The following is a 206,597-nucleotide window of genomic DNA, read 5'->3' as shown; positions in this document are numbered from 1 at the left end:
TTTTTCAACTGGGACTTACTTCATTTTTTTTCAGTTCAGATGTACTTATCATGTTCGGGGTGCGATGATATGGTAGTTATGTGTTAACCTGCTAGAACCCTTACCTCTAACAACTTTTCGCTTTTCAGGAATTGCGAGAAACCCTTAATAATCAGGGGCAGGCTGCTCAAAGGTTTAAGAGTTTAACCTTTAAGCAACAGTTAAAAGAGTTTAACCTTCAAGCAACCGGCCGCTGGCCTATGAAATAGGTAATCTGGTTTTTTAAAAAATCTCTTGTTTCACTTTTAAGAAGGTTTGAAAAGCCAGATTAAACTGATCCAGTTTATTAAACAGTTTTACTCGTACAGTCAACCTCGGTGTTAATCTGTATCATTCGGGACCGAGCTTCTTAGTACGGATTAGTGAAAACAGATCTGTAATTGTACATATTGGATAGGCCTATAATCGGTATAAACAATGATTTAAGCGCATTATCCTGTAGGCCTATAATATCCAGTTTGCAGGTGAATGAATTGCCTACAATCAGACACTTGTAAGTAATATTCTGAAACTAAGAAAAAACCATCAAGTGAAGGAGGTCCTTTGGTACCTGTTATTTTGTTTAGCTAACAGGCACAATGTGGCCCGTCTATACACAGTTACCCAGTATATTTCGAGGAAAACAAATGCACGTTCCTTCCTCACTGATAGTGATGGGTCAATAGGACCACAAATTTGAAGTGTAATGGAAACACAGAAATCTCATGGGGGTAACTTAGTTTAAAACTAGACCAATCTACGTTATGCCATATGGATTCATTATCCGATAACGGATTAACCGAGGTTGAACGTACTTTAGAATCTTAATCTACCTTGTGTTTCATTCAATAAAGACCCAAGTTTTCGGTTTCAGTTGTTACATGTGTTTTATGAACTCCTATCAATGTGTGTGTGTGTGGACATGTGACTATAAATGATAGGTAAATCAAACCAACCTGAAAACGTTTTCTTGCTACAAAGGCTTTTGTCATTTTGCAGTAAAATAGCTTGGCTATTTAGAAACCATTTTTCAGGTATTTTTTAGGTACATTTTGCACAGTATTTAGTGTCAATTCTGCACATTTTCCAGTTTTGGTTATTTCATCACAACATGTTAACCCCATTCCATTTTTCATCATAGTATAACGGATAGCCGTTGTCTCATTCACAATGCTGACATATTATTTTAACCATTGGACTATGGCACTATAGACTTGATCAATCAAATTGAACTGTTACATAAGCGTATATATATATATACATTATTATGACTAACATCCTTTTTCCGGTTTCTAAGAGGTTCGAATTATTTAGGTTTTTAGTGACAACCCCTGGAAGCTGAAGTTCTCTTTTACTTTTAATCAGTTTGTCACGTTGAGTAGGCAAGGCAAGTTAAGTATTTTCACGCAATAATAAAGCTGCCAACCCATACAATACAGTTTTATCGTATTTTCATGCGGCCATGGCCTTTGGTGTACGGTGTAATGGCCACTCTCTCTCTTAGTATGGTCTTGGAATAGAATTCTGAGCGGTGAAGAAATAATTGACTCAATAATTGACTCGAGTGACTTGAGTGAGTCAATGGTAGGCCTACAATTAGCAGTGGAATTTTCAAAAGTTTTTTTTCTTCGTAAGAATTTTCAAACATTTGCCGATAAATTCCGATGAATCGACCCTTTTACTGCGAGATAATGCGCGAATCAACTGGTTCCGCGGACGCTAAATGACTTTATCTTTTTGTAAATTGTGCCCGCATATTTAGAATGTTGATGGTTTGAACGCGTTGTTTTTGCATTTATAATATTTCAACCATAAAAAGAGATAGTGCAATACATGGCTTTAAATATAATCGAGTCTCTCGATCGCGCAGCCTGTTACAATTCAGTCGAATTCGACGTCGAATTAATAGCATATTAATGAATTTACCTGTAGTATTGTGTGCACGTTCTCTACACGGTCGCTGTACGCCGGTGTGTTTACATAAATCTCCGATCGCTATTCGGTGGTGTGATTTTCGTGCAAATGCTGGACTCTTCCGTGTCGTGTTCTCTTCTTCATGTTATTCAAATTCGTTCGCCGATACAGACACGATTATCCGAAGATTTGTAAATGCGACAAAGGTATGGACGGATCCGCCAGCGTAAAGGGTGTTTAATGATGTTTTTGTTATTTTGCAGCAGGCGCGTCGTCAAATATGATTTCAGTTGGTCCCGAAGATTTGGGATCTGGTTCCATTTCAGATCTCTTTCTAGCGACTTTACGACTAGGTCTTAACCATACATGAATAAGTTAGTTACCTTATCGTTTTGGTAAGCGTTCGGATGGGTTTATACCGAGGGCTGAAACACCGTTGAAAAAAGTAACGCTTCAAAAACATACTTTCTATCAGACTTCAGTTGGCAATTAATGGCTTGATTCACCAACAAGCGCGATTTTATGAATGCTTTCAGCGATTAAGCAACATTCCTGACTGGTTTGTGAAAAAATATCAGATCATGAAACTAAACCACAGACAGGTTACTGACTGGAGTAACCTTTCAACGACTGGGCCCCAAAAGGTTTTCAAACATTTTCTTTCGAACGCTATGACATATTTTTAAAGATATTCCTTTTTTATGTCAATAATCATGCCAGGTGCATTATTGACTTTGTAGCGATGCTGCTCGCGTCGATGGTAGTGAGAAACTGTGCAATATAGATATTCTATGTTGCGCTCGTTGTCGCTACGAGAGGGGGCAGCTGTGACTAACGTGACACAAGCCAGATTAATATTATTATCATTTCAAACGACGGTGACCAACTGTCATCCCAGCAGTGTTCGTTGTGTCACACCGTCCTGGATTTTTGTCTGAATCGTAGCGTTCTTTTGAGTATATTTCGGATATTACATTTCCCCGTTTCATTCACGGATTGTCCGCATCGTTTACGAGCGCGTTCTCCGTTTTGTATTTCTGTTATCGTTTTCGCGGAATTTAGTCAACATGCATCAGCACGGACATCCAAAAAGTGAGTTACGTAGAGATCGTGACATGGTCTTTAGATTCTATCTTTCATACATGTACCTAGCAAGCCCAGCTCTATTTTGAAACAAAAGGCTTTGCATTAAACTGACAATTGTGTCAACAGCTGTTTTCGTACGTATTTTATCAAGTTTTTCCTCGACTGGGTCTGGATGTTATCCACGGAAATCTGTCAATTTGCTGTGCATAGTATGTACTTTGAGTCATACGGGCCCACGCCCTATAGATCATAAAATGCATATAATTGCTTTTTCATTATTTGTTTCCTTGTAATGCCTCTTGTCCGGTAGATAGTTACTTTACAACCTCAGTAGGTAAGGTCGAATTGATATTAGGATTTTTGTTTCCAACAGATTCAACATATTTTTGCCTTTTCTTACAGACAATTGTATTATCATTTTTGATTTGCTGTGTTTGTTTCCTTCAAGAGAAAAAACAGAATACGACGAAAAAAAATATCCCGATTCCGAAAGGCCTCATGTACGGGCCGGTGAATGGTATAGTGTATTGCCCGGTTCACGGCGCGCAGTACCAACCGGATAAAGTGCCGTTGCTGATACCGTCGCAACACGAGCCTCACCGGCATCACTCGCCGCCCCCGCCGGCGGTCATACGCCAGAGTCCCGGAGTCAGGAGTCGTAGTCCACCGTCGCCGCACCACTTTCCCGGTAGTTACGCGTTCAGTATTGAGGATTTGACCGGCGGTTATCTCGACGATGAAGGTATGTTTAATATGTACGTCGGTCAGCGCGTGGGTCCTTTAACAATCTGTCGCTCGGAAAGTCGACATGAAAATCAGGAAATAATTCGATTATCAGGGGTTCTAGTCATTTAAATATGTCTGACAAAGTGAGGTCAGGAAAATATCTGTGAAGATATGAAATTGCCGTACGTAATATAGCGTAGTAGCATGTAAGAAACATTTAGTTTCCGAACAAAAAAAATTCAGATATTCTGTATTCATAAAAATTACAGTTTAATTATGGTTCAAAGCAATTTTCAGTAAACTCCGCCCTAGACTCGGTGAAGTTGCTACCGATGGTAGAAATCTTCCTGAAATCTATTTTCAAATTTGTGAAGTAGTTTTGTTGATTTTGCCGGTTATTGATAAGATTCGTACAAGGCGGAGTTTACCGTCATTACGATACGCGCGCTAAGGGTATTCGTAGCATCGAGTAAATCCGTCGCGGAAAAAAAACTTATCGCGACGAAATCTATAGTCTAGGCGTTATAATAGATTGATATGGCTGATGACTATATACAATGGTATACTCCCTATAAACGCGCGCGGAGTTCCGTGTAAAACGCATATTTGAATGATAATAGAATCGATCGAAGTCCCGGTAACAGCTGTTTCACGTTCGAAAATTGTACAGCTGCGAATAGCGAATAGCGTACTGATGTATATGTACACGCCTCTCTCTTGATAGAGGGATCGATTGCCTTATTTAGATGTTGTTAATTTCATACATGACTGACCGTCTTAATTCCGCGCAGGAATCACTCGACGTTGATACGCGAAGTAGATTTTTGATCGTCCACAATTTAAAAGATTTTCGAATCGGTTTGCGAAATATTCATATCGCGTGTACATTAAAAATCGCGTCCCCTATGTACCACCGTGCGTACAAATAATCGTTATTCCCAGGCCACTTGTCCGATATTGTAATTTATAGCTTTTTCCCCATATGCGATATACAGAAAAATATAGCAGATTTGATTTTAGCAGTAGTACATTTTCTATTCAAACATGCCAGAAATTGTGAAATACAATTCTTTTTTGTATTTTTCTTTTTGATATTACGCATGAAATTATTGTTTTTTATATAGCTCCACCAGAGCCACCCCCGTTTATAGTCGATACGAGGCCTCCTTATAACCATAAACTTCGTATATTACGGACTCCTTCGAAACCGAGAGGTACATTTTACCGATTGCAATTTATTTTTTGGTTTTTTTTTGTTATCGATTCACATATCTCTGCTTTCTTGTTTGATGGTGTACGGCACAAATGTTTTCAAAAGTGTAAATGGTGTTTGGCACGGACTATACCTCGGGTGATAAGTATTTTGTTTTCCCATATCATTTCTTCAATTCTTGGTGCGTCACATTTTCAATTCATATCTTTCCATATGCTTTTATTGGTATCGGTATTACTCGCTTTAAATAGTGAAGTCTTTTTCGTACTGCGACGATCCCAGTTTTGACATTGGGAGGAACAGCGGCCCAACAAGCATGTGTAAGCTAAAGCAAGGCACCTTTTTCTTGTGATATCTATCATGAAGACCTTAGAATGTTGTCATTGTGTTACGTATGCACTTTCCCTCTCCAAACTAGATGAGGACTCCTCAAAGGGTTTAAATTAGCATTTCGGTACGGTGTTGATTTTGGATCTTAAGAAGAAGATAATGTACACAGAATACTTAAAGCACCTTGCAAAAGATGCCGCTGTATAGGACCTGTACAGTCCATTGTCAATCAGAATGCTTACCCTCTGCCAGTCTTCAAGAGATTTATTCAAAAGTGGAATTAAGATATGTTTATATCATCCAACATTTCTTTAAGTGCTCAAGGATTTTTTTTACCGGTATTAGTCTAATGCAATGACACCCTACGTAGCCGTATACCGTACAGAGGTTGGGTCAAAATCTCGTATTTATTTTGTTTTTCCTTGACTATATCCAGGACTCAATTCTGATCTCCCGGGTTATCATCATTGGCTCCTTCAGTCTTTCGACCATAACCCGGGTTATAATGCTGAGGTATTGATACGGTAATTAATCAGCGTAACATCGAGTCAGACCTTTCAATATTCAATATACAGCTGTCAAATTGATTTTTACATCCAGGGAAAGGCCCCAAACATAGTACGGCGTACAAAAATAGCACTTCTGAGTCTCAATCTTGATAGTACATAGGGTTTGTCAATTACAGTAGGCAGAAAATTTTTCAGCGAACAAATTTTTTTTATCGGCTAAAATGAAAGTTAAGCCCAATTAATCAAATTGATTAATATAAATTATTAAAATTGAAAGCAAGTGAACCGATTTGCATTGTTCCATCTTTGGCCATACGCCGATGCGGTATCTAATTTTTCCGGGGAGGGGGCTTGTTACATGACTGATAATTTATGGGAGGTCCGAGCTCGAACTAGCACATGCAGCACGACACGACGCATGTGTCACATTCGGTTATTTACGTATCAACAGCGGTTTGAGGTATGAAATACAGTAACGATTAGTCAATAACATGAGCTGAGCAGCTCCCGATGCGATATCACTGTATAGTATTGTCACATGCATGTATCGACAGTTAATCTGATTCAGCTGAGAAGTAGGCGCGTCCATTGCCGGCTATAGAACTTATACACTCGCTGTAGATAGAAGTAGTACTTAATCCATCATTCGCTCTTCGCTGGCCTGCCTTTTTTCTAGGTATGTTACTTTTGCGTATATGTAAGTCTTGATGGTAGAAGCACGAATTAATCCTTTAAGGACCTTGCCATATGATAAATTAAACTCTTTTAAGTCTTTGTGGTAAACAACTTGTAAGATTATGCCGTAACAATGAACTGTTGAATGCGAGTGAAACACTGATTTTGTCATAACATTTAACTATTAAAGTCATTGTTAGAAAAGTTCATGAGAATATATTTTGTGGTTTCATTCTTTATGCAAATATTAGACTGCCATTTGGTCGGATTAATAGTGCAAAGGCTGACCAGAAAATACATTTATGACTATTTTATGCTGAATTTAATTTTGGCCTCTAGACCCGCCAGTACTGAGTAGATGGCAAAATGCAACTTATAAATTTCAGTATCTACAAGTGCTGTTGAATCTGCATGAGTTTTATGGTCATCATCGAACTCTTCGTACTTGAATATTGATTTTTCGAATGGGCGACATCTTGTTAACTTCTATCAGCGCCCAGATGTAGTAATTGATCGCTGCTGATTTGTTCCCAATCTCAAATCCTCACCACGTAGACCCTTCCACGATCACTGCCTAGTCCCGAATCTGTGCATGACCGTGTTCACACTATATCCTTAAGAACCGTGTGAAATTAGTTCGTTTCAATTAAGAACAAGAGGAGCACTCACACTGGGCTATAAGTCCATACATTCAGGTCTCCATTTAAAAGGAAAGGACCGAAACAAGTCTGTTCTTACGAATGTTTGATGTGAGAATACCAAAAGCATATTTAAAAGAGTATGTTCATTTTTATCCCTGGTGAAATTGATGATGTCATATTAGGGATTTAGGTGGCAGGCTTCTTTATAAGGGTCTCTATAGTTGGAACATGGCGTAATTATTTGACTTCTCGGTTATACTTAACTACGTAGTCTGGTGTTGGTATGCTCGTTTATTACGGTGCTGGGGCTGCAGTTGTTAATTCGAACAGTAAATGAACCATTTCTAAAACGGCGTTGTACATTGAAATTTAACATCGATTCGATACGTATGAAATTAATAGTCATATTACATTGAAATAACAGCTGCTGAGAGTGTGTGTTAAAATCATTATTATCGTGACTAAGTTACAAAGCATTCTATTGCCGGCCGAGTGAAGTTATTGCAGTGAAGTTCCCCCTTCGAGTATGACGGATACATTCTCGAAATATGCGAAAATTAATCACATAAAACTGCCCACTTTAATGTCTCGTCAATAATGAAGTATTATAAATCGGTAATGAGATCCACTTCGAGTCTTATAACGTACCTAGGCCTATGTAACGATGTTGACTGATTTATTCCCGTGTGTCGGTGGCCTCTTTCATCGAGTACCGAGTGCAGCACTCGAACCAAAAATCTCCGATAAATTGCTTTATACCGACAAATCTCGAAGAGTTATAATATCGTTTTACACGCGTGGAGTTGATTACCGTGCGGTGTGAGCGCATATCGAATTTTTATTTCAAACATCTCTCTCTTTCTTTTTCGCGTTCGTTTTTTAAATTTCGAATAAACGCGATAGTGATTAGAGATCCGATTACGATGGAAGGTGCGTTCGAGCCCGATGCTGATATGATGAGATGCAGCACGTCGCAATGTCGTCGTTCTGTCACCCCGGTGCAAGGTAATGTTCAGTTTTATTTCGGAAGTCGGTTGGTGCGCGGGCGTATGACTACTATCATCGAGATATTAAACATTCCTACGAAGAAAGTTTCTCAGCTTATCTATGCAAAGTTTGAAATCTAAAGTTAATGCTCCCAGTTCGAATCTTAACTAGTCTTGAGTTGCATAGGTGATGTACCAATAGAGCGGGGCATCCAGTTTCTCTGCCTTAGTACAAAACTTGGCCCAGTGGATCAAATATTCAGTTATTTGTACGCGCTGGTAGCTAAGTACTCGGTCTACTATACGAGCAATTAAGATAAGCCTAACTCTTGGGCCCCCGGGGAACCTGGTAGACCCCTGAGGCCAACCGGTCCTTTGGCTCCTTATGTTGGGGGGGCCAAATGATTCAGCCTCTCCTTTCCCATCTCCTGAGTAATTGCTCGTAGTAATTGCATGGAGAGTACCGTTAGGAGGCTGGGTATCAACTTTGCCAAATGGTTTTCAAACAGTAACTCAAGTATGGTTATCCTTTGAGATCGAATATTGTATAGACAGCTTTCAGATATATTGCTATAAATACATTTTGAAATGAATTAGAGACGTAAACCATTTGAATATTGTCGCGATTTGATGAAAATGTAATAATTTGAATGCTATTTATAGAAAGAAATCCCCTTGCCGGTTTGGGCGACCTCGGTTCAGAGTATGACCCGTTACAAAGGTCGCCGAGGGTTTCAAAAATACCGAAATCGAGAAAAGGTAGAAATTAGTGTGGTGTTCAATGAAATTTAAAAAAAAACAACAACCGTTTTGCATCCTCCCAGCACGTTATCTCAATCTCGGCAATACACAGTTCATTTCTCTTCGAGGAAAAGTAACTTTTTCGTTTCCAAATTCACGAGTGTTTTCTCCTCTCTTTATACCACGGGCATTAAGAACTTTCGAACTTCGGGGTTAGCAATTCTTCGAAACAACGGTCGATGGTCTAACGTTGACTTTCTCGTCGCACTTATGTTTATTCTTATTTCGGTAGTTTTTTACGACGATCTTTGACACTGAAATTTTCAGAGGTGTGTTCACATCAATGCAACCAATGCAATCTGGTTAAAAATGTGGCTGTTAAGAAATTCGTATTGAGGCTACAACTGTTGTGTTCCTATGTACACAGAGGCCTCTATGATAAAAGAATTGAACGAATGATGATAGATTTTATTAGGGGTTGGTCCAGTCTGCAAATTGATACCGGCACACCATTGAAATACTGGTACAGTAGACAGTGCCTATTGTGGTACTAACCGGTCTATTTGGGTTAAAAGCGATAGGATAGTGAAACGATTTTCTTGTTTGTCAATGTAGACAAATCCAAAAATCTATTTGTTTGCCAATAACATTTTGTTGATGCTACCACTATAGGTGAAGTCTACAGTATAATCACTGGTGTCTTGTTTTGGGTCCCTTGTATCGATGTGAACACAACTCTCTCCTCGAACTCTTGAATCCGCGTTGATGTCTCTCATATTCTGCAATCGATGTGTTTTTAGATGTGAATCGCAATCCAGTCACCGGTACCGGTGATCTCGGTGGCGAGATGCACCCTACTAAACCGTTCCGGTGTATATCTCCTCAAACACCGTTCAAATCGAAAATACCACGAGGTACAAAACATACAAAACATAATATGCATATAATAATAGTGTACACGATATGTTACAGTGTTTTCACATGATTCAGTATTTAGATTAAGCAGCTTTGGTGAGTTCAGGGTTCATAGCGCGCTAGTGAAGGTCTGCTTTCAGATTGTAGTTGAAATTCAGTGATATTTACACGATTTTCAATTTTTTTGGCACAACTTTCCATAAAGTCCAAAATAATATTGTGTTCTGGTAGTCTTTGGAAGATGTCATCTTCATGTTTGCGTGGTCACTGGGGCTATGAACCTTGTGATTTGGTTTTAGAAAATTCAGCATTTGCTTCATGGATTTATTTTTTCAAATGAAATATTACTGAGACAACCCAGTAATATTTCCATCCAATATCACCTTTTGTTACTTATGGTTTTGTATCAAGTGTGTTGTTATAAGTGTTAAATTCTGTCTTAGTTTTTTTGGCTTGTTGGTATATTGTTTCACGGGTTCTAGTGTGCAGTTATTTTCATGGTGGAAGAATGAGTATGAAAAAATTTTAAATCAAAAAAAGAATTATCCGTCTAATATTCAGAAAATATGTAAAAAGATAATTTAAAGTTAAGTCTTTTATTAAGTTTCAAATCATCGGGCCAGGTTTTATAAACTAGTATTACCTTTAACCCAAAGGCTAATTCAATTCATTATCAATTGAGTTTGCCCCCGGGTTAAACGTAATAGCAGTCTATAAAACCGGCCGTCCGTTTTTTAACATCGCATGAATTTCATTTCCTGGTCGCTATGACTTTTCTCAGTTGTGCGCGATCCGATTCTTGGAGCCGGGGAACTCGGGACTTCGTACGACGCGGCGCGGCAAGGACCCGAACGACCGAAAACACCGCGGTCGAAATCAGGTATCTACTACTCTTAAACTATATTGAAACTCCTTCCGTTACTTGTGTATCTCACAGCTTCGAAAGTGTTAAAACATAGTGGAAAACTGTTGCTAATTTTGTGATAGAATTGTATTGTTTGTGTCTATCTGTACACCTTAGTACATCACACCGTCGTTCTTTGTCAAATCTCGGAAATCTGACTTCTTAACGCTTCTCTGAATCCTGCTTTCTCTGGGATGTATATTAGGTGTGTTTGATTGGGCTGACTGGAGCTGACTAGTCGCCTCGTATCCCCGTCATGTTCACTGGCATACCGGCAGAACTACACTGACTGAGAAAGTGAATCTTATATCCATCCAATGATGTTTGATAATTTTCGTATTCGGAAGCCTGTAAATTTAGTTCTGATTTCATTCAAAATGAACTGTTTTTCACAACGAATAACCCGGCGTTTTGTTGCGCCATCTGCTGGTGCCGGTATCCCATTGGTCTAGACTGGAATAACCAGCTCCGAAGGCTGGTACAGTCAGTTGGACCGAACTAGCCATCCAATCAAACGCGCTTATTCTATCTTCTGTCATCAGAACCTTGCCTTCTCCCGCTTTACGAGGACCATCTTTATACTAAACTCCCCATTCACCTGTTCAACATGTACTACACGGTAGCTTGTAACCTATCCTTACAGTCCAGCGTAATCCATTAATGGGTGTCGGTGATCTCGGTCGAGAGCGCGACCCTCTACGCGAGTCCGGACGTCGGTGTCGTCGCTCTTTCATCGGTGAAAAAGGTAGAATTTGTCTCCAGCGAACAGAAGAAGGTTTCGGGCTGTTATTATCTTTTATCGTTATCACGCTTCGGTTTATGATACAGTTAACTATGAACTATAGTTCGCCCGGATTCGTTAAGTTCCAACATAGGCCGTGGGGTTAGATTTCCAGTTAAATCCGAATTCGATTGTATCCGTCAAATCGCTGGAAAATAAACTGATTTCGATTCTAACTTATACCCATGATGAAACTTAAGGTCCTGGGGCCAGTTGCCGAAGAGTTTGTTTCAGACAACCGGTGGATAGATACTGTAGTAACTGTAGTAACGATGAACTTTCAATTGTCACTATGTCAACTATCCGCTGGTTAACTGTAACTGTTTGAGTAACTGACTCCTGGATTTAATCCAAGCTATAACAATTTATGCTGAGGATTTTCTGTCCCATATCTATCATACAAGAAATCTTAAGTTTACTGTATATATTGCTCTCATTTACTCGACTTGATTGGAAAAAATCTCAAATTCTTTACATATTTAACCCGTGATTAGTACATGTACATGATTTTCTATCATCGTGGGAAGGCAGGACGTTGTAATTTCTTTTTTTTTGACTGATATATTATGATGAATTTCAGTCACACGCGACCCTATTAAAGGCAAGGGCCATTTTCCGGCGGAAAAACGTTGTAGCAAGCGTTTTTGTCATAAAGAAGGTACATCTTTTTTAGCTGAAAAACTCAATCTCGAGCAGGCATGGAAATAAACACTTTTATATATAGTCGCATTTAGGTTCTGGATTTTAAGAAGATGAAACGCGTTGCATACGCAAATGCTGTTATATTAGGTTATCGCTTTGGTTGTTGAACTGCGCACTTTTACAATTAAGAAGATCTAATTTGGATTTTTCGTCGCGTGATGCCGGTCGAAATTGAATTAAGTCGACTATCGACTTTTTGATTACCGAGTTTAGGGTTCTCCAGTAATTTCGCTTGTTCAATCATCCGTGGTGTTTACGGTTATCCTTATATATTCTTGGTTGCGGAATTTTCTTCGGCAATTTGTTATTTTCATCGGTGACCTTCCTGATATCTCCAACCTTCACCTAAAAAGTTTCCATCTCCATCTCTTGTACACCCGATTTCTGAACCCTGATTCGTAATCTACTAGTTCTTCGTCTTCTGTCTAAAATCTGTATCCGCCAATTACAAAGAGTTTTTAAATTTTTTGAAACGAATTTAAATTGTGTATGTATGTATATAAATCTAGCTCAACGAGACCCGGTTGTCGGTAAAGGAGATTTCAGTACTGAGAACGAACAGAAAGTGCACAAGCGACGCCCTGCTTTGAAGAATGTCGAAGGTTTGTTCAATTGCAATTCTCTACAGGTTTCGGCTTTTTTTTATCGCACTACTGGTAAAACGTAAGGTCTCTGTCAGGTTTTGGGGTTGGTATTTTTTTTTTTATTCGAATAATGCACTTCACCCGACAGATGGATTGGTAATGACATATGATATTATCCAAAAAGCAATATCATCATAAAACAGAAATCTTTATCACTTGGCTACAGCAGACGCCGTTTGCCCCGGAGTTATCCATAGTCGAACCAAAGAAAAATATTCTGGAACTCGCCCATAAACGTATAAATATTTCAAGATTATTTGTTCGTAATGCTCAAGAGTTGACATTTGCGTCGGCCCCGTAAATGTAATACCCAGTATTAGTACCTGGTACATCATATTTTCTTTTTTCGATAGTTCTGATGTCAACCTATTCGAAATTGCTCCTAAACTTACCAAGAATGTTCGAATCCACGACGAGAGAAGAACAATTCGATGATTTACAAAATTTTCTTTTTAATCCAAATCCCCGGAAGGTTGCCTCAGATTATCCCTGCATGCCCCGGACAATATATCACAAATTATCATGCTCCCATTCCCTGCTCCAACTGCCCCAATTGGTCCCACTAGATCTGAGGCAAGCGGAGTCTACTATATCCAACATTTTTTCGAAACGATACTTCCTGCATGATTCATCTGTTTTTCCGATTGAAATTTCATCTAAAACGTGGACAGACATCTTTTTGATCGAAGATTTCTCTCCGATTTTAAAATCTCTTCTTTCCGTTGATAATAGACAACGTGCCGCGAAACCCGATCGCCGGCGTCGGCACCGAAGAGTTCGACCTGTTGTACCCGCATCGTAGAGACCCGTCGAAAACTCGACTGGGCAGCAGACGCCCGTCGAATCAGGAGAATCGCAATCCGATCACCGGCCGCGGCGATCTCGGTCAGGAGTACACGCGTCTGAAACGGAATCCCGTGTGTCGTGACTTGCAGCGCCAAGGTAGAGACAGGAGTAGAAATTGTACATAATATACGTATATATCCCACCTGTATTCACGAGCCAGTTAGATATCGTCCTCGAACCTGATGGAACGCCACGGTATGAGATTCCGCCACACTAGCCCGAGTGCGCAGCTAGATGTGCAGCTTGGATGTTGTCATCACCAGCTGATCAGAAATCCTGTTTTATTTTAGCCCGGGTTTTTCCATGTATGATTTATTCGTGAAATTTGCCTCGGCGATTATACAACAGGCAATCTGATTGTTGCCGCAAGTTATCTTGCAGCAAACCCTCGTACTGGGTCTAGTGTAGCAGGGTTTCGTGCCATGGCTGAGCCTAGCGTTGCCATAAGGTTCGAATTCCGAGGGAGGATGGTTTAATATATGTTTTCATCCATGAGCGTAGCCAGTGTTGCTTGGTTTCCTTTCTGGTGACGTTCGATTCCACGCTGCATTCCAAGGTTTAAATTCATATCGGCCTACTGGTATCGGGTGCATCAGCGGTTTAGTTACGGTTAACATGATATATGATACGGGTACTGTGAGAAGTTAGCAAGGCGATCATAGTAGTAACCTTTTCAGCATTTTTCGACAATCCCACATAATGACCTTTCCAAAATTTCTGTGAGAGTCTGTGGCTACTAGACTTGATGTGGTTCCTTTCATTTGTTTTTATGTCATTCAATCATATGGTTTGGGCGTAAGGTTTTGCTGGAAAAGGCTATTGCATTCAGTTGCGGTATACGGAAGATAGGATATTCACCTCCTTTCTAGGAGTAGTTATCATCGCTTATTCGAAGCTTTGATGTGAGCATCTTAAGGGCTTTTTATCCATTATCCATTCACATCAGCCTGTTCATTTTCAAATCGTAGGCTTCGGATTTCTTCACTTATCTTTGTTGCGTGTACACATTATTTATCACTTACCTTCATCTATGTTATAATAAAGATTCCCCGGGCAAACAGATAGAAAATCTACCAATAAATCGCCCTTCACTTTATTAGTCATGTTTGTTTTGTCATGATTGTATTTTTCCTTTCGTCAAAAAAAAATATTGTCTTTGTAAATAATATTAATCTTGTTTATTTTAAAAATGTCTTCATATAGCGTACCAATCCATCCTAAATCATCAATTCAAACCTTTCTCTCTCTCTCTTTTTTTTAATTATCTGTATGGTAAATATTTTCTTAAATGTATTTTGATATTCAAGCAAAAAGAGGTTCTTTTTTGTGATCTCAAATATTTTCCAAAAATGAATTCCCGAGCAAACAACAAAGGCGAGCGAAGGAGAGCACTTTGTCGCTGTATTTGACGTATTGTCGTTCATCTGTTCTTCAACCAATAATTCTGATAATTGAGGGCCATTTCAGACTTAATTTTGGCCAGTAGAATTTAAGACCGGCCCAAATTTTAGTCTTCACTGTGCCAAGAAGGGATGAAGGTCGGCGCCCAGTTGCGGTCGTGAAGTGGAGACATGATTTCTTTGATTGAGTGCGGGCAAAATTTTAGTCGATTTACAAAAAATATCGTAATTTTGGAGTTTCCTAAAATTTATATTGAAGCAAATGGAATTGCGAAACTCTGGTACTGTTGGATTAAGATTTTAGGCGAAAGTCTAAAACCATGATTTTGGAGTTGCGACACGTAAGGTAAAACTGTGACTGTTACAGATGAAAGGCAAAACGTCGAATACGTTTTCTAATTATATGCATCACGCACTGAGGTTTGTGTCGGTGATTGATTATTTCAGGCGGCTCGAATCCGATTACGGGTGGAACGAGTAGTAGCATCAGTGAGAATACACCGCCTCGACAAAGTAGACGACGTCTGCTTGGCGTGAAACGAGGTAGATTAATAATCATCTTGACGTTGCTGTTGTTTTTCCTCTCACTGAACGAGTAAACTCTTCGAAGGCTGTTCGTCATTTTTGTCATTTCTTGAAACAGTTGAGAAACAATAAAAAAAGCCCAGAGGCCGGTTGCTCAAAAGTTGGTTATAGATAACCAGCGGATAAATACCATAGTAACAATGAACTTTTAATTGTCACTATGTCAACTACCCACTGGTTAACTCCAACCAACTTTTGAGCAACTGGCCCCAGTTGCGCAGTCGTGCCTTAAGTCCAAAAGGGGTCTTAGATTAGCTGCGATTGGCTATAGAACCAAGGTGGTCTTAGACCGGTCTTAAATCTTAGCCATGACTGTTCATCTAGGTCCAGTAGACTCGGCCTTACACTGAGTTGCAGTCCTATCTTAGCCTGAGTACAAAATAGTAGTACCCGGTACTTATAGATGAGGTGGTATACGAAGGTTTGAGAGCATTTTGGAATCGGATTAATTCAAATTTCAAATTTGTCTTAGAAATGGTATCGTCACCTAATAGCGGGTGTGTATGTCTAAGACATCGTAGGTTCCCCTAGATCGGTACCACGGGGAATGGGCCTCTTGAGTTTACTGACCGTGTTATGAAAAAGAACTCACCGCTTTCGAAGAGTTGTCGAGACTTAATTTTTCCGCGGTGGTTTGTTTGAGTTTCGTTGCGGTTCTATAGTGTATTATAATGATGCGGTTTCGTTAATTGAAATATTTGCTTACCATTTGCAATCGTTGCTACTTTGCTGCTTATTGTTATCAAGTTTTTCCCTCTGAAAATTTTGTAAATTCACTACTTGCCTTTCGTGAGCATAATAATATATAGATAGACTATGTGCTTTATTCGCCCTGAATGCAAATACCTCTAGAATTAAATATTCTAAAAGCTCTGTCAATATTTTAAGTGTTTTCGTCAACATACATTAAAAGTGAATTCAGTTTCTTCATTTCGTTGTCATCAACTCAATGTTTAAGTAATTCGTTAATTGGATTTTTCTCGGATTATTTTCCGCCATTATTATCATTCATCATGCATGTGATTTCTTGATTTAGCGAATTCTAACCCGATCACCGGGAATGGCTGCGATTGTTGGGACATCCATCGTGAACCGTCTAGTAAAGCTAGACAGCCAACTCCGAAGGCTAACTCAGGTAGACATCATTATTCATCAAATTCGTTATGATTCTCATTTACATGAGTGATTTTTTGTTACATTTTTTTTGTTATTAATTTTTATTCATCAGCGGTTATTTTGTTCGTCATATTATTGTTCAATCGAAATTCATCAGGGGCTCAAAATTTTTCTAAATGAAAAGAAAAACTCAATTTCCCTATTCCGTTGTTCCGTTGTTGATGATACCCCAAAAAAGCCGGACCTATTAATGTAATCTTGAGAATGCATACAAATATGACTTTGTTTTATTCTGAAAGAAATTGTTAGTTGGGTTCGTTTACCCGTAGTCGTAAATGTTTTGTTTTAGAGAAAAGTCCAGAATTTTTTTATCTCGAAAAACAATTTTCCAATAGAAGAATAACAATGACATGTATTTTGATAACACTGAATTGAGACGTTGCCGAGCTCAATTTATACAGAGCTGCCAACTTTCCCTGATTTCTCAGTATTTTGTCACGAGAAATACTGATTTGATATGTTTCATATGTTCATAAATGTGAAAGGTGTTACTGATGGCATTACCATTGATTGCCAATTGATTTGAACATTTCTTGATGTGTCTTGTTGATGCACTTATTAGAGGTTGGCAGCCCTGTTTATATTCTTCTATTGTCGGCTTTCTACATTAGAGTACTCCAGAGAATATGTCTCTCGGTCGATGAAAATATTGTTTTATCACGCAGTTTGTAATCCGTTAACGGGCCATAATTGCCAGGCCTACACGCTGAAACCTGAATTCAAGTCCAAGTCTAAAGTAGCCGTCCAGCAGTCCAAAGGTACAAACTTATGTGTCTACTGTCGTACTTGGTAGTAACCGCTGTATCTGTCGTGATAGTTTAGATGTCCTTTAGTCGATCTGAAATCTGTAATTGAAATTCGGGCAATGAAAAATTTATTTCAATATTTTCCTTTGTATTCGAAAATGTAATAAAATTCGCGTGTTCAAAATTCATATGAAAAGTTTTCCAACATTTTCTTATAAAATGTTCGTTTTTTTCCTAATATTATTCGAGCTATTAATCGCGGAAAATTGTTGATCTTTATAGTGAGCTCTAGCAACCCCATTACGGGGGATAATTGCCAATCCTTTGATATCAGTTATGACAACCGGTCACGGACTCCCAGACGTCAAAAAGGTATTCTACAAATATATTCATAGATTTTTCCGTTTCATGCGCGTTGCTTGTTTTCACTATCAGGTGGTACTAGTTTCCAGTCTTATTCACCTACGTACTCTATAGCTGAGAATTGTGTTGTTTCTACTACAGTACAGTAACTTGACGGTGGTTTAATATCACTGCACTTTGATGTGTAGTGAAAAATTTTGTGTTCTCATAGTTTCTGTATTTTGTGAGAAATAGCGTTTTAGACATTTGCTTGTATCGTCTTCACTCTACTTTATCTGAATAACCTATTGCTGGTATACTTTCCTTCTACCCACAGGGAGTATCACAATCCTCAGTTTTCTGGCAACCAAATTTGCTCCAAATCATGGACTTGTAGAATTCTCCCGATATATGCTTTCTACCCACGATTCCTATGTACTTGGACTGGCATTTGTGGAGAATTTTAACTTAAAATTTTTCGAAATTAATCGCTAGCAAAAAATAATTAATTAGCTTACACTTTTGTGAAACTTCAACCTAGGCCTGGTTTCATGAAAGATATTTTTACGTATCGATTATGATTGTTTGAATTGCAAAATTGAAGTACATTATAAGAGTTGCGATTTCTCATCAACCCTCCGGTATTGGAATCCTATGGTTTCTATTCCTTCATCTTCAAAATCCTTTCGTCTTTCCTGCTCGCTGTTGATGTCAAATGGTAAATGACATTCGAGTCTTTGTGATGCTGTGGTTCCTATTGGTAGATGAAATTGAATGAATATGTCAATAATCTAAATCTTCACACAAATCATTATGAAATTGATGAACGGGGAACTATACTGTCAGCGCAAGTTATCCAACCACCTGGCGCCACTGAATATAAAAAGTTAGTTAACTGTAATCAGATTATGTGATCTGATTGTCTGAATACCTTAGTTTATTTCTCATTTGTGATTTATTCATTATGAGTTTGTATGTATAAACTTGATAATAAATGTGGAGTTAAGCCTGACTTCACGTTAGCGCCATCTGGTGAACTCTTCTAGTGAGCAACTGTGCCTTTAGCGGCGATCGCATGAGCATTTTTGGCCCCAGCCGAATGTTAGCAAATAATTGCGGGTGAATTGGAACTGGTTCTGGAAGTGACTCACTTCGCTTTGTTTAAGCATTGTTTAGTATTGAGTGAGTGGTTTACGCGTGAACGCGCTCTCTAATTAGGCACGGGCCAAATTTAGCCCAGCCTGATCCGTGGCAACTTGGCGCGGGCCAAATCGTCTCCGTGCGATCGCGGCGTTAGTTCCCCGTTCCCGATATATGACGTGCGTTAATTATCGAATTATTTACCAGTATCGAATTAATCGTATTTTAAATGCGTTATTTTAGCTCGATCATCGTCGAACCCGTTAACCGGCACGGATTGTCAGTCATATGACATACATACTTCGCAATCCCCGCGTCCATCATCCGCTCTAAATAGACATAGTGTAAGAGGTATTATTTGAGATTGTCTGTGGTGTTCGTTGCTGTATTTCTCTATTCATTTTTTTGTGCCTATCACTGTTACAATATTCACCACCACACGCAACGATCCTCTATACACACCCCTGACTTCCTCGACTTTGTAACTGTGGATTGCACGTAGTTTTCGATTTCGTACTAAACTTGCCGGAGAATTTGCGCCAGTGTTTGAATGAAATTTGCCATTGAAAAATTTTTAGGGGGAAATGTCTTATTCTGGAGAAGTTTTCTTGAATTTAAGTCAAACGATGGTAAATAACCTTTTTAAATCTCTCTAAATGTGGAGGTTGTCACGTCAAGAAAAAAAACTTCTCGTAAAATCTACGATACCTTAGTTCTTGAACTCGGATGAGTCGGAGCGATATTGTTGAAGTTTGGCTTTGACGATAGCGGCGAGAATTTCGGTATCGGTGACAATATTGTTTGCTTATCACTTTTTCTTATCGAGAATACACGATTTGTTGCTGTAGGTTTTTCGACAATGCCAGTGGTACCGCGATATCGCTGAGACTTAGAGGAGGCTTTTCCTCGCCAGCAAGGTAGGCGCGAATTCACGAAACAACTAGCGCGGGCACCAGCGGGGCTTATATTCTAAATCGCCATATATACACACCGATCGGTTAGCGGAGCTTTGGGAAATGTAATCACTATTATTATGAAATTGTATGCTATGTTGTTTTATGTTGAAGTCCTATATATATATTCATCTTAAAAAATGTAATAAAAGTAATTACCTATGTATAACTACTTATATGGTTTATGGAAAGGTATAATGCTGACAATTTCTACTGCTTCATTTCAATGAATAAATGATTGCCATGTCGTTAAAAAGTTGGAAGGCATAGAATTTGTTAGCTCTCTATTTTGTGTTTTTATGGAAACGGCTTTTCATTTTCTGTGGTGGTATTTTCTTTCGAAAACCTGAAGATGTTTGTATATTATTACGAGTATTAGTGTATGTAGATTTTATTGATATGTATGATAATAACACAGTTGAATTAGGGAATACAGTCACATCTCCACACACACACATGGTAGGCCTTTAAGGGTTATAGTGTTAGATACTATGAGTTAATCGAATTTTTTTCTTTTTTAGGCTTTATGTCCACGGTTGCTGGTGTACAAAACATTATCTCGTATATATTGGAATAATTTAGAAAGTTTTATTTCAGCTGCCTCTGACTGAGTGGTTCAACTCACTGAGTCTATGAAAGTCGCTCTAAACAGTGGATCCCATTCTATCAGTTAGAATTAGACTATGAACTCAATTTGTCTATGGGTCGTTTTCACAAGTCCAGTATTGCGTGTTAGAGCAACTGGTGTGTTCGAAGGAGTTAGAAGAACTTTCAAAGAAATACTTATAACGCAGAAACTAAATGATTTTCCCTTAACTTTTCCTCCATACAGAACGCGATCCTATTGTAGGTGTAGGCGCTTTAGATAACGAACGAGGTTTTAATCGTAAAGCGAAAGGTAGCGGTATTCATTGCTCACTTATATTCACATCACCGTTGAACTGCGAATTCATTTTCTGCATCACTTTACGGATAGATTTATCTATAACTTCAGAGTTCTCGAGTGTAACTATATCTATATCGAGTGAAAATAAAGAACCTCGTCAATTTACCGTGTTCTCACTCTTGATTTGTCGATCTCAGAGCAGCAGTTTTGCAGAGTCCCTACGACTTGTTGATTCCTTAAAAACCCTTCAAAATGGAAAATGCTCTTTGGGATACGAACGTGATACAAACACTTCCTCGAAATGTGAAATTTTCTCCTTTAAAACTCCTTGAAAACTGCACCCTGTTCTGGTTAATTAACCAAGGCTCCTCAGATCTAGACCAATCAGAGATGATAACACGTATTAGATTCTGGTTCTACATCCTGTCCAAATTAGAATTTCATGAATCAAATTGAATTATTACTTGAATCATCTTGTTACTAACAAAATATGAGGAAACACTAATAAGACTAAATTATTGATGGGCTTCTTGTCGATTTATTCAAGACTTCCACACAATGATATCAATCAACGCTTATCTACTACTTGAAAAAATTTCTTTTCATGTCTTAATCGAGGCTGAATAAAAAATGAAACATATTTAGATTATTTAGTGTTGTACACTTCTTCATTTTCAGTTTACTTATGAAACTCTTTTGTTCATTTATTACTAATCAATCACAATCACAATCATCACACAAGGATCGAAGTTGCACTTGCAACTTGCCCTTGAACATTTAAGAATGGTACAGTATTTTATCACTTGTCTGTGATTGATTGAGTAGTTTCTCTATCCTATTTATATTGTCTCGTAGGTCTGAATTCTGAAATACTTCTTCTCATTCATTAAAAATTAAATGTGTTTACAATGAAGTTATGTTTTACACAGTTTTTGCCTTAATTCCAAGATATGATGTTTTCCCATTCATTTCTATTGTTAGTCCCATATATGACTGCCTTGGATCTTCATTACAGCGAACCTCAGAATACTGGAAAATTTGTCCATTTAGTCTAAATAAGAGTCTTGAAGCTGGTTACGTTTTATGACTGGGTCAAAGATTTCGTGTCCAGTTTTGTTATGATGAGGCTCCATGTTCATAATGATACATTTTCTGTAGATCATGTGCATATCAATGATTTCTTTATATTGCCTTATTTTCAGAATCCTATAATCCCTTGACTCATACAACTACTGTTCATGAGGTGAGTACAGATCTCGATAATAATAATGTTTTGCCTGTTTCATTTAAAAGATGTTCCCCCACGCCTTATGGTTACTGAAAACTGCATCTACAGTCCACACGCTTCACAGAGAAAAGCAGATGTTTCAGACTGTGTTTAAATGCGTTCAGACCTTCGATTTTCCGAATCTCCTGAATCAAAAAATAATCAGTACATGTTTTTGCATCGCATTCAAGTATCTGGCGAGTTACTGGGTAATCCTTTGTACTGATGCCATTTTTAGTTGGTACGAACCCCTGCAAAAGGGGGCCAGAATCTTTTGAGTTATTTTCAAACTTATCCTCCACCGGCGAGGATTCAAACCTTTTCCATTTACAGTTTATCTGTGAAATTTGCCTCAGCTATAATACAACGGGCAATCTGATTGGTGCCACATCCGGTCGTCTAGTGTGGCAGGGTTTTGTACCGTAGCTGAGTCTAGCGATACCATCACGTTTATATCTCTGCCTGGGGAAGGACGTTTCAATCGATGATAAAAGTGAAATGAATTGATTCTTTTCTGTATTTCAGTCCGGAAAACCATCTACTAAGGTAATGGCTCCTCCCGGCGGACAATCCCAGATATCGTTTGGTTAGAATGTGTGAGCGCGAGTTCGGCTGCCATTGACCGCAACATCGTCACGAGAGCATCGGGAACAACATCTAAAACTGATCGCTGCAGCCACAAAAATTCTTGACAACAAAACATAGATAATACTTAGTTCTTATCAATTGAATATGCAAGGTGTCATCGACCATAATCCGGGTGGTATTTCTTTAATATTAAGCCGTAGACTTTTTTCCAACCTCGACTTTTGCTCTAAACAAGAAATAAAAACGATAATGCTTTAGTTGATTTATTTATGTGTATTGTGTTGTATTAGTTAACTCGCGGTAAAAAGAGAATTGTAAATTTCATTTCAATGTACAGATACGGGTGATGAAGGGATATAATGATATAATACGGTGAAAAATTAAAAAAAGATGGTCGCGTATATCGCGTCGTCTTTTTTTAATCGCTGTATTTCTTTGTGTACAGAGGTGCTCAGTTCGCCGAGGTATTTCGTACATTCAAATAACTCGCTTGTCTTTTTTAGTAGCTAGTTCGGTCTTTTCGCAAGCTCGACGCTGACAATTTTCCAATTTCTAGACTATGCTAGCTACTGAGGTGCCAAGCTTTTGATTATTGTTATTATGTAGTACGCGTGTATATAAAACAGATAAGTGTTGTTCATAGAATCACGATGTTCCTTTCCAATTTAACGCGCTCTTTTAAAGTAATACCATCCGGACAAATTGGTAAAGCGCGTACAGTCCATCCTTTTGCAAATACAACTCTATCACCATTTAGAAAATTATCTTGAATTTTTCTACAAAAGATTATTTTTTATGTTACGAAAAAACAGGTAACGTCTAATATGAAGTTATCGTTAATTTGGTTATTTCTGTATTAAGAATTAGGATGGACTGAATGCGCATTTTTCGTAGGGGCTTTTCTGTCAGTACTTATAGTTTGGATTTGGTTCTTTTGTAAACTACTAAGAAGTGCCCCTTGTATCGCTTAATATGCATACATTAAATGTACACTAAGAGTTCAATACACAAGAGTTGTCAGACAATCACCTCGCAGATTCACAAACAGTGTTCGCATACATATAATGTAATAGTTCTCATATCCCCCACAAACACTGTCTAATGTTGTATGGCTTTATTCTTGAAGAAAAAAAATATATTAAATTTGGCTGTATTTTCAGCAAAAATTCTAGTTAAGGAGTCGACTTTTTATTACATACCGAAAGAGTTAGTCATATTCTAGAAGAATGATAATCCCGAGTTTATGGACAGGAGGGTAACAAATAATGGAAGTTGTGCGTATCGGTAGTAAATGGCCGACTCCTTAGAATCTTCTAAAAAGCTTATGTTTTCACAGTTGTATCGAGATGAATTGTAGATTCTTGTACTGATATATACAAAAAGTTGTGACGAAGTGTGTCGCTTGTATTTATACTGGTTTAATGATGAATTGACAGTTGGAAGCTGAAAATATATTTATTATAGGAATGAAGGAAATATTATGTGAATGAAGATCTTCCCCAGATGACAGTATATGTATATATATATATAAACTAGAGTCGAGAACGATTGAATTAAACTTGAGTTGAACGCAGTATAATAAGGTATTCAACATGCGTATATCTAAGAATATTAATATGAAACAAATAGACGTTCGTTATCGTAAATCGATAATCAAGACACTGCTGTGGATTAACCGTCCACTGGAAGAGATTGTGGAAGCCTAAATGAAATGTATCGTATAATGAATGAACACTTTATTTGATGAATAACGATAGGATGATTGTATATATGTATACTATTGCTCAGTCTGTCAACGAGCTATACCTACCTGGTAACTGTATCGTATGAAATCAGGTGATTCCAGGCGCGGTTGAAAATCGTCTTTCTCTCTATGATATGATTGTGAAAATGGAATGCTTGAAATTTCTCTCTAGGTTTCCGCGCTTCTTTAGGATATCCTCTCCGACGCGCTCATTCTCAGTGGGAACTATACTCTATATATCGTACTTCTCCGTGGCAAAGCTTGATCCGTGTGTGCCTTGCGCGAAATGACGGAAAAAAAAACGGGGGACTTTTTTGCATAGACTTACAAGGAATCTCATAACATGAGAACTAATATCATTATCATTATATATAGGAATATATGACACGCATTTTTTTTTGTTGTGCGAGAATTTTTGTGAATGAATCAAACGATTAAAGGAGTCATTGAAAAATTACTTAATAAATGAAATTAATTATTAATCAGTGAAAAAGTAAGTAATATCAGTTGATTATTGAACATTTCAATGTTTCTTGCATTCCATGTTTACACGGTAAATTTTTGTATCATAAATCATCTCAATTGCCGATGATGCGGCCCCATAAGAGTAGAAATTGCCTTTGTTTCTTATCGCTAATCGACCATATTGACATTGACTATAATTTGGTTTCGGGTGTCTATAAACGTATTTATTGTTTCGAGTATTTCTCATTGCAAAAAAATAGCCACTTTATATAAACAACATTGTCATTCGTCAAAATATCCATACGCCGCCTACTCGTAATAACGGGGAAAAATCTAAATTTTGAAAATTAGATGATGAACACGTACTTTGTTAAATTCTCTAATGTGCTAATGATCTTTCCGTCTTGATTTATGATGTGTAAACCACTGTACTACTATGAAGTTATATTCTGTGATCTGATTATCATAAAATCGTTATAATTGAATTCAATTTGAGAGGAGAAGAACGTGTCTGTATGTTTCGGAAATTTTGTGACCTCAGTTTATAATGTTAAAATGCTCTGTCTTGTTCTGATAAATTATATAGATCTATGGACATGGTTCTTTAAAATGCAATAAATTAATTTAAAGTGCTTCAAATTTATTTTTTGTGTTGTTTTTTAAAGCCTGATTCTAGAGGAGTATTCTGGTCTGTGACCGCCATCGACAACACCGCCGCAGATTCCCATCATCCATGCAGATTTTCACATCTATAGACTATATTATTAGGAGAGTGCTTTCATAGGAAAGTGATCTTGAGTAAGATAGGGATTGACCCTGTTATTTGTTTGGATTATGTGCAATTATGCTATATAGCCTACATGTGGGAATATTTATTTTTTCTATTTTGTTTAAATTCAAAGCCATTACAGGTTTTAGATGGATAAAATTTACAAAATTTACAGATTTAATAACACAATAGAAACAGACCGTACAGTGCTGCCCTCTTACGCCTCCCGGCTGCAAATCAGGAAACATGTATGCTGCTCTTTCCAAAGTCAACACCAACAAATTACGCTTTATTTCTGTATTGCAGAGGCAATACACGAGTTTAAAAACGCTCAAACAATCATCAAGATGTAAGAAATGTACCAGATTCACCGAATTTTTATAACCTTCTTAGATAAACCAGAAATGATTGATTGAAAAGCTGCCCATGTCACCTTTTACTTAGTCTGTGTAACTTACTTCCGTCGTTCTCTCAGCCAAAGACACCAAAATCTTATCCTTGACCTGCCATTTATCGTAAGACAGACAATCCGAGGAAAATTTAGTCTTCATAACTAACATCCCTTTTTTAAAACAGCTCTGAACTCTTGACCTTGTTTACCATCATGGCTTGACCGCCGAACCAGAGTGACCGTGTCCTGGAAATTCTTTTTAATTTCAGGTACTGCAATAGATTCACTAAAACTGGAGGCAGTCAGATGCATGAGTGGGGGACACACTCCTTCACACTGGAAGTCGGAAAAAGAACTTGACATGATCAACAAAGTTCACATGGACTTCTACCCAGTGCCTGAAGGCTCATGGCAAGAAAACTACAACAAAAGGAATCAGAAAATGAATATGTGGTTGCTGGGAGGGTCTTTATTTCTAAGCGGAACGCTCTTTTTGGTACGTATCGGGTAGCTGAACAATTATTGGTCAAATATTGCACACGGTGGATTTTAAAAATCTTCTTTTAATTCATTTAGATGTGGAAGAATGATGCGTTCAATTTCCAAGAGATCACGGACGTTACCCAAATCAAATTGAGCGGACCTGGATTGAAATATATGGATGCCAAAGAAATACCTGCATCGGAAACAACTCAAGGTTCTCATAGATATTTTGGATATTTTGCCGGACTTCAAACCAATGCCCAATTTAACTAAACTCCTTTTCGATATCTATTTCAGAAAATGTGTCACATACCCCAAATCCCAATGTTAACGATGACTCTTCTATTGCTGCTGGTGCAGCTGCAACTGGTGCTGCCGCGTCTGCTGCTTCCGACGTTGTGAAGGATCCGATTCCGAAACATGCGCAGTATTTATTGATCGGAGGTGGTACTGCTTCGTTTGCAGCATTCAGAGCTATTAAAGGACGTGATCCTAAAGCCCGAGTAAGTCCAAATTGAAGAAAAGAAATGGAAAATTGAATTTGGATATTCGATTTTATTATCTAATTTGCAATTCTAGGGTTCAGAAATTTTTTTGAGGAAAAAAATCTGTGCATGTAATGCAATGACTCTATATGCATTGCATAAATACAATACTTTTCAGTATATAGAGCTTGAACAATTTCAATTTGCTGATGATTCTATAGCTATCTCTGCTTTGGGGAGAATCTTTCTCCGGAGTTGAGAAACAACTGATCGAATCAGTGCGTTATTAAATATTCTAGGTTCTCGTAATAACTAATGAAAACTATCCGCCGTACATGAGACCACCGCTATCGAAAGAACTTTGGTTCAGTGACCAAGAATCGATTGCAAATCTTAAGTTCAAACAGTGGAATGGCAAAGAGCGCAGGTATTTTAGTAGAACTAAATCGTATAATTCAGGAAAACTTTGAAACTGCATCTGAATCTAATGATTTTAATGAAACTTTGATTATGATTTCAGCATTCAGTTTGAGCCGACAAGTTTCTATGTTGATCCCAGTGAATTGAATGATAAAGAGAATGGAGGTGTTTCAATTGTCACTGGTAGAGAGGTATGATCTTCCCGGGTTCAAAAGCTAGCCTTTGGTTCTATGTTAAAACTGAAAAAAAATGATACCTTGTTTCTTGTCTCTGTAATTTCAGGTAGTTAAACTAGATGTTACGAATAAGAAAGTTGTGTTAGACAATGGCTGGGAAGTGGCTTATGATAAGTGCCTTATTGCCACCGGTGGCGAACCCCGTAATTTGCCGAGTATTTTGAAAGCGGGTCCCGATGTCAAAGAAAAGACAACACTGTTCAGACGGGTAAGATTGATAAATTTCAGAAAGTGTGTGGTTTTCAATATTTCCCTGGATCTAAAAGTTGTTAAACGTAATGTTCTATTCTGCTCACACAGATCGATGATTTTAAGAAGTTGGATAGTATTACTAGATCAATCAATTCTATAGCAATTGTTGGCGGAGGTTTCCTTGGTAGCGAACTCGCGTGTGCTTTAGGGAAAAGAGGTAACCGTCCTGACGTATAGTGTTACCACTGTTCAAATTGATAAATAGGCATGTAACACAACATTGTAATCGTTAATCACAATGTGAGGATCATCATGATGCAAACAATGACATGATTTGAATACTCGATGTTTGTTTCAGAGGTCAATGTTAGATTAAGATACGGGTATTTCACCTGATTATTTTTGTAATCTTGCTTTTAGGAAGAGAAAGTAATTTGAAGGTTATTCAAGTATTCCCAGAATCAGGTATGTACCTCGATTCAGAATATCTGTAGTTGAGTGTGAGCTCAGACACAGCCCAGGTACTTACTAAACCTTACTGTATGTTTGTATTGATTATAGGAAATATGGGAAAAGTTCTGCCTGAATATCTAAGTCAGTGGACTACTGAAAAAGTGATGAATGAAGGAGTTGAAGTGAAGTCGAACTCAACGGTCAAATCAGCTGAATGCGAAAATGGAAAAATTGTCCTTAATCTAAACAACAATGAACAGGTAAGAATGGACATATTCCAATTATTTTTAAAAAAATATAGGTTGTACTAAAAATCTGACGTACAAATTTCAGGTGAAGGTCGACCACGTCGTAGTTGCTGTCGGCCTTGAACCGAACACGAGTTTAGCGAAAGCATCTGGTTTAGAAACGGATGACGCGCATGGTGGTTACAGGGTCAATGCCGAATTAGAGGCTAGATCTAATGTCTGGGTGGTAAGTTTGTCTGGTTATATTCAATTCATGTCCAATATTTTACTGAGATAGTGGCTGCGTGGGATCTAAAGTTAGTGGGTACATTTCATAGTGGCAGCACAGTTTTTCAGTGATTCATGTAGATTCATCCTAAATACAAACTGCAATTCAATTCAAAGGTATTAAATTGATTGATTGTTTGTGTTATTTTGACAATAGGCTGGTGATGCCGCTTGTTTCTATGATGTAAAACTCGGGCGACGACGTGTGGAACACCACGACCATGCCGTAGTTAGCGGTCGTCTCGCCGGAGAAAATATGACTGGTGCCGGTAAACCGTACTGGCATCAATCCATGTTCTGGTGAGTATGGTTCGTATGAATTCTAAATGAAATATGAGTAAGAATTGATCTTATGTTTGCATAAATGACAGGTGTTCTGTCTGAGTCACATTTTCACCAAAATTGATGTTGGAGAACCATCTCAGTTCTAAATTACCAGTACCGGGGTACCTTTCGATTAACTAGAAAAATGGTTTGCTAAATTGATGGCAATGATGCTGATGTAGTTCACACAGGACTCGCTGCTAATCTGTTCAATAACTTTCAGTACATAGATCAGTGTTAATGTTATAATTTAGGTCAGATTTAGGTCCGAATGTTGGTTACGAAGCTATCGGCGTCGTAGACAGTTCATTACCGACAATGGGCGTATTCGCTAAAGCCACTGATAAAGATACACCTAAAGCAGTTGTAGAAGCTACCGGGGAGAGTCTACGCTCAGAAACTGAAAAGGTACGAAATATATCACCAGCAGAACTGCTGAAGTCATCAAATGGTCTAATGTCTTCAACTTTGCTTGAGAGGACATCGGGTGGTCTAGCTCTACTAGTTTTGGTAGTACAAACCTGTAATAGGTCTTAATAGGACGAGCTAAGATGGACAGTTGAACTAAAACATCAATTTTTAATCCATTTGTATTGAAGGATCACCAGAAAGTCTCCATTCCACCCGATTTCCTCTCAAGCAAAGTTGAAATAGACATTAGGTTTCAAGCAGATTTAATTTTAATTTAAATGAATTATGTTTCCAGGTGTCCGTCGATTCAAGCGCCGCTGCGAGTGGTATGAAATTAAACGTGCCTCAACAAGGACCCGAAGATTACGGTAAAGGTGTGATATTTTATCTACGTGGTAAAGTCGTAGTCGGAATTGTATTATGGAACGTATTCAACAAAATGACAATTGCCCGAAAGGTAAGCTTTTACTTTTTCAAGTGATTAATACCTTATGCGGATTTAGGAGGTGGACTCCCTTCAAAATTCGAATTTTCTAGCTAAGGATATTTTAAAATGACTAAAATAAATCCAAATGGGCCCTGATGAGGACCTGTTTGTTCTTAATTTTCTGTGGGAGGGCCACCAGAACCATCCACCAATGTTTTGCTTGCAGCCCTTGAGTAACCAAATCTGCTTTTTACAAATTAAGTGCCCGTTCCAATTTTCGGGTCCTCCCCCTCAGAGAATCCTAGATCAACCCTTCCAATGCTGATTAAACCGACTGCCGTGTTATAAATTGTTCGTCGTTTGTTTCAGGTTATCAAAGACGGTATCGAACACGATGATCTGAACGAAGTCGCGAAATTATTCGAGATTCACGGGGAATAAAATCGAGTTGAACGGATTAAATAGGATTTTTAACGTGTTTGAATGTGATGAGTAACAAAAACCTCTGTCAGGGATGAACGACGGCACGGCTGATACAGAGAAAATCTATGGATTGCGATTACTTCGTTTCATAAACCGTCCTGTAACATATTCGAACGAAAGGATAGTTCTAATACTGCTATAGCTATAAATATAGCTCTCCAATAGGACATTTGATTTCAAAAAGTAGTGTTAAACATGTTGAATTAGACTCTTAACTCTAATTATTTTTGGACCAGTAATTTTTGTTTGAGTAAAGCGATAATTCAACTTAGATGAAGGTATTAAATTCACATTATGTTGCAATGGTTCTATAATTGTTTGTACGAGTTTAAGAGATAATTCGGAAGTTTTTGTGTTAAGATGTGTTCACTACTTTCTGAAATCTTTCAGTATTAGAATTTATTTCCTTTATTACGTAATATGCAAATTTGTATGGATTTCTCTCCCCATCTCACTGCAAATTAGGAATGCGGATGATGCACCTGTTACATGAGCATAATGTCCAATCATGTCCTACATTGTAGGACACGATTGGATATACACTTCCCTAGGGTAAGGTTTTAATGGCACAAACCACTAGTAGTGCTTAGATCTCCTTTCTGATACATGTAGTTCATTTTTAATTTGGCAGAAACAATCAGAAACAATTTTGCATTTTGTCAATAATGGCTTATTACATTTGAGTTCACGACGTGTCCCAAAGTTTCTGCTGTATTCTTGCCATTTTTTGTTAATGTTTTGGTTTGATAACATTGTGTGCCATAAATCATGTTTCAGTATAAATCATTCCCTGTCAGTATTCCGGTTTTAACTAGATTTTCTTCAGCTGAAAGTGTTAATAAATTATGAGAAAGTTTTCAAATAATTTGTGGTTGTTGCTTTATCCAGTAGTTAGTTGACGGGACTGTATTTCGATAACTGGTACTTCAGATGGACAGATAAGGGACCTTGACTTGCCTACCATATTCATTACTTCCTTGCCATCATGCAGAGTGGAACTTCACGAAACAGAATTTTCAAGTGGATATCAGTGAAATGATTCTCAATATTCATTCTCTGTTAAGCTGTCACTATTCATTGAGTCACAATTCAATTTATTTAGTGTAAGTCATCATTTGGACAAGTCATCCACATAATGATCATCCCAGCTATGACGATAAGTGAGATTGAAGTAACAGGTAAGCTTTCTACTTCCCAAGGTTAGGTTCCCCAATGCGCATGCACAAACCCGCTGGACTTATCTGGAAATTTGCCCGGTATTGCGAAAATTGGGATTTGAACACGCTAGTACTAGTGTACCAATTTACCGACTGAACTAACAAGCCAACTGCTGGAACGTCTTTTTCGATACTTATTCCTAAAGTAACCCTACCCTTACCCTTTGGACCGTAATCCCTGGGATTCAGAAAGCCCCATTTTGTTCTTTTCTGGTAATACTTCCAGGGGTAACTGGCTGGTAGAAAAATTCATCCACTGTAGTAACATGCATTCAGGATAAAATGTCTGGACTAATCTTTAAAGCATTCCCTTTGATAGAATTTCAGCTTGAACAGATAAACGATTCAATAAACAAGACCATCATGTAAAGAGTAAGAATTGAGCTATTCATTACGAAATAAATGCAAATATCTATTTGTACCAAATAAAACACACAATCAGATGTAGTGTACAAAATGTCTCATTTCTTTAAAGCGGTCGCCCAGCCGGCGCTCGACGGTTCAGCCGGTAGAACCCACGACATCGGAACCGTACTGCTACCGGGCGTATTCTGAGGCACCAAAAAGAAATCCCATTCTTTCCGAATTTGAACCAACGCGGCCGGATTGAACTCGGCTTGTAAGTAATACTGTTTGAACATATACAACGGATCGGACATATCCATCGGCGAATCGGACCGACCGAAAATCTTCCTGCGAACGACTTTCTCCTTTTTAACGCGCGAACGCTCCTCCGCGGCTTCCTCTTTTTTCAAATTTTCGAGCTGTTCGTTTACGAGCATCGCCTCCAGGGTGCGCTGCTCGCCGGTGTAGTCTTTTTTTTGCAGCTCGAGCATTGACATTAGAACGGCGCTGCGCGATTCGAATTTCTCGTCGCAGTCGGTCGGCGTGTATAACCCCTTACGCACGGCCGCCTCTTTGCGAAGTTTACGCAATTTCACCAACGTTTTTATGAAATCGATATTACGATTGACGTCGTTCAATTTCTGTCGAACCTCGGCGAGCACTTTATCCGCCTGTTCGTTCAGTTCTTTCTTGCGTTTCGCGTCGGAAATCTTGTGACTGATCGACGCTTGCCATTGGTCGATTTTCTGATGAAGTTCCGCCCGCTGTCTGAGCTGTTCCTGGCGGTCGAGATAATCTCTTTCACGTCGACGTTTCGCTAATTCCCTTTTCTTGCGACGCTTTTTTAGTTTAGTTTCGGTAACGACCAAAAAACGTTCGTCAAATCCGGATAAAACTTCAGTCAATTTCGTTTTATTTTCAATCGCTGCTTGATACACTTGAGTCCATTTCTCCGGCTCATCGACGCATTCCTGTTGTTGTAATGTTATTTTTTGTTTTTCTAATTCATTCAGTAATTTGTAGCCTTCGCGAAGTTGTTCCATCATCATCGTTTCGTTTTGCTCATCGCTGACTTCAAAGTACCTGAAAGAGTAGAAATTTCAGTTCCGAAACTTGATTTTTACCCCGGGGAAAGGAATGTGTTAACAATAAAGATTAAATCCAGTGACAGTTGAAAGCCTCCCAGACAGTCACAGTGGGTGCATGTTATACCAGAGGCGGAGCCAGAGGGGCCCTAAAATTTTCTGAATGTTTTTTCATGGCCCCAATTCTTTTTAAAATAAATTATAGTTTCAAAGCCATAACGTAGATTATGATATCAGTTGCTATGAAATGTCACTAAACAAAATAAGTCTAGATTTTCGAAATTTTGCCTTTTTTTGGCTTTGAACAGCTTTTTGAACTGAAGCTAGCCTTGGCTTTGTTTCTTCTCTTTTTGATGACACAACCCGTGTAGAATCCCTTTGCTGGACGGAGGAGCCCTTTTGGAGTTGGCGGAAGGCTGGGTGTAGAAATACTGTAGATTAAGACAAAATAACCAGAAACCTGCTGGCATTATCAGTTTCGTTTATGTTCAGCTACGCATAAGTAGGAATGAACAGTGTATACTTAATTTTAACATACGGGGTACGAGTATAGGCCTGTTCAGTAGGTGCCTAAGTCAACGAACCTGGTTTCGCTTACTTACATCAAATAATGAACCATCCATGGGTTAGTGTTGTAGTCGACCACTGGTGGCAGCACATTCCGGCACCCCGATTTGTATCATGTGACCTTTCAAAATGGCGACGTGTATTGTAAATCGTGAAGATGATGATTTACTGGAAGAAAATGCTGTTTCTTCATTGGGCCAAGGAAATACAGACAGCGAAACACTGTTAGGTTCACCGAAAAAGTCGGTAAGTATTCGTCATAGTTGTCATTTAGGCATGTCTTACCATGAAACGTATGAAATCATGACCTCTCAGTCAGTCTCACTCTCAGACCTCGCCTGCTCGCCTGGCCTGATTCATTGACTGGCCCTGCTCAGGTGCTGGTGCCCCTTTATTCTATAAACACTATTTTGCCATTATATGATCTGAAAATTTGTTTTGATAGGCATGCGAGTAAGGTTTTAGGCTTAGGATAAGAGTAAAGGGGAATCCGAAAAATAATCAATTTCGAGGAATTCGAAAAAACCTAGACCAGACTCGAACCCGGGTCTTTCGTTTGCCGGACAACTGCCCTACCAATTGAGCTACCTGGGCAAATCGACGACTGGCAATTCTCAATTACCTCTATTCTCCTCACTTTCCTGGCAAGAACCTCAGTGGAACCTCCCATTGAAAGACGCTGCGCTAGCAATTTGCTGGCCCGGGTTCGAATAGTGCTCCGTCCGCTGCATTTTCCCATTTTTTCTAACTCTGTTCTACACACTCTTCTTGAATTTCCAAGTTGTGCACCTCTGTGTGCATGCGTGGTTTAAATTAGCAAATTAGCCAATCAAAACGATCCATCGGTAAAATAGCGTTAACAAGTATAATGCCGCATTGGCAAAATATCACCTGCCTTCGTTTCACAATCTGATATTTTCACGTACCAAATAGTTGGAATAAGCCTATCTGATTATAAAAGCTTACCACAAATAATTGAGTAATTAACCAGGTTAGGGTTAGGTTGATGGCTACTCTAGTACAACAGGAGATGGGTTCAAATCCTGATTTTTAACCAATTTCTCTTTGATGCCGTCTTGATCTTAAATCATCAGTCTAGTAGGCCTACCTTCTGTATGTGAAAGATAAGTAACCAATCAGAATGAGCTATGGGCAAAAAAGCATTTACACCAAAAGTGCTGAATTGGCAAAACATTTAAAGCTTTAATCGGATGGGCACTACATGTATGTGGTTTAGTTTCACGGGCGGATATTATAACCATAAGTTGGTATCAGACTGTCCGATTATAAAAGCTCACCACGAAACCGCGAAATTGGGCACCTAATTTTCCATAGTCATGGCTTAGACTTAAGACCAGTCTAAGACCAACTCAGTTCTAAAGCCAATCTTAAGATTTAAGACCAATTTTGGACTTAAGTCACGACTGTGCAACTGGCCCCAGGGTTTTAGGGTTTTACCCCTATCTGAATACTTGATTATTTTATGGTTATTCTAGTATCACGGATACCGGACACCAAAATACCGGATATTCGAGTTTGCGGAGAATAGGCATTGTGGTGTAAAAAGACAAGCTGTCTGGACTGTTTGTTGGTTATGTTGTACATGATAGAAAAGAAAAAGAAAATACCAGTCGATCTAAGGCATTGCCTGTTCGTACAGACCTACCAGATGACCTTAAAATTTTTCGAGTACGACAGCAGGATACTTGACTAGTAACTCATTCATTAAACAAAAGTTGCCTACCACCCTATAGTCAGCCCAGGTAACTGGACTATGATTTAGTTTCATGCGCACATATTTCGCATACCACTTTAGTTCTATTTTCAGCGAATAAAACGCGTGCAATAAATTCATCTTTTGTTGCCAAAACATCGTTTCAATGTCGGAGTATCTCGTTTCATCATGTGAGAGTGTCTCATTTTATCATGTAGGATCACATGAATCCATCACACTGAATACATGATGTGCTAACATGATACTCTACTGTTTTAATTCATTAGTTAATCTCAAGTTATCAAATCACATCTAGGCATCTTATGCATATATTCATCTCGAGGTCTTTTAGTTTAATCACATGGAATGAAGTAGGTTGAAAAACTAAGTGATACGTTTCTGCAAGAACTGCCTTAGCATGCGCGAACCCAGAGCAACCACCTTCTTTCATGTTAGATCCACCCCTGCTCTAGCCTACAAATGCTTAACCATGAATCCTGTGATCTAGCTCTTACAATGCCCCTAGATTTTTCCAAAGAAATAGGCCCTATATCAGTATGGCTTTAGATCCCGGGCAATCTTCTGTTGTGAACGTTATTATCGTAAAACTGAACGTTAGTCAAGGTGATAGTCATTGTTGGTGTAGTGAATAGAATTTTTATATATGCGAGGAGGGCATCTCCAGTCCAAATATTTGGGTGGTTCGTTTAAAAGAAATTGGACCTTTAACTGAGTTTGAAAACACTAATGAAAATGGAATATATCGAAAACAAGTCTTTGAATCGATAAAACCACTGCGTGTTACTCTCGTTATTCCGTCTATTCTGGTCGAAAACATAGAAAAAAAAACAGTGGAAAAACTATTTTCCGTGTAAGAATTCTGAGTTAATTGCCCATTTGACAAATATCCGAATATTTTCTTTTATTCAAACTTGTATTCAAATGTCTGCGCACAATATCCATTTCATGAAATGCTAGACAAATGGCTTACAAAAATATGCTGCTTGCTTTTTGTGATGGTATTTGGGAAACCCTCAGGTGACCTTTGTTCAATTGAAATGAGGATACCTATTTATGTGCCCTTTCGTTATACATAGTTGGTCGCATTACATTGCTAATGACATTTACAACTGAATATTTTACGCTAAGCGCTAGCGTTTGTTGGGGTATTATATTAGCTAATGCCAATTTTCACCTGTCAACTGAGGGTCAAATATAAACACTATAGCGAGCATTATTGGCTCGTTCGCCATGAGAGAGAGCATAGATGCATATTGATATTTAAGACGAGCTTGTAGAGCAGCAACCTGTGACTATACAGAGCGATGGTATAGGTGTTAGCTTCAGTTGTGTTGTGATGGGAGCGGTATACAGAGAGTCGGAACTACGAAAAACGATTCAGTTTGTTAATTTTTGTGCCTGTCGTGGGATTCATTGATTTCAGTAGCAGATGTTCAGATAACTGTGTAAATCTATCGATCGGTCGGAATTATAGAATAGAATATAATATACATATATATATTGTGCGAAGACTGCGGGGATTATAGCAGAAAATGGGTGAAGAAGAGAATGAGTCCGTCGAATTAAAACCATGCATCGAGAATGAATCGAACAATGAACATATGCCGGATATATCGGAAGTTAGAGAAATAGCTGAACATCTAAACGAGGATCCCAGGGGAAAGGTATAGAATAAAGCATGTGATACATATTCGAATGCAACATACCATGTGGCACGCATGTGATCACTGACTGAGTAGTTCCATAAACTTAATATGATTTTTAATGAATATTCTCTTAGTATATGCACTATATATGAATGAATATGTCTCTCCGGGTGCAATAAACACTTTTTTGGTTGTTGGTTTTGTGATTCATGGAACCCAACATGCACATGGCGAAATCTACAAATGTACCAATATTTGATGGCAGTTCTGAGAATATGTGGTCCTTTTGACAGGCATGCCCTTTTCCCACCCTTTGTTAAGTTCCACCCCTTTCAAAGAGTTCTTCTGTTGTTGATAAAATTGTGTCATTTGACATACGCATTAGAGAGTAAAATGAGTGAGATTCTGAGCTTAGATGTGAACACTTAGTGCCATAGTGTTAGTTATCCACATGCGAACGCCGCTTTGTTATCTAAAGTGTCTCTGTATAAAAGGAGCAGTAGACATTTTTAGGGTTTTCGGGAAGTCTCAGAAGACCCCCTGGATCTGTCACTGTATCACCTTACGGTTGATAACTAACATGTTCATTTCAGTCTGCTGTGTATGCTTTTCTCTAAAAAAAAAAAATGGAAATTGGGTTATGTAAAACTCAGTAGTACTGTTGAGTATACAATGATGACAGTTGAGAATTACCACTCTGAAATGTAGTGAAAATAAAAAAGTATATGTAAAAAGTTTATTTATTGAGTTGAAATGACATTCTTCAAACTATAGACCTTATATCATAGAGGATATTGTATTTTCATTTCAAATAGGGTTTTTTTAGGTTAATTAGTTAGTTAGGAGGTAATTAGTTTTGATGATGATATCATAGTAAAATGCATGTAAAACTAGGTCGACGGATATGATTTTATTCTCATCTTTTACGTTAATACCCATATACATTCGTATAACGTATAGAACCCTTTATCAGGTGTCCCTATAAGGTGCTAAAATGTCCTACTACGCCACCAGACTAGAGAATGGTATGGTATTTTTGTAAAAGCCTTGAATGTGGGTATCTTTTAATTATATACAGAGAGCAAGAGAAGTGCTCGCTGTTTGAGGTATCCAGGTATATACAACTACTCTTTTACTGCCAATAGCCCCCACCCAGACAGTGGTTGATTTATTTTACGTTTATCTTTTATCTTCTATTTTTAGTTGCTAACTGGGAAGCTTTTGTTTTCTATATCGGCATGCGTTATCGGAACTTCGTTTAACTTCGGTTATAATACGGGGGTCGTCAATGCACCCCAATTGGTAAGTAAACTACGCTTAGACCCATAATTAAAGCTGCCATGGTTTTCCATAGCTTTCGTATGAAAAGACTGTTTGAAGAAAGATTCCTTGGTCAGTTAGATCCCAGTGAACCATGCTATTTTGTCATTCCAAATTGATAATCAAAAGTTGCTCATTATAACTTAGATGCAAAATTGATTACTACCTACCAAAATTTCCACATGCCTTTCAAAGTTTTCTTGTTTATGCATCATGTTAGGGGGCAGTTTTACTGACCGATTTTAACCTTAACTCTTTCTTTGGCACAAACTCAAATGCCTGAACACAAATGCCTGATGACTGATATTTGATAATTTTCTCTGGCGGGCCTAAAGAATTTGCGGATTTATCAAACAAAGTGCTAAACATTTATATCTTTTAGGTGCTGGAAGAGTTTCTAAATGAGACTCATGCTAAAAAGACTGGTGGTGACCCGTTCTCTGCCTCGGAAATCACATTGATGTGGTCAATCATTGTAGCCATTTTTTGTCTCGGTGGAATGATAGGAGGAATTTCAGCCGGAGTTGTAGCTGATTTCTTTGGAAGGTTAGTTATTTGTTTTGAAGGGTTGCCTTCTATACAACTGGTCAACTATCCCTGTCTTTGTCAGGAACGGTCTTTTAAAATGGCTAGCTGCCAGCGATTAAATCCTTAGTTCATGAACATTTCATGTGTGACAAAAGAATTCCTTATTGCAGATGTCAATTAGTGCAATTTTGTATATATACAAGATATATCTTGTTCATATTTTCAGGAAGAAGGCAATATTGCTAAATTCAATTTTATCATTCATCGGCGCTGGTTTAATGCTTGGTAGCAAATATGCACCATCTTATGAAATGCTTATCATTGGAAGATTATTAATGGGAATTAATGCAGGTATGGATACTTCTAAGTTGTGATGTTTACACATTATGTTTAGTCTACAGTCTTTAGCCAAAGCATTGCTCGAATAATACATAAACCATTTACTCATGAACTTCAACATCTTTGGCTGAATTATTGCGGGATTTGTCTCATAGATACTTTTATATTCTATCGTGAAAAACCAGACTTGAAATCAGAAATCAAAGCAATCGTCGATATGTAATGATTATTTTGAAGAAAAATGAAGTAATATACATGTATTTTCAAATCTATATCTAGGGTTGAATACTGGATTAGCTCCAATGTACCTGTCAGAGATTGCGCCTGTTAAACTACGAGGGGCTTCTGGTTCTGTAAATCAACTGACTATTACAATCGCTGTGCTCGTATCTCAAGTACTCGGCTTAGAAGTTTGTCTCGGAACACACGATCGTTGGCCTTTTCTTTTAGGTATTTCGCATTCTGTTTCTAATAACTGTTTATTTAAGAAAAATTTGTGAATGTTTCTGTTCTTCAGACCTCACATATCGTCAGTTCCTTTTTGTCGAGGGTAACTGACAACATCAGTATTAAACTGATAACCCCTGGATTTGGCACTAATCTGAATACATTCACCAAGTTGAAAGTACTCTCATACAGAATTTTAATAAATGATTTTCATGATTGTTTCAGGTTTAAGTGGACTGATGTCCCTGATTCAAGTAGTGATTTTCCCATTTTGTCCAGAATCTCCGCGTTATTTGATGTTGATGAAACATGATGAATACATGGCCAGAAAAGGTCGGTTTTAAACACAATTTCTTAAGTGATATGTTAGATTAACGAGTAGTACGAATGTATATTATATAACTTGGGATCAGCAAAATATCTACTATCAGAAATATATAGAAAATGATGACCTTAACTAAAGTTATTTCATCCATTCTGCAGCTCTAACTGAGTTGAGGGGTACTCCGGATGTAGATATGGAGATTATTGAAATGAAAGCCGAACAAGAATTAGCACGGTTGGAACCAAAGGTAAATTCTTTTTGCAATCACTTTCAGACACATGGGTCCATTGATCAGATCATAATTCTAATTAAATCTATGGCAAATGCTGTGCTAGCAAAATTCTAACTGCAGATAGCCTGTGTGATTGATTTCAGTTCGCAATGTGTGATCTATTCCGTGTGAGCCATCTACGTACACCAGCTATTTTGAGTATTGTTATGCAGATTGCGCAACAATTGTCCGGAATAAATGCAGTAAGTACTACGCGCAGCAACAAAATGTCCACCATCTCCAGATTTTCCTGGGTGGTACCTTAGGTACGACCCGCTGTTTCCATTTACCCAGTCATCAATAAAACCTACGAGATACTGTACAGAGGCCAGGTAACCCTTGGTCTGCATTCGGCAATATGCACACATTGAAAGTTAAAGATATGCTTTATGACTAATTACAATTCTTCTGCCATAATAGTATAAAACCACAGAAGTTTTCACTGCTCTCAGCAACATATGGTGGACTCATCAAAATGTTAAAATTACAAAAAATAAGTGTATTTCATTTCGTGCTATTTGTAGGTTATCTACTATTCTACGAGTATTTTCCGTGATTCAGGGCTGACACCGGATCACGCGTCTTACGCGACGTTAGGTGTAGGAGGTGTTATCGTTTTCGTGACGGTGATATCGGTTCTTCTAATCGATCTAGCCGGTCGACGTTTATTGATACTCGCGTCACTCGGTGGAATGTGGATCTTCATAACAATTCTCACGATAACATTCTCATTCAAGGTAAAGTCTTAGTCATTCATGAATTGCTACTGAAAAGTGGTGTTTTCAATAGCTAACGGCGTACTGAAAAATTGAGTTGAAATTCTGAATTTTTGCGAAAACTGGGCGGCATCCAGTTTTAAAAAGATTGGCAGTCCTTCATAATATTGCTCATAAGTAACATTACATTCGAAGCAGACAAAGTCTTTAAACTTTTTCTTATGAAAATTTCTACTCTTTGATTCCCAGGATAGTTACAGTTGGCTTTCATACATCAGTATAGTATCGGTGATGGCATTTGTTGGTTTCTTTTCTATCGGATTAGGTAAGCGTACATTTCAATACCACAGAAATCGTTCATCTATTTCATTAATTTGAGTACATTGCGTAATATCATTTGTTTGAATGATTATTTATTAGGGTCAATTCCATGGTTTATCGTAGCTGAGCTTTTCACTCAAGGCCCACGCGGCGCTGCAATGAGTATAGCTGTACTCATTAATTGGCTTTGTCAAATTATAATAGCATTAGGCTTTCCTCAAATGCAGGTAAGGGATGAGTTCATCGACAAAACCCACAGTTGATGATTTGACAATTTTCTGACAGTTTCTGAAAGTTAAGTCAAAACTTCTGAACTGTCAGAAAATAAATTGTCAAATCATCAACTGCGGGTTTTGTTTATTAACTATGAAATACTGAAATCAATATCAGTTATGGAAGGGATGAGTGTATCCGTGATGTACTGCTAGTTGCCATGGTAACTTATAACTGACTGCCACCTTTCTGTTAAGAATCAGTTCATGAAATAAATGAGCTGTTAAACTGTCTTTTTAGAAAAAGTTCAAAATTTTTTTTTAAATGTCTTCCTCTCTCCGCAAACCCCTTATGACATCAAATGAATTTTTGGAACTATCAATTTGTTTTGAAAAATTAATCTAACATGAATTAGAAAGTTTCCAGAGAATTTTATACATGAAATGATGAATGAATTTTGTGTTCGTTTTTCAGTTCAATATGGGGAAATACACGTTCATACCGTTCGTTGTACTGAACGCTATGTTTTGGTTGTACATGTTCTTTCAACTTCCTGAGACGAAAAACAAAACGATCGAACAGATATCGATGTCGTTTAGAAAAAGGCATTCGCGTAGCAAACGAGGTGACGACGCATCACGCGGTATGGTCGGTGATACATGATACTCATTACGAAAGACTTAAAACGGGTTTAATGAAAATTTCAGGTACCCAGTACGTAAATCTCTGTACGTAGCAGCATTCTCATGTTATTTGAATCGAAATTCCTTTTGTAACTCGAAAAAGCGATGTCACTGAAAATCAATATTTTAGAAAAATTTTCAAAAAATGTAGTATGTGATAAAGATTTCTACTAAAGTGTGCCATTGATCTGTAGGTTAGTAATTGGAACTAAAATGTGATCTTTCTATGTCAGTAATGTCATCCTCTTTGGCAGGTAGGATTCAACCCTGATGGGTTTATGGGACTCCTATGGAGATTTCTTCGTGACATAGAGGCCAGAGAAGACCCTTTAACCAAGAAACTGGGCCACCCAAAGGATCCAGTCCTTGAATTCATCCACTTAGGCTCTCTTTCATATCAAATCTCCATAGCTCTTTGAGTGCAAGAATTTCTGATTTGACCCGAATTCCTGAGAGGGAGGATGGCATCGTGTAAGATTGTAGGACAGTATAAGTTTTTCAAGAGCTTGTGCATGTGCGCAAAAGGCTATGAACATTGTTTTGCAGCTGGTTACAAAAAACGATTTTATTTTCTATATTTGATTCTGCATGACTTAAATGACAATGTTTAACTTGGTCTTTTTATAATACCGAAGAGATTTCATGGATCTTTCATCAAATGATTTTCCTATAATAAATTGATTATTTCAACTGCTGGGAATTTTCTACATCCCTGATTTCACTCAGTTAGTAGAAGTGGTTGATTATGATATCTTGATACATTAAACCTCGCCTAACTCAGACAGTAAATAATGCTTATCTTTATCAGTATCAGATTATCGGGGAAAGCTCTGAGTTGAGTTACAGGGGAGAATAAAAATTCCTCGAAATTCTGTCCGAGTTAAGACAAAAGTGCAAGTTGAAAGAATCCGATCTGAATTGGGCATAAAACTATAGGAATTCAGAAAATAAATTGCTCTTTGTCCAAGTTAAACGAAAGTCCCAGTTGGCCATGTCCGAGTTAGGCGAGGTTTACTTAAGTACGTATTAGAGTATGTACATTGTTATATGTACAGGTACATGAATTGCCTTTTATTGTACTTTATTTGAAATAAGATACTACAGAATATTATACATGATACATGTATGTATGTAGATAGACTTAGACAAATCTAGTCATATGATTGAAGCCCTTTTTGTATAAAGTGTGTGTTGGTTATTTTGTACTTTACGATGAAAAATGAATAAATGGATAATGTATAAAACTAATTGATAAAATCAAATAGTGGTTTTAATGTTGTTTCATTGATAGTTCCTTTTTCGCTGGAGGTCGAAGTAATGAAAGGATATTTTTCATTTGTTTTAACAGTATGATCCCTAGCCCATCAATGGTTCCCACCGAATTTCCCTATACTAATCGTTGGACACCTACTGCATACCGGCTTGGTATGCAGTAAGTATAACACAATAATGTATTATACAGTATGATCTTTATTATTCGGCACATAAACCATATTGCAATTGACAAATATACAATACATGGATAGTTAGTTCATCTACTGCTTCAGAAGCAGTGATAAACTAGAGTCCGTTTCTAATTGTGCTTGTCTTAGATAATCGTTCATTTCATTTGTCGAATTCAATTCCAACACGCCACGATTTTCATTCACCATACTTCGCCGTTTCTCGAATTCTACTCGAGTTTTCGAAACGATATCGCCAGCTACTTCCTCATCGACCTCCATCGATTCGTGACGCCGGTTTTGATCGGATAGATTTTTTTCCAACAGTTTCTTGAATAATGAGGCTTCCCGACTGATTGCTTCAACTGTGTTTTTCAGTAGGTCAGGAGATTGTTTCTGCGAAATCGTAACACTATCCGGTAGAAATTTATACAGCGAATGCACCATGACTGTCAACTGTTGTAAATTCCTGTAATGGAAGAAATGTAAATGTCAATGATGTATTGTGTTTCGATTTCTGTTAATTGTACAGTCAAGCCTGCTTTAGTTGGATTTTTAAAGCCAAATTTCTGCATAGTATTTTGGACTATTTTCAATACCAGTATTTGCAATTAGATTTGTTCCTCAAGTCGCATTTTCACTTTAGGGCAGACAAAAATCCATGCTCCATAAAGGTCGGGCTGAAACAGGCTTTACTGTCTATATAACTGAGCATATTTGAACTAACCAGACATAAATACATAATTCTAGTGCTTGCTTCGAATATGAGATGATTTTAACGCGTGAAAGTTCTAATCCCGGTTTACTCTCATAAACGTAGCATTGTTCCTGATATTTGTAAACCATATTCATGTCCTGAGTTGATATTTTCGAGATGCCCTGAATGGGGGTGAATGTCGATGAGACTTCGACCGTTACGCACATCTGCACAGCATCTAACGCTTCTATGTTCCTTCGTCCTAATGTGTGAAGAAAGAATGATATGTACACACGTACGTCAAAAATCCTATTGGCATCAGTCAATGATGGGTGAATATCGCAATTTTGCTGTAACTTGAATTTACCACAGATTTTGTCATGACTGTATTTCAAATCCTTTTATGAAATATATATCAAATTGACCTTTGTAGATGAATGAGCCTTACTGATATTTTATGAAAGTATTTTAAGGTATTCATTTGGTTCTGGACGAAGCAAGTTTGTTACCTATCAATTTTTGTGAAACATCAACAAACATTTTCTCGTCCGCGATATCCGAAACACTGATACAAACATTCCCAGCTATCGAGCTATGAGCTATATTTGTGCAGTCATTTGTCCACGCAAGTAGTAAATCACAATTTACTGAATCGGAACCGATAAAACTAGGCAAATCAGATACACAAACAACGGTAGTCATTTCACCAACTTTCACAGTGTCTGAAGATCGTTTTGTAGTTTCGGTCATAGTTTTAAGTTTCTTTGAAGGTTGATAGTTTGGATCTGTAGCATCTGGTACTGAATATGAAGTGGTCATAGCTGTCTGTTCGGTGTTTGTGCAATAAGATTCTATCTCCGATCTTTGATTTGGTACAAGCGAAACGCTCAGACTCCTGACAGTTCTGTAAAACATCGGAAAAGAGGGCATGAATTTTGTTTCAAAAACACTCCGCAAACTAAAAATCCCAATCTAAATACCATTTCAATACCAGTTGATTTCTTTTGAATTGGAAAACATCAAAAAGCGAGTAGTACGTAATTCATGCGTAATGAAAATAGGTTTTCCAATTACAATTCTATCAAACTGACAGAAATACATATGTAAACATCAATCAATATGCCTGCCCTATGCGTTTAGATTTAAACTCGCGTTTTAAAACGACAGATGTCCGATAGAGATCAAATAAAACAACACATGGTACAGACCCCGCTACATAATACAGACTTTAAGTACTACTATAGCACTCTAACAGTGGCTGAATCATCACTTATGGTTGTAAAATAGACAAAAATTCATCAAATTGACTTCAGACAGCAATAAGGGCTTCAGAGCTAGAATTGGTAGAAAAGTATGTATATACCAGTATTCAATTTTTTTCATTGTCACATTGCAATTTGACTTCCTCGTTGAAAAGCAGTTTGTCATTATCTGTACTGAAGTAAGCACATGCGTATACAGTTATACCACTTCAGTTTGTAGTTCAAGGATGTGCAAAAATCGAAGGTCTGTGGAATATTTTTGTTTTTACAGATAACGATAGCTAGTTTATCATTTCAGATAAGAGTTTTGGGCTATTTTATGCACAAAAGAAGTAAAAAGAAAAATTGATTTTCGTTTTAGCAGGACCTACGGCATACGTGTACACAAGTATAGGAACTATGGACACTGAGGACGATAATAAGGTGAGTACTTTACGATCAAGTAACTAATACAGTCAAACTTGTCATCACAATTGGGACCGTCATTATGTTGATGCCCTATCCAAATGACAACTTACAATTAGTAAAATTGAATTGGAACACAAATTGAAACTAAAAAATAGTGATAGCTTAAAGGATGTGACCACTTATTTGATGAGGATGAGTTAACCAAGTTTCACTGAGATGATATGCGTATCAAGTAATCTTTACCCGCTTGACTGATTTTGTATATCAAGAATTATTATCCACTTATCCTTAATTATCTTCTGACAAGAGTCCAAAATAACCAATGTAGCACCCTGGAAATCACAAGAACAAAACAAACATTTTTGCTTCGCTAAATCGACGAGGATGACTTTGAACAACATTATTGATGAACACAGGTCTGACCTTTTCCATGAATTCTTCCCCAAGGACCATTTTGTGCATGTTTTTGCAAGTTTTGTAGATAACTGAAAGTTTTTCCTGACACAATTTCTCCGTCTCATTCAAAGATCTCAACCCAACCTATTAACAGAGTTAACATAATAACAGTTTTCTGACCAGGATCAGATTATTGACTTGGTTGCTGGCCAAATCTTTGTAAGGAAATACTGAGAGATCAAAAGTCATGTAATATGGTACCTGCTGACGAGCTTGTAATGCAGAAACAGCTTTATGCGTTCCCTCATCTACTGAATCCTGTTCTGCAGCAGTGTCGGCCTTCAAATCCAACACATGTACATTGAAAATACATTTTATGATGAAATTGTTAGTCGGCTGTGGTGGAAGTTATTCCACATGAATATGAATTTACCTGGGAACTTATATGAAAGCGTCCAAGATCGGTTAAAATGAATTTGTTGAATACAATACTCCCATCATCTGATTCTTCATCAGTTGAACATAGCAGTAGTTGATCACTTCCCAGTCGAAGGAAATCACCGATTATCATGTGTTCATAAGAATCAGGTTGCCATCCTACGATGCTCTAGAAATGGATGCAAATATCCAATGTAAACTAATGATTCAATCCGAAGTTTGAATGGTTATAACAATTTACAGATTTACTTGCCCCCAGTTCCACAGTTGTGACTTTAAGCTCAAATCAACTACCGGGTAATTCAAGACAAATCTCACAACTGCGGAAATGGGTCCCAAAGTTGGTATTTCTAGGAACCACTTAATTGTGTACAAATACATTACGAAGAGGTGACTGATTTTATAAATGTTAAATCTTAAGCTATACCTTCTGCAGGCTACTGACATCAAATAGACCCACATTCTGTTTAGAATCATGTATGACAAAATAGCTTTCATCATAGGTCTCTAGATGATTGATATGACATTTTCCAGTGAAAATATCAACATTTTTGAAAGTAACAAGTTTTCCGTTATCAAAATTTAACAGTTGTCCTTTGTTCGTCAGTACAGTTGCCGAAAAGCGATCGCTACTTTGAGCCATTGATACATGTAGACAAGAAACAATACCAGCATATATGTGTTGTAGCACCCTATTGCCATCAGTCGTAACACAGGTGAATTCTCCGGCCTTTTCACCGCAAGTTAGAGTCACTAATAACGATTTATGCGACGACGGATCGGTGACAAGTTGACCGCTGCAAAGCAGTCGAATTTTTTCGTGCGTCTCGGACGCGCACCAAAGATAATCGATGTTCTTCAGTTTGCCGACGTCGGATGAAATCTTTCGAAAGTTCGCCACAAATTTCCCCGTTTTTTTCGCATCGCTTTGAGCCAAATAAACCGTATGCCCCGAAGCGAACAGCACTTTAGGCCCATCCAGTATATAATACTTCATATCCAGCGGGTTTATGTTGCTATTGTTCTTGGCGAAAAACTCGCCGAATTCGATAAAATTTCTCCGCGAAGTGACGGAAATAACTTGAAAGTTTATAGCCGATCCAAAACTGAATTCTAAATTCTTCGGTTGTTCCGTAAGCAATATAGTCGGCAATCGTAATCCAGTCGATGATTCCAGTATAGTGTTCGTCGTGAGAATATAGTACTGAGTATCTTGTTTAGCTCGGGATGGCAAACCGACAACGCGATCGCAAACTCGTTTCCATTCGTGTTTCTCTACGTCGTATTTCAGCCAGGTCCCTTTCAGTTTTCGTTCGACGGGACAAACATCGATGGCTACGACTTCACCGCGATGAACAAGCAGAGTTCTACTGGCGGCGGTAGTCATTCCGATTATAGACTGACAAACACCTGAAAATAAATCAGTCAACAGTCTCTTTCTCACTCTCCTTCTTGTATTTTCGAACAAATAGGCCCTAATGTCTATTTTTATTTTTAAAGTAAAAGGAGACTTTTAACAATTCTTTGATTAGGGGTAAATAGCTAGGCACGGGTCTAAAATCAGAGTGTTTTAAATTTTAGGCTATTTTTTACAAGAAAAGGAAAGCGGACAGTAAGCCTAGGATTAAAATAAATCTGCATCAGACCCCTGTGCCAATCTCCTGTGATCAGATTTGTAAACGGAGACGGGAGCTTTTGACTCGTTGCTGGCTGGTTTAAAAGGAAATCCCGAAGAAATGACTAGCAAAAAAATCCAAACTTACCGCTCATGGGCGCGGACATCTTGGATTAATGAGCCAATGAAACAGTCGAATAGTAATATTGCGGCTTTTAAGCCAATCACAAGCCAGGTAACATAACCAACTGGCCAGGAAGTGTCAAAAACCAAAAACCTACTGCTAGCTGCCGCGTCGTTGTCTGGCTATTTCTCTCAACATGGCAAGTTTTTTCAAATATGAATTACATTTAACATTTATACTGAAAATTAGGGTCTTTTCTACCACGACGGCATGAACTATTTGTAAATATTGTGGTTTTTTAGTCGCTTTTTATTAGCCTTAAAAGCCTTAGGCCCTATTTAACCAAAATTTACATTTACTAAATGTAACAAACATGTAAAGGCACCAGTGGCTAATGTCTATTAATTAATTGATGAGACCTGTTTTTCTGGGATATTTTGCTTACTTTTTGGGGTACATACCTCATTTATGTCTTAACAGAATGCCAAAAATCGCGGACAACAACTGAATATCCGATATATTTCCAGTTCTGTACCAATTAGATGGATTGGCAAAAAGACTCCTTAAGTCCAGTTGAATGAGAGACAAAATCCTCCATTTTGTCAAATTTCTTGGATTTGAACATTGTTACCATGCCTACGCCACCCTGATTTAGTTGTTGAGACCCCACAAGAAAAATAACTTCATTTCGTAGGCATGGTGACAATGTAAAAATTAGAAATTTGACAAAATGGAGGATTTTCTCTCTCATTCAATTGGACTTAAGGAGTCTTTTTGCCAATCCATCTAATTGGTACAGAACTGGAAATATATCGGATATTCTGTTGTTGTCCGCGATTTTTGGCATTCTGTTAAGACATAAATGAGGTATGTGCCCCAAAAAGTAAGCAAAATATCCCAGAAAAACAGGTCTCATCAATTAATAAATAGACATTAGAAATTTTGGTTACTATGATTAAAAAAATGTAGTATGACAGTACAGCTTGTTAAAGTTATAGTAATTTTTTGAATCTCATAACATAGTCCTTAGGCTTATACTATACTAGTCGCCTCAGAATTCATTCAGAAGCTAAAAAGTATTACCCTTTACCTGCTGTTTAGTGCCTCCGCCTAACAACCTTTGTCTAGCCCTATCATCATCATTAATATCATACACGAAATGAAGCTCAATAGAGGCGACCCGTCCCGCCAGCTAATATAGCATTTGGTTTATCGATTGGTGGTATTCAGACACCATGCAGTACACTCTCGACCTATTCATTAATTCTAAAGCGCTAAAATGTAATGTCTTTCTATAGGATTACACAGACACTATTCCCGAAGTGAGAACTGCCTTTAAAGAAACATATGGAGGCAAGTAAAACAAGAAACAGATTGTTAATTTAGTGTTTACCGATGAGAAATCTTCATCCCCCTGCGATCCAAGGTTACATGTAGGATGTCAGCGTGACATAATTTCGTTGCTGTGCTAATCGTTTACAGGTAACACCGAAGACTACGATGAAAGAGATATAGAGAAGTTGAACACGAATGATGAATTTACGCACGCGTTTCTCAAGTTTCTGAAAGGAGATGTGAAGAAAACGATAGATATGCTAGATGTGTCATTCAAGTGGAGAAAAAGTATCGGATTAAATGGTCAGTGAGTGAAAAGAAATTTCATTCTTTTCATGCATTGTAAGTGTTCCAGCAAGGAAAGTGTTTGAAATTAGATGGACTCAGTGAAAATCAGTTGAATTTTTTTTAATTTGTCCAAAAAAGATGATATAAGGATTTCTTGTGTGCATTCTTAACGACAGTGTTGTATGCAATGTTGTAAAGGTCTTCAATTGAAATATACCGTACCGGTATTCAAAGTCATTCTATTCAATTTTCTATGAACCCTGAAATCCGTCGCATAAAATGCTGTCAATTACTCTTATATGCGTGAATTTATTCTATAGATCTGAAAGAAGATTGCTTTGAAAAAGAAATTCTAGAAAAAGGCAATATTTACTTTCACGGTAAAGACAAGAATGACGTTGATCTGTGTAAGTGTTTGGTGTTCGAAACAACAACAAAAATTTCCAGTTTTCCCAGAGATTCTAGGATAGCGTACCGGTAGTTGTTGATCACTAATGCACTCCATTTCAGTTTTTTTCAAGTTTAGAGAAATCAAAAGCTCCGAAACGATTAAAAAGTACATCGCTTACATGTTTGAGAAACATTTCAAAAATAATCTCGACAAAAAGATGGTACTCATTTTCGACATGTCCGGTGTTGGTTTGATGGGCCTGGTACGTTAACATTTTTTCATTCATCAAATTTAACTTATTTCTTTTCAAGACATGTACGTATGAATATATAGGCTATACCAGAAGAGAAATATTTGGCTTCTTGCTCAATGTACTTTATGAAACTCCCAAATCATATTGCAAATGAATCTTTTATTTCAGGATATGGACTTTTTCAAGTATCTATTGGCCTGTGCCACTGATTATTTTCCTAATACAGGTATATTACTTTCATATAATATATGAAAGAAATTTGCATATGATTTGGATATAAATTATTTCATTATATTTGTTCAAAACTTACATTTTTCACATATACTATTCTGGTATAAATTTTTCAGCTTACTTGCTCATTTTTGAAATGGCCTGGATTCTCAACGGTAAATATGACGCTTGATTTCGTTATCTAAGAAGAATTCATGGATTCTCAAGAGTATAACTCTATACGACTCATTTTTTACGCACAGCCGCCTGGAATGTTCTAAAAAATCTGATGAGCGCGGAGGTGAGGAAATATGTTCACATGGTCGGAAAAAGTAAAGTCACCGAGTTTGTGGATGCAGCCCAACTACCAGAAAATATGGGTGGCAAGGTAAGTTGGAATTCTGCCACAAGCTTTGTTTGCAATTTAGCTGGGGTCTAAGCAACGTAGTGATCTTGAAAAGATTCGTAGAGGTGTTAACTTGATGTAGAATGAATACAACAAGACGGATAGAATTTTAAAGGTTAACTAATTAACAAGTTCACTGATAAAGTACTATCCGTCTCGGATTTAGTCTTGTGATCTTGGTTAATGCAGTCACTCCCGGTTAGGCTTAAAACGATAGTAGCATATTTTCTGTCGGCATTATTTGATGTGATGCTTATGGTATAATGTCAACAGTTTTATCTGATGTATGCAGTTCTGGACACATGGGTGTAGCATTTTGGTTATTTGGAAATTTCACTGCCCTCTAAGAGAGAATGTTCTCGCCAGAGATTATGTCGAAGCATGAGTTTAACTAAATCATTCATCGAAGCATACTGTATGTACTAATGTATCTTTTTAATTCTAGGATACCTACACTTATGAACACGTTCCGGAGAGAAGTAGTTGATCAAATACAAAACATATCTACCTAAACGGAACTCGCTGTCTCAGCCAGTGCGTGTATTTAACCCATACAGCTGTTTTAATCATTCCTGTAGAATATTCGCTTCACTACGATACTTAACTCAATATGCAATCGACAGACTCAATACCAGATCATTCGGAGATTTTACAGCCATTCCGATTATTATTATCATTACCATTATTATTAACTTGCTCAGGTTTAAAAATGATATGATGTACGATAAACCTCACCTACCGGTAACTCGGATTGGTCAGTGAAGGCCGAGTTGACGATCGGAAAAAATACGTGAGGAAATCAGAAAATAATTTTGTAGTTGTCCGAGTTAGGCGAGGTTAAGTTAAATACCCGGTATATTATTAACGAGGTTGTTATGAAATTATTGGATTATTTTTGTGCCGTAGTCATTTTTATAGTCATTGCGTGTCCACGCTTACGAGATCATGACAAACCATTTCACTTCTGTATTAACATACTGGTACTTACAACGTTAGGCTTTACGTATTATGAAATATATCTGCATTGTAAACTCTGGGGCATTTGAATTTTGAATGTTTTTGACTCATTTTGAGAAAACGTGTACAAACATAACACGTTAAACTTGAAGATCGCTTTCGATCATGCAATACATTATTTACAAAGTTTTTAAAAACTTTGTTTTCAAAAATATGGCGAAATCGTAGTTTCGTTGGTAATGTGTCAAGATGCAGATCAATGTTTTTGAATATGTAGGAAGGACTCATTTCTTAAATTATTTTAAAATAGAGCCATTGTAACCATGAGGATCTACGTAATATATGAACAACAATAATAAGTTGCTGATAAAAAGATTCTTCTTGCTTATTTACATTCTGTTAATAGTGGGCTGTATTGATTGGTTTTCTAAAAGGGGTCATTTATAGGAGGTGTAAGGCGGGGTATATAAAGAAGGAATGGGCTGACAAGTCTATCAATGCTTTAAAACGTGTATAAGGGTTGCAGGACGGCGTGACCATTCGTTCCTTATCTACTGTTGATTACTGGTTACAGTGAGGACCTTAGAATCTGATAGCTTGTTTTATATCCAGAGGTTCCACTGTATTATTTTAGCTGTAGTGATGAGCATCCACTTCCATGTCAAATGAGTGAGAATCCCAAGGTGGGGCCAGAATAGACCTTGAGTCTTAGAAACCCACTGCATGGGAATAAAAGCACTAACGTTTGAATAAGTATTTCAAACTGAAATACATATATCTTATGTTTATTGCAATCTAAAATCAATGAAAATAAAAATTTAATAGTATACGTATTCATAGACTAGAATATTTATAAAAAAATATTTGAAGACCACTGCTTCAATCACAATGATGAGAAAGCCATAATCATCAGATTTTATCGCAATAATTTGGAATTTAATTTCATAACGTGACACAGGCACTAATTGATCGTCATTTCTTGTCTTAAGGCACTTCTAAAAAGCTCATGAAAGCCGTCTCCACCGCAACACAGGAAGAATCAATAATTGAATTGAGTTGCTAATCTCCGCTAGTGGCCTTTATCTTATCGCTCTGTGCTTGGCTGGAATGATATATTCATACTAGAACACAACTATTATTTCACTGCATTGACTCGCATAAGTGTTTATACTGGTATATATAAAGCCTTATCTATACTAGAGCACGGTTGGGTGGTCTTATCATTTGTAATCATGGTTTTTTGCATACAATACACGGCCGAGGAACCTCTCGGTCACAAACTTCAATATAACCTTTAAAACCTAGAATTTCGCCCCACACAGGAAAATTTCAATAATTTCATTACGGATGGATCGGTTGTCAGTAACATATTTTCTGGCCCCTTGAAGTTCATTGAAACGAGGTTTCACTGTATATACTTGCATCCACAGTAGAACTCGCTTAATTCGGATTTTCGGATACTAATAGATATTCCAAAACTTTTCATAACGCTAATTCATAGTTCAAGTGAAACTGAGCTTTTCATCTAGTATAGACAGGGCTTTCCTATCTAAAAATATCAACTATCTCCAAGCAACAACAGCGGCTTAACATTCATTTTTAACTATAATACTGGTGCTTAATAATACTATTGTAAACTATGACACTACAATTCTTGTGATATGAAGCCTAATCAGAGTATTGACTCGTATCTCATTTTTTCTGCGTACATCAAAGCATCTCGTAACATACAAATAAATCATGGATTAGACTTTATCTAGGTGATGATTGTATAAGACTTTGAAGTGAAGACGAGTAGGACAGTAGGGCAAAGAAGAAAATAAGAAATAGGCAGAAAAGATGAAAGGTTAAAGGACAGCTTGAGATATACGGTGGAACCTATTTGAACTGTGGCAAAGACAACGGTAATGAGCCAAATTTTCTACATTAGGCTAAAAAAAATTGATACCTTGTTTCTCCACTCTGCTGAGCTTAAAAGTTGACCCGGCCGGCCGCCTATCTACCCTATACATTACTTTTTTTAAAATCGTGATCAATTTTACCATAACAGACCCGGCCGCTATAGAAATGAACTGTTTACAAAATTTATCATATTTTATAAAAATGACCCGGCCGCTGCGGAGAAACAGGTATCATTTTTGTTTAGCCTTATATGACTGGAAGATTGTTATACCTTATATGATGATGACTTAATCGAGGTTAACTGTTTTGTCTTACCAAGGTTCCACAGTACAATACATCGGGATAGAACAAAAATGATGGGATCGGAAGGAAGACACATTAAATATATATAATTTCCCAGTGATGCTAATCATACTTCGAATCATCGGCCATATTGTTAAAAATGTACGCGACCATCTCGAAAATATTTCCCCATTTTTCAGTGAACAACAAACATGATGCGTATCTATTTACAACATCACAGTTGATTAATTTACAGAAGACAAAAAATATTTTCCCTGAACTGAATTTTTTTATCCAGATGACAGCCGCATTACCATCTATTCGCCTCTATAAACAGCTATATTCTTATCTGTTTCGTGTAATTTGATTTCGTGCAGATAGCCCCGCGGTAAATGATCAGCCAGGTTCTTCCAGATGAACACCGCTATATTTTCGACTGAACTGTAAAATAAGATTCACAAATACTTCATTAGACTCCACTTTGTTTAAGCCTTAAATCCAACACAAATCTTAGAACCATTACAACAGAATGCGCTCTAAATTCTATTGTCTAATTTAAAAATCACTAATTGTTTTTAAGTTAACCTACTCTATTTCAAATAGAGCATAAGGGCCTAAAAACTTGATATTTCCAAACCTTGAGGCTATTTCTAGGTAGATGATTTTGAAAAGTAAGCCTTGGTATAAAAATATCAACTAAGACTTTCTGTGGAACTGGCCTTCATATGCCAGGATAGTGAACGCACCTGACTTTTTCAGCGAAATAAGGAACATCCTTATCCACATTTTTATGATCGAGAATGTCCATAATTTTCTTCTGAAAAACATAAAAACGGCATTCGATATCATATTGATATGGTGTAATAACGTAAGAACTGAGCATTTGCGTATTAGTTTTAATAGTTATTACCTGAATAACAGCCTTCAAATCAGTCAAATTCATTACCATTCCAGTGACAGGGTCAACCTGAAGAATAAATTCAAAATCAATGCTTATTTAGTTATCTATTTCAGAAATAAATTGCAACAATTTGTACAATGTGACAATCAATACATATATTGTAATATAAAACTGGGTTTTCAGAAAAATTAAGAGAACTAAAACCCTTAAAAGGAATCTGTGATATAAAGTAGCAGTTGGTTAATGGAGAACAACTGTGCAAAATTTGACTACGATAAATAGGAGATTTGGAAATACACCGGTATGAACACCAGAAAATATAGCAGCTTAAAATGAATCAACAGAAGACGATAATCGATTGATAAGTGGAGATAAAATGGCGTTTCATCTTATCCATCTGAATCAACAAAGTTAAGAGTCTATCAAATGTTAATCAAATGAGCAGACATCTTTTTCTTCTTACCTCTCCCTTGACGGTCACTTCGACTGCAAAACATAAACCGATTAAACCTGAATTGTCAGTTCTACAAAATCGATTGTATTTTCACATTTTGTACATAAAAAAATGGACAAAACGTGTTTAGAATTGAAGGGATAAATCGATTATCATTTACCTTTGTAATTATGCCCATGGCCATTCGGATTATTACATTTACCATACAACCGTTCGTTCTCTTCATTACTAAGATGAACACTGCGTTAAAAGAATAAATAAAACAATTCATTCAAGGCTGATTTCGCAAATGAATAGTTGCTTAACTTTTTGTCCGTTAATTAATAGCGATGATTTTTAAATGTTAGAAATTACATCTTAAACTAGAATATCGTCAACAGGGCCCAGTTTCACTGTGTTCACCCTACTCGTACAACGAATTACACAACATACTGAATTACCGAAGGGATTTAATCGATTTAAGAGTTTATCCTTTCTGTAGGACCCTCCCCTGTCACACGATTTATTACACATATCAGTTTGTCCCGATAATTAGTACGACCATCAATGCTGAAGCACCTCCAAAAACCTATAAAAACAATTTTCTATCCTTATTTCGTTTGGATAGGATTTAGATCGTTACCTGTGCAATCTATGACTAGCACTAAAACATTCGATGCGGGTCAAATAAACGAATGGTCGACGAGGATCGTATGACATTCGATCGTCTTCCTGGTTCAGCCTGGAGGCAGCCATTTTATTTACCTTCACTTGCCACAGTTAGAAATCTCGCCTGCCAGAGGCAGAAATTTGTACGGAAGCCCCTTGGTGACATACGAGATAATTCACAAATTTGGCATTATTATGTCAAAATTCGACATAATTAGTCGGAATTGTGAAACAAAATCTCGTAAATTTGCTAGGCCTGTATGACAATGAATTATGATCACGATATTTATTTTCTCCAGAAATGGCAACGGCAAGCGGAGGACTGGAGCGATGCCCAACCACCGAAGCCTTCATATATGTATTCGTGACGTAATGTGTATCATTTTCAGGAGCGGGCTAAGAATGTTCAATATGAATGGTCTGTTCCGACTCCCCGGGTCCGACTCTCAATAAGCCATCTTCACACCGTAGGGACTCCGAAGGCCGGCACTAACTGGTAGAAGCGAGTCGGGGAGCGATACCGGACCCCTGGCAAGCGAGGATGTCAATAAGCCGTCTTCGCCAAAGATCCCCAAAATATATTTGGACCCTTTATCTTACAGTAGGCCGAAATGACCGGAAAATATACGGATATTCAAGTGCCGAAGAAGGTGGCAACACCCACAGCGGAAATCAGTCATATCACGCGCAAAATTCCATTTTCATATATGTCATACAATTTTGAAAATTTTGACTTTTTTGTAATTAATCGAAATGACTCTTATGTAATGAATTTTCATCCAATTTTAATCAAAAATTAGGAATATTGTGTGGTTGATGTGCACCACGTCAATCCGACCTGGTCAATGAATCAATTTAAGCCCTATAAAAAATTCAATACATTCAAATACAGATTAATTTCATTGATATTTATTAGTATATCATTCATGTTGTTTAACAATGTTAAACAAAAAGGCGTTAATAAACCTCTTAATAAAGTTATTTTTTTGTATTTGTGATACCGTATGGTGTACACGCTAGTTCGTTTGACAAAATGAAGAATTTAAAATTGCCCGCAGCTCAACTCGAAATCGTTCCGACGCTAGACAGTAAACGTAGAAATTGATCGCTGAGTTGACCGCCATCAAAGCTCGAGAAATCCAGTAAACAACGTTCAGAATCATTCGATCAGCTCCCGTTACGTATTTCAAAATACGATACAAGAAAAACGGGAAATGTAACACGAGAAACAATATAGAAACTGACAGTAACATCAAAGTCACTGACACGGAATTATCAGCTGACTCCTTCCCATCCGAACAAGAATTAGTCATTTCTTTGCGTCGCTTCGATTGAAGTACGAGTTGGGTAACGATCGATATATTGCACCCTAGAATAAGACCAAATGGAATCCAAAACTGGATGACGTTTTGAGTGAATGAAATAATGAATCTCGGACGACCTCTTAGAGGATAGTCGCAGTCGTTTTCGGGGCCGTTTGTGTAGACTCTAAGTGGTACGGCTCGGTAGATACTGAATCCTAGCTGAGCTAATACCATCGCAAGTAGTACTACGCGGGCTTTACGAGGGGTACAGATAGATTTCGCTTTGAACGGAAAGCAGACAACAATTAGGCGATCGATACTCATGAACGCTAATGTTAAATTCGAAAATGAAGCTGTAGCCACCAGTAAGAATATGTAAATTTTACAAAATAGGTCAGTTATCAAATGTTGGAAGACAACACGAGTAAATAATACGGGTACGCATAGCGAAACTACGGTCGTATCGAATACTTCCAGAGCTATCATGTAAACGCCCGTGGACGTGCGCGTGTAATGGCGATTCGAAAGAACTCTTAAAGCAAACAAGTTACCGACGGTGCCGACGACAAACGAAAACGGAAGGAATCCGTACATGGCCACCAAAGCCACATGAAAAATCCATTTACTGTCGAAAACGATACCGAAAGCGAAGTATCCGGTGGCGTGGTCGTTGTATGGATTCTGATGACCGAGTGTTACTAAAGTTAGATTGTAATCGGAGAGAGTGACAAGCGCAGACATGGCTGCGGAAACTTAACACGCGTTGATTCAACGAGAAGGACACGCACCGATATACGAAAATGATGGAAGAAACATCGTATTTGTTGTTGATTACAATATAATGGCTTTATTTTAGAGGATAACGTGCGAAAATCCCGTGTTTATGCGATGACTGCGTTAAAGATCTGAATCGGTTTTATAAATGTCGACCGTATCAGGAAACAATATAGTTGCGTGGAATATACCCGATATGTCACGATATTGAAAGATATCGTTTTACATTTTTGTCAATGACTTAATGTCGTGAGATTCTGTGTGTACAACTTTTTCAAAGCGTTTTTTGCTTCGAGCCTCATCATCCAGGGCCCGGTTACACGAACAAGAATTAACTTTTGATTCGAATTAGGTGATGATTTGAAATTTTCAGGGCTTTTAAAATTTTTCTTCAGATCAGACCTCTTTTGAAATGTGCTGCAAATTAAAATAGCAGCACCCTTCTCAAAATACTGTGAAATTATATACTTGGATCTTTTGCTCCCTGTATTACATATTGCTTACCATGCACTTTTGTTAGACCGGAGTAATATCAGTTGGTTCATATCTATAGTTACATAAATCAGGGAAGTGTGATGTCATCACACTTCCCTGCATAAATAGAACACATCTAATTTAAGTTGGTGCGACCTGTAAAATATCTTTGATAAAGTTTTCACTAAAGCTTATTGAATTTTAAGCACAGTTACCTGGCAACCAATGGAGTCTTTAAGTCTCATTTAATCAACTTTCCTCAAAGCCGCGGAGCAACTTCGGATTGAATATACGTACTCGGTAAATCATGGGATAATTACCGAAACAGATTACTGAGCAGTCGAAACATGGGAACATCTCCGAGTCCACGGTCTAACCTTGGAGTAATCATTGAATGATTACTCCAAGCAATGATTACTCCAAGGTCTAACGTAGTTCTTGCAGCTTATGACAATGTTTGATAACGGAACCACTCTGACATATCAATTCGAGTTATGTCAGAACATGTTGAATGGTCGTGTTAGACGGAGTTACAAATTTAGCATCTATATATACTTGTGGTGGTATCTACCCGCATCCATACTGGGCATAATATTCAACGCGTTCACGTTGTTAGTTCTTAAACGATTCAAATCTGATGTTTATTTTCTTGTAAAAGTTTTGGCTGTACAAGATCTTCTGTTTATGATCGCTACCTTCATTCTCTATCCGCTGAGAACTGTCTACATCTATGCCGCATTTGGCAAAGCTTTGTTTCGCGAAAATGAATGGAATTTCGGATGGATTTTAATATCAATTTCACTGCCATTTTTTTACATATTTCAAATGACTCGTAACTGGTGTACGGTACTGCTCAGTCTTGACCGATTAATCGTTGTATTATTTCCAATGAAACCTCGAAAATTTCCAAAAAAGTCGGCCTCAATATATGCGATGATACTTATCTCACTAATCGGTTTTTGTGGACATTTTAGCCAATTTCTACCGAAATTCGCACTCGATTTTGTGAAATGTCCAGGATTTTGGCCCTACATTACATGGCGTGATGAGCGGTACCGGTACTCATATCCAGGTATTCAATTAGGATTCTGGGATTCCTTAATATCGGGCCAGTACTTTTTCCTTTATCTTACTGTAATGTTTCCTGTTTGTGCTTTGGTAGTTCTCAATTCAATTCTTATTTCAGCGAAATTTTTCCGTCGGGCTATTCGACGCACGGAGCTTGGTGTGACGAAAGAATCGTCTAGGAGGGAGATGAGGGTTTTGAAGATGGTTTTGTCAGTAGTTACATTGTTTATAGTTTGTGAAGGTTTAGGTGTTGTGGATCGTTTGAAAAATCTCCGTTATTTCAAAATAAAAATGAGTGTTGGTTTTATACAAATAACCTTGGGATTTGCCATCATCGATTCGTCAATAAATTTCCTCATATATTGCTTGACAAATGGAAAATTCAGAAAGTCAGCTGTTAGTATTCTAAGCAACACATCCAATCGCTGTCTTTGTTAAACCAAAATAATTGTAAGAGGGAGGCGTGGTCCGCGTTATAGAAGATATTATTTAACTTTGTCTTGCATATGGGCAAGAAATTGATATAAAAAATCTTCAGTCTGATGTATTAGGCTGCATTTGCAAAGACTCTTTAACTCCATATTAGTTTTATTCAGGCAATTCAGCCGGGAAAGCTCGTCGGAAAACATCAACTCGTTTCCGGAAATGGCGAGTACAAGCTTATAGTAATCAATTTAATTTCTTTTTCCCTCTAAAATTTCAGGGGATAACAGGGTAATTTTAGAGAGGGGAGGTGCGCAGCTTTGTACCCTCGCTTGGATGGGCCCTTGACACAGTTTTACCTATATGGATAATGATATTGCTATCGAATTCATACAGCACACCTGTTTTATTTAGAAAATATTTAGAAAACACCGATACTTTATGGGTAGCGTAACTGCATATACAGCCTACACGTTTTACAGAGAAGCAGGCGTTCAGACAATGTTCAAATGTGTTCAGACCAATTCAATTGGATTCAAAACTTTATTGCTCCTTGTGATTTACAAATAAAACATCGGATTGCACACAATCAAGATAAGGATGAGGGAAACCTTCCACATAAGATTTTAACTGCAAAAAACCACTATAAAGAAAAATACATTAACACACAAGACAAATCATGTTAAGTCAACCCTTTTAAAGTTTCCATGTTCATTGATAGGTAGGGGAGGCCACTAATTCCGAATCTCTTATAACGCGTTTTAATTTTTTTTTTAACGGCGGAGATGTGGGTACAGAAGATGGGAAGTGTTTGTAAATACTTTTTATTTGTATTGAAAAAAAAGAACTTTAGAGAATTCGATACTCATTTCAAAAGAATTCTCTTTTACGGGATTCTATTTCAACTAAACGCCCATTTCAACGAACCCATTGCTAAGCGAAATGGCTATTCTAAAAAAATGTTTTGAAAATTGGACACAGAATAACATGTATGCCCCCTATCAAAGCACTTTCGATGCGTAAACCGATATTGAAATACGAAACAAACACGTAAAAGCAAATTGTATGTACTCCGTATGGCGAAAAATAGCGCTTTTCAGTTACAGTAAAATTGCATATTCGTGTTTGGTTTACGGTCATTAGTTAATGATTACTTTGCAATATCCGATAGATTGCTGGGTAATGTATCAAGCCGTTATTAACAATATCAATAATCGAAGCACCAAATTCCCTTCACGGCGTCGAAGCGATAACGCGTCATTATTCGATCAATCATGGCTTTACGAGGCTGCGGTTAAAATGCTGCTTTATTAGAAAATGCTCGATCGCCGTGGACTTCAATGTCGGAGAACAAATTTTTACGCATTAGTGACTACGCGGTTGCTGGAGTACGGAAATATGCCCTTTTCATTTTCATCCGCGCAGTGTAGCTGGGGCTGATGTTGGAAGGACAACGTACTGAGTGGTGTAACAATAATGAAGCGAATCGAAATTGATGGAATAATCGGATGATTTTTCTATCTAGGGAAAACATTTACGAAAGATTTATTCTCGCCCAGAAATGTCGACATTACGGTGGTCTGATAACGAGCTACAGGCTTTCACGTTGAACAAAATGGAACAGCGATATTTGGAGAAAACCGTGCGTTTGCTTTTGAAGCAGAAAATCTACGCGGAAAAATTCAACGAACTGAAGAAGAGACCGATGATTATACGACACGAAATACTACAACGGAAGTTGCTTCGTTCGTCTGCCATACAGGAGGAGATAGACTCACCGAACAGAAAGAGTAACGTTAAGGTAATCCTCTGCGCTACTAAAAGAAACAGCTACAGCTGTCTTGTTTACACAGAAATCAATTTCATTTTATTTGCACTAGCGATCAGCGTGTGAAATAACGATTGAATTTGTAGGCGACAAGCAATTTGCGTGTATCGGTATCATTTAATTTTCAGAGCGATGCAAATGCAACAACCGAATCGAAAGTCGTATTGAATTCGAAATTGAACGGCATTGGTCAATTACCACCCGAATATAAACGGGTAGAGAGGGTTAGAGCGCAGACAGCACCGCTTAACCGTTCTCGCATTGGTAATAGCTTGAATCGACGTGCAACTTGTGATGGAACGACGATCCACGTCACTGAAAGCCGCCAAGAAAAAATAGATGCCAGTAGTTTTCAGACCAAAAACCATAAGCGTACAGACGACAAATACTTCTGTCGATTCTCGTCTGGTTACGTCAATTCAACGAAAAGACTTGAGGAGAGAATCGATAAGTTTGCGAAATCCGTATCATCAGTTCACAGAATGAACAGCGCAGCTGACGATAACGCGATCTATTCACTACGGAATACGTGCGTAAAAGCGACTAGTGAAACCAGGGACAAACAGGTCGACGATAAAAGACGACAAAATTGTTCCATCTGGCAAATTAAATTCATCGATTACTGGACTGAGTTGGATAAATCCAGACCTACCTACGGGAATGCAGGCACAATATCAGATAGTAGCATATACGATACTGTTAAAACTAAAAGTCTTTCTGTCAAATGAAACTTGACGCACGACCAATCATTTGTCGATGTTTTAACATTTAATCTAAAAGCTTGGGTTCTGTTTTCAGAGATATTTGCGTCGGACTCATGATAGTTGATTTGGGTTAATTAGATATAAAGAGCATGTCATAATCTATAGACAATACTGTTCCGTCTGACGAGTGGTGGTCAGGACACTTGACCTGATATAAGTCCTGTGGACTGGTCATGGTCAATAGTGCCTATTGTTTTAGATTTTTCGATGGCGTGGTCTTCTGGTCATAAAACCTCTCATTCCCTCTCTTACTTAGACTTTCGCAGCCATCGGTTCATATGTTAAGATCCCATGAAATCGCCCGTTTTGTTCAATTCAACTATTTTTGGAGAACTTGCATCTACAGAGGCGATCGATCAGTCAGATATATTTCTTTGTGAATGCTCGACTTTGCACTGTCAAAGTCAGAAGTCTTCGGCTCTGTAAATAAAGGTTTGTTCCAGAAGTGTGTACATGTATTTGCTTTTTCTACCTGCCTTGATTTCTCAAGTCTGGGCGAAATTGTCTCTTTCCACATACATATAACGGCATTAATTAATTAATCATCGAATCCCTTGGAAATCAATTACAAAAATAGATTCATCATTAAATTCTTTATTTAGTAAACTTAACGTTATGATATAATGTATTCGGATATTTCTATTTACATCATTCAACGGTTATCGGTACGTTCATAATGTCTTCTGTGTGTTAAGGTTTACATTGCATAATCTTCTAAAAAATCGAAATAATACACGACAATACACGATAGGTTGATTCATATTTTCATATTACCACGTACTTTGGGATTGGAGCACATTTTCGTTACCATAATCGGAATGCATGAATATAAAGGTCGTAGCTCGGAGAAGTTAGCTTTAAAATACAAAATTGCGTGATAATGAAGTTATTGGACGGAATAAAGACCGAAGCGTTTATCATTAGCGCTGGATATCCGGCATAAATTCGATTGTGGTTAAAGATCTACGTCACTTCCGGTACACTGGAAGTCGCGTCTGGTTAGTGACAGAGTGACACTACGGGTGAATTGATGTAGCGAACGTTTTACGTTTTTCTGCTTAGCTTCATAAAAAACAAGATTGAAACTGATATCTAAAAGTGCTAACAATTTAAAAACGAATTCACAGGAACCATTCGCTACACAAATGATAAAAATCGAATGAAGACCATAAACGTTTCAACAGAATGAATTAGTGTCGATGTACGATTTCAACAAATCCTTCAATTTCACCTAATGATGGATGCTAGTTTGAATCCGAAACGTTGTGTTTTGAATCCAAGATACAAACTATCATAATTCTAGGACTTATTCCATTATTTGAAATGTTTACAGGATATATATACATAAGTTAGATATAGAAGTCGCGTGGGTATAACTACAAGAAAATATATATAAAAATAGAATAACAACTGCTTATGATAAATATGATATTATAGCACCGGTAAAAGGAACATCTATGTTGCTTCATTAAGTATCGTATGTTTTCATTCTTACACGTGCAATGAAACGACTGTTACATACAACCTTTCGCTTGTTCACCGGTAAAAAAGAATAGGATATAAAGCCTGGACCGTGACCTCACCAGGAATGTATCCCTGTCCTAAGCTACAAAAGCTCTGGCACCTTTACTCTTTTTCAACAGAACCACTGTCATCGAAAGACCTGCTTGACCCTTTCTAGTATATACTACTTGTCAAATTCAACTCAGACAAGGCATCGTAACAACAAATAGAACTATTGAAGAAACTCATGACTACGTGTACGATTGCTACTTCGGAGTCAACTGAATAAATAATGTTTCTAAACTGATAAAATCATTCAAAGACAGCTAAGAAAAATGACTGTACTTAAAAACTAAAGGAAGACGATGGAAGTTACGCGTTAATCTATCCATTTGAGGTAGTACAAAGAACAAAATGATTTTTAAGAGACTAGATCTATAGAGGTTTACATAATTTTCATACAATGATTCAACATCATTAGACCCGTGCTACGTCGGTAGTTCGTATTACCCCTATTCCTTTTGGAATACCTGGCGATCCGACCTCACTTCTCGGACGACCGATGATACCAAACTTACGAAGAAAACCCTTTTCGGCGGTCTCGCTCGCGACTGTTTTCGGCGTTGCTAATCGACTGCTTCTGAGTCTGGGCGACGCTACACTACTGCTGGAAGTTATCGGTTGTTTCGCGATGGTTGCACGAGGTCGAGCGCTGGCTGTTTTGCCGGACAGCGATCTAGAAGTAGCTACCGCGTCGGCTTTAAAGGTCGAACGGGACGAAGCATTTCGCGCAAAGCCCGACGATGAGGATGGTTTGGCAGCAGTCGGTTGATTTGCGGCAGACGAAGTGGTTGTCGCGCGGAAACGTGGTGACGACAACGATGTTTGTCTCAAAGAGTTCGATCGACTCAAAGGTGATGGTTCCAATCGGCCGCTAACACGAGGGGATTGGGCTGCACTGTCGGGTTTGGGAGAAATTTGAGTTTTTGTTACATTAACGGCACTTTTTTCAGAAGTCTTCATAAGAGTTCGCCTGGGTGTGGTAGTCGGTTTCGGTGTACCGACATCCGTTTTGCTTATGCTAGGTCGAGGTGAATTCAAGCGCTTCGATCCTGAGTCATTGTTTGAACTGATGCTCCCTCTGGGCGAATCAAGACGCGATTTTGACGCAAAAGTCGGACGCGGTGAGTTGATCCCCGACGCGCACGAAGAACTCCCGCGGGACGAATCGGCTTTACCGCGAGGTGCGATAAGCGTTTTTGACGGGCTCGTTTTCGAGTTCGACGAAATGCTTCCGCTGCGCACCGACTTTGAGACCGGTATAGAGTCGGAAGAGTCTGTACTGGCACGCGAGGAACGGGAACTAGTCGCTCGACTATCGGATGAGGCAATTGAACCCGATCTCGCGGTTTTTGTTGTCGATGTTGAGCGACGAATGTTACTCACTGGGACGGAATCTGTTTTCGACCGACCAGACGACGACTCCGTAGCGTTCGTCAGTCTCGATCGGGTTGAATTAGAGATCGGTTTCGTCGCCGTTGATCTGCGTACGCTATTAGTCGATTTCTTGGTCGGAATAGACGAATCTGTGCTACCAGAACGGGAAGAACTAGCACTAGACGTTAATTTTGTTTTTGAGACAGATTTCATTGTAGATAGTCCAGCTGTGCTGGTCGGACGTGAAACGGGTTCCGATATTTTCGGTTTAGGTTCTACGAGTACAGAATCACTAATCTTTCTTCTAGTTTCAGTATCGTCACGAATAGGGACGTTATCATAGTCGCCATTACCCAACGCTTTAGCGCTATCTTCAACCATTCTATTCACCAGTTCTTGACTCGTCGTCAACTGATTAGACACCTCCGCCAACTCCTCTGCCGTTTCTTTTTGGGGTGTCATTATCTTTCGTCGTTGCGTATTCGGAGTCATCGGTAGATCGGAATCGAGCGTACTGCTCATCGACGTTCTCTGCGAGATTGTGTCCGATTGCGAAGCCGTTTCGAAGCCCGTATCGCATTCCGATTCATCCAGATTATCGTTACCTTCTATCAGTTTATCCGTGACGAGACCGGAATCTCGTGACTCGCTGTTGCATTTTTCTTCCGAGTCGGATTTATTTCGCGAACGTCGCAATACGACGGCATTGTTGATACCGGGTGCTCGAACTACTGTTGGTCTCTCCTCAAATGCCTGGATCGCCTCGATAGCATCCTTACCTTCGATATTACTTTTGCACCGTCTGTCATTATTCTTAACAACATCGTTCGAGCTGTTACTATCAAAAAGCAACGGGCGCCTCTGAACCACTGGTGAATTAGGTGTTGATTTGTTTTCCGGTAAAACGTTCAGGTCACCGTCGCCTAAGTAACAGCCCCATCGTCGGGTACTGGATTTATGATCGCTGGGACTGCTAGACTTCCGAGTTATAACTCCATCTGTTGGATTAGTCGGAGTTGTCGGCGTTAGCGGCTCTGGTGTTCTTCGTCTGAACAACGGAGACGTTTCCCTCGGTGCATGTCGCTCGGGGGACGAATTTCGACTTCGATCCGAATCGTCGCGCCACGACTGCGACGTATGCTCCAGCAATGCTTTCTCGGTAAGACTCTCTTTCCCGTCGATGATTGGTCGTTTCGCTTTTTCTGGTGACGTCGGGGAAGATACTGGCGATGACGGAGACGATGGCGCGACGGACAGTAAGTTGAGTTTCAATCCTGGCCCGAGGAGATTTGTCGGTCGTTTCGCAGCTGGTGTCTGTGAAACAACGCTCTCTTGACTGGCGATTGACGCTAGGGACGTGGTAGAATTGTCCAACTCCTCCACTGATGGCACAGCATTAACTTTTATTTCTGGCCGTTCTGGTAATTTTGCATCGTCTGCATTTTTCACCGGTTCTTCCGGTAACGCGTCCTGCTTCGGAGACTGCGTTTTGATGCGGTCGCCAGCACTATATGTGTGCCGCCATCTGCTATTACGATCAAATGTACTCGGCGGTGATATGTCATTTTCCGAATTGTCATCTTCGTTTAAGTAGTGTTTAGCTAGCTGTTGACGCCAGTTACGATTGCGTCGCATTCGTGCGCTGACCGACTGGTCCTCCCTCGACGGCTGTTCATTGGCGTTGGAGTCGTCACCTTTCGCGCCGACAAACGTTTTCCATCGACGCTGGAATCTTGACTGTATCGAATTCTCCGAACCTAGCGGGCTTGGTGAAGCCGTAGCTATACCAGAGTCGGTCGCCGATTCACTTGTTACCGGCGTGGTGGATGAAGACTCCGGAGTCTCCGGCGTCATGCACGCGATCAGTTTATCTGTTTTATCCCTCCACTCGAAATTAGACGGTCGTATGTTACTAGCTTTTTTCCTTCTCGATTCTATAAGTGGATATACGACTTTTTCTTCTTTGGTGCTTTCAGCAGCTGATGAAGGCTCATTTTCAATCGACTTGTCATTCACGCTCGGTGGTTTTACAGCGGATTTATTATTATTCTCCTCCGTACGTGTTTCCTTTTGTTCGGTGTAGTTATCCTCGATGTGTTTAACGATGTTAGCTATTTCAGTAGGTTCCATACTGGTACGCCGTTGAATACCAAATTTATGGCTGTAGCTGCGCTTACGTTGTTGAGTAGGAGACTGTGTAGTTGTTAAACTTTCTGACGAAACTAAAGGACAATGCATGATTGGTGGCTTCTGAATCTGATCTACGCTACCGTCTTCAGTATCTACTTTGATTTTAGACGGCTCCAGTTCAACAAAGGATAAGTTTTCTTTTTCAGTTGGTACCACAGATTGCAGGTTCTTGCTCTCTGTAGGAATATTTACGTTCTTAGTTTCTGTATTTTCAGTTGCATCAATCGTAGGAGCAACTTTTTCAAGTGCTTTCGCTGCATTGACGACATCTCCTAACGATTTCTGGTCCATGCTATGTCTACTTCTTCGCTGTCGTCGGCGTTTCCTCTCATTTTCCAGTTCTACTTTCGGATCTTCTTCGGGGACTTGGGTAATTTCGGCGCTCAGTCGTTTCGTCGGTGTATTTTCACCACTTCCCTTTCTAGGAGTCATATCCGCGCTGCTCCTATTTGAACCACTGTCCTTATTCAAATCGTCGCTGTAACGGAATCTCCTCTGCGTCGAGACATCCCCTCGCGGCGATGACAGAGCACTCGATGTTTCCGATGGATAAGTAAGCGAACGACTCTTTTCAAGATCTAGAGCAAATTCGACGTCGCTGGAATCAACTGAGCTGCGACTATTCCTACGAAGATCGAGTGTTGGCGTACGTGGAGTCGGCGGCCTCTCGCGGTCCATGTCAAACACGCTATCGACGGGTTTGCGATCTTTTCTACGCCGTCTGCTCATGCTGCCGGCTTTGTCAATAACAACATCCTCCCATTTAGTGACCAACATGGCCGCTGGATTCTGCAACTCGTCCCCCTGGCAGAGTACATCGAACAGATCACCGTCGTTGGCGGAAGCGCCTCGCATACGTCGCTCTTGAAGACTATCTTTCTTTCTGCCCATCTCTTCGATATTCGCGCTATGCGGGCGTTTCATATCACCCAGTTCATTTTCGGTAATCGATCGCAAGCGAACGTGACCGGAATTCTTCTTGCCGCCACTGTTACGAGCTAAGCCGAATCTGACGAATTCGTCTGATGGCGTAGGTGGTGTAACCGTCATTTGCGGCGATTTCGGTCGTTCGCCTCCTGTGAATCCGGACTTGATATCTCCCAGTAACCGATCTATGATGTTATTATTAACGGCGGGTAGTTGTTCTTCCGCCGATCCCTGACGCACTGTAAAAGATAAGGGAAAACCTGTTCTCATATTTTCATATATTTCGTCATCTATGCCGATTCGAAAACTCCCATCTACTTCCTTCAACCACACACATGATTCCCAAACCTACCATGTTTATTTTTCATATCAATTTCCTTTTGTTTTTTCCTTTGTTCGGCCTTTTCTTCTTGCTCTTTGCGTTGTTTATTTTCCTGGGAATTCATGAGAAATTCACTTGTACATAATAGATAAACATACATTTCAAAATTTCTTTAAAAACGGTCTAGCAAAAATCGGTCACCATACCTCAATCGATTTCTTGAATCTGTCGACGAATGTTTGAAATATCTTCAGACATTCCTCCAACTTAAATGAAGCAACTTCCTCGCAAAGGTATTGCGCAAGTTCTTTTCTCAGTTCGTCGATTTCTTCTAAATCTAATTCAATTTCTGTTATCTCTTCTTTCGAGCACTGCAAAAATCATGCGTCAAGACATCATTAGAAAAAAGCATTACACGTATATCGTTAAGATGAGGAAAAACTAGGATGCACTTTTTAGATCAGCGTTCTTAGTCTTTGGGGTGATAACTAGAATACAGAAACGAGAAATACAAATAACATACCTGTAAGAAAGAGATCATTTTGCCGTGGAGTTCATGGGAAGAGTTGCTGAGTTGGTTTGAAATGCTTTCTAATTTTGTTTTGAGAGCTTTGACGTCCGCTTCCACCGACTCAAGCGATGCACTGAAAACAGATTATCAATCAAAAAATAAGGCTTCGTTTCTTTCATTTCGATGTCGGTATCCTGAATTTCGAAAAAGACTTACTTCGACGCTTCTTTCAAGAATCTCATTTTCTCCGGAAATTTCAACAAGTCAGGATTCTTTACCGAAGCCTCCGAAACGACGTAGTGAAGTAATGTCAATCTCGGTTTGTTCGCTCTCATTTCCGTTAGTTTCAATAAAGAAGACATCTTGAATCCCGCTGCATCACCCGCATAGCCACCCTTTGAAACAATTCAAATCCATCGATACAGAATCTTAGTCTGTTGAGAATGTTACCATTACGAAAAATCAATGTACTTCATGATGCTTTGTTATCTTAAATTCTTAAAAAAATTCGTTGGTTTGAAGCGATAACCGAAAGAACAAATATGAAAACACCACGTGTTTTGTGGGTTTCCCCTGATACTTACAGCATTCAGGAAGTTTCCAGCGATTAATATAAGGTAAAATAACTCTTTCAATTCTTTGCTTTCTTTCAAGTCTAGAAACATAAATTCGTATCATGATTATATTCACAACACCATACGTAAACATGTTTACTGGGAGCTGCATTTCGTCCATTACCTCTTGCGGCTAAGATGATCGTATCAATCGTCGGCTTGATATAATCCATATTTTGCGTAAACTCTTCCTTGATAAGCATTGTTTCAATCTTCAATTTGTAACTGAAAATTACATCCCATACTTTCGCTAGCATTTTTATCGATTAGCAGTTTGTCAGATGACTGCACCAACAGCTAAGATTAGTAAACTGAGACCAAGCTTAGCTGAATGAAATCATCAGTCTGATGCAACTAGACCGAAATTCTCGATATTTAATTACGTGATTTTAATCTTACTTTGGTAATTCGATAAGCTGTAAAAGGAATTTCTCGGCATTTCCGAGTTTGCCTTTATTACCGTCGAAAGACTTAAGCATTTCAATCTGAAAATATAAAAAGGCAACATGCATGTTAATACGACATATTCAGGGATGAAGATGACTATTCTGGAGATGACTATTAGGTTATTGTCGAAACGTTGAATCAATGAATCATTAGCTTAAAGGAAACTATTCGGACTCCATCTTTCTCGTTTTGTTAGTGAGGGATTCTCTATATAACATGTATGTTAGTAAAATGAAGTCGTAGCAGGTTTCGGTTATTTTCGGCTGAGTCATATCTTAGGTTTCAGTATATCCAGCTCCCCATATCAGGCCAAAACTGATAACTGAACAACCTCATTAAGTTTGTGGTGGGTTTGATTATGGCCTTAAAACGGGATATGGTATTTCGATACTCACTAAGCAGGTAGATATGCTGACTCACAGAAAAGAGATACAAAAAAAATCCAACAGATTAAACAAATTCAACGATTATAAATTGGTCTTTACAATCGAACAATATCTAGTTTGTCGATCGAATGGTAAACCTATTCAATCCGTACGGAATTTATTTTTGTCTTTCGGGAACCCATCGATTTTGACGGAATGAACGAAAAACATTCTTACGACTGTACGATTGTTATCAAACAATGAGTAAAGAAAAATAGCTTGGCCTAGATTCACGAATCGGGTCAAGGAAATTATCGATATGTTTTTGATCAAACTATAAACTCATAAAGATATCGAGAAGCCATTAATTATCGAGGCAATACACTGCAGGTTTTACCGTAGGGAACCATTGAATTTTAATGGGCTATTTATGTCATCGTGCTGTAGATCCTAGATTAGAAAAATGCATATACGATCTATTCCATGAGAAAATCTAGGATTAGGTCAACCATGACCTAAAGAGTGATATATATCGTTGAAAATATTATAAGAATAACTAGTAGAAACCTTCGCATGTTGACCTCATATTTGATCGGTTCTTCAGCTCTGAAATACACATGAAAACCCCTCTATGATATGCTGAAGAACTAACCACTTTTGTTGCTCGATTATTGAATTCTTTGCTCTTTTCTAGCTCTTATCCGGGTCTCTTTACTAATATCACATGTCTCCTTCGTCGTTGAACATGTATCGGAGGAACAAGCCACTTGAAAACCTCTTTTAGGTATGAAATATCTACACACACGTACCTCATCTGAAGTAGGTAGTAATTTCGTCAATCCTTTGAGTTTTTCGACTCCGAAATCCTGACTGTCCCCTTCCTCAATGAGTTCAACTAGATCTTCGTGCGACAGGCGAAACTGTTTCAGGAATATGTTGATGTTCAAATTTCGCTTGCCGTCTAATAGATTAACCTAAACGAACGAAAATATCATACTGTATTAAAATCTACCCGACATTACAAATGTACACGTGTACTACAATTATTTCATTCCTGTTACCGTTTCTGATTTCTTCTTTTCAACTTGATTCGGTCCCTCTACTGAATCTTTTTTCTGAGTTTGCTTTTCTTGTGGTTCTGATTTACAGAATAATTGTTCAATTTGCTCGAAATTAACGTTATATCCACTGAACATATTTCCAACTGTCGTCCACATGTTGTCTTTACCGACGACTTTTGTGGCCGGAATTTTGTTCCATTGGAAAAGTTTCATTTTACGTTTTGGTTTAGGAATATCCTGTTGAGGTAGTTTTGCGACGGGTTTGGCAAATCCGGGTGGTGGAGGTGGGCCTCCACCTGGTAGAGGTGGAGGGGGAGGTGGCGGCACTGGAGCACCACCCATTAGCGGCGGCGGGGGTGGTGGTGGCGGGGGTGGGGGCGGTGCTGGTGGCGGAGCACTTTGTGAACCACGTTTAGGCGGAAGTGGTGGAGGGACCTCCCCGTCAATATCGTCAATCCCAGTCGGAGATAATAACGACGGATTCGACACGGCCGATAATCCTAACCGATTCGGTCTAACTATCGATGAAGCGCGATGTAAACGTTCTTGACTGGCTAAATTATGACATGTACAAATACACTGTCCGCTAACTGCTTTTTTCAAGCGTCTTGTACCCGTTTGTATGAGTTTTTCAGGTTTTTCGCCCTTTTCCATTAGTGTTGCTCTATAAACTAGTTTTTCCACAGTCTCCCAGACGATATCCGCCATGGGATCTGATTGGTCGATTTGTAGCAGGTGCTGAAGAATGGCGATGAACGGAATCTCGAAAGTTGTGTCGACAACCTGAAAGAATGAGAAATTCGGATGTTTTGAAAAATGAAATATTTCGTTCGGGTCGTTTGCGGCGATTTTTTCCGGGAGTTTTCGCATAAGACTATTCTATGTCCCTGAGGCAAGGCTAATCGATGATTAATTATCTATAACCAAGGTAAGTAAAGCGGTAATTGCCTATTTGATGGCTTCAATCATGCGCGTCAACCATCAGTAGAAGTCTACAAGATCCCGGGAAGCGTGGGCATGTATGAGGAACAATTATTATCCACGTCTACTTAAGCAAATGATGGATGAAAAGGCACTGAGAGCTTTGAAATATAATCATGAACCTGAACTGTCATGAATAACGTGGTTTTTCCGTGGACTGTCATTATGAAAAAAAAAACAGGAATAAAGTAGATGCGATTTAACCACCTTTCCGAAGAGACCACCAATTTTCACAATCCTGAGTTTAATTCGTGAAAATTGAAAAATTATCTTGGAAAAAAATAACAAACAAAATACCAAAAATCTTCAACCCGTTGCAGCTAATCAATAGAGACCTTAAGTTGGTCGTTTCCATTTGATTTCGAGATTTTTTCCAAAATTGATATTTCTAGCCCGATGTTCGTATAGTAGATGCAGTAGATATCATATCTAAGGCAAATATCGTAAATTTTACCTGTTTGAATATTGCGTGGAATACATCAACGCAATTACTGATGTCTACCCCTTCGAGTGATGGCGAATGTTCATCGTCAGACGTTTTCTTATCGTCGAATACTTCCAACTGAACGGCTACGTCAGAATTCTGTTCGATATCATTCACCTTTTTTAGTTGGTTAATTGCGTCTAGAAGCTTTAAAGCTGCAATTGAAGATCATGCTTATTTTCATCGCAAACTGTTCGTAATCTCTCTTTTCACTTCTATTTTTCAATTCAATTTAGTTCATGGGCTTTTTGTTTCCAGGTATTGGGCTTGATATAGTTTATCTTTTGTTTTCGTGTTTGGTTACGTGGCAACTTTAAAGAAAGGGCACTGATGCAAATCGTAAATAATAACGATATATCTTTGATGGGCAATTTCGAAAAGAAAATCCCGAGGACGTAATATCGGTTATTGTTCATTTCTTTTCAAAACTGTTCCAAAGTCACTTTGAAGTTCAATTTTTAAAATTCCGACAAACGCACGTGCGAGAAAGTTACTCGTTTATCGAAAAAAGCTAATTTAACTTTCTTTGTTTCGCTATATTCGCTGGTCTTTTGGTGGTTATCACGTTTTGTCGTTTTATAACGTATAACCAACATTTGAAAGCGAATTTTATTGCGCCACTTGAGGCGTCTAGGTATAGACCGTCACATAAACATTAAAACACCAGTTCTCCTACGATACTAACCTCGATTTTAAAAATTCATATTGAATGAAACTTTTTCGCTTTTACTCCAGCAAGATCATAAAGTGCAGAGCTTTTAAATCGGTCGTTAATCAAGTCTTATGCGAATTAAGTGTTCCCTTCGATTATATGCCGTATATGGGTCAAACAGTCTTAATTAATTCGATATTTTTTCGGTGCATTTTTCTTTTAACGCGACAACACTAGCGTGTCTTTTTTAATAGGATCTTGATTCGTGGTTTAAGCACGTTTCTGATGACAGTTGGTTTTTAGAATGAAAATAAGCTCTTAAATTAACTGAAAGGAAAAACAATTCCTTTTGAATATTCAGTGAAGAATACTACGCCGTACAGACGCAACTGATTGCGCAATCTTTCAGCAAAAATATCTACAAGTTCACAAAATTACGTTGATATCCTAGAAAACTATGTGTGTAAAAAGTTATGATCAATATATTGCATTCGATATTTCGTAGAGAACAATTAGCTACGCGCAAAAACCAAACCCTAAAAAGTTAAATAAATGACTGCTTTTATCTATTCTATTCTGTGTAAAATGTTGATGAAATGGGGCCATTTTGGTCGGTGGGCGGGAAAAACCCTGGGTCCGACATTGCATGGGCGTCCCTCGTGTTCCCAATGGACTCAGCTTTTTAGGAAGATCAGTTTCACGACTGACACTGGGACCTAGCATATTTGAATTTCATTTTGTAAGAAAAAAAAAGAATTCTAAAAAGTTGTGTGCTTGATTCAAGGAAGTATTTGTTATTCTTGAGCGTCGTTCCCAGAATTCGATGTGACGCCATTTTGGTTAACGAATTGTTGACAGTTCTACAAACGATGAACGCGTTGGTGCATTTAACTATGAAATCATCTAAATAAAGCGCCGAATGAAATCTTTCGAAGCTATATTCTTTATTTGTATACATATACATGATTTGCATTGAAGTATCTATTATGCATTTTGCATACGACAGCCCTATGTCAGGGGCTACCTAAATATACGCGTCTACACTTCAAAAACCTGATCTTCGGGTTAACGCGAACAAGACGAATTGACGTCATCTGTGAATAGAGTATCTCTCTCTTTAAAAACCCTGTCGGCGAAAGTGGAAAAAAATACTGAAATTTATTTTCGGCAATTCATATTCGACGAGCGTTACAATATTAATCCGTATTTCAATAATAATACCAATACGCCGCTGCATATCTTGAATTCCGCAAATACAAAAGTTTAGTTGGAAGCAGTTTCAAGGCTGTTTGTCGGTGAATTATACTTGTAAAGACGTGGTCAAAACAACTTTTTATTTGGGCTTTGTATCCAGGGGTTTTCCGACGTTAATGCATATTCATATTTCATATATAGAATGCCTGCATTCCGGGGTCGAGACACATATTTATAATCGGGGTTTAAAATTCTTGACGCGTGTGAAAGAAATCATACAGTTATTTTTTAGATAAAGTTGTTGCAGGTTAATACGTATAGAAGAAATTCTGCAAAAAGTTTTTTTATCGCTGTGCGCAGTTGGAATTATTTCAGTTTTATGAATTATGTCTTTTCGTAAACCTACACCCGACATATATCCGTATATCCTTTATTTGCGTACAATTAGATCTATTTCGTTTTAATTAGTAACGCACCTATTGTTATAATTGGTGAAATGTAAACCTATGATTTTCCTGGCTATTATCGCGGATCCCAAGCGGAGTGCGTAAACACAAGGCGAAGTCTCGGCTCCGTGGACACGCCTTGTACCGATGTCAACTTTTTATAAGAACTCATTTGATTAACGGTTGGTCATTGAGGCTATATTTTCGACATCAAAGTAAACGCGATAAAACCCGTTGCGTCGCACATAAAAGCCAAAATAACAACTGATTAACGAAGCTTAAATAAATCAAATTGGCTGAATTACAGGGTTGTCCCGAACGGGTCGGGCTGCACGTTTTCTGCATATATTTTCAAGACCGAAAAACAAATATTCCTTTCATTTTTTACTTGTCTCAGACGTAAATGTTATCTTCAACCCAATCTATTTGGTATACATATGTCGGTTGCTAATTGAAATCGTCTGCTTCGGCTCGGGTAAATTGCTTTTAAAACCTCAACGTAAACGTAAAATTCTAATTGGCAAGCACGGCTACATACGAAACCTTTTCTACCAATAGAAACTTTTCAACTTTTCCTCTGTTAAATTATACGTAGTTTGGTCTCCTTTGATAGATACCTCGTCAAGTTGTTCGGTGGAAAAAAGCAATTCATTGATTAAAAGAAGTTCGCTAGAGAAAGTGCGAGTAAAACTCATCGAAATTATAGGCTATAACTCACATATATACTTAAGGGGTCTCTGCGTTTATACAACGTTCTCTTTACTAAGTTTGGCACGTTCAATCTGTTACATTGATGATGGAAATTTATTAATAAAGTGGGAAATGTCGATATCATAAAAGCAATATCATTTTGTCTCCATTGATTATCTGGTCTTTTTGCACTAACAGTCTACAACCAAGGCGATAGCTCCACAAAGAACAGTCAGTACGAAACCGGCCACGGGGTTTAGTGTAGAGTGTCTTTAACAAGCTCACCCTTGCTTCACAAAAAATCTCAATCCTCCTAGTCGATGAAATCGGCCCTTGCGAATGAACTCATATGGTTAAATTCGGAGACTAACGTCCGTATGAAACCGGGAATATACTTACCTAGAAATTCGTTTCGAACGCGGACTCGTTCATCTAATGACTCGGTCTGGTTGATGATACAGTTGATGAAAGCTAGAATGATTCCCTTGTAAGGCAGCGTGGATTCTGCCAATCTCAGTTCGTCGACTAAAATACTAAAGCGATGACGAGTCTTTTTCTCACTCTGCCAAAAAAATAAAGAATGACATTAAATATATGGGAATGAAGCAATAAGTAAGATATAGGTCTTAAATATTTCGTATTCCCGATATAAGCGGGGTATTCTAAATGTTTGAATGAAAAAGGAAGGAGCAGGGACTCTGAAGATTGATTCCAGTTTGGAACTAATTATTCTACTTAAAATGTAGTGTTCAATTCAGCGGCTTTTAGATAGCTTATACTGGAACATTCAGTATGTACTTCAACGAGTATCTATATATTATTAGCAAAGGTGTGAGCTTTCCAGGCAGTGACCTCAGATATAATTATCATTTCCAATTAGACCGTGAGCGTTTTGAGGACGTCTTTACGGGGGACATTATAAACCTAACTATTTAAACATAAATGAGTAGCTTATAAAACTAAATCTTTTCAAACTTAAGTTTCTAATGGCTAATTCTACTGAGCTAACAAACAATATTTGCCCGCTGTGTGTACGTGCGTTTGAATTAATTTCGTGTAATTTCACTTCAAGAAAATTAGCAGGGAACAAATAAATGATGTGTCTGTCTTAACAAGAAAGAGTCGTGTCCACAGGTGCAAGGAAATGTCTTAAGATTTATCAGGAAATGACACAAATCTATACAGGAAAATATTTAGATAATCTCAATAATTCGTAGAAATTTCTACTCACTAAATTCTAAATTCTACATTGGTACTATAAAGATATTTGATCTCACTATTTACATATTTACAAGAGTAGATACGTAACATATTTTTGTGCTGGTTGGAAATTGAGGCCAATTTCAAAAATCCTCAAATTGTATATATTTGAATGAAATACGAATTCGGATCAAGGGTCGCACAGCAAACGACAGGCGTTACATTGAGTTGCGATGGTATCATCATTGAGTTTCTCAGACAAGAGATTCGATAGAATTAGTGTTTGATAATGGTTTGATCTTAAAAAAAGGATTATCCCTATTCTTGATTTGGTTGATAGATTTTGTCTGATTCGTTTTGATTTGCTGTCCCTTAAAAACCCACCACACCATGCCGGGAGTGAGGCAGGGTGTATGAGTTTGCGTATGTATTCTATCTTAACCCTAGATAATTTTCGAAATATCAAAGATGCGCCTGAGTGAGTCTTGCAACAAATGGTGGCTAAACCGAAACTGGAAAAGAAAATTTACTAACCAAATCTTAAGTACCTAGAATGGTTTTCGGGATAATCGAATTGCTAAATATTTCCACAGTATAACTATAACTTAATAAATCTATAAAGATATCAAACTTGGTACCTACCGGCATTTGAATTCTCATAATGCAGTTTCGGAATTGATACCTCCCTGAATGAAGGGCAGACCTCAAATGGGCCAAAAGTTAGACAGAATATCCGGGTATAATAAAGCAAATATCCCTGCAATCCACTCGAATCGTGGCTATTAGAAAATTTTTGCGGTTAGATTTTACTGAAATTTCAAAGAAGACTCTCCCTGTCAAGTCGTTAGGGAGTGGGCACGTTGAAAGATGTGACACGCGCCTCCATTGATAGAATGTCAACAGAAAAACCAGGGCAGTGAGCCGTTGAAAATAACAGAGTTCCGGTTGAAGGAAATAAAACCACAAAATATTAAGCGCGCGCTGGCAATATTAACTTGTCATAAAACGCTAATAATGAATAGCGGTGGTTTTTGTGGGCGAAATAAGGTTTTCTCTGGACATGGCGCATTGAGAGGTATATACATTATTATGAATGATAATGCCTGTGAAGGTTAGATTGACGCTCTAAACGCATGTGTACTGAATGTGCGAATATTGCAATGGTCACTAAGCCGAACAAGAAGAAATTAGACACAGACCCCGTCGTCACCGAACACTATCTTTTGGAGCCTATTTCCCCAGTTTAGAAAGGTCCCCAAGCTTCTTATGCATATCGTAGCAAACTGTCCAATCGGGAATGATTATTTTTAGTTCAGGTTTAACAGATATGGGTTGATTATTTTATTAGACCCTTTAACAGCAATGACAAAACAGCGATTTTCCCCTACCCTAAATATTCATGATTACCTGCCCTTTATCATCAGCTCCCAAATCATATTGCAAATATTGGCCTGCAATCAAAAACTCCCCCGCATGACAGTCGAATTATTTTTTATGACCAGGAACATGTCTTTATTGTCGTATAGAAACTCTCTATTTGTCGAAGTTTATAGATTTATATGTTTACTCTTCTGGAAATGTCTAATAGCCTAAGCTGAAACATATCCTTGTAGGTACATGCAACGTTCTTAAAATAAACATCGGTCCACTTTATAACACCGAAAGGGGATATTCGATTGCGACCCGTGTTGCTATTATTGCGAACCTCTCTACAATCTTTAATCGGCGAAAAACGCATTCTAGTATTTGATGTTTTGGTGTAGATTTGTCGCACAAGTGTTTACCCGAGGCAATTTGGTGTTTGTTTAAAAAATGTGCGGTAAAATGTGTGAATTGCAGTCACAGAGGTTCTCATAGAGAGTTCGATTCCTGGTTATGTCTTTGAATGTCGATTACTCCGCCCGAATTCATTTCCTGTGTATGTATAAGCAAACTCTGTCAGAGGAAACATTGAAATAGGACACGGTGTACATGTTGGTCGTTTACTCCAGTATTTTTCACGTAGAATGGTTTAGTTTTTGGACGAGAATGGCCTACGTACCTTGTAAGTTTCGAGTGCATCAATAGCTCTATTGTACCCGTCGGTAGAATAGTAGCAGAGCGACGACAGCAATTCAAACATTTGTTTCTTGACGGCCCCATTACTGGTATCTAACGCTGAAAAAAACAACGAGATTTAGAAATATATACTGAATCGTCATGGCAGTATTCAAATTAAAAAAAGACCCGTGCATTATTTCAATTAATTTTCGAAGTACTGATTTTTATTACAAATAACCGGGCCTTTGGATTATGCTACAGAGATTACGGAATTCCAATGTTCTGAACTGCAAACAGCCCGTGGGAAATCGTTGCGCAATTTTAATTTCCTTCCACGTTTTTCGTGCAAAAATGATAGGAATGTGCACCGAACGTTCCTACATCCCCAGGGGCGAAGACCGTTGTCGAGAGTTGCGCGTGGACAACGCCAAAAAACATTTACTTTTCATTTTTCAAGAATGCGTGTAAGTATTTCATATCCCACCGAGCAGAAAAATGTTCTCGTGGTCCCATCGAGTCCATGCAACTACACATTCAGAATTTCAATTATTCTACGCTGAACCGACAAACAAAATTATGAGAATTCGCGTATTTTAGGAAAAATTCCTACCAACAAATACATTCCTTGGCGACGGTCATTATCTAAATTCTAACGATTGCAATTCAGTTTTTTTCTATTAACGAACAGTTAAAATATGATACCGGTATAAATCTCAGGCGACCCCATTTGTCACTTTGTCAAATATTTGTTCAGAGACAATTCATAATCATCTACTTTAATCTTCTAATTTAAAATAAGTGACTCATTAATCTTATATGGAATCTACATGCCAAATCCCTTTAAAGATTTTAGGAAAATACGAATACAGATTCGGGTGAAAATTGTTTTACCGGTAAAGATCTATTATTCGCGAAAAATAACAGTGGGAACAGTTATTGGAAATGAACTTATTAATATCGGCGTAAAATATTTCATTTCTCTGCTACGGATCGATGAGTCGACGGTGGTATTCTCTGATCACGTTTTTGTCGTTGTTGTTTGCCGAGGATTGTCAGCAAGAACCGTGAAGCGCTCTCGTAAATTGACCCGGGGCAAACACGTCAAGTACATCAAGTACCTATTGGCCCAATTCTGCGCCGAGTGCGATCTAATTATTGAAATCTACGAAAGTCAAAAATAAATGTAGTTTATTCGAACGTTTACATTCCGTTTCGTTTGGTTACATCGATTTCTCCGTACAGCGACTGAGGATGGAAGATTGTTTTTCAGAACTTACTCGCTCACTTAGTTCCTTCGTTTGATTCTTGTCAAGGGTGGACCGAGGGTCTGATTCAGGGAGGGGTGCACCTCCCAAATAATTTAAAAAGGCAATCTGACAGAAAGCTCATCGGAAAATATTAACTCAAATTTGGAAATACAAAGAACAACGTGATAAAACTACGCAATAAATCGCGAGAGACGAATGAAATATGAGTCCCACAATCACAAGTTCGAAAGAGATTTTAAAACATCAAAACTATAATAAAGAATTTATTAAAAACTCGAATTTTCAGTTTTATCCTAAAAACCATTCTCAAGAGTGTTCCTCTTGAGAATGGTTTTTAGGATAAAACCGAAAATTCGAGTTTTTAATAAATTCTTTATAGTTTTGGTGTTTTAAAATCTCTTTCGAACCTACAAAGAACAAACTTAATTTAACATTTTTTAGGTAGCAGCTTAATATTTTTCATTTTTACATGATATTTCAGTGCAACTTGACCTTTTTAAGGGGGTGCGATCCCCCGTATTCCTCCCTTATGGATCCTTCCCCGATTTATATGTGACTTTATCTGTTATCAGTATGCCTGATGATGGCTCTTTGATAATAGCTGAAACGTTGCAGGATATTCATTTTCTACTAAACATTTCGTCTTTTTGGATTTGTGGGATTTTCTACACTTATATTGAAATAATCGTAGATACTAAGCCCCAGCACATGTGATGATTACTCGGAAGACTGGGACAATTAAGTTCGACAGCTTTTATTGAGTCTTGTTTATAAAATGCTCATCGGGATCTTAATTCATCATCGAGTTATCTTAGTTGTTTTGCGGTATAAGCAACTAAGAATAGGTGTTTTCAATGGTGAGAAAATTTCTATGAATTCAATTTCGCCTAAAATCACCGAGAATACGGGATATCTTCACCGCGACAAGGACTAATCCGCGAACGTATAACACATTTCCGACCGCAGGAGACAACGGTGGCCAACTTTTAAGACACACCGCCGAGCATTTCCGATTAAAATCGCGATCCAATTATTTCAGAATAGAAGTGTGAAGAGCGGATTTTCTAACTGCAGGTGTCTGCCTTGTCAAACGGTCGTGTAGAAATTGTATACTGTTTGGGGGGTTGAAGTAACTATGCATTCTTGCCTCCGGCACGCATGTCAAACATTTCCAAGCACTATATATACATATTCATTAAACCGCTCTTCAATCTTTCCTTGTTTCGGGCGATATAGAATTCAATCCTACTCAACCCTATTTTGGCACGTATGTATATGAAAGAAAGGTTCATTAGCCAATTATGTCAATGGCTTTAAAAATCACAATCACAACTTCGTTATGTAACGTATACACACAAATTGATATCAATTCTATAGACACCTAATGAACCAACGATATTTTCGGTTTTCAGAAAATGCAATGTTGCAATGAGAAAAAATTTGGCCCGAAAGTCAATGCATTATTATACAAAGGTTATTTTTGGTAGATCTCTTAGAAATATAATGCGGACTTTAATGAAGTACACGCGTGTTCGCAATCACGTAGCCAATGGCGGGTTTATTTTCGAACTGACGCAAGTTCAACTGGTTTCCATCGAGTAGACATGATCTACACACTATGCTTATCAATATCTTTACTTAAGTTCAACGAGCCAGTTATATAACTACTTAAGAAATTGATGATATAAATGGTTAAGTCATTACGAACCCTGTTTACATACTGTTGAGTCAAGTTAATTCATTTTTATGAGTTCTTGAGAACGACTTGACAGACATTTAAAATATGTTTTCGAGTAGTCTATTTTTCTACAGATGCTTGTAAATGTTCACCTCAGAGATTTATTCGTTAATTCGATCACCAGTGTTGCAATGTTCTGTTACTCTGTACATGCATATTTGTTTCCATCCGATACGTGATTTCCTTTATTATGATATCTATCCCGTGGATAGGATACGTGCGTAGGATTATTCTAACTTATGGAGTGCGTGCCCCAAAATAGATTTATCTTTTTTTAATCATAACGACAGTGAATGAGGTGAATAACTTGTATGTCCGGAAGATTAGCATGACATGCTTTATTCGTGTTCTTCCGATAACACATTCTACTTTACAATGTTTTATGCGTTTGTAATCGTAACTAGAAGAATATTTGAAAAATGCGTATTATTACAGAAACGATAAGATATCGTGTCGAAACAGATTTATCCTTAACTTGAGAGCCGAGATATATATACCAGTGTTATAAATGATTGGAATGAACAAAATGACAAGATATGTCGTAAATTGGTAAACCTTATACGTGGTCAAGAATCTCCCTCATCGCATGCCGGGTGAGATGTAAACTGAATCCTGAATCGTGTAGCTATCAAATAGGGCTTAAAACTTTGCAAGTTACCGCCAGGGTCGTCCTCGTTCAGTCATACGTTCGTTCGCATCCAAAAACAAGGAGGTTACATAATACTGTGGTTCTATTTTTTGCAGGAATCAAATAATCGGGTTAATCGATAGTTTGTGTTGTATTTGATAAATCGGGGTAAATGTATATGTACCATTCTCATTTTATCCACTCCATTTTTTTTCGTCCAGACAAGAGTCATTATAAAACCGGCTGATATATAGTGTATTGCCTCGCTGCTCTTATTCAATGTAAAATGAGATTTGATGATGTTTCAAAGTTATTGAATAATTCATTTGAAAAAACTGACTACCCTGAAAGCCGAACGTATGTTCAGCAGAAGGGCTTTCGGATAAGTCTAACCACGGTCTCCTACCAATAATGCATTTCCTCCCATCCGACCAAAATTTTCCGGTAAACATAGAATATGGACACAAGCGTAGACGAGCGTATGAGGTAAACGTGCCTCTGGGAACTCTAAAACTGAGCCGTGACGAAAATTCTTTTCATGGTTACAAGACCCAACCGAGAAAGGAGGTCGACTGAAGACCGTCAAAAGAACTTTGGGTAAATCATAATAAACACTTCAGTACCGAAGTCGTTCAGTCCAAAAAAACATCTATTATACATTTTGTGTCGGTATTTTTAATTGCCAGGTGAAGTGTAAGATTGCATGAATATATCAGTTGTTTCCAACAAAAAGCCGATCAGCCATTACACAAGATCGACAAAAGCCGAATCGAAGAATGTTTCTTTTATCGTGAAATGCACCCCACTACGGGATCATCTAATCTGGCCGTGAGATTTATAAATACATATATCAACAAGTAGCAAAATCCATATATAAAAACTACTGGTAAAAAGTATATGGAACATGGCTTTTTCCTCTATGCATGTAATTAAACCACAGAAAAATCTCCGACAAAACAGTATTTAGGACTTGAATACGCACTAGGCGCTCCTTGGTGTGTTTGCAGAACCATGACAAAACAACATTTTATTCTCGAAAAGCCACATAAACAACAAACTAATTCATATATTCTCTTTTCAAGTATACATGTCGTTTGCTGTGCAATCCCGGGTCAATATGCCGAATTATTTCGGGAGTTGCGTAGACAAAAAAACGGGGGACTCCAAAAAGTCGTCTGCAAATAACGCGCGCGCCATCGAAAACCGTCTCAATGTGACAGGGCGAATTTAACAAATCAGACTTCTGGAAATTTCAGCCAATACGTTTAACCCAGAATGAAATAAAGGTACGATTCAAGCTTTAACCGCGGCGGTTTCGTATAAAACCATTGTTGTTGAGAGTGAAACTTGAATAAATTGAAGGCAAATCAAATATTTTCGTCTTTGTTTACTCGATAATACGTCTTTGAAGAACTTCGAAAAACAGCACATATATTTGCGCTCAAGAAATTACAAACGCAATTCGTTGACAGACAGCTCTTTACGTGTATACAATCGGTCACTAAATTCAAGCGGGGAAAAATCAACAAAATCCCGACTGCTCCTTAGGCGATTTTTCAACTCGGCGTTAGAGTGGCGAACGTGTTTAGATTACGAATATTTTTCTTCGTTTGATTTAAAAACCGAACTTTCCATTGAAATGACTCTTGACTTTTTACAAACAGAGTGTCAAGACTATATCGTTGACAAGTTATAGAGGCTTCGCGCAAAAAATTAGAACATTGTGTAATGTTGCGTTATTCGAAATAATACGTACACGATCGTTGAACTGATTTTGATATTCAAATTGGATTGAAAAAAACACGATCTTGAAAACACATAGCGAAATATACACCGTTGTAAGGAGTATCAAATGACATAATAACAATATCGCTTGCTGGAAATTATTTGCAGCACCTTACTACAGTTTGCACTGTAATAAACAACCTGACATGTTGTTCCCATGGGCGAAGTAAAATCCTCGCAAAAGGTGATAGCTGCGCAGAAGTTCCGCAATGAAAATGAAAGTATTCTTTTGAAGAAAATTTGAATAATTCCATTATCCATTGCGTCGTAAACGAAGCTGATATAAATGGAATGCCGTTAAGACGATGGCAGAAATTAACGAGTATAAAGGAGTTCACTTTTCATTTCAGTTTCAAAGCGCTTTCGCCGACTCCAGAAAAAGCAAATGGATGAGGAACGAATCCGGAACGAAAGTAGGAGATCACAATTGCGAATTTTCATTGTTGTTTAGATATTTAATTTTAAATTTGATTCTCATCGCCAGTGTACCAACTTGCTGATTTATAGACGGAACATAGATTGTAATTCTGATTAGTCTAGTACCTAGCCGTCGTTCTCCAAACAACGGTTGTGAGGAACCGTAACAACGACTGGTATTCAGACTAAATTCTGATATACATACATGGGTGTATCGTCTGTCCAGTTTAATCATGGTCGCTGTATTAGCGCGTCCATTACCGACAGATCGTAATGTCGAAACGGCGGGACTTGGAATCCGCAGACGATAAAAAATACCGTCGGTGTATGTACATTGCGTAGCAGCCGTCTAGACAAAGGATGGTGACCAGAATTAGTCATTTGCAAATCTCCTACGCTGTGCATTAGAATATATAAATATATTTGGATATTTGGAAAAATAATGGTTTCCATTAATGTTTGCCTCCTCTATTTGTACGCGCAAATATCACAAGTGTTTATACATACAAGGCGAATATTATGTAATTGCGAAATTGAATAACCAAGTTTCTCACCGAATTACTTCCAGTTTGTTGGAAGAAAAAATGCGAGATATGGGTATGTTGCCCTAGGGCTAAGAATTCAAAATGCTCGTTGATATTCTTCGTAAGGAGACGCTAAAAAGCTGACCCAAGTATGCGTTGTGTGTGTAGCGGTCCGTGGGAATGCACCAGCTGGAAATATGCCAAATCGAGGGGCTGTATGCATGTTCATTTTCATTAAAATGCGCGTGAAAAAGACAAGTTTGTTGATAATAACGATAATGATAATATAATATTTAAGTATCAGCTAATTAGCGAAATACAGTAGCGTAAAACTTTATCCAATATTATGGAAGGCTCCTGGTGATTTTAGTGAATCGCGCGCGTGCGTCTGATATTAAATATAAATGAAGAGCTTATTACTACGACAATGGGATTTTATTTAACTGTTCACGATTTGGAACTATATACGAGAATTACGTAAGGCGACAATCATACGCGTTACCGATGCGTGTAAAAGACAATCGCGCAAAACCATCAGCCCCGTGTACGACAACAACAGCCGATCACATGTGGCACCCGTCACACGAACCTAATCAACTCGGGAAAGTTGCCGACAATGATGTTGCCTTTATCACCTATACCACAAATCGGGTTGTTATTACTAGCTTGAAAAAATAATTCCTATATTTCAATCTTGTCCATCCGCAAAAATCGGGGAAATTGAACGGTTTTAACGAAAAATACGCAGATAATACGCCACGGAATAAAGAAAATAGCTTCGTTCGAATGTCCGAAAGGTCAGCACATGATATAATTCACTTTTTAACCGATTTCTGCCAGAATCGTTGAAATAAATGCATGTATACAAATGAAACTGCAATAGATTAGTGTGGAATAATTGGAAGTAGAACATGCCAAATTACATATACGAATTTATACAAGTGACACATGGATGGTCGACCATCCGGACATTATAGATCTGCTAATAGGTTAAAAGGAAACATTTAATTATCGAGATTTTTGCTTTAATACACTACACCGAAACACTTGAACGATACCTCGCTTCTACATAATCAAATCATCGGTCATAAACGAGTTTTTATACATGTCCTTTTCATGAGGTTGGTGGCCCGCAGTGAGTTACTATTTTCAACAGGCGAAATTATCGAGATGCGTGAAGCCTAAGAGGACCGACACAGATTTGTATAATGAATTCGATTTTGGTGCAAGGGGAGGTGCCCACAACAAAAAGTTTCGATTATAAGCTATCTACTCAGAACAAGAACCCCTCAACTAAGAGTGGTCTTTTATTTTTCTAATTTTCGCCTTATATGTATCTTTTGTGTCTAATTTGACCTAAAGACTTGCTGCCGTATCAAATGACGACATCGTATTTGCCAAGGTCTTTGACCGAGGCAACGCGACGCTCTTCATAATTCTTTGCCACACATGGTGGAAATGGGCTCTATTTCCGCAGGCTTTGTAACAAACAAGTTAGTTACCTTTCGAAGGTATGTACTCGGCCTATAATTGAATCAACCGAATGTTTCTATTTCATAATCTAACATCAATCTGTCGATACGTTATATACGCTATTGATTTCTAGTCCGCATTCTCTAAACGCCAGGAAGACGCATCTATTTGCGATCAAAAACATTCCATATACCTAGATTTCTTCAATCACCGCGATAAAAGCATACTCTAATATGAAGAAAAACGGTTGGTGATCAATCAGATATGACATAGTTGACGTTATAAAAAAAAAAGTATTAACCGCATTTTAGTTCATTAGTGGTCGTTGGTTCTATAAGTCTCAGACGACAATGTTACCCAAAAGATCCGACGGGCCGGTTTGATGTGTATTGCGCACATGTTTCTTATACTTCTGGTACAAAGAACGACAATAGAATTCATAAATTGGCGCATAAATACTCAATGAGTCATCGGACAGATTAGCCACAATATTCAAAGTGAGTTAATTTTTTGATGTCGTATAAAATGCAACGCTTTCTGAAGAATTATGAAATCTGCAAATATATACTATCATATTTTTCATTTATGACGCAATGAAAGTAAAATAAAATGAACTTGATACCAAGTTTTTTTGCAATTTAATCCTGATACCTATTCCTTACCTTGGGCCAATTTTCTCGTAAATTCCTTGTTTTCAATGATGTAGTCGAGTCCAACTTGCGAATTCATGACCGATTTCAAACATGCCACGCACTCCAATAAAAGCAAAGTATCCGAAATATGATATCCCTTTTTATGATGGCATAGTCGTGCAAGACTTTCGATCAGTTCGGTTACTCCATTCCTTTCGATGAACTCACGAACCCATTCGGACTTATTCGTTTGTGAACGCAACCTTCTCTTGAAATGGGCGAACGTGCTAATCGTGGGCTGTCGTAGTCTACTAATGAATAGCTTAATAAAACTAACCGCTGAACCTTCTTGCGTTGTACGGTTGGAAGCGACATCTGGCAACGACGACGACAACGATGAGTCGTTTCGGCCCAGGATTATTTTTCGCACAAGGGAAGACCACTTTTGAGCGCCTGATAGATTTTCGGTCGGTGACAAAGCGTCGCTATCTTGTGAAGAGGTTCGACATTCCAATTGTCTTTCCATTTCTACTTGTTCGTGCTACCTGAAGTTTCATTGACTGACTTTCTCTTAACAACAACTGAAGAATAAAACCACAGGTTCCCCAAGTTTGAATTGCATCGAAATATGTTTCTGAATAATATGAGAAAATAGATCATGGTCGGGCGGCAAGTTTTGCAAAGCAAAAAATCTTCTTGTTGTAAAATGTGGCTACAAACATTTAGTTTTATTACGAACTGTTCGGACTTGAGAGAATGCACCTAATTCGTTTCTAAAATGGGTTTCAAATAATTGCAGAGCTAAGCGACGAGATGTACAAATATCAAATATTTGGCCGACTAAATGTGATTCGTAAAAAAAGAAAAGATAATCTTTCTGCAAACACATAAATTGATTTCAAATGGCTCCGAATAACGACTCTAAAGGCAATGGATATAGACAATGTTTTTAAAAGCAAATACTAGCTCAACTTACCACAAGTATAGCATTCCAAATCCACAAATATTTTACAAATGGTATCTTTTTACATGTCCCAACCACCTATTCAATTATAAAAGTCAAGTGCGCGAACGAATTCTATCGAATAACTATAATACAATCTGTATATAGGTATGAACGTTGACTATTATGAAATAAGTACTGCGCAATGTCATTTGCTGGCTCCCGTATGGTCGGGCCACTTAACTATATGCATATGTATAGGATTTTGTGCTTTCATAATAAAGAAATAAATATTTATTGAGTTTTTCCGTTTGTATTGCTTTAAAACAAAATCGACAAAGGATCTCGGTGTATTTAATCGATTCAAGCCGATCGAATGTCGCCGAAGAGAAATATATGTATATTCGAAGTCGTACCGACTAACCGCATATGTGTTGTGGCCTGAATACGTCAACTTCTTTCTCGTACAAAACGTCTCCGATTTCCTTCATTCAATACGGCATCAAAGATTTTCATTATACCTTTTCAGCGCGCTGTTAATTAGAGAATTATGGATATAAAACCGGGCTGTATTTACCAGAGGTAATGCAAAATGACATGTGCAATAATCCGTTCGAACGAACGACGAATGATTGAAAAAAAAGAACTTAAAAAAATCGATGACAGGTGAATTTGATGATCCGTCATGAACGGATAACTGAATTAGGAAATAAAACTAAATTAACGAACGTGAAATATTTGCTGGACAGGTATACGTATATTCTATGGTGGCTGATTCGGGGCCTAAGGTAAAATTTCTGATATGCAAATGAGGACACCAGAACACCAAAACGAAAAGGAAAACGTCGAAAGTTTTCTAAAAATCATTTTTAGCGCCCCACCAAACCAGAATTTTTTTTTTGGTGACTTCGCCAGAAAAAAAATGAAAAACGTCGAATTTTCGCCAAAACGAAAGATTTTTGAAGAAGATACGACGTTTTTTCGTTTCTGGCGTTCTAGCACCCTCATTTGCATATGAGGAACTTTACGTTATGACCTGAATCTGCCACCATAATATTCTCACCTGCTAGTAAAATCATATAATCAAAGTGATTGAAAAAAAACAACAACAGTATCTCGCGAATTTTTCCGTATACATATATATATATATATATATATATATATATATATATATATATATATATATATATATATATATATATATATATATATATATATATATATATATATATATATATATATATATATATATATATATATATATATATATATATATTTCGACCACCGCGGCTGCTTACGACGTTTCACCGATCAGCGTAATTTAGTGACACACATGCATTTGTCTGACATTCGTTTCCGACGCATTCGCGCTAATTAGCTCCACAACGTTAAGAAAGTCCGGCATACGGTAGCTTATCGGCTAAACAGTAACCGCCTCGTGAGAATTCTACTTCAGCAGATGATAGCAAAAGATTTAACGCTAAAAATTTGATATTTGTCGCTCAATCCACTGCGCGAATTACGACACATCGATATGGCGCATGTGACTGATTATATACGTATAATCAAATCAGAATGAAAGTTGGCAGGTTGAAACGGTATTACTTTATTCGTAACAATGTTCATCCAACTAGACTTAATTTCAAATTAAGTTTACTTGGATGAACAGTATAACGACTCACTATACCGGTTAACGCCTAGGCGCGATTAGCGTTCATGCACGTCCTTATAAACAATTCGTGGGGATACCCACGATGCGATGCCCTTTCTGCTATTTTTATATAAATAATGCTAACATAGCCTAAAACATACTAAATTGTAATTTCTAATGCATGTTTAGGAAGGTTGGGGCGTAAGAGAGGCCATATTACGATCCATTTGAAATTTTGAACTCGGCCTTTATCAAAGAAATATACTTTACTGAACTTAATCCGTTTATGATGGCAATTATCCGCGCACGTTTAAAGACGATGGCAATAATAAAATGAAACATTTGATTGTTGAGTCGCGTGTCCTAATCAACGAAGCATGCCGAATAGCTCATCGAAACTCCAAAACTAAGGTGATTAAAAGAAATCATTTTTATGGACGCACGTTCAGAACGCACGAAATCTAAAGCTGAATCTGTGTATGTAATTCAGTAATAGCGAAAATTCATAAACTTTATGAATTTTTTGTGATAGTAGTAACGAGAGAAATCTTACAGTAGATTCAGCCAAAAAAGGTCAAGTTCTATGGTAAAATGATTTATATTTCGAGCAACGTTTCGGCTAGTTATCAGCCATCATCATGTTTTTGTTGTTAAATTATTTTAATCTTAATCCTTGAATCTTTAATCCTTTTTTTCTGATTCTCTGAATATTCTGTTATTTCATTCTGTTCTCAGTTCGCCTGATGATGACTGTTCATTTTTTGGCTGAATCTATCGCGGGATTTCTCTCGTTAGTCATCTTACATGGATATTGTGTATCTTCTCAACTCATGTATACTGATAGTATAAGCCCCCAGGCACTGCTTAACTTAAAAAAATAAAACAAATTACATTAAATCTTGCCTCGAGTAAAAAAAAATTGTTCATTTCTAGTTGAATCTAGTCTCATCTATATACTATTGATTTTCGTGTTTCCGACTATTTTGCCTCGAGTTGTTCGGTTTATTTCAAATCGGATTATCCAACAAAACGATGTTAGTATGGCGTATTTGGGTATTTATTAGTTAAACAAACGGATTAGATATTTCAAAGGAGAACCTACCGTATGAATTTTTTGCGATCAGATTTTCAACGCTTAAACCTTCTCCAAGTACCAGTGATTAAGAATAAAACCTGTCTTCGGCCGCGTCAACATTTTCTTTACAAAATGCTAAATATTTTTAGTTGCGTGTCCGCTGGCTATTTGCGCACAGTTTAGCCGCGCGCGAAAAGAAAGAACCAATAATAACATACATGAAATGTATCTAAATACGTGATTCGAGTGATCGGTGTTGCGCGCGTTTGGTCTTTTCAGAAAGTGTACTAAACTTTGCAATGTGTATGACAACTGGCCGAGAACTAATTACGTTTTAATTACATCGGGTTAGATCCGAATTCTTATATTCCTCAGACCCGACCGCGTTAAGGACAATAATTTGTCCCGTCCAAATTCAAATCGAAAATTTAATATTTCACAGTATATTTCTCACTTCACGGAAATTCGGGAGAATTTCGTTCCATGGGGAAGCCTATTAAATCCGTCTATCAAAAGGCTCCGTTCAAAGAAGACAACAAATCCATTTTATTAGGAAGAGATATTAGATTTTATTTGCAAATATTGAAGTTATTGAAATACCTCAAAAAACAAATCATAGAATAAATATCTATATAATATGTATCAATCAATACATATAATTTGCATATTACAGTTGTTACTTTTAACTTCAGAACATCGTTTTGAAGAATCCACGATTTTACAATATTAAAACAAACATAAGTCTTACAGTCAAATATCGTTAACTATTAACATATGGTCTGTTCATTGACCCAGCGATAGTTCAAATTTCCAAAATTTAGGTGAAAATATTTGGTACGTCGAAATTTTCGGATTTGAGGAAAAATCGTTTTCAGAGTTATATATGTATGTTTAATCTTAATAATGAGGCTATAACACTGCGATACCATTGAATACAATTCTGATTGAAATATTACAAGCATATTGCGTATTTCATAAATAAGAATACTCCAGGACCCAGTTCCACAGTTTTGTGTTAAGATTTGACTTAAGAGTAAAGACATTGAAAATGAACTTTGCACTACTTACTCAAAGTTAACTCACAACTGTGGGACTGGGTCCACATGATTACACCTTGGTTCTTTAGGGTAAGACCGTTCGATCATGATTTTATCACGCAAGCTAATAAACAGTTTACTAAGAATCAATTATCCCACAATTTTCGCACCCATTAAAAAAAAAATAAAATACCATAATCTTATCTGTTGCATTAGTTCATCTTAAATGACTTCAGTATAGTTTTGGAATCTACAGGTTTTGAGATATATAGTAAAAAGTAAAAAAATTTTCTGATCGAAAATAATTTCCACATCCATATGAGACTTTAGAAGCAAGAGATACATGACAAAGAACATGAACATAAACACCTTTTGTTGAAAGAAATATAGAAAATAAACATCGTTGTAAAAAGGTTTTAAGTGAGAAATGCAATAAACTACGGATATTTGTTATTGCCTGAGAAAAATGCGCAGCTTTACTTTACCACTGGGGCAATCAATTTTTCAAAATTCTCGAAATATTTTCAACTTCTTTTCTTCTGCAGTTATCTCTTAAACATTGTACATGTACACAAATAATGAAGGAGATAATTTACTTATTTACACTTACATACATACTTATATAAGTATGTATGACGTGCCTGTGTGAAATAAGCTTAGTAGTCAAGACATAATCTAGAATCTATTAATCAGTAGTTATCTTGCAGGTATGATATATCCGTAGTTTACTGTTGCACTGGATGGATGGAGACGTGAAATTGGCCATTTTTATAGCTCTTTTTTAGTTTTCGCTGCTGCTTTCTTAGACCTTTTAGCCTCCACTCGTATGTGTGCTAATTGTGATTTGAATTCATCGGCATTCATGACTAAAATACAAAAGCACACATCTTTTCTGAAGTTTGTTTAGATGACCACAGTTTAGGATGAGAAAATGTGGATTAGAAATATGATGTGATATTCTACCTAACATTTACTAATTTTTGGTATTATTAGTTTGCAATAGGCTCTTACTTACTATGATTTTCTTTTTTATCTAAACTGTATTCCCCTGGTTGTAAGGGTGCATTCGAATTACCCTGCAATATGAGGTATACGAAAAAATGTATCTATGCCACCTGAAGAAGGGTTTGAAATTTCTAAATGCTTAAAATACACACACGCACAAGGATAGGGTCATGGAAAATTTGCAAAATCTTTCATATTGAAAGTAGCCAAATATAATGCTGAAAAGGGATTTTACAGATTAATACTGAAGTCCATACTTACGAATGCTTGAACATTTTTTAGTTTTGCACCCTCCATCGACAGCTTGAAATTCATGAAAAATAAATAAGACGTTTTCGTCGGCCTTTCTACCGCACATGAAAAGTATTTCTTATCGTTGCTGTGAGTCATTGTCATTGTCCATTCCTGCAATATCAAAATCAGTGGACATTCAATGAATGAATATTAAGGTTTCAAGATAAATGTTCTATTCATAAGTAAAACTCTATAATTGCAAATTAGGTTTTAAACTATGCTGGACATATATCTAATATTTCTAGCACACTTAAGATGCATGAGGATTATTTGTAAACCAGATTTTCTTAAACTGTCAATTTGAGGGCTCCATCCCAAATGATCTGGATTAGTCACATCTACTGGAGCTTTAACACAGATTAAGGATAAGAAAGAATCTAACAGGTTAAGGATAAGAAAGAATCTTACTTCTCCAGTTCCTCCTTGGGCTGTATAGGTGAAAAAACATTTTACTCCTTCCTACAAAAAATAAACATCAGAATTACTGATGTATTTAGCATGAACATATTAGAACACAGCTACTACCAAACTACTACCGTTCACACTTAAAAATAATAAAACATATAAGACTTTCTACACTTAGAACAAACAATAATCGAGAGGTATATGGTGAATCATTGATGCCGGCTATGATTTCGACGGTTTTCTTCGTTACATAGTACCAAAGAAATTCTCACCACTTCTTTCTGCTCGGTGTGCGTCACTCCACCGGGTTTGACGATAATCGTCGCTGAATTTTCTACATCGGCAACCTTGGAAAAATCATCTTTTTGAAACGTTTCGATAAATAAACCCGCGAGGCAAGCGAAAAACAGATAAACATTCATCATTAACTTGTTTTCGAAAACCCGGAAATGAAAAAACACCAGCTCCACATCATCCCAAGGCCGCTGCCACGCTCGCCGATTCTTCACTTGCCAGGGTTTTATTTACATGCAATTCAAACTTTCTTGTGTCGATATGTTAAAAAACATCATCGGAAGACGAAATCACAGAGGCGGATCTAGGGTGATGTCGGGTGTTCGGACCGCCCCCTCAAATTTGAAGTGCCCCCAAAAATGTCACCCCAAATAGATCGATAACCACAATCAAACGTGGTGAACGGATAATAAAATCGTCACCTGACGATGATCTCTAGGGTGAAATCGAAACGTCGTGTCTTTTATATATTTTTGATTGAATAAATAAATTCTTGTTTTTAAATTCTTTTAATCGGTAAGGCTAAACAAAAATGATACCTTGTTTCTCCGCAGCGGCCGGGTCATTTTTGTGAAATATGATAAAATTTATAAACAGTTCCCATAGCGGCCGGGTCTGTTATGGTTAAATTGATCACGATTTTAAAAAAAAGTAATGTATAGGGTAGATAGGCGGCCGGCCGGGTCAACATTTAAGCTCAGCAGAGCGGAGAAACAAGGTATCAATTTTTTTTAGCCTAAAAAGTGGGATTTTATCTTGTCACCCCAAAATTTTTGGGCTTATATAACAAATTTTTCAACGCACGAAATGACCGAATGCCTTGTGAGAGTGAAAGAAACTTGTCAACAATTGAGTAAATGTACGGCAGCCTTTTTTAAATTGATTGGTTCATTCTAAAACTACCAATATTTCAATAATTTGTTATCCTCATTCACCTCTTGACCCGTGTGAAAACATTTTAGGGGATCTGTTATCCGGAGTACGCGGTGCCCTTTCTTTGGACACCCCCCCCTTGGAAAATCCTAGATCCGCCCCTGAAGTCAAAGTAAGCGCTACACACACAGGTGAGCAAGCACTGTCAAGCAAAGGTGCTTGAAGTTCGAATCATTTTTGATCGGGATTCGTACCGAGGGACGGGATAAGAGGCGAATACGTCAAATCATCATATGATTATCAAAATTGATTTGGTCTAACTTTTGAATTTAACACAGTAAGCTTATCAAATTCAAATCGATTGGTCAAATCAAATAGAGGTGATTTGATACGATTTGAAGATGGTGGACACATGTTTTTTCGAAAAACTGATATAATTGATCAAAACTTAAAGAGAAACGAACCGAAACTAATTCATAGGAAATAATATCTCAAAAAGTTGGGCAGTATTTTCTTGTCAGCATTTCATTAGATCGCATGTGACTAGCAAACTATAATGACCTTTCCCATGTCCTCCCCATGATTTGACCCTAGCACACCAGGATTAGAATTACCGTGCTAAATGAATCCCACGCCGCGTGAATAGATGTTATACAATACATGTATTATCAGATAAAACTGTTTCCCATCAAACCAGTTTGTACAACTGTGATTTTTTCATTCACTCAGTTTTGTTCATTTTCTGTACGGCTAGAGCAATGATAAAAAATGTTCACATTGGCCCGTTTTAAGCTTGGCAGGCTGGATAGACAAACTTTTTTTTACATTGGCCCAATTTTTGTTCTCTCGCGCGGGAAAACCAAACTTTTTGAATTCTCGCGCGAGAAAAACCAAAAACAGGTCAATGCGAACATTTTTTTGCTCTAGCCGTACAGAGAATTTTTCTAGTATGGCCGAATCAGCCACCATGAAACCGTACCCATAGGATTTGGTTCATGATGCGAAGGTTTCAATCAGTTTTAGATGCTGCAGTTTCGCACACTAAATAGCGAGTACGGTATTTAATCCAGTTCGCCCAGTATATTGCAGTTGCTTCAGACATTTTTCAAAATAAAACGTGTTTGAATGCAATTGGTTGTGAAACTGGACCCTCAGCTCAGTTTCTAAGAAAAACGTCACTCAATTTGGGTTTTCGCCTCAATAAATGAATATTTTTTGAGAAAATTATCTCAAAGAAACTGAAACCGTGGGATTCACGTGTGACGCGCTGAGTGTGTGAAACCACTGGCGTCTGTAATCACAACTAGAACAACACAGAAAATTCATCTTTATTTCAAATAAAACAATAACGTCTGCAGTTCGCACGAAATATTATGGTCCCATAATAAAGAAAACCAGTCGATATTTCAACTTTTTGGTTTCATTGATTGTGGGAGTTAAAAGTCAAAATATGTACATTTACAATATCACGTCACAAGTTTAAACATTTACAAATTCAGGTCTTTTGTTTCATTTTTGAATGACCAATCAAACTCCCTGGATCCATCACAGAAAGCCCATCATTAGGGTTTTCTCTAATTACCTCATTAGGGTTTTCTCTTATACCCTAAATTGTGACAACAGCTTGGTGAGTCAGAAAACCCTGCTTTGCTGTTATATCTTATCTTAATTAAATTAATTTAATTTATTCAATCTCATTTACTTTCAATTCTTAGTAAAAATTAAAACCCACTAATATAAAAATTTAAAAGGATAAGAATACACAACATTTTGGAGTCTCTCTAGAGAACATCGTCAGGTGTGAAGAAATAACTAAAACAGGGAAGAATATTGAGAAGAAAACGAGTTAATCGAGAAAGTAAATCAAGAGGATGTTAAGTGCTTAGGTTGAGAGGTTTTGTTATTTTGTGCATAGGTTGTCCCAGTTATTTCTTCATCTGCGTTTATTATTTTGATTCTGATTCTTGATAAAATGAATTACGCATCTTATCTCATGCATATTGCAGGATTAAAATCATATATTCTATGCCCATTCGTCAGGCTATTTATTAGCAGAAATGACACCACAGCTTTGTGAGGCGAATCAGGGGATGACTCTATTGTTTTCAAGGATATGTGCTAAGCAGTCTAAACCATCACAAACAGAACAACAGTAGCCTGCCCGTGCTAGCTGGCACAATATAACAATGATTGTTCATTTGGCTTTAAAACTCAAAAATTGTAGCTCTGTGAAATAAGTGGTATCAATCTCCAGGTAGATGGCTGGTTGCTGTCCCTGTTAAATGGCAAATTGGTCCCCACTTCGTCCTAGAATACAGAGAAAACTTGCGTCTGCAAACATTACTTTGAAAATATATGATTGAATCAACAGCTTTGTTTTCATGAAAAATTTGAACATATGAATAAAACTAGAGTTTATAATTTACCTTATACATGTAGTTCTAGATAATTCAACGTCCATTATTCAATCTTTGATCAAATTTCAAACTGTTCTATCGGACAAATTTCATGCTCCAAAAAAACATCAAACTATGAAAAGAATCAGCAACGTATTTAAAAAAGTACATCGAATTAGAGCAAAACCCACCATTTCCAAACTCATATAGTCAAGAGAACTGATGATTTCCTGAAAAAAAAAAAATAGATTTACAAATAATTGAACCATTCAGTTGTATAACAAGCGAGAACTAGGTTAAATGGTATAGAGTTATATTACTTAGTTTGTCTTGGAAAAAAAAAAAAACAGCTTCAGCAATAACTAGAGCTTCTTCACTCTTTGAAGTTGAATATTTTTAATTTCTCCAGCACCATTGAGTGTTTAATACCTCGGTTTCTGAAAGAGAAAATTATGCCAGACAATTATAGTTAATGATACAAATAGGAGTTCTGCAGCTTGTTTGTTTTTGATTGACAGAAAACCCACCAGATTGTTTAGCAGTTTATCACAATGTGTTGAGTGTAAACAGATTTCTGAGGTGTCTGACGGTAGCTTTAGACTGCGTCCTCTAGTAAAGCGTTGATGCCTGTCAACGTTGATTGATCACATCATTTTCATGACTTGATTTGAAGATCACCACAAATTACTGCAATAAATCGATATAATACTCACCACTTTTGACTTGTGTTTGACTTTTAGATCGCAACGTTTACTGCAAGTTCAGCTTCATTTTGGAGCCTAGAATAAAATTTCCAATTTTATAAATTTGCTTAAGAGACTGGAATCTGTAGAGATATTTACCGGTACTTGTTTTAAGGATATAAAGCAATGTCCATCATTTGCAAATGTTAAGTGAATTTCCAATGTTAACTGTTCACAGATTCTTTCATGGGTTCCACTTATTTCAGCTCCTAAAATGAAATATATTAATGTTAGAAATTGTCAGTCAAGTTGTTATGATATAAGTGCAGTTTCAAACCAAATCAAAAACTCACCATTTTCGTCAATGTTTTTAAGCCAACAGTATTTGAGGTTGACTGTTGGGTGCCAAAACCTCCATAGATCTGCTCACTGAAAATATGTATGCAAAACATAAAGACCTTGATAATTCTAACTTTGATCAGGAAATAAATGAGTTTTAACGATTGAAAACTCACTTCAAACTAAGCAGTGATCTTTGAGTGATTGAATACTGGAAACATAAACAGATAGAATAATCTATATAGAATAGTTCTCTAAGAATAATGAATTTCAAGGTTTTCTGCTGCTACCGTATGGTAGTGCTGCTGGTGAGTTAAGTAGCTGCGGCTGCTGTGTTTATCTCATCCTGTAAATGAGAGTAAAACAGTAGCTTTATTAGTTCAAAAGTAATTCAAAATATTAACAGAGACTGTGGAGAATTGTGTAGAGAAATTCATTACTAATTTTGTACTTAACTTTTAAATGAGCCCGTTTAAATAGTGAATTCTATTGCGTTTATTTCATTCTGAAAAGAAAAAGAAACAATAATCAATGACAATGGAGCAGAATGTAACATCTCTCAAAATTCTCCCATCAACTAGAAACAGTACAGCATTTTCTGTAGATTAAACTGCTGTACTTATTTCATACTGATTGAACAGTTACAGATACATGTAACATTGTGTACAGATACAGAGTACAGATCACTGCATTTACTTCATCCTGTTATTGAACAGTGATTTAAAGTTGTCTCATCTTCACTAGATTCCCATCCGTCTAACTAAAACATCAGAAGATTTCAACTCACCTCCCTCCCTCCCTCCCTCCCTCCCTCCCTCCCTCCCTCCCTCCCTCCCTCCCTCCCTCCCACCTAGCCTCCCTCCCTCCCTCCCACCTAGCCTCCCTACCTCCCTCCCACCTAGCCTCCCTCCCTCCCTCCCACCTAGCCTCCCTCCCACCTAGCCTCCCTCCCACCTAGCCTCCCTCCCACCTAGCCTCCCTCAATGCCCTCCCACCTAGCCTCCCTCAATGCCTTCCAATCGTGCCTCCTGTCTCCTCTGACACCACTCATCTGTACAAAAACTACAAAACGATTTGCCATTTTTCAAGATCATATCAATTTCATATATAAATCGAAACCCTTAATCAATTGCATCATTGACGGGACTCACGGATACTTTCTCAACAATTTTGGAGGCATTCAGATGATCTCCAATGATCATATGCCTAGTTCAGTCTTGAAAATAATATGGCTTCATTTTACAGATTATTTCTTTTCAATTTCATCGAATTCATTCCCATTATTTCGACTCCCCACAATGAGTACTCACAATAAATCTTTTCACGGCAAGTTGCAACAGTTGTCTATCAACAGATCTTTATCAAATTGCAGTGAGTTTGAGTTGTGAGGTTACATCTCCAAAACATCATGCCAAACCTTAGGAACTTAACTAATATTGTTGTTAGGGAGGGGTGGTATATGGAGGGTTCACCCGAACCAAGGAAATAAGCCCGAACCAAACCTCTGCACTCACAAAATGTTGTGAGAAGGGAAAACACAAACCAAGGACATGAATGATGTGGCTGAGATCAAAACAATTAACGCTTTTCATGTCGCTTCACGAATTCAACATGCGATCACTCTTATAATGAAACCATTGTGGACTAGATGGTTGTTAGATTATTTTTATATTCTCTAGTAAAGGTTTTAAGCAAGTTGTTTTATCGAATCCTATTCATAAGATTTATCAATCATTGATTACGAAGTGCTGGTGTTTACAAAATATATACGTCATAAATAATCCGTTGTCTTAACAAATTTACGCTTGAACCCAGCGGAACAAATCACACTCCAGCCATTTTTCATTTTTACTCTCTCTTCTCTGACTTTCAGTGCTTGAGTCGAGGTAGGAATAGACCCCTGCCCGCCCTCTAAGCGTGCAGGACACTAAACCTTCGAATTGCTCTCGGACCCCACTCTTTATATTTTTTCTTTTTTGGAGTCGAGGTAGGTATAGACCCCTGCCCGCCCTCTAAGCGTGCAGGACACTAAAAACCTTCGAATTGCTCTCAGACCCCGCTCTTTATATCAGCATTTCATGCTGTTTTATTTTGTGTTTAGAAGCTCACACGTTCGCTTTATATTTTTTCTTTTCATATGGCTTTTCCTTACTTGTTGTCTCACTAGAACTCTCATCAGTTCCGACTGGGTTCAAGTTTAATCTTTTAGAGACAGCGGCAAAAATTTGTGTTAGTTGCAGCAAGAACAGCAGCAGCAACCGCACCAGCAGCAGCAACAATGATACGGCTGAATCTTTAATTAACTCTGCATTAGTTCCAAATAAATCATTTCATTCTCAAATATAAGTAACGAAGGCAACAAAAATAACTTGTACAACTTTTCGTTCATGGCCCTGGTTTGGTGCCTAGAGTCAAAGTTTGGTTCATGGCCCTGGTTTGGTGACCAAAGAGACAGTTTGGTCTATGGTTCTGATTCGGTGACCATGGAGGGTAAATAAAGCTCATGGCTCTGGTTTGATAACATGATAATTTGGCTCATGGCCCTCGTTAAAGGCAAGTCAGTTTTGATTAAGCAAAGTTTGATAGTAACTAGAATGTATATACAAAGGCTAGAGATCAATTTTCATATACGTGGAGCAGTTTTTAACCATCAAATTGTCACTGCTGAACAAGAAAACGTACATAAAATAATTGAGTGTTGCATATGTTGAATAGAGGAATATATTGTACTAATCACCCATCACTTGTATAAGGTCATGAATTTTATGTACACACTGAATGGGCTCAAAATCTTGTACTAATTGAGTCAGAAAGTCAGAAATTATTCAATAATTTGAGTCTACATGTCAAATGATGCAAGTCTAAAAGCTATAAACTGACAAATTGATCAAGCACTAGTAAAATTTAAAATAATTAAACCGTGAAGGATGGAATAACTTTCAGACTGATATGATCGTGAAAAATGTCAAAATACATGTCGAGATATACACCCAGTGTTGTGAGAATAATCTGTATTCAACGTTAAAATGGTTTTAATGAAATTAAGCGAACGCGTTTCCTACAAGTGAATCACTATAAATCGATTTTAAATAATGCTTACCAGGTAAGGTTTCTCAAAAACCTCAAACACTGACTTTAAATAATCTCAGATCTGTAACTACTACAATGCATTTAGGTTGCGGTAGCCCAACTGTGAAAACTACATCTGGTTGAATATCATCTGTTATAAAGTTTTTTACGACTTTAAATTCACTAAAACATATTCCGATATAAGTATAATCAGTTCGCAGCCCCTTAAATTATGTCTAGAAAAGAATTCTAAGTCACAGGTCAGGGCCGTCGGAATAGGGGCGGCCAAAGCCGCCCCACTAATTTGCTTAACAAAATTTTTTCAAAATCACGCTGCACCGCGTAGCAACTCGTCGTTCTCTGTACTAGGTGGTTGGCTCACGACTTCTCATGCTTCTGTGAATGAGACCGTGAAATGGCCCCAAAACGCATCTCCGGCGATTGAATTTTCAAAATTTTTCTAAGGGACGGCCTCCAGACCACCCTTCAGAAATAAGCCTCGCCACTGAAAAATTCCTTCCGACGGCTCTGCAGGTAGAAATATACCGGTTGTCATCAATAGATAGAATATCCTATTCCAAAATGAATATAATAATAGAACAATAGTCTCTCTGTGTCTATCTTTGTACCCACCTATAAATTGTACAGTTTATTTCAGAAAATGTGTCCCATCTTTATGAAAATGCTAGGAGGATAACTAATTATTAAGGATAACTAACTATAAAGGATATCTATCTCTATAAATAGTGATAAACTGTGCCAAGTACTGCTGAAGGCAAATGACGTGTGTCTGAAAATCCATAGAAGTGATTACAAAACATATCACTAATTCTAAATGAGTTCTATATACTCTTCTTCAAAAAATGAAGAGTACCTCTCTGTCTAGGAATCTACAGTAGAAAAGGTTGCAGCAATGAATGTGACTGCTTCTCGACAATTTTCAACAATTTTGTAAGTCGTCAGGCTACAGTTCTTTAACTAGAGCCAGTATTTACAGTAAGAAAATAAAATACATCTTCCAGCTGGACATGTATTCAAAAAGAAGCAGTAACTGCCAGATATCAACAGTAGGCCTAATAGAATTGTTCATTAAACCGTATTTTGATCGGAGCTAAGGAGCAGTTTGTGATCATTCAAAAAATAACACTCATTCGTGACCACCTTAAAACAAATATTGGCCGTAAAAATTGAAACAACGCAATTAAAAATCTGGGGGCAATATTGTCTCTTGACGATTGAGAGAAGTGACGTGCAATTACGTGCGCACTCGCATAAAAATAACAATCAGTTAAAATAGAAATGGTCCAATTGGCCAGTGGATATACAGCTTGTTGTAGGCCTATAACAACTGTATCTTGACATGTTCCAGCCCGTAGCTGCATGACGTGTTTCATAATGAAGAATCCTTTCTTATAATAAATAAAAAGATGGGAAACATTTTCTGATATATCCTGAACTTCAAGACTAAAAATAACTACGACTAAACCTGTACCTGACCCTAAACCACCCCTACCTACACCCTCACCCCATACCCCTCCCTCCAAAGTCCTACCACCACCCCTACATCCCACCCTCACTCCCTGACGCCGACCCACCAACCCTCCCGGACCCATCCCTCCCACCCTCCCTGACCCCATCCCTCCCGCCCTCCCTCTACCCTTCCCTCCCGCTCTCCCTGACCCCATCCCTCCCCCCAACCCTCTACCCCATCCCTCCCCCCAACCCTACCCACCCTCCCCGAACCCCGCGGTTAGATGAGTTGAAATGTTCTGATGTTTAGTTAGACGGACGGGAATCTAGTGAAGATGAGAGAACATTAAATCACTGCTCAATCACAGGATGAAATTAAATGCACTGATCTGTACTCTGTATCTGTACATAATGTTACATGTATCTGTAACTATTCAATCAGTATGAAATCCATACGGCAGTTTGATCTACAGGAATTTTAACTCCTTAAGATGTACATCTGATTGTCACGAAGGATTATGATTGATAATAGTTGTATTATTGACATCAGGGACCAGTTTCATATTGATTAGAAATAACATTTCAGTTGATCACAACTTAGAAAACCTGTAAACCCGCTTAAACTGAAATAACAATCCCAACCATGAACTAATCCGTAGCCAAATATTAACCAATATAGAGAAATACAAAATAATTGAATAAATGCAACAGGTTTCTGTGATTTCATTTCAAAACATGGTTTTTAACAAACGCTATAAAACTGGTCCCTTAAAATCAATTCAACAACCGTTAAATAAAAAAAGATAAATGTAAATGTAACTTATCTTGAATTTCCACAAGTGATTATTTTTGTCCTGTGCTGAATCCAAGAGTTATTCCTGATGTCCGGTGCGAAACCAAAAAAGTCTGATTGTGAACCACTGATTCCTTTTTGTCCTGTGCTGAATCCAAGTGTGATTCCTGATGTCCGGTGCGAAAACAAAAAAGTCTGATTGTGAAACACTGATGCCTAGTTGTCCTGTGCTGAATCCAAGAGTGATTCCTGATGTCCGGTGTGAAACCAAAAAAGTCTGATTGTGAACCACTGATTCCTTTTTGTCCTGTGCTGAATCCAAGTGTGATTCCTGATGTCCGGTGCGAAAACAAAAAAGTCTGATTGTGAAACACTGATGCCTAGTTGTCCTGTGCTGAATCCAAGAGTGATTCCTGATGTCCGGTGTGAAACCAAAAAAGTCTGATTGTGAAACACTGATTCCTTGTTGTCCTTTGAAAATTCAAACTTACAAATTAAATTGTTTCGCTCCAATCTGTAGATCCTTAATTCACTGGGTTTTTCTAACGGCAGTCTAGGTTTTACATCCAGAGTCAAACATGAAATATAAACAAGAAAGTAATGAAAAAACATGAACAGTTTACATATTATCTGATTCTGAAACTGAAGAAAACAAACTTAAATGATGAAATAAAACATACACTGTTTTCACTGTTTGATGTAATCAGTTCTCCCAGTCGGGATGACAACGTCAATTGTTTATAAAATAGTTTTACACATCCTCGAACGAAAACAGAAAGTATCAAAATGATACAGAATAAAGAATAGTAGGAATTCAAACACAAACCAAAACTAATTCACATTTTGAATAATCGATTCAAAAACTACAACCCAGCGAGTTGGGAACCTGGCGCCTAGCCCTAGTGGTCTACAAATATCAGGGTGGAATGACGATATGTCGGCTCTCTGGCCACCGGCCTATTCTAAATTCCTCACTGGCCCATCCTATGCTTCTTTTTCTTCGGTTTCTACTCTAGTACGACTTGTCATGCTTGGCTGACTCGACGACTGACTGCCACCATGTGCGCCGTAGCCCGTACGTAGAGTAGGCCTAGTATAGTATTAGTATTGAAAGTAATTGTACGATTTGCGATGCCTCTATTCTTGTTACCTGAGATGGAATATTTAATCTATCGCCATTCAAACCAACACTTACCGAATATTTAAATACTGATTTCAGGGGTCAAAAGGAAGGCTGGCTATGTTGGTAATTAGGTGAGGTTATGTTTTTTTCGTGTCGTTGTGTGTATAAGCACGCCATTTTGATACTGCGTGTTAGTGTACCTCGAATTTAGTGGGATTGCCGCGCTGCCGCGAATGTCGAAGTGTACAATGTCGGTGGTGTAGAATTTCAATCGAGGTCGAATCCTGGTATAGGGAGATTATCAAATATAATGTTCAGCACAAAATAAAGCAAAGCAAAGTAATTGGTTTCGGGAATAAATTTTATGCATTTTAGTATTCCAGAATTGATCTCTGTGGGGCAAATTTAATTAATTGACTCGACTCATCGACAACTGGGTCTTTCCTGTGTAAGTTTTAAAATATTGATCGAGTGGAAAAACGCTACGTTTTGGGTTTGATAAGCAATTTTTCCATCCGATAAGTAGTGGACCGTACTTTCGCGACGAGCCCCATCTTCTCCGTCAACGTCACTGATCAAGGGATTCGAACCCACTAAGCTTAAGCATCAGGGAGCGATACCGGACCCTCTGGTATGGCAAGCGAGGATGGACGAGCCCGTGTCCCTCTAACCGGAATGCAATGCGAGACCGCTCAAGGTCGTTGTGCTAAAAAGGGCCATTGCAAAAAATCCACACTTTCTTTTTAAATAAAGGCTAATATTTTGACCTACCTATGACTATGTTGCGTATCATGGTATAGTCATTATAAAACTGCAGAATTATGGCTTTACCACCAGAAAAGCGACAGGGATACTTGGGAAACCTTGAAGAAAAATCGATAATTGAATTGGAAGAGTTGTTGAAAAGACAAGAAAATCTATTGAATAACAGGTGAAGTTTTTAGGCATCTTGACTCATCTTAATTTAATCCAAAGATTGCCATTTTTGAACTGGGAAATACACATAAAGCTGAAGACCAATGGCAATGCTGTGACGTAAATGTAAACCACTATTTATTGGCATTGCAGTTGATATCTTGCCCAGCCAGGCAGCATATTCTTGTTACGTTATAATTTTGCTGATGACTCATTTGCATACGCAATGAGCATGACTTCAAGGAAATTGTGGAGAAAATAAGAGTGGCAATGTTCTCCCCAACAGTTTTGAGAGGGTCGGCTACCCCTTTCATAGGCTTATGTACCCCTCTGAAAATAAACGAAGTGGCTACTTTACGGACCCGTACGAATAATTCCGTAGGCTATTCGTACGCACCCGTCGGATAACTCTGGAATTATGTGTACGGGAAGGGTTAGGGTTAGGGTAAGGTGAGGCTATATGTAGTTAAAACATTCGACCGACTGTCAGCGAGCTCGGTGGTCTAGTGTTATGATGCTGCGCTAGTAATTTACTGGCCCGGGTTCGATTCTCGCTCTATCCGCTATTTTTCTCTAACTCTATTCTCCACACTTTCCTTGAATTTTCTAAGTCGTGCACCTCTACGCATGCGCGCCGTTAATCGGCCAATCAGCGACAGTTATTAGCGTACAGATCCTAGTTCCGTACGAATAGCCTCCAGAGTAATCCGTACGGGTCCGTACGAGTAGCCACAGCGGAAAATAAAATTCCCCTTTTGATTGAAATACCTCCTACCCCTTCCAGAGTCAATGTTAATATGCTAATAATTGCTTAAGAATGTATTGAGCTAATGTGAAATTACACCAAAATTTAGCTTAATTTTCTGTATTTTGGGGGGAATCAAAAACCTTGCTACTTAAGCAACCAGCATGTCATATACACAATAACAATGACCGAATGCAGTCCCTTAAAGATTCCAGCCTGTGGAGAATGCTGAGTGAAATAGAACAGTATTGGAACTGGGGCTAGTTCAGCGTCTTACCACTAGACCACCGAGGCTCGTTGAATCTCACAGAATGTTTTAACCACATATAGCACTTAACCTAGCCCTACTCTAAACCTTAACCTTTTGACCCTAACCCAATGGAAACCCTAGGCGCTTTTACGAAATTGAATCTGATTCGGTTTAGCTAAATCCAATTCGATGTCGGAAACCGAAAGGATTAGTAAATCGAATTGTTTTTCGTAAATGAATCGAATCAATTTATCAATTTAAAGGTCGCGATTCAAAAGAAAATGGGCGTCAATGGTGACCGAATTATTGATAGATGATGGTCTGCAATAGATGTCTTTAGCCCGCGGTCGAAGAGGACGCCATGTTGGATTTAGCTGACTAAATCGCCACTTACTTGCTCGCCGAGCAAGTTAGTCGATTCAATAAATTAATTTACTAAACCGTTTCCACAAAAGCGTTGATTTACCAAATCGGATTCATTAAACCGCGTGCCGTAAACGTGAAACTTAAATCGATTCACAAAGATTCAGTTTCGTAAAAGCGCCTCCTAACACTATACCTAATACAATGATTTTAATAATGCTAAATTAGCTAAATATCTATCCCTCCACTTCGTTTTCTGTTACAGAAACTTCTTGAATTCGCTGAAGGATAAAGGCCGAAAGGTGGAGGATTTTGCCGCACGATTGCGGTCGTTAATTCGTAAGAAAATCGAAGTCGACGATGCTAGTTTACAATTCGATCGCATGACCCTTTCCGATGACGACCAGATTCACAAATTAGGCGAGAAGATTTCGACGCGATCGACTCGTATAGTGAAAAATGCCGAAAACTTGGATCACGTTAATAAAATGGAGGCGTTCGAAGAAAAGTCGACACCGAAAGATTTGTATCATCCAAATAGGTCAGCTTTTTATACATTTTTTACTTTGGTGGTTTTCATAACATCGGTTCCTGATTCGTTACGATGATCAGGTCCAATCTTATACGACCTAAGTTAAGCTTAAGCTGAAGGTCTCATATTTTGGGGTTTTATATCATTATTGAGTTGAGCTCGGTGCTGGAAGATTTCTAGATTTTGAGAATTGAGGTGTTCAATGTTTGGCTATTTATTATTTCTTGTTTCAGAACATTACGCGTTGAAACTGTGGTGGCAGATATGAAAACCGAATTTAAAAAAGGTGTCACAGATGGATCTTATGTAGAGGAGTATCAACCAAAGAAAGAAAACCTCGAAGGTAAATGTCTTAAATACTGTGATATTTAGTTTAATTCCAGAGTAGTTCCAAACCTCCTGTCTTAAGGCTGTTTTTTTATTGGTTTTTACCAATTTTGGAATACTCTTCTGCAATATTCGTTTCCGTAGTATCCGTAAACCTGATGGAAGGCTACTAGAGAGTTTGTAACAAGGATAGATATTCTTAAAACAAAAATACATTCAATTGAAATTTTCCCGAGTATTCTTCAAACTTAATTGTGTGAGGTTAAAGATCCAAACCCTATAGAGTAGCATCTTTGAACTTCATGCCTGCTTTGTAGGAGTTTGATATGTAAGTGAAGCACTCATTGAAACATTTAAGATGCCAAAAATCCACCTCCCTGAATCTGGCCACATTTAATCGCCCTTACTTAGGAATCTGAGGATCAGATATTAAATTGTGGTTTGTCTCATTACAGATATTTCAATTCCTCAGTTGAGTGAAGAAACCATCGCGCAACTAGAGCAACATATACCGTTCAATGTCGCGCCGTTTGAGCCACAAGGCGTCGATCTCAGTGAAAAATCCAACAAGCGCTTCGTAGTGTACGAGGTTCAATCAAACGGAGTCGGTGCAAACAATACCGAACTCTGTCAATTAGTAGCGACCGGGCCCGATCAGCGAGGGTTCAACCGCTACTGCATTCCTCCGTACCTGTCGAAGCAAATCGCTAAATTCACCGGTTTGCGAATCGAATACGAACGAGGTCAACGCGTGCTGACGAAACACGCGGAAAGCGTTGTTACCGTAGACAAGCACACGGCGGTGAAAGATTTTAAAAGGTTCGTTGACGAAATTCAGACGATTTGTTCATCGGAGAACGACGGCGATGCGGCCGTGGTTCTGTGCACGAGTTCGCTCGCGTCGCAAAATACATTGTTATACAATTTCAAAACTTGTGGTCTGTACCCGCCGTCCGATGTTTATTTCGCGTATTCGACGCCGTTGCTGACGAGTCTCAAAGCGTCCGGAAAAACGACGGATTCAACTTTGTCGGGTGCGTTTTCGTGTTTGTTCTATCGGAAAATGAATATTTGGGACGCGAAGTCGCGTTGCGACTCGCTGCGTCGGATTCTATTCGACTCGTCGTTGGAGTTATCGTCGGATGAAGTCGTTCGCGGGTGCGCGACCGTCGATTGCTCCTCGGCGACCGAGTATTTAGATCGGCTGCTCGAGAAACGTAAACGCGTCAATTCGATGCGCGGAAAATTGTTTGATTTTTCGCTCGAAAGTAAGAACGTGATCACCGAGGGCCTAGCCGAGGCTATCGCTAATGCCGGTTTGAACTACGAAAGTTTGGAACGTTACTATCGGACCGGGAAACAAGCATTTGTCGGGATATTGGCGCTGCCGGGATCAAATTCTCGAGGTCGTCCGCGGGTTACTGACGACCTCGATGTTTTGAAAGCTCTTCTGAATCATTTCCAAAGGAAATCTACGTAAGGATAGATACGCCAACAAAATATATTGATTTAGTTTATCGCAGGCTGATCAATACGTCTGTTGATAGATCGGGGAATCATATGAGTCATTTCATTCATCTTTTCAGCCCAAAGAAATATGACGGTGCCTTAGTAAACATTCAAACTACGCGAGCTGTACATTTACCTTTGAGCGATTCTCTTGAATTGCAGATAACGCAAAAAGCTAAATTAGATGTAAGTAACTGTATCGATCAATGAATGGTGAATGCTTTGTTCCTGTCGGAATTACTTTGTTGCTGTCTTTCATTGATAGGAAATTGCTGTAAAGCATGCAGCTGAGAGGTTAGCTAATCCTATACCTGGAGTTGGTAGAATGGTCAGATTTAATCCCGATAGGAAGAATCCAGCTGAATTGACGTATCCTTTTCCGGTTGCTTGGTTGTGATTTTAGATCAGCCATGAAATCATAAGTAGAGTGGTCTTAAGTAGTGTGGTCTTAAATCTAAGTCTTGTCTGCGTTCTCAGCAGTTAAGTTCTCATTAATTACTGTGTCAAATTTCCTTGACTTGTGTTTTCTTAGATATCGAGAAGTAAAAGATATTTCCGACTCCGATGATGATCTGGAAGCCATGGACTAAAAAATTGTCTGAACTTTTCATATGTCATTGTTCTGGAATATTAAATTGCTTAAACATGTATTACAAAAATGTGAATTTGTCTGATTCCTGTTATCCAAGCGACCTGTAACACAGAAATAGCTGTAGTGACATGCGTGGGTTAAGTGTAGATAGTTCATTGCATAATCCGAAGAAAATGTCAAGGCTTTTTGACCATCCTCCTGTGAGCTAACTTTGGAAGAGCTCCATCGGACATGTTCAAAGTGGATTAACAATTATTTATGCTTGGCATTTATCGTATAATACAGCATCAGTTTGCTTTGGATTATTTGATTTCACTTGTAAACCTGAAATGACCAGTCACGGTGAAAATCCGGATTCACCTGGTTTCATAAACTCCCGGTCATTAGATAGGTTATGGTATTACTTATCCCATCTCTATCTTTAAGGACGAATATTGATGGTCCCAATTTTTCTCTTTTGAAGAAATTCATACCTGTAGCTGTATTTTATAAGTCAGAAACAAACTCTCTCGTAGTCCTTTTTTCTTGGTCCCAACAAAGAATTAGTCAAAATCATTCACCAAAAGTCAGTTGTGGTTACTATAAGAATAGAAAATTACACCTAAAATATTTCAGTGTTTTTAAATCATTCGTTATAAATCATTTGTTGTATGTTGATTTAATTTTTCCGTTCACAGAAATTAATTCTCAAGTCGTAGTCTGATTTTTCTTGGTACCAAAAGCTCTGACTTACACAAGGTTTACTGTATTGATTATCCGCGCACTACAGTCGGTCTACAACCAGTCCTCATTGCGGAAGATGAAGTGAAATGACGAAAGCATTTTTGATAAAATGATTTTTATTATTAGTCAGTCATATCCAGGTACACTCTTAAACTCTCACACATACACCGGTTACCACCATTAGAAACCTGGCAGAAACTGCTTGTACGTAAACACCCCCTAAAAACTGGAATGAATAACTTTCAGAAGGTTGGTGGTCGGAGTTTTTTTTTGTTGCTTTTTATCCACATCGCTGAGAAAACTTGAATAGAATGAAAAACCCTACATAGCATTTTGTATTTCTGACTCCTTACGCGCACCAGGTATAACAATATTCTATTTAGAGGGCACTTGACCTTTAATCTAATAATGGTGTCAAATCAATTATTGTTATAAACATCACAGTACATACTTTACAAAAGGAGGGTTGAAAGTAGCATAATTTACACAAAAAAAAACAAACAAAAATGTAACTAATACTAAATACTAATAATCATCATTTTTCATACATAAATCATACATATAATATCTTACTCAAATATAGATAATATATTCATTTTGATAATATATAATATTCAGCACAAATTAAAGCAAATCAAAGACTTTTTCATAAGGACTATTTCGCGCAGTGAGTGTATACATGCACAATTTGTCTGAAAATAATTAATTCATGAATTATTTCACAATCCAGATTTGCCCCACAATCATTGAAAAAATTAATGATCGTACTTGAATCTGGAAAATTACAACTAAACTTAACTAGATAATCATTTTATTCATTGGTTAGTGAATAGTATTGATTAATGCCCAGGGTTACGTAATATACCAGTACCGGTACCAACAAAAAACTAACTCTATCTCTGTAAGGCCAAGACCAACTTTGTACACCAGTTTCAAAAGCCATTTCAAATTTCCCAGTTAAGATTTCACTGTATGATTTAAAATTTCATTGCCCGCCGAGTCAAATCCCAGAACTGTGAACTGGATCTAGTGGTTTACAAAATCATTGAGTAGTACAGTCTAAAGTTGTTTAAGTCATCATCAGAAGTCATCGCATTTACTTCAGTTATATCACTTTTCTTTAGTCCAAACTTGTGTATTTTCACATCAACTTACTAAGCGCAAGCTGTCTACATAATCACGTCCAAGCTACGACGACCCAAAGGAGTTTGACTGTACATATCTATTTTGCTTAATTACGAGATACAGAAGACCCGCTCGAATCAGATCTGATCAACTCACATAACCATTCAACATTATTTGTGACACTATTCATGAAATACATAGCCAACAAGGATATCACTCAAGTCGTCGGACTCGTATTTACGCCCCAAAATGCCCGAGTTGAGCGGAGTCTATAGTAGAATGAAAATATCTGAATTAACGATGACAGACAAGTCGATCAGCTGTAAACAACAGAACAGAAATATATTATGCTAATAACGATGTATTTTGACGTCTATTCATTCTGATGATGAAATCACAGATAAATCTTCACTTAATTCATTATCATTATATCCATATACCATAAATACTTTATATCAATGATATGCAATACATTTTATGATAAAGCCAGCAATATAATAATGGCCTTGGTGTTTCTTATCATTTTATATATATATAAATTTTGACTGTTAGTAGTAGTAGAATACATTTAAGAACACGCCCTTAACATTAGCCTAATGATCAATGCTGATTCATTCAATGTTTGCGACAATTCACCACGTCTGGTCTAAAAATACCAAAGCATATGACAACTATGAAATTCTAAACCAGACACGTTCAAATTATTACAGCTCTTCACGATCATCAAAATTTAAAAGCCTTCGATACGAGCCATGAAGTTTATCAAGAAAAAACCCCAATGGCAGATTAAAACTTCTTAATCAAAACAACGTCTTAAATTCATGTTTAATAAAGCCTAAATCAATTAACGACAGAGAGAGATAAGATGCTATGAATGAAAGGTTTTCTAATATTCCTTGGCAGAAAAATTCATCAGTGTTGATGTTAAAAACGCAAATGGGACTCAAGTGTAGCTTAAAGAAAGCAAGCCGAGCGCTAATGCAAGACCAAGAGCATTTTAAAATATCAAGATAAAAATTCATCGACGTATACTCAACATTCACACACATTACACCTTAGTTTCATTTCAATAATAATGACAATATAGTAAGAATAATCTTGCCTGAGTCAAGATTGTCACATAAGCGTAAAACAATATCTACCATTGTTACGAGAGAATCGCACCGTTCTCAAACCAAATGGACACTACCACTACTTACTCCATCTACGACTAGCTAGGGTTTGCGATGAGAATTTTTTCGCTCTTTTGAGAAAATAACCTTCGGTTTAGTTTGGAGGAGTAAAGTAAGGACGAACACAAATAATGCCAAAAGAACGGTGTGAAGAATGTTCTTAAATTCTAAACAGTTGCGTTTTTCCGGTTGCTGGTTTTGGTTGGTCCTCCTAGCGCAGTGATTAGAATCCGTTATCGACTCAAGAATTTCTACCGATTTTGTAATTCATATAAGACGGTTTATTATGAATTTTTGGAACATACAATAAATCAATCATACATCATTATTAATCATTTTATTCATTAATTACAACTTTCGACTTTTGAAAACAGAACATGTTAAATACGAAATAAAACAACTGAACAAACTCTATCGATATAAACTTTCAAAATTGCTTCCGCTCAAAAGACCCGAATGTATTACCTTAATAATGCAATAAACGACTGTTCGTTAAGTACTTATGCAATTTTGTCCTCCCAATATACGTACGTATATCAAACATTATGAATATACAAGAAAATGGCTATAGGGCCTACTACCTGTTCAAAGGGCGCTGCCATTTGTAGACTTAAAGGTCACTTAAAAATTCTCGACAATATTTCCCAATATGACAAATACGCCGGTCAGGTTCCACCCGTGCCCCCGAACTCACCGTCGTTGCGTACGTACTTTCTGAACAGCGTTCTTTAAAATATTAACATAAAACTATCGTGGATATTATTTAAATCTATAGAATCTCCTTGTAAACGACGTTATTCATTAATTACACTATCATTAGAGCACGAGGTCTGCGCGATGTACACAATGGAAAAAAAACACTAATTCACTTGACAACCACACAGTTAGTTTAGTATTTATCAATCGACTATACAGTAGTAGTGTACAGGGGATAAAGCGTCATTTATCATCAGGCCAATTATTTGTCTTTTTTTAATATCTCAACACCCACTGAAACGTTCACATACCTGCACGTCACTAGTACTCGATATTATATCAATGTGTGAAAAAATTTGTACAGCAGAGGCAAAGTCATGATTATCGATCAATTGTCGGCCTCTTCAATGAACTAAGAGGCAAGTACGTACAGTGTATTAGGACAGCACAAAACTTTATACACAATTAATCAATTCATCATCATCATCATCATCATCATCATCATCATATGAAAAGAAAACGTTTTTCATTTATGTGATATTCGTTTCATTTCAGTGTTGCAATCAATGTTACAAGAGTGCGCGTAATGTTTTTCGATGATCTATTCGGGTATGAAAAAATTTTGAGAAAGATTTGTTCACGCCTTGAAAAGAAATATATTTGAAGTACATATCACAAGGCAAGAAGCCCTAAAAGCCTATTTCATTTAGGTTTCCACCAATGTCACGTGAATTACAAGCTACGGTTCTCATCTCCCATAAATCCTAATAATTTAGACCATTGACAGGGACTTATAGCCAAAAATGATTTACAGTATTATGTCAGAAATCTTTTTTGAGTAACAACGATTTTAGATGAGGTTTTGTTTTATACTCAAGTTTTTTTTCCGCTCGTGACAGGGAGAGGCTTACAGCTAAGACAGTATAATGCTCTCAGGAGTGAATGCGATGATGAATATATGACATCACAATAGGCAACACTGAAATGTAATCGTAGATGCGTGTTCTCGTCTAGATGAACAGGGAGGCGCACGAGAGCCTCCCCGATATAAGTGAGCTGATTTTCGTTGGACTCGGGTATATGGGGTGGGGTGTGTTTGGATAAAATGTCTTAATTAATAAATCAGTTAATCTTTTATACATTATTTATATCTCGTATACACGGATCGAACGCGTATCGTATATAATCATCGACGTTCGATCGAATTATCACGAGAAACCAGTCCGCCTTCTGGTTACGTTCGACATCAATAAATAAACCGTTCGTCGCGTTTTTATTCCGTCGACGTTAACGCGTGACTTACGCGGCATCATCATCGCGCAACGCGCGTCCGCCGCCGAATTGCCGTCGTCGGTATTACTCCAAAAACACACACACTGATAACACTACGGAGCGCCTTCAATGGCGTTTCACCGCGCGTCAATTCAATTCTACACGTATATATTTACACCAGACGATCCTTTCTTTCTCCTGTCGTGACCCGGATTGAAAAATGTTTGATCCGGCCAGCAGCACCATTTAACAATATTACTTCATATATATGTATATATATATATATATATCAACTACATTACATTTCTTCGATAGTCTGAGCTATTTCCTCTTAATGCGTCGTGTTACTTGATCTATATCCGTCCGACATTGACATGGTGTATCTACCGGAGAGAACTCGATATTAATAATAATATAATAATAATAATAATTATAACAATAGTGTACGCAAATAACGTAGTGTATTATGATTATTCATAGGGAACGACGCATTGTTCGCAATGGTAGGCTTCGGCTTGTTTTCAACGGTTGTTTTTCCGCGGTAAAAACTATGAATAAAAATATTTCGCGAGTTTAAACGACATAAAATCCAGCCGATCGAAAGAGCCATGCGACGAGTTACGAGTTAAAAACGCGCCGCGCTAAAAAGAATTGCACATTTTCATCCTCACTGACTGCGCCATGTCTATTCACTCGCGGATCCGGTCCATGTGGAACGCGCAGATATCGGGCGTAGCGTTCGAAATCGCGAGTATCCATCCAACGCGGGGTAGAAGATGAACCAATGATAATCATCTTTCAAAATGGTCGCAACTGGTCGGGGAGATGAAGCCGAATCCAGATATACAAATACATAATACGATATAGGAGAGTGTGGTGGGCCACGAGTAACAGTGTGTGTTGTGTGTGTCATGAAATATCATCGTCTTTGATTCGTTTATTATTACAGTGTTGCATACTATCACAGGATGGTACAACAATTGCTACACGCGCTTTCTCCGTTTTTGTCCTTTTTCAACTGGCCTGAAACGAAAACGATTTGAAAACGTGTAAAAATTACTTACAATAAGTGCTCGACAACAACACGCGCTCGACGCTGTATTAGACCCTAAACTACCAAAGACCCAGTGCCACATATATTGCGAGTAGAAGAGTAAACTCCGAGTTGAAATAAGCTCATTTACAACGAGTTAATTCCCCGAGCTGTTATATCCCGATCTGAATTCAGAACTGTGGAACTGGGACCAAGAAGCCGGTTGTCAAAATTTTACATTTACAACGAGTTAACTCTTTATATCCCGATCTGAATTCAAAACCGTGGAACTGGGTCCTGGAAGCCAGTTGTCAAAATTTAACCTAAAATTGAATTTTAGTAAGTTAACCATGCTTTTTGTGATTGCCCCATTAGTTAAGACACGACCTTGAGATAAGCTATTCTCATTTCAATCTGATTGACATCAGTGGAGGCCAGCTGCCATCAACACTTAGATTTAAGATCAGTCTTAGAAGATCATATCAGGACTTGCGACAACCAGGTAACTTGGCAGACTGTAAACATTGCCTTATCTAACATTTTTGCTATTAGGAGTATCGATCCGATTATATAAATCAGTCAGCGGCTAGTATGATACATGTAACTCTATTTGACAGCTCTTCTGTTTTGACTAGTCATCGCCTAATAAACCATACACACAGACAGCCAATGGTAATTGTATACGTGATAATCAAAACGAAGGAGTGTCGTGTTCTAAGTATACGTTTGACCCGATCATTCAGTCGATGAGAAAATGCGAAATTATCCCTCATCTCGGCAACTAAGCCGTCTCTATATTTCAATCATAAAATTATACGGCTAATTCCACCTTATTCGGACCCGGTTTACACTGGAAATCTGTCACGTGTCGGTGAATTTTACGGAGACCTTTTTAATGAGACTTTCCCTCAATGTCATGATTAAGAAATCATTGGTAAAATTCACGGCGACAGTGATATCGAATGAGACGGAGTCTGCCGTTTAGATTCTAGCCAACGTCAAAATGGTTTCATTCCGTGAACAAGTTATGAGTCTTCAAGTTGAAATTCGTGATAGGCGGCAGTTGAAAAACAGGCGTTGCCTTTTGAACGTTTTATTGTTCTATAACTGAACTGAAGAATAAGAATCCAGTTCTATGTAGCAAAACAACACACATGCGCGTAGGCACGCACGCAGGCACACGTGAATAAAAACAGGTGCCAGACATTGAAATAATTATAATTCTCAACAACGACGGGTGTTTATTTACGCGAAACGCACCTTGGTTATTTGGTTCCGGTAAATGTTCCCTGGCAACCAAATGCATAACTGTAGTCTTACCCAATGGAAGCTGTAACGCTGTAATACGAAGAACAAAAGAATTACGTTTCATACAAACGACTAACAATACATCATTGAACATTGAGTTTCTGAAGATGTTTTTCTTAAACTATTTTGGTTTATTTTTTCGAATAGAGCATTTATGAAAATCAAGCATTCACGAACTGTAATCTTCTCGAACTACGACTGCAGCGGACTCCCTTCGAAATATCACTGGTCCATACTCACCTCCTAATGTGACATTGCCGTGTAAAAACCGACCTTGATATATAAGCCGTAATATATTATGAGGAGGTAACTGTTCATCAGCCCATTCTGAAAAACAACCAAAATGAAATTGATTACTCAGGGCTGAAACTCAAATTTTGAGAGGCTTTGTACCCTCAAAATTGCATTTTCGAATTATTTCTCTTTTAAGGATTTGAGGGGCCTTGTCATATGAGGGAAACTGCGCAACTAGACAGTATATATCACTGTGTTACACAATTTCAGTGTAAACATCAATAGGAACATCAATAAAAATCCCAAGCTAGACTATCAAATATTCAGGCATAGGATCGACTTTTTCATTTTCATTATTGAATAACGGTATAGTAGCCGTGTTTCCTTCTACAACCGTAACAATTTGTTTTGAAAGATTTTAAGCGTGTGATCTACTGGGTAAAAAGTCAAAAACACCGCTTAAGTTTTCGGTGTTTAGATGGCCCACTAATAGAGGCTGTAGAAATGCCACCAGGGGTGAAGTAGCGCCATGTATGTATGCGGCTGCATTAAATTCCGCAACAGATCGAAAAGCTTGTTAAAAGCTGATAATTTAATTCACGGCAGCGCAGAATTTTCCGATTTCGCGATGACAGTTTGTCATACGAAGGCTAAAAGTAGAACCGCAATTTTGTTTCGCAATGATATTGAACGAACTTAACTAATTATACTACACCCTTCATTTCTATCTTTCCATTTAGATATACACAAGGATGGGATGGGATGATCCGTGAAAACCATTACAGTAACATGTTTATATGTCACGGGTTCTGCGTGAGTCAATGTGCACTATACGTCATCAATATTAGCATTTCAAAATGGCAATTTGTCAATTTTGGCGTTTATATTGTAACTAAATACATTTCATAACTCTCATTTTTATTTTTGATAGATTTTATCGACTATTTTTTCAAGGATGTGTGCACTACGTCATCAATATATCAGGGCTAGACTGGTAGCCGGTCAATTCAATTATCGATATGCTCAAATCCAAAATAACTTTATTGATCCTTCATTTATATTAGGCCCTATACTATTTATCGTAGATAGCATCAAGCAATATACACGTTATGTGTTATTTTTCGAGGCGTCAATAAATTTTCAAGTTAGTTTTCTTGTTCCTCAACCTAGTGAGCACCGCTATAAATCAATTTCTTTTCCCTTTAACGCGTTCGTTGCCTGCTTGATAATACGGTGCTGCCCCCAATTGCCAATACGGATCTAAATACTCGCAGTTAGGCACCGGAGCCGTTTCGTAGTTGGAGCCTTTGATCGAAATTGACCGATGAGCATCGGGGAATGACACAGAGTTCATTCACATTTTGCCAGTCAATGATGAACTGTGTCGTTCCCAAGTGCCAGATTGCAAATATCTAACTGTAAATAGGAAGAATCAGCTATGAACACGATTGATTCGTAGCCAGCGCTGGTGACGGAACAGGAAGTAAGTACGAATGTAGTAGCCGGCAATGGTTAATGGCGAAGTGAACTAAGGAAAGATTTTGAACCAATGAACTGTGGATTCGTGAGACCCGGTACATGAAAGACTGATCATTAGAACAATTCAGTTGACTGTTAGCTAGAGTCACGGTTATTTTTAGATAGAGTTTATTGAATGCTTATATTATGATAGCGATATATACATATACCGGGGCTGATCGCGGGAAATACTAACAAATACAACAATTTCTATGTTGGGTTTATCTGGACCCCTCAACCAGAATTTTTCTGAAAAAAGACCTCTTAGATGAATTTTGTAATAAAGCCTCTTAGATGAGGCTTTATCGAGTTAACTTTTAATAATTGTTATGGTCAAAATATCTAAATAAACAAACACAATTCATTTCCGATGTCCTTGGAAATAAAAATCCGTATTTATACAGAAAACATTCAGGTCTAATATAACATATATATATTAATGATTACGTATTCTCAAATTACCAAGACAGTTATTCAAAGACAATAGATACTCATGAACTGTGTATGTGTACATGTATTTGCTCGGTGAATGACCGGCTATTAATGCTATAGCACGAAATAACTGTTTAACAAGAAATTCCACGTCTTATGATTAATTAGCCACCGATAACAGAGGTGAAACACACTCTCTCTCTATCGCTGGCAGATATCATTATCGACGATATCGCGAGATATACACGTTCATTTTCGGACAATCGCTGAATTTAAAGGCCTACTGTTTATCTGTAATTATATTCGAATACTCGCTTTTATGGAAGAGGTCATTTCGAAAAAGAACGAGTAACTGTTATGAAGGCTTCGCAATTTTTCTTTTTTTCTCAGAAATTGAAGTGAAATACACTCATTGTCTTCGCATGGAGGAAAATTCTAGCAACAAAACTGATATCAGAGCCAGTAGCGGCCGAGTGGTCATCCATGTAATGATTTCACAAAATGAGCATTCATGAGCTCCAATTCTGGTGGTTAAAAAGTTTCTTGGTCAACATCTGATCAACAAATCTCATACTACCTACATGTCATAATGTGCCGCAATCACACGAGCATTATTGGCACGTGCCAAATTAGACCAGTGACTCACTTGGCTTAGAAAGCAATGTTTAGCATCGAGTGAGAGGGCTAAATTTGACTCGCGTCTGATCCGGGCCAAAATCGTCTCCGTATGATTGCGGGCTGGTGATACCGTGACCGGTGCACAGCGAATTTGAACGCATATATTTAGAAACTCTCGCAATTTATCGATTAGAATAATGATTCAAAAACTGCGCCCGCCTCGTGAGAAAATCGACACCAACATTTTTTACGCCGCGGTTGGCTACGATTTTTCCGCACAACGGCAGAGGCGGGTATTGGGCGAAATTGCGAGGTTTCGAAATCGAGCGCGCTGTACGTACCTTCGGGCCAATTATCGTAGACGTGCTGCGATATATCGGCAGCCGAGTCGTTTGGAGAGAAGAGAAACTCCTTCGTTTTACCGCTGACCAATATCAAACGTAAATTGATCTGAAACAAACAAGAAACACGGATGATTATAACGAGATAGTGTAGTACGGTGTAGAGTTCGACCGTTTGTTTGTCTTAAACCTTCAGTTTCAATACTGAAACTGACGATCGCCACTTAAGCAGCGGTCAACTTCTATTCCGGCATAGTTTAAACTTCCCATCTCATACCGGATCAATAATCCCACTGCCCTTCTCATTGCAAGTCCAGAGCTGCCAACCTCTGAAAAGTGCTATCAGTGACAAATTGAATTTTTTTCAAGTAAAGTTTTATTGAAATATATGAGAGAAGAATTAATCAGTAATCAACAGGTAGACCCTCTATAAAATCTTTCACATTTCTCTGTATTCTGCATCAAACAAATCAAGTCATTATAGTAATGCCGAAAATCAGGAACAGTCGACAGCCCTGATAGTTGACTGCCATTTTCATTTTCGAAACTGTCATCTTCCGAATTCGTACTGTCAATTTCCCACTCCGTGTCAACTTCAATTCTCGCAAAGTGAACTGTCATTCTGAAACTGTCAACTTCCAGTCTCACGCCGCCGTGTCATTCTCACACACCGACTCAACCACCACTCCGCCATAAACTCGGCCACAGAATGTCATTAGCAAACAAGAATGAGGACTCCATGCCACCAACTATCCCACTAGATGGCTGGCGTATCAGTGTGACAACCCTGTCAAAATCTAGTTCATTTTCAATGAACTTTCATCCAGATTTTTAGCCTCCCTCATCAGAAATTAGGCAAATCACTCTTGACAAACTCAGATGATCATTAGCTTCATATATAAGGTGAATTTTACTTATCATCATTCAAAGAATTTCAGAAATTATGGATAGATTTTAATCGAATCTGAAAAGAAATCCGGGGAGTTGTTGTCTGAATGCACACAAGCTACACCTGGTGGATTCTCGATTGCCACAGTCGAACATAGTGTCCGCATTTCAATGCTTTCCGTAATACTAGTGGGTTGCACGCACTGGGAGTATGGCTGATAATTCAATACCGATGCGAAACACGCACTGCCACGGTGATAATACACTACGTAACCCGAAGCGCTACGGACGCCGGGACTAACTCGACGACGAGGTCTGGAAATCCCAGCGCAACGCCGATACCGTGGCGAGCGACGACGCAACAAGCGACCGGTCGCGTTAATTACACCCGATCGAAAAATCCACGCTTACTTTTATACGACCAAATCGTCTTTAAACATGTGATATAGGTTGCCATGGAAACAAAGACGAGTTACTAATTGAAAGAGGACCTTTTCGAGAGTAGAGAAAAGAGATCAGTTGTTTCTTTCCGTTGAATGATTTGCGATCGCGCGCTACTATATGCGCGCTACTATATACGAACTACTGCTCGGGTGCACTGCTTTCGCCTGCAGTTTTACTCGAAGTTTTATGAAACAAAATCAATGCGCTAAACGGGCTTCTTCCTAGCAACGCAACAAAGCCGCAAAATCGAAACCTATAAATACTTTCGCTAGAACCTGAACGTTCGAATTCCGAGATTTTCTGTGCCGAAATTCGAGGAATCATAATTCGGACAATGCGGATGTCAGTAGTCTATAAAGTAATAGTGGCCGCATTGTGACGAGTATAAAGAATTGACGTAGCTTCATGGAAAAGTGAATTACGTACGATGCTGGTTATGAAACATTTCTTCTAAGTGAAATTAAGGTCGTCTCTACAGTCAAATAGCGTTGGAAGCGCAATGACGACGGGCCTCGGTACAAGGACACATTGATTAGATCGATTATTGTCGATTAGAATGAAGATAAATTCCATCTGACAGAGAGCAACAGTAGCGCATGCCACTATATACTTACTTAAGCAGATGGAGGAGAGAGGGAGGGAGAGAGAGCGAGGAGAGAGGGAGGGAGCGGGAGGGAGGAGAATGAGAGGGAGGAGAGACAAGAAATAATGAGAGAGGGAGGAGAGAGCAGAGGGAGAGAATGAGAGAGGGAGAGAGGGAGGAGAGATAAACAGTGAGACCGAAAAGGAAAGAGAAGTACATGTAGGTAGTGGGTAGGAGAGAGGAGAAGGAAGATGAGAGAGAGAAGGCAGTGCGTGGGAAAAGAAAGGGAGTAAAATAAAAGGGTAGAGGTATGAAGAAGACACGACGATGGAGAACCTAAATGTCAATTTAATGCAGTCTCTCCTTAACTGTACTATAAAACGTGCCGAGACGGCAATTCGGCCAAATCTTTGTTTCAAAACAACGTAAATAGGCCTAACGGATCGCCTGCGACCTTACGAATAACTCGACGTGTACCTAATGTATAGGAGGAAAGTTTATCAGGTTAAAACCACACAGACAAAAACGTCACACCGAAGATAAATTCTCGGTATCTTATCGTGGAATAATAACAATAAATGAAATCGATCCTAGTAACTAGAAATGAATAAACACCAATGACCCCCAGAAGAAAAAGACAAAAGCCTAATAAAACAGAGAGGGTCATATCAAATGAATTCGATGAGCTCAAACCAGAATCATCGCATTTAAGGCGGCACATTCAAGCGGCCCGATAGATCACTACCCAGCATACAGCTTCCAGGCAAATCTAATATATCCTTTTACAAACAAACCCCGACCGTCGAAAGCGTAATTGTACCTGATTTTCGGGTATTAGTTCGCCAGTGGTATTGCAGCAGCGATCGACGAGCAACGCCGTTTGCGGCAGATCCGTCTCCATCATTTCGAGCCACACCCTACGACGACACGCAACACCGCCATCATCAACTATACTTTTACCCCTGACAAACACACGCGCGCGTGTTCTTGTATAAGATCAGATGTAAACAAACGCTGACGAGATATCTAGATATATAGTTGAGAAATATGAACGTCGTCGTTCGAGTCATTTCTTCACTGCACACACCCACAGTCAATCAGTTTACCCTCCCTCTCTCTACTACTATTCGCTTTGTCTATCCACCTGTTTTATCATGGACTCTTAAACTAAAGAGACCATGGACCAATACCCTAACATTCCTCGCTGTAACAGCACACTCGTTTTGTCTTCTTCGTATTTCTCCACTCGGCACACCCGTCCTCCCCCATCCACCCGCGCCCCCGCCATTCTCAACTTCTATTCATCACTACCCCTACAGGATCTCGCGTACTTCTCGTCACAGACGTAGTCGCCGAACGAATCAAAAAAGATTCCTTTATCGGGTTTTTCATTTATAAGTAGATATAGGAATGTATAATGGATAGGATCGATTTCATAAGATCAATGGATATATATATATATATATATATATATATATATATATATATATATATATCCCTATCAGCACACTGTGTTATCATTACGTATAACTTGACACGTACTACTTTTTCTTAATGCACAATTTTTTGATCGATATGGATTTATAGGTAAATGCAGAACTGAATCGCGAATCGACAGGTCAAATTTTATTAACGATTATAGAAATATAATAACTGGCTTAAGGATATAACTCGCTAGAATCGATGAAGTATTAAATTCTATCCGACTAAAACGAGAACTTGGGTAACTGTATACTACTGCGGCAACGGACGACTCCAACTGCGGTAAGCGAGGATCCACCAGCGCTGTAAGCCACAATCTGGGTTACTGGCGCGGATCAGATCCGTGTCGTCATGGTATGTGGCCCATGCCTAAGGCTAAACAAAAATGATACCTTGTTTCTTCGCAGCGGCCGGGTCATTTTTGTAAAATATGATAAAATTTGTTAATAGTTCATTTCTATAGCGATATGTTATGGTAAAATTGATCACGATTTTCTTTAAAAGTTATGTATAGGGTAGATAGGCGGCCGGTCGGGTCAACTTTTAAGCTCAGCAGAGCGGAGAAACAAGGTATCAATTGTTTTTAGCCTATAACTATAACTATAACGGGCATTCATATTATAATCCACTGACTCAAGACTAAAATTGACCAAGCGAATCGAGTTTGCGTTCACCTGCAATAATCTGACCCGCAGTAAAATATGGCAGACTGCCATTTTCACGGACCAAATTGAGCTCATTTGACAGCAGCCTTCGAATTGTTGATTTGGGCCTAATGATGAACCAAATTTGACCTTCGCCTCGTGTCTACCGCATCTACTGTCACTCAGCCTCAATTGACTAGTGCTTCGAATAAAATGTGTGCCCAAAATCCGTTTACATGATATCGTAGGGTCGACTCCTAAAGTAGCTAATTGTTTCTCATTAAAGAAGTCATATTATTAAGAAGTTCAGTACACAATGAATAGAATTCAACCCGAAATTAAGGCTACATTGAGTCTATTAAGCGATTACACACTACCCTAGTCCGAGTGTATCGTGCTTGAGAATGATTCTATTACGGCGTCAATAATTGGATATAAGAACTGAGACCGAGAGGAAGTGCGCGACATAAGACGACACCAGTAGTGCGTCCATGAGATATACAGGATAGACCTCCCAGATTAACGTGATCGAATGATTTCAGATCCTGGATACAAATATGTTACGTCTGCATTGCCTAGCTGGATGATATCTACGAGAAGATATGGAGGTCTCTCTTAACTCTATGGTTCCCTGTGTGATCTAGCCTATCACTATTGGGAAGTGGCTACTAATTTGACAATGTGAACGTAAGCCGACACCAATAGCTACATGTGATATACAGGATAGACTGTCCCAGATTAATGTGATCGAATGATTTCAGAGCCTGGACACAAATATATTACGTCAGCATTGCTGATGATTTCAACGAGAAAATATGGGGGTCTCTCTTTACCCTATCAGTCCATGATCTCCATAGGGAAGTGGCTACTACTTTGACAATGTGAACATTTCACATCCCTCATCCCCCAGAAGCGCGATACCTTAATTTTCATTTCCTAAACCACCGAGTTTTGTAAAGTCCTGCCAAATTGGGTAAAAAAAGAAAATGTGGTCCCAACTGTATCGACTTAGGGATAGTCTACTGTACAACTACAAACAGACGAAAATTTCTAATTGCCTATATCTTAAAATTGAAGGAGTTTCAGGCATTTTGCTCAATTCAAAGGAGTTTCAAGCTCCTTTAAAAGCATCTTCTGTTTAGATGGAGTTTTTAAGGAATCAAGGAGTCGTAGGGATCATGTGAAAACACGATCATATACAGTCGTAGTGTATCGTCATATTACATACAATATCAGAAATTAATGAACAACAGCAGCAGAAGTCATGATCACCAGTATGAAATTGATGAACCTGTCGACAAGATAAAAATAATGTGATGAATCGAATGTACATGATTCAAAATTCAAAAGCGCACCATGTTTCGCTCGTCCCGATCCGTCATGTACCGTAAATACAAAGCGATGAGCGTGTATGAATTGTATAGAAGATCGAAATCATTTTCGAATAGAAAAAAAAAGAGATAATAAAACAAACATTTGATGTCGACGAAATCGCGAATGGTCGAGTTTATCGTATATCTAAAAAGCATCTAGAAATGAACAATTATAAACCGGGAATCGGTGAAATAATCAAGAGTTCGCGCTTGTCATAAAGTTTCGTCGAGTATAAAACGGAAACTACTTACAGTTTGTTGAGAAAACAAAATCCAGCTCTTGATCATAGTCGCACTGCACTGTGTGCTACCCTACTATAACTACTACATGAGACAGCATAAGACTGATGCGTAACTGAGTCTCTCGCAGAAAAGCTTTGCAGCACTTCAATTTGTCATGTTGAGGGATTAATTTGGCCATTTTGCGCAGGCTGGATTAACGTGAGAGCGCTGAAATACTGATTTCATCGAATACCGACAATTTCTTCATCCTTCTATTACATTTTAAGATCGGCGAAAAATACAACGAACGGGCTACGACGAAATAATGAAGTGTTGCCTTAAGAAAAAAAATCCGCGATAATATCGGTCATACTCAATTTCATGGCTTCCCAGGTACCAACGAGCAAAAAACTTAAGAAATCAAATCACCTCAGGGCCAGAGAAAAAACAACCCAGAAGGACTCGTGCGACTTGCGTATGAGTTCATCATTTTTTTTGCGTATGAGTTCATCATTTTTTTTCAGTGTCCTTTTTCATTTTCTCAACAAAGATCATTGGTACATATCAGCGCTGGAGTGCCTAATATTGTCTTTTCGGACATAAAATACCCTTTTGGGATCGTGAGACTAAATCCTTCACAATTGGCCTCAGGATCAGCTTCAGCACCTTGTGTTCACTCTGACCGCATTAGGACAACGCGACTCCTACCGAGATAGGATTATTAGAAATATTTACCGATTCTAATACTAGACAACGAATCCTTTTCGAAGTACACTGACCGTCGTATGGATTGCGACAATAACAACTTTCCGCGCGGTAATGGTAATGATATTATCAACGCAAAAATCAAGGGTCACCTAGGTTAGCTAGCCTAAACGCCCGTCCAGCCTTCAAATTCGTTTGTTTTTCGATCTGGCTTTTCAAATGAAACCTAAGCGAAATAAAAAAATACTCATTTCGGTGTACGACGACGATAAAGGCGCAGTCAGGTCATTTAACCAAATCTCGCTACTCGACCACTTCTACGTGTACGGCTTATATTGAAGATACACGGATATTACTGAGAGATGAGTTATGTAACCAGTTATGTTTCTCTATTTGCGATTGTCTCTATGTCTCTTGTCTCGAAACTCTCTCTCTCTCTCGTTTCCTATTAGCCCCTACACTCGTGTGCGCGCAGCAATGAGCGTTGTTGTCAATAGTAACCCCCGACCACGCTAAACTTCAGCTGATCTCTCCCCCTCAATACCAGATACATATAAATCTATTATACGCCGCCCGTTTAGACAGAACAAGTGCCGGAAGACGAGCACCAGCGGTAAGCGTATAGGCCCCGAATCAATTCTCGATTCATGCTAGGCATGTCTCCAAGATAGTGTTCTCCATAAGAAGTTTCAGAGGGGTGGTCAGCACAGTCATTTTACATGATTTACCCCAGTTAAAAAATCTACTGCCCCTGTATAAATTGATGTCACTGTTCTATCAATATACTGATTATTGCTTTTTTGACGCCGCAAAAACCGTGACAATAATGTATTGATACCTAGTATATGTGTTATATAAGGGGTTCTGTATGTGTTGATATACACTATAAGTCATCAATGTTGGCGTTTGGAAATAACGATTAGTGAATTGACGTTTATTTTCCTAATCAAATGTATTTCATATCTAATTCTTAGGGCCTATGTAATATATGAGTTCAATAGTTAATGTGCCAGTGTCAGATTGCACTGAAAATTAGGTTAATCGTCAATATTTCGAAGGAGAGACTTCAAACCAAAATTCAAGCCCCTCTAAAACCAACATGTGGACAACACTACACGAATCACGTAATTCCTGCTTAGCTTAGCTTAGCCAAGACTAGTCACTCAGGGTGTCTCAAACGAGCATATAGAACAGATCGCATTGCCGATAGGGCATGCGTCTGAGACAGATAATGGACAAGTGACGAGATATCGCCACGGCGTGACCCGAATCCGAGACAAAAAGGTCCAAAGCGTCATCCAGAGGTAGACGGGAAGTCAACGATTACAGCAATTCACTCTCATCGCTGGCCACATACCGACACATATAATAACCAATACCGGACTCCGGCCTCCTTCGCAGCTCCATCAGAACACACTGATATTTTAATCAATACCAGCTCACCTGACTGAAAGAAGCCATAAGTTGACGTTGCTGTCAAAACTCACACAATATGATGAAGAGCACTAGGCCTACTCAATAATTTTTCGGTCAAAAGGAGAGCATGACGGCCATTCTTACAGACTAATAGGTGCCTCAATATCATGGTACAGCAAAACCAAAATTGAAATGTTGATAGGTACATGTACTATCTTAGGTACCAGTGAGAGTAAAATTGTGAAGACTTCACGTCCCAATTTTGGCTCTAAAAATCTTGAAATTGTCCAACAAAGCAAGAACAATACCATTATATTCCATAGCTTCTAACCAGTTGAAGTTAGAAGTGACTTTTAAGTTGAAATCGGGTTTTAGACAAACTTAGCACATATGGGGTGGATCCCACAGAGGCATAAGGTACTGACAAAGATATTCGAGGGAAAATTACTAAGAAAAGCTTCATTCTGGAAGCCCTTTAGATTTCCCTTTTAGATTTTACCAAAATGTGCCCTTGAATAATGGATGTCTCCTTAGACCACCTGGATTCACGTCAGGATCTGGAGCATAGTCGAATTTGGTTAGCCAGGATCTGGAGCATAGTCGAATTTGGTTAGCCCCAAAAACCAGAACTGATGACGACAAACCACAACTTTTCGTTATCGAATACACGTACCGTCATGTCACTTCTAATGCTCATAAGTATTTTAGAATATTGCTTTTGCGTGTTCCAAATTTTGGGCCCAGTTGCAGTGGTGACGTAAGTCCCGAAAGTGATCTTAAAATCTGAAGACAGGTCTCCAGTTGTTACATTGACAATTAGAAGTTAAGTTAGTCTCAGACTAAATCTAAGTCCTGACTGTATAATATCCATGACTGCAACTGTCCCTGGTGTTAAACACAGGAGATATTCAACTACAAAACTGTCATCCTTCTTAATCTGTAAAAAAAAGTTACTGAGTGTCCTTGGGGAGGTGCACAAATTACCTCACACTCCCACACACCACATTTAAGCACGTATAGAAGAGGATTTTACAATAATAATACAATAAACTAAAAGTCACGTCAATCGAGGATGTAATCTTATCTTTACCTTGTCAGTAGGAATTCCTGTTGTTCTCGAGCCCATATTGTCAATAAATAAGCCTATTCCACGGCGGTATACTCTGTCGATGAATGATGATAAAAAAACGAACGTTCCGTTATTCCTTTTTTAAGGCTGCTGGTGGAGCTGTCGTTTTTGTTATTGTTATGTGTATGTTTGTGTTTTCGAGGCCAAACAGTAACCAGTGGCGATGTTTCGGACACTGACAAAACTACCCGACACTAGTGTGAAAACAACACAATTTCATTATCGAGTAGCGCAGGTAGATTTAAGGCCATTTTCGACTTGGTTGGTTTTTTGGGGGAACCGTTTCATTCGTCGTCCAGGTTTTTTAAGTGGCCCCTTTTACATACGTCCTGCTAACAGAATCGATTCCACCGCCGTAAAATTACATCCATATTATCTCTAAGCCGCTTCTGACGTACGGACGATGAGTATAGCGGCCCGAAATGACGTCTAAACGGCCCAGTCTCTGTCGAATACTTCCCGAAAAACGAAGAAATGACATGAATGATGGCGGATGAGAATCATTTACGTGATGACGTCATAAGGTCATCGAGAGGTGGCAGCACGATCCGGTGCTAATTTTTTCACAAAAATTTTCGTTTTGCCGCTTTTTATGCGTTCATCATTTTGTATTTTCGAAATCTATTTGCCTTTAAATGTTTGATGGTTGTTAACCTCATGTGATTTATTCTTGCTTCGTATAAATTTCAATATAGCAAATTTAATTGAATTGAGAATGTACGCCATCTGGTGGAGATATACCAATTGAATTGAATTGAATTATATTGATTCAATTCAAACGCAGCTGCTGTCAACTACTTACTACTCGAGTGTATTACAAAAATTCCCTGGGTGTAACCCTTAAATCGAGTAATTGTGTGTATATATCCCCAATGAGAGATAATTAATTGGGTGAGGCTTAATTCTAATTCTCTAGGACTAGGAGATCGAAACGTCGTTTTCTTATATTTTAGATTGTGTAGTAATACTATGTAATGTATCAATAAATAAATTCTCGATTTTAGAATTCTTTTAATTTGTAAATAGTGGGTTTTTATCGTATCATCTGTTCACCACGTTTGTCAGAGTGTGGCTTTCATACTATTTATTATTACTGTCTATGGCCTATTATTATGTGAATTTTAGTTTTGTGTCAACCTTTTGGCTTTTTAGTTTTTCTTTAAATTTAATTGAATAATCAGATCATTTATAAATACTATAGAGTACTGAACGTTCTTCACTTTGGTGGTATCACTATCAGCAGGGTTTGTTGGGCCTCTAAACCAACATCCTGCATGAAAGCGTCAAATATATGCACAGGCTATTTTGACGACGCCGTAGACGGACGACACCAGCTATATTTACGACGTTTCATTCTGATTGGCTAATTCACGTTGCGCATGCGCACTAGGGTGTGCGACTTAGAAAATTCAAGTGTTGAGAATAGAGTTAGAGAAAAATAGAGCGGATAGTGCCAGACTCGAACTCGGGCTAGTAATTTACTAGCACAGCATCATACCACTAGACCACTGAGCTCGCTGAAAATCAGTCGGATGTTTTAACTACATATAGCCTCACCTTACCCTAATCCTATTCCTAGGGGGTAAAAACGGACCCTCTTCTCACCCTCTTGACACTAATCCTCTCCTCTCTAGACCATAATCCTAAATTCAATATAAAACCGTCGTAAATATAGCCACTTTTTCAAATATAATAAGCCTATGATTGAATAGGGTGTTTGAGAGTAGGACATGGATGGGTATTTTGCCAATGAATTCAGAGTTACATACTGACATCGTCACTGATGATCGGCCTTCTACCTGGTCGCGAATACGATATCATTATGACACTGTCACGTTGGAGTTGGTAGTGCAGTGACTGCAGCGGCGATAGCCGCGGCAATAATTTATTGAATGAAGTTTTTTTCTTTGAATACCATCTTTTTGAAAAAAGTTAAGTAAATTCGCCGCAGTAATATGTAGAACCTGTCCAAAATCGGCATTAAAAATTGCTTCCAACGCGCCTGTGTCATCATTATCTTTTTGTAGACAATCGGCTTCCACTTCAGTACAGCCTTCTGGCTTGCCCATTGGCATTGTCCTTTCCCTTTTTACGCATTATCTAATACAGTTCTCATGAACTTGAACGTTTTAGATTTTTGAGGCTCTGACGCGTCTGTACATCATCGTTTATCGTGTTGATTTCATTTCAGAGAAATTGAACATGTCAACATTGGTATTGACTGAAACCGAGGAACTGCCGGTCACATCTTTACAGCTCAGGTGTGTTTAATCATATTCTGCATCAGGGCTTCACCCCGGAGTGAGATATGGGATATCACTTTTCGTCTGTCCTTGGATGGAATCATGTTGTTTTTGGAAGTTTTTGACATGCTTTGATTCATTACTTTGATATTCGGTTCGAAGATGTATCTTAGTTGCAGATCAGGACGGGTTCTATGATCAGTTATTGGTTTCTGTATGTATGGGGGGCGTTGAATTGTGAAATTACATTATTTCCATTTATATGACATCTAGGCTTACGCATGGTTTCCCTGGATCCTTAGTTGTTATGGCAATGATACCTTTTCTTCATCCTTCAAAGTTTCATATTCAGAGTCACTCGAAAGTTGATTAAAGTCAACCAGTGTATATTTGACATGGCGACAATTGAAATTTCATTGTTGTTATAGTATTTATCCACCGGTTATCTGCTAATCATAAACCAACTTTTGAGCAACTGGCCCCAGGTCTATGTAACTTATTCATAATTTCAGACTTCCGGGGAGAACTAACAACAATGCCGAGGAAGAAGACGAAATGTCTCAACAGTTATCTCAGAGAAGCTCTCTTAGATCGGAGGAATTGCCTATGTGGAAGTATGACAGTGATGTAGGGGACGGCCGCCAATCGCAAAGGTCAACACCGGCCATCGATTCTGAGGTTGCTGCGGCGTATCAGTGGGCTACGCAACCGGATGAAGACCATTCACAAAGATCACACGAATCTATAGGCCTGGCATCTTATCTGACCGATCTCAAACAACAGGTGAGCTGCTTTCTCTGAACCCTCTACTGTCCAGTTATGTTACCCCTGCTTGCGTTATTTAGGGAATTCCACATGCTATTCCCCTACCACCATTTTATGTTCTGTTTGAGTGGACGTTTTAAACATGCACAGACACTTAGGACAAAGCCCCAGCTGGCTATTTTGCGTTCACTTTTCATCCATACATCTGTCTGTAGACGGAATCTAATTTTGTTATGATGCTTTGACACGCTTTTATGTATGGTCTTTATTTCACCCAGTCCTGTAGTGTGGCTGTCTCCACAGTGATCTCCATCGCCCTACGATCCTAGTGTACCCAGCCACCCACCCACCCACCCAGACACGTTCATTCAAATTCGCATGACTTTTGCCGACACAACTACTGTTGACGATAAATCTGATTTTAGTACGGTTAAATTTAAGATACAAAAATAATGCGCTGTTTAGCGATGAGACACGCATTGCTCAAGTTGTCTCGTTGCTAACAAACTACAGTGTTACAATGCCTAATGTCTACTGGTATTTATTAATGGATGAGACCTGATATTTTGCTTACTTTTTGGGGTACATACCTCATTAATTCTTAACAGAATGCCAAAAATCGCGGACAACAACTGAATATCCAATATTATTCCATATGATTAAGGCAGAGTCTATGATTCGCCATTTTACCTATTTTTATGGGCATATATCTATCTTATTGCAGGATGAGCAGCAGAAGGCAAGTCGCGTAATGTCAACCAATCCACCTGCTTCAGCTGTTCCTTTATCATCATATCCTCATTTGCTTTTGCAAAAACAACCATCGATGACTTCCACTCCGCATTCCAACTTGGGTAAGTTTTATAATCATGTATTCATTTGTGATCATCTTATTTTAACAGCTTAAGTCCCACTAAGTTCAGATGGAAGTGAGAAAATTAGTGCTCAGGGCATATTCCTGAATATATCTGTAGTATTTGTGTATTTTGCTTCGCGGGTTCAGTCATCACATATGCCGAGTTTGCGCTTTCAGTCTTATAATTTTGTCCTCGGCTTCACATTTGGCATGAATCTCACCAGCTTTGAGTTTGGTGTTGATCCATTTGCAGGAACCTTTACAAGTCTCTATTTACCTAATATGATAATAAAGTAATTCAAATGAAATGTTCGGTAAACTCAAAATACGTATTGTAAGAATTTTTCGTAGCTAGTTTAGGTACATGTTATGGCCTTATTCGTTATATTCTATCGAAGATCATTGAAACTTCGCGATACAATTGATAGATTAATTTGCGACCAATTATGCGCGGGTAATATCTAATATCTTATTATAGATTATTTTACTATATACCCATACGTAATTCTTATGTGGAGACAGCTGTCACTGTGAGCTATCATCACCTGGAGTATGTGGTATGTTACGAGAGTATTTTCAGCGTTACTGGTATGGCTGTTCTATTCAGAAGGATCACTCGTCTTATAACGCTGCTTAATACTCTCTTTTAATGGGTTCAATTATTACCGGCGAACTAATAGCATTATCGAACTGTTGTTGAAATGGTATTTAAAGTATAATCGCGTCATTCGCTCTCAGATCATTACGTATACACGGAATTCCACGATGAATCTTATAAAAAAGAAAGAAAACATCTACATGAATCTTCAATCTTACAACAGTCGAAGTGAGTACTACAGGAAATGTTGCGATCTTGATTTTGTTGTACAGTTTCACAAAAATACGGCTGGTAGCAATTGGCAGATGTTTTCAAATCGAATCGCGATGGTCTTTGTGTAATTCATTTTTCACCATGAATATTATGTACAATGTTTTACTTACATCTATAACAAAATTGATTAATTACGATTATGTTAGAAAATTCGTTGTCTTGGGCAAGTCCTTGGATTTCAATTTCTATAGGCAACTTTCAGTTTTAAAGCTATGAAAAATAATCACCGCTTGACTCGAATTTGCATATGCTGAAAAGTATACTCGAAAAACTATGAATCTTGGAAATGAATATTAAACTTTTGGCGGTAGTAGAAGATTTGGAAATATTAAACATATTGCCATAGGAATCAGTAATATTACCTCATCATTTTTTAGAACCCATTCTTATGTAGTATTATTCAGCTCTGATAGTAAACTTGTAACCTCAAGATAATTTGGTATAGAAAATTCAGTTCGCATTACAACAAGTCTCGAGTTAGGGAAATGGTTTTACTTTCTATTTACATAAGCAAGGAGTAATTGCAGGTAAAAAACATATGGCGCTGTTGATTTTTTTTAGATTCAATATTTGAAAAATTCTATTCAAAAATATGATTGATTGGTTCCGTATAAAGAAGAGATGGAAGGTTTCGAGGGCACGAAGGCACCGTGAATATTGACATTTTCATTGATAAGCCGTGAATCGCTCTCCTGAATATGATTAAAACATGTTTCGTATGTGTAACTATTAACCGTTCAATGTGTCGCTTTCATTAGCTTTATTCATTGCTATTGATGAGAATTTCATCGCACTGAAAAATGAATCGATGCATTACACTGCTAGGACTACTAGTGAATGAACTTCTATGATTTATGGGTGCAATGTTGTAGATGTTGTAGGTTGGTTTTTTCGCCCGGTCCTCGGTATGAAATAGGGGGACATACCTTCAAATGAACTTGAAAGAGCTTTCATCATCATCATCATCATCATCATCATCATCATCATCATCATCATCATCATCATCATCATCATCATCATCATCATCATCATCATCATCATCATCATCATCAGTTGCGAAGGATCTGTGGTAGGCTCCTTCGAGCCTGTGGTTATCCTCCTCGTTGTTTCTCATTTCGTTGATAGGTTTTCTGGTTTGGGGAAAGACAGAGACTCCCTTCTCTATTGGTTATTCAGTTAACGCGTTGAATTAGTAATTAGCCTAAAATCAACACGATTGTTGTTAATCGTTAATTTTAGTAATTTTATTCTCATGATTAGTAAAATGGTTTTTAACTCATTGATTAGTACTTTTGATTAGTACTTGGAATTTTCATAACTTTTACTATAAACATTAAATTGAATTTGACGAATTGGTTAACTTTTCTTTTTAAAAACCGATTAATTTTTTGCCTTGTATTTTTATGTTGTAATTTTAGAATGTAAAGCACGGTGGTTAAGATTTCATAACAGCACTATATAAGAAAATATGTTATTATCATGATTATTATTTAGATGAAATGCTATGGTATATAGTAGCTCGGGGAGGATCTCTTCCCAGAAATCACTAATTCTCGACAGTTGTATAGAACAGTTGATTTATCAGCGTTTAATTACCAATTAATGGATTTATTAACTATGCGTGATGTAATTTCGATTTGAATCGATTACCGACGCGCCAGGTGTCGGTTTCAGCACCTCGGTACTGATTTTTATCGTTTTATAGCGTGTGGTATGTTTCGATTCGAGTACGTGTATGCACGTTCGTATACAGTCTGTCAAACGAATGCTACCCGCACATCTGTACTAAAGTGTTTTTACAGAACACGCGGCTTGAATTCAATACAATCGATAGATATTTTATAATAGTGAGCATTCTGTTGTTGATGGGGTCAGAATGTCGTCGGCAGACATGTTTGTCGCGGCGGTGGTTGCGGTGGCACTGTAACATCAGGACAGGTCGGCAATCTAGCTTCAGGTTTTTATGTGACCGTGTGGGCGATATATCGAATAACGTACATTAAACATGGCTGTCGGCTTCCGCAAATATTTGCCAATAGCTAAAACTACATAAGCATATGGTGAGTTATATAGGATCTACTTACGCAATGGATATTCGATTTTAATTCAGATTTAGGTCATTGGAATATCGTTTTTCAAAGATTTCTTTTTTGAATTGTTTTCTGGGTATTCTTTCGGCTAAAAAATTCGCTGTTCCGTTTTTTCATCTTCATCGCTCTAGAGTAAAACCATCTTAATCCGGATCATCTAGGTTCAAAGAAATTAATTCTTTCTATGGTACATATACAGTAAAGCCTCGTTTTACCTCAAAACATTCACCGTAGAGAGGATTCACTTAATTGAAAATGAACTTAAAAAAAATAAGTTGCTTCCGATAAAACGTGTTCACTTTTGGAGGTGTTTAATATAGAAATCATTCACTAAGGAAGGTTTTACTGTAAATGGACCGGAACTACGGTAAATGTCCAGATATGTTCAAAGCTTTATTGAGCAAAGGGCTCAAAAGTGTGTTCAAGATACTGGCGGATAGATACCATAGCAAGGATGAACTTTGAATTGTCTCTATGAAAACCAGTGGTGGATCCAGGGGCAAACTTTGACAGGAGCACGAAGAAATGAATGGGGCATATACAGTTAAAAAGGGCATGTTTCCATGCAGCACAATCATCAAGCCAAAACAAGGGTCTGTAAAATTTAGCGATTCCTGTGCATTTCTATACAATATCTCGTCACTTTCAAAAGAGCACAGGAAAATTGTGATCTGGATCCGCCGCTGTCAACTATCCACTGGTTAACTCTTAACCAACTTTTGACTAACCAGCTCCAGGTCCTGATTAGGCGAATATTACAGTAATTCCTTAATTGAGAAATGTTCTTTCATTACCCCATTCCAATTTCTAAGAATATTCAATTGTTTTTAGTCGTTGGGCGTAGTTGAACTTTTAAATCTCCGCTGTTGTTTTTGTCTAAACATTACTCTTTGTTATATTTTTCAGTGACGCCTCAAGTTTCTAACTCCGTCCACCAGTCGATTTCTCATCATTCCTCATCGGCGTTCTCGAGTTTGGCTCAGCCTCTCGCCGCGAGTATGACGCACGATCCGTCGTCGGTGCTCGCTGCCTCAGCTGCCACTCCAACCCGCCGCACACCTCATCGTAAACCGTCTATCGATATGAACGATCGGCTGAAAGTTGAAAAACTAGAAGTTGTACGTATAATAATCGAAAAAGGCTTTCCCGAAATTTTATATACAAGACTGATTGGAGCAAAAACGTGGTTAAACTATCTGCGTTACCAGTGTTCTCCATTTACGGGAATTTTAAATTGGCTGCACTATGACATCTTGGCTGCTGAAGTAGCAAGGCTTTCAATCCCCTGGAAAATACAGAACATTTATGCTTAATTCTGTTGTAATGATCTATTTTTCACTTTAGCTCAATATATTTCAAAGCAATTATCCGCATTGGTAGAATATTTACATAGACTTTGGTAGGCGCAGCAGATATTTCTTGAGGGGTTGCTGATTTTCAGATGAGTGGATGTAAAAAAAGAAAGGGGTGGCTGCCCCTCTAATTCCTGTTGTGGAGAAAACTGGTTACTAGTGTGGAAAGAAGAGTTCAAAATTTTGAATTTGTGGCTTTATCTTTTCAATAAGCGCACAAAAATTAAAACTTCAGTGTTTTGTGATTGGTGAAATTGGATCCTGGACTCAAGTGGTTCTGTTTTTTAGGCATTGAGATATCTTGGCATTGAACCGACACCTCAGGAACAACTGCAGTTGAGAAGTCGTCTGGATATCGACGGAACTGGTTCCGTAAGCTATGGACGTAAGTCTGCTTTTACAAAACCCTAAACCCTTCACTCATATTTTAGACTTGAGAGACTTGTGTTAATCGCTGTCAGCTGATGTATGTATATAGTTCCAGAAAAGATGGCTATACTCATGAAATCCCTATAATTATGGAACATCACTATAACAGGGTGGCCACTTACCTAGAAATCAGGGAAAGGCAATGAGCATGTCAGGGAAAAATCAAGAAAAAAGCAAGCCAAATAAAAGTGGCCACCCTGTATAATTTACTTCGCTGATATCTAATCCAATAAAACTTCTAAATTTGATCAGCTTTGTAAATCATTGCCATATCTGACGTTACGGTAATATGCCTCTATAAAACATTCGTACATTTCTCTTTTATAGAATTTGTCAAAGTAGCTCGCGATATATTCCGTGGTGAACTTCATTCGAAATTAGCGCATCCCGCTGCTCTGCTTACATCCATCAATGACTTAAGAGATATTGATCATTTCAAATATTCGCCGCAGGTACTCGCCGTTTTATACATGTTACTCGAGTGATATTTTGTTTCACTATTCTTTGAATGCCAAAGTGTATTCAAATTTGGCTAGCAACCTTTGATGATAATAATGATAATGATTTAATTCATCATCAATTAACAAATATGAAATTACAAATAGAATACATGACAGAATTGATAGCTTAGGGACCTGAACAGAGCCTTAAAGGCTGTACAATCACTAGGTCTTTTAGGCCGCACATTTTTTGTTGAAATTCAGTTATCGCAAATCAGTGATTCGTCCGTTTCTGAAGAGTTGGAGCGTTTACGGGCCGAACGAGATGAAGCTCGTAAATCAAATGATCGACTGAAGGTAAGATTTTATGTCCCGGTTTCACGAGATTTGAATGATCGTGTGCTGGCAGGCGATACATACCAAATGGACAGCCTCCTCAGTTTAGGTTCACCTCAGTGTCTACTCGTATTGTAGATCAAGATGAAAGAACAAGAAAAATTGTTGTTCAAGACTGAGCAAGAGCTGCTAGCATTTAGAATTAATGTGAGTATTTACGAAACGCTAAATTTCGTCCGTCTTCTCATAACTAGAATAATAATACACTCGGCTTAACCTGGATATATGTTGAATTATACAGTAGAACTCGCTTAATTCTGATTCTTAAATCTGGATTTTCACTTAATTTGGATGAAAAATTTGGTCTGTTTAACCTGGAACCGGGAAAATATTAAACTTTTATTCATAATTTGGATTTTGCTTAGTTCGAAGAAATCTGGGAAGTCCGAGTTCTACTGTATTTCTGAACCTATGTAGGAAGTATTGATAAGCTCTAAAAAGATTCATCTGGAGTGGTGTCCTCTGTAACATTTTGGTTGATGTTTTTTTTTTTCTTCAGGAATCTGGTTATAGTCAGGAAAATAAAGATCTACGAAATAAAGTCCGTCTGGCAGAAGAGGCCCAGAAAGCAGCCATTTGCGTCGAGAAAGATTACGAACTAGTCGTCCAGCTTTTAGAGAAAGAAATATCCGAACTCAAATCTGAAAATAACAAACAATCGGTAAGTTTGTGTATCAATTCTGTTGTGCGGTTTGGGTCTTGCTCGGATTAAGGTTTTCGCTCTTAATATGTGGAGATTTTTTCATTTTCTGATGTAGGAAACTCCTGAAATGCAAAAGAGAATAGCAGCGCTGAATAGTCAATTGCAAAAAGCAGAATTTGCTAAGAAGACCTATGAAGTAGCAACCAAAAAATTGTTAGATTTTGCAGAGGTAAAAGGATTCTTGTGAATGTTATTTTACTTAGATATGTCATCCATGTACTAATTATTTTGTGTTTATTTCACAAAAATAGATGGTTCATGATAATCTAATTCAAGCCAATGATGTACCTCTAAAACGGTAAATACACTGTCAATAATGATTTTGTCTGTAGGTAACTAAAGTACATCGATAGCTGCATTTATGCAACTCAACAATTACCAGCCAGTTAACCTAACCTGGATGTATTTTTGATTGCATATTTAATGATTAATATTTGTGAACTGATTTAAGGCCACTCGAGGTGAGAAGCAAACCAGCGTCCAACAACCGGGACAGAAAATCATCGACTCGCGCTATCGGGAACGAAGCTCGCGATCTCGTGAAATCTGTCAATAAGATCCTCGAACAGGAACGTAAGTGTATGTAGAATAGAATACCTCTCCTTAGATCCTCCTCACAGAGAGCTGCTAACTGACTTTCTGTTTTATTTCTGAATTCGAATTAAAATTGATTGTGTGACTTAATTAATATCAGGGCATGAATTGCATTTTACTTCCAAATACTTATGATATGCCTGTACAATCCAATTCTTCAATTTGTGTACCCGGTATGGGTATTATCTTTAACCCTTTCAGTGCGTCTACACCGCAGTGCGGTGTATAAATCAGTGATGGATTTTGCTAGTACACCGCACTGCGGTGTATTGATGTAATTAGTAATTTGTAATTATCTCTATTGAAAAATGGCAGCAAGTGTCAAACATAGTGAAATACTAGTAACTAACGATACACCGCACTGCGGTGTAGACGCACTATAGTGGTATTCCCATTGTTCAACACACTAGGGTGGAATTTTTTAGAATTTTCAAATTTTCTCCAGCACTATAGGGTATTAATTAGTCAGCACTGAAAGGGTTAACAGACTTTAGTTAACAGCTCTTGTAACACATACGTATTTTGATGTTAAGCTTTTTATAAATGGCTGCTTGTCTAACCTTATGTGTAACTGTTCTCATTGTTAGCATTACCTTATGGTTGGGAGGAGGCTTTCACAACCGACGGTGCTAAGTATTATATCAAGTAAGTAATACCCATTATTACCACTAGAGTGCTGAAAAATATACTTCCGTAAATGTGGAAAAAAGATTTTTGAGCAATGTAGACATCGGGGCCGCCTACATGTCACAATGTACAATCATTATTGACTCAGGATTGTCACTATGATTGATGTCAGGAGGACACTTGAAAATTCAGAGTAACATATGAATATTCAAAATAAATTTAATATCTTTTTTGGCTGAGATTGTTCATTAGGCATATGTGATATTTAGTATTCATCGAATTTCTTATTCCTAGATTGAGTATTAAGATGCATGTCGTATACGTATCTAACTAAATACGTTTTTTGTCCCATTTCCTGCCAAAGCCTGTAGTGTGCGGCTTCACAAATCTTAGTAAACCTTGAATCCCAAATTAACTTCTATCGTCTCGCTAATTGTTAGATTTTACCATACTGATTTCAAATCTAACGACGATTGGCCTGGTGAAAACTATTTATGAAATACTTTATTCAAATGTAGTGGCAGCGAAACGCGGGGTAGCAATGAAGTAGAGGTAATATTTGAATTAGTTATAAACCAACTGTCATCAAATAATGGATTTCTATTTTGATGGTGAAGGCTGCTGTGTGGACTTACATTATAATACTGTATATTTTTTGAGTTGCTGTATTTTGAGTTTTGGACTGATGTGCCCTAATTTTTTAATTAAGCTTTAGATGGGAACTATAAGTATGCATGTAAAATTCGGAATATTTACTGTCGTACGGGGCGACCGTGGCCACTTTGAGGTGAATGTGGCCACAAATTGGCCACATTCACCCCACAGTGGCCTCTGTTACTCCATACGACAGTAATTCTTTAAGTAGTGGCAGAGCCATTGCTTTTCAGAGTCCGAATAGTAACTTGGCGTGGATTTAGTTTCATCCAACGTGTAATCTATTGGCTGTTTTTATTCTTCAGCACGTCTCAGGTACGGACTAAAACTATATCAAGATTTCTCCAATTTGAGTTTCCGGGATCCTGTTCTGCAGCTTTTGGTGGTATCATTTAGACTACTGGGTCCAGTTCCACAGTTCTGAGTTAAGATTTGACCCTGGGTTAAAACATTGAAAATGAACTAACTTTAACTCAGAGTTAACTCTAACTCACAACTGTGGAACTGGGTCCCGGATTAAAAGATCAAGACTCAAATCGAACTGACAGCTGTGGAACTGGACCCGGTTATCATATGCCTGTCTTGTTCTTTTCTACGTAATACACATATAGTACAATTTTGTATACCTATTCCTTCGCCTCGAAATGCATAGATTGTCTAAGCTGCTCTGATCTGAAATGAAATGCTCATGTGATTTAATGGAATGATTTCTTAAATGATATGCTGTGATTATAATCCTGCTGAATATGTTGGACTCCCGGTTCCCTGTGTTTTGTATAAAACGTTATGTGAGGTGGTTTAAATGGGTTTTGGTGGAATTTTACTCTTAAACCTTCATTTTTTTTAAAATTGCATTTGCCTCTTAGCAGGGGATTGTTTACTTTTCATCAGAAAAAAAACTACAATTTCAATATTTTATGATAGGAATGATCAGATCCTCATTACCATATTATACCTTTCACATCAGTTTTCCCCACGACTTTACTTTATCCACGCTTAAAGGATTGAATAAAAGAAAATATTTTTCTACGATTCAAAGTTTTGTAAAAAAAAAAAGGCGAATCGAAAAAGAATTTCTAAAAAAGTTAATGTATTTTTTGAAATATTATCTTTGTAGCCACGTACAGCAGACAACGTCATGGTGCCATCCCGTCTCCAGAGTAGAACACCAGGTGCAGATCGAGATTCGGAAATGATGTTCGCCGTCGCCGCACCCGGACAAAAATTTGCTTCGAAACCGCGCCAGAGTTCGTCGTCGCAAAGCCTAGCGCGTCCCGCGGTGGTGCCACCGGCGGTAACCAGGCATAAACAAACACTGTTGAATACAACTAGTCGAGATGCGAATCGCTCCGTCACGCTTCCCCCACCGTCAAATCATACCAACGGCAGAAGACCGACTTCGGCTAGTGACTATCACCCCGTCAGTGAAGGCGTCGCCTTGCTGTTCCCGGAGGATGAACGCCGGGAAGCGGCCCGGAAGAAAAAGCATAATCGTCTATCGGCCACAAGCGTTTTATACTGATGAGAAAAAAACTTGTTTCACGAAACCCTGTGAATAGTTACTGCTAAGTGAAAATATAATTACAAATATTCCAGGCGAAAAGGTGTCTTAAGCTATCGTATTCTGTTCAATATTTTCTTGCTTTTCCACTGTGTTGATTTTTGTTTCTCGAGCTTCCGAGACCCTTATTTTCGTCCTGGTTGTCTGTTGTACGGTATTTCGATGACATTAGCTTCGTTTATTGCGAGTTGATCTTGATGAAAGTTGGGTACAAAGAATTTAACTATTTGCCTTGATACAACATATCCAAAATGCAATCCCGAGAACTATTGTTGCCTGTAGCTTGTTTCTTATATGAATTAGTAATACGTGTAATGATATGATTTGTTGGTAAATGTTTGTATCATGTTACCCTGTGTTGTTTGTTGTCGAAAATTCGGGTGCTATTTTACTTCGATATATAGTCTGTTTATACAGTAGTCTAGAATTACCAATACATGTATAACCCATCCGACTTGAGTATTGCCAAAATTGGACCAGTTTTCATGGTCCAAACTTAAGCAGAGTCTACCGTTTTATCTTTTGCATGGGCTGATCTCAAAATACCCAGGGCCCGGTTTTATAGACTGGTATTATCTTTAACCTAGGAGTTAACTCGATTCTTTTTCAATTGTGTTAGAACCAGGGTAAAAGATAATACCAGTCTATAAAACCGGGCCCAGGAATTTATGCAATATAATACCGATTTCTAAGCCATACATTCCAGTATGTGGACACTTTAAGCATTATGAAATTAAATCCTAGGTGAAAATGGCAAAAATCTTGACATATTATGCGAACAGTCCAGCTTGTAGTTTTTCTACCATACATACTTAAAGACCTATAGTGGAATGCTAGCTTTTATCTGAATTGATCAGGGATTTATGTATTTATATTTTTCTATCTACGAAAGTGTTCAAGTACTGTTGCGTTAGTTCTATGTTATGATATTCTGCAGGTGGTTCCACGGTGGTGAATTAAATGCGAAATTGCAGAGTTTATGATAAGTGAACTGCACTGGCAAATATTTACTGAACTTAACTTGACCCTTAAACATCAAACCGTGGAACTGAATGCAAAGTTGCCTTGCAACCTTTGATATATTTTTACAATTGTTCCCTATAATTTTCTTGGGAAAAAATAATTAAAGGTGGTTCGATCATCTATTTCTAACTTCTGTGTTTGGGGGCATATTGTAGAACTCGCGAATTTTTGGATATTGATTGTTGCTTGTTTCACTGCCGTCCATCGTAATTGAATACGTTTTATCTACATAATTATGTACAACGTACGTCCATTCTGTATATATTTACCTGTTGTATTACTTTGTAGCAGAAATGCGAGTTCTTAGTCAATTATATACATGATATATACTGTGGATAGAAAATTCTGTTCTTTCGTCCTCAGGGGCAAACTATTTTGCCCTTTAATCGTTAGTTGACTTGCAATTTATGGTCGTTGTGTTTTGTCATCGACCGAGCAAATATATTATACACTATGGCTTTATCATCTCTGTATGTCTGCATTCGTGAGCTGCAGCGGTAATTGTATGTAATCAAGCCGGCGATATCGGGTCTAGAATCGTTCTTCGGCGATATTGTCGGTGATCCTTAAAATCTCTTATCAACTGACTGCGTGCCTGCTGGTAGTGCGCGCATTTGGATTCGTGGAATAAAACGAAAATATGTTCAAGAATTTGATCACTTGAGAAATCTTTGATATTTTTTTACGAAGCTAGTTACTTGGGATACAGTAGACGCCGCTCAACTCGAATTCATTGGGACCAGAAAATATCATCGAGTTAAGCGGAATTCGAGATGGGGCTTTGACGAATTTGGTAAAAAATCATTGGAAATTGAACCTCAATAAAACATTCGATCCTACATGGCTTGTTTGACAATAAGATGCAAGATAAACGTAAATTTACTTGGTGCGAAGAACTATGAACGATCATGAAATTACCGTAGTGAACTTTTTTGAGTGCTGAACGGGCAACGGGCAGTTAATTGTCGGGTATTTAGGATCGCTAACCAAGCTGGAGATTGTGTAGTACAAATGACCGAATGTCTCCATGACCGATGTATTGTCTACTACCGGTAGCCTGCTATTCAAAGCAGTAAACACATGCATGTTTTAACCAGTAATTGCTGTTGCTGCCGGGAGGTCGTTAAGATATTCAAGTTTAGAGCAGTTTGAACGTAATTTTTGTCGAACGAATTCGAACGAATATTCGAGTTGAGAAATTTCGATTAGAGTGAATTTGAATATGGTTTAACATAAGAGACAGAAGAAAAAAAACTTTCTAGATTTGCAGTTGAACGGATTTTCGACTTCATAGGATTCGAGTTGAGAGGAGTCTTCTCTAGTATATTTTCCAATGCGACATGTTACATTATTTTGTTTCCTTTGTTTGATCTTGCAATGTCATAATGGAATCCTGTGCAAAAAAATCGTAATAAAGACAATGATTGTTTGGCGTAATCAATGACGGCAAAATTCATGAATTTCCGACGACATTACATGCGTGTATTAGTAAATGACATGTGGACAAAAGCCACCGCGCGTCATATTGGCCGCCAAGCGCAAGCGGCTTATCGAAGTAAAAGTCACCGTTGACCGTAAACATGACACGCGTGAGACGTATGTTTTGAGCTTCTGGGCGCGATAATGTTTGCCGGTAACTCTCAAGGGAGGGTTTGTTCCCATAGCGCATATTAGCACGGTACAACCGTCTACATGGTGTGGTACATGTCTACATGGTGTGGTAATTCACCGGGATCTTGTTTCATAGACCGGTATCAACGTTAACCCGGGGGCTTAAGCTTGAAAATTACGACATTACTTGAATCAACATATATATATATACATATATATATATATATATATATATATATATATATATATATATATATATATATATATATATATATATATATATATATATATATATATATATATAGTTAGTTTTATCGAGGTAGATTAGGTTGATAACATAAAGCAGACAATACCTTGATGTTTGGATGAATCCCGAAAAGACAACACTAATTGAAAATGTGATTAGTGGCGATTGCATGACAAACCTCTTTTTGATGGAATGCAAATATTTATTACACGGATATTGCATTATCGCTGCTGCCTTTGCGCTGAAGTTTTACGTTTGTCGATCCATCCACAACTCAGGATGAATATTACCTCCGCTCGGAAAAACTCCAAATTGAAAAAGTAGACTAAGAAATTCATCGCAAACGACCAATGGTATAGCCATGTGGCGGCAAACCTCAGCCTGGCCAAGTGGGCAAAAGATGAACTCGAGCTTGGGGCGTACGGCGTCGATTCTGCCAGGTAGAGAATTCCGTATAACACAGACAAAACGATCAGATGTTTACTAGCTTTTATCACCTTCGACCGTTGCTGATTTTGACTGGAGGAGGAGAGTTTGGCCCGGTTTTGCTCGTACGTGGCACGAAGTAGACCGAATATCGTTATAACGTTGGTTAATGCCAGCGACGAGGTCATGAAATATCTTCGGATGTAAATTGATTCAATCATTTTCTCGAAGTACGCTAACCTGGAAAGCCCAGGGCCTTTCATATTCCGGCAACTCACGAAGGTAATGCCAAGCACGGTGTACTCAACTCTCGAAATGATTAAGATTTGATAGAAGTTGTAAGAAGATGGTATGATGACGGCGAGACCAACACAAGCCCGACGAAACGTTGTGCTGACGTTGATAAATGGTCGCCAGATAACGACGCAGCGTTCGAGACTTATGATTAACATGATACACGGCGATATGAACTCAGTGACGTAGGGAACGTATTTGAAATATGCGCACGAAGCATCATTCCAATAACGAATACCATTCAAATGTTTCAATCGTATGTGGAAGTGCATACGCGTTTGATTGAGCATTTGGGCAACAACCTCGGAGCAGACGAACATTAGATCACTCAACGCGAGCGGAATCAAATAGACGGCACATGCTTGAGGTTTACTGCGGTATTTGAAGAGAAGTGCCGCCGAGAAAAGATTTCCGACCGTTCCAAAAAACAAAGTACAAGCCATAGACCAAGCTGTCCAGATTGCCATGATAGTAATGTATCTGTCCCATGGCCACCAAGGTAGTTCTGTCGTAGTTACCGCTACGTCAGTTACCGTCGAGTTGTTCGGTACTTCTTTCCAAACTGCAATACTGGTTGTCATAATTGGAACTAAAATGAATACACACTGACAAATTAACCCTCGACTCTTTTCATTGGTTTGATGTCAGACCTTTTATACGCAGCAGTGTCTAATGTATGTGCATTGTAATCAGTACGTCTAAATTTCCAAACATGATACATCTCCCCCAGGATCAAACCATGATCATCTCTTCAGTATATTTTTGATACTAGCTAAAAACCATTTGACTTCCATTATCCTCAAAAGATCTTATCCATTTTAGTAGGTCATTGGCAAATTGAAGAATTAAATCTAGGCTCCATTACTCCTTTCTAATGGATTGAAGCTGTAAATTTGGATTATATTCCGATTATAGTTTAGGAGTATGATTAAATATCACACTATGAGATAAGATAACGAACAACCCAAGAAGAAACTATCTGTGTGATAAGTGGGAAAATCATCTGCACATATCACAAGCAGTATTATACGGAAGCGATAAAGGGCCTCGAGATGTCGCGTTCCAACTCGACAAGTCGCCATATTTATGTCGATATATCGCGATATATCGCGTCAAGTCGACATGAATATGTCGACATATTGTGACGATTTCACGACAAATTTCGCTTTTTCGCCCATTTTTCACGGGACAAGCCGTCATTTGAAGACACGTCTAAATGTAAGATAAGGACGCCAGTGAAATGACGACTGAGTTTCAAGTCGTCGTGAATATGTCGACTTGTCGCGAGGAAAGTGGTCGAGAAAACGAAATATGTCGTCAAAACGTCACGATATATCGACATATTTATGTCGACTTGACGCGATATATCGCGGTATGTCGACATAAATATGACGACTTGTCGAGTTGGAACGCGACATCTCGAGGCCCTTTATCGCTTCCGTAGTATTATACTTTACTTCTTTTGTGTAACGGTACTAAATAATATACGTAGAACAGCGATTCGGCGTAATTACGTATTTCGACTATCAATAAGCAAGAACTTGGGCTAATGTAAGACTATATCAACACGCAATAATGTAATGTCTTGATCATCATTTGAACCCGAATTCTCGAAAGCCTTTACACGTCGAGTTGAGGAAAGTAAACTTGTGATTCGTTTTCTCCGTTAGAAATACCAAAATCTCGTATGAATTTGGGTTTTATTGAAGATAGTTTCTCACGATTTTTTAAGAATACAGTATACCCCAAATTGTTAAAGAAGTTCTTAGCCCAGGCCTCATCTGTATCGTTAAGCTTCGTTTCGGTCAGGATCATTATGTCATGTGATTTGATCAACATATAAATGGTATATGTTTCATGTTTTGGTCATATCATGGATAGAATGATATGATATTTGATTTCCTGAAATGTAAGTTAAGTGGATTATACCCTTCCTCTGTATCATGGAGTAGCAATGGACGATTTCACTTTACCCGTTCTCTCGACTTACACTGTTTTATCTTGTAAAGTATCTTGTAAAGGAGATCTTGTAAAATATCTTGTAAAGGAGTTAATATAGCTGTACTTAATTAAGGTTCATAATACCCTCGTCTGACGCATATTACGTCACGTTTGCCACATAGCGCCTATATATGTAAGCGGAATGAAAATAATTGTCATCAAATAAATATGATAACCCAATGTAGAAATTTAGAATCTACATGGGAAACTTATTCATCGTATAGAAACAACCCACGTATTTTCATTCAATTATTTTTACTATTTGCACCCTACTAGTTTCCTGCGTACTTCTTGTCTCAGTTTTTTACTCGAAATACAATACAATACAAAATTGACACACGAATTCGTGCTCGATAATGTTTGCCCAGTCTTAGCGACAATTTTCAATTCCTTGGTGGGCGGAATAAATTGCATCAATAATTTTTTAATTCCGGCCGGAAATTCGAAAACTAAATACGACATAACGGCCGCAAGTGCTAGAAATGAAGCCTGATGTTGGATCATGGCTGGTGATGATTGTTTGCTGGAAATCTTATCCCGTTTACGTGTGGCATCCACCAACGATTTAACTATTATCATATTGGCAATGGACAAAATGATGAAAGGCGAAAAAGTGATCATTGACATGTGTATTGCTGAGCGAAACTCAACTCCAGTGCCTGGAATACGTAGAAGTCGCAAATATGAAACTTCACTCGGATAAGGGCATTTTGTGTAGCGGTATGCTACGTCACGGTAGAAAAATCGCCAAAATTGTGTCCCTATGGAAAGAAATATGATAACAACACAAGATATTAAGCACTCGCGTTTGGAGACATAAGCACGTGCTTTCAACGGGAATACGATAGCAAATGCTCGTTCTAAACTAATCAGAACTGTGATCCAGTTCCTGACCATTTTAGCTATTACAGACGGTGACATCGCAACATATGACAGAAAGACACCGACCTCACTGACATTTCTGAAAAACATTTCTCGCGGGGAGTATACCCATTCCACCAAGTATCGAATCGGACGCGCGATAAGATAGCAAATAAGTAATACATTTTCCGCTACGGCAAGAACGCGTAATATAGTGAATGTCGGAACTTCCGTGTTGAACGATGATAAAACATAAAACGTCAGGAAGTTCAGAAAGATTCCAATTATTGTAATGGGTAAAATAGCAAATACGTTGAACATCCAGGAAATATTTGTAATGTAATTCAACTGGCAGTCATTAGTGAAGTTCGTCTCCATTCTAAAGTTAATGTTCCCGAAATGAAGCAGCTCTGCGGACGGCATATAACGACAGAATACTGAAATTGTAGTGCTTTCGTACTCCCCGGAGAGATAATACTTAAATCGATGATGCTAAAGATAATCGTGCCTGCAAACAATGTTTCATGGTAATATAACGATGGATAATGACTTGAGATTCACGAACTTTAAAAGTTCATCGCCGAAATGTAACAAAAGAATATACGAATTCTTTTCCCCTGCAAAACAAATTTAGGATATATACATGGTATTCGAAAGTTCGTCGATCGTTCCATGAATTCATCGAAGTAAAGAATTCAAAAAAAGAATAAATCTTATTCTATACGTTGTTGAATACTATGATATTTTTGAAGTTTGAGTATGCCCTGTTCATTACAAATACATGCGTTAACTATTTTGTCGGTCTAGATACCGATAACAATGTTGACGTCCAGTACGTCGAGGAATTGCTAATGCAACGAAAAATATGTCGAACACAACGGTTTTCGGCCTCTCGATCCAGAATCTGACATTCGGAGACATGTTACCTTTCGACCCCTGGGGCACGAACCGAGGGGTCAATCAAAATATAGACACTTGAAATCTGTAAGTATTGGGCTTAAGTAAAATCCTAGAAAATTTCGTAGAAATCCGTAGTAGTTATCTTTTAGTGACTTTTGGGGTTTATCTGCTTTGAAAGGCCAGGGGAAGGAAAATAATAATAATGATCATAATAATCCGGGGAAAAGCAATGGGGGTTTTCTGTGAAAAAAAGCAAAAAACCCTCAATATAAATGTTATCAAGGTGGCAATTTGGTGACCGATAGGTCAACTATAAATCAGTTAGATAGAAAACGCACCTTACGCGCAATATCAATGACAATTTAATTAATGATAATTAGGCACAAAATGTCAATTTTGTAGTAATAGATTGTTTAAGTTCATAAATTCTTTAAGTTCTGGGCTTCCATGAAAGATATATTGGAAAAATCCCACAAGGTCTTCGCGTCCCTGAAATTTTGATATAGATGGCGTATCATGTCAATACAAATTAGCTATTAGTGAATTAGGGCATTTTGTAAATATTCTAGTAAATTGGGAGTGAACTATCAATTATTATATGCCTAAGATGTACAATTGTATTTTTTCTATATCCAACCAATTTGAATGAAGTACGTGAACTAATTGTATCTTCAGAACCAAAACCGTCTGCTGGACGTGACTAATTAGTGTATTCCTAAAACGTATTGGGGCTGAAATAGCAAAACCCCTACCGGTAACTAAAATTATAGATTATTATGAAGCAATACCTATCAAGCCCGCCTTCTTTTTCTAATTTTTAGATAAAGCGACAGTTTCTCATGTTAATTCTAAATCTGTACATTGGATTGTCATATTTGTTTTATGATTTATTGAATTCATTCAATGATTTGTTTATGGCACTATGTGGCAAACGTGACGTAGTATACGAACCGTAATTAAATAAAGCTATAAATAATAACTCCTTTACAAAATACATACAGTGTAAGTCGAGAGAACAATGAAATGGCAAAATGAACTCGTCCATTGTTACTCATTTTTACTTAACTTAACTTAACTTAATTAAATTTCCGAAAATATTGAAATCACATATTATATTATACATACTATCTATGATATGGCCAAAAACTTGAATCATACATTTATACAAAACTACATATCAAATTCTTTAGATGAAAGAAATAGAAACTTGAAAACCCATATTTATTACCATATTTTTGTATTTTTAACGGGAAAACAAGTTACAAGTTCAAGCGGCTTCCTCGACTCGACGGATAAAGGCTGTTCGGGAATCCGGGTCCATATCACGACATTTTTTACTGCGTTTTGATAGTCGTACAGTAGCCCAAGTTCTTGTTAATTGATTGTCGAAATACGTAATCTCTGCTCTATGTGTGTTATTTTAAACTGTTACACAAAAGAAGTTAAGTATATTGTATGTGTACGTGATATGTGCAGTCCTCAAGTTCATGTAGTTAACTTCCAACATAAAGAAGACGAAGCAAAGATGCTGGAAATTGTTCGATGACTGGATTCTGATTTCCTATACTTCAAGGCATTGAATTTCTGTTTTTCTGTTTTTCGACAATCCAATGCGCAAAATATTACATACCACAACGATTGTGGATGATATACCTCAAACACTGTAATTCAAAGATCAATATATTTCATTTCAAACGTTTTATTTTGCAGAGGAACGGTTTTTGATGATTTAGTTTTAGTCAAAACTTCGAAACTGAAAGATTAGAATAAATTATTTAGTCATCATCTGTGGGTTTGCTTATTGATTTAGCTATTTACTCTTAACCTTTCCCTCAAAGTTGCATGAGCGCTACAATTTCAGTATTTTATCGTTATATACATACTGTTTGGAGAATGCTTGCTTTCAGGATCGAACATTAACTTCAGAATGGCGACGAATTTCACTAATGACTGCCAGTTGAATTACATTACGAATGTTGCCTGGATGTTCAATGTATTTGCTATTTTACCCATTACAATAATTGGCATCTTTCTGAATTTCCTGACGTTGTACGTTTTATCATCATTCAACACTGAAGTTCCGACATTCACTATATTACGCGTTCTTGCCGTAGCGGAAAATGTATTACTTATTTGCTATCTTATCGCGCGTCCGATTCGATACTTGGTAGAATGGGTATACTCCCCGCGAGAAATGTTTTTCAGAAATGTCAGTGAGGTTGGTGTCTTTCTGTCATATGTCGCGATGGAGCCGTCTGTAATAGCTAAAATGGTCAGGAACTGGATCACAGTTCTGATTAGTTTAGAACGAGCATTTGCTATCGTATTCCCGTTAAAAGCACGTGCTTATGTCTCCAAACGCGAGTGCTTAATAGCTTGTGTTGTTATCATATTTCTTTCTATAGGGACACAATTTTGGCGATTTTTCTACCGTGACGTAGCATACCGCTACACAAAATGCCCTTATCCGAGTGAAGTTTCATATTTGCGTCTTCTACGTATTCCAGGCACTGGAGTCGAGTTTCGCTCAGCAATACACATGTCAATGATCACTTTTTCGCCTTTCATCATTTTGTTCATTGCCAATACGATAATAGTTAAATCGTTGGTGGATGCCACACGTAAACGGGATAAGATTTCCAGCAAACAATCATCACCAGCCATGATCCAACATCAGGCTTCATTTCTAGCACTTGCGGCCGTTATGTCGTATTTAGTTTTCGAATTTCCGGCCGGAATTAAAAAATTATTGATGCTATTTATTCCACCCATCAAGGAATTAAAAATTGCCGAGAAAACTGGGCAAACATTATCGTGCATGAATTCGTGTGTCAATTTTGTATTATATTGTATTTCGAGTATAAAACTGAGACAAGAAGTACGCAGGAAACTAGGGTGCAAAATAGCAAAATTAGTTTGAATAAAATACCAGATCGAAACATTATTTCTGTTTTACAAATAAATTTTCCATGTTTATTTCAAATTTCAACATTTAGCTTTCATATCCATTTTCTGAAGATTATTCATCTTGCCGATGTAGGCGCTACCGGGTTGACCAACGAAACGTAGCATGTGCCAGACGATGGTGAATCGTGTAGTAAAGAGGGGAGAAGTGGCAAAATGAAAATGTCAATTTTTACTCCACTTCAATTTACTTTATTTCAGAACAAATTTGAATTAAACATTACATCATATAGTATATAATACTACAAAATAAACTTGAAGCTTACAAACAAGAAACGACATATATAGAAAGCGCAACCCTAGTTTTTACGATATCTTGGTATTTCAACTTAACAGAAAAAGAGATTTAGCTTGACGAATTAAAAGACTGTTGGGGGTTTTGGGTCCAAATTTTCCCCATGTGCGGATAGTATTCACGTTATTTTCTCATCACATGACACAGAAAGTTGGTTCTTGCATCTTTCTTTTATCGTAGGTCACTCATATATGATATTCGATCGTACTTTTAACCTACTCCTCGAATTCAAATAGTTAGATTCTCTCAAATGGGAGAGTGGAAAGCTAACATTCCAGTTCAATTATTTTCCAACTAAAGATATAGAAAGTTAAACGATGACTTGATTTTTTTTTCTTTTTCATTCAGACTTTTTAATTTCTGTTTTTCAACAATCCACTGCGCAAATTTACACCACAATAATTGTAGAGAAATTACCTCGGACACTTTCAAATACTGTGAATCAAACATCAATATTCATCATTATAACGCGTTTTGCAGAGGTAAGATTATCTTTCACATTATCGATTTAGCTATTTACTCCTTAACTGCCCTTAAAATTTCACGAGCTCTACAATTTCAGTATTTTATACTGTCCGCCAAGAGAGTGCGGAAATCTGGGAATATCATTTTTCGAATGGAGACGAATTTTACCGGCTAGCACAAGCTGAGTTACAGTAATACCTCCATGATGTTCAATACATTTGCTACTTTGCCTATAATGATAACAATAACCTGAGACAGAAACTGTGCCCAAAATAGTGAAAAAAGGGGTTAGAAATAATTAGTGGGATGGTATAGAAGATACCGAAAACACTTGTCATTTTTATTTGATGTATAAATTTTCTGCGTTTTTAATCCTTAATCCTGATTGTCTTATCGCTTTTAGAGCTGGTTTTATTTATATACAAGCTACGTAACTGTTATTTCAAAGCAGTCAGTATTTTATGAATATGATAATAAATACAATATCATACATTTTCGGTTTTTATGCCAATTTGTTGAAAATGGTTCATTTCACTGGTGTACAAACCGCGAAAAAGGCGTGATTGATATATATATATATATATATATATATATATATATATATATATATATATATATATATATATATATATATATATATATATATATATATATATATATATATATATATATATATATATATATATATATATATATATATATATATATATATATATATATATATATATATATATATATATCGAAATGTCTTTATATTTTTTCTAAGTAAAAATTTCGAGATACATTTCATGTTAACCGCAATGCCCGTCCGTACATTCGTGAATAGGTTAGCAAAAAATATCTAGCAACCTTCGGTATCAATGACTTCTACCCTCATCAACGTGACGGAAAAAGGCAGTTTGGAATTCGGGTTCAAATTATGACATTTCATTACTGCGTGATTGATAGTCGTACAGTAGCCCAAGTTCTCGCTTATTAGTATATCAAAATACGTAATTACACCAAATCTCTGTTCTCGTTATTCTATACAGTGCTACAATAGAAGTAAAGTATATTGTATGTCATATTATATACGCGTCTCCGTGCGCAGATGGTGGTCGCGGTTTTCTCACGTGTCACCCAGTAAGTAATGTGTTTTAATTATCATCTTAATCAAGTAAATTTTTTAACATGATCTGCAACTATTCTACTCAACACTCAAGTATGATATCTAAAACAATCCAACTGTATTTCCAACTTCAACTCAACTTCAACTACTCAGATTTTCAAACGGGTGCGCGAAGCTCAACTTTTCACTTAACCACAGGATGCAATGCTAGAGTTCTTATTCTATCTTTTTCAAATACTTAAAATTCTAGAGCTTAGAATATCTAGATTTCTACCATGAAATTCGAGGATATTTTGTAATAATTATGCGATAAATGTGGATAAGCCATGTTTATGTTATGAATATGTAAAAGTCACGCGACTTCAGTAAAATCGTCTGTCTGAACTGGCTGTTGCTCGATGTACTAACCCCACAGTCGCTTGCCAGTTCTGATTGGAGGATCGTTTGAACGAACCGGAACGGAAATTTCTAATTACGCACTTCTTAAATTCGACCGCCGATCACACAACTATATCTGTACATCGATTTCAAAATCAAACTCCCTTTTTCGTTCCCGGCAGGTGTGGCAGGTTTGTAAGGGACACCGAATCAAAACAAATCAAACGAAATCTACCAATAGAAATAACAGGGTCAATCCCTATTCAACGATAAAAAAAGTTATGATCATCTTTTCATAATCGAGAAACAAACAATTGATTTCGGATGAGTTCAATTGATAGACAGGACGAAATAGATATGTAATTTAATGTGAAAAAGGACAGTGGAAATAATCCGACCTTGAAACCAATATGGCGTTTATACGAACTAACCTTTTGTTCGTTAATAGGAATATTATTGTCATTATATCACATTCTATACTGTATTAAATACATAATCGGCCACATAAAACGTAAGTATTACTTTCGAGTATTTATTCAGGTCAGATGCCTGATGCCTTTATAGGTTTAACACTTGGTTTATCTTCCGTCGAAAGACTGCGCTGATATCGTTCATATTTCAATAAGTTTCACCTGTATCATTAGCAGTTTTGCGTGTCTGCAATAACGGGTGTATAGCAAGTAACTAAAATCAGAATTTATATCTCTCACATCTCTCCTAGCTGAGCAGCAGCTAGATAAAGCTATCCATACTTATAGATAACAGGAGAACTAACTTGAAAGCTTATCGACGCCTTGAAAAATAACACACATATATTGCTTAATGTTATCGACAATAAATGATATGATATAAACAACATAATATTAAGAATCAGTTAAGTTATTGAATTTGGATGTATCGATAATTGAATTGAATTCACCGGCAACCAATCAAGCCACGATATATTGATGACGTAGTGCATATCGACCGAAAAATCAATTATCAAAAAGACATGAACATTTATAGGTAGAAAATAACAGTTACGAAGTATATGTTTAATCGCAAAATGAACGCCTAAATTCTCAATTGAAATTTCTATTTTGAAACGCCAATATTGATGACGTAGTGCACATCGACTCAAACAGAGCCCCGGAGCATAGTAGTTGTCAATGTTTATAACGGTTTTTATGGCGTGATTTCGTATCACAGTAAAACATTTTACTAGAATTCGTGTTTCTAATAAGTACATTTCATTTCAGAATAAGAAGTCACACTCGGACTGGTGGTGCGTCTTTATTGTTTGGCTTCTTAACGCTTAACAAATAGCAATTTCACGAACAAACCCGACATTGAATAGAATGTGAGAAAGCATAAATCTTACAGGACATTTATCTCTGTTCTAGTCGGTTCTTTCTTCTTCGTTTTAGAGTCCATGTTCAAACCGACGGCTTGTTTAGTTTACCGTAAGCAATGAACAACGACGCGTAGATCTTTTCATGACAATTACTTGCATGGATTACGTTGGATACTTAAAAATTGTGAGAAGTTGGATTTTCTTGGATCAGTATATTTTCGAATGAATTCATTATATGTTACTTTATTTTTCGTAAGTGCACAGTATGAAATAAAACCTCATAAATTGTCTACTTATGTAACAGTAATATTCATACGTATATACTACCAAGGGAATGTTAGAAAAATGAGACATCGAAAATGATAGTTAACTTGAAAGCTTCAACATGAATGAATGTGGTTTCTTCGCGCTCAAACGAAATGGACAACCTGATTCAAAAACACTTTTTATCCAGTGTTCTTTTTCTAAAAGTCCTCTCATTGATTAACATATGTATAACGGTGTATATGTATAAATATATATAAGTGCTCTATTTCTTTAGGATATGAACCACTTGTTTTTCTAACGGACGTAATCGAATGTGAATATGTTTGACGTGGATAAAGCACTGTCAAAGTTGGGGGTCTATAACCGATGGAGAATGGTCATGTATGTCATATACTCCATCTCGTTCAACTTATCAGGGACTTGGCATATGATGATCGTAGTATTCACAGGTAAATATATCATTTTATTGTGTTCTACACAGTCTTTGAAAGATTACATTGATGCATGCGTGATGAAATCCAATGTCTTGGTTTAAGACCGTAATTCGAAAAATGTTGATGCGTCAGTCCGACACGCTCAAAATAGATTAAAGGTATTTCATTTACCATAAAAAAAAGGAGCAGAACCAGAACATCACTGTAAACTTCCGGACAACGTGACGGTTAACGATGCTATCCCGTTTGAAAATCGTAACGGAGAAATGGAACGTTCACAATGCAAAATGTACACGAATTATTCGTCCGAGACGAATGTGACAGAATCCTGTACAGATGGATGGACTTACGATTCGACTATTGGATCAACTATCGTTACAGAGGTAAGCAAATATGTCTACTAGTAAGGACACACAAGTTTCGGAATTAAGGAATTAATAGCCCTAGGTTAGAAATTATGATTCAGCGATCGGATGCAACATTCAATCGTGTATAAATTTTTTACGACTCAATAAACCATATTGATTTTTTGATGATAAATGATTTTTCCATTCGATCCTAACACATTTCTCTTCATTTGTAAACATCACGGTAAATTATATATCGATGTGCTATATACATATATCTTTATTTAAGTGGAATCTTGTGTGTGACCGTAATTACTTTGTGGAGACGTCACAGTCGTTGTTCGTTGCCGGGGTTTTATTAGGAGCCCTCGTTTTTCCGGCGCTATCCGACCGAGTTGGAAGAAAACCTGTACATTTCGGTTGCCAGTGGGCAATGGTAGTTGTGGGTACGATAATCGCAGTTGTGCCCAATTTCGAGGCGTTTGCCGCATTGAAATTCTTCAACGGAGCACTACGAGAGGTATTAGAGCCAAAACAATCTGTTGGTGTTTATTAACTTTTGGATTTCAATCTACTAAACGTAAACACAAACTCGAATTCCCTATGTGTGAACTTCAGATCGATTACAAACGATGATATGAGCGTGAATTCAAATGTCAATATGATATATTAATGAGCAAAACCCACAGTTGATGACTGGTTTATTCTTATCTGACGGTTTCGAAGTTTTGACTAACCCCGTGATTAACCCCCACCATTAGAGAAACGAAAATGATCTGATTTTTGTTTATCGCTGACGATGGAGTTAATCCGAAACTTGTTAGATTAGAACAAATCATTAAGTCATAAATTATGGGTTTTTTCATTAACTCTGAATACTGAGATTTATATCAGTCTACCAGAGTCATACTGTTTTCAGGGTTCTGGTTTGACTGGCATCGTTTTGTGTTGCGAACTCTGGCAAGCAAGCCACCGTAGTGTGGCGGGAATAAGTATACAGTTATTCTGGTCGGCAGCTTGGTTTATTTTGGCGCTCATGGCGTATTGTATCAGAGATTGGCGTCATCTTCAACTGGCAATTTCATTACCTTGTATATTGACCATCGCTGTTTATTGGTAGGTCGTAAAGCCAATGAAAGTCGCTGTCACAAAAACAATAACGACACATTTTGAAAATTTGGGATTTTTTTTACTCTCACTTCATGATTTCTTTTCATTAAGGTACGTGCCCGAGTCTCTTATTTGGCTAGTGGCAAACGGCAGGGCTGAAGAAGCGCGTAAACATTTTAGAAAAGCCGCCATCACTGAAAATAACGATAACTTCGAGCAATACTTACACGAAGCAGACGAATTAAACGCGGTCGACGAAATAACCGCCGATCGAGCGCTCGTATCTAACCACGACAGCGATAGTTACAACTTACATAGCAATCATCTTAGCGGCAGCAGAGCTTCATCGAATAGCAGCACAGTTAAAAAGAACCTGTTGAACTGTTTCCGAAAGGGATCCAATCAACGGAAAGACGAAGAAGGAAGAAAATATACATTTCTAGACGTTTTAAGATCAAAAAGAATGCTTATCAATGCTTCCATTATGTGCTCTTTGTGGTAACGCGATTTCCATTATAGATATGTTGAAATTTTGTATGCTCAGTTTACGGAACGAATTCAAACCGGGTAAAATAACGTCTTCTTTCGTAAATTAGGTTCGTCAATACTCTAGTATATCACGGATTGACGTTACTGTCTACGCAGTTGGCTGGAAATATCTACTTGAATTTCTTTCTGAGCGGAATCGTAGAAATACCGGCTTACATTCTGTGTATCATCTGTCTTCAAAAGTAAGTTAGCGAAATAGCAGGCGATTGAAATTATAAGCGAATTAGAAATCATGAATTCGTGTCGTTACCTTTCAGATTAGGTCGACGGTGGCCTCTTGTCGTCCATCATATTATTACAGGAGTTGCGTTATTATTAGCCAGCGTCATCCCCAAGAAAACGGGTATCGTATATGTATATCGCTCAGAGGGTCCATTTTCACGAATTGCTTATGAAAACATGCTTTCAATGATGACCAAAATTTAAAATTCACCGTTATAAGCTTAAACCTATTCATGAAATTGGACCTTGTGCATTATTCTTATCAGACGATTCGCAAATATCGAATTGTGTATTTTGTATTTCTTTTCCACTCATCCTCTCGTTTATTTCTTATCTCCAGATTCAGGGACGGATTTATCGGTTTTGATAACGGTACTGGCGCTTATAGCTAAATACGCAATAACATTTTCATTCGCAGAGATAGTTCTTTACGCACAAGAGATTTACCCTACAAATCTCAGGTGATCCTGAAGTTATTTTCACATTCTAACCTTCCAATTTTCCTGTTCGATATCTTATGAAATGCGAAAACCATTTCTGTACTTTCAGGAATTCAGGCCTAGGGGTTTCTTCGTTGTTTGGACGTATAGCCAATATCCTTGCGCCTTTTTCGACTTATGTGGCAAGTATGGTGTCATAATTTATAATTGAAAATAATACTTTTTGACGGGTCGCAGAATCATTTCCTTCCCGAAATTTAATCAGGTTTCTAGACCATATTCTTGGTATTCATTTTGGTGAACCTAAGTTGTAAAAGCAAATTTATCTCTTTTGAAAGTGAGTTTTGATTTCTTTCACAGGTGAAATATTTGCCCTGGTTTCCTGGGGTCTTATTTGGCGCTCTCAGTATATTTGTCGGATTTGCAGCATTGATCTTACCGGAGACACTAAACCGACCCCTGCCTCAAACCATTGAAGATATCGAAAATTGGCATCGGTCACCCGTAGACGATTCGACAAATGTTGAAAACGATGAATTGTCAATGTGATCTGCCAATTAACCGCAGTTATATATAAACATATGGAATATACTAGACCCGGATTGCAGGGAAATAATAAAAAAACATGATGACATATTCGTAGTCAAATTTCTTATTTCACTTCTTCTCCTGCGCGAAATTGTTCAGTCTTAAATGTCTTGTAGTAAACTTCCTGAAAAATAAGTCTTGACACAAGATGCTTCGAACAAAGAAGAAACTGATGATGACCACTGCAAGGAGACCCGTTATTCATTAATATTTATATACATTCCACCGGTGCCGACAGTGCCGTTTGAAGAATTTACCAGAGGTTACCTCCGAGTAGTTCCAGCAGCCAGCCGCCTGAGTGGTCGGTGATCGTATTATTTATATTCGGTAAGCAGCTTGTCCCCAGTCCTGTAGTGTGGCTGTCTCCACAGTGATCTCCGTCCTAGTGTACCCCTGTGGTACATCAGACACAAAGTTGGTGAACTGCCCCCAACTCAAAGACCCTGGCTTGCGAGGAGTAATTAATTCACATATATTTAGCGCATGTATAGTAGCAGCATAAAACGGTCACGATTTGACATAATCGGATTTCCTACCGTGGCATGCGAGTAATAAATACCATCTGATATTCCGAGTGGTCAGTGATGCTGAAATTGAATTAGACGATGAGCAGGGGATGAGCCCCACGGGCGTCAAAATGGGTCGTAGGGCTAGGCCTACTGATGGTTGCGTGTCCCTACTATTGGATATGCTAGTATACTGCATTTATTCCAAGGACCCAATAAAGTTTTATTCTATTCATATTCTTTCTATATAGAAAAAATTACCTCTAAGGATATATGGGATTGTCACCGTATCCACGTGCCGATATCAAAGATATGTAAAATAAAATCGAATTGAATTGAACTATATTTAGGGGATTCGAACTTGCCTGTGTTGAACTTTTGCGAGCTGTGCCGGTCGTCATCTATCTTCAACCAGCTGTCGGCCATTTTGGGAAGTTTTTTTTCTGTTACCGGCGCTCGCGTTCTTTGCGATTTAAGATGTTCCGATTGTTAGCACAGAGAGCCACTAGTGGCTTACAAAGCGTTACTAAAACTACAGTACAACGATGTGTTGCCGGTGAGTGTGAATTGATTTCACTACGATCGAGGGTTCGGGGTAGAAAAGAGGAATTAAATCCAAGGTCGTTTACTTCCGCGTTCTGGTCGCGTTTGGGATCGATGTTTCTGAGGTCACGTAGTGCAGCATCGAAGGGTCATTTTGACTTTGTTCAGTTCCCACGGTCATCGATTACAGGAACTGAAGAGGCTTGATTCACATTAACTTGATCTTCAGTTTTACATTCTCAATCGCGTTTCTTCATCAGGTGAAAACTAGAAATAATATGTAATAGATGAAATCTAAGTGACGGATGCTTCGTCACTGCAGCTTGATTTAATTTTTACGACTAAGATTAAGAAATCATAACGATTCGAAAACAACCTCGTTCACGTATGTAACAAAAACACTCAAAATGATGTCAGTGACTAAAGGAATACCGAGATAATTAATTGTTGTCAGTCAATGAAACTGCCAAGAAACTCTTACTATAACTCTTAAAGTCTATCAATTTTATTTCGATGTTGAAATTGTTCTGTAGATTTGGGCCCCGAGCATTAAATTATTGAAGAAATTAAATCAATTCTTATTTTTAAGCTTGGAAAAATGAAAACTAATGCCATATAGTTAAGTGGTGGGGGACAGAACATGAAACTTCAACTTTAAGGTTCGATTAATTTCTGGTTATTAAAAATAATGAAATTCAAATTTTCTATGAAAAAAACTTGACCCATTTCTTAACTAAATATAAACTGGTGTTTGGCTACCCGGGGTAGGTCGGTTTACCACTGCTAAAAAGATTACTATTTCGATTTGTATCAAGAATTTTTCAATGGTTTATAAACCACTTTGTAAAACCCGAAATGTAAAAACCGACATTTATGGTGAAACTGAGACGGTTTGCAAGATTGAAGAATTTGACCTGGTGTTAATTTAGAAATTAGCTCCATTTGAAAAGTAAAGGAAGACACGAAAAAATGAAAGACACGTTGAAACGCTTCGATTGCATAATTTTTTTCTGCCAGAAAAAAAATCGAATAAATCATCAGCAGCAAAATTCAAATGTCAATACAAAAATTGATTTCTCTCGCGATAAATATTTATTTGTCTCTAATTCTCGGGGGAATGTCGAGTACCGGGAATCTACTGTTCAAAATAAATAGTGCACGTGGCCAGCGGTACCGAATTCCTTATTTGGTGAAAGAAGGGGCGGAGACTAATGTTTTTGCCGACCGCGATGTCGCTGCTCCTCGGAGCGAGACCGTGCCGATCCATCCTCGGGCCGCCGCGCTGCCGTGAAGTTTTAAGCAAATCGTACGGCAACGCGACTCATCGCAGTTTTAGGGTCATTAAATTTGATAAATGATTATATATTTCAGCACTGCGGCTGGAGTTGACTGTCGCACGCGCGCGCGAGAGCGTAATTCTCCGGGATTCGAGCCTGCGATGGCTGAACCGGGCGCCGGCGCGTGGTTTGTTTCATGAATTCGCTCCCGTTGCTAAGGGGATTTCAGCTATTTTCGAACTCGTTCGATCAACGCGGTTCATTGTTAAACTATTCATCGACCCAATCTTGTTCGAAATTTCACGAAATAAATACATTCTGAAATAACCCGATTCATAAATTGCCGGATTTTAGTTAATGGGCTGCCAGATTTTAGCGTGACGTATTTATTATTTAAGCAACTCGAATCAACACGGATCGAATCGCCGATTTATTGAAGCAATGCGCCTACAACGATTTGCCTACAACGTCCATTCATTTAACCAAATCGCCAACGCGAGTACCCAACGCGACCAAATCGCTCATCAAAGCGCTTTGATTCGATTTGCTACGGCAGTGGAGCGTTCAGTGATAGATCAAAAACAAAATGGCGGCTTTTTCAATCGGAGAAAATTCAGGTTCCGGTTGTGGAGAGTAGGGTCATTTATTTAAGGCGATTCGATTTGTATCACGTGACGGTAATCGACGGAGCAAAGCGATTTTATACAAGTTGCTTTAAAAAAACGCCTTAAATAAGGCATTGACTCTTGAGTAGATGACGGTTACAATTAATGGTGTGTTATCCTAATAACAACTGAAAGCGTTCTCACTAGCAAAAAGTTAGTTCCATCTTAGATCTTTCCAATTTGGTTTGATTTTAAACGATCAATTCAGTTCCATACCAAAATTTTGGAACAGAACTGAATACTCTGCAGTATGAATTCAATTGTTAGGCCAAACAAAAAATGTATTCTGTTTCTGGTCAGCGCGCGCGTCGATCAAGAACCCCTGTGTCAAAATTGTTTTTCTGAAATAAAAATCGACTCCGAAATTCGCGCACCATGCGCTAGCGCCAACTAGTCGCCTATGGCGTAAAACGCGAAAGTTTAGTCCATCTATCTATTCATTGCTATTGTCTGATTATGAATGAAAACCAAAAGCATGTTGATATCGATGTCAATTTTGAAAGTGCCGGCTACTATACATCCGTCCGGACTTGTTCCTGTCGACTAATCCATCACACTCGATAGTCAAATGTAGAAAAAAAACTGCATCATTTTGTGCAGAAGGGCCAGAAACAGAATATATTTTTTTTTTGGCCTTAGTGATAACATCCTCTAGCTCTAGTCACTTGTAGCGCAGTGCTCCTCCTCCGTCATCAAGCTGATTAATATAGTTTTCAGATTTCATATAATTCTGTATTGCCTAAAAATAAAGGCTAACAGATTATTATTCATCCGTCTATCGCGTGTGTTACTCGCTGAGTAGCCATTTTAATTTGTTCTGAAAATGTCCTTGAATTTACCATTATTGTAGGAGATATGTGTCCAGATGTAATGATGCACTGCCATCATCAAAATTTTTAAAATGAATAACACCCAGGCACTCATAAATCATTCAATAGATATAACTTCCGGGGAAGAATACTCCTAGCAACATCTTGCGTGTGTAAATGCACACTAATTTGGTCCGTTCCAAATTTGGTACGTTCCAGGTACGGTACTGACCCATTTGGAACTGTCTTTCTAGTAGGCCTAGTTGTGTGAACGTTTTGCATCCGACTCAAAGGATGAAAATATTAAGGCATCAGCCGGTATCAGCCTATACGTTATGCGCATTCATTATTCATATGATTTATTTGTTTTTTCTTTACAGTAACCAGCGTGCGCCACATGTCCAAACATAGCGTAGAAACCGACGAAGAATTCGACGCCCGGTATGAACAGTTTTTTAGTAATCCAAATATCGATGGCTGGGACGTCAGAAGAGGAATGAATGAACTGCAGGTACATGAACTGTATGCCGGAGCTCGATTTTGGAAGTATTCCGAGCATAAACTAGGTTGTTTGTGGCGTTGCTGAAAATTGAAATGAAAATATTTGCATTTTGTTATCTTTTTTCGTAGGGATTTGATTTGGTTCCTGAGCCACGAATTATTGTTGCAGCATTAAAAGCTTGTCGTAGAATAAATGATCATTCACTGGCTGTCAGATATCTGGAAGCTGTTCAGGTATCTATCGAAGTTTTTCTTTTATACTTGACATATGTTGGGGGTAGGTACTGTGGGACCTATCAGAAATTGGTTATGGGTATGTTGTATTTGGATTCAAATTCTATAGAGCTTATTTCTTTTAATGAATTTTCTTCGATAGTAATTATATCCTGGGTTACGCATGTTTTTGTGGAACGAGCCAACTTCTAAGGCAGGATCCAAGGTTTGGTTCCGCAGTTGTGAGTTAAGAGATAAATCAGAGTTAAAATCAGTTCACATTATAACTCATAAGTCAAATCTTAACTGGAACTGCGGAACTGGGTCCTGCAGGTTCTTGAATTGAAACTAGCAACAAGATCAAAAAGCCTGACATTGATAATAGAAGCTTTGGTTTAAAGTCGTTGGTTTTGACAATGTTTGCTGATTTTTAAACCCTTCACTATGTCGTGTTCTACATACCATCTTGTGATCTCTTCTATATTGAATCGTGCCAAAACTGATATCGTCTATTTATATATACTTTAATCGTGCAAATATACTTTATTTCCAGCTACACATTATCAAATAATTTCTGATGTATTCTTATCAGATAATTCACTATATTTTCAGCTCTTTATCTTGTATATAGTGACGTTGAGCATGAAGCCTACTGTACTTTTGGGTATGCCACTATTCTATTTGATGAGTGGCATTGAACAACTCGCAAAATATTGGCGCATTGATGAATTTGATTTCTGAGTTCAAACTTAGATTATGGAATTTCGCTATTGAAGCAGGCTTCGCTCAATTTGGATCAGATGAACTCGGATGACCGTTTAACAAGTGCCCTACGACTCCTAAATTCCTTAAAAACTCCTTCTTAACCCGAATATGCTTTTAAAGGTGCCGAAACTCCTTTAATTTGAGCAAAATACCCAAAATTCCTCCAATTATGAGAAATAGGCCATTAGAAATTTTTGTCTAGCTTGTAGTTGTACATTAGACTACGCCTATTAAAATTTGTACAGTTGTGACCAGGATTTTTTCTCCGAAGCAGGTTTACCAATGAAAAACCAAGTTTAGTAGTGTACAGTATAAGATAATGTCGCGATCACATGGAGAAGATTTGGCCCGTGCCTAATTAGATAGTGCGTTCACACGCAAACCATTCACTCGATACTCAACAATGCTCAAACAAAGCGAAGTGGATCATTTTCGGTGCCAGTTGTAATTCAAACGCAATCATTTGCCTGTTGCTATAATAAGGTCCGACGTTTTTGGTCGGGCAAAATTTGGCCCGGACCCATTTGGCACCCGTGTGAACAGTTGTTCCGGGCCAAATTTGGCACGGGCCGAAAATGCTTGTGTGATCGCGGCTTAAGAGTCTGCATACAAAACCACCAAATTAACGATTTTCGGAGATAAATCGTTTACGGGTGACCGATGCCGATTCGGAGTTTACGGACACTTATTCAAAATTTGAAACTTTTCGGAAAACTCCCTATATCTAGGAATGACTGATCTGTACGGACCCTGAATAAGTGAAGTAGTCAGTGAAAAACCCACATAGATTATCTGACGTATCAAATGAATTCTATGAGCCATTTTGCATAACCACCTCTGAATAAGATCTGATTTGAGATGTGATGTACGTATTGTCTTATGGATTGGATAATTTGTCACCGCTTTCTCATTTCAGTTCAAATGCGGAAACCGAAAGAAAGTCATCTGGCCATACATTCTACAGGAGATTACTCCGACCCTCGAAGAGCTCGGAATTTCCACACCCGAACAATTAGGTTACGACAAACCAGAGTTAGCCATGCCCGATGTATTAGACATGCACTAACATAGGTCTGTAAGCTACTGCCATCTAGTTACAAAACGGGGAATTAATAAATATTCAATTGACTAAATACCATATTCTCTCTAATTCTAGGTGTTCTTAGGAGGCGTTGTTTGACGTAGAAGAAGCGCAGTCATTGTTTTTGAATGATACTAACTAACTAATTAAAAGTTTGATGGATACAAGTAAATATAGACAAACACTCAGATATTTGTATTTTATGTACACGTAATTAGAACTGATTTACTAAAAATGTATTCAACCACACATTGCCGTGTTTCTATTGACATATTTATTCTGGGTGTACGTACGTATTGTGTTAGGATCATTTTGTTGAAATAAACATTCTTCCTTTTATTGGAGAATTTTTTGTTGGTTTCTTATGGAATTTTCCGGTATGAAGGTCTTCGGTTCTAGTATTGACTGCTTTAAAAGGATTTATCAACTTGAATTGCTCAGAAACTGCTAAGGAACATCATCTAATCAAATTGAACCATCAGTAGAAACAGTTCATAGCGGTCCTTGAAATAGGAATGGTCAATTCGAGTTTCTACTCCCAAAAAATATCTGAAACTCAGAATAACTTCTCAATCATTCAATTAGATTACGGTAAACCTTGCCTACCTCGGAAAACTGGAACCAGCAAAATAGGTCCGATTTAAGTTCAGGCCGAGTTTGAAGGATAGGAGAATACGCGCGAAAGTTAAGAAAATTATTTCATTTTTGTCCGAGTTGACCATGTGCGGGTAAGGCGAGGGTTACTGAACTATTTTTTTCAAATGGAAACTACTCTCATTTTGGTAAAAACTACGATTACGAGATATCAAGTCTGGTTTGCTTGGATCAGATCGTTACAGAGTTGGAACAAATACACTAAGACAAGCCAGACGCGGAATAAGAAACGATGAGAAGGATGTTAACTGCGTGTTATTCTTGAGTCTGTTAGTACAGCAGTGATCCCGAGGAAACAGCACCACCAATACAGACTCGACAGAGCGGTTGACGTGTCTACTACAGATTGGATAAAATATATCCATATTGGGCTTCATTGTTCGCCAGATTTCCCGATCCTCTCTGATTTTATCTCACCAAACCTGCGTTGGCTATGTTCACATATAGATATGTGATCGGACCTAATCTTTACAATAACCTTTTAAATCGTCGTATAATTTACATAATGAGTGTTAATGATAGGGTATCGTCTGTTGGTATAATGGTCCATCTCCGGTCCGTCTGCGTTAACTCGATGCATAACGCAATCATTGATTCTAATTCATCAAAACTGATGGCGATGATAAGATTAAAATACGACAGATCTGGCACGACGCTCTCCGAATAATTGGCCCAAATCGAATTACGAAACTCGTCGTAATCGCCTGGCGTGTTAATTTTTAATCCAAGTTAAACTCGTTACTCGGTTTCAGGTCCGATGAGACCGGTCTCCAGTGCGATCCGTTCTATCGTGATTTGATCTTTAGCACCGGCTTAGAACGACCAAACGATTCCCCGGAGAGTCCCGCGCAGCGCCCAGTACATATATTTGTCTTGGTTTTTAGTCAATTATGAGGAAGTCGAGTGTTTTTCGGATGGATTTAATGCGATAAACGTTTTCTTTGCGACGATTAACTGGTGATAAATCTTCAGAAATGATCGACCGAATTATCGCTGTTAATTGTCGTCTGGGGATGTGACACCACGCTGACACCGAAGTTAATCTCTGACATTTGAAGAAATATGTATGGTTTAATTTTTTTTCAAGACGTTTTGTATATATTTACATCAATTCCTGGTCAGAGTGATGGTGTATAAGTCGATGTAAACCTCACAGAATATTTCACTAAGTTATACATAAAACTCCAAGAATAAAAAGAGTATTTTGACCCGTGCCAAATCAGGCCGTGATTCGTTCCAGTCGTAAAGGGACAGAATATTCAAACCGATAAACCAAGTGATGGCAACTTTTATCCGAAAAGCTTCCGGGATTTTTTTTAAATTCATGGTAATAAACACCCTCGTATTCGCTAAACTTTGAAGTTGTTCCTATCGGAGTTTTGCGCATGTGTTACGCTTAAGTGTGGGGTTTAAAGGATTTGAAAATCGGTATATTCGACGTGATATCCTCCGATTCAAGTGGCCCTTGATATATTTTAATACGCGTGGGTCGAGAGGCGTTACGGACGGACGAGACATTTGAAAATGACAACTTCTCCATACACAACCAATTATAACCGGGTTCCGCTGAACACTTACAATGAAAAAGAATTTTAATTTTTAATCTCATTCATTGAAGAACCCTTATTCAACCCACTATACCTGCGTTTCTATGGCATTTTGTCAAGTTGATGAATATGCAACACATTACGACTCTGTCGAAATTAAAACGCCATTGTTTCGACGGTTCTGTTTTCGCAGGTGCGATACTAAATTTGAAATCGAAAAACTATAATTTCGTTAATAGAACAATTAGTCTCGAAATATTGTGTGCAAATACGTGTTCGAGAATCGTATCAATTCATTTATCTGATTTTTAGACTAAAATAGGATATAAAACATATCGACCTAGTCGGGAGACCGAATTTAGTAGTTTTACGAGCGACGCACGGTGGCTGAAACTGGGGCATTTTTATGAATTGAAAGTCGTTGGGGGTACGTAATTATGATGCGGGCTATTGCAAAACAACGGTTCCGCTTAGGATATAAAACTGCCATTCCTTCAAGTGGATTTCCATTGTCCCGTTCTGAAATACCATAATAAACCACTCTCCAATATTTATGAAATTTTGTGTTTTATGATTTTTCAGTCGAAGTGAACAGCGGACAATTTTGACCTTTTATGTAATTGACAATAGATATTGGGATTCATTTATTACCATAGTAATTGCCTGCAGAAAAACGCATCTAACTAAATTAATAGGACGCTAATGCAATTTGCTACTCAATAACAGGTATATTATTCGTCTGGTCCGATGGTGCGCGCGACGCGTGGTAGGGTTGATAGCGCGATTGGGCCTCGCGGGACTTATCTCATCACGGTGTAGTGAAAATCACTTGCTAATGTCAGGCCTAATTTCTGATAGCAAATTACTGTATGGAGAAGATTCATCAATTCATCTGGCTTTCAATGCCCAAACGGGCGATTCAGTCTTCCATCAATATCAATCTAGAATTGATAGTTTCCCAAAAATGAAGTGAGTTAATGCCCTGCTGCTGTGCGGGACGATCTGACGGTAATAAATTGAAACGGCGAAGAATAATCTGAACAACATCCCTGAGATATATCGCTCATACCCGTTCACCGTCAGATTGTCATCGACGAAAACACCGCAGATAAATTGCTTTCGCCAGATTTCATCTGCGACATTGATTGTGGAAAATCTCGCGAAATAATGGAAATATGTCGACCGGAGATCAGCTCAGATCGATTACCCCTCCCCCTAACCGAGCAGCCGTGGTTATTAGCCCTAAAAACTCCCAGCGTGAGGTCACCTGACGCAACCGGCAGTTCATTCCTCAAAAGCCACCGAGGGATGGGTCACTTCGAAAGCGTTTGGTTGTGATTTGATTTTTACACAGGAGAAATTGGTTCTTTTTAGACTACTTTTCTATCTAGTACACTAGGAGACGAGCCAGCTGCAAGACGGAAGATCCGATAGTGCATTCTTTCTTTAGGCTCATATTGTAGGCCTACCGGTATTCGTGTTGGTCACGCGTGGACTCGTGCCGGGCACGCGCCCGCACCGGAACCCTCTTTCCGCATGCACCGGCCTTTTTCCGATGTCGTTAGCAAACGTCGTGCACATCTGATTGTATATATTTGCAACAGGTTGGGAAACGCTTCGAAATATTTTCCCAAATAAATATTTAACGAAATACTCCGAGAAACTAGCTTTTATCATGCGATGCCACTGTCTTCGGCATTGTTTATACACGGACACGTTCATTGCAAAAGAAGTTACTCATGCTGCATAACAATATTGGCTGATTTTCTTTCTTTGCGAAAGAGATTAATAAATAATATATGGCGATCATAATATGTGGCAATAAGTTGATGTTTTCACTATCAATTATTTATCGACGTTGTAGACATTCAATTTTAGTAATAGTCGCGCGCTCAAAAAAGAAGCTGCGCAGTGAATACATCGCTAACACGTCACGTGATCACTGGACGACAATGATAGCGGAAATAGATATTTTGATACTTCGTGCACCTGTTACATGCATTCATTCATTCATTTATCTGCATGGGTATTGAATTGGTGTCTCGAACGAATGGTTTTACGATTTACTATTCATTTCCGAAGGAATGGAATGATTGAAAAAAATAACGTAAGGTTAAAAAAATAATACCTTGTTTCTCCTGATCGGCCGGGTCATTGTGTAAAATGCAATACATTTTAAAATCAGTTTCTATAGCTGTCAGGTCTGTTATTGTTAGCTTGATCATGGTTTTTGATGAAGTAATGTATAGTATGGATAGGCGGCCGCCGGGTAGACTTAAAGTTGAGCAGAAATGAGAACCAGGTTATTAATTACAGGTTGTTAATTTTTTAGCCTTACCAGCAGATGGGCGTATATTAATGGCGAAATTGGACAGATATTCGAAAAAGTCGCGTTCACGGTTTGTACTATATGCTTGAGATAAAACGGAGAGTCTTCAGCTGAAATTCGATTGCCGTCTGCCCTTTTCCCTTTTGATTTTGTGGGAATAAAATTCTGTTCAGTCTGAAAAGCGGACAACAACAACAACGGAAGATCGAAATGGAAAGTCTTCGGACAATAGTGACAGGGTGTCGAGCGGCGAATCGACGCCATTAATATATTCATCAACTCCGTCATTTGCGAACAATGTCAAGAAACGTGTTGATTGTTACGGGTTTGAGATAAGTATTAATGATGGTCAAGAGACGCGCGGCACGAGCCTGAAAGCAAAACAATCGCTTAATAACTCTTTATTTGAGCAATAAAAGCCGACGAATGAATATTTGAAAAGCCTCATGGAATTCGTACGCGTCGCTGTTTTCTTTTTCATAATCCGCTATCCCGCGAAGCGTCATTGAATATGCGCGGTATTCACACGGCCAACCACAGTATTCTAGAGACCTCATTAATTAGATGAAATATATAATGTGTATTTGTGTGTTTGTACGTATTTAAGACGTTACGTATAAACTTAACGAACGCATAGTGAAACAAAATGATAAGGCACTTCTATCCAATCCAGGGCCTATCATTTGAATTTTTCTTTTTTTTTGGGGGGGGGGTGTGCAGAGAATCCCGATAATGGGCAGTTCTATTGCTTATGTAAAATAGTATTTGCGAAAATGGCACTTAAAAATATTTCAAAATTTCCTAAACAGAACCACTCTGCACCCCACAAGGAACGGCCCGAATAATCCAGAATCATAGTGGGACACATGAATGTGATTGTCATCTGATTTTCTGGTGACGCGTTTTGTGTCTTCTGGTGGAAGTTGTATAGTAAAATGCAGTTGCTTTTTTTCTAAACAGAGCATCGAACGCGTATTCCACTTTGGATGGCCACGAACGTTATAAATCGATACGCAAATATTTCAGAGGATACAGAGGATTACGGAAGGATTTTTGGAATGAACAGAAGTTTTCTTCGATATGAGTTTTACAATGTTTTATTACGGCGTAATGAATTTGATCACATCCACGCAGCTTTGATGGAAAAAACAATGCAGAACCTTGATAACATCCAGAACAGAACTTAAAAAACCCGCCAACTATACATTTTGTTTATGTTTCGATAATCTCCCCTCAGAGAGCGAAATTATTGGCTGGCAATCACTGGAATTCTGTTCGCCGCCTCTTACCAGTTCGGCGAACGATTGTTATTGGTGGAATCAGCTGAAGCGAATTACTAATTAGAAAACCAGTTATCCCTCGTGTCAGTCTTCTCGCCATCCAATAGCAACACGATTTTCGATTGTAATAATACCACGACCTATTATACTATTATCCACCGTGGCGAGTTTTAAGACCGGTTTCTAAATACTTTCTTCAATTTTTAAGCAGCCACTGTGTGCCGCGTTAATAATTATCCCCTTTCCACGGTTGCCGCGGCGTTAAAAAGACCATCTCATCTCATCTCTTCTCGTCTGCTTCGAGAGGAAATCAAGCGCGCACGTGCTTTCGCGAACAGTCACAATGATGCACGGTATGAGCCGAAATATGAACATGTCCTCCTACGGGCTGTATCACCCGCACCAGGTAAGAATTTCAAAATATTCCATATCGATGTGTATATATATATATTTGTATAAAAAATGGATTATTTTGCTACGCTCTTGATATCAGGTTTCATCGATTGCCATTTAATTTTCATGGGCCTGTTATTTATTCACGTATCCGTTGGATGTTGTTCGTTGGGTAAATAATTTAGGGTCCCGACGGCAACACACGACATACGCCGAACACGGTTAAGAGCTTACTAAATTTTTGAACATTATTCGCAATAAATTAGCGCACGGTTCTCCTGGCCATTTTAGTAGAAATCTAGCTTTCGAACGGGATTGTATTTGGATACCGTCTCGACGATGGTGACGTCCTTTCGTTTAATTCTAAAAATTGGTAAGTGTAAAAGTCTTGTAAAAAGCGGTCGGAAGATATTGGTCCTAGTTTTTCAATTACGTAACGCATAATGCATATATAAATGAGGTTGCTACTTGTTATACGGAGCGATAATGGCGACTATACTTGACGTAAATCTAATATGAATCAACTCCTGGTCGAAGGAAAACTGTCTGTGGTAAATGTCTATAAAATAAATGAATTAGACCTGAAAGTTTAGCCCACAAGTCGAAAATGCGAATCCAATCGGTATAGAAGTTTTTGTTGTCAAATTTAACCAGGAGAGCCTCTTTTAGCCGGACTTACGACATCTACGTATGATATTTGTTGAACTTTCCGATGAGGGTTTAGAATAAAATGAGTTATCTATGTTGCAAATAACCAGCTTTTCTCGACTGAATTATTACATTAACACGTAATTTGAATATATATAAATTAAAGTGCGGCATAATGAAAAATACAATGATTTTTGGAATTAAAAAAAAACATTCAAACGTTTCTTTTTCACTATTCTGATATTTTCAAAAATGTCAGTTTTTCAATCACAGGGATTTGTCGATGAAAGTGATCCAGTCGGGGAATCGAAAAACACAAAAATGTGAATGCTATCATATGTGAAATATATGTATAGATTTGGCTGCGACTTCATGAATTTACGGCGTGAAAACCCCGCTTTCGTTTCAACATATTTGAAAAGCGCGTTTGGTTTTATCTATGTGATAGAAATAAATAAGTTTTATCGTTAACGGAAATTGAAGTGCTGTCAACTCGTATACGGATGCTCGCGCAACTCTATAGAAACACCACTAGTCATATCACATTTGCGTTTACAATGAAAGGATTGTTTATAAAATATTCAAACGATTTTCGTTGCACGCGGAATCCCATTGCGACTATCAATGTGTTTGGCCAAATATCGACGTCGCTTATTCGTCAACGCTACAGTGACCACAATCATCGGCATAATCATAATAGCGATATATCCACTACGCGGAAAACCATTAAAACAAACTAATTATATGTATGTATCGAGGCCGTACTTCAATGGTTGGCCTCTTGTATGCGGCAAATCTTTATTGAGCTATTTCGAAATTTCGAAATCGTTTACATTCCCTACGCTTTGAAATGTGAACTATTGCCAGCCTTGCGTATAGCGATATTGATATTGATGTATAATCGCATGAAGACTTCGAATTTTCGGTTAGTCCGAGGAGTTCGGGAGAATATGATAGATTTGATTTTCAAGTCACGTGTGCTCAGGCGGTGACTTGGCGTGACTGGGTATTACCTTGTGAACATATGGCGACGTTATGGTGCGCGATTCCTGTCGTTCTCACTCCGTTCTACCTGAATGCGTTTCGTTCCCCGACTGCAGGCGGTGTCAGAAACTGTGTTCGCGGAAAATCCGACCAAATCGACACCATGAAATTGCAATATGTTCACTTTCTTTTAAATCATTATAGTTTCGAGTTACACGGTAGATTTACACGTGGGCATATGGTGCGGCGATTTTGACGCGGGTCCCGGTAAAAAGGCGCACGCGCGGTGTAAATAGAGAAATTCTAGCGAACAGGTGGCATTAACCATAGCGGGTTAGCCAATCATCCTTCTCGTCGAATTGATTTCATTAGCTCGTTGCGAGTTGATGTTGTGACAATTTAAGTATAAGCTATCACCCTCGGGAATTGTTTAATATCGTGGAACAACAAGCTTTCTAATTAGATCGCCAATAGCTGCACGCCAGTCTCCAACATCGCCATCAATTTTACGAGTTCCAGCCCCCATCCCTTATGGTTATATGTACGCGGAAGCCGGGGAATAAACCTGGTTGAATTGTTTCTTTGCAAAATAAATCAGCAACAGTTTGAATGAAAAATTTTTCCATCTCTAGTATAGCGTTGTAATAAATTGCTTTTCATTGATTAGTACAATTTAATTCCATCCGTTACCAATTGATAATAAAAGTGTATACGCCTGAGTGATTTCCGAGTCAATAATTCTGCAATGCGTAAATTTTTTACCGTAATCCTTACAATATACAATCATTTTCAACGTACGCCTGCATTCATTTTCAAATTTTTTCCCATAGACAATCGTCGTTTATTTAGCGTATTCCATCGGTTTAGCTCAATTATCTCGTACACTATGGAATATCAACATTTCAGGTTGACTATTGTTGTTACGACAATGAAATGCGTGTTTTTCTATTAGACAGGGCAGCTCGTTCTGTGTAAGCACGTCCGACCACAATGCAAACTGCATCACCTACCCAACGTATCTTTTTTTAAATCCTCAAGTAGGGATGAATTAGGGATACTAATGCATTTGGTGTGGCCCTAACAAACCCACCACACCTACCGCCAACGAAGCAAGGGGTTTGATTTTGAAATCGAAAATCAAAGTAAAGAATGATATAGACGAATAGTTGGTCGGCATTTCATTTGAATCGAAGTACATTATTGTAAATTTCGGTTTCGGTTTTAGGTGAACGATTTTCTTTCCATCCAGCCTGAACTGGTAAGCAAATGGCGTGTGTTTATCTTGTAGATACCTGATTTAATACATCGATATTCGGAAGTAACTATAAGGGAGGGAAGATCATTGATCATTCGAAAAAGATTTGCTATCCTTTCCTTTTTATATTCTTTCTCACATAAGCTTACATGCATATTACTTTCCTCTTCGCATTGGGTTTGTAGAAATACAATATGTAAAACCGACACATAAGACTTGACGTTGAAATGAAATTGATTCTTGCCTCAACCGAAATTAGAATTACCGATTTGCCTTAAAAAGAAACATAATCACGCAATGGATATGAGAATACAAACAGATGTCCCGAAATGCATATCCGTCGCTAGGTGGTGCCACCACGCGCAGGGCACGTGAACGGACATCTCAAAACATTGGTCGCTACCGACGCCTAACTCGGTTGGATACGCGCCAATCACTTGAATCACGAGCCGAAAAATATTATCTATTATTTCACAATAGCAAGTCAAGTACTAATTTCGAGCCTTTGTTTAAGCAGCTATTGGCTACCAGGTAAAAACATATGCCGACGTAGATATTTTCCCACAAATTTCTAAGCCGCTCTCGTGTGTAAACGTTCTGAATGAATGGAAGTTCCATGATTTGATTTCATTCTCCGCTCCGATCTTATCTTCTAAATTAAATCGTCGACTTGTTTACAAAAGAGTAAATAAAAAACAAAAGCGGACGAAGAAAAAAAACAAGTACAATTCTCAGCGGCATGGCGCTTAGGACTCTATAGATTTGCGAGTCGGGCTTGTGGAAAACCTGGGCGCCGCTTTCTGTGAAATGAAGCCCCGATGACTGGTGTTTCTTTGTTTAGGGTTTTTAATGAAAAGCCGACGACCGCCGACAGCTCGGTTGATGATGATGATAATGAATATTTTATCGGCGGCGATTCATCCTATTGTGGCATTAACTTTACATTAATACATCGTATACACGCCATGTTCCCAGCTTCGTTAGCGCATTGACGTATTAAACGTCCATGACCGGCGTAATATTCCATATGCCAAATAAAGATATCATCTTGATATCGTTACATTAATTTTTCTATATATGTATATTTCACGTATTCTCCTATCCCTCATAGCAATATTTCTGGCATTTCACACGTCTGGTCCAGAGATCCATTTTCAGTATATTCATCGTAGTATATACAACTGATTTTCTAACAAATAAACTATCAATGTATGCTTCATTTGGTTACATTTTTGCATCATACGAAATGTGCCTATCGAAATGGATTTTCCAACATTAAAAAGCCAACATATTCCTGAATTGGGATAAATGATATTTTGCTTTCTGGTTGTCTTTTAGAGAGAAATAAACACACATTTTATGAATCATTGTCGATGATGTGTTAATTCGACGACAAACCCCACGCCACGATGCTTCGGGCTTACAATTCATTTCTTACGTTTGATTAATTAACGCTTTCTCTCTGTCTATTCTAATCGAGTGCCTTTAACGCCTTTTGGTTGCGATGTCGCGATGATGATTTAAGACCGGTTCGGATATGGGTTCGGTTAGAAACCTTCGGAGAGTCGGACGCTGTTTTAAGCGTTGACAATTAGCGCTTCACGCGGCGACGCGTTCAGGCGAAAGCTTTCTAACAGAATCGGGGTCAATCCGCCGGAAAATGATGAATTTCCGCCTATTATCCGAGCGAAATGAAGCCGAAGAAATACCAATTGTAATCGTATCTCACTTGAAATGGGCGAAAAGTGGAAACGCGTTAAATAAGCGGTCATTATTTAGTCGTCAGACGACACTCCATTTGTCGTCGACAGGACGGCCATCAATATCTCGGCGATTAACTTCCCAATTCACCGCCCGCTCAACAACGCACCCATATAAAACATTTTAAATCGATAGATATATTTTTATTTCAAATCATCGCGCTTTTTTCTATTATGAATTCTATGATTAATAGCACGCCTTCTGTCGATTAGAAAGCTTAAATTTCTGAAATAATGATAGAAGTAGATTGCCGTTTTAATGAGAGCGGCAAGTCGACAAAAGAAAATATTTTCAACATCATCTTCATTATCACGTACGAAATGGCCTGGCGAGGCCTATAGGTATCCGGCTCATTTTGCAATATCAGCAATAAGGTGACAGAGGTTTTCGAATTACGATGCTCTCAAAATATATCAGATGTAAAAAGTAGTATATACACGAAAGAAATTTTAGTAACATATTCGTTCATTGGGTATTCGATTAGTAAATTATATGATTTCGTGCGATTAGTTGAATTTTCATTCGAGGAATATTTCGGAATGCGATGCGTAGTTATTTTCGGCGGAGTGAATTAACGGTAAATTAGCGGAAAAGCGTTGATTTTCTGTGTAAATAGTCACGGTAGAGAAACGACATGGTTGGCGTATGAATAATGAAAAACTGGTACACAACTTACGATTATCCCGCATGTAAAATTCATACCAAATATTTGTCGTGCTATGGCGCCGTAGTTAAGCGCGAAAGCGTAAGGGTATTAGCCTACTCCACCAGACAGATAAATACACATGGATATTACAGTTCTAGTCTAGTAATTTCTTTCTTCCGCGTCATGTAAAGCAACTTTTTTTCTTATTTTTGATCTTAATATAGGGATTGCCCCTGTTTTCTAGTTGATAGGTAGATTTCGTTTGACTTTTCTGATTTGGTGTCCCTTAAAAACCCACCACACCTGCTGGGAACGAAACAGTGGGTTTGATTTGGAAATCGGAAATCGAAGTACAAATATAGTTGTGTGATCGGCGGTCGAAATTACAAATTTTTTTGTTTAAATCGAAGTTTTAACAAATGTTTTTACTTCAATTCGAATGCAAATGATTATCGCTTTATTCCGTTTCATTTTTATTCCAGTTCGTATTTCGCGATTTTTCGTTTGTTTTGGCTGTTTTTCTTAATTCTGCACACGACATTTTTATCACCTGAGCGGTGCTTTTTTTCTCATTTCAAAAAGGCGTTCTTTTAAGAGACTTGAATTGCCTCTATTCGCGCTTCTGTTCGCCGACATTAACCATTAATGCGATGTCAACGTCGTGACAAGATTTAATCTGAAACAACTACGTCAAGATCGGCCCGGATTTCGCCAGGTTTTCTATTGATCTGCCTGTAATTAAAAGCTTGTATCCACTGCTCTGGGAGTGATAGGTAGCCGGCCATGACGGAGCGCCAAGAAAACGGCTCCGAGACTAGAATAATGCCTGATTCGCTGACACCTTACCCATTAGTGATCGCAAACTCGCCTTCTGTCCGCTCAGTCATGGGTTCATCCGTGCAAAAACACTCTACTGTCCTATCATACTAACTTTACAGCCTATTATTCACGATCGGATTTCTCAATCATTGTAAATTCTCAGGAAGCAGAGATGTTCGGGTAGTTGATAAAGAACGCGATTATGAACAAAGGGTTCGGTAAAATTCCGAATATAAGGATATCTTGAATATAAGGGTGAATGATAATGTTGCAGAAATGCCTGCTCATAATTTTCAGAACTTAAAACGTCCTCTTTGCGGGGCTTAAAATTTGTACTCGAAATTGGTCGCACGAGCAGGTGGTTAACGCGAGCGCTGCTTTTGGGGAATTTAGCTTTTCCGATCTCAAAGTTTATCTCCCGCTGAGTTTTATGTTACGGAATCCTCAGTCGCCTGTTGTCCGATCGGGCGCGTGCTCCGGGGTTAAATTCTTTCCGCACCTGCGTCTTACAATGTCCGGCGCTCGTTCCTGGGGTGGAAGGAAGGCATTTTTCCCGTGAGATGTCGTGTGGCTTCGCGTGTTCCGCGGACAAGTCCATAGTAACGCGTGCGTGCCTTACACGCCATAGAAGGCGCATCCTTTTGTTTTTATCGGCCGGCCAGGGGGCTGCGGTCACCTTGTACATCGGATAAACATTTGTCCGGAAAATCATAATAGGTTATAATAGGTAATAATAATGCAAAATAGACTCCCATCACGACAATTGGTCTTTAACATTTACATAACAAAGTTGGGAACAATCGCGGGATTTAACGGCTGGTTAGTTACCAAAAGAGCGCACGTGTCCGTATCCGGAGCGCACCGTAAGCGAGCTCTCACTTTCTTTCAGACGGCGCGCGACGGCGTCCGCATTTCAGGCTGGTTCGTTCCCAGGATGATATTTAAGCGACTGATGAAAACCGCCAAAGCACTTTGAATTTACGCGATCTACATGTTTTTTTCGATGTAGGTGAATTCTTCGAGACAATTGTGTTTTGTTCGACATTTTCAAATACGGATATCGAAATGTAGGATAATATCAAAGAATAAAGATGATAATCGAAATTCTAGAATATTTAAAAAAAAATAGTCTTACAATAGTAAGACTAGTTTATCTAAAAACTTGCAGATAGCCTTTAAAAAACATCCGTGTATGGTGGTCTTGGCCAAATACATTTGCTTAGGGTGGTATGGTAATGGTGACCGGAAGTATCTTAATGTCAGGATTCGCAAAGTTTAACGTCAAATTAAGACGAACAATCTTTTGCTTTTTTCGTTTGGCTCGTTGATCAAACCAGGGTTCCGCTTATTATACATAAAACAAGAAATAAAACAATTTGGCTTCCATGGTAACGAAGGTGAGAGCTCGACTATGAAATCATTGGATTATTGAATGATGTCGAAATAGTTATAATGTGTCAATTCAGGTGGAGGATCAATATATCCCAGCTGCTGAATCTAGAAATTATCCCATCCAGCCGCACGGAGACGACTTGACGAGGTGGCGAAGCAAACACCAGAATGTCAACTAGTCTCCCTGCCGCGCTGATGCTGAACTTGCTCATTGCAGCGAAATCATCCGAGCCAGTTTGTTACAATTTACCGGCCAAATAGAATTCTGGCTCAATCTAGTTTTAATTTGAAATTATGATGATATACCCTACAAAAGCGGCTGTTTTTTTTTAATTTCGAGTCCACCACCGCGGAATTTCATCAACAAGATTAAGCCCGACAGCGTTTTTTAATTTGAGCTTTAAACTAGACTCCAAAATTGTTTATTAAACCCACAAAATGATATATACGTGCTTCAACATCGGATACTCAGCCGAGTTATTGAATAATAGATGATATCGAAGGTATTAAAACAGTATGGATGTATGTGTCGACTGTAATCTGTAATAGAAGTGCGATGCACTTTATCGAATAAACTTTAGATAAATGTCCATCATGATTCCTCTATGAAAAGTGTAACTTTTGAAAAAGCTATACCCGGGCGCTGAAAACATTAGAAAACTATAGTTCGATCAGTGTTGGCGATATTTTATGCATTACACGCCATACTTTTACAGATTGTGAAGAAAAAAGTTTCATATTTCTGTGTTTTTTGAAAAAGCAGCGGTTCAATCACGCAAAATACCAAACCTCGTGTGAATGCCTGGAAAGTTATCATACGCAGTTTTTTGTACAATGTGATTATGAATTCATTACGCAAAGTAAGGGAATGTCTAGCAGGCGTTCATATTGATGACAAAACATGAAAAAAGATGCCGAGGGTTTCAGCTTCAAAGTTTCCGGTAGAAGGCGGCTCGAAAAAGCCGGTTACCAGTAAGCTGACACGCTCGCGTGGAGGCACAACCACTAAACCGCAAATCCGAACTTGAAACAAAACCCGTATCGAATACACACGTATCCTCTGTCGTCGCGGGCAGCAAAATAACGCTCACTTCGCTCGGCAATGCTCGGCAAATTTAAAGAATCGACTGCTCGAATAGAAATTCGGTCCACACCGCTGAAAGGATTAGCGCATTTTCTCTTTTTAAAGATCCGATCATTCGCCGTGAAATCTGACGACGCCTTTCGAGCTGCGTAACCGCATCGTATTCAACCGGAGAACAGAGTCGAAAAAGAAAATTTCCCAAGGGCGTTCAACGGCAATAATAAGAAACTACAAGGGACGTTTTTCAACACCAAAATTATTGCGATGCGGTATTATACTTTTCATTTCACGTAGCGTCGATGTTGATCTGTTACCTCCTGGGACCGAACGCGATCGTGTATTCCTTCTTAACGTTTATAGAGTGGATGGACATTTGTTCTTTTTTCTACTGCAGTTTTTCGAATATCAGTCATTATCTTTAGACCAGCATCGAGTTTCACATGTTCTACTTGCTTTTAACCAAGATATACGAAGTCTTATTTTCGTTTTGTTCAGTTTTTGTTTCTCGTTTCTGATGATGGCGATGAATTCGAGAGAGTGGAAAAACCTGGAAATACACTTTATCCATCAGTACTCGGGTTGGCCTATCAATTCCCAGATACTGACAGAAATGTAGCCTCGAGTGGGCAACATCTAGTCGCTAAATTCATGTTCCTCGATTTTCACTTTACTCGATAACAACGGGGCCTCTCAACGCTGGCTAATTAATAAGTGCGCACAAGTGGACCCTCCATCCGCAAATACTTACAAAACCAATATCCTCAACGACCATAAACGTTTCCCCATAAGTATCGGAAAACCACGCCGGCATCGCAAAATTTCCAACACTTTTTTGAAACGCCATTTTAAGAGGGAACCATTAAACAAACTACACTTTTGCTTTAACGGAACCCTACAGCTCGTTGCGCTAGCTAACATCGATCCAGGAGGACCACTGAAATATTTTCACGCGCATCGATATCAAGATTGAATGTCACTCGTAGATCCAGACATAAGTTATCCATTTGGGGCAATCGTTTAACATAAAGATTTCTGAGGGAAAATGATCCTCCGGTCAATTACCGCTCTAGGTTTCTTTCTTCTGTTTGCGTTTCTTTTGAAAAGTCGAGATCAACCTCTTCAAAAACTAATCCATTCATTCATTCAGTCGCCCACTATCTTTTAACAACCATAAGGGGATTGAATGAATCTAACTCAGTGAAAAAAAACGATCTCTGCTTCCAAATACAATCGCTTAGATCACTATCATTCTCTACAACAATGCATTTAGGTGAATATTGCTTGAACACAAAGGTTTGGGAACATTGTTGAGATGGGTCGCTCAGCCGATTACGTTTGCTGCCAATTTTGTCAATACGCGGTGTGGTTCTAATCATCTGACTGGAAAAAGTTAGCTGGATAAGTATAGAAACAAAATAATCTAATCTGGTGTTTCGTTTTTAGCTGAGTCGGGCCATTCAAGAATTCACATTTGCAGTTTTGGAATTAGAGTTATTCCCATCAATAAGAATAATGTAGTGTTCAAGTCTTTTTCAGGAAGTAACACGCAATGATTGTTTTGTTGATAACCTTGTAATATCGTAAAGTCAATGTGATATTGTTTCAAAACACATGTTGTATTCAAAGTCATTTCTCACCAGACTGCGGGCGTACCGGTGGATTCAAAAATAATCATCCACAAAACATGACACGCTCTCTAGGTCATTTAGGTCGAAAACGGTTGATGTTGATGTCAAAGCCTAGCGCGCACAGCGGGACACAAACACGATACAGATACTCCTTTCTGGTTTGTAGCATGACCGTGTGCGTTGCTCCGAAACACGAAACACGGTGGTTTACCAAAACACTGTTTCGGCGCAATGCACGCAGCCATGAAACAGGCCAGAAAAGCATTTCGATTTCGTGTGTTTTAGGACGTTTTATGTCTTGCTGTGCGCGTTAAGCTTTTTAACTTCGGGATTCTGGTCACGGGGAACATTTTGATTAACAAACTGTACAGGTAACCAGATGTAGTTTCATTCGGAACCGATTATCTCCCCAATCTTCAAAACAACGGGATAACCTAACCTGAAATGCTGCTGTAAAATTCTCGCAGCAGTTTTCACAGGCTTTACTTATATCATACCATACAAATCGTACTTCGTGCGCATGAACGATCCACCGGAATCGTTCAATTCCAGTGAAACAATAGTTCCAACAGGAGAGCAAAACTCATTAACTTTTCATAGCCTATATGCGACATGTTCTCGGTTGCTTTGATGTCATTCGCCGGATCGATAGAAACGGACTTAGTTTCGATGAATGCGGAGCACGAAACTCCACGGACAGGGTCCGGCCACGAACAATTGCATTCTACGGAAGTAGATCTGCTTATTATGGTTTGATTGTATTGGAAACGCGTAGTAACTTAGTTTTCGAAACTTCGTATCGATTAGCACCATTGAAAACCCCAGCGACTTTGACTTGTGTACTCCATAAAACTAACTTAAAGCAAATGACACATATCTTGGCTTTTCAGTACGCCTGATGATGGCTAATAGTCTTTAGACGAAATGTTGCTCGAAATTTATTTCTTCAATTATTGTTGCATCTCTCGTATGTTTTTCATTCATACGCAGTCTCTAAAACCAATTTTACTTGTTATTTTGATATTTTGCGAAATTATTTTCAACTGCAATCAAAAATTAATTGCGTATGATACCTCTCTCTCTCTCTCCCTCTCTCCCTCTCTCCCTCTCTCCCTCTCTCCCTCTCTCCCTCTCTCCCTCTCTCCCTCTCTCCCTCTCTCCCTCTCTCCCTCTCTCCCTCTCTCCCTCTCTCCCTCTCTCCCTCTCTCCCTCTCTCCCTCTCTCCCTCTCTCCCTCTCTCCCTCTCTCCCTCTCTCCCTCTCTCCCTCTCTCCCTCTCTCCCCCTCTCTCTCTCTCTCTCTCTCACTCTCTCTCTCTCTCTCTCTCTCTCTCTCTTCAGGTTGACCTTTGATTAATTTTAATTTACGCCGATCCTAGGACATGGTCAGCGGACAATATTCATAAACAGGTTCTTTGATCTTGGCGCGGTGTGAGAGTGCGACTCGAAGGTGCCGACGCTTGTCTCCCGTTCGATTCGGACGCTACTAATTTTCATGTCCAGTTTCACATTTGGTGTTTATTCACGAGTATATACTACATGCGAGGGTGGTCGGTATATTAGCTTTGATCCCGCGGGCGGTGGCTGTGTCCGAAGTAGCATATGTTTCATCGTAAAACAAACATGAACAAACTAAGTTTCTGCGGAGGCGTTGCTCAAGTAATGTTATACTTCGTTAGATTGTATTTCGATTTAGACAAATAATTCCCGATCACATTACCGATCACCGATCACATTACTATCTGTACTTCGATTTCCGATTTCAAAATCGGACCCCCTGTTTCACTCCGGGCAGGTGAGATGGGTTTGTAAGGGACTTCAAAACCAAAATCAAACGAAATCTTCCCAATTAAAACATAGCAATCAATAGTCAATCACTATTTTAAGATAGAAAATTTGAAAATACATCTTGAAAATCTCGATGGCGTCCGTTCAATTTCTCGTAAAAAACTAACGTGAATTTAAGTCATCTTGCCGGTTTTTATATTGACTTATTTCTTATTTAGTCTCGGAATTCTATCTATATTCATATTAATAAATACAATCAGTGATCATTACGTTATTCCCAGCCGGTACTTTACGCATATTTCTTTGTTGTTTGGCCGCAAAGCAGATGACTTTTATTAGATATCCGACACATTTATTTGGACACAATTGATTTGATCTGAGACTTGTCCTCCGGTGATAAAAACTTCATCGCGAATGAGAACGACAGAATAACGTGGTGAAAATTCTATCTTGCATTCTGATTTTATGGTCTGTTTTATGGCTTTCAAGTGAGCCATCGACGGCTATTTAGTGAGTCATTTCTGACGGAAATTTACCGGTGGCCGTCATCGCGAAATCGACTGAGCAGAAAATGATGCGAAAACTAACTGCAGGCTGCTTGTTATTCGCGGCTTGGCCTAGCCAGAGTTGCTCAGTCGAAAAGTTGATAACTAATGTTGTCACCTGGGAGCCAATCGACGACAAATTAAGATCGGCATTACGAGAGTAAAAGATTTGTAATGCTTGAAAGATTTGATGATCGTAGGAAAGATGATCTGCGAAAAAGATTTACACAAATTGCACTGGAATCTTGACATTTTATGGCAAAAAGTCTCAACCAATGTATCTTAATTATGATAAAATTTATGTTTTTATTCTATTTTTCCGACGTTTTAGGAACGAATAGAAAAAATGAAATTAATTTTTCATTTCTAAAGGTTTCGGTATCATTGTCAATTGCTTGCTGATCGTGTGAAAATCGAGGTGCTTTTCAGGGCCGGAACTGGTGTTGAAATTAAACGGGGCGCAATTAGAACGGGTTTTTATTAACCGAAATACAAACAAATAGAATTACGGTGTGAGCGCGCGCGGCACCGATCAAAAAGCACCTAGGTATCACCGGCACGAGCAGGAGTAACGACTGTTGTAACAATATCGGCCATTTTTTCGCATTGATGTCTGCTCTTAGGCACGTGACCCGCACTTTGTTGTCGTACTCATATATAAACAAACTTTGATTGCCATGCGCACGGATATCGTCATTTCGACCGATGAAAAAGCAATTAATCGTAGAAAATGATTCCGCAAATTGATTGGTTCGAAGCCAATTAGAATCGTTACCATTTATCTTCCTATTATTTCACGTGATCCTCCGTATTGTGAATTAGGATAGTCATTATGTCATCTGTCGGTAAAAACTACTATCCATTAAGTTGAAAAATGATAAAATCCAAACAATTAACCAGAAGGATCTCTTCATAGAAAAAACAACGATATATAATAATTATTTTCAGGGGCGGAAAAAGGGGTCACACTACTTACTTGGGTCACTACTTATACATGGGGGTCTGAGCACTTTCCTGGTTGAAGTTAGGAATGAAATATGTTCACAATTTCACTATTTTCTATAATGGTGATCCGCCACTGTTATTATTATAGTTTCTAAGAATTTTCGATGACCTTTTACCGAAAAATGCTAACACGTATCTTAAATACACTTATTCTAACCGTATCGAACTAATGGTACTGTTGATACAGAATTTATGAAAAGTTATAGGTTTATCAAGTTTTAGAAATAGTTGGTTTGATTGTTGGTTGTCGCCTCGAATTAACTTAAACGTTGTAATGAAAATGTGTGTATTTTGTTGTCGACGCGCATATATACAAAGATGATGCATGCCAATGAATCGGAATCATAACTCGAAAGTGCCGAGGGTATAATTGACTCCGGATTGCGCAAAGCTTAAAAATGCATACAATAGATAAACATGCATGAATAAAACAGCAAGATCAGTTAGATTTAGCGCTATGTCGGCGATGTTTCTCGCGCGCGAGAAAATGATAAATAAAATATGCCCTGTTTGCGGATACATGAATTATAGATCTTTTGTGTACGGTTATCTTCATTTAAGCACGTCCATACGTGGCCACATACACACCGAAACTTGTTACAGTTTCTAGTTATAGAAATACGTTCGCAACGAAACCAGATGACCGGCACGTCATGGTTAAAAGAGCGCAGGTGATATTACTAACACCATCTTTATTAATTAACGCGGGTCGGTAGTATAACGAAATGGAAAATGCACACTGCAAATACCTTTAAATCTTAAATTCACGCGTGAAATATCTTCTGCTACTCTAGTATCATATATGAAGTAAACAAAAATGCAAAGCATATGCCATGTTAATATGGTACATATTTATTAAGATGGACGTAAAATATCTTTTCAATCACAAATTTTGGGTAATTTAAGTTGTTGGCACAAATATTTACGTTTACCCGATTTGTACTAACGAACCGAAATAATCTTACCGATCATCGGAGCACGCTTTGTTTCCTTCAAATTTTTATTTGAAATGGGTTTTTTGTCTCTCCACGACGAAAAAAAGACGGATGCCGTCTTGTGGTGCGCGCAGAAAAAAGACTATTGCGACAAACGCAAATCGATCGCATCTGAAATATTTATGAAGAATTTGATCCTGTCGTTTGTGCTTTTTACCTGGTCGGGTGGAGGTACCTGAAAGCTGAAGCGAACTTCTCTGAAATCGGATGCCGATCGCCGTCAAGTAGCTGCATTCTATTGACTGAGAATTATCAAGTGTATAAGTATAAAGCCAATAACATAATCTACATGTCCCCGTCAGATGCATTTCTGCCTTAAGTCAAGCTCACTTAGTTTATACAACTACTTGCTAAGTTTGTCAACACGAGTCCCTGTGAATGAAACATATTTGTTGGTCAAATACGTTCTAAAAACAAACACCAGCCGGAGGAAAAGAGCTCTCGGAAAGTTTGTCCGGTCTTCGAGTTCAATTGTAGTTCTATTGTTATGGAACATGTGGGCTTTGTTCGGCGACGGGATATTCTGAAATCGACAAAAAGTGAAATGTAAAGAAAGTTGTTTATATTTTACTGGTGGGACAAATGCCGTCTGCGAGGATTCCAGTTCGGAAAATATAGATGTGCAGCGTTGCCACCACCTGGATAGATTTCATGTTTCAGGTGCAATGTTTACTGCAGTAATGTCGTTCGGCCGTGCACGAGGCCAAAACGCTGCTAAACGCGTTGCCAGCTCGTCATCAAAAATCATATAATTTCAAAACAAATATCCCGGACGGAACTTGCAGCTTCTGCGCTGCTTCGTTTTCCCATACTCGCACTTGAGCGGAGTATTTCTTATTATGCGTCTCTTACGGCTCGAAAAGGCTGGTCGTCGATTGTCATTAAAAATTAAGCGCGCTGATTGGTTGGTACTAAGTTATGGCGCCGTCACGTGACTCGCTCAAAGAGAGAACAGGTGTGCGAGAATAAATGAAAGCGCGGCGTGAGTTGTGGAGTAGTCACAGTCAACGACTAGCTATCATTCTGACAACACCGGACAACATTCTCTTCTTGTGATTTTGGGATTAGTATAAATTCATAATGATGATGATGAATCCAAAACCGCAGTCTCACCTGGGCATGCACCACAATATGAACCATCACGGTGGGCCGCCGAGCCTTCAGGGGCGTTACTCACCCCCGCCGTACCGTCCACCGGATCCAATTCGCAGGATGTCCAACCATCATTCGGTATGTTTTGTAATTTTCATTTCTGAGTATCTTTTCGTTAATAATTCACGGATCAAAATCACTCGTGTATTCTAGTAATTTTTTATAGAAATGACGATGTACAATTTAATTATGTATCAATTTTTGTGAAGCAACGGGTAAACAGTTTAATCTATCGTTTGTAGTTTTCGCATGTGTCTCAGGTGATATTTTCTAATATATGAATAAGTCTGATATTTGAATAAGAAAAAATTATTTAAGAAAAATTTTCCATTTCACTCTTCTATATTAAGAGCGATGTTTTTATACCATAAAGTTAGTTCGGTATCAATTAAGGTTTTTCTTGACGAAAATATTTTTCAACATCTATTTGAATTTCGAGATTGTTCTTAATCTGAATCTGAATCTTATGATTTGAGTGGAATATATATAAGTGGTTTTTTCCGCTAAACCCGCTGGTTGTAAAAGAGGGCGAATTTCTACGTTTTTGCGAACGAAGTACGAATCGCGAATTGTACAACGATTTCATTTATTATGTTACGGCGATGTCTATAAATATTTGATAAACTTGCTTTAACACGACAACATATCAGACGTATCTTTTACCGTTAACAGACTCCCGAAAATAAATGCAGTCGTTCGAGTATTATTGTTTCGTCTGATATTTTTTTCTAACTTAGCGACATATAACAAGTACATTACAGTAATGTATTTTCCAGACTGTATACGTTTCTGCAGTATCGGAAGAGTATCCAGAAAGTTAACTTGTATTCATTTCTCTAGACTATCTGGTTTCATTTTATTTGCTGTGACTGCTAGTACTAAAAACCGATTTCTATACGTCTAAATTTTGCCATGATTTTGCAATCTGAATGAATTCCGTAAAGTTGACAACTTGTCGATTCAATTTTCGGGCAGTATTTTGAAACTTACGTCGGTTGCTGAATTATTTCAGTCGACGTGAAACTTAATTCTTTAAGTTGTAAATTTCATAAAACAAAATGTATAACGAAGGTGGCGAAATTGCACGGAGTGGAATATTTCATCCGAGTTCGGCCATCTGTCCGATCATTTTGTCTAGGGCTGTTTTACAACCCTCTACACCTCGTTACTATGAAGTCAACGGTGGTATTAGTGAAACCATCGTCGATGACACACACGGCTTCGATACAACCGAGAATGAAGACAACGGCTCATATTAAGGATATAATTACGGGGTATCAGTCCCATCGGAATTCGGATTTCTGATCATTGTCTAATGCGTGCTTAATCTCTTGTCTATTGTAGGGAAACATCTTTGGAGGGTTAGATGACAGTTTACTAGCGCGAGCCGAGGCACTTGCCGCAGCCGACATCCATTCCAAAGCATCGTCACCTCCGCTGATGAAACACGATAGCATTTACGGGCATACTGACATGGGGCATCATAACATCAATCCTTCCGTTTCGAGACCGCATCAGATGGGTCCACTACATGGCTTCACCACCACCGATTCAATGTTAGATCAAATGTCCGCTGCCGCGTCGATGCCTTTATCGTCTATGACTGATCATCACAATGGCCACCATCCGGCAAATGGTCACCATCACCACGGTCCGCCTCCGCATCAAATGGGTTACACTCCGACCTATTCACATCCTCACAACGGCATGAACGGACATCCAGGAATGCCGCCTAGTCATCATAATATGCATCCACATACCATGCACGATCAAGAATGCGACCCGAGAGAACTTGAAGCCTTCGCGGAACGATTCAAACAGCGTAGAATCAAACTCGGTGTCACACAGGCGGATGTGGGCTCGGCTCTGGGCAAATTGAAACTGCCAGGCGTCGGCTCTTTAAGCCAAAGCACGATTTGTAGATTCGAATCGCTTACGCTCAGTCATAATAACATGATCGCGTTGAAGCCCGTTCTCCAAGCGTGGTTGGAGGAGGCAGAACGCGTCGCTAGAGAGAAAAAGAACAATCCAGACGTGTACGCGAACGGTATGGATAAAAAACGTAAACGGACTTCTATCGCGGCGCCCGAAAAACGATCGTTAGAGGCGTATTTCGCAGTCCAGCCGAGGCCCTCAGGAGAAAAAATTGCACAAATCGCCGAGAAATTGGACTTGAAGAAAAACGTTGTACGCGTGTGGTTCTGTAATCAAAGACAGAAACAAAAGCGAATGAAATTCTCAGCAGTCGGGCACGGGATGCTTTGACAACTCGATAATATTCCATTCTGAAATTTGTAAATACGAAGATTTAAAACAACAATTTTGCAGTGCAGATAACTTTCTATAAAAAACTAGACGTATGATTTTGTTTTGTACATATCATTTACTATTGTGAACTATGTATCCGGGAACCAAGTGCAATACTGTGCTGCTCTCTGGGCGCAAAAATACGGTAACCACGAGTATTGTTTTTTTCTATATATATATATATATATGTACCTTTTTAGTTCGGTGTCGACGACGGTCTTTTTGAGCGTCGATTTTAGATTAGCGAAAACGCATGAATACCTCATTTCCGAAACCCTCCGAATGTAATGATAAGAAATCTATCCTTTCTTCATAGATACTATATATTATATAAATCTCTATTTTCCTATACATAATATTAGCACTCAATACGAAATATTTCACGATTTTCATGAATCAAATCCTATAGGCTTTGAACATTTGACTTATTTTCAACGCGTTAGATTTTGTGTCGGCCAGCGTCGATAAATCAAGTCCAATATAAAAATATTCGTAATATGTCGACATGCGAGATAAAGTTAAACCTTTGTAGTAGACCCGGTGTTCGTGTCGTGTCCCAGGGGGCGCCCTGATCGTATCTGGCAACTATTGCGAGCTCTCGTTTAATGTCGTTTTGTCTCGGACATAATATGGTTTATCCGTAATCAAATCATTATTAATATCGAGATGCGGGCTTTGAGAGAAAGCAGCCACGCTTAGACGATGCTCTAATGGCAGTCGCCGCATTCTCTGGGGTTTAATTAATACTCATAAAACACAAGAAAATGTGACGTACCCTGTAATGCTTAGAATACAGGTAGATATTCACTTGTGCCGCGTAGCGTAGCTTACAACTTAGAATTGCAACTGCGTTATAGAGATTCGAAATATTCGACACGATAAAATAACACCTGATTCGCCCTCAAAGATCTGTATGAATTTTTCATCGAATTAATACGAGAATAGCATTTAATCATTTATTCGAACGAGTATAGCCGATACACCCAATTAATGATGCGGCATATATATTTATACACACATTTAGGGAAATGCGAAGGTGTTTATTAAGGAAATCTTGACTCATTTTCAAAAAAAACGTAATCCGACAGAAAATAAGTAGATCGGTATATAAATGTATGTGTGTATATTGTAACGATAACAGACTATTGTGTATCTCTCGTTATACATACGCGACAAGATGGAGCGCTCTTTCTTGGCATTAAAAATTCATGGAGTGTTCTTGATTCAAAAGCACTACTGGGAATCGTACGCTGATAATATAGAGAAATGCGATCGGATTCATCTTCATATGTTCTCTACGGAGATAGCGCCATTCTTACTGATTCTCAGTGCAACCGCATATTCTATTCACACTCGCGACCATATATGTGTGTATATATATATATATATATATATATATATATATATATATATATATACATATAAATTTCGCGTTTATATATTCACACGGTGAATATTTTCATCAAATGCATATAATTTGTTTAGAAAATTAGCTAAGGAACAGCGGAGTTCTTGTTATGGTGCCGGTTGACATCGCGAATCGCGTTGCCAGCTAAGGACGACTATTCCGAATTCTATATTTTCGATGAGTAATTTTGCGCGTTCAACACGGAAAGAAAAATGAAATAATCCTTCTGCTCGCTATTAAAGTCCTTAATCGATAAACAAGAAGACAATCAGGAAATGACAAAATAAGAATTTCGCTAAGAGCTAACTTAACTTAAAGTGCTTCGGCATATCGAATAACGCTATTGAGCGTTGAAATCTTTCTTTTTTACATGGATTTCTTAAATAACTTTTTTTCGTTTTGTCGTTTGAAAGTGACTTGCAGGCGCACCGCCCCAGCGATTGCGCAGACGTTTGATAATTTCTATAAGGCTATAATCGTTTAATTGTCGAGACATATATATATATATATATATATATATATATATATATATATATATATATATATATATATATATATATATATATATATATATATATATATATATATATATATATATATATATATATATATATATATATATATATATATATGTATTTATGCGGACATATGTCCAAATAGGAAAATCGTTTGAACTCCATTGTCAAATCCGGAAATGCGTGTAGAAAATCGGTCAAATCGCCGCCGCCATGTTTGATTCTTTAACAATACTTCCATTGTCGACATTCTGAGATACTAGTCTCATGATATGTATGTGTTTTCGATACAATTGCGACAATACAGCAACATCGCGTGAGGTGGGCAACAATAATTCGGAACTTAAAATCATCGTGGCCATCATCAAATTCTACATCTGCAGCGTTGTTCGAAAAAGAAAAATTCGAAAACTCTTCGGCTTAACGGATATTTTTGTCAAAATAATCGCTAATTCTGCTCATCGAATAGGTTATTTTTCGAATAGTTGAATTTTTCCATTTTGTTAGGAGCAATTCGCTTGTCGCGCTATTTCAACGTCGTCTGTCTGCTCTCCATTTGCCCGCGGGCAGGCGCGCCATTCCATCGATCAACTAGTAGTCGGTTGCGTTTCGTAGAAAGATTACGTGCGGCGAGTATTTCAGACAAAAGCTTTTACAGCCCGTTCGCCGTACTACTACGCCAGCTTCAGGTGCCGTTTTTGTCGCTTTATGCTGGAAAAAAAACTAAAATCCGCAGCTGATGAAATCAGACTGAAAAGAAAATGTGTAGTAGATAATTGCGAGCTCGTAATCCTGATGCATTTTAAAGCCTTTTACGTGAAATGCTCACAGCATTTTTAGCCAACAGCGAGTTCTGGCGTTGCAATCAGGTCCGATGCAAATTGCCAATGATTATAGTTTAATTTTTCCTACGCTAAAGTTGATTGCAAGAATTCAATTTGTTTGCATTTAAATTTTAGTTAACTCGTAAACAGCGATCTTATATGAATTGATATATTTTCTCGATTCACTGTGATAAGAGAAGGCAGCATTTTCGAATCAGTTACCTGTAGATAATGATCAAACTTTTCGCTTCTATATAGGTTTAAAACGATGCATTTCTGTCAGGCATTCACGCGTTATTCCAATATTCCAGTCAATTTGCACATTAGAAATCGCGCTCTCAACAAAATTGCCAGCATTTATTTTGTTTTCATTCATATTAAGAACAGAACGAAAATAGTTCATATTCGTTTTGTTGCATTTTCTCGAGTTGTCAGTGATGTTTTCACAAACCTTTTGTTGTGTTCAATTTTATCATTTTATCATTATACAATACCGTATAGTCGTTTTATCATTATCAATGTGCTATGTATTTTTGCATTTTTCAATGTCCACCGATTGTATTCCCGAGGACCGGTTTCGTAGACTATATATTCCAAGTCCCAGTACCACTTGAAACATTCCAATCACCTCTACGAAACCGGCCCCCAAAAATTTTTGTTTTTGTTTTGTTGTTTCTTTTATCTACTGAAGTTATACATTATTATAATCACTAACGAAGAGTCCTCATACACGATCTATAGGAATATCTCGTTGAATAATATAATGTTGAATGAAATGCGTTGAATCTCTTGCGAGCCGTTTCCGGAACAAATACATGATAGAAAAAATCAGGCGGAATCATTTTCGCCTTGTCTTGAGTAGTTAATACTAGTAATATATTGTCAAAATGTTTTATGCTCTTGTATTGTATATCTTGTGTACATTTTGTAAGTAAATATTGAGAATTTATTGTAAATACTGCATATTTGAACGTAAAAAACCCACCGAGAATTGTCATTGTAAAAACTTAGTCACTCACATTCATTTGCCTTATACTCGTTTGTTTATCTATTTATTTATGAAATATTGATATGCGAACAACTACAGAAAATACACGAATGGTTATGATGATAATGACGATGATTGATTATGAATATATTGTAAACATTATATCCAAAAGAGATAGAAAAAAACGACATTTCGGTAAAATAAAATTTATGAAATTGTACGAAAATCCCTAAATAATTATCTCCAATTATTGGTCTCGCGTTACAATATGGGAAAAGACAATCTTCAAAGATCAACGTTTTTTAGATAGATTGGAACCACAGTTGTGACTAATCAATTACTGATTAATCAATTACTTCAAGCACATTGTTAACAATAGACAAGACCAATGTGTCTCATCCAAATAAGACAGCGACTGTGACCGGGCTGGGACTCAAACCCGGACTCATAATATCAAAACTTATTGAGTCTTGAATCCGGCTCTCAGTCACCAACCCTATTAGCCGGCTGTGGAACTGGATCCAGGAGCAAAATCATACCGCAAACATTATAATGTAACCAGTATTTTAAACCTCAGTAGTATTACTTAATTTACTTAGAAATATCCAAAGTAAAGCTTAATTCTAAACACAAAATCATTACTATGGATATGCCAAACACTGGAGACGTAGGTGGATTTTTAAGGTGAACCTAACCACACCCGTGGACCAATAGAAAATCACACCTGGTGAAATTCAATCAAAATAGCACTAAAAGAAATATTAGTTTAACCAGCAACATCGGGAATTAGCGACATTTACCGGGTGTCTCGTTTCCCATTAATTGTTGACGACTAGATTTCCATGGGATATTTGGCAAGTTGAGAATTAGTGTTGTGTTTACTTGTCGTTTTGACAGATGCTGAAAGCGATGGCTATGTTAATAGGTGTTTGTGTAGCGTGCACCCGTCAATGTTGTGCTAACACGAAAATTAGCTTTCTCCTACGAACGCCACCAAGTAAAGAACCAATTCAATGAAACCTTATAACACGGAACAAGCAGAATCAATACAATACCAATTCAACGATTTATGAAGCATTGTAAACGCGACTTGGTTCTTTCCCAGCGGCAAGGTTTCATTTAAATTGTCTAATTTAATTGCTCGTCGCGGCGATATCATTGTCCATGGATATCGTCTCGGTTTGACCACACGGCACGCGTCCACGGACGGCTCCGTTCGCGTGTACGGCCGCCGACCATTGTCATCAAACACGAGTCAAGCGAGCTAATTTTCCCGTGCTTGACGGCCAATTATTGCCACTCGAAAACAAAGCGACCCGGCGACTTAATGCCTAATCGGAAGTTAAACGATTCTAATTGGAGCACCGGGGTGTAAATGCATTGACTTCCGACACTCTACCTGCCGGGTTAAAGAAATATAGTTCACAATTCCTCCCGGGCGGTGAACATTCGGTAACGTAAGTCACTTAGGTATGTTTCATCGGGCATCAACACTTAAATGACCACCTGTTTGGGTAAAGCATCCGAATCATTGTTATATGTATTTATGCGTGTAAATAGGCATGAATTCACTCAAATACATTGCTATAATTATGCAGGAGGTTGTTACCGCCAATTAGCCTTCTGTCGAGTAGTTAACTCTTGAAAACTGAAGTAGTGCTGTATCAATCTTTCTATTCGTCGATAAACTGGTTTTGTGAACTAAAATGGAATTGACTACAACAGAGATTTTAATACAACGGTCTCAAAGATATTTAAAAGATACCCAGTACTGAATCAGCCGGAAGAGTCATCGTCCGAATCACAATGTTTCCGTCATCTTTTGACCGTCATCTTTGTACATTTATGTTTATTGGTTTATACATGTGTATTTCTATTCTATTTTCTACCGCACTTATCCTTATGTGTTTAATGCATTTCAATTCGTTTCAGGTTATATAGCAATTTCCAGCAAAATTTAAACACAAAGTAAACAACCGTTGCAAAATAGAATGCGATGATGAGAGTGACCTTTGTTTGAAAGAGGAAACTTCCATATTATTGCATATTCATTGATATATCTATATACACAGTAAAGCCTAGCAAAAGTGTAAAACTGATAGGCTGCAGCAAAGCTCTACCGGTAACAAGTTATCTGACATAGTCACACATGTATAGATGAACCGAGGAAACGTATTCTCGGCTAAGCCGATAGAAATGTAACGCTCCTTCAGGACGTGATTTCTCTAGTGAATTCACGCCGCCTGATCATTAATGCGCGCGTGTGTCATATCTTCATTCACAATACGCCAAACATACGCTAACTACGACACACTCTCTTTAAAATATCTCCTTGAGAGAAGGGGAGTTAATCACGGCTTTACAATGGCTAATCTCGTCTGTAAAGGCCCCTTTAATCCTCGACTCAGGCCATACAACCGATTGCTACGATACGCTCTCAACATATCACTTGGCGAAAAGGTGAAAATTGGTTGCAGATTCACAATATATGGACTTTATAACGAGTTCGGTATCGCTCAAGACATGGTCTTCGAAGTCCTGTATCATCGGTAGAACCAGGGAAGTGTAGTGATTACACTTCCCTGGTTGAACCTTGAAACGGAAATACTTCCAGGTCTTTTTCTCGATACTTTCATCAAACGTGACTCTTCGAGTAAATCTTCGAGTAGATCTTCGAGTAAATGAAATTGAGAGTGCACTGACAACCCTAAAAAGAAGCTTATCACAATGTACGTGCAACGATAGTTTGTAAGCCCCGGTAAAGGGACATATTTTTTCTACAATCGGCTTACGCGCATGGCATACGATGATATTCGAAAGGTCCTTAGGCCAATTTCTCAGACAGGGGCCTAAAAACGTTTTTAGGCCCCTGATTGTCCATGCAAAAATGAAATTTCAATTAATTCACTGGTTAAATCAAAACAACGTCTGCGTTAATGTATATGCATGCTGGACCGCGAAAGATGGCCAGAGTTACAGACACGGTTTTCCTATTCGATATAACGTATTCGAACCGGACGATTAATTTACACAAGGGGTTCGACATACGAGGAAACCCGATTCTTTATTTGCGTTAACCCCGCAGGTACTACGCACTTCAAATTCGATAGAAAATCCCGGTTTCATATCATTCGATCCGCTACATACCGGAAGCGAGGATATTCGATCGTCGGCTCGGCTACGAGTTCGCACTTTCGACATCAGCCGGATTTAGCATCATTTTACCACTTAACTGCTGAATGGCCGATGACAGTAATGCGTCAGTAGATGATAAGTGACTAATAGGCTTAATATTAGAAAATATCGGCGTGCATTATGAAGACAGACAGGTGGACTGTAAATCGCCTAGCGATCGGGGACACGGGTCAGCGTATGGCCGACATTTCCAGGCGACGAACATTAGTAAAATGTCAGCGAATTGATGAATCGAATTTTTACACACATAAACGAAGCGTCGCTCTCGCGATAATCTAATTAAACCACGAAAGTCTGAATGGAAGCAAAATGATGAAAAGCTTAACGAATCTGTTTTTAGAATATGTTTTTCAATGCTTTTTTGTCTCGATATTAATAAGATTAGTGATCTTCCTGATTAAGAAGAAACTATTTACATGTACGTATTAGGAAAATTCCCCGAAAGAAAATCATTTTCTCCACATATAAACGTATTTGATTATAATCATATTTACGACGATAATTCAAGATAAACGAGATTCCGTATGATATCGCATTCACGGATATCTAACATCAGGTAATACGACTTGAATCTTAACAGTCGATAACGCGCTTTGAAATCTATCCTATGTCACAACTCAAGAGCAATAAATTGTTCCTGCAAACACTAGTCACGAGCAAGTCGCGTCCACTCGACAATTTCTCAGTAGATATTCTCAATGCAGATCGTTCTACACACCGACTCTTCGGCGATAAAACATTCAATTTTTCGTGCTAGAAAAATCCCTTGCACCCGAGTCCCCTGGTCTTAATGCAAATCTCAATTCCGGCCAGACATCTGCTGCAGTCGCTTCCTCGTCTGGAATAAGTGTGAAGTTCCCAAGAGATTCCCACGGATTCTAACGATTAATAGTTTTATTAAAGTTTTGTGTGAACTATGCATGTATTGTTTTTATTTGATCAAGAAATGAATAAACTTGTAGTTAAAAAGTTAACCTTCATACGTAGACTAACCCCGGTGCCCACAGGGGCCTGACACAAAATGTTTTTGGCCCCAGTATCCTAGGTACTATACATATAAAAAGTCTTTTTATATATAGTACCTAGGATACTGGGGTCAAAAACTGTTTGTGTCAGGCCCCTGTGCCGGTGTCAAAGTAAAAGCTGGCGCGTGCACTGAGGTGCGTAAGTGTACAGGTAAAATGAGTACGCATCGTTTTCGCGCCCTAGGGCTATCTATGGACACTCGATAAAACGACTATCGACAAATGAAAACTGGATGCGACAACCAGATGGTGTATAGATACACACGCCATAGACAAAGCGATAAATCTGTTCTGGCCGTCATAAAACAGTTAATTTCGATGGCAGATGAGACCTATTAGACGATTCTGAAGCGGGCGAAGGTGAATTAATTAGGTCTTCAACAAAGTCACGTGTAATGAACCTGTTAACTGTTGCATGATAGAACATGATAGTTGCCAGATGCGGTGAATTACGTCCACCTAATTTCGGAGGGTATCGTTTTGTTGACGCGGTCGTGTTAAACTACGCCTGGTTGAAGTCGGGCTTTCACCATCGCGTGCCGGCACGTGTAGCACATATCCGTCCATAAAATTCGACACATATGCTCTGAAATCTGTCGTTTTGTATTGCTATAATTAGTTGTCTCTGTAGTTGCTTTCAATTGTGGTTTGCTATGAACTAAGATAGATCGAATCGAGAATCCCTGACAAATTTCCATAGGAAAACATTTTGAAGAATCCGTCTTCTCTTTGTTAGCTCATTGATGCTGATCTTGGTAAAGCAGGATGAGATCATATCATGACACATACTGTCAGTACCTTCCGTACCAAAAATACAATCTGTGTAACCGTAAAATAAAATATTCCTAAGGACCGAGACGTAGTACTCTACTTAATAGCGTTCGTACGTCTGAACAGTAAATGTATATATTTAATAGTGATAGTTGTTTTCTAAACGATTCAAGTCATTTTCAACCACTGGTAATTGTGTTGAAAATAGAAACCGACTTGTATCGGGGTGTTTTTGGGTATCGGACGCGAACCACGTTCGACAAAACTAACCGATTACACAACCGATTCATGTCGCGCCGTTGTAAGCAGTACTATAAACGCAAAAGCGAATATACCTGTCGAAAAAGAATGAGAGCCTGGGAGGCTGACAGGTGCGACGTAAGGCGACCTAAAACCGTCGCCGTTGCTGATATACCGTCAAGTCTTGAATCACGATCTAAAGTCGGTGGTGTTGTATTATTGTGTCATGTTGATTTTCCGGATTCGGTAAACACGGCACACGTTTTCACGGGCTGTACACGAATAATTGAACCAATATTTGAACCACGCGTTCTGTTCAGACGTTAAGGTATAATGACATCCATAGGCCAGAGCGGGGCAAAATCTGGCTGATCAAGAAAAAAAAATTCCGCTAAATTTCTTAAAATATACGAAGGCCTAAATTATATTTGGTGAAAGGGAAAAGCAAGTGCGCAATGTTTGAGGTTTGGATAAAAGGTTTTAATGTCAATCGTCTTCGTTCACACATTGGCCTTCAACTGTGACATACGCTTGATGGACTATATATAACGGGTGATGAGTGAAAGCCGGACCCGGGCTTCGGACTCAAATAATTACAAAGAAATTGTAAACCAATGTCCTTTATTTGGGTCAATCGACCTACTGCGGGGAACACTTTCCGACAAAGAAACCTTCTACAGTAGATACCGCCCGAGTTGGATCCGATCAACTCGGACAACCGTTCAACTCGGATGTTTGCTGTGTAAAAGCAGGGCATCTTTCCACCGCAGGGCATCTTTCCACCGCATCCTGACTGAGTAAAACGTTGTGATTAGATATCAGTCATTGCTGTGTTGTGGGACTTATTCAGCGAATTTTTTCAGTGAGGATAACCGTACATAGATAGATAGGAAACGAATGACTCATTACGCCCCCTACGATTTAACGTTTATATATTTCGTACTCTGTTTGATTAATTTCAGTAATCTGACCGAGCATTTTTCTCGCTCCGACAGAGCGACAAGCTGTACATTTTACGTATAGCTAACAAGTGCTGAATAATTGATGTGAAAATGCCCGATTGAAATTATGAAATGAACCTGCTACATTGTGCACAGATATCTGACAGTGGCGCGGTCTAGATATGTTTCTATGATATGTCATTGGTTCCATCTATCTATCTTTCTATTGCCCAAAATGTTAAACAAGTGTCGACCGTTTTCGACAGGACTACCGTATGTAAATAAAGTAAAGAAATCGAATACTTATTCTAGAAAATATAGTTCAGTAGTTCTAGGAAGCGATTCTATACTTAACGGTGGTTCTTTTTCGGGTTCTGTGGAATTTTAGCAGGATGCAAGTTATGTGATATCATAATCTACCTAGTGGTTGGATTTCTTAACTTTGTACAGCTTCGTATTTTGAACGGGTTTAATGATTTATTGATAGTATCACATTTTACATATCAGCAACATCAAAGATGTCTCGGCAGTTGCAACCGAACGCGTCGAACGAACGCGAGCGCAACGTTGGCTCATTGAAAAAATAAGCATTCCAAAGACTCGTAACGAGAGACTTCTTCAAAGAATTATACATATATATCGTTGTCTGTAGTTTTGTCGAAGTATTAAAAAAAACTTCCCGACATTTATTGACGTATAGAAGACCTCTAGAAGTTTATTTTCCATTTGATGTCAACAAAGTCGGAAGTAAAACTTTGCAAACATGTCCGTCTATAATTCTAGCTGACAAACAGAGTTACTTCGATAAAAATATGGGCTTTTGCATACACCGAGATATTATATTCTGCAAAACAATAACATTTTCTTCGTAGGCGACTTAATCATATCCACGATGCTCTATACAAAGACAATGGTTCACTCTGCGCGCGCGCCGCGTATATTGGATACAGCACCGGAACCTAACAGCAGGTGCTACGGACGTCATTTCCGCTTATACCGTGCACGCTTGACTGCGATTCTCTCTCCAACGATAGCTTTTAAATGTACCGTCAACTTCTTCATATCAACTTTAAACTATCTGAACGGTTGCAGTGCCACTCATTCGAATTACAATTGAAGCGTAATTGCACCGGAAAAGATTCGCTATGTGTTCACGAAAATTCGCATCTATTATGAATGGTCAACAAATTATAAGAAATAAATCGAATAGGGCCCGTCGGAAAGTAGCAGTTTAGTTGAAACAGTTCATGAAGGTTGGCCAATTCATTCAACGTGGTCTGTTTAAAAAAAAAATCAAAGGAAATTCCGGCGAAATAACGTCATTTGTTATTCGTTTAAAGCTAAAATAAAAGCAAATTCAATCAATTAAATTTTCTAACGAAGCAAACATGCTGTTTATTACGCCCGGTTCGCTGCGGCAATGGCATTTCGCGTGTCGAAGTTCCGTCAGGGGACATTAGTCGCTAACAGGCACAAATAGTACCTGATTGGAACGCAGATTGCCAAAATTTAGTATCGTTAGTCGACGTCAGATTTCATTTGGAAGCGCTCGTATTGACGACAGCACATTTTACGACGCTTGACGACATTGCCGTAGTAAGGTTCATTCGACGCCATATTTCGCCGTCTGCCTCATTACGATAGCTAATGGGAAAAGGTCGAGCGCTGCTACAACAATCCATTTCAACGACATAATCGAAAGCTGAATGCAAAACAGTTTGTAAGAAAAGAACAGTGGATATTAACGAACTTATTTCCGCTAGTCGGTTATTTCTACGTCGACCATTAGAGTTTCCGTCAGTTTTCTGCAAATGTCTTTTTGTGTATTTATTCACAAGAAAACTAAAGAAATTTGTTACATGAAAATTAAATGGCTTCGAATATTTCGTAATACGAACGCTTAGTCAATGAGAATGCACTTTGTTCTATACAAAACGCTTGTGCTTATGTCCAATTATTTTTAACTCGGTTGAAATTGTGGATAAAACATAAAATTTCTTTATATAATCGTCAAATTATCAACAGAAATCTTCTCTAAAAAGCTTGTTCGTTTGGGTTAGCGTATAGGTTGTATCAGCAATAGAGAGAATTGACAGCAATTGTCTTCGCAAACGTAATCTGTTATAGCGTTTATCGACAAAACGAAGTTTAAACGAGTATCGGAAGTGAATCGGAAGAGCTCAAAGTTGAGTAGTTTCCGATACGGAAGGTTCCTATCGATCCTCGCATCAGCCTCTGCGCTGTGCCGGTGTACCGAACAGTAATTAAACTCAAGTATCCAGCAGTAAAGACTCGTGTTACGGGCGTGTTTAACTCGTACAGCGACAGTGACAGCGGTAATTGTTTAATGACAATGCGGCATGTCGTCTTCGTTTGTTGACGAAACAGATCTCGACGTCGTCATCAGTGATAATTGGCTGACGACAGGCGATACTATACTCGGGAGCGATGAGATGGGATCGTCAGGTTTACAAGAAAAAACTTGGGGAAATACGCGAGAATGGCTGTGTTAGTTGTGAATTCGGGCGCAGCGTTAGAAAGTGAATATATATATATATATATATATATATATATATATATATATATATATATATATATATATATATATATATATATATATATATATATATATATATATATATATATATATATATATATATATGTATATATATATATATATATATATATCATTTTTAGAGTTGTTCAACACCATTTCGATAGTTAATAGGCTGGCTTTTGTCGACAAGCGACGCGACGCCTATCGACACAACTGATGAGAGCAACCGCGATCGTAGCCCAGCTTATGTCGACTGCACTCCGATTCCCAGTAACTGAAACCTCGACGGGTAAAGGGTCCGACCAAGAACATTTTCGGAGGGAAACTTGGTGGCTATGGTTAGGGTCCCAGGGCTAGATCTAGAGTCTGAATCAGGGAAGGGTGCACCCCAAAGTAGGGCATATCATACAATGGCACTCCGAAAGAAAGCTCATCGGGAAACATTGATTCATTTTGAAAATCCAGAAAACATGCTTATGAATTTTAACTTTCTTAGGTATCAGTTTGATATTTTTTCAGTTCCCATGAAATTTCAAGCCAATTGACATTTTAGGGGGTGCGCACACCTTGCACCCCGTGGATCTGCCCCTAGGTCCCTCGAAACAGATTCGTCTAAGATGAGTTGTCTAATGTTGAGAATTTGAGAAAAAACTTCTGAAATTATGTATTTTGTATCTCGTCCGAGTATGTTTGTATTTGTATTTGGCTTTGTTGTTATATGTATGTATATAAAGGCGCAATAAAGTAGTAATTGAATTGGATTGATTTAGGCATTTTCCGCGTTTTTCCAGCGGCCACAAAAGAATCCCTTGAAAGCCCTCCTTATCACAATTTTTTTCGTGTTTCAAAGCTGCACGCCACGCGAGTTAACGTTGCTTTTCAAACAGGAAATTGTTTGTTACAAATTGTGACAGGCGTTTTAGATGAAGCTTTATCAGCGATTATGACGACAGTTTAAAACGCTGAGCAGGTGATCTGAACACCTCTCCTTTAATTCTACAATCACGACATCGGGCCCTAATTGAGAAAATGGCTATTATTGAAATTTAAAAACGTAATTGTTAATATTTTTTGTCTATACGAATGTTCCTCGGGATGATCAATCGCTCCGGAAAACAGAGAAGTAAACCTTGCTTATTTCGCAATAAAATGTAACAGTGGAACATCATTATAACGACTTAGAATATAAAGGTTTATGGGTTATGAAAAACCTAGAATTTCGTCGCAAATAGGAC

At 38.2% G+C, this 206,597-nt stretch overlaps 16 protein-coding genes across 33 annotated transcripts; 9 read left to right on the top strand and 7 right to left on the bottom strand.

Annotated features, from left to right (window-relative positions):
- Positions 1-1,968: 1,968 nt before the first annotated feature.
- LOC141906064 (uncharacterized) lies at positions 1,969-25,562 on the top strand. 10 transcript variants are annotated; one of them, XM_074795229.1, is made up of 17 exons: positions 1,969-2,138; positions 3,467-3,760; positions 4,869-4,958; positions 8,016-8,117; positions 9,640-9,753; positions 10,536-10,634; positions 11,302-11,403; positions 12,020-12,097; positions 12,651-12,743; positions 13,518-13,727; positions 15,479-15,574; positions 16,653-16,751; positions 17,458-17,550; positions 17,821-17,910; positions 19,869-19,937; positions 22,062-22,102; positions 22,652-25,562. In XM_074795229.1, the coding sequence occupies exons 1-15, from the start codon at positions 2,075-2,077 to the stop codon at positions 19,904-19,906; spliced, it is 1,662 nt and encodes a 553-aa protein (XP_074651330.1). In that variant the 5' UTR covers positions 1,969-2,074; the 3' UTR covers positions 19,907-19,937; positions 22,062-22,102; positions 22,652-25,562. The 10 variants fall into 10 exon arrangements, with proteins under 10 accessions (XP_074651330.1, XP_074651335.1, XP_074651338.1 ...); XM_074795230.1 differs by lacking the exon at positions 1,969-2,138 and adding an exon at positions 2,821-3,024; XM_074795234.1 differs by lacking the exon at positions 11,302-11,403.
- A 361-nt stretch (positions 25,563-25,923) lies between these two features.
- Positions 25,924-31,382, top strand: LOC141905681 (apoptosis-inducing factor 1, mitochondrial-like). Its single transcript, XM_074794653.1, has 15 exons — positions 25,924-26,041; positions 26,353-26,579; positions 26,660-26,780; positions 26,864-27,069; positions 27,351-27,478; positions 27,572-27,662; positions 27,754-27,915; positions 28,008-28,116; positions 28,320-28,364; positions 28,461-28,612; positions 28,686-28,826; positions 29,025-29,167; positions 29,446-29,599; positions 29,898-30,059; positions 30,399-31,382. The coding sequence occupies exons 1-15, from the start codon at positions 25,939-25,941 to the stop codon at positions 30,468-30,470; spliced, it is 2,016 nt and encodes a 671-aa protein (XP_074650754.1). The 5' UTR covers positions 25,924-25,938; the 3' UTR covers positions 30,471-31,382.
- A 771-nt stretch (positions 31,383-32,153) lies between these two features.
- On the bottom strand, positions 32,154-33,791 carry LOC141905630 (programmed cell death protein 7-like). Its single transcript, XM_074794585.1, has 2 exons — positions 33,762-33,791; positions 32,154-33,157 (listed from the first exon to the last, which is right to left on the bottom strand). Exons 1-2 carry the CDS (start codon positions 33,776-33,778, stop codon positions 32,191-32,193), a joined length of 984 nt encoding a protein of 327 aa, XP_074650686.1. The 5' UTR covers positions 33,779-33,791; the 3' UTR covers positions 32,154-32,190.
- A 63-nt stretch (positions 33,792-33,854) lies between these two features.
- Positions 33,855-43,498, top strand: LOC141905629 (solute carrier family 2, facilitated glucose transporter member 3-like). Of its 3 annotated transcripts, XM_074794583.1 has the most exons (13): positions 36,743-37,125; positions 38,311-38,409; positions 38,810-38,973; positions 39,182-39,306; positions 39,574-39,744; positions 39,967-40,074; positions 40,225-40,313; positions 40,442-40,540; positions 40,862-41,074; positions 41,303-41,378; positions 41,474-41,601; positions 42,062-42,294; positions 42,525-43,498. In XM_074794583.1, the coding sequence occupies exons 1-12, from the start codon at positions 36,994-36,996 to the stop codon at positions 42,248-42,250; spliced, it is 1,593 nt and encodes a 530-aa protein (XP_074650684.1). In that variant the 5' UTR covers positions 36,743-36,993; the 3' UTR covers positions 42,251-42,294; positions 42,525-43,498. The 3 variants fall into 3 exon arrangements, with proteins under 3 accessions (XP_074650685.1, XP_074650684.1, XP_074650683.1); XM_074794584.1 differs by lacking the exon at positions 36,743-37,125 and adding an exon at positions 33,855-33,972 and having other exon boundaries at positions 42,062-43,498; XM_074794582.1 differs by having other exon boundaries at positions 36,744-37,125; positions 42,062-43,498.
- Positions 43,499-43,743: 245 nt separating this feature from the next.
- Positions 43,744-48,318, bottom strand: LOC141906399 (uncharacterized). Its single transcript, XM_074795668.1, has 8 exons — positions 47,341-48,318; positions 46,909-47,082; positions 46,737-46,814; positions 46,503-46,619; positions 46,323-46,411; positions 44,919-45,313; positions 44,440-44,671; positions 43,744-44,181 (listed from the first exon to the last, which is right to left on the bottom strand). The coding sequence occupies exons 1-8, from the start codon at positions 48,298-48,300 to the stop codon at positions 43,806-43,808; spliced, it is 2,421 nt and encodes an 806-aa protein (XP_074651769.1). The 5' UTR covers positions 48,301-48,318; the 3' UTR covers positions 43,744-43,805.
- LOC141906401 (motile sperm domain-containing protein 2-like) lies at positions 45,807-53,136 on the top strand. Of its 5 annotated transcripts, none has more exons than XM_074795672.1 (10): positions 45,807-45,850; positions 46,036-46,094; positions 49,951-50,005; positions 50,135-50,290; positions 50,596-50,682; positions 50,786-50,928; positions 51,088-51,145; positions 51,267-51,305; positions 51,393-51,517; positions 51,981-53,136. In XM_074795672.1, the coding sequence occupies exons 2-10, from the start codon at positions 46,071-46,073 to the stop codon at positions 52,020-52,022; spliced, it is 729 nt and encodes a 242-aa protein (XP_074651773.1). In that variant the 5' UTR covers positions 45,807-45,850; positions 46,036-46,070; the 3' UTR covers positions 52,023-53,136. The 5 variants fall into 5 exon arrangements, with proteins under 5 accessions (XP_074651773.1, XP_074651771.1, XP_074651772.1 ...); XM_074795670.1 differs by having other exon boundaries at positions 45,844-45,915; positions 46,033-46,094; XM_074795671.1 differs by having other exon boundaries at positions 45,845-45,915.
- On the bottom strand, positions 53,061-56,778 carry LOC141906402 (6-pyruvoyl tetrahydrobiopterin synthase-like). The gene is made up of 6 exons (XM_074795675.1): positions 56,654-56,778; positions 56,192-56,271; positions 56,041-56,063; positions 55,587-55,643; positions 55,423-55,493; positions 53,061-55,117 (listed from the first exon to the last, which is right to left on the bottom strand). Exons 1-6 carry the CDS (start codon positions 56,764-56,766, stop codon positions 54,994-54,996), a joined length of 468 nt encoding a protein of 155 aa, XP_074651776.1. The 5' UTR covers positions 56,767-56,778; the 3' UTR covers positions 53,061-54,993.
- Positions 56,779-57,695: 917 nt separating this feature from the next.
- LOC141905510 (allatostatin-A receptor-like) lies at positions 57,696-58,724 on the bottom strand. Its single transcript, XM_074794386.1, has one exon. The coding sequence runs from the start codon at positions 58,722-58,724 to the stop codon at positions 57,696-57,698; it is 1,029 nt and encodes a 342-aa protein (XP_074650487.1).
- Positions 58,725-63,921: 5,197 nt separating this feature from the next.
- On the bottom strand, positions 63,922-89,128 carry LOC141906403 (uncharacterized). The gene is made up of 14 exons (XM_074795676.1): positions 88,874-89,128; positions 80,380-80,495; positions 77,538-77,700; positions 74,127-74,311; positions 72,692-73,474; positions 72,440-72,604; positions 71,218-71,303; positions 70,943-71,043; positions 70,789-70,859; positions 70,421-70,599; positions 70,217-70,337; positions 69,900-70,064; positions 69,724-69,805; positions 63,922-69,610 (listed from the first exon to the last, which is right to left on the bottom strand). Exons 1-14 carry the CDS (start codon positions 88,938-88,940, stop codon positions 65,295-65,297), a joined length of 6,600 nt encoding a protein of 2,199 aa, XP_074651777.1. The 5' UTR covers positions 88,941-89,128; the 3' UTR covers positions 63,922-65,294.
- A 3,990-nt stretch (positions 89,129-93,118) lies between these two features.
- On the bottom strand, positions 93,119-95,691 carry LOC141905811 (myeloid-derived growth factor-like). The gene is made up of 5 exons (XM_074794852.1): positions 95,526-95,691; positions 95,257-95,307; positions 94,816-94,959; positions 94,565-94,625; positions 93,119-94,415 (listed from the first exon to the last, which is right to left on the bottom strand). The coding sequence occupies exons 1-5, from the start codon at positions 95,676-95,678 to the stop codon at positions 94,318-94,320; spliced, it is 507 nt and encodes a 168-aa protein (XP_074650953.1). The 5' UTR covers positions 95,679-95,691; the 3' UTR covers positions 93,119-94,317.
- An 11,298-nt stretch (positions 95,692-106,989) lies between these two features.
- Positions 106,990-111,583, top strand: LOC141905627 (uncharacterized). Its single transcript, XM_074794580.1, has 7 exons — positions 106,990-107,224; positions 108,832-109,107; positions 109,332-109,441; positions 109,881-110,901; positions 111,012-111,120; positions 111,200-111,303; positions 111,467-111,583. The coding sequence occupies exons 1-7, from the start codon at positions 107,115-107,117 to the stop codon at positions 111,522-111,524; spliced, it is 1,788 nt and encodes a 595-aa protein (XP_074650681.1). The 5' UTR covers positions 106,990-107,114; the 3' UTR covers positions 111,525-111,583.
- A 1,790-nt stretch (positions 111,584-113,373) lies between these two features.
- On the bottom strand, positions 113,374-131,373 carry LOC141905069 (ubiquitin-like protein 3). Its single transcript, XM_074793804.1, has 5 exons — positions 130,846-131,373; positions 121,999-122,107; positions 119,096-119,182; positions 118,808-118,885; positions 113,374-117,537 (listed from the first exon to the last, which is right to left on the bottom strand). The coding sequence occupies exons 1-5, from the start codon at positions 130,879-130,881 to the stop codon at positions 117,476-117,478; spliced, it is 372 nt and encodes a 123-aa protein (XP_074649905.1). The 5' UTR covers positions 130,882-131,373; the 3' UTR covers positions 113,374-117,475.
- A 274-nt stretch (positions 131,374-131,647) lies between these two features.
- On the top strand, positions 131,648-146,750 carry LOC141906169 (syntaxin-binding protein 4-like). 2 transcript variants are annotated; one of them, XM_074795396.1, is made up of 16 exons: positions 131,648-131,775; positions 133,076-133,145; positions 133,640-133,910; positions 134,617-134,746; positions 138,616-138,827; positions 139,350-139,446; positions 139,818-139,942; positions 140,195-140,287; positions 140,405-140,473; positions 140,826-140,987; positions 141,085-141,198; positions 141,281-141,327; positions 141,481-141,602; positions 142,211-142,268; positions 142,769-142,802; positions 144,022-146,750. In XM_074795396.1, exons 2-16 carry the CDS (start codon positions 133,087-133,089, stop codon positions 144,424-144,426), a joined length of 1,998 nt encoding a protein of 665 aa, XP_074651497.1. In that variant the 5' UTR covers positions 131,648-131,775; positions 133,076-133,086; the 3' UTR covers positions 144,427-146,750. The 2 variants fall into 2 exon arrangements, with proteins under 2 accessions (XP_074651497.1, XP_074651498.1); XM_074795397.1 differs by lacking the exon at positions 142,769-142,802 and having other exon boundaries at positions 144,022-144,237.
- Positions 146,751-158,916: 12,166 nt separating this feature from the next.
- On the top strand, positions 158,917-162,342 carry LOC141905972 (organic cation transporter protein-like). Of its 2 annotated transcripts, none has more exons than XM_074795101.1 (10): positions 158,917-159,087; positions 159,256-159,455; positions 159,709-159,939; positions 160,339-160,535; positions 160,641-161,027; positions 161,126-161,260; positions 161,336-161,421; positions 161,641-161,761; positions 161,850-161,922; positions 162,101-162,342. In XM_074795101.1, exons 1-10 carry the CDS (start codon positions 158,958-158,960, stop codon positions 162,287-162,289), a joined length of 1,749 nt encoding a protein of 582 aa, XP_074651202.1. In that variant the 5' UTR covers positions 158,917-158,957; the 3' UTR covers positions 162,290-162,342. The 2 variants fall into 2 exon arrangements, with proteins under 2 accessions (XP_074651202.1, XP_074651203.1); XM_074795102.1 differs by having other exon boundaries at positions 159,073-159,087; positions 159,262-159,455.
- A 903-nt stretch (positions 162,343-163,245) lies between these two features.
- On the top strand, positions 163,246-169,027 carry LOC141905350 (cytochrome c oxidase subunit 5A, mitochondrial-like). Its single transcript, XM_074794192.1, has 5 exons — positions 163,246-163,390; positions 166,509-166,639; positions 166,759-166,863; positions 168,524-168,678; positions 168,764-169,027. Exons 1-4 carry the CDS (start codon positions 163,312-163,314, stop codon positions 168,671-168,673), a joined length of 465 nt encoding a protein of 154 aa, XP_074650293.1. The 5' UTR covers positions 163,246-163,311; the 3' UTR covers positions 168,674-168,678; positions 168,764-169,027.
- A 21,492-nt stretch (positions 169,028-190,519) lies between these two features.
- On the top strand, positions 190,520-192,856 carry LOC141905509 (POU domain, class 4, transcription factor 3-like). The gene is made up of 2 exons (XM_074794385.1): positions 190,520-190,669; positions 191,936-192,856. Exons 1-2 carry the CDS (start codon positions 190,520-190,522, stop codon positions 192,854-192,856), a joined length of 1,071 nt encoding a protein of 356 aa, XP_074650486.1.
- Positions 192,857-206,597: the final 13,741 nt, after the last annotated feature.

Source organism: Tubulanus polymorphus, chromosome 5, assembly GCF_964204645.1.
Source record: "Tubulanus polymorphus chromosome 5, tnTubPoly1.2, whole genome shotgun sequence".
Lineage (NCBI taxonomy): Eukaryota > Metazoa > Nemertea > Palaeonemertea > Tubulaniformes > Tubulanidae > Tubulanus > Tubulanus polymorphus.
Note: the sequence above shows the minus strand (reverse complement) of the source record. Positions and strands in the feature narration are given on the sequence as shown.

Coding starts and splice junctions, on each gene's coding strand:
- LOC141906064 (XM_074795229.1), top strand. CDS start 2,075: ATGTTATTCAAATTCGTTCGCCGATACAGACACGATTATCCGAAGATT. Junction 4,959..8,015: donor GACTCCTTCGAAACCGAGAG/GTACATTTTACC, acceptor TAAACGCGATAG/TGATTAGAGATCCGATTACG. Junction 11,404..12,019: donor CTCTTTCATCGGTGAAAAAG/GTAGAATTTGTC, acceptor GATGAATTTCAG/TCACACGCGACCCTATTAAA.
- LOC141905681 (XM_074794653.1), top strand. CDS start 25,939: ATGTATGCTGCTCTTTCCAAAGTCAACACCAACAAATTACGCTTTATT. Junction 27,916..28,007: donor AGACAACACTGTTCAGACGG/GTAAGATTGATA, acceptor CTGCTCACACAG/ATCGATGATTTTAAGAAGTT. Junction 28,613..28,685: donor ATCTAAACAACAATGAACAG/GTAAGAATGGAC, acceptor TACAAATTTCAG/GTGAAGGTCGACCACGTCGT.
- LOC141905629 (XM_074794583.1), top strand. CDS start 36,994: ATGGGTGAAGAAGAGAATGAGTCCGTCGAATTAAAACCATGCATCGAG. Junction 40,075..40,224: donor TGAATACATGGCCAGAAAAG/GTCGGTTTTAAA, acceptor TCCATTCTGCAG/CTCTAACTGAGTTGAGGGGT. Junction 41,379..41,473: donor TTTCTTTTCTATCGGATTAG/GTAAGCGTACAT, acceptor ATTATTTATTAG/GGTCAATTCCATGGTTTATC.
- LOC141906401 (XM_074795672.1), top strand. CDS start 46,071: ATGGACACTGAGGACGATAATAAG. Junction 50,929..51,087: donor GTGTTGGTTTGATGGGCCTG/GTACGTTAACAT, acceptor CTTTTATTTCAG/GATATGGACTTTTTCAAGTA. Junction 51,306..51,392: donor AATGGCCTGGATTCTCAACG/GTAAATATGACG, acceptor TTTTACGCACAG/CCGCCTGGAATGTTCTAAAA.
- LOC141906399 (XM_074795668.1), bottom strand. CDS start 48,300: ATGACTACCGCCGCCAGTAGAACTCTGCTTGTTCATCGCGGTGAAGTC. Junction 46,815..46,908: donor GCTTTCATATAAGTTCCCAG/GTAAATTCATAT, acceptor TTGGATTTGAAG/GCCGACACTGCTGCAGAACA. Junction 46,620..46,736: donor CATTACAAGCTCGTCAGCAG/GTACCATATTAC, acceptor CTCTGTTAATAG/GTTGGGTTGAGATCTTTGAA.
- LOC141906402 (XM_074795675.1), bottom strand. CDS start 56,766: ATGGCTGCCTCCAGGCTGAACCAGGAAGACGATCGAATGTCATACGAT. Junction 55,644..56,040: donor AAGTGACCGTCAAGGGAGAG/GTAAGAAGAAAA, acceptor TTTATTCTTCAG/GTTGACCCTGTCACTGGAAT. Junction 55,118..55,422: donor TATTTCGCTGAAAAAGTCAG/GTGCGTTCACTA, acceptor CTTATTTTACAG/TTCAGTCGAAAATATAGCGG.
- LOC141905510 (XM_074794386.1), bottom strand. CDS start 58,724: ATGTCTGCGCTTGTCACTCTCTCCGATTACAATCTAACTTTAGTAACA.
- LOC141906403 (XM_074795676.1), bottom strand. CDS start 88,940: ATGAATTCGCAAGTTGGACTCGACTACATCATTGAAAACAAGGAATTT. Junction 73,475..74,126: donor TCCACGCAATATTCAAACAG/GTAAAATTTACG, acceptor TCATTCTTTCAG/GTTGTCGACACAACTTTCGA. Junction 70,860..70,942: donor GATCATCTTAGCCGCAAGAG/GTAATGGACGAA, acceptor TTATGTTTCTAG/ACTTGAAAGAAAGCAAAGAA.
- LOC141905811 (XM_074794852.1), bottom strand. CDS start 95,678: ATGATGAATGTTTATCTGTTTTTCGCTTGCCTCGCGGGTTTATTTATC. Junction 94,960..95,256: donor CCCAAGGAGGAACTGGAGAA/GTAAGATTCTTT, acceptor TTGATATTGCAG/GAATGGACAATGACAATGAC. Junction 94,626..94,815: donor TAAAAAATGTTCAAGCATTC/GTAAGTATGGAC, acceptor CTCATATTGCAG/GGTAATTCGAATGCACCCTT.
- LOC141905627 (XM_074794580.1), top strand. CDS start 107,115: ATGGCTTTACCACCAGAAAAGCGACAGGGATACTTGGGAAACCTTGAA. Junction 107,225..108,831: donor GAAAATCTATTGAATAACAG/GTGAAGTTTTTA, acceptor TTTCTGTTACAG/AAACTTCTTGAATTCGCTGA. Junction 111,304..111,466: donor AAGAATCCAGCTGAATTGAC/GTATCCTTTTCC, acceptor GTGTTTTCTTAG/ATATCGAGAAGTAAAAGATA.
- LOC141905069 (XM_074793804.1), bottom strand. CDS start 130,881: ATGGGCTCGAGAACAACAGGAATTCCTACTGACAAG. Junction 122,108..130,845: donor CAGGAATTCCTACTGACAAG/GTAAAGATAAGA, acceptor TGTTTGTTTCAG/ATCAATTTACGTTTGATATT. Junction 117,538..118,807: donor ACCGGAACCAAATAACCAAG/GTGCGTTTCGCG, acceptor TTTTCGTTTCAG/GCCAGTTGAAAAAGGACAAA.
- LOC141906169 (XM_074795396.1), top strand. CDS start 133,087: ATGTCAACATTGGTATTGACTGAAACCGAGGAACTGCCGGTCACATCT. Junction 139,447..139,817: donor TGGTTCCGTAAGCTATGGAC/GTAAGTCTGCTT, acceptor TCTCTTTTATAG/AATTTGTCAAAGTAGCTCGC. Junction 142,803..144,021: donor GGGGTAGCAATGAAGTAGAG/GTAATATTTGAA, acceptor TTATCTTTGTAG/CCACGTACAGCAGACAACGT.
- LOC141905972 (XM_074795101.1), top strand. CDS start 158,958: ATGTTTGACGTGGATAAAGCACTGTCAAAGTTGGGGGTCTATAACCGA. Junction 159,940..160,338: donor TCAACGGAGCACTACGAGAG/GTATTAGAGCCA, acceptor TACTGTTTTCAG/GGTTCTGGTTTGACTGGCAT. Junction 161,923..162,100: donor CGCCTTTTTCGACTTATGTG/GCAAGTATGGTG, acceptor TTTCTTTCACAG/GTGAAATATTTGCCCTGGTT.
- LOC141905350 (XM_074794192.1), top strand. CDS start 163,312: ATGTTCCGATTGTTAGCACAGAGAGCCACTAGTGGCTTACAAAGCGTT. Junction 163,391..166,508: donor AGTACAACGATGTGTTGCCG/GTGAGTGTGAAT, acceptor TTTTCTTTACAG/TAACCAGCGTGCGCCACATG. Junction 166,864..168,523: donor GATATCTGGAAGCTGTTCAG/GTATCTATCGAA, acceptor TTCTCATTTCAG/TTCAAATGCGGAAACCGAAA.
- LOC141905509 (XM_074794385.1), top strand. CDS start 190,520: ATGATGATGATGAATCCAAAACCGCAGTCTCACCTGGGCATGCACCAC. Junction 190,670..191,935: donor GGATGTCCAACCATCATTCG/GTATGTTTTGTA, acceptor TGTCTATTGTAG/GGAAACATCTTTGGAGGGTT.